At 41.2% G+C, this 288358-nt stretch overlaps 9 protein-coding genes across 14 annotated transcripts in view; 4 read left to right on the forward strand and 5 right to left on the reverse strand.

Moving 5' to 3' along the window:
- Positions 1-8312, reverse strand: part of gusb (glucuronidase, beta) — a 10919-nt gene extending 2607 nt beyond the window's left edge. Inside the window, exons 1-11 of the mRNA XM_062406214.1 lie at positions 8053-8312; positions 5450-5635; positions 5030-5211; positions 4460-4602; positions 4154-4341; positions 3631-3783; positions 3229-3407; positions 2261-2407; positions 1608-1692; positions 345-521; positions 117-252 (exon numbers count right to left, since the gene is read on the reverse strand). Of these exons, the coding sequence (XP_062262198.1) occupies positions 117-252; positions 345-521; positions 1608-1692; positions 2261-2407; positions 3229-3407; positions 3631-3783; positions 4154-4341; positions 4460-4602; positions 5030-5211; positions 5450-5635; positions 8053-8259 (1783 nt within the window). The 5' untranslated portion in view covers positions 8260-8312. The remainder of the gene's footprint in view (positions 1-116; positions 253-344; positions 522-1607; positions 1693-2260; positions 2408-3228; positions 3408-3630; positions 3784-4153; positions 4342-4459; positions 4603-5029; positions 5212-5449; positions 5636-8052) is intronic.
- Positions 8313-37312: 29000 nt separating this feature from the next.
- ca4a (carbonic anhydrase IV a) lies at positions 37313-45478 on the reverse strand. The gene is made up of 8 exons (XM_062406216.1): positions 45291-45478; positions 41807-41851; positions 41076-41240; positions 40804-40949; positions 40101-40193; positions 39942-40008; positions 39690-39853; positions 37313-39070 (listed from the first exon to the last, which is right to left on the reverse strand). The coding sequence occupies exons 1-8, from the start codon at positions 45355-45357 to the stop codon at positions 38891-38893; spliced, it is 927 nt and encodes a 308-aa protein (XP_062262200.1). The 5' UTR covers positions 45358-45478; the 3' UTR covers positions 37313-38890.
- Positions 45479-48140: 2662 nt separating this feature from the next.
- Positions 48141-88058, reverse strand: mtmr4 (myotubularin related protein 4). 4 transcript variants are annotated; one of them, XM_062405686.1, is made up of 20 exons: positions 87993-88058; positions 84069-84169; positions 67896-67985; positions 61672-61788; positions 60666-60695; positions 59319-59401; positions 58645-58811; positions 58423-58519; positions 56266-56379; positions 55974-56173; positions 55398-55526; positions 54760-54871; positions 54407-54602; positions 54106-54291; positions 53635-53805; positions 53071-53225; positions 51203-52685; positions 50932-51042; positions 50698-50786; positions 48141-49929 (listed from the first exon to the last, which is right to left on the reverse strand). In XM_062405686.1, exons 2-20 carry the CDS (start codon positions 84069-84071, stop codon positions 49752-49754), a joined length of 3711 nt encoding a protein of 1236 aa, XP_062261670.1. In that variant the 5' UTR covers positions 84072-84169; positions 87993-88058; the 3' UTR covers positions 48141-49751. The 4 variants fall into 4 exon arrangements, with proteins under 4 accessions (XP_062261670.1, XP_062261669.1, XP_062261667.1 ...); XM_062405685.1 differs by lacking the exon at positions 87993-88058 and adding an exon at positions 85205-85312; XM_062405683.1 differs by lacking the exons at positions 84069-84169; positions 87993-88058 and adding an exon at positions 77507-77646.
- A 1627-nt stretch (positions 88059-89685) lies between these two features.
- Positions 89686-95521, forward strand: hpda (4-hydroxyphenylpyruvate dioxygenase a). Its single transcript, XM_062406171.1, has 14 exons — positions 89686-89791; positions 90207-90233; positions 90464-90526; positions 91203-91307; positions 91403-91445; positions 91550-91632; positions 92522-92611; positions 92705-92811; positions 93395-93472; positions 93672-93834; positions 94067-94138; positions 94231-94353; positions 94440-94556; positions 95236-95521. The coding sequence occupies exons 1-14, from the start codon at positions 89789-89791 to the stop codon at positions 95347-95349; spliced, it is 1188 nt and encodes a 395-aa protein (XP_062262155.1). The 5' UTR covers positions 89686-89788; the 3' UTR covers positions 95350-95521.
- Positions 95522-96689: 1168 nt separating this feature from the next.
- On the reverse strand, positions 96690-176401 carry LOC133969589 (E3 ubiquitin-protein ligase RNF43). Of its 3 annotated transcripts, XR_009924223.1 has the most exons (10): positions 174922-176401; positions 125650-125763; positions 103731-103805; positions 103463-103597; positions 102916-103017; positions 102644-102814; positions 101901-102024; positions 100104-101612; positions 98956-99443; positions 96690-98856 (listed from the first exon to the last, which is right to left on the reverse strand). XR_009924223.1 is itself a non-coding variant. In XM_062406167.1 (9 exons), the coding sequence occupies exons 1-9, from the start codon at positions 175141-175143 to the stop codon at positions 99418-99420; spliced, it is 2478 nt and encodes an 825-aa protein (XP_062262151.1). In that variant the 5' UTR covers positions 175144-176401; the 3' UTR covers positions 96690-99417. The 3 variants fall into 3 exon arrangements, 2 of the variants coding, with proteins under 2 accessions (XP_062262151.1, XP_062262154.1); XM_062406167.1 differs by having other exon boundaries at positions 96690-99443; XM_062406170.1 differs by having other exon boundaries at positions 96690-99443; positions 101922-102024; positions 174922-176400.
- Positions 176402-183398: 6997 nt separating this feature from the next.
- supt4h1 (SPT4 homolog, DSIF elongation factor subunit) lies at positions 183399-184911 on the forward strand. The gene is made up of 5 exons (XM_062407115.1): positions 183399-183584; positions 183897-184003; positions 184098-184153; positions 184484-184537; positions 184651-184911. Exons 1-5 carry the CDS (start codon positions 183516-183518, stop codon positions 184716-184718), a joined length of 354 nt encoding a protein of 117 aa, XP_062263099.1. The 5' UTR covers positions 183399-183515; the 3' UTR covers positions 184719-184911.
- Positions 184912-193121: 8210 nt separating this feature from the next.
- On the reverse strand, positions 193122-253390 carry LOC133969297 (peripheral-type benzodiazepine receptor-associated protein 1-like). Its single transcript, XM_062405688.1, has 31 exons — positions 253206-253390; positions 250517-251519; positions 229905-230012; positions 228840-228968; positions 227947-228123; positions 227014-227199; positions 220899-221066; positions 218717-218800; positions 218507-218596; positions 218144-218266; positions 217964-218068; positions 217686-217736; positions 215023-215206; positions 213710-213915; positions 210894-211000; positions 210692-210801; positions 209740-210615; positions 208363-208514; positions 207770-208249; positions 207279-207665; positions 206125-206280; positions 205058-205870; positions 203954-204053; positions 202054-202196; positions 201368-201536; positions 200430-200498; positions 199720-199767; positions 198862-198989; positions 198697-198768; positions 197652-197771; positions 193122-197079 (listed from the first exon to the last, which is right to left on the reverse strand). The coding sequence occupies exons 2-31, from the start codon at positions 251357-251359 to the stop codon at positions 196741-196743; spliced, it is 6723 nt and encodes a 2240-aa protein (XP_062261672.1). The 5' UTR covers positions 251360-251519; positions 253206-253390; the 3' UTR covers positions 193122-196740.
- An 11289-nt stretch (positions 253391-264679) lies between these two features.
- Positions 264680-272687, forward strand: LOC133969924 (scavenger receptor cysteine-rich domain-containing group B protein). The gene is made up of 11 exons (XM_062406652.1): positions 264680-264836; positions 265635-265667; positions 267005-267043; positions 267515-267817; positions 267905-267973; positions 269949-270263; positions 270575-270643; positions 270883-270951; positions 271083-271397; positions 272049-272132; positions 272215-272687. Exons 1-11 carry the CDS (start codon positions 264701-264703, stop codon positions 272529-272531), a joined length of 1749 nt encoding a protein of 582 aa, XP_062262636.1. The 5' UTR covers positions 264680-264700; the 3' UTR covers positions 272532-272687.
- A 6690-nt stretch (positions 272688-279377) lies between these two features.
- Positions 279378-288358, forward strand: part of ywhag1 (3-monooxygenase/tryptophan 5-monooxygenase activation protein, gamma polypeptide 1) — an 11891-nt gene continuing 2910 nt past the window's right edge. The window contains exon 1 of the mRNA XM_062406335.1: positions 279378-279646. Within this exon, the coding sequence (XP_062262319.1) occupies positions 279560-279646 (87 nt within the window). The 5' untranslated portion in view covers positions 279378-279559. The remainder of the gene's footprint in view (positions 279647-288358) is intronic.

Here is a 288358-nt window from a genome sequence, read left to right on the forward strand (position 1 = left end):
CTCTGAGCATCAGGTGTTAATGCAGGGTGAGCCGTGTGTGTGAGCATTGTGTTTACACTGGGAGAAAGGACAACAGGTCTGGTTCTACAGGTTGCTGTGCTTTGCGGCTCTCGTACCTTGTGAAGTCATGAAATCAGCAAAGTTCCAGATAAGTTCACCCACAACATACTGCCTCCTCTTCTGGTCAAACACGTCGTGGTAGTTCTGCAGGACAACCTTCTGGTACTCCTCAGTAAACATCACGGGTGGGTCCTGGAGCATGAAAGGAATGCTGCCTTAGGAGACTACAAAACATGAAAGTATAACTGATGAGTCATTGAATGTGCATGTGTGCAATTCCTCACACTGTGAAGCCCCGGCACTGCATCTGCCCCATATTCGCTCTGAATGATGGGTTTCTGGTACTTTCCATACCAGTTCTCAAACTGATTGTTGAGCTGGATGGAGATGACCTCCAGGTGGCCTGGATCGTGGTACCAGGAGAAGTAACTGTTCACACAGATCACATCCACATAGGGAGCCTGGGGACATGATAGAATACATGACTTACGATACTCAAAACACTGTTCGATTAACAGAAATCTCAAATAAAGGCTGTGACAATAACCTCAACTCCTTATAGATTGACATTTGCTAGAAATAGCATTTATTCGTTATTAAGACAAATATATAGTTTTGTGCTTGACATGTGGAGTCTTTTGACCCTGACAGGGAGTTGCCGCAGTGACTGCTCACAAGTTCAGAAGTGGCTGCTGCCTTCAGTAAATTAACAGTGTTTGAATCATGAATTCAGAGAATCTATGTTCACCAAGCCGGGGGCCATCACAACTTCGGGGCTGCAGTAGTCAGTGTTTCTAATCAGAAGCTTTAGGATACAAACATCACCCCTAAAGACATTACTCACAGCACAGGAATGTGAAAAACTCTCAAGGATGTCAACAAGAGCTTCAGAATTTGAGCAGATAAAACGCTGAAGGATAACATGTCAACACAACTTTTACTCCCTTATTTTTCCGCCAAGCCCTGCATTTGATTCACTAGAGACCATAACAATATTGTATAAGAAGATTCAGATCAAGTGCCACGATCAGAGTTGCAGCACTGAGAGGCACAAAATAAAAAAAATGTCCCTTTATCCCTAAATAATAAAAAAGAACATTAAGGTAGCTGCACAAGGTGCATGATTCAAAAGGGTAGTCAACTCATCATGGGTGTTTTTCCGGTTGCAACATACAATAAATCAATCAGAGCTCCACCTGCCATTCTCTTTAAATCCACCTTAGCAGGCCGCTATTTTGAGGGTTTACATGAGGATTGATTTGCCCGGTAGTTAGAAAGAACACAGCAAAGGAAATTTAATAGGGAAGTAATGGACAAACTATGTTTTTAACAAGCAGAAGGTATTACAATTTTGCACCCAACGATGCAGGTGAAAGGCTGTGCAGTGAAATACTCCGCCATTTACTTCAGACCTGGTTTTGGTTAGTTATCAGTTAATATTTCCAGTGCCTCAAAATAGCATGCACCAACAACACATCACGTGTCTGCCCACAATTCCTTTTCTCACCTGGGTATACTGCTGATATTGTAATGAGAAAAAGACTCACCCCTCTGTCCCTAGCATAGTTACTGTCCGTGATGTAAGTGACAGGCCGGGTAGGGTCCAGAGCTTTGGTGTGTTTTATCAAGGTTCTGGAGGAAAACAAAGGGGAGTCAATTGTAAATACGAAAACTGTTGATTCAGCCTGTCTTGTTACACATTTATTTGTGCCCTCGACTTTCTGTATATGTTAACTCTGCCCACCACACACATACAGTCCTATACTGCTTTACTATGGCCATTTTGCAGGTGGAGTATTTGTTTGTCTTGCTTGTCTCCCTGAAGCCTCGAGCCATTACTGAGCTCCAGCTGTGACTGTTCAGGGCGGCTCCATTACTACTCACACTGCATTCCAGGCATTAGCGTACAGGGATAGGCCGCACTGACTGACAAGCAAATCAGAACCTCTTTTACAGACGCCCGTGCGAACAGCTCACAAATGTCTTACATTTTGGGTCATTCAGGGGCGTCGTGATGACACATTTCTTCTCTGTCTCTACACTGTTGACTATCAAATAAAGGCAAAGTGCAAAACAAGGGAAAAAATCTAAGTAGTAAAAAAAGTAGTTCCAGCAACTGACAAGCCAAAAAGTCACATTGTGTTTGACAAATTATGTCATGGGTTGGTCCACTCAGTGCTTCACATCTACTAACACTCACTTGAAATAAAATTCAGCAGGTGGCATCTCCGCGGCGGGTTCGTTGGCCACTGACCACATGACCACCGAAGGATGGTTCTTGTCCCGACGTACAAGCTCATCCATGACGACCAGGTGATGGTTGAGGGAGGCGTTTCTAAAACTACGACTGGTAAAGAGTACAAAGACAGAGTATATAAGAAAACAGTATTGAATTAGTGTATTGACATTGGCTGGGAAAAAGTTTTTATGTTTTATAAAATATTCATGTATCTTAACACAATTTATCAAAAAACGAGTCTACCACCACACTGGCAGCTCGGTTGTACTTTGCCTGGGAACATGCTCTTAATGACAATGCCTTTATGTTTATTTAGTAGCTATAACGTTAATCATGGTCACCAATTTTTTTTTTTTATGTGTAAGCGAACTGAAGTGCATCTGTGATTTACGAAAATGTTGATTTGTTTTCCAGGCCTAAATGTGAATTTTGACCTCATAATGGTGTTATTAATCCCAATGGAGACATGAATGTGTGTTTTAAGTTTGAATGTTTTTCAATCACAACAATGCTGGAATATTTAACTGCAAAAGTATTAAAAGCTTTGATTACTGGGATGAGATGTGTAAAGGTAAAAATTGAATATCTGTTATAAGATTTTGACAATGCTGAGCTGTTTCTGAGCAAATCAAACTAAACTAACCTGCATTTAATTAATTCAACTGGATGAATTAATTGGTTTTGATAGTGGGTGAGTCCAGTGTTTAATGTAGCCTGCATCGCACAACAATACTTTAAATCAGGTGAAGTTTCTGGCATTTATAATCATTTTGTGGCTCAAATTAAAGAGCAGACATGAGGTTTTCAAGAACAGTGATAGTGAGCATCAGGGGTAAGTTGGTGATCTGTCCTCATAAACTGGGTCCTAAAGTAAAATGTAAATGCTGTTGACCACTTTGAACTGTCACCCAAAGGTCAGAGACACTCACATGTCTTTGATGCCCACTCCCGGACACTCATCGATCACTACGATGCCGTGACGATCACACATCTGCAGGATCTCCTCAGCGTACGGGTAGTGGCTGGTGCGAAAAGAGTTGGCCCCCAACCACTTCAGTAGGTTAAAGTCCTTGACAATCAGGGGCCAGTCCAAGCCTTTACCTCGAATCTAACACGCAAGGTCAACAGAATGGGTTGCATTAGATTATTGAGCTGGATCCACTTTTTCCAGAACATATTTTTATTTAACATATTCATGTCTATTAATTAGAAACTGTCTGTAGATGCTAATGCAGCTAGCGTCAACATTGGGAACGGTAAGTTTCCTTCAATGAGACTGAATGAGACTAGTTCCTCTTGTTAAGAATTTGCTGCCATCTAGTGGTACTCACGTCAGAATCCTCATGTTTATTGACTCCATGGAAGTAGAAGGGCTTGTTGTTGATGAGGAACTTGGTGCTGGTCACGTTAACAGTGCGGATGCCGACTGGTAGAGAGTACACATCTTCATAGGTTGATCTCTCATCGGCTGCCATTAACTGAACCTGGAATTTGAAGTGAACAAGTGGCAATTTCAAAAAGATGTATTTCTAAACAAATAATTTTGCATGTTATATTGCTCCATACGTTCGGTACACAAGCTTACTGGACCGAAAGGCTCATAGCTGAAATGCTCAGTTCAGATACATGAACCATTACACCCCTAATCATGACAAAACAACAGTGAGTTTAGAAGATCATTCACAACTTACACCTCATATGCCCTTCTAGTTATTGAAATGCGCTTAAAGCGATGGTGACAGAGATTATTTAAGTTTTGAAAAGCTGGTTTAAAATGAAAACATTAGTATGGAGGTAGCCAGTGATCTTACCCTTCAAGCTGACTAAGTCGTTTTGTCACGCAGGCTGTCTTACCTCCAAAGTGTAGAGATAACCTGGATTCTCATGCATCAAAAACGGCCACCACAGATTGACATCCACTACTTTGAGCACTCCAGATGGTTCACTGGAGGAGGCCACACAGTGTCTGTCTTTGTCCAGCAGAGTCACCTTCAGGGTGGCTGAAGAAGCACCTTGGACTGACACTGTGTATTTGACCAGACCTAAAACACAGGAGCAAACACTTATGTATAATGAACAGACATAAACCCAACATTTAGTAAATCACCAGTTTGCATGTTAGAAACTAAATAAATAAGTTGTTTAGTTGCATTCATTTACCAGTGTTATCCAAGAAGTCAGTCACCACAGTGATGTCATCCACATATGCTTTAGGAGTAGTGTACAGCACCACAGGACGATGTAGCCCAGCATAGTTGAAGAAATCAAAGTAGATGTTTTGCACAAAGAAACCTTTAGGATACCTGTAAAGAAATTACATTTCTTTTCATTTCATAGATGAAGCATTTAGTTGATTAATTTAGAGAAACACTTTTAGTTGCATCCTGACACAAAAGTCTGAATCTCTAAATCAAATGCCTCTAAAACTGTAAAAGATGTTAACATATACAGTGTTGCTGCCAAATCCAATACAAGTACCTGGTGACCACTTCTTCAGACGTAATAAAACAACAGAAAAAAACACAACATGCCTCTATACTGCTCGTGTGGTGTCATCCAAGTACACAGAAACACATCTGTGCACTTGGGCGAGAGTTTGTGTGCAGTGGGTTTCCCGGTGTGTATGTCAGCATAGTGTTGAGTAGATATTGAGTGAATTTTCATTGTTCTGTGTTTATAAGATTGTCATCAAATTAGTGTTTTATTTAACACTTTGGAGAGTGAGTTTACTTGGTGCGGTCATCCATGTGCTGGATGTTTCCTGGAGGAAGCGTCTCCAGAGTCAGGGTGTTGTTGACAGCGATGGTGATCCTGCATGGTGAAGAAGGGTCCTTGCGGAGTAAACTGCCTATCTCAGCCTCAAAAGGAAGATGGCCACCCTTATGCTCGGTCACTTTCACCCCGTTCACCCACTGCAAAGATGGAGATAACAGGTCAATAGTGATTTTTTGGTTTAACAAAGACAGAAAGCTAAGTTTGAAAGGGGGGGAGAGAACATGGGCCGCCAGCTCTATCGGGGAAGCTATACAACCCCATAAAGAGTGATTTAGATGAAGGATGATGACATGAACATAGTAGTTGGCTTCAAACATTGGCTGGCTATTGAATAACTGCTAGAGTTGTTAGGAAGGAGAGATGTGGGATACTCACCACCACTGAATAATAGTGAGCACTTCCCACTCTGAGAACCACTCTGGTTCCCTCATCTGCGATCCAGCGGGCAGGCACCACCACCTCTCGCTCGTACCACACCCAGCCAATGAAATCTCTTAGTGCGGGGTCCTGGGTGATGTCATTGTAGCTGGCAGGAACTGGCATGTCAATCACTGGGCCAGTCTAGGTGAAATGAAGCAATCAATTTCAGTGAACAGTGTTTTAACCCCAGCCATAAAAATGTTTGCCTGTTGCCATCTGGCCGACGGTACCGAAACATCCGGGCCCGCACCACCAGGCTCAGAGACAGTTTCTTCCCCCAGGCCATAAGACTTTTAAACTCCTCTTAACTGCAATAACTCCACCAAACTAGCCCGTGACATATTTGCATATTTGTACCATTGCACAAATTGCACTGTTGTTGTCTTCAGCTGTTTTTATATATATTTATATATATATACTTTATTTTCTAATTAAAATGTTGATATTCTATTTTATTCTATTTTACACTATTTCTATTTTATTTCTTAGGTTGTAATTACCTGAGCATTGCTCAAAGAGAGCCTGTGACTCAAGCATTTCACTGCCAGCAACTGCTTAATGTTATTGTTGTGCATTTGATAATAAAATTTCTTGAATCTTGATTCTTCAGAAAACATGTCTCCATTCTGCTCCTGTGGTGTCATCCAAGTGTCCGGAAGACCCTGACATTCAGATTCAACTCGAAATGGCGTCATTTACACTGTGTTTTTAGCTTAAACGTCCTCTGATAACCTCGACTGGAGCCGTGTTCACACGTGGATCACAGTGGACATTAAGGTTAAAATTATGGTGTAAATGACACTTGAATAACACTGCAGCAGCAGTATGGAGATATTTAATCGGTTTTCTGTGGGTTTTTTTTAAGTTTGAAGAATTAGTCACCATTTACTTAAATTGCGTAGAGTTTGGCTGCAACCCTGTTTACCCCTAAAACTCCAGAAGTTTTCTGTGGACTTGAATACTTCACCAAACACTCCATCGGCATAGTGGTGAGTAGATCATGAGTGAAATCTGTGTAGTGCCACGAAGAAAAGCTGCTCTGTCTCTCATTTTCTTTCAGGCCCAGGGGCCCCCTGTCCCTCACTCACTGACTAACTGTGTAGCAGAGATAAAAAGAGGAGGTACATGTTGGAAAGTGTCAACATAAGTGTGAATACAGAGTTTCAACGTTGGACGACAATTGACAAATTATTTGTGCAGCTGTTTCAGGATCACAGCATTAGCAGTGGTTGGTTTAGTCTCTGTCTTAGTGTTCTCCCTCTACACTCCTGCTGACCTGAGCTCACTTTATCAGGACCAGAACAGAAGTTCACTTCGGTTTGTTTGATTGGTCCAGTGTTCGTGATACATGTGTACACACGCACGCACATATTTTTGAGCATGGTTAGAGAGACCCAAGAATTTCATAGCCAGCGACTGCTGTAATGTGATTGTTGTGCACGTGACAAATAAAGTTTTGAAGAAATTGTATCTATTGTTGTGGTTGTGTAGATATTTTATTTGTTTTATTCATCAAGGATATTTACTTTTTTTTAATATTAATTCAAATGTCAGACTGAATATTCTTGAGTATTAAGTTCATTGCTCTTTGAAAGGGTATGCTTGCACCACTATGCTATAATATCAGTGGTTGAAAATGGTTACAAAATGAAAACCCAACCCTAACTTAATATTTTAATAAGGCACCAAGTTAGAGGCATCTTTGTAAAGTTACAGAAACAAAATTGTACAATGAAATATCCCTAAATGAATATATATTGATCAAATACATTATAATAAACAATAATTTAGTGTGGCCCTCGGAGGACGCCCCTGAACTAAGGGGTCATGAGGTGTCACAAAGCTGACTGCTAAATTATAAGGAGTCCCAGGCCATAGAGGAGGGAGCCATTTTAATTATCACATTTTTTTTTAATGGGCTACACGTTGATCTGGTAAGGTTGGACATTGGAAGGTAAATAATGATTTTGGCAAGCAGTTTTGTTCTAGTCTGTTGTGACACTAACAGACTGATAGCAACAGCAGAGGATCAATGCTTTTTCTAAATCAGGGGCCATAAAGGGGGCACAATTTACACAGCGGGGCCGATTATATGTCCAACATCCATGAACAATTACTGATTCAGTAAGGTTCACATTTAAGTCATTGTTTGTTTTCTGTCAGCGCTCTAGCTTTGAGCAAAGCCACACAGCATTGAATAGACTTTGAAATGTGTTCCTTTATCAACCGCATTGTGTTCTTCAAAAATAATTAGAAAATAAAAATCCTCATATTTTTGGGTTATAACTGTTAGTAAGTGATTAAACTATTTGAATAAAGAAGGAGCACTTAATGGGCCAATCAGATTTCGACTAGGGCCAGTGACTCGCCTGGCCCCGCCCCTGGCCCCTCTTAACAGTCTCAGTAGTGTAACATGTTGTTGTGCATGTTTCTTATGCTAAGATGTTTACAGGTTGTGCATCAGTGCAGATGAGTGCAAGTGAACTTCAGAGACATTTCAAGCTCTTGATCTAAACAGTGAGACAAACAGAGCAGCTGCTTCACCGTGCCCCGCTCACCTGTGATAGACGGCTCTGGTACCATGCCTTGTCGAAGCCCTGGTTCCTGTTGGGGGACATGTCCGCCCTGAAGTCCCAGCGGCCGCTCAGCTCCTTCAGCTCTCTGGAGGAGGACTCCCGGGGGAAGAGCAGGCCGCCGCTCAGCGGACACACCGCGTCCACCAAGGCCCACACACACAGAGCCCCGAACACACCACGTACACGCATCCTGCTCACACTGAACCTGCAGCCACTACAACAAACTCTTCTTCCTCATTCGGTCACGTGAAGTCCATCTATAGTCACGTGACCATAGAGCCGCTTTCCCCGCATCCGGAGGTTTAGAACTTCTATTTAAACATAGTTGAAGAAATCCCCCCAAAACATATTATAAATTAAATGTATTAGACTTGCTCATGCCCTACAAAGCATCGTTCATATTGAGCTATCATTTATAGCCCCCCCCCCCCCCAAAAAAAATAAAAAAATAAATTAAAATAAATAAGTCAGATTATATATTCACCTCTGGTTTTAAGTCTGCACCAGTGAATAAGTTACACTAGATGGCGCAATACTCTCGTACATAAATTACAACGGCAGAGCTCAAAGGCATCATTCCTCCACATTCACAAAGTTCCCTCCAGCTCACGGTAGCCATGTACAGTAATGATAACGTAATTCAAGGTTAAGTATTTGTTTAATTTTTGCTTAATTAGTCCTTAATTGGGCCGACGCGTGCCTGGGTTTGGCCCAGTGTGTAATCCAGCCTTGACTAGTTTGGGATATTTTGGAAGAGTTGGGCTGTAACAAAATCACAGAATGTACTTTCAAATTATGACCTATGTCTCTAAACCCATCCACTACGACCCCAGCATTAAAGTAATGTTTGTATTTAACACGTTACATCCACCAGTTCATCAAGCAAAGACATATGTTTTAGCTCCATGTCAGACTCGCTTTTGAATCAATTGCAGGTTGTATTGTACAGGTTGTACACTTCGCCCCACCGGCCAAACGCATTGACCATGAACTGCACTGTTCCCAGTTCCTGGCTGCCGGCTGGAGACCGTCCTTACTTGTTCTACCCCGTCTGTCTCTCCCCTCATGTGCTGCCATCTGTCGACCAGGTAATTGTTAATAAAGGCATAAAATAATGAAAAAAATCCTCTGTCTTTCCGGCATCGGTTTTCTGGTGGCCCAGTACGGCTGCATCATTAGGGAAGAACTGAGACTATATGCTGCAAGTGCATTCTGAGAGAGTGTGTTTACATGGATTTGTGTGCTGACATGGATTGTGGATTCTATGGGTTAGATTATTTTATTTGCAGATTTTTCTGCAGATATGTGAGAGCATCATTAAAGCCCTTAAACATAAAAATCCTAACTGTAAACGCATCAACATGTCAAAGGAAGTATTGGCCTTATTCACAGCATGATATAACATTTTGAAATGTCACTGCGGGAATAATAAAATTAATGATGGCCATGTTCCATTTAGCTGCTTCGTTTCAGGGCCCTTGTGTTGTACGTGCTGCCTCATTGTCACACTGTCAAGATTTACTGGGACACTTTAAATGAACAGAACCATCACTCATGCTGTCAGTAAGAAGTGTGCTTTCCCTACTGTGACCTGTCACATATAGGTTATGTTCTCCATGGCACACACTATGTTCTGTTGGAATGAATTGAACTGGGGCTTATTGGAGAGATATGGTTTTGACTTGAATCTAATTAAATGGACACACGGATGTCGTAGTCCACTTGCAATGAGGCATGCAAAACAGGGGACACTGTCTTATTCTCTCATGTCCCCCATCTGTGAAAACTATGAATTGATGTGTGTTTGCCTTTTTCCATTTATAGTATCAATCTCAGTGGGAGAGACTCCTCAGACTGTTGCAGACTTGATTTTTTTGTAATTTCAATTTTTATTTTTGTATTTTTATGGCAAAACACGCAGATACAATAAAACTAATTTACACAGAAGAGGATGACATCAAATAAATCAGTGGAGACTGAGGATGTATAGCCATTAATTGGCATGTATAATTCAACTTGACATGAAGCCAGAAGTGTTCCCATGTCTCAGTTGCATTCCGTCCATTATTAATGCTGCCCGACATGAGTTCATATGATGAAATCTTAATCATTTATTTTTCCAGTCTTCCTCCATGGGACATTTGGCATTTGTTTTGTAATATGAGTCTTGCAGCCGTGATTAGAACAGCTTTTAAAACACTGAATTTGTTATTTGTTGTATTAGGCATCATTGTTATGTTGCCAAGGAGAAAAATCTAGGGTGAGATGTTGGAGCTGTATTCTCCATTGTATATTTTTTAATTTTACTTCTGATTCATGGTCATCATTATTCACATGACCCCCTGGTTTGGTTTAAAAAATGTGTGTCCTGATTCATTCTTGGGGAGCACGCTTTCTCATTAAATCAAAAGTATTTCACATTAACCAACTGACATGGTGCACAAACGCTCCAGACACAGAGGTGATCAAGTGAATTTACTGCAGGATTATTTTTGTTAAGGTTATGATGTCTCAATGGAGAAGAGTCAGATTTACGTTGCACCCAACACAACAACAAGACAGATATGTAATTAAGTGCTTCAGAGAGTGACTCCAAACTATTCATAGCGCTGCCATCTGGCTGGAATGAATGTGAGGTTAATGGGGAGTTCAGAGTTAATTTCCTGTCTCAAGTCATTTTCCAACCAATTAATTTGGGATGTTTCAAAATAAAAGCACTTTTACTCGTCATTCAGCATTTAACCATCACTGAGTTTCCAACCAATGTCTTTGATATCTTGCATACCATATTTATTCTTTGGTGAGCATCATAGCTTACAGTTATGTTTTGCCAAATTCTGCAACTTTTCCATCACTATTCTGTTGATTGAGGTGGGTCTAGACAACAATTATGTTTTTTGGACATCAATACAGAACTACTTAAAGCTTAGATATTGACAAAAGACACAAATGATCTCTAGATGTCTATCCACAACGTGATTAGACCAATCTTTTTCTCGTTTCCTGCAGGCTCTTACTCATTCTTTGCAGGAGGTGCTCATTTTCTATTTTCCAACATTGTTTTGACTCTGTGCCAAATGTTATGACTTCTCTACATATCTACTTCAAAACCAAATGTCACCCGCTTACATCACAACACACACACACACACACACACACACACACACACACACACACACACACACACACACACACACACACACACACCCACACACACACACACACACACACACACACACACACACACACACACACACACACACACACACACACACACACACACACACACACACACACACACAGAGGACTGTGCAGGTAGGATTTTGCATTGACTGCCATTCATTGTGGACAGCCCAACCAAAACCATGACCAATTCATACATAAACCTAACCTTGGTTAGTATTTATGCTGGAGAAGGACTTAAGGAGGTTACAAAAACGCAACAACGAATAGACACACATGTATGCACACGCCCACACACACTCTGTGCTCTGGGCCTAAGTCATAACCTTGACTTGGGCAACAATTCGGCAGCAAAGTCTGTGCTTATGACACAAATGTCAGTATATTTTGTTTTAAAAACCTCTCTGTCCTTTTGAAGTCTGCAACTTTCTAATTTTGTCATGGGCATTTGCATTTCACCAGGCTACTTATAACTGTGGGATAAATAAATAATGGGTAATGATGTTTATATTTGGCTTTTTTACTGTGTATCCCTCTAACTTATGCAGATTTACCACAGGTTCATATCAGAGTGGCTTGGAGGGATTTCTACCTTCTTCAGAATGTGATTCATTAGTTGTGACTCAATCTTCAGCTCCTGGCATCCAGTGTGCAAGGAGACATTTGGGGAAGTTGGATTTCTGTAGTTGTCACTTTACACTAATGCAACTAACAATACAAGTTATTTTAGGTTCAGCTTCTGAAACGACACACGATAAATGTTGTTTCATTCATTACATCTCACTCTCTCTGTCCCTGTTATCTTAAAGCTGTATCCATACATTGACCTGGTTGTATAGTTATTCTTATATTTCTTATTTACGTACATATTTAAATAGAAATCAGTCTGCAGTTAAAAAGGTTGAAAGGTGTTCATTCATGCATTATGTAATAAGCTAAACAGAGTAAGAAAGTGAGAGTGACAGTGAGAAAGAGATAATGAAGGGGGACACAATTACCCAAAGAATGTGCTTTTCAAGGTAATGAAAGGAGACACTGACAGGTTCGGAGCCTCAGCTCTGACTTACTCTCATTAGTCAGTCAAATATATATTGTCTTCCACCAACAGATCATGTGAAGTACAAACCACAACATACAGGCAGAGCTGGGATGGAGGAATATTAGTTACTGGGTTAAGTATTCAGTGCAGGTAAAAATGCAGAGAACAGCAGTCTGACCAAAGTACATCTAGAACTGAGCATGCAGAGATGTTAAGATATTCTTGAATGATTATCTCAATCTGCTGACATAGTTAATAACCAGACATTTCATTTTCTCTAATAATATCCACAGGCTGATTAGTGAAGAATTCTGTGCGCTAATTGACAGCTTACATTTATTTTTGTGAAAGAACTGAAGCTGATCTTGAATTATCTGCCTACTAACTTCTGTCTGTCTATATGTGGAGCGCATATCCTGTGAATCGTTCATTTTAATCTTTTTCACACTTGGCATGTGTATGCTCAGTACCCAGAGGAAGTGCAGTGTTGAATTTGGTGTAATTTCGACACATGACATTGACGCTTATTGAATAAGCCGGTGACCAGCGCCATAGCAGTGTGTTGGGGCCTTGCATTGTGCCTTCAGTCTGTGGATCGAGTTGAACATGTCTTTTATGTCCTCTGATAAAGTACAGCAGTGGTCGGCAACTGGCAGCCTCTGGGCCAAAACTGCACCAGCAATCATTATTTTTATTTCACCATATCAGACTGGCACAGACATTCATCAGTGTTGCGGCTGCTGATCTCGGTCATAGCAACAGCTTTCATAGAATCTCTCTGGTAAAAGCACACCCTTCGTTTTGTTGCTGCAATGCTTCATATTCAGCTGAACTAAAGAGCTTTTGCTTTAAAAAGTTGTGAACTTTGGTCTGAAGATCGTGTTTGTTGCTGAACGCACCTGAAATAGTGAAATAATAACACCAGTTTTGTAAATCATTGAAACTTATACATAAACCACAGATGTGGACAGTAATGCAGCAGATTCAGTTTCATATTATTAAAAGCACTGGCTATAATTATTGCAGATAAACCAGATAGGATGAACACACAGTTGTCTATCTTCACACTGCACCATAGACTGTTTATAAAAAGCTCTGCACACAATGTCTAGTACACAAACGATAAGAAGCGAATGTATATTGTAGAACTGTTTGAGGAGGACTCACTAATGACAGGGAATCATTCTGAAGTGGCTCTAGAGAATTAACACAGGATAAGAGAGCAGACCATAACCAACAGGCATGTTTACGACAACCACTGCACCAGTCTATTGAAAGCCATTTATCTGGTGGACGATCTTTTTATATGCTAACACAAAGTTTGAACACACTTGATAACATCTATCATTTGTGTAGCTGAATAAACCTAAACACATTACGGTGTTATCATACACTGTGACCACCGACTTCAGTTGGCTCAACCATTTGTATTTTCTCTTCATGTCTAATAATAGTAACCCAGTTATTAAGAAAAACACACTGCTGCTAATTAACTGGTTCCAGTGTTGTGCGGATGTACTTGTGTGGTTCCTATAGTGCTTTCTGCATCCTGTCTCCTTTCTTTGTGTCCACTCTGCTTGGATAAACATTTGCTGCTTGATAGAACATCTGATAAGGAGCCAGAATGAAGTGGCTTTGCTGCTTAACGCCTAAGGCCACAAAACCAAGCCAGCGAGCTTCGCACCAGCTTGTCAGTGTATTTAATTCACTAAGAGACAGGGTATTGCATTTATTAGTGGTAAGTGTGTGTGAGACATAACAAAATAAAACACAAATGGCAAAAGCACAGAAGGGACTTTTCTTGCCTTTTACACACCGATGTCAATCAGAGCAGAAGGAAGGACGAGTTTCTTCGGCTCTGTTCTTCTACTACAAGTTTGTGCCCAGTGAACATGTGTTACATGGTGAAAGCGGTCGTTGGGACAGCTTGCTGTGTGCCATCTCCCTCCCTCCACATCCTCTGTAGTGTTGTGTTCAATCACCTGAAACATTTTGAGTAGCTCCTGACTGCTGTGACAAGAGCTTCTAAGGCAATAAAAAGCACAAAACAACCCTAATGAGACAATAAAGTTCTCTTCATGATGCCACAATTCTTTGGCAGAGTCATAAGGCGTTGCATCCAATTTTAGCCATTAATAGATAATAGGGTTAGTTGAACATTGTAAATGGAGGAATCAATGTTTTGCTAAAGCAGGTTAAGATGCAGGAAGCAGAAGGAATCTAGTCAGGTGAAGGACGACCGTTTTTTGTCTGACAGACATTTTACCGAAATACACAGAAGAGCTTAGATAGTTAATGTCACAGATTGTTGTTCTTCAATTGTTTGCTGAAAATTGTCAGTTTATAATTTGCATAATAAAATAAGAATTATAGTAATAATAACAAGTAATTTGATTTCACGACACCCAAGGAGACATAAAAACATGAATAATTTAAGTAAAGCCAAGGGTTGCACTGGGATGAGGAGGCAATTATATATTTTCTTGCTGTTTTTATTTTTTTACTTTGCAGAGATATCAATGTGATGCACGGTGAAGAAAACCATTAGAAGGGTGTAGCTGCACTGAGGGTCCAGAGAAGCTCTGTCAGATAGAAGTAGTGGCAGATTGGCTGTGTGGGCATATGACTGAGTAGGAAGCCTTCTCCCTCTGTGCCAAGGTTTCACACTGCCAAAGCCAAGGCTGTGATCAGGAGCCTGCAGAACCACCAGCACCTCAGCAGGGATGCGCTCTCTCCTCCACACCTTAGTAATGGCTTCTCTCCTGCTGTAATGCAGAGATTCAGGAGGTGACATTGGTTATGTCTGTTGCAGCTGAAGATTGATGGTACGACCTCAGGGCGCAAAGCAGGTTCTCATCTATCAAAGTGTATAGCAGATCTGGGAGTTTTATTAGAACCCAGGACCTATGTGTTGAAGAATAATAAAAAAGAAATAAGAAAACATAACAGCCGACTGGTGCAGGCTTCTCCCAGTGGACACATATGTGAGACAGCAGCTCCTGACACCATAATGAGTGAGCTGAGCGCACCACAGGCTCACAGGCCCAGCTTTATCCATTTTAATTCCAGTTTGCAGTCCTCTTCCTGTCCAGAGAGGGTGAAGGAGATATACTGCATGATGGCTGTATCACCATCACAACCCTGAGAAACAGGGTCATTTTCCTAGAAGACCATTATGGATCACTTCTTCACTGCAAACTGCAGTCACAGCTGCCAGTAGGTGAGGGACGAAAGCGGCTAAAGATTAACTGTTTCACTGCAACCTGTTAATGGCCGTCACAGGTCATGTGGCTGGAGCTGTGGAGGGAAACATATCAGGTTTTAAGGGAGCAGGGCAGAGCAGAGGTCAAGAACCTTGTACAAATTTGGATGCCTCATCATTTTTAGTGACAGGAAGCAGGTGTACTACTGTCAGCTGATCACATTGTTGTGCCACATTTGATTAATAATTAATCAAACAAGCACATAAGGAATTGTCTGCATTAGAAACAAAAGACTGCAGATTTCTTTTACAGAATCCTATCACGTGCATCATGACTGCTGTTATGCTTTGGTTTGCATGAGCCAGACTGATAAAAAGTCATATTCCACCTCGGAATTCATTCATTTCTAATATTCTCTTATGAACGGAGCTCCTGAAAATATGATTTGTTTTGAGGCAGTTCTTGTATTCCAACACCTTGTGGGTGGATGATACACTGATCGTGGGCAGATGATTTCTCCCCATCTCTGTGCTTGCCGTGCCAATGGTGCATGAGAAAGGGAAAAGGAGCCGGAGTGAAGATGGAGAGGAGGATTAGGAGGAGAGGGGGGGAGAGAAAAGAGGAGGAAGAGCCATTCCTTGTGTCTTCTTTCACTGTTCTCAAGTGGAAATGAGAGTGTTGCATAATTCATAGCCTGTGGGTGGTGAATAATGAATATGTGCAAGTGATTAAAGGATACGTGTTGATGAGCAGAGCCTGAGAGAGACAGGAGGGCTTCCCCTCGCTGATTGATACCTCACCTGCTTCACCAAAAATAACTACTCTAGAATAGAGGAGCTAAAATAGACACACAATTGAGCACAAAGTGATCAACGTGCAATATGAGCTTGAAAATACAACACAGCGTATATCCATGTGCTCAGCTTGATGTGGGGCTTTGTTTTTTGCTCCGAAGCTCCCTGAATTCCATAAAACTGTGTTAATGGAATGAAAAGAAGTATCCATGTTTAAAGATGGTGAATAATACATCGCTGCAGCATCACGCAGAGTCGTGTCTGCATGCTGGGGTTTCCTATAGAGGGAGGGTTGGGAAGAGAGCTGGTGTATCTGGGGTTTATCTCCCTCTCCCCATCACACTCTCTGTTTCAGTGTGTGTGTGTGTGTGTGTGTGTGTGTGTGTGTATGTGTGTGTGTGTGTGTGACAGAGAGAGAGAGAAAGCACATAATTGAGTCTGTGTGAAGTTGACACATGGGTCATTGGTTCCAATGTTGAGAGAAACTCCTCACTACTTCCACCCACGCAACACCCCCTGTTATGCACAACTGTTCTAAATATACACCTCACATGTATGTGAAGAAGCCAACGCACCCTCAGGCAAGACAAAAGAGCATGCTGCACTTTTACTTATTAAAGCAGTGCAGGGAGGGATGTGCATGTGAGGTGGAGGTTAGGCCCCAATAGTTTCATTAAAAATGTTGCGAGACACCGGGGAGCAGCTCCACTTGTGACGTGCACAGGCTGGAGTGGGATGTTTGCATGAGTAGTCAATCATTTCTTGTATGTGAACATGTTCAACATCATGTGTTGTGACAAACTGAAAGCTGTGTGTTCTGCAGACCATTGGGCATCAGAGTGAAATGACCTGTGTTTATTTAAAGCTGTGCTGAGGATTTTCCCAGTAACATTAAGCAGCTGGTTACCCATTCAGGAGCAGCTGCTTGAATAATCCCCAGTAGCAACACACACACACATAGTAAAGAAATATGTGTAGGTGTGACAGCTTTCAGACAGTAAAGGTAGCGTATAGAGCTGCTAAATATGCCAAGGCTCAGGATGAAAATAGCAGTCTTGCTGATGATATACAAATAACTCCAGTAAATGAAAAATGGATTTTTGAAGACATTTTCACCATATCAGACCATGAGCGACTAAAGACACTACCTTCTGTAGTCCCACTGGAGGAGGGTCGTTTTTAAATGCTGAAAGAAAAATGATCCGTATTTGTTAGAATTTTTTTAATGAGCCTGACAACAGTCCAAGATAATTGACACGCTTTAAAAGGAAAAATGTTCCAAACTTTTTCAAAAGGGGTTTATAAAATTCGGTATAATTTAGAGTAAGAAAATATTAGAAAATATTCTAAAAATCAACCAAATATTAGCAAGATTTTTAAGAATCTAAATAAAACATCTGTGATGAAAAAATTAATATAATACAATGATATTAATTACATGATCTACAAATACAATGTACACATTGCATTATTATGTTCAAGTTAATGCAGACTTTTGTGTACTCTAGATTTTGACAAGCCATTACCTATCCTTTGCTGAGGATAGGGGGTTGTTGTAAAAAATAAAAAAAATGTTGCCAATGAAAGTAGTCTATAAATTTGATTCATATTCACAATGTTGTTGTCAAGTTTCTATGTTTCCAGGTAGCTTCGCTTCATCCTATGGAAATGTGTGTAACATGACTTGAGCAATGTCTGAGCTTTTGGTCCCACAGTGGCACAAAAACATGAGCATGTGACATGGACTTATAAAGTGTCATGTCTGCCACGTTGGCGAATATTACCCACTTATACACACAGCAGATGCAGAGCATCATCAGAATTAATTTGAAGTTTGAAGAGGTTGAGAAAAATAGAAACATATCTAGCTTCCCTATGTTAACTAGTTGTTAACGTTTCTCTTGTTTGGTGCTCGATAGAAAGTGGCAGAAAACAGCAGCATGTTGCTTAATGGAACTTTGGTGTGAGCACTGAGACTGAACCATAACAGTTCAGTTGTGGACCATAAAAAGAAAGCAATCACCTTACAGATGCTCAGACACGCCTTGGAGCTAAGAGAAACTGTAAAGCTGTTGTGCGTGCATCACAGATAGGGACTCCTTTGTCATTACAACATCAGTTCACCCATTGTTCATAGGAAAATATTGATAAGTGAAAGCCAAGGCCTGTTCAGGTCGGTCCTGTCGTGACAGGGCAGAGGTTCACCCTGTGGGTCAGTGTTCTCCAATGTGGACCAGCACCCTGGGGTCCTCAGCTGAGAAAATAAATCAGCCTTCCCTCTGTCTTCAAGTTGAACTGTTACAACTGGCCAACATAGATCCCTAATCGCTTTCCTCATAAGGAACTGCAGAGAGAAATACAACTGACTGATCCCACATGGAAAGAAAGTGTGATTGAACGGAAGACAGAATAATGAACATGCAGATGAATAGGCGCCATGACTGGAAAAGCTTTGTTTTATGAACCCACTTCCAAACACGGATTATAGCTGTGTCGTTCGTCAAAAAATTCTATACTCACGTTTGTGAGAGTGGTAACCTGGAGACGTTCTGATCAGTGTTTGGTTCCTTCACACAAACACTCAGCTTCCTCTTCCTGCTTCGGAGGAGACTATGGAGGCAGAAATCTCTACACCCAGAGACAGACACAGAGGATGTCTGGAAACTATGAATATACACACATACACACATTCCATTGCTTGGAAGAAGTGCGTGACACAGACTCGAGGTCTCTGTAGTCAGGAGCTTTTATGTAGCAGAAGGTGTTGACTCTGGGCTGCATTAATCAGTAAAGTGAGAGAGCTCCTCTAAGAATGTATACATCTACAGGATATTTAGATTCTAAGAATGTGCAGTAATCCTTAAAAATATGGCTTCTAGTTATCTTAAAATAATCTTAAAAGGAGTAATCTATCAGCAATGTATTTACATTCCAGAAAATGTACAAAAATAAGAACTCTCATAAAACAGTATAGCTATAACTGGCATGAAAGATATAAGGTCAGTATTTTTCCAGGAATAGTTTGAAATGATAAGATATATGCTTCTTGCAAATTGCTGCTGTTCAGAAAAGATTATTGTCCTACTTTTGGAGCTGGTGGTATGGATCTGTAGGGGATAGGGACAGTGTGGATCAATTGGACGTCCACCAGTTTGGTCGGGGCAAAAAAAAATCTCAACTACTGCCTTGGTTAATGTGAAATGTTGCCTATGGTCTGACATAGACCCTATAGGATTCAGAATTCTTGACTTTGGTGAGCCGTGGCTTTTTCCTCTGGCGTAACCATGATGTTATTTGAAAGTCTTGGAAACGATACTGGATGGATCGTTATGGAGTTAGTTTCACACTGGGTGAATTGTAACCTCTAGTCCACTACCAAAGACGTTATGTTTATATCAGTGTCTGTGAGTCTGTTAGTTAGTTATACATACACAACTGGAGAGATTACTGGATTGCTTTCTTAGATATTGAGCTTTTTCAGTTTTATTGAAGGGTAATGTCTCAGAGAGTAATTCATGGATCTCGGTGACAAAAATCTGACATGTTTTAGTGGACTGAAATTGAATGTAAAGTTTGATGCCCATCCAAACAAAAATCGGGGTCTTGTGAATGTAAATGTGGTTTCATATGGGAACTGTTGGGCGTTGACAAAGGTACAGTATGTGTTCTACTCTTCTAGTTTTCAATGTAGTGCCACAAACGAATGAAAGTTTTGATTAGTTTCCTTCCTGACTGCAGTCTTTATGATATGTTTAGCTAATCACCGTGTGACTGAAGCTCTAGGAGGGTTGTCAATCTCCTCTTATTCTCATGAAATGTCTAGTGTTTACTTGAAGATGGTTCGAGGAAGAACAAATATGTGATCAATTATTATTGTGATAAAGTATTTTCTTGATGTCCAACTTTTTTCAGGCTTATTCTCATACACATCATGTACTTCCTGTATCACGGCCCAAGCATTTGTTGTTCCTGGCATCAACGCAACAAACTATTTCCCAGCTTTTTTCTTGCCCTTGCAACAAGAACTGAAATCATTGTAAACAATCAATGGAGGTGCTGCTTCTCAGAAATTAACGCCAGCACACTGCAGGGACACCAGTGAGCTCTGGCACATATAGCCCACCATGGGTTTTTGCAGTGGGGTAAAAGTCCTCTAGGGCAACAGGTCACAAGCACAGTCGCCGATTACCTGTCTGGCCTGACTAAGCACCCTCATTCTCCCTCCCTGTTGTATCCTGGTGTAATAAGAATGGTGCCATGAGGTGACGTTACTTGGTTTGGTTGCTATTGTCCCAGGGTGGACAAGATGTCTCTACTTTTTCCCTGGTGGGAAATGTGTGAAGTTTTCTCACACAGACTGTTTCCAAGCAGCAATGCATTCACCACAACAAAATCAGTCATCTTTAAAAAATAACTCCGGGAAAGTGAGGAGCTAGACATCCTCGATAAGCTTAGAATCAGCAAAGTGACGCCAGCGCCTGAATGTGTGGTGACTGTCCAGTTTTCCAACTCAGTGACACACCCTGACAAATATTAAAAGAGACGTGTAAGTGATGTTTTCCTGAAAGTGTAAGAACATTTTCAGGAAAGTCAGCACCTCTAAAGTGGTCTGTCTGCTCCATTAAAGAAATCTGGTAAAGTCTGCAGAGGTTATACAAGCCAACAGGAGGAAGATGTACGTGCAAAAAAATAGACTGTGTCCGAAAACACCCCATTCACTAAGCCCCACTCACTCTATAGGGACTTCTATGAACAGGACTAAACAATGGTATTATTGTTACTAATGATAATAATAATTATATCATTGTCTCAGGAATGTAATGAACAACAACAATAACGTTGTTATAATTTCCCCAAGGGCTGCGTAACATCATTGTTGTATTAGATATTAGTTAATTTTACACTTAGTTTTAATATTTCTTAGGTAAAAATAAACATATTGAATGGTCATGTTTAAATGTAGAAATAAACCTTTTTTATGCAGTTTATGCAGGGATGCAGTGCTCTGCTTAAAGAGACTTTCTTGTGAAAATGCTGGCAAATATAAACCTCACTAATTCAGATATGAATTATGATACGAATAAGGCGTACAATCATAAGGAAGAGGAGGCTGTACTGTGTCAGAGAGGAGGCTGTACTGCTCTCTCTCCTCTTGTCTCGCTACCATTTTACCTCCTGTCAACACAGCGAGCACAATGCCTGATGGTATGTATTGCTCGGTCAGTGACCTACGGTTGTACACTTTGCACCGTGGGACATTATAAATGTGTTTAAATTCAAGGGCTAATTGTGTCACACTGACGCAACTAGACTATCCCATTGTGTAGGCTTCTTCGAATGCAGCAAACAGATGCGTCCTTCCAATATTGATGTCGATCCTTCCTGGCCGAAACTATCCCAGGATTCACCGACTTCAGAGACAAACTTTTTTCAAAGAGGTTATAATGGCACTGGTATCATGCCTCAACAGAAACAACTGAAACGAACAGCTAATGGTACACAAAAAAAAGGTAGCATTACAAATGTCTGGGTGTGTCCAACTTCAGCTCTGATGAAAGGCAACAGCAATAAGGGCAGGACAAGCTGATGATGCTCATCACGGAAAGCCTCCATGAAGGACGCATTCTTCATGGCCCATGTAGACTGCATCCTCCGAAGAATGGAACCAGTAGGTGAGAAAGAGCTGATGATTCCATGATATAGACCAGGGGGTCTTCAACGTTTTTCAGGCAAAGGACCCCTAAACTGGTGGAGAGATGGAGCGGGAACCCCCTGCTATATATATTGTATAAAATTGTGTTTTAAATTAAACTGGGCCTAGTGCCATATATAAACATAGCTACCCTGTTATTGTGCATTTAATACTAAGCACACAACTTATCTAAGCTTGGACAGATGGAGGTTGTCTGGTAGAGGGTCAAATCATACTCTCAATATGTTGGATGCATGTTAATGTGTATTTAAAGACATTTTAATTTGTGAAAAAAAAGTTGTTAGAAAATAAGTAAATTGGATTAATCAATTAAAAAATGGTTTAATCAACCAAACATTTGGCGACCCCCCTGCAGTACCTCCGCGGACCCCCTGTGTAAGATAAACTAGTGTGTATTACTGTTAGGTAAAAAAAATGACTAATTGTACTGCTTTTAATAATAATAGCCTTTGAACCAGCTATGCTTCGTCACATTTTAGAAAATAAAATGGAAGTTTCATGAAAATTCTTGACTTGTAGAGAAGATTTATCAGCTGACCACAGTTACAACAAGATAACAGCTCAGAGACAATGAGCTCCTATGGTATGTCACACACAGGAACAGTAAAAAAATAACTTATCAAGCTTGTCATCTGTAATAAATTCCTTTCACGCACCACAAAACACTTAGAATAACCCTTGACACACATTTGGAATGAAAACATGGGAACACAGATACTGTGCAGGCCAGTAATGTATGTGTGTGTCGAACCTGAACTACTTTTTTTCCCATAAACGTAAATCAACGGCGGCTTTATCTGACAAGACAACGCAGTGTTCACCACCTATCACCACCTTGAGGACATGGAAGGAAACGTATCACTAGGTCACGCTATGAAAAGGACGGGGTTTCGCAGCACAAGCTTGAGCTTGAGCCAGTGGATGTATGATGTGGTCAGGGCAACATGGGGCGTAAGGTTGGAGGTCCAGGGAAGGAATATTGAGCAGCGGCAGTGGGATAAGGACAATAACCTTGAGAGAGACGTGGCCTTGTCCACAGACCACCACCACTATAAACAAACTATGGTGAAACATCTGGAGAAGTATAACATCAGCAAGGGTTTGGGCTACAAGTACAAAAGTCATGTAAGATCTCTTATCTTATTAATCCTTAATTAAATGTCTCTAACTAAAGAAATAGAGTTAATATAATTGTTATTATACTCTAGTTTCCGACACATGCAGTGACTTAACTGAAGAGCCTGAAATCCGCAGATGATGTATTGTTTTCCTTATCTCCAGCTCTCCAACTTATTCACTTCCCCCCCACTGAACACAAACAAGATTCTGGGTGTCTATCTCACATCCTCCCTCTGGACTGGGCGTATGGGATGTCATGGTTCCTCACCCACGGGCCCCTATAGAGACGCATCACCTATGTCCCCCCCTGTGTGGGCTCAGTTCGTGACCCGTCCCCCCCTCTCACAGTGCGTCTCAGACCTGTGGGTCAGTGCAAGTCTGGGTCACACATTTTCACTAAGGCAAACACAATGAGAATTAGACAATGGGCGAGTGAGAAAATGGGAAAGCTGACTTTGTGTCAATCACCAGAGCTCCACATGTTTCGTGATATTTGGGCAGGTCATATTTAGTGCACGGCTCATGTTGATGGAAGCTTTTTTAATTCACCTCATCAGATTTGCGTGACACCCGCCTTGTGTTACACAAGCAATTATAACGTCATAATATGAGAATCATCATAAATTTGTCACATTTTCATAGTGAGATATTTGAGCACTTGAACAACAGAGGTCATATGAACCATTCTTCATTTATAGCTGCACTTTTGATGGCATATTAGAAAGCGAGGAACCCATAATTCCTCATTAATAATTTACAGACATTTATAACTGCAGAGTTGCTGGTTTACAGGTCGGCTGTGTCTCAGGAGGTTGAGTGGGTCGTCCACTGACCAGACGGTCGTTTGTTTGATCTCTGGCACCTCTAGTGTGCAAGATAGGAAACCCCCAGTTGCCCCTGACGGCTGTGCCGACAGTGTGAGAGGGATGTGTGATAGAGAGAGTGCTGCACATAGATGCACTGTATAAATGTGTGTGTGATTGGGTGAATGGCAAAACTGTACCAGTTTATTATAAGACCAGTATAATGCGATATAATTACAGACCTTTAACCATTTAGCTGCAGGTGATGACATATTAGGAAGTGAGCAACCCATAATACTAAATTAATTATTCACTGACATTTATAAATGCAGTTGCTTCCTTATGAGGTCGTCATTAGCATTCATAAAAGCCCATCTCTCAGCTTATGTTCCATTCCTGGAGCTATACAGTGATTTATATCATTTCATCAAAGTAATATATTGTAACTGATAGATTTAGGGGAAAATGGAATGTTCATAATAATGAGCTACCACAGGGATATTTCACAACCTGCCTGGCAACGGATACGTTGATCTTTTGAGCGCAGTCGTCAATGCTTGCTGCTCCGTGAGGCTGTACTTAAAATTATGTATTTTGAACTGATGATTGCACCATAGATGAAAAGCTAAACGAGGTAACACTTCATCCCAAAGAGTACCTAAATGACGTTTGGACTGAACCTTTAGGTCCTAAAGGTTCAGTCCAAACGTCATGGCAACCCATGACGTTTGGCAACCCATCCCCAAACTACAGATGTCATGGCAACCCATCCCCAAACTACAGATGCCGACCTGCTGTTGGAGCGAGAGAAAACGCCAGGAAATCACCAAAATGATCGTTTTTATAGCAATAATATCTCAACTGAATTCTGTGGCAATTCCTCCAGCATTTGTTGAGCTATTTCAGTCTGGATCAAAGCAGTAGACGAGCCGACTGTCACACAATCTGTCATTGCTGTGAGGTGTACTTCTCAGTGAAGTGCACAAAGCTGGAAAAAATATGGGGATTTAATTGTAAAAAGCCGGTGGCTGTTATAATTGGGCTCATGAGGAAATGAAGTTGGGAACCAGAAGCTGCGAGATGGTTGGCAGCTGTCCTGCTGTTGGAAAAGATATAGACAGGGATAGTGGGTAAACACAAATGTTCCTTGTCTCAGGCAATAAAATTCATCTAAGTAAGAATTCCTTCTACAGTGAAAGTGAAATTTAATGAGCTGCTTAAGATGCCTCGGGTCTTTCTGTGTGACCTGTTGTAAATTGCGATCAGCAGAGTTACTTCATCACAGACAGCTACAGACGAAAGCATTAGCACGACACCATGCCCGCTTAATGACACACAGCTCATTTGCGTTCTACATGACTAATGACATCATCATCATCTGAGTCAAAGGTTATGTCCGGGACAAATGAGCCACCGCCCAGTGTCGCCCCTGTTTTTATAAATAAACAACAACTTGTTTTTTTATTCAGCTATTGACAAAATCTCATCCACATTCTGGAGAATAATTCACAGCAGGATGTGTGAATGATAAATATTAATAATCCAGGGCCCGATGTTTTGAGAGCCGCTCATCTGGGAGAGAATCCAGCATCAGAGAAACCCAAACATGCTCCAGTGAATGCCAACGAGACTGTGGGAAAATATTCACACACGACAAGTTCAGGAAAAAATTACAAGTTTTGTTTAAGTGAGCATCAAGTTGTGTTAACGTCGCTGCTATTGATAACTTTTTTATTAAATGTAGTTGGTTGTTGAATGAATTGCATTAGATTATTCAGTTAAAAATAATTTGGCCACGTAATCATTAGACACTTTAGAATAATCCTCACTCATGCTAACAATGTGTGTTTAATTACTGTCTTCTATATCCTGTAAATACTCAAAATTCTGGAGCTTTTGATCAAATTAATTATCAGAAAAAAACATATACATACTTGAGGGACAATCGGATAATCTGTCTGCAGAAGAAATTTGTGTGATGAGATTCACAGCTCCAAACACTGCTGCTAAATGCACTGTGAGGTGAGATTCTCTAATTTCTAGGGCGTTAAAATGAACAGCTGAATTAAAGCGGGAGACTTGAGGCAGAGACATAGACGTACATTAGAAGCAGAGATGAGGTGCAGACCCGTGGCTGGTGGTGCTTATATATACGTATATGCAATAAACTAGAGTGGCACTCAGTAGAGCACATACCTCCAACAATTCAATCAAGCTGCACCAAATTCCACACACTTATAGAAATCAGCCCATCAAGGATCCATGGAAAAAAAAAGTATAAAATAAAAAAATACCTTGTGCATCTCGCAATTCTCGCAACACATTGATCAAAATATTCTTGAATGGATCAAATTGAATGAGCTCCTCCGTGACCCATAACACATCCTCCCACCAAGGATCATGGTATCCATCCAGCAGCGTTTGTGTCTTGTTGCTTGCAAAAAAAACAATCAACTGACAAACGGACAGTCGGGAAAACATAACCTTCATGACGGAGATAAAAATGACTAACAAACACTGTGGACCATTGGATGTTGATTATACCTTTATAACCTGACAAAATGAGAGAGGTTAAGGGGTTAAATTATTTATTTAAAAATGTTTGAACTCTGCTACAAATACACCTGCTACACTACCTACACCAATACCACCCCCCACCCCGCTATATTTGTATTATTTTATGCATATTTTATAAAAGCACACCCATATATAGTCCTTTACCTTGCTAAAAGGTAAATGATAGCTAGTGATGAATTTTACATGTAAGTTTCCCACTGTTGGTCCTGTTGGTGCCCAGTATACGCACGTTTCTTTGTGCACCCACAATGCATCAGCACTCCACTTTCTGGATGGATGCAGCCGGATGTCGCTTCAGAAAGGTTCATCATCTGAATAAGTCATATATGTGCTTTCTATAGCCCCTTTTCATCTTTTTGTTGGGTAAAGTATGTGAGAATAAGATGGGGAAGTAATCCTGATACAAGCAGAGCTGCTCTCTCTTCCGAGTATCGTCTGTAAAATCGTCTGTAAAATCACTGCTTTTACACCCTCACTTCAGACATACATCACACAGTCACACTAACTTCTGCTCGAGATTTAGGTCTGTTTTTTGAGAGTAATTCCCTGATCCAATGCCGCACACAGATTACGGGTGCTGACGAAAGTTTCCTACCGCACAGCATCACTCGGCAGAATGAGGGCACCCACTTGCAGCTGATGAAACAGGCAAACAAACAAATTCGGCTCGGGATAAAAGTGGAGGGGGTGGATGAAATGAAACAGAGAGAGAGGAGCATCCCCCTGTGGGGGGCCCGCACACTCCTTTGAAAAGTTCCGCCTCTGGTTCCCAATCAGCACAGAGTCAGCAAAGGCAAGGGAAAGAGAAGCCCCTTGTCCCTTAAAGGGCGGCAGGGAAAAAAGGGCTGAATGAACCTAAAGCGGACATCTGAGAAGCTCGCAGTGTCCTGAACTGCACAGCAGAGGAAACAGCTGCCAAGAGCCTGACGGACGCACAAGAAAACTGAGTGTGTGTGATTGATACGTGGTGATAAAGTAATTTGATATGTCACAATAACATAATCAGTTGTACTTCCCCCCAGAACATTTGCAGTTATTTTGATATTTCCCCAGCAACTTTTCTTGTATACATGCATCCAGTGCCCTGTGTGTGTATGTGTTTGTGTGAGGTCCAGGTATTCCTAATGTTGTGGGGACTTGAATCATTCACATTATTGGGACTTGTCTTCCTCATGGCGACAAAAACTCCATCATTACATTTTAAGGTAAAAACCTAAGGTTAGGGCTAGGTTAGGTTTAAGTTAGGGTTAGCAGTTACTGTCGTTAATGTTTGAGTAAGTCTCTAGAGCAGTTTTCAGACAAGAACTCCAGAGAATGTCCCTAAAGCTGAGTCCAAACAAATTTGTCTTTCATACATGAACAAGGCAGAAGGAGAGTCTCCGCTCAGACAAGTTCCTAACAACAAAGAATCACTGGAGCGTTTAGGTGAGGGGTGGAGCAGCAGGCCGAGGCAGGATGCAATGTATACATTCCAATGCAGGGATCACATATTTGTCTTACAGCATATATCACAAAAAACTGTCTTGATATCCTTGTCAGTATCTTCTACGAGCATGGGTCCTCTTTTTCATCCTTAGATATTTGTATTCTTTTTGTTTTTTTTCAGTTCGGTGTCTGTCGTGCTTTATAAACACCATTAACACACCCACTAACTAAGGGTGAATCTTTTGGAGGATCTCCAACTATGTTTTTACATAATCTCATTTTGACATTATCTGTAGATCTTATAGGGGAGGGGGACTGGCTGGACAACAGTCTGGAGCCTAGCACTTTAACATTTGCAGTTCACTTAAACGGCCCCTCCTGAGAATGTCCCGGAGGATGTCGGAGTTTAGCACATGCATGAAAACAACTTAGAAAAACATTAACCATTCCGTGTTTGTGTGTGTGTATGCACATGTGTGTTTGATTGACTTGGCCACAGGAGCAGTCAGAAGTGTTACCCTCCAAATCATGCCGTTGCATTCCCATTGAAACTAGAGTGTTTGTCTAATTCAGCGTAAATTTGAAGAAGTCGAATATGATCTACACCTCTGGGCCACAGCTCATCCCCCTCCTCCCCCTGAACCTTGTGCGCCTGATGAGGAAACTGTCTCTTGCTTTAATGGATCTCCACAGTGCTAATGATGACCTGCTGAAAGTTCCTAACAGGAAGAAAAAGAAAGGGAAGTCTTTGATATTTCCTCCTTCCTTCCTCCGATGTGAAGGCGTCAGAGGTGATGCCTCGTTCAGCCTGCCCCAGAATGTGCAATTCAGGCAGCCGCAGAGCCACTAATCCTTCTATGGCTCCCCTGGGGAAGGTGGTGAGGCGCTGAAACTGTATATGGAAGATATTTCACCATCTTCTGGAAAAAGGTCTGAGCACTTTGCTACAAAGTAGAGAGGTGACCCGCTCTAAACTCAAAAATAGAGATGGCCAGGCTTTTGCAGAGGCTGTTTTTTTCTCTGCAACATCTTACATATTATATATACATATACATATATATGTCCATTTGATTTAACCCATTAAATCAAAACTTGTTGATGATGCTGTTTATTAACTCAACTAAGGATGTCATGTTTGTACTCTTGTACCTTTGTTTGCAAGCAAGATTATGCAAAATCAGGATAGATTACCATTAAATTTAGTAGATGATGTGTTGTTGTTCAGGGAAAAACCCATACATTTTTTGCGTCTCAGGAACAGGATGTTTTTCTAAAATATATTCTCCACTGATTTCCCAGGGAATAATCTTGGATCTTGATGAATACCGTCAGACAGGAGGACTGACATCCATGAGAACCCATTGAATTTAATGGGACGGTTGGGCCTTGGTGGAGGTATGCGCTCTACTGAGTGACATTCTAGTTGTGATTGACAGCAACATTCAGTAATTACCTCTCTATTCAGTAGCTTTCAGTAACAAGCTTTAGCAAATCATCTACTGACTCACAGGAAATAATGCAGCAGGTAACGCCTTACAGTATTATCAGGCTCACTGGCCTCATATATCCTCGATTTTTGTTCCTCCTACTAAAATAAACCTAACATTTCCTGCTGCTGCTTGTTCAAATCGAAAGCGTCCATGTGGTAAAACTCAGGGTGACTTTCACTGAGCAGAGGTCACAAACATAAGGAATTTGTCACAGGTTCATGCTGACAGGAGGAATGTGTTGTGTTTGACCATCAACCTGAGTCCTGCCATCTTCAAATGTGCCTTAATTTAAAACCGCTGAGTCATACTGTTATCAAGCTAAAATAATCCTGATAATTGGGAGGTAGTTTAATGGGTTATTTGAGGATTGATTTGTTAATCCTGGCTTGAATAAAAGTACACCCCTTTTAGTTTAGTTTACCAAAATCTCATCAAAAGCAGATTTTGGGGATTATACATTTTTAGCAATTTTTTAGCACAGTGAGTTTAAAGTTTAACATAAATACCATATGTTCTCCCTCCATCAGTCTCAGAATCTCAAAATACTATACATTTGGTATAGTTCTTTATTTAAAGTTTATTTTGTTGCATATATTTGGTTATTACAGTTTACTCTCATAAAACCTATAAAAACTGACCAAGGCTGGACAATAAAACAAAGTCTATAATCATGCCAATACAATTATCATCAATACAAATATAACAAAGTTCAATTATTTCAATATAATGCTAATGCATTGTACAAGGGTAATTGATCAACCTCAGATTTATAAAATGTTTTGCTGTCAATAAACTCTTTGTCATTCTCTGTTGATTAGGGAAGATCTCAAAACCGCAACATTCACTCCCAAAACTAACTCTTTAAACTTAAAGGAAATAATAATAGGACATTAATCGTAATAACTATTGATATTGACTGATAATAATGGGGAGTATAATAATATAATCATTTAAGCCATATCACCCTGCAGCTCTAACTCTGACAATTACACCAACAAATAGTAATTTTTAAACCAACCTTCATGTGCTCATCTAAAGTGATAATTGCATCAACACTCTGTCAATATGGATATAATGAAATAAAATATTTCCTTGACAAATCTTTCTCATCTTCATTATACCTTGAATAACACTCATAGACTCTTTCATAGATGTTTTCCTTTATTAATGGTTTTACATTGTATTGCAGGCGGACCCAGTGACAAGGAAAATCCTTTGTTGTGCTTTCTTACATCGTAGTTGCTGAGAAGATGACTAAAAAAAAACATTACTACAGAAGCAGCAACAATAACAGGAAGCTAGGAGTTCCGTCTTGATAAATTGGATTTAATAATTTATTCCACAGCAAACCTCCAGAAAACCTGAGTTATTTCAGATGACTCAGACGTCTTTTCACAGCAAACCTCCGTCTGACGCAGGAATAAGGACTGTGCTTTTATCCTGTGTCTGACCCTTTTCAGATGTTATCAATGATTAATCTGTGACTGTAGACGCCATGTCTCTACTCACTTTACTAATGAACCCAGGAGTGTTTCGAGGTACTTTTCGGGCCCCAGCCAATTGGGATCTGGGAAACACATGATAGATATACGATAACCTTTTTTATTACGCAAATTAATTGACTGAATAAAGTAGTAATGTTAAATCCAAACCACCAACCCAGACACGTAATACACACACATCTGCATCCCAGTCTTCAAACGGACCTGTTTAATAATAAAGATTTTTGAAGACATCTAGTGATGCCATTTTAAGAGGTTTCCAATCATGGTTTAGCTGCAGTCTCCTGTACATAACCGATCATATAATAAAAAAATTATTCTCATTGCTGTTCACTAACAATATTAACCATTCCAGGTGACCCTCTCAGCTTAGGTTAACCAGTGATTGGGTGTTTTTCCCACCCTGCTGCAACGCCCTGCCTGAACCAAAGCTTCTGAACCATAATTCAATTATGTCCAAATACGAGCTGCATTAATCAATATAAAGCATGAACAAAATAATCACCCAACCCTGCAGCTTGCCTGAGCTATTTACCTCCTTTCAGCTCACTGAGCTTCACGTGACAAAAAATTATTGTATTGTGCGATCTCTCCCCCAACAGGACAGAGCTGTACACAGAAGTTAGCAGCTAATGTAAGTTAGAAGGACAAAGTGGGATCTCTGTCTGAGAAGACCCAGACATAGTTGCTGAAGAGTAAGATAATCAATATTGAATTTGTGTTCTTCATTTGGCATGAGACATGAATCCAAATTACTGTAGATGTCTTTGTAAATTGGCAAATGTTTGCTCTTCTTATTATTTCTACATACTGCTGCTATGTTACTATTATCCACCCTGGATGGAGGATTCTGCAAGTCACCATGTAAACTTCACATTAAGACTGTTAGCTGAACATTAAGAGTCACTTTCATCTGATGAGTCACAATTTAGACGTCACAGGAATCTGTCTTAAATAAATTCTGTTATTAAAACATAATCCATTAAATTGCACCAGGGGGCCTTAGAGTCCCTCACTCTCATCATGTTCTATCAAACCCTATCTGACACCAAATGTGTGCTGATGTGTGTCATTATCCCTGCAATAATAAACTTTTAAACAATGAAAAACATTAAAGACAAAGGGAACTGTGTTCTTTGTTATGTCTACATGCATCATACCAGTATGTATACATAAGATGCATGAATACAGAAATAAATAAGTTGTATAAGACTTCAAAACCTGGAATTGTTACCTTCAATATATTGTGGGACCTTCCTGGTTAAATAAAGCATAAATAGAATGAAAATAAATATTCATATCAGTTTGGACTGAGCACATGTGAACAGAACTCTTCACAGAAGAATTCAAGAACATTTCCGATTCTTGACTCTCTGCATGTGGTGACTGGTTGTGTCTCCTTCCTTTACAATTATAAATATTGCAAATATAAACATTATTCCTGCCTCTGCTCTATTTGAAGGTGCACTGAAAACAAATCCTTTTTTTTATAGCTTTATTCTTCCCAGTATGGATTTCCTTGCATTGAGCAAGCTGCTGGGTGCCGTGACTGGGGGAGGATGTGGCAGGTGGGGTGGTGGTGCCGTGATGTACCAGCATCTCCTGACATTGTGACTGGTCAGAGTGACTCATGAAATTTAATTTGACAAATGGAAAATGAAAAAACCTCCCTCCTTCTCACAGCGTCCAGCTTCAGGGTGGATACATTACAGTTACAGTCACACAATGAGGGAACTTGAAAAAGTAAGGCAGCCAGCTGCACAGTCTTTTTGAATTTAGTCAATTTAAATGAAGAAGTTCTTGCAATGTGCTGTATTAAGTTTGTAAAACATTAATATTCAGATCAACTCATGCATCTAAGTTACTAATACTAAAATGATTACATCTGATAAACTTTGTGTGAATACGGATTAAGACTATACATCAACAGCGCTGCCTATCTTTTGTTGAGTGAACTTTACCTTTAACCTGTGTGGCACAGAGAAACGCTGAAGTCAACACAGATGTGGTAATTGAAAATATATGAACCTGGGTTATCGACATATGATCACGATTCAAATTTCTCAGATGCTCCTCAGGATAACCTGCCATAACTCTACTTCAGCAGGGAATGTATAGGGTCCGCCCAAAGCTACACATCAATTTTCACATGTTCCAAGACCCCTCACCCCATACCCTGGCCCGTGTCCCGTGAACAATGCAGCCATATTGCATTGTTGTCAGAAATAGAGCAACTTCACCATGTTTTCCTCCAGCTCTTTGTGAACTTTGTTACTTAAGATATCCTTGTTTCTAGTAGAGGAGGGGAGCGTCTTTCACCCCCAGCCTGAGCCTTCTTCCTGTTGACAGATAATCCAAATCTGTACTCAGGTCACGGTGAGGCGTCACTTTCACAGCTGAAGCACCCTGATATCAGTCTCCTGGCAGTGAGGAGTGTGTGTATAGTTTGTTTTCTCTCCATGGAATCTCCAATGGAACAGATATTCAACAGTTTGTCCTGTGAAGTAAAGGAAATTTAGTCAGATAGCGTTTGATTCAGGTCAACTTATCATATCTTTGCCGTGACTCTCAGACAATGATAGCACATATATTCAAACCTACTGCTTTTCAGAGCTGCACGGATCTCTCTCTCTCTCTCTCTCTCTCTCTCTCTCTCTCTCTCTCTCTCTCTCTCTCCCTCTATCTCTCACACACACACACAAACACCATCTTACTAATATGTACATATATCCTGAAACAGAAGACCTAGAGGTTACTCTGCTACACCACTATCTTTACTGTAAGATATGACATACGTCAGCAGTAGAAATAACGAGGAGCTTTCCTCATTGACAGCTGAGTTATTCTACAGATAAAAACCTCTTTCCATCTAGTTTACAGTATTTCCTTTGCAACCAATCTAGATTTACGAATTTGTTGACATTGATTGCATCAAAACTTTTTGTTCCTCTTGTTCATACTGGCTGTGAAAATAATCCTCTCTTAGTGTATCTCTATTGTAAGAGATGCAGGACAAAAGCCATAGTCCCGGGTCTGCATGAATTCAAAAGTTGAGCCAAAGCTACAATGAGACTTAAATGAGACTTCAGCAGTCTGACTCAGGTCTGCTTCTGTAGTTGTTGTACACATTAGAATTATGTAGCTGCAGCCAAAACACACTGATAGTCAAACAGCCATTATATTTCTAAAGATCATCCACCCGTTCATTATCTATAGTGTACTGCTTATTAGTTAATACCTTTACTCTTACTGTAATTCTAGGGGGTCGTGGGGGAGTGCTGGTGTCAGTCCCAGCTGCTGTTCTGGAAAGGTGGGATACACCCTGGGAAGGTCACCAGGGTATTGCAGGGCCAATATAGAGAGAGACACAACTATTCACCCTCACATTTACACCTATGTTCAATTCGGAGTCTCCAGTTATTCATTCATTCATTCAACCTCTATTCTAACTTGGGAATAACTTAATCTAACAACTAAATAACTAGAACTAATTTAAGTATAGCTGAGTACAGAGCATAAACAAAAAATTCCAAGACACCAAGAAAACACAAATAAGAAACTTTAGCATTTGCCCCTCAGGAATAAAAACAATACATAACATGTCATTTGAAGTAAATTAGTCAATTAAATCAAAGGATTTAACCAAAGCAGAACAAAACAGCTGTAGGTAAAATAAGATGAGATGAGAAAACTTGGATTGCCCTCAGAATAAAATTGAGTTGAGCTTTACATTGCTTTGTACCTTATTCCATGTTGCAGGTGCACGATGAGAAAAACTAGACATCTCTTCTGGGGTGATATTATTACAGTGACCCATCATTCTTTCAAGGGTTAGGGTTAGGGTTAAAGTATAAGTGATAGGATAAAGTATTGCTTCAAAGTAGTTCAGACTTGAAAAATTTGAAGCCATCCCTTAATCCCTGACTCTTTAAAGAGAGGTGAGCTGCTTATGTTTACTTTTATGGACTAGAGTCCCTCCGATTGTATCTGTGATTTATTTTATTTGAGAGATTTTCTTCTTTCACTTTGGCAGAGTTTTGTGAACGCTCCTCTCTTGCTGCATCTCTCCAGGAATGACCACAGTGGGACAGACTAATCCAGATCACTTTCCTTAAAGCTGCTGCTCCTGGAGGGATTACTGTGGTTAACCTATCACTTCAGCTGAATCTGTCCAAGCAGGCTCAGATCTGCTTAACTGACTCCTCTTTCATGGGTCAAACACCGGGAGCAGCGAGCCGCCTCTTCATCTCACCGCCTCCTTTACTAGACACCGTGTTGCTCCTTAAACGCCTTAGACGACCTTGTCTTCAAGACGCTATCAGACATGCACTGAACTCTGGATAATCTCCTGACATTCTCCGGAGAGGCTGTATGTGAGAACACAAATGTCTGAGGACTTTCTCCTGTGTTTTTCCTGTCAGCCCCCATAGTAAACATTTTAGATAATGTCTGAATGAGCCAATGTGAGAACACAGCAGGAGATCCTCCACAGGATTTATTGTGAGTAAGTGGGTGTGATGATGGTGTTTCTATCACAACGTCCCACCTTCGTTCTCTGACCCTTCTGTTACTATGAACCAGACGACCTTTGACCTTCCATGCAACTGGAGCTCAAGTGTCGTTGAATGGGAGAATAAGGTTTTTGAACTGGCTTTCTAATGATTTGCTCGGTCAGATCAAAAGGCGTTTGGTCACTTTGCATTCTTTCATTCATCACAGAGCTTGATGTAAACGGAATGTCAGTTGCTGTGTATAAATATTAGACAGGATATTCCCCTCTGATCTGCGCTAACCACTGAAACATATATAACATAAACATATATACGCTATATATATGCATATATATGGTCCCTTTGCTGTATTTATACGACTTGACTAAATACCATTGTGTTATGTACTTTGAAGTGACATGAAAGTTCTGCTCATATCCTATCTCTTCTGAGGAAATTACGCTTTTTGATTGTGTCCTAAGGCGCATAATCCAAGAAATAATGGATTATTGTGCACTGCTGGTTAACGTTGCATCATGACCACGGTCGCTGACACACACTTCCGCGGGTTACAGGTGTTGGCCGGTGTGTGAATTCGATTAGAAGTCAGCTGAAATATCTCTTGTTGACAGCTTTAGTGCGTATAGACGCTTTTATGGCAGCATCGATCAACGTGCTACATTTGGATTAATTTCAAAACGTGGATTCAGGAAGTAGGGGCATCACATAGACGGCTAGTTAAGGTGACAGTGTTTGTTTTTCATGGACAAAGAGCGGCCCAGTGACCTTTCACTGCAGCTGGATATCTGATGGGCTGCTGTGTGTGTTCCAGGGAGGGTCACATTCAAAATGAGGATGCCTCTGGTTTCTCACAGGGAGAATGGTGCCCTTTGTCCTACAGACCCCTGGGACAGGAGGCATTCGAGGGGAGATTGAGGAGTTAGTGGGGTTGTATGGGCGCTGCTGTCTGTTGACTAGAAGTCTGAGGTACCTCTGCGAGATATTAAGGATCCACCCTTTGATCCCCCAGTCTTTCCTGAAGAAGCAAAAGAAGCAAGGGGAATGAAGGGGAGGCTTTCATTCAAACTTTTGTGTACATTCTCTGTCCGTCTCTGTGCATGTCTCTGTGAGGGGCTACTGTCTTCTTCTCAAGCCTGTCCATCACAGGATGCCTTTTGATTTCTTAATGACGAGGAGGGGGAGAAGTTGGAAAAAGAATGTGTGTGTGGTCAAGGTATTACTTATGTTGTGGGGACTTAAGACTGAAGATATGTTTAAGGTTAGGTTTAGGTTAGATTTATGTAGTAGCTAAGGTTAAGGCTAGAATAAGTCTCCAGGAAATTAATGTTAGTCAATATAATGTCCACTGAAGTCATCGATACATAACTGTTTGTGTGTGCATGTGTATAAATTTGTGTAACCTCTTTAGGACCTTTTGCAACATAACCTCTGATCTTGTTAGGACCAGTAGAGCTAATGGGGGTAGAAAATATGCTACCCTGAGGTCCTAGTTAACGTTAGTGGTAAGGTGCGTATTGAGGTTGAGTCAAAGTAAGGGTAGGCATGAATTGGCTGTGGTAAAGGAGGTTAAGGTTTGTGTGTGCTGTTTGTGTGATCTCTGGCCAATAATGGCCTCCATAACAACACGAACAAGTCAATTAGAAAAGGATTAAATGGCTGAGATGCATCAGTGTTCTCTCCCGACAGACTGATGAGGGAATCGGACAGGAAAGTGAGAAGCTGGTCTGTGTGTCTGATCCAGCAGACAAACGACGGAGCCAAGACGGTGTATTTTCTAATATCAGTTTTCACAGTGCAGAGACGAAGGGGCAGGACCGGCACCGGGGCTGAACCCGGTTTTGATCATTGGCTCAAACAGCTTGAATTATGAAGAGGAGACTGTGTTTAAAAAGGCATGTAGGTAGTTTATTGTTCAGTTGGAACACATTCTCCATATTATTAATGACATTTTCAAGCATTACAACCGGACAATCTCATCCACATCATAAGTAAACTCGATTGGTCATGAACAATTTGATACTTCATATATGCATTCAATGCTATATAAACTTTGTAATACATAAATAACAATAACTGTGTGTCTCATATTAATATACACATTCAATACATAAATACAATGTGTACAATGACACAGCATAAAAATATAAGTTCCATGAAACAATGGAAAATAGACAGATTCCTTGCTCGATCATCACAATAAATCTTGCTGTCGAGTTGCCCAGATCTCTCACTAGAATACATGACGAGTCCCCTGAATAAATGAGCGAGAACTCAGTGTTGTGTAATTCACAGTCAATAACATTCAGTGCATCCAAGACCCTGTAATACAAGCCATGAACACAGTCACATGCTATCCAGACAAGTTCACTGAACTTTGCAGGTCAACAATGGGAAATGAGAGTGACAGAGGAGTGTGAGTTATGAATTTGGCGAGCATGGTTTTGTGTCGGCAGCGTCACTCCAGCAGCCATGTGCATGTAGTCAATAATGAACATCTAGAACATCGAGACATGCGGGTTTATGCGAGTGCTGATGTGCATGAGGATAATGCCGCTGGTTTGGAAAGAGAAGTGACACACTTCGCTGGATTTTTCACAAGAGTTGCTGTGTCCTCTTCCCTCAGCCATCACTCTGTTGCCCTCTTGTTTGCATAAGCCTCTCTGTAGCATAGTGTTTGTCTCAGGTAGCCTCTGGCTGTAGGAGGAGGCCGCCTGTAGCTCTGCTCTCAGAACAGCTTGCCTGTTCTTCATGGATTTTCTTTTTCTGATTCCTGTAGAGAATGGCCAAAACCTACTGCTGACTGAGTGACTGTGAGGAGTTCACCTGACGGCTGTGCTGTGAGCCACTGGACTTTGAAAAAAAAAAAAAAGTGCTGACTCCTTTGACCGCTGGCTTTGAAATGGAGCTTGACTCAGTTCTGCTATTAATAGCTCTGTGCCTTTCCCATGCCCCATTGAGAACGACACGTCACGTGCGGTGTCATGGGGCTGGCTGTTGTGCTCAGGGTCCAAACTATCCACACTGACGTTAGCGGAAACTAAATTAACCTGACATTGGACAAGGTGGATGGGGTTTAAAGTGACCGAGGATATGTTTATGTGCTGGTGTTTAAAGGAGCAGTCTGTGAAAAATGAAGGGCATGATTGAGGGTCTCTGGTGATGAATTCACTTTGAGTGCTTGGTAACCTGCTGCTTTATGGCACATTCATAATGTTCAAATAAGACCTACTTCTTCACCACGCATGCATGAATGTTGATCAAACCCTTACGGCACCTTTCGAAAGGCATTTCTCCAACGCCTTTGTCATTTGTGTCATAAGGGAAGACCACCAGGTGAGTTATGCCTGCACTACAATGTGGTTGGTCATCTTAGCAACCATGCAATGATGAAGTTACATACTGTGGATTCAGCTGAAAAGTGATACAGAACATATTGTGTTCATGGATGTTGCAGAGCAGCTCTAGTTGGAACGGGACAGTCCCAGGGCCGTGGCCATGGCAGCAATGAGGAGGGCAGAGCTGGCCAGGGTCACCACACTTCCCGACCGGAACACCTTCCGGCCGTTCAAGGGCTGGACTGGCCTGAAAGTCCCAACCATTGGCTTTCCATCGTGAAACTTGAGCTCGGAGAAGACCCGCAGCTGGAGGAACGAAAAATAAAGATGAATGTCTGGTCCCAGTCTTTTTTGTGGGAAATTTCTCAATTTGTTTATGAACTGTACATGGGAGTCTGTGGGTCAGGAGATAAAGCGAAATAATCAGAAGATTGGAGGATTGATCTCAGTCAACCTGTGCCACCTGCCTGAGTCACATTTAGAAAGCTAAACAGTTGTTAGCAATTCAATGAAAATCAAAATCACAGTTTTGTGCCCAAATGGTTAAAATTATCCCAATATTTACAAAAGATTGTCGAAAACAACCCCTATGCATTCTCTAAACTTACTAACAGTGTATAAGGTAGTTGCCACTAGCCCCACCTTAAAAAGAAACAACTTTAAAATGCTACTCATGCATCAATACACCAGTAAATATATGATTATGTACAGAATTATATCGTTCACCGGGGACATTTGACATTTTGCAGATAATACTTCTTCAATTTGTTTTAAAGGTCTTAATGCAGGACTTTTTATTGTTGTAATGGTAATTTTACCCTATGTGATGGCTGTGCTTTAAATTTTCAATCAAACACTGTACCATTGCAACAAAAACTGGGGAAAAGATATTAAACATTAAGATATTATTATCTTTTTTCCTGACCTGGTCCATGCTCAGAGGGATGGGGGTCTCAAACAAAGTCCAGATCACAGCCTCGGTGCACCCCGGGGTGGTCAGAGAGCCCTTGTAGCGGTAGTAGCTGGTCAGATTCTGCTCAGACGGGATCAGCTGTGTCAGGGAAATGCTAGACAGAGATGTGTTGCCATCTGAAAACAGAGAAGCCACAGATGAAACTTCAGTACAATAATATGCTGCCATGTTTTAAGCTGATCATATTGAACTGAAAATACCTACTTGTAGTTGTTATGCTTCGCAGGGCGTTGATGACTGGGTCGTATTTTCGGTTTCCACTTTTGGACCTCTGAATGTGGAAGGAAAAACATTTCATTTGGAGGTCTGACATGTAACATACTGTGAGTTTGATTTCAGCAATACAGAATTAGAAATGGTTACCTCATAGAAAAACCCAAGGACAGCAACTCCTTCTGGGTCTGACAGGGCTGTTGTCAGGTCAGTGTATTGGTGCTTCATGTGAACAATGTGCAGCTGTATGTAAAAGATCAACAGAGTTACACATTGTTCATAAAAACATCAGTCGCTAGATCTTATTTAACAAAATATATTAAGGGTCCCCTTTGCTTGAGGCCGCTAAGGTCTCTTGAAACACTCATGATGACAAATTCCTTCATTCTAATGAACATGGGCTCTGTCTTTTTTGAGTCAACTCTTTCTCAGTCAGTTTTGACAGATGAAATCAACAAGTTGGTTTAGTTTTTTTTCTTGACATCCTTATCATTCAAATATAATTTAGTGTATTCAAATGTTTATATATTTCACATATTCCTATATAAAGTATTTGAAAAATTATGGAAAACAGCAGTTTTATGATTTAACAACTCATTACTGTTTAAGTGAATTGAAGGAGATTGTTATGTGAAACACAAACAAGTTTTTAGATGACCCACTTTTTCCTGTAGAAAATGAAAAATATGATGTTTTTGTGCATCATGGTTCTTGATATAAATCGTATGCCTCATATAAACCTATTTTAATGTCTTTAAAAGAGCTGCCTTCATGTGAACAGATCAACAAACCAGTAGCTTTTCTCAGAAACACTGACAGACTGTCTGTGTAGTGTACATGAAGCTGAAGATACCTCCATGGGATACTGCTCTCCATCAATGGTATGTTCGGAGCCAGGCCCTCCATTGTGGCCCCAGTGGAGGTGGAACTGTACGGCTTTGTAGATGGTGGGCAGGTCTCCACCTGAGATGGTGCTGATGTGGGGAACTCCAACCTGAACTGATGGACGCATACACATCAGATATTAACATATCAAGTAATGAATCAATGCATGATTGGCTATATGGCTATTACGATATATATTATATAAACCATTAGTATAGGTTCATCGGAAAATAAACTCACCTGAGTGGCCGTTGTTCTTTATTGTGCCTCTGAAGATCTGCTCGTAGTTGCTGAACTGAAACGGAATCAGACGGTCGTCTTTCAGAGTCTTTCTGGTGACGACGTTGATGGGCGACTGGAGTTTTCCCGCACAGTTGCTGTTGGCATGGTTCCACTTTTCAGGTGCTAGAGGAAGAAAACACCATTTTTGTTTAATCTTCCTGGAGCTTTTTATACAGACGGCCACTTGATTCCTTTAGGATTTCCTCAGAGACCAGTCCTGAGTCCACTACAATTATTCGTTTCATGTGACATTTTTGACAAGGATTTCAAAAACATATAACATACCGGGTTTGATTTTCATTCTGATTATTCTCAGAATAATTTGGCTGTTTTTTTTTATTAAATCCTGATTATATTAATTTAGACTTTATATTCAACCATTGATTGCATCAACAAAAATTACAAGATCCTGTAAAAAGCGTGTATGCTGTGTAAACAAGGCCAAACACCAGAGTAGACTGGACTTGTCTGAGGAGAGACATCTTTTTCTTTTTTATTTCTTACAGTCTCCTTAAACGCGTTCTTTTGAGAAATACAGAATTAAGTTTTTTCATTCTGTACTTTTTACATGTATTCATTTAATTTAATCCTTTATATCGCTCCTTGTTTTAGTAATATGTATTTGTGTACCCTTAAAATATTTTGGTATGATAGTTGCCGTTGAATTTTTTTAATTAAAATAAGCTTACCATTGCACTGATGATCACAGGTAAACTGGGACTGATAGCACCAATCTGGAAAACAGAAAATGAAAAACATTTAGTCAAGACAAGTTTTTTTTTATGTTACACCTCTATCGTGCTTTATGATGTCGCCAGCTAATAAACAGCAGGACAGTAATACAAATGATTGTGTGGCTGGCAGCTATTTAGACAGATTTTATGTGTATTTACATTTGATTAGTAGTTTATTTTTCTTCCATTACCGCAAACTGAATTGAATTGTTTTTCCAGTGGTTTTCGACTGTTATTTCTGACCCCAACCCCTCAAAACACAGGAACTGTCTTCCTATTCACTCGAACCTTGGCGTTTCCACTTTATCTTTCCGTGCAACGTAATAAATAGCGAGCCAAACTTTTGCATCAGCAAGGTCCCATTCTCACGTGTTTGTCTGCGGGGGTTATTAATATTTCACAATTGGTTTGCATGTCACCACCCTGTTCTAAGAGACAAATATCTGCAGCTATCACTCAAATCAAATATTTACAAAAACACACATACCATTGGAAAAATATGGGGAGGAAGTCAGTGTTTTCTTCTTTGACATGTTGGTGAGCTTTTTCCTCCTGCCCTGCCCTGATAATGGGAACTGTAAATAAACTAAGCTTGCCCCCCAAGCAAACCTTTTGGGGGCATGGGGTCAGATTGTGTTCACTGATACCAACACACCGGTTCCTCTAATTTAAAGGTTTGTATTTATCTCTTAATGAAGCCTTGTGGTGTGTGTAAGAGGAGCGTGAAGAGGAGGACGAAAACACAATCTCACGAATCTCCTCTGTGCAGAATCAGGATTCATTTCAAACCTTCACTCACTTTTACTTGAAAAGTCTCCATTTACCACTTCATACTTTATCTGCAGTTGACCAGAGGGAAAACAACATCACACTTTTCACTGCACTACTGTTCAAATTTGTTACGTAACCAAGATACCAACATTTATACTATAACTATTTAATTTATTCAAATAACACTTTTATAGATAAATACGAGATTGAAACTTGAAAAATTACAAAATACTAAATCCCTTAAATATATGGTAATGTGAACTATACATTTATATACATTCATATATATATATTGAGATTAAAATGCATTTATTAGTCCCAAACACATGCACATACATGCAAAGGCACACTCATGCAGGTAGGGAAATGTAATCTCTGCTTTTGACCCATCTGGTGCAGGACACACAGAGCAGTGAGCGACCATGTACGGCGCTCGGGGAGCAGATGTTGGGGGAGTAAGGTGCCTTGCTCAGGGACACTAGACAGGGTAGGGAGACTCTTGGATTTTTGGACAGATCAATCCAGGTTCGTCTTTTTGTTGTCTCTCCGTGGAGTCGAACCAGAGACCTTCTCTGCCCATAGTCCAAGTTTCTGACACTAGACCACCGCCTCTATATTTACACATCTAAATATGTTTACAGTGTGGTCCTGAAATAAAGAATCTGAAACATTTCTGTAACCTTCCTCCATCACTCTCTCCAAGTCACTTGTAGTCTTCTCATCCCAGCCAATCAGATTCCTGTCCGCACTATTTCTGCCCAATCAACGCTGGGCTTAGATCCATCGTGGCGCAGAGCAGCTGAACGGTATGAATGAGATGATCAAGACACAGAAGAGGAAACTAATGGGCCACGCCCGCGTGCACGAGAGCTGAGCACTGACGTTCACGTGAATACACATTGTGTGAAGCCAGACATTCTTTCACACACACGAAACACGGAGCAAGAGGAGGACAGCGCAATGCTCTGACAGAACCTGCGCAAAAACACAAACTTCTGGATGTGGCGCTGCGAGTCCGGGTCTCCCACAAAATCAGGGTCGGTCTCATTCATTTAAGAGCCAGTGCGTCGTCACTCCCAGAGGACGGGTTCACTTAATGTGATCGGCTTCTCTCACCCTCGCTGCAAACACTCACTCGCACACCTCACCTGCAGCTGCCCCCTGCAGGCTGCACGTGCGGTGCATAATTGGATGAGAGAGCAGGACATCCACTACAGAGTCTAGATACCTGAGAGTTCCATATAGTGTCCGAGGTGCTTCTTTGCAAACTCTTATTATAATATACTAAATTATTATCGCTATTATATGGATGGCTCACACTGAGTTTGGTTGTTCTGTTGTGTCTCTATATTATTGGACGGTTTCGACCTGCAAGAAACTTGACATAATGTATGTTGTGCTTATACAAATATGATTGAATTGGATTTTGGAGCTGTTGGTACCAGTAAATTGGCTGCGATTAATAATGTATTCCTCTTGGTTCATTGTGGAAGATTGTATTTGTCACTTTAAGGGTTTAATTGGACTCAACTGCGTAAATGATTATGATGCTAAATGGTGCATTTGGAATTTACAGCAAAAACTAACAGTGGAGCGGGGCTGAGACGTCCTCTGGAAACCTTAATGACGAACCACTGACCAAATTAGCCTGATGATTTAATCTGCGATCCCGACGGCTGCTAATTTACTTCATCATAGAGCTGGTGGCAAACCGAGAGGCTCTTTACATCTCTCAGAGGATTTCACGCCTAAGAATCCCCCCCGTTGTGAATCTGAAGACGCAGCGCAGCTTTATGCGGCAGCAACACCTACAAGGACGCACAAGTCACACACACACACATACACCCCCCCCCACACACACACACACACAAACACAGACACACACACGCACACATACACACGCACACACAGAGAGAGACACACAGGCTCAGTTTGCGCCCGAGCAGGTGCGAGAGAGAGAGAGAGAGAGAGAGAGAGAGAGAGAGAGAGAGAGAGAGAGAGAGAGAGAGAGAGAGAGAGAGAGAGAGAGAGAGAGAGAGAGAGAGAGAGAGAGAGAGAGAGAGAGAGAGAGAGCTGGGTCCTGGTCCTGTCGTTCTCTCTCTCGCAGCTCAGAGGTGTGAGGGCAGGTAAGGAGGAGAAGCCCGGTGCCACATCGTGACGGACACGGCAAGTGGAGGACAGCGTCACGCACGCGCGGGTTTGGTGCTGTTTTAGTCTCTCTCTCTCTCTCTCTCTCTCTCTCTCTCTCTCTCTCTCTCATATTCGATTCTCGGATTTCCGCGATTTGTCAATACACATTTCAATCTCAACTTTCTGATTGGTCGCATGAAGCCACTTTGAAAAACTTCATCCTGCTGGTCTCACTGAGGAGATCGATTGATTCCAGGTACAGTTTTGAAGGAGGTAATTCTAGTCATGTTGATGCATCAGCAATCGATCAATTACACCATGTAGGAGAAGCTCACAGATTCTGATCAGGAACATGATAAAGCCTGTGTAAGAATCACTCATATCCAGATATGTATTAGTATTAGACATTTTGATATAAATTAGACAGTTTAACCCATTTGTCATTGTATGCACAGAGGCAAGGGGGATTCAAATAGAGACACCATCTTTTGTGTTGGTCCATATATATTTTTCAATGGATGAATGAGAAGAGACTCACCTCCGGCTCCTGTGCACAGGGTCCACAGGCAGGATGCCAGCAGAGCGGGCACGATGAGCGGCTGCATGCTGGCGCTTCTCTGGCTCGACCGACTGGAGGCGACACAACGACTTGTTTTTTCACTATGTGGTCGCTTTCTTGCAGGGTGGGGGGGGTCTTATACCTATCCATCAGCAGATCCCCACAGGAAAGTCAGAGTGGTGGTCCCTCCCCCTCCAGGCATCGCCACCAATGAAGATACAACCATGAACGGGGGGGGGGGGGGCGTCTATCAATAGGCTCCTGGTGGGTAGGAGCCTATAGTGAGGAAAACACTTACTGATGATGTTAGGAGTCACTGTACAATAAAGATTATAAAAGTGATATTAACATCATTAGTGGACTGAACATCAGCTTCACACCTGTCACTCATATTCAACCTTACTCCTTTACAGTTGAGGTTAGACAACACATCACAGCTGTTCATTGAAGTTAAGGGATTTTTTATATTCACATCTCCCACGTTTATAATCACTGTCATTATGATGGTGATGATGGTGACTGTTATTAGTACTAGCGTCATGGCTGCATCATTGCAATGGAACTATTCTCAATGTTTAAAATGAAAGTAAAAGTAGCACAATATTGAAAACAATACAATACAAAGTCCTGTATTCAAATTGTACATACAGAAGTATACAGGCTTGTCAGTCACTTTGAGCTCCACTTATCTGCACTAAAGGCTCAATGTAAACATAGTTTCATAGATGAAACAACACAATGTGCACAAAATTAAGAGAAACTAACAACCCCTGTAAAGTTTTATATTATTACTATATTGAACTTTTTGGATCGGATTTATATGGGGTAAGTGGAATTAACTCATGTTAACAGTTGGGTATAGTACATAATAGAATAAGGCAATAGGGTGATCTATGATAACAGATTGTTGAACCCTATGAGGCAGATTGTGGTTTGTGAACGTGGGCTGTATATATATAAAAAGGTTTGAGATTGAGATTGATTGATTGAATAATGCATCATATTATGTAAAATGATCAAGGTTTCATTGAGAGAAATATCAACATGCTGTTGAAATTTTGAATCAAATAAAGAAACAAAGAGTGGAGGAAAACTATTATATTGCATTAAGTAGAACTACTACAGTGTACCTCAAAATAGCACTTCGTTATAAAAGAGGAGATTTACTTTTCACCACCACATTTTGTCAATGAGTATCTTATAGGGACAGCATGACACACACACACACACACGCACGCACGCACACACGCACACGCGCACGCGCACACGCACACACACACACACACACACACACACACATACACACACACACACACAGAGACAACCTCATATCTAAAATAAGAAATCAGGTGACATCTTTAAAAGGTTTTTTTTTTCCAGCTCAGTTCACCTTGTCCAGGAAAACCTATCCAGGCCCAAAAATAAATAAATAAATCTGGACATCTCTCTTCAACTTTTTGGAGAAGTTGGAGCTGTCATCTTCATTTTCATTCAGTGAGTGGAAACGCGCAGTGTGAATTATTGATCCTGCTGAGTGAGGGACATCGGTGTCTTTCCCCCAAAAAAACTATGAATCAGCTTGTGTTGCTCTTCTTGAACACTCGGATCACACAATCAGCGAGTCTGAGAAACTGCAGCTGAGCATGATGAGGGGTTAAAGTTCTCGTCTCCATACAGACCTTGTGTGTGTGTGTGTGTGTGTGTGTGTGTGTGTTTGTGAGTTTGTGTGTGTGTTGGGGGGGGGGTATATAAGTGAAAACGATATACGTTATATATAGTATAACTGTGGGTTTTACTTCCACCCCGTGTATGTTCCCGACTCAATGTCTCCTCCACCACTGTTGACAGAGAGGAAATGACTTTAGGAACCTAATCAGAGAGCAAGGATACTGTACTTGAAATATTCCACAGCAGGGGACAATCCGTTGATATGATCGGCTCAAAGTGCTTAAGCCTGGTTGCAGGAGTAATGGCTGGTGTTTCTTTTGATGGAACAGCTCCGTCTAGTGGACGGATGGAAGAATTTCATCTGTGTCGCAGGACTTGACGAAGTGTTCAAATACTCTAAAGCTTCTCATTATACATTTTAAAACATTACTTTAAGTTATAGCAAGACCAGTTACACATTCAGGGTTACTTTAATGTGCTAAAGTAGAAAAAAAACTGTAAATACTTCAGTGAATATACACAATATTTTCCTCTAGTTTCAGAAAGAACAAATAAATGAATATGAGCAAGATCTCCCACAGGATATCTGTCACTATTAAGAGTTTGAATAATGAATAAATCTGTGGTTTATAATCCTGTCTGTCTCACTTCGGGTCCATCTTGTGTTGTTCTGTGATGACATCCATATATTGAACCTGTGTCAAGGAGTTTTTAATTTTTACAAATATGTTTGATTGTTAGTAGGATTATGCAAAAACTACAGCTCTGATATCAATGAAATGTTGTGGAGTGGTGGGACATGACCCAGTGAAGAATGCATACAAATTGTGGTGTGGATTGGGATCAGATTCAGGATTTCTTTTCACTTTCATTAACATTGTGAGGTAAGTCATTTTCAATATTTTCATTGATTTCTCAGAGAATGATTCATGGATCCTGATGAAATAACATAAGACGTGTTGAGGGGATGGATCTACTGAATTCAAACAAGGTTTCATAAGGGAACTTTTGGGCCATACTCTTGTAAAGGTTTTTATTTCCTCTAATCCAATATCTTTTACAGTGCAGTCCATCATTGTAAGGACATCAAATAAACCACATGTTTAGAACCTATACATACTGTAACTCAAAGGTAAATTATGAGGCAGAGAAACAGATGCATATGATATAATCTTTTATTTTAACCCATGGGATTTAACTTTTACAGTGCATTTCTTTACAACAATATATTCATTAAGTGACAGGGTTTAGCCACCACTACAGATCAGATAACTATGTATGTTACATTTCTGAACTCCTCTGAAAGATTCTGACTTCATGAACACCTTGTGATAAAATCCCAGTGATCAGATGATGGTTAACCACATGAGCTTAACTAATTCACTCACATCCAATCATCCATTTGAATAGTATCAGTATCAGATTGAAACATTTGTTAAAGTTTAGTTGCCTCAGTGTTATTGAACAGATGACTCTGTACCGTTAAAACATACAGAGGTGGCCAATTATAAACCTGCTGCCATCCAGAAGAAAGAAAAAGGCTTTGAAAATAGACAAAACTAAATATGGCACCATTGTCTTAAGGAACAACCAGTAGACAAACACTTTTTTTTTTTTAAAGGGGACCGTGGCCCAACCCCCCTAAACAGAAAGAGAACTCCAAGCACTTTGTTCAGTCTTTTCCCAGAGCAGAGCAGTCCTTACTGCCAGCTAGCGAGCAGTCGGAGGAGTCGTCAGTCAGATGGACATCAAGCTTTATACGGATGTTGAACCAGTCGTTCTCAAGCACCTCAGCAGAAATTATTAACTCTGTCACGTCAAAGAAAACCAGCGCTACTTTCACTTCACTTCACTTCTCACATCAGGAGCTGTCTTCCAGCAGTGTTATATTCTCCTCCTTTCCACATATCAAGCACACGTCCCACAAAACAAACAACAAGCAGCATTGCATCAATCCGTCCATACATACAATAACCCCCCCACGAACCCCAGAGCATCGAATGTCGCAAAATGGCTATACTGGAGAAAAGCGTCGATAAAAGACAGAACCACATTGACTGTGCATATACATCATTTTGAGAACACATTGCAGCAATGAACACATATACAACCCACCAAATACACAAGAACATAAAGTCGATCCAGTTACCCATTACATATTACATTCAGGCTCTAAGAACACAACAACAAAAAAGATGCGATGGCAAAGTAAACAGCAGATTTCTCCCTTTTGCTCAAGTTTGGTCTCAAATTCCCTCAAATACATGACAGCTAGTAGTGCACAAAATAAGAATACAAAATTAGACTTTTAAACACTGTAGCAGCAATTCTTTTCTTTTTGAGTTTAGCCTCCGATAATAGTACTGGTGAAGGCTTTGGAGTCCCCGTCACATGGAAGGGGGAGCGATTGTCCTCTGAAGCCAGAGACGGTGTCTGTCAGGAGGGTGCAGGTGTTTGGTACTAAAGGTGGGTGGGCTCTGCCTCGGACAGCAGGACGCTGCAGCGCTCCAGGCTGGAAATGTTTTTGAACAGAAATGGGTTGTTCTGGAGGGAAACCCTCCTCCTGCTCTCACGACTCCATCTAAGACCTTCAAGTTCCTCGTCACCGACGCTCAGACAGTCTCACAGTGCAAACTGAGCGTCACAAACAGTAACAATTCCTCCTCATATTTCAACCCCAAACCCACGGCAGGCTTACAACGGGGCTCTCAGCTCATCCGTGCAAAGCGAGCAGGACAGAGCCGAGGCTGGCCACGCTACACGATAAGTCTCTCAGCTGGAGGCTGTGGCGATGGCCTTCTTGAGCTGCTGGCTGCGGATCTCGCGGGTACGAGCCTCCAGGAGCAGGTCGTGGCAGGTGTTGCAGACCAGCACTGGGTCGTACAACTGCTGGTCTGGGATGGGCAGCTTCAGATGACAACAGTCTTTACAGAACACATTGCCACAGTTCCTGTAGAACAGAGGACACAGAAAGTTTAGATCATTTGATAAAAAGATGGGACGACTTAAAGATGACACAAATGCATCAATATACTACCTCTGCTGTCTGTTTATTACCAGCAAAGTCTGAGAGTCTTAACTCTGAGAAAAACTGCTCATTTTTAACACTGATTCAAGTAAAAATGAGACCTTACACCTCTTACTGTCTCATTTTCTCAGCGGAGCATATAAATAATTATCTGACTAACAGAGGAGCTTTGATTTTGAAATAAAAGCTTCCCTTTAAAAATACAAAGCAAAGTGTTGAACCTCAGACCGACACTTTGGTAAAACTGTGCTGCAACAAGAGTTGTTACAAAAGTAGGATCCCAAAAAACTTAATTTAAAAACTCATCCAAAAATTCATTTTTCCCTGAGAAATTTGACGATCGATGGGATTTGATGTTTAGAATTGTGCTGGTTACGTGTTTCTTGATTCTCTCATATTTTCAAAGAAATCAATTTTAACGGACGACTTTTGACCATTTTACATGGTATTTATGGTAAACAGCTAATAGCTACTTCAATATTGTAATATTATTTCAACATTGTCCGCTGAGATCCAGGCATGAACTTCAGAGCAGGATATCAGAGAACATTAAGCCTAAAAACAGGGTGTAAATGACCCCGTTTAGAGTTGAATTTGAGAAAAAAACTAAAACACATTTATAAAACATAATGTTTTACATTCAGAGTGTGATGTATTTATTCATGTAATAAAACCGCAGTGAAGCCCCACCTGCAGTGGTGACGTCTCTTGGCAATCCAGAACTCAGAGTCACAGTTGAAACAATGGGAGGCCATGTGGTCAGGCACCCACCTCGTGACCTACACACACAGACACACACATTTTTTTAGAATAGTGTGTGGAAATACGGGGTGCTCAAAGCCATACAGGTGAGGAGGAGGAGGAAAGAAGACGAGGGAGTAGAGTCTATATTAGAGAGACATTGAGCATCAAAAGGCCTCTGACCTCAGTGTCCCTGGGCTCCACTCGATCCCAGCTGCCCTCAGACAGACGATCCTCACTGTGGGTGGACAAAGAATCCTCCTCGTTGCTGTTGTCCGATTCCCGAAGACACGTCTGAAACAGAGAGACCAGGGAGAGATCAAAAGACGGATGGAATTAATAGAAGAGTTGATACTTCTGGATATAATCTAAAGTAAATATTTATGAATATGAAAGACAAAATAAAAACCTATAGGCTTTCAGACAAATTATCATCACCGAACAAACAACTCACAATGTCATCCTCGTAGTCGATGTCTGGCTCTGAGGGAGGGGTGCCGTACTGTTTACTCTCCAGCCTCATCTGCAGCTGTCGCACCTGTTGCCGCAGCACCTCCACCTCCTGCTTGTAACCTGCCTCGATTTGCCGCAGCCTCTGCTGGACGGCATCCATGGGCACCGGCAGCCCATCATCATCGAGGTAAGCTGGGGCCTGAGGTGGCGGAGGGGAGCTGGAAGCGGGGGTTGAGGTGTGGGACACCGGTAGGAGCTGATGGCTTGCTAGGGCGTAGCCGTTGAGGGCAGCAGCGGCGGCAGCAGGTCCATACAGGCCGATGTAGCCTGCAGTCCTGGCTGCAGATAGCCATCCAGGCTGTGTGTTGCTGCTGGGACAACCAAAAGCCTCCCTGCGGCAGCACTGGGACCCGTTACCAATAGCAAAACCCTGGGAGCGGAGCAGCTTGCTGGCAAGGCGGCGGCTCTGGTAAGAGTTGGGCTGCAAGGCCCGGCTGACACCAGATTTACTGGCACTGCTGCAGGCAGACTGGACTAGACCTCGAACACTTTCCCAGTGAGAGCCGAGCAGTGACAAGTCTGACAGCTGGCTCTGGGAGATCAGATGGCGTGCTGCTACCTGAGTGCAATCCACAGGAGCCGCTGCAACTGTTAGCACACGCTCCCGTCCTTTTACTTCATCTGTACTCGTGTCCTCCTCCTCCTTCTGGGTTTGGACCTGGGGCCACGACTCAGGCTGCTCCTCAATGTTAAAATTCGCAATGAGATCGTGGCTCATTGTGGGGGGCGGGGTGGGGAGAAGCTCTCCCTCATCTGTGATGGTTTCAGTGGAGTCCTCCATGGGAAGGAGTGGTGTTAGAGGTTTCAGAGCAAACAGGCCTTCAGAGCCTGGGAGGCCATTTGCCTGACTGTCAATGTGGCCGTTAAGCAGCAAGGTGGGTTTTGAGAATTCAGGTTGAGTGCCGTTGCAGGGAAGAGGTAAGCACGGCTCTGATTTGTGAGTGGGTGAAGTGGTGCTCTCAGCAGTCCTATGGGGGCTCTCAGCTTCCGGCGGAGGTGGTGGTACTGGAGGGTTTGTGATCTGAGTCAAAGCCTGCTGGAGGACAGGTGTGGGTAGAGGAGTGTGAGCGATGGTGACCTGCTTCCTGAGAGGGACAGGTGGGAGGGGCAGAGATGGCAGAGGCTGTGTGGTCAGACAGGGCACCTCCGAAGTCTCCTCCCCACAATTCTCTGAACCTAGAACATCCTCCGGGGTCTTTATAGGACTTTGTTGAGGAGGTTTCCCCTCAGCAATGTCCGATCCAGTGTCAGGTATAACCTCTTCAGAGTCTGCAGAGGTTTCTTCCATAGCAGGCGAAGGCTCCAGGGAAGAGCGACCCTCCTGGCAGTGCTTGTTGAGATTGGGGTCACTGGATGTGCGTGTCAGAGGAACCCCATTCTCAAAAGCTGTTAGCAGGTTGTCCATGGAGCGGGTCTTAGGAAGTCTGTAAATTAGACATTTATCAATCAATCAATCAAATTTTATTTGTATAGCCCATATTCACAAATTACAATTCATCTCATAGGGCTTTAACAGGGTGTGACATCCTCTGTCCTTAACCCTCAGCAAGAGTAAGGAAAAACTACAAAAAAACCCTTTTAACAGGGTAAAAATATGTAGAAACCTCAGAGAGAGCCACATGTGAGGGATCCCTCTCCCAGGACGGACAGAAATGCAATAGATGCCACGTGCAGGACAACGTGGCATCTGGCATTTATGGGGATTTATTTGTGAAAATTATAAAAGTATGTGTTTGGGACTGACAGCAGTCCAAACAATTACTTTAAATATCTGCACAAACCGTTACAAGAATAGAAATGACAACATACCTGTCCAGGGAACGGGAGGTGAGATCATCTCCGGTGACATTTGGGGGGAGGTAGAGCTCCATTGAATCATCCACAGCTGTGCACGGGGAGGAGGTGGGCAGGTAAACAGCTGTCCACAGCTGTAATGCTCGAGTGTGGCAGACTGGCTGCAGCACCTGGCAGACAAATAAGTGATGAGGATTATCTTAGAAGGTCAACATGGACACATGATGATGCTCGATACTCAGTCAGGCTGTTATTCCACTGCTGTGTGTAATAATCACGTTGATGCTTTCTTTGACAGTGCGAATGAAGAAGTGGGATAGATTTAATCTTCGATGTCAAATCTTTGATCTAAAACACAGTTAAAGTAAAATTTTGAGTCACACTATTAATGAATCCAGCCACTTATTCTGCTCAGGATCAAAAAGAAGCTAGGCTTAATTTTATAGTCTGACTCTGAAGCTATTCCTTTCAAGAAATCACCCTCTCATCACTAAAAGTAGTGCTGACCTCCAGTTGTTACTGTATTTAAATGGTGGCTCTATTACAAAGCCAGAAATAATAATGTAAAACTCTAGGTACCATATCATGACTGGGGATGTAGAGGAAGTTCTGGAAGTTCTTGTTTCCCGTGCGAAGTAGTGACCACACAGAGCAGGTGCGTTTGTAGATGTTCCGCGACTCCCTCTCCCGAGCGTTGTTACACAGAAATGTGCCGTAGAGACATGAGTATGTGTGCTGCACCAACTTGACCTGGACACACGGGAGGTAGAACATGAAGTCAGGAGTTTATAACACTCCATTCCCAATTCAATGCATTAACTTATTGATCTGAATAATATAAATGACAGTTGTAAAACACCAGCATTAGATCTAAATTATGTTTGTTGGAGCAATTTCAAAGCACAGGCTCCATGCAAAAAAGTTTTTTACTAATTAACTGGTAAAATAACTACTTAACTTTTAGCATGGTATCATGTTATGTCCAGCAATATGTTTGACACTTCTGAGTTTACTGGCTAATTAGTCGCCAGAAAATACATGACCACCCACCAGGAAGGCCTCGTTGAACTCAAACAGGCAGGGGAACTGTTTGAGCAACTGGTGAACACTGTCCAGCCACTGCAGGAAAACGGGACACTGCTCGCTCACATCGTCAGCATTCTCCTGGTGGCCACAGCGGTCCCCGAACTTATGGCCATAGTCGAGCCACTCTGTCTCTACAAGTACCTGGAAACCCTGGGGATGAGAAACTAGTCAGTAATAAAATTACAGCTTTTTATTTTCCTTTTAAAAAAGTGCATTTACATTTAATCCAAACCAAATATACTTAAGACCTTGTGCAGACTCTCACCTCTAATGTTCTGTAGTAGGGATCCAGCAGGACCTTGGCGAGGGCTATAATTTGGGGTGTGCGGTCCCACCCGTCCGAGCAGTGAACCAGGACAGGACGGCCGTCCCTCTCCACTGCTGAACACACCAGGGTGGCTGCCTTTAACATGACAGACAGGTGCTGCAGCCAGCGGGTGCTCTCGAGTGCTGAAAGCCAGCTGGAAGCAATAGATAGGACGGATTAGATGAGCCCAAATCTATATAAATTAGGTACATCTCTGTGTGGTGTCGCACTACTGTAAGCAAGATCCATTAAAATGAGGGGGGGGGGGGGGGTGAAGCTGCTCAGACAGAAGGTCAGACAGATTGACTTACTTTGCCGGATCCGGAATCTGACTGCATACAGTCCTCAGAGCCTGGAAGCTGTTGCGGATGGCGTGGATGTTGGCCATTCCCATGAACATCACCTCGCAGTTGGGGTAGTACTCTGAACACAAACAAATATCAAGGTCATCAGATCAAGGTCATCAGACATAAATAATGCTTAGCTTGTAAGCTATGATAGCCTCTTGTTCTGATGGAGGCATTAGCTACCTCAGTCAGATGCAAAAATCAGTCATAGTAATAGTTTTCCAACAGATTTAGACTTTAGATTTATTGTTATTTGCACCTCTAAAGAATATACGTTTAAAAAAAACAGCTGAATGTTGAACTTGCTAGTTGTGACATTTGTCTGTTTGTCATTTGGACTAGGAAGAAACTGTCTAGTGGGTCAATTTGTAGAACACATCTGCCTGCTGCTCAGGTTTAAGAAACATATTACTCCTGCTGAGGGTTTAAGGGCAGAGGATATTGCACCTTATTAATCCCTATCAGACAAACTGTGATCTGTGAATATGGACTATACAAATAAAATATAATGGATTGATCGATGTTATTAGTGATGTGAAAATTATAAATCTAAATATAGAAATAAGTTGTTGAAGGCTGTTTGAAAGTTCGATCACACTAACCTTCACATTCACAGCCCCCGCCCTTGGCTCTGTTAGCCACTGCAGCAGTGTATGAGCGAGCATCCAGAATCAGTAGCTTCTGTGGCACAGTGTTGTCATCGCAGCCAGAGCCGCCTGTCAGAGAAGAGTCTGGAGACACAGAGGAGTTTTATCATTAGGAGAGGATGGTTTAGATTGAACTGGAACACACAAAGAGAAACCATGTGTGAAAAGAGAGAGAGGGAATCAAAGAAGTGCCAGGGATAAGAATAACATACACTGCTGAATATCAGTATCTCCTCCTGATAACAAACAACTTGTTGCTATGGTTAACTATCACAAGCGATTAGCTTTCAAACGGACAGAACAGCTATCAGGGGCAATTTGAGGTTCAGCATCTTGCCATAGGACACTGACATGTGGACTGGCACAGTCGAGGATCAAATCATTGACCTTCTAATGAGTGGATGATCTGCTCTACCTCCTGAGCCACAGCAGCCTGCCTAAACAGCAACCTGACTGCAATCAAAAAGCCACAATTGTCCAACAGTTCCCACATACATGAGTCAACATTCACAAATAAAACTCAAGTTTTACCAAAATCACTATCCGAGGAGTCAGGAGCTTCCCCACGTTGTCTGCAGGCTGGTGCTCCACAGTTACCCTTGGCTCCGGTGTCCATCTGACAGGCCTTGGCGATGGACGTCACCAGGTACTCATCATCCGTGTTCCTCCAGCCCCACCAGCTGATCTCAGGCTGGCTGCAACGGGCGATCACAGCACCATTCTTCTGGTGCCTGGAATTAAAATATGTAGAAAATGAAAATGATCCTGTTCTTGTGTGAACAGGCCAGAAAAAACCCTGGTGTGTCTGTGTGTGTAAACCTACCTATAGACGACCACAGGGATCCTCTTCCCGGACCTGAAGGAGGCCACACTCTCCAGCTCCTTGTCTGTGATCCATATGGGAACCAGAAGCTTCCGTGGGTAGCTTGAGCACAGCCTGTGGATAGGAACAAGGGAAATTACGTTATTGGAGGTTATAATCCTTTATAATACCGTCAGTCTGTTGGAGGTGACGTTCATTAAGTTTGCAAGCAAGTCTTAAAATGAAAATAAATAGATTCGAGTTTTGATATTCAGCCAACACATATGAGACAAATATTGTGGTTTCAGGATGATTGCTGCATCACTAACTCTCAGGGTCAGCAGAGAAAAAATCACAATGTGCTACTGCCTCCATCTGTCTCCTCCTCCTCTATCATGATGCCTCCTTCAATTTCTATTCACCTGCTGACTGACAAACCTGGGACGGTGTGTTTATGTGTGTGTGTGTGTGTTCCTGTACTCATACCTTTGTGAGGACCATTTTAAGCAGACCTGACAGAGTGAGGACATTTTTGGAAAGTAATTACATTTTGGCCGGTCTTAACTTCTTCACTTCCTCGCTGCTAGGGAATGCATTATGCCAATGAGTGTCCTCACAAAGTACAAACATGTGTGTGTGTGTATGTGTGAGGGAAAGAAAAATACTGTGCTGAGTCACGAGCCTCAGCAGGCTGCGGCTTGTTTAATTAGCCAGTTGTCCTGTGAGTCTGTCTCCCTCAGCAGGATGTGCTCTCCTGGGCGCTAGGAGCAGACTGCCCTTTTTTTATAGCATTTATTTGCCCAGACAGAAAAGGAGATGCAAAAGTTTGCAACATGCATGCACGCGTTTTAACTCGTGACACACACACACACACAACGTGTGTGTATGTGTGTGTTGGAGGCTTGGCTTGGTGAAAGTGTTTCTGGCTTGAGAGGAGGCAAAGACAAGCGTACACATTATGTTTTGTTGTTGAAGATATTTAAAGGAACAGTCTGATATAAATGTGTCTTTTGGGTAATAAATATTAACCTACTAATGGGATTCAAGGAGCAAGTCAGCTGTAGTCAGCTTGACTTTGCTACAATAAATTCCATGACAACCCATACTTCAGAATTAGGCCCTTAATGTGTCAAAATGTCTGTAGAAACTTCTGAACTTACTTCTGTATTCCAAACAAGCCTAGACTCACAAATAAATTACAAATTAAGATACATCATTTAGAGCTTCCGCACTCTGAGGATGCAATTGTGTGCCACACGGTAGTGTTTTGGCCTTTATCGGTAAAGTGAAGATTGTCTAGAACATAATCCACATATGGATTAATTGCAGAAAAGATGATAATGCTGCCGATGTGGTTTAATAAGTTTCTCTGGGTGCCGTGATACATCTTGACGTTATTTTTTGCCACATATCTCGGTAACCAATAGAACCTAACTTCCCTGCTCAGTGGGTCTCAAAGTCTAACAGTGGACTAGAGACATCTGCACCTCCCCTCAGGACCCCTATCAGTGCTACTGACAAATATTTACTGACTGCAATATGAAAAAAGCTGATATGAAATGATTTTGTCACTCCTATTCACCTGAGGGATGCTTTATGTTTAGGAGCTAGAGTTCCAAGAGCCCCTTTCTTTCATCTATATTTGTTTACGTTTGGCAAATTAAAACCATTAAAAGTATGCTGAACTAGCTATTCAATTGATCACGTTTGCACTGTACCCATTTGCTGAGACACTTCTCAGCCACATCGTGAGTTATAACTGTTGACCTCTATAATAATTTCTAGGTTGATAATACAATCGCACTGAATCTTAAATATGTTTATCATGTCTGTGTGTTCAGATCTGGACCCTTAGAATAAATATGAACTTTGGCAAACATTGTGGAAACTACAACCCCCCAAATGTAACTGCGATACAGCACAAATATAAATGTGCCATTTCTCAATCTAAGACAATGATGAGATGTGCCATTACACACATAAGCTCTTTCTTACACAAGCTGTCAGTTTGGACACATTATGGATCCAGTCCTAGCCGATTCTGGGCCTACTCTCACTCTCTACTCGTAACTCACCATTCACTTTCCGCACAACCATCATGACACCTTACAGTATTTTGTAGCTATCTGAAAAGAGAGAGGAGTCATGCTATTTATAGGTGACGTATCTGTGACATACTTGAAGTTGCAGTTTATGTCTGACACTCTCCAGATGTTCTGTGTGTCAAAACCCATCCTCTTGACCTCCATTTCCATTCTCTGACGCACATGATCACCTGCTCACACACAGAGAATGGAGGGAAAAGATTATTTCAGGAATGTTAATAGTTCAACAAACTACACAATGCATGTTGTGCAACTGTTCTAATCTTTTGTGTCATTGTCTAATTATTGTGCCTACCCGGGCGACAGAGATGAACGTGCTGGTCCTCATCGTCAGCGTTGCCTCCTAGACACCATGCATGGTAGGCCAGGGCGAACAGGTCCTCCAGCCGGGACGGGTGAGCTATGGCCCGGTTAAGACGCTTGACCCACTCCTGACACTGCTTGAATGTTGCAAAGTGGCATCTGTGGTGAACCCAGTGGGAAGATTAGAACAATAAAGTGACAACTTCATGTTTTGGCTGAAAAACTAAAGAAAAACTACTTTTTTCCAACAAAAAAAAAAGCTTTACCAGCCTTTAAACAAGGGTAATATTGTGGCTGTTTAGGTCCAAGATGCCGCTGGCACATCTGCTGCTGAAAGACTGAAGGCTCCAATTGGTTTGACCTTTTCACACTGCTGTGAAATTAAAGCAGGTCTTGTGTCTTTTTTTTCTTTCTTGCAGAAGTCTTTAAGCTAAAAACCACTGGAATCATGTTCATTGTATCCCATTTTATATGTAATATAAATGTAGATATTGCAAATAAAATATTGATTATTGGTTAACTGTGGCAGTGTTTGATATTATTTTCCTCTTTAAGGGAAGCAAAGTTACACTATTTTACTATTTATCTTAAAAAGAACAACAACATTGTATTACATTTGATTAATAGCATGAAGGGTTAATATGGTCAGTCAGCTGCTTTTCTCACCTGACAACCTTGGAGTCTTTGCAGATGATGTGCAGCTGGAACATATCTCTGCTCTCCACACCGTCTATCAGCTTGAGAGGGACCTGTAGGGGGAGACAGAGAACAAGTGTGGGTCAGCCTAATGGCCCACTGTCAGAGCAGTCAGCACATCTGCAAAGAGGTTACCACCCCCTGTCTAGTACAGACTGAATCCAGGTTAGATACACATGGCACAGTTTTAATCCCACTGCAGAGGAGAAGGGGAACTCTGCAGTATTTTTATTGTGTGTATAGATCTCTGTTATGATGCCAAACCACAGTCACAGACCTAGCATTGTTCACAGGATTGTCAATGGCAAATTAGGCAATTTTGCATAGCCCTTTTGTACTCTCAAAAAACACTTTATGTACATTACTCTATGAGTCATATTCACCCACACATGAATACATCTTCTACGCTTTATTTATGTATTCATATAGTACTATTTTATTCCAGTCACACACTGGTGGCATACCCATCAGGGGCAATTTAGGGTTCAGGATCTTGCTCAAGGACATTTCTAAATGCGGAATGGAGGAGACAGGAATCAACTACTCCGCTACTCTTTGTGGATTGATATATTAATGAAAGCACTGTCCAGATTAACAGAATCACCCATGCAACTTAACCTTCTGATCAATATTTACAAGTTCACAAGCTCCAGTGTGTGGGATTTAGAAGGATCTTTCAGCAGAACTATGAATTATAATATTAGTAATTATTTTTTCATTGGTGTATACTTATCAGAAACTAAGAACTGTTGTTTTCATTACATTGGAATGAGTCATTTATACCTAAATGAGGAGCTAGTCCTATTCCAGAGGCTGCTATGAAAGACTGTTGTCTCTCTACGGTAGCCAACAAAGGACAAACTAAACACTGGATCTTGACGTTTTTTTTTTAACAATTATATGTTACTCAAAGGCAACCATTGGTTCTCTTACAAGGTTGGTTGGAAGAGGGGTATTTGGTCGTTTGTAATATGCAACTTCAGCACAAGGTGTCACTAAATCCAACACACTGAACCTTAAAGTAATAAGGTGCAAATGTGCATCCTATATGAATGAGAGAATAACCATTATTTAACGTCATATGGCTGAAAACATTGCCTGTTTTTCTATGTTTCAAGGTCAGCCAACATTGGGCACTCCAATCATTTACCAGGAGCTTTCATGGAAAATCATTGTAATAAGTACAGAGTAACCACTCAGTTGAATGTAAATTACAATTTGTCCTCAGAGCGCTGTAATCGTGTGGAGTGAAGAAGAGCTGAATGATTAAGCTGTCTAGACGGTAGCAGAGGGTGGTGTTTATCATATGGTACTCACAGATATCTCATTGTCCACACCTGGGTAGGTCTAAAACACAATGACACCATGGAGCGCACATATACACACAAACAGAGAGGGAAATAAGGAGGGAGGGAAGACAAAAGACAGAAGGAAATGGAAAAAACTATTAAAACAAAAACACTTGGGAGACAAAGGGAAATGAAGAGTTAAAATGAAAGAAAAACATCAAAGAGAAAATGAAAGACAACCGGGTGGATCACGCAGTGAGCTACTTGCAGCAAATGACCAAACCAAATGGAAATCATGGAGAGAAAGACAAACATGAACAGGAGCAAAGGGCATGAAAACAGCTTAGAAGTAACGGATGAGTTGTGAAGGGGTTGGGTGGGGGGGGGGGCCTGTTGGCATTCATACAGAGTTCATTCTGTGCAGCTGGGGTCAAGTAAGGACTCTGCCTAGGAAGAAATCAGTTTTAGGTTGTGCTGCCTGTACTCAAAGCATTAATCAAACTCTTCTCTGATAAAGTACCTCCAGGTTAGTTTTCTACATTCTCCTACTCATCATCCAATGTTATCTTTTTCACAAGGATTCAGCTTCTGGATTAAATTGCAGGGATTTGGGAAGGAGAGGGAATTTCTCTGCCAGTAAATGCAAACAATTGGCCTGTTTGTCTTTGAGTGAGGTCTGACGTCAATAGAAGCAAGCTGCTGGACATGAGTGCCAGTGGGGGGCGGTTCTTTGGAGCCTCAATGTCACATTAAACCTCTCCTGCCTAAAGATCATAACGCAACTCCTGAGGTTGAAAGTGGTACAAACAACGTCACGCCAACTGTGTGGTGGTACCTTATTTAGAAACTTATGGGCTAATTTGCTTTGCTTGTACAATTATGTGTTTATTAAAAAATAATATGCAGAAAAAGGGCAAAAAGCCTCCTACCTAAACATTAAAAACTCCTCTAGCCAGCTGTTGGCTTCTGAGGTGGCTAAACTTGGCAGCATTAGTGACACTTGTGGAAGTTGAGTGTCTTTGATGCGCACTCACATTTATGACTGAGTCTTTGAACTTGATGTGCAGCCTGTAGTTAGAAATGGCAATGATGGCTTCATCAGCACGGCCGAGATATTCCACCCCTTCCCCCTGAAGAACTGGGAATGGCACCTGGAGAGACACAAAAAAAACGTTTTGTTTTGTTGTATTCAAAAGTTAATTCTGGACAGATGTAAGGGTTCAGCAAGTACAATCATAGGACATGATTGTTTGGTTCAACCTTCATGACAATAAATCCAAAATAGAACTAGAAAAACATGGTAACTAGTCCACAGATTAGCATTGGGATGCTTGAAAAGGTAATTATTATTGTTTACTTAGATTATTCATTTTTGAAATAAAAAATGTGCTGAACTAAGACTGCATTTCACGACAAGGACCAGAACAGTTGCTTTGTTGAAAGACTAAATTAAGTATTGATCCATTTTTGGATTCAAGAGTCTTTTAATAGGAAAATAAGGTTTTGTGGAACCATTCTGGTAATGTTATTAGAACGCAAGTATCATACTGGCAGCAGCATAAAACATTTTCAAACAATACCCAGGCCAGCACTAAACATAATGACTGTTGTGCCATTACAGAGATGATAAAAAGGGGGGAACGTGAGAAATTGTATGCATGTGTTGATGTCCAATTAGAACACCGTAGTTTTACAGAAGGACCATTGTGAGTGCAAAGGGCTCGTTGGTGAGCCTGAATGAGCAGGCAGACAAGAGGCAGCCAGGACTGGGAGGGAGACTGTCTCCACCAGTGCTGACAGTACACGGAGGGATCCCAAACTGACCATTAACATTCTTACTCCTATTTTTATTATGGGCCCAGGCTTTGGCTCCAACAAGACTCCTGCATTAAGATAATTGGTTCCCAACAGAAATGAAAAGAACACATAATTCTGAGACAGGGCATTATATGTAAAAGCCAACCACGCGGATGAGATGCACAACAACAGTTTCCAGCTTTAAAACGATCCTGAAAATTTAAGCATCAAATCAATTTCCCTCTCTCCACTCCGGGTAAAAGTTCTTGTACTGACTAGTCTAGCTAAATTTTCAACTGATTTAAAAGGAATGGATTCATAGAGCTTTGATATTGTATGAATGCTGCTAATCAGGGAGATTTATAGGTTGTTTTTTAAAAGTAGGTAAGTTGTTTTGAAACACTTTTTTAAAATCTTATTTGTTGGAATCTACTTCACGTCCTAATAGCCATCAATAAATAAAGTGGTCAAAAAAACAAACACAACCGGAGTCTTCACAAGTCGTGGGGGACATACTCCTCTGAAGTAGAGAAGATGGTCAGAAGTTAGCGAGATGAGAGGGCCGATGGGAGGAGGTGGGTTGTATTGATTGCATTTTTTCCAAAGAGCTCACGCTAACTTTTCCAGGATAACCAAACCAGGGTTCCCACGCTTGCCTTGAAAAAAAATTCCATGCTACCTCCTGATTTTCCATGTACCATATTAAGTAATGATCTATAGGCCCCTGAAGCTTTACGAGCCCCCCTCCCCTCACACACAACCCCCTAGGACACCTGACTACTAACTTGATTTAAAAGATGTGCCAGTCAAGTCTACATTGTAAATAATTAGAGGTTATGTCTTATTGATCTATCAATGCATGAAATAATGCAACAAGCTGTAGATGAACAACAATTTATTGAACGGGAACTTTGAGACACATGAGCATTGGGATTGATATTTGTTCTCTCTTCCACTCCTCTCCTATCTCATCCTGTCCTTTTCTCTCCACACCTCCCCTCTCGTATCCGCTCCTGTCTTCTCTTCCTACTCTTCTCAATTCCTCTCCACTCTTCTCCCTTTTCCTCTGTCATCCTCTACTCTTGTATCCTCCTCTTTCATCTTCTCCCCTCTTCTCTTCCTCATCCTGAATCTACAGTGTGTCATTGTCACTCACTCCTGTAATGCATCACACATTTGAGATTATGAGTCTTACGTAGAAGAGGTAATATGCCTACCCTTACTCTGTAAAAGCTTTTGTAATTCAAACTAACAAACCTAAAAGGAAAAACATAAGGCTGGTTCCCCTGTGGTTCCTCAGGACAGCAACATCAAAAATGTTTCACCCCAAATGTTCCTATTTAGTAGTATCATTTTTTTAAAGAAAAAACGAAAAATCACAAACTAGCTAAAAGTAGATATAAGAATGAATGTTACAAAATTGATCAAGACTAGACTGGTCATGTCAACTAGTATAGAAGTAATGTCACAGCCTAATGTGAAAATGTATTGGTAGTTAGCTAGCAATGCAAGCTAGCCTACACTAGCTAGTTAGTTAGCAAGCTGAATGTTGGCTAGCAAGATTGCACTGCATGTGCTTGCTAACCATCATTAATGAATCCAAATTCAAAACAAACTCCTCTAAATGTGGTGAATAACACGGTTTTAGGAAAAGTCAATGAGTGAAATACATATGGGGATCAAACATAGTTCTAGCATTTTAAAAGCAAGGTAAAAATTACCTCAACAATTCTAGTGTAAGCTGAAGCTAGCAAGTTGCAGCTAGCTAGCTAGCAAGATTGCACAGGTTACTAACTAACGTTGATAAACCCAGGTTTATCACGAAGTTGAAACACAGCTTCTTACATTTGAGGATAAACTTGCATAAGAGGTTTCACTGTATGTCAAGGCTCCCGTGTGGGAAATGCATGTATTTGACCCTTCTATTGAGATTGCGAGTAATGTTTCTCGGTTATTATTCCCGAAGTCCACCAATCCGAAACTATACTTTTAAAGACCATATCACCAGGTTGCCTCATCAAATTCCAACATCCAATACACCAGATAGGATGCCAAGAGCATGTTCTACAACATGGGATCATCCTTTTCTATCTACAGTAAGAGTTGTTCACATGTAAAGGGTTTTATAAACTCATCTTAATTCTGTGCTCAATAGTTTCATTTTATTACTATTTTACACATCATCCAATACAATTTTCCAGGATAACTGTTTTAATTTCCATGTAAGTGTTCACTTTTGCTCAGTTTCCATGACTTTTCCAAACCTGGAAAATGAAAAAATAAATTCCATGTTTTCCATGGTTTCCAGGTACCGTGGGAACCCTGCAAGCCCGTCTTCAATATACAATGTTGAGACTTAGTTAGCAGATTATACATTATCACTCCTACATCACTTTTTCAACCTGAAAAATGTTAATTGTGTTATGCACATTCATTCCTTACTTAGGTGATCTCTTCACACTTGAGTTTATTTTAGCCACTGCTGCTTAACCATGAAGATTATCACTGGGGACCACGCACTGTGGCCCAGCTCTCATTGTTTAGTTGCTGGTGGTGATGTTGCTTAGAGACAACATTACCTCATCCTACATCAGCATGCATTGCTGAGTCATGCAGAGGAGGACACACTGGTGCATGTTAAAAGGGGCCATGCAGCCAGGCAGATGGAGGATTATGGTGAGATGCCAGGAATCAGTCTCACTTGAAACAACATAAGCCAACATGGTTAAAAGCACAGACTTTGTTAGTGCACTTTGTTAGTGACTTTGTTTTTACCACTTGAGATAGGAGAAAATAAATTAAATAAATCAAAACTATTCAATTTTTTTAATTAAAAAATGCTACATTGTTGATTGGCAAGAGGTCAAAAGCCATCAGAACATTAAATTGTTGATGCCTCCTGGTAAAGAGGGCTTAAACAAAAAAAACACCTTGACATTTATCACTGCATTTGCTGTTGCTCATCTCGGACTGAGAATGTGTTTGTGAGCCAGGACGGGAAGCACACCAAGGGAAAGAGTGCCGCTTAAGCTGGGAAATGGGGCACGTAGTATCTGCACTTAGACACCATCAAAGCCAAAATGTCGGCAGCGGTCCCTCTGGCTCCATGTGCTTGGACTTCATAAAAGTGGAATATTTAAAATGCAACAGCTTTAACTCAATAGACTTCAAATCTACAGGTGCAAAAGCGAACCTGAAAACCATGGAGCTGTTGACTGTGACAGAAAAAGCTGTACAGACATTTTATCAACATGTCAAGGGAGAAAAAAAACTGAAAAGCCCAATATTTTTAGCAGAAGGAGTCAGTTTGTAATAGAGGCTTCCTTAACAGCAGCAGAAATGGCAGCAACTGAGCCTGCGTGCTGCTTTGCTGTGGAGCAGGCCGAACACGTCCTGCAAAGACTGCCATAGTTAACATGCTGTACAGACCGGGAGCTGCATTAAACAAGCTGTGCTCCAAAAGTAGTAGCATGAATCACCGGCAGCCAGCAAGTGCAGCAGAAGATACTGTGTCACGTTTCCCCTGTGAAGCCTTCAGCGGCAGCATTATAGAGAAAGGGAGAGGGGAGGGGGAGCTGAAAGACTCATGAATAACATTCTGACTTGCGAGTCGTGACATCCGGTTCGAGCAGCCTCTCTGTGAGGACATGCACATGTGCAAATTCACACACAACTCTGAGCATGCACCAATGCTGCCTCATTAAGTCTGTTAGACACCGTGTTACAGATCCCTCCCAGTTTGCTGATGCTGCTTCTCAGGAAATGAGGAAATACCATGACCGTTGACACACAAAAATTAATCAGAAAAAAGATAAACGCCTTTGTAAAGGTTGGTACACTCTGTAAGGTCGTTGCAAACCAAACGGATACAGGCTTAGAATGACAACCACAAAAGAAGAAACAAAAGGACAGTGACCCCAGGCTGGGCAACCCCCCTCCCCCCTTCCCTTTTTCCAGTTCTCTCCAGACACATGATGCTCAGCTCCATTAACCAGCAGACAATCTCAAAACCATGGAGGCCACAGACCAAGTAGCCCATCACAATTTTGATACATTTTGAACAGACTTACAATCCATCTCACTTCACTGGTCGAAATGCTTTTTAGCATCCCCGTTCTTTATCTGTTGCTTTGACTCGGCTTCTTTAGTAGGGGCAGTGTATTTCTTCGTAGTTCGCAAACGGAAACAAACCTTTAATGAAAAATAATCGTTGCTTAAATGCCCTGACAAACTTTCATTTTACATGTTGATAACAAGTCAATAAAAAGCGGGTAATCTACAGATGTAAACAAGTGTAATCTAATTTTTAAACCATTCAACACCACTTGAAATTAAATTAAAGACCAAACCTGCAATAGAAAAATCAAAATTTGAAATACTATCGACTCACAGTGCAGTTTGCTTTCACCATCACTAGTACTCGTCATACCCAAGTCAATTATTGGTAAACTGGAATTTCCCAATGTTCAGAAACTAGCTAGCAGGCTGGCTGGAAAGGCCTTAGCCTAACACATAAACTTAAAGACACAGCGCATGCAGAAACTCATTCTCGTTTTTTTTCTCGTATGCAGAGTACAGACATTTCGTGGAGATATGCCTTACAAATTTAGACTTTTCCAAACTGAATTCAAGACAATTTAAGATTTTTTAAGGACCTCTGGACTCCCTGAGAGACACAATATTCTCCAAAGAAGTTGTAAAAATGGGGGGTTCTAAATTATACAGAGCCAGTAATAGTTTTGTATGGGTGTTGGTGTTTATGTTCAGTTAATGCAGCTTGTTGGTTTCTAGTACATGTATGTTTACATATCAAGCATTTAGTTATATAATCTTTTTTGGAGAGGTTTATCTGTTGATGCAATCTAGACATATTAATGCGTTCTTATTTCTATGGTTTAAATGGCAAAAAAACTATATGGAAAACTGTAAATACTCTTGGTTCTTCAGTTATGTAGAATGCAGCTTTTCATTTTCCTGTACTTTTGAGAGCCACACATCTGAAAGGAAGATTACTACAGAAAGGCGGGAATCATACCTTCATAATTGTTTAAATTCCTGCTTTCAAAACTTTCCCTCTGGTCATGGTGAGGCTTTGTATAAAAATGTTGTATCTATTTGCCAAATAATACTGGAGACAATTTGATCCATTTATGATGCCTTATCTGTGCAGAGTTGAGGTAGATCTTAGACTCCACCAACTTGCCTAATTCACTTTTTCCAATGTCAAATACTGATAAAGCAAAACGATGACAAAGTTGTTCTCCTCTAGGCCAATGTTTTTATCGCTCCTTCAGTGTCTGGCTTCAATCTTGCCAACTGCAATGACTCTTGCAGTAATGACTTGGCAGTCACAAGGCATTACCAGATACTACCAAGCTTCATCAAGGTGTTTCAGAGGAATGTTCTGATGGAACTTCTGGATCTAGGGCTGATTCATCTGCTGATTTATAGTTCATCTCACCTGTAGGCTGTCATCCTCCTTCACCAGCTCCTTCTGGGGGAACAGGTCCTTGGCCTTGATGTACTCCAGACTGGGAGGCCCCTCTTCACCCTGTCGGACACAAACACACAACGCAGCGAAATACTTATTATGTAGGTTGACACAACAGGATGGAAACACCACAAAAATCTACATTAGAATCATCAAAACACACAATCACCTGAGCTAATATAGTTTAATGATAGCTGGTCGGACCACAAGGGAGTATACTGAGAAGGCTAATGCAAAGAAGTTTGCATTGTGCTGAGCATTAATCAGGGTGGTAAGAATCATGCCAGGTGGAATTTCACAATCCTCATCAGCTAACTCATAGACATCACGTAGCAGATTAAATATTGACTACAGGAGATTCAAAAATCTCTTTAAATATGGACACACAACCTTGTGTAAGGTCAAAGAAACAAGCTATTTCAAAATGTTAACTACTTGATCTTAAACAGCATTTTCATGATGGATTGATATATAATAATGCAGCAGGAGATATTTATATTCTCTTTGCTTTGGCACTATGCAGGAGGTTATTGCATATGAAAATGACGAAATGACTGAACTTGGCAGCAGATACCTGTATACTTTGTGGATAAAAACCTGTAGACTCGTGATTGGGGAGTCACAGTCTTGAAAAAAAAAACAGATACTGGGAATATTTCACACACATGACCAGTTTTACATGAGGCTCGGGTAGTGCTGGGGGATATAGCCAAAAATCATAAAGATAAAAACATTCATATCAGTCGATATCGATATTTATCACAATAAACTAAATAAAGGACCTATTTTAGCTTCTGAGGGAAGGTTGTGGGTTTAAATTCTTCTTAATGAGCAGAGAATAACAAAGCCTGATAAATAGCAAAACATTTTACAAATCCAGGGAGACCAACTACAGATATACCTCACTTTGCTTATTTATCAATATATAATTGACATTTGTTGTACTGCTATTGATGAAAAAGATACTGCGATAATTATTGATATTTTGTAATTGCCCAAAGCCTGAGGCATAGACATTGATTTCTATGGTTTAATATTCAGGATAATAAACTGTTTGAATGTATTGTTTCAAAGTTGCTAATAAATAAAATCATTCAAATGCAACCATATCACACCTGTTTTAATGAAAGATTGGCTAATATTACACTGCAACAACTCAAGGAGAAGCAGAGCCAAGAGTGAAATAGGAACAAAGAGGGCGGCAAAACCTGTCCTTGAAGCTAAGGGTGGCCAGTTCCCTTTCATTAGGTCACTCTTCAATCACTGGAGTGAAAAGGGGAACAAAGTAAATTGAATGATGAAACTGAAGGATGTGCCCTATCGGTAAAAACCCTGGCACCACATAGACATTAATATCCTGATATTGAGTGACATCCTTGTTCTGCTCATGAGATGAAATATATAAATGGGACATAAACTCTGTTCCATATATTCAGTACACTTTGTGACCCTAACTTTACTCAGGTTTCTGATCATCTGCTGTGAAATGTGCCGGCACGTCTGCAACCCCTCCATATCTAGTCCGTCTGTAATTTCTGTTGAACCCGAGATACCTCTGCATTTGGGGATGAACCCAGTTCGGTTTCTGGCTGCCTGGACTCCGATTGCTACTCTGCTGGACTTGGCTTCTCCAACCAAGTGTGACCGTATGTCAATGCCAGTTCTTAATGAAAATAGATATGGAGTCGTGAAGGGGAACTAGAGGGTTGCAGAAGACAGTCATCTGTAGTCTTTTTCTTATGTCCCAGATCAAAGGACACAGCTAAATAAATGATATAGAATAATATAATAATAAGCTCCGACGTGTGATTAAACCACATGATAAGCATACCCACTGGGCTGACTGGTAACATATGGGGATGGATCCCTACAGGGACAGCCCCTCACCTATAACTCAGCAGCATGTCACCATCTGATTTTCAGTGTGCGGATCATTAGAAGATGCTAAACAAAGTATAATTTATCTTCCTTTGTAGGGCTGGGCGATAAAAACAACATGATTAATGAATTAATATAATTTTCTTTGATGGGAATATAACTTAAGTTAAGCTTAAACAATTATTTAAAATGTAAGGGACGTGATGCTTTTCTATATCCTTCATGATAGTAAAAATAAAATCTGTGACTAATAGGTGTATGTGGTTTTTCAAAGAAAACATGAAGATGTCACCTTGGGCTCTGTTAAAATACAACTTTTTTTTATAAAGAAAACAATTAATCACAAAAATACTAAATAATAGATAGTAAAAATAATTAGCTGTAGCTCAAATCCAAGTATAGCGAGGACAGAGTACAGGTGTTAAGATCTTGGGGTCAGTGGAATGGAGAATAGTTTGCTGATGCTGTCTTTGAGCTGGTGGCTTATTATTATCGGGAGTGTGTGTGTGTGTGCGTGTGTGTGTGTGTGTGTCGAGGGGAGGGGATTAACACAGTATATTGCTACACAAAGCCAGGCTTACTGCTACTTCTACAAAAGTAATTGCAATAAACGGCAGTGCTGATGGCAGCCATGGTGGAAGGGTTTCCGGCTGTGCCGAACTTTGCTGTCCCTCCAAAGTCCTTAAAAATGTGCTCCTACATTATTGCTGTCTGCTAAATCTTCCGAGCGATGCCATTATGTTTGTGCTACTGCTGTGTTTCTATCTCCACAGATATACTCACGGTGAAGGTGAGTAGGAAGCTGGTTTCTAGCATAACACAGCCACTAAAATACTGCATTTACAACAAAAATACTTGTGTATTTCTGAGAAGAATGAAACTTTGTAGTAAACTTGTCTGAAATCCCTCTGCATTGCAACACCACTAATCTCTTGACCTATGACCCTAGTCAGCCGACGGCATCACACTGGCGAGGCAGCTGTGTATCATCAATTTGACTTATTTTTACCTGAGTATGGGCGGGCTATGACAGCAGCCATCTGTCAAAGGCATCCTGCGAGAAGGTTGGGTCATTACAGTTTGAACTCCCACACTGTTGCCGGGCTGTCTGAACCATTTTACTTTCTTTAAGGCAATAAACTTCACCATAGCAAGCCAGAACGCTGCCATAATTTACTCAAGAAGCTATCAATATAGTGTCTCCCACTTATTACGGCAATGCCAATAAGTAGAGTGATGTGCGTGCGCGTCTGGACACGGACGCGCACACACACACACAGACACGTACGCGCACACACACACACACACACACACACACACACACACACACACACACACACACACACACACACACACACACACACACACACACACACACACACACACACACACACACACACACACACACACACACACACACACACACACACACACACACACACACACACACACACAAAACTTGGCATCTTTTACACACTCTCTTATAAAGCACTCATGACGTTGCACTCCTCAGAGGTCTGCTAGAACATAGTGTACTTTAAAAGGCAAAACTCAGCTGACTAAACAATGAGTGTATGTTGTACTGCTCCATAAATCCAGTAAGACGGTCTATACACACAGACTAACGTATATAGATGTTTTAGAGTTTATCATCAGGAAGAAGATATTCCCAATTGTTTACCAGACAAGTTTATATGACAGAGGATGTCAGGTAGAGTATAACAAGCACAGACAGCAGTGTGGCAGTGTTTTGAGGAAGCCTTGTAGCATTGAAAGCTGGTAACCTTGATATTTGAGCCTCGCATGGCAGATAACACAGAAACAAGACAGGGCTTAAAAAGTCTGCCATTACATTTGCAAATGTACACAAGTAGTGAGGCACGTCTGTTTACAGATTTTTTTGTTCATTTCACGGTGTCCACAATCAGCTTACAGGAGATTATAAGGAAAAGAGAAATGCTCTCACTTCCACCCGACCCGTAAAGATGGAGCACAGCTTGTCCTGTGCGACACGTTTTTTGCTTTGTCACTGCTGTGAGCCCGCACACCCTCCCCCACCTCCGTCCAACCAGCAATCAAAAAGCCGGAGCTGACAGGCATGCGCACACACATGCATACATCTCTATGCATATATCAAATACAGTATAAATGTCAGAGTTGATGGCACATAGTGTTTCGATAACGTGTATCGCCATATGAGTGACAGTATAGGCCCGCAGCTGCATGTGGATGTTAAAACAGCCAGGCCTCAGTTTTTAATGCACTAAAATAAAGTTACAGTCTGGTGAAAACGTGTGTCAATGGAGAACCGAATAAAGCAGATGGCAGGACAACACAGAGGTAGAAAAGGTGGAGAGATTGAAAAAAGACACTGGCACGGTCTTCATGGATAAGTGTCTGGTTGCCATGGATACAACAACCTCTTTTTGCAGCGAGAGTCCCTTTTTCTCCAAAGCTTCAGGAAATAAATTGCTGCCCTTACTCACCAGATTATTTAATCTCACTGCAGCTTTGTCCTAGAGTTGTGCAGATTAGAGAATTGCTAGATGATGCAGAGGTGACCTCCTAAATTTGCCAGCTTATACGTCTGCTTTTATGTTTCCAGTTATTTATGTGGTGGCGCAGAGTAAAAATAAGGACAAGGAAACAGATGAGGCAAGGACAGGGCAGAATGAAAGATGAAAAACAACGCTTCTTAGAGTCAAGTTAGGCAGGGCAGTTTAGGTGATCGGTCAAAATCAGAGCTGGCCGAGTATGACAGATCTCTTTGAGTGCATTTCTTTCTGCCTGCCCTCTTTCCAAATAAATATTTCATAGACCACCGCGTTGTAAATGATCAGTTCCATTTTAGGCTGAACTTCAAGACGAATTCTACAAGTAAGCAGAATTCAGACAAAACATTCATATGCTGAGGTATGAGAAAACAGTATTAAAAGGGATAGTTAACTCACAAATGGTAAATCACTCATTTATCTACTCACCCCTATGCCAATGGAGGGGTAGGTGAAGTGTTTGAGTCCAGAAAACCCTTCTGGAGTTTGCAGGGGTAATATTTGACTTGAAACACTAAAAGTCCCCCAGAAGTGGCTAAGCTAGCGGACATAGCATTTTGCGATGATCCCTGAATGCGCCTCATTGGAAGATATCAGCTTAAAACTGTGTAAATTAGGCCGTTTTTAGTGGAATATGAATGTCAGGGCTTGCTGACACTTGGATGACACCACACAAGCAGTATGGAGGCATGCTGTTTTTTTATGTCGGAAGATAGTTCCCTAATATCGCCAAGCTGTAGTGGATTTGGCTGCTACACTGTTTGCCCCTGAAGCTCCAGAAGTGTTTTGTGGACTCAAACACTGCAACCACCCCTCCATCGGCTTAGGGGTGAGTAATGAGTGAATTATCAATTTTGGATGAACTATCCCTTTAAGTGCCACCTCATCACTATTTTTCCCTTTAAAACTCTTCTCAGTATTCACAATTTCCAAACTACTATAATCGAGTTGAAATGATTTTGAATTTTTTTTCGAAAGAGACGCGCGTGCGCAATTCAGTCCTTCCCGAGAGCATTCAGCGGCCCAGCTGACTGGCTCTCACTCTCAAGCAGCTGTAAAGTGAAGGAGGTGAATTGTGTTTGTGGTGATCGGTGATGAAAAAAACAGCGCGAGTGGAAAAGCAGGGAGGGCAGCAGCAGACCATGTTAGCGGCCGCGCCGCGCAGCGCTATTTACAAGCGCGCTCCCGCCTGGCTGTTTAGACTAGGGTGACCATACGTCCGTATTTCCCGGGACATGTCCGTATTTCACGTCCTGTCCCGGGTGTCCCGGGTTATTTTTAGAAAGTGAGGAAATGTCCTGGTTTTTAAAATTACCTTCTTTGGACCATTATATTTACATGCACTAGGGCACTGCCCACGGCGCTGCGTGCGACGTAGCCTAATCCAAGCCCCTATGCTGTCAGCCCTATTAATCAGAACGTAGACAACGTGACTGTCAGTCATACGCAAGCAACATGCCGAAGCGCAAGTGCTCGTTTATAGCCCTACAAAACAGACTTTATTTTGTTCATAACTGAGGCTAAGTGAGTGTTATTTCGAGTTCAGAGTTATTGATAGTGAAGTGAAGGATGTGAAGATGCGACATTATTTCTTTCATTGTGCTGTTCATTCATTACAGGAATTGTTGACTCAAGCATTTTGAATAAATACATTTTGAATAAAATTATCATTTGTTATTGGAGTTATTGTTATTGACTTTTACTGAAAAGCATTTTTAATAAACCAACTGTAAATATCTTGTTCTATCTATATAATATACCGGTATAATTGAATAATAATAAAATACTATTAAAGCAGCAGCATCCTCCACATGACCGCCCACCCCCCACCCCCCCCCCCCCCCCCCGCCCCACCTTCAACCCCCCCCCCCCCGACAAGGTGTCCTGGTTTTCCCAAATGAAAATATGGTCACCCTAGTTTAGACCAGTCAGACCGGACCCGCATTTCTCCGCGCTGGTCAGTCGGTCATGGTGTCTTAGGTTTGCCATCATTAAGGGTTTGAATAACGGGGCACCAATATCCTAGTTTCACGGAGGAATAAGACACGCAGCCGTCCTCTGTGTTTACCGGAACCGGAAGTGATTAAAAAAATAAAAGCATAGACTTCAGAATAAGGGCACATATTAAAATCTTTGAATAATCGTGATTTTGATATTGTCCAAAATAATCGTGATTATGAATTTTTCCATAATCTAGCAGCCCTACTTCTAAGTACTTCTCACGGGTGTTACTGCTTCGATGTCATGCAGAGTGGTGAAGCCCACTCAGCATCACGTGTGGCTGAAGCATATCCCACCGAAAAAAAGCTTTTTGCTGTACTTGCACTCTTGATTCATTTAGCTGGTGGGTATAATAGAATCTGAGTCATGGAAAAATCTTAGCCAATTCAATTAAGCTTTTTATAGTTCCATTTAGTTCAGACAACATATCACAGAGGGAGATAAACATGATATATTAGAACACTATCTGAAGATCTTTTTTGCTGCAGCTGGATCACATCAATAGTGACGGTGATGAAAACTTGGTAGAATGCTGCAGCCCTCTTCCACATGAGAAGACTGACAGAGCTGTGGTCCACTTAAGTTAACAGAGGGCCTGGATACTAAATTATACAGACTCTGATGCAGAAGATGCAGCTGCCAACTCAGCTGCACTACAGACATAATAAAAAGGAGATCATAAATTGTGTAGCGACTGACACAGTCTGGTCACAGATAAAGAAGAAAAGGAACCTACTGAACAAACATGGCTCTCTGAAAGAACTTTGACGGAAACTTATGTAAAGCTTTCCTTATATTAGTAACATCAATTGTCGTTAAAGATAGCAAAATAACATGCAAAACAAATCTCGCAGACAACATAGTGGGTTCTATTCTTTGACCCGAATATGTATAGTGCCTGTTGCAAGGCTTAGTGGTCAAAGAGTGGGATAAACACACGTTCCAGACCTATATGCTTACTATGTTTCAATAGTTTTTTCCCATGGGTACAATTGCATTTAATAATCTCTAATCCCATCGATGCAGGCTTGTTTTTCATAGCTGGATGGCTCCAAATCCTCAATATGCAAGGTTGGTAATCCTCCCCGTCACAGTGGGTGTCAATGTTTAGAACTTTGAAGAGTGGATGAATCTGTCTCGTCACAAAAGGTTTAGTTAAGTTGATGTGTCGCTAACTTCACTGGATAATGTGTCTCCTCATGGTCAGACTGTGTTTTGCCTGCCAGTCACTTTGTGTATTATCCTGTGACTTTATGCCCGACAAAAGTGAAATAAAACAATTGATCATGTTTGCTTAAAGGTAACAGCCAATTTTCTTTATGAGCAGCAGCTCGTTAAAGATAACCATGTTGCACGTGCACATGTGTCCATATGCACATGTTTGAGATGAAACTCTAGCCACCATAAATCGCTCTGGGGATATGTTCAGATGATAACAGGCTGTGTTGGCATTGCTTACAAGTACATATCATTTTAAAACAAGACAATGATTATCTAGTATCTCAGTCAAAGTTTAGTTACAAATCCGGCTATTGCAAGATTGAAAGTCATGAATGAACACTATATTGATTCAATATTGAATTTAAAATGTTTATCAGATGGGCATATTGGGAAATATGGATTACGTCCTTCAGTTGATAACTGTATAATAAGTCTTTAGCCAAGCCAAGCCAAATCATATATTTGGATACATGTTATTTAGTAATTCCGTTGCAAGTATTTGGCCCAGTCCATTTGCATTATAGAGTATGAATGATATGAACTATTAAGTGATTTTTTTATGTTTTTTAATTGGTACATTGCATTGACTTCTTCATTAATGTGTCATCAACATCTTGTTTTAGAAGAAACTGATAATTAGGGGTGAATTTTGTCATGGGCTAAATGTTATAGCACACATGCTCCTTAATATATTTCACAGATATTAAACATCTATTTTTTGGTTTCTTTTTGGTGAGGTGTCTGATGTAAAATGGTAGTAAGGGTTATGATGATAACACCATGCTTGAAAGATAATCATATTAAAGATGTTCATATCAAACTCAGAAGTATCCTCATAAAAAAATGGCTAGTTGTTTCATTGCAGGCCACAAAGAGAAGTAGGACATTTTGTGTAGTCTTTCAGTATCTTGTGCCATATCAGTATTAAATTCTATCACAGTTTTATGAGACAAACTAGTCACTCATCTAGTTCATCAGTGACAACAAAGCTCCTTACAAAGTCTCCTTCTGAAATAAGTTTAAGCTCCTTAGCTAATAGCTCATAGCCTTTGTAACATTGAGAATTTGGTCTGGTGAATGCTGCATGTTTGGTGCACACACACTTCCAAACAGAGTTAACTTCATCCAAGGGCATTTTTTTTTGCAACTCATCCAGTTAAGCTGCATGTTTCCATCTGTAATGATGTTCAAGATTTGTTATCACTGTGAGCAATCCAAAAAAAACAGACACTGGCTTGTCCTCATCATTCTTCAATTTCTCTTGGATTACATGACATTTCACGGCTACTTTTCTCGACAGTAACCATGATGCTTCACCCTGATAGTGAGCTGACAGACATACACTCAGGAGGGACCACTCTGAAAGACATGTCTGTCAACCAGCTTTTTTGTATTTCTGGATTGCTGTTTTTTAATTTATGAATTGCCTTGCAGGCATTATATGGCTCTGAGGCTAGATGGTCCTGATTCCTGCCCTACCATGTACAGCCCAGTACCATAACTACTACTCAATGCAGGTAGTCCACTGCAGTGAACACACTTCACTGCAACAGTGAGTGCACAGTGTTCTCACTCAGCAGCAGACGCTTTACATGTCGTACTCCTGATAGGCCCTTCTCTCCTCTGACGCGTCAGAGCACTTCATACAACACAGTAAAGTAATGACGGCAATAAAGTAGCTTTTCATCAGCACATGTATGAGAGTACTCTGAGGGAATTAAATTATCTGTATGTGGAGTCTGTGCTGGTTATTTAATAACCGCAGCGATCACGTGTGTCGACCATACCCCTACGCCCCCCCATCACCCACTGATTGGCAAGCAAACACACTCGAGCCAAGGTAGCGAGGGGAGCAATTTAACACACACCCATCAAAAACCAGGGTAACACAAAAAAACGAAAAATCAAAAAAAAAAAAGCTTGACTTACAAAGCAGTTGAGCATGGAGCAGGACACCCTTCCTACGACTCTCATGTCGAGGAGAGGCAGGGCTGTGCCAGAATGACACACAGCCTATGGAGCAGCAGTACGACCAGAGCACGAGGAGCCGGCATAACCATTCTTCTCCTCGCCGGAGCCTCTCCACCCCTCGTCCACTCCGAACCCCTCTAACTGCCACCCCTCTCCTCCCCCTGACCACCTTTTGCACGTTTCCCCTTCTCAAGAGGTGCTATGGGACAACACGCCGGTCCCAGCTCTCATTCAGGAACTCTCCCCACCCCCCCAGCCCCTCCACCACTCCCAGCGAGAGAGCACACTGGTGTCTGAAGACAGCCCCTGTAGCACTGCTGAGAGAAGGATAATCCAAGGTGCAAACGCGAGCCGCAATCCACCTGATCAGCCAATTTAGGACTAAAGGGGAAAGAAAAAGTGATGAAATGACCGCAGATGCTCCTTCTCAACTGAAGGGAGTGGATGAGGGGAAACTGCGAGAAGGAAAAGCAGGCAAAAAAGGAAGAGAGAGGGAACTGCCTGATGATAAGCTCCACCCTCTGCATGCGCATCTACTTCCCTCTCTCACAATCACATGCTCGCACACATTTCTTACCGTCTCCCTCTCATCCCTTACTCCTCCCCCACTCCCTCCTTGTTCACCCTTCACCGACATCTCCTCATGAATATGCCTCTCCCTCAGCAATGAGGTGGTAAAGCTTACAGCGTACCGTTAGCAACCAGAGGATGCTCTGACTACCATAAACGGTCCATCTGACATCAAACGCAGCCCACTGAAGCAATTGCCCAAGTACACACTGTGTGCTTATAGCTCTGTGTACAAGGTATGCTGAGCACAACAACACAGCCTGGAGCAAATTCAGCCCAACAGACAGAGAACAGAGGAATACTCCATCCAGGGGTTGGACGGTATCCCATCACAAACCGTTGCACTGGATGCAGCTGATCTAGTGCAGGGGGATATTACGTTGCAGAGGACAGATGAGGGAGGGTGCTGAGGAGAATGACTCTATGCGGAAATCTCTGATGACACAGCAATCTACAGACAAACTCTTCTTCAGTGTCTTCTTGGCACCGTCCGGCATAAATGCAGCACATATTTGAAATGCTAAGTCCTATGCTTGAAATCTGGGATGGTCACTGCATGTACACAGTGTGTACATCGTCCTGTATACGATGGTGTGACATGCAGCCCCTCCCCCTCTTGCCCCCATCTCCTCGCTGATGGAGTCGTGACAGCCACTCGTGGGTATGACCCCATATTATGTAACACGTTTAACATAGTAGGGACAGCACGGACTGGGTACATAATACAGCAATTTTAGAATGGGATTAATTGTACTAAGGAAATTCCCATTAAGAACCTCATATTATATTTGATGGGATGAATTTTAATTTGTTGAGTGAGGGTGGAGGGGATATACTTTTAATTATAGACATACTTTTTAATGTCTCCCTGTGCTTGCAATATCATATCTGTCTATAAAAAGGAAGGTGGACTGATAAGGAATTTGATAATGAGATACTATACCTATACTGCCCCTTCCACTATAACGTATGATTGGAAAATGTCCAGAGAAATGTGTAAAATCACAAAGGATCTAAATAATCTCAACTGTAGCATGTTCTTCATATCTGTTTCTACCTTATTACTGAAAATATGTTACCCTGTAAAACCTGTATGTGCAAGCCATCAAATGACTATTTACTTTTCGGCTAGATAATATATACAGATATCATGGATACTTCAATATGGATGAATTTTGCACATCACATAGATATATCACAGTTTTCATTTCATTCGACCTCACTGCTTCAACATATTACTTTTTATCTTGTTTAAGTTTCAGAATGAGTGGCTCAGCTGCATTCATACAACTATCCAGTGTTCAAATGTGCAACTTTTATAGCCTCCATCAGTACATCAGATTACTAATAATTTCATTGTTACTTTATGGTAAACATCACACTTTTCAATACAAAAACAATGATTATTTTATGCAGACTGAACAGATTCAATATTAATGCCTGTCATGCTCACATAACTCTTACATATTACAACGATGTCTATATTTCATAAAAGAGATCCTTATGTTGCAGGATTAATGATAAATTACACTAAAATGCATGATAACTTTAATTTACTAATAAATGAGCTCATGCATCTGCTGCTATAAAATGCACTTCCATTTGATCTCAGTGTAAACCTGTATATGCAGTTTGGAATTCTTTCAGTTGTTTTCTGTATTAAACAATAATCTTTGATTTAAGCACAGCTTTCATGTCTTTTTACCAGTTTTCATAAGTCGTCCATAAAAAGTATACATTATACATACAGTTGTATGATGCGTGGGTCCACAGTCCAAACAATGGGCTTTCAATTCCTCCTTCCTGCCTGCCTAGCACAGCCCCACCCAAACCAGCTGCAAAAGTGAGCACCAGATTTGGCCTCCTGTGTCTTACATTTTATATTAGGAAAGGAGGGCAGAGTTTCACCAAAACAGTGTCGGCCTACATGTTAACACACAGCTATAGAAGTAGGATATGAATAAGACATAGGACATATGAATGGTCTATAGATCTACTCATATTTATCTTCATCTTTATTGTTTCTGAAAATGCTGCAATGATTGCAGCACACAGGCGGCATATGTTTATTCATTTTATTACAGTTATCTGGGGCGAACTGAATCATTAGTTTGAAGAAGCTGAGTGCTGAATGATGCATTAAAAGCATTAAAACGCGGGCTGTCCAATATTTCTTAACTCACAATTGATTAGCTGCAAGGTGACCATTAAAAAGTTTTACGTCAGAACATCTTAGACATATGGTATGCTCTGATTAAAAGACACACAAAGTACCCTGAACAAAACAACATTACCAGGAGGAATAGGGAAGTCGACAATGACAGCCTTACCTCAGGAACCAGAGCAAGGTCAAACAGTACTAAAAACAAGAGACAGTCAAATCATTAAAGACAACCTGGAACGAAACACAGGTGACTTAATCCTTATGTAAGAGGTTGACATCATATTGGGCAGTGACACAAAGACCAATTTTTGCATGTTGTATGTGGCACCACAAACTTCTCTTGCTAGTGCTGCACAGCACCTACAAGGTAGTATTACAGTGTATTGTCGGTACCGAGAGTAGGGTAAACCAATCCCATTGTCCTCATTTCTATGCTCGCATTATCCTGCTAACAAGATCGCAGCATGAGTGGACAACAGAATGAACTCAATACTTCCCAGTTTGTTTCAGCGAAGAAGCTGAAGGCTGAGAGGCGATCGAACCCTGCTTCACACGAGATAGGATTAAAAGGATCATATTACCTGTGGAACAAACTGCAGGAGCAAATGTCTGACAAGCCTAACTGAGAACATTACCCTTAGACCAACAGCAGCTAAGGACAGGTAGAAGTATAATTAGCTGGGCCACAGGGCTACTTTAAAAAGGACCAGCTAATGGAGCTGCACATCTTACAAAACAATAGACATGTTAAATGGACAGCAATAAAGCAGTACTGAAAATTGATCAATCATAGACTAACTTCAAATATGGGGTGATTCAAGTAGTCTACAGTGTGTTCTGAGTTTGGCCATGCTCTTTAAGTTTCTTACCACATCTAAAATGCACCATGCTAAACATAAGGATGGGTAATTCAAAAGATGCATTTTAGAGTCAACTTAAACAAAAATTCAACACAGGACTAGGCAAAGTCCACGTCCTCACTATGTGCATCAGTGGGCACATCATTTGTTCTATAGTTCTGCCATTAATCAGGCCGATAGCTTGACCATGTGTCTCACAAAAAGTCAGAGCTGGGCATGCAGCCATGGTGGCATTTTGTGGACCCAGCTCACAAGAAACTCGGAACACACGTCCTCTAGTTACACTTCCTATTTCTGTCCCATAAAAGCTCATTAGTTTCAAGAGGAATTTGTCGTTGCTTCCCGTCTATTAGATCTTAAGTACATTTGCTCTGGGTTCAGAAAGAAAGAGCCAACAGACAGAACATATCTTGGATATTCTATGATAGAATTATAGAATAATATGCATTTAAAACCTAATTTGAGAAGCTTCACATGGCTACACAGTTCATAATCTTTGACAAATGGAGCACTTTGGTCAAATATTTGTGAGACACTGATCAAGTCACTGTAATGGCTGACAACAATTGCTAGTAGAGTTGTGAAATGAAAATAACCCAATCTCTCAAATGATATTTTCTATGCTTCAGTATAATTCCAGTATAACCTTCTGGCCTTCAACAGCGGCAATGATTAGACAAACTATACACTTGGCTCACAAATAAATCGGAAAGTCAGCATTCCCACAACCACACTCACATTCTAACAAAACACATGTGCCAACTTGAAGGTGCACAGATCTATTTAATGGATAAGTAACATTACACAAAAATGACATGTGATCATTGTTTTGCGTCATTAGTGAACAGTCTTCGACTTCCACTAGAGGGCAGATATATATCCATTAACTCCTGTCGGACACTCTAGTCAAGGTAGTCTTGCGAGGGAATGTACTTAAAATCCATCCCCACAAAAGAGAGCTGTTCCAGAGACATGTGGCAGGAAGCTGCATCACACATGTAACATCTGTTCCCTCTACAGAGCACCGTCCTGATAAAACAATCTGTTACCCTGCATGAAAACTACTTATGAAATATAGAGAGATTCTGACTGGTAAAAATAGTCCATTTTCACCTAAACTCGGCTCAACTAAAGGAATTTTGGCCAATTTAAGCAGGATTCAAGGTTCTGCCAAGGCTACCAAGGCTACCGTCAGCTAGCATGATAATGTTGACAGATAAATGGCAGTTAAAATCTCACCTGAAGAATAGGTTACTGACTTCTTTCTCATCTAGACTCTTTTAGCATTCTGTTTTTACATTAGAGGATGTTGTCGCCTCATGCCACTCTCCCTATCGTTACATCTTCTTCACTGTAATGTTCTGTCATTTTAGTTTGATTTCAGTCTGTGTTTTCTGTTTCCTGTTTTATTTTGTAGTCTTGCTTTCCTGGTGTGTTGTTTCTGTCTTAACTTCCTGTTGTTGATTTTAGTCCCAATCCTAATGTGTTTCACCTGTGTTTAATTGGCCCTGCCTTCCCTGTGTATTTAAGCATCTGTGTTTCCTTTGTCCTCTGTCGGATTGTTTGTTCTTACTTGTTGTTCCTACTGGTTGTTCTTGTCGCTCCATGGTGGTGTTCTGTCCTGCGTTCCTGTCCTTTCCTGTTCTCCTGAGCCTCTTCACCGCCAATCTCTCGTGTAAGCTTCGTTGTGTTTTTGTTTAGTTAGAGTTTAGTTTGTTCTTTTTATATTAAATACGCTTTTTGTTAAATATCTCTGCTCCTGGGTCCATCTCCTTTCAATAAACCTTAACACTTCACAATGAGGCCCTTTGAAGAAATAAGCCTACTGAAATCCTGTCTGTGTGATGCGTTATTATTTTCCAATATTTAAGAATATAGGGAAGAACGTTTCTGAATTTTCTCCTTACTTGGATTGGGGTGGTCCGGCCAACCCCCCAAGAAAAGAATAATAAATAAATGAATAATAAATATATAAGTGAATGCACTAAGGTTTGTGGGGTGAAAAACTCTTTTAGCCTTAACTATTTCTGGGTGGCCCCTCTGGCAGCGGCCCTCTTGGCAGCACCACTGCATCCTGGTGCATTACGCAGCGCCTGTCAACAAGAGACTCTGCTCCTCTGCTTTTTTTCTAATCACTCACACTTTGAACTAACCTTTATAAAAATCCTGCTGAGTTGATAATTTTGTTCAAAGATAAACGGGGCATCACTTCTTCTGCAACAACAAAGTTAAAACACTGCGTTGTGTCATAATCTGCAGGACGAACTTTTCTCCTGATCCGTCACTGGTTTCCCCCCCCCCTCCCAAATACATGACCTAGCAGATTTGAACAAGCTGGAGATACCATCTCTTAGAAGTTAACCCAGAGTTTCTGGGACGATAAACAAAGCATTGTTGGTCACTAATCAAATTTATGTTTTTCACCTGAATTTATAAACTAAGAGCACAGACTGAAGTCAGAGCCGTGATTGAAGGTTTGTTTCTTGTTATGTCTGACAAAATAATGAGATATGTACACTTCCAAGCCCAAAGAGGGCAGATGTTGAGCTTGTCTGTATAAGAGCAACTTCTCACATTTTCACATGACTTTTTTTTTTTTTATTTGATATGTGATAGATACATATATACTACTGTATGTAAAAGGAACATATGCAGTGGTAAATGAGAATATTGTTTAAAATAATATGGAATCCTAAACTGCACTGTGGGGAGATGAAACACTGACAACAGTTTGCTAACTGTATCCTACGTTTAAGCAAATTGCAACACCAGGCACTTGGTTAAGGCCTGTAACAGTATTGTGCCATTCCCTGTGTGTGAGTTAAGAAATCCCAATTTGCCATTTCACCTTCATAAAGCAACTAGTTTAATATCAACCACAAATCTGCAATCTACAATCCCCACCCAAGTAGTGTGATTGGCTCACCATGCTGCCAGCCCGTTCTGTAGACAGTTGGTCTAGGTGCTCCTCTTCAGATCCCGCCCTCTCCTCCCGTCTACTGGGCTCTGCTGTGCCAGCGATGGCTCCTGCCAAGATAAAGACACACTACCTTTAGACATTGGGTGTGTAGTGCGGGGGTGTTCGAGGGAGAGTGCGGGATTGTGAAAAATGGCAGGATTTCAAATCTGCTGGTTGTTAAGTACAGCATGCACAATGAATGCTGGCACTAAAATAATGTGTAATGTACTTTCCACTTTAATAGAACTGACCACAGTCCCAGCAGCTCTCAGAGGAATGTTGGGGTATACATAGTGATGGTTAGACTGGCTAGGACAAGAAGTACTCTAGAAAAATCTGGTCAAGTTAATGTAAACACTCCACACATGCAGCGCTGCAGACAGACGTGCATGCACAAGCAGGAAGTCTGTTGCCACATAGCAAACCTTGGAGTGGATCACCTGACATGACCTGATAGGAGAAACTCTGATTAAGGGGAAACACAAACTCTACATTCCTCATCAGCCTATCGGCAGCCAATAAGATACCAGTAGCAGACCCATGTACAACAGATGCAAACTCCACAACTCTTTTTACAAACTCAGCACACCATGTTCTGATCCGCTTCACGCAGGACCAAGAGTTTCTGAAATTCATTCCAACACTGAATAGAAGCTTTGTCACAGTGGCTGCTCACATTATAAAGCAACAAGTCTAAATACTCAAAATAAAAGACGGTGAAACACAGAGCAGCCTGAAACCAAACACCTAATGAAATAACTAACTACGGTATGGAAAAGCAACACAAATAATGCACTGCCTTCTCTTCCTGTGTCCTCGCAAGCTCTGTCAGGAGGGAGTGGCGATTACTACAAAGACTGTGACAAATACACACAGGCAGCAAGACTAAACAGAGATATAATGTTCACTCCCTTGTGGTTGTACTGAGTATACTGCAAAACATTGCTTACAAGGACATGGATTGAAAATCTCAATGTGCAGTGCTGTCATCTCACTTCCCCCACTGTTTATTTCAGACACACCCCCTTTTGCACACTGTCTCACAAAAAGGAAAGGAAAATTATAACTCTCAAAATAATATTTTCCACGTAACCTTCTCTTACCTGTGCAAAGTGGTGAATCAAACTTTGTGTTGAGTTTTCTCTCTGCCTTTTAAGCTCAATGCCTTGCGGTAGTGGTAGTCTCATCTACCAAACACATACTGGTTGTAATCCACTGCATGTCATACCTCCCTCCCTCCCTCCCTGGCTCCGTCTCTATTGCTTACTCTGTTTCCCTCCCACTCTGTAAGTGCCAGGCTTCTCAAAGTGAAAGGGGCCATACTACAGGGCACGGACATTTCACCCACCTACAGTAAACTAATGACTCATTTTATCAAAAGGGGATGGTGCGATTTCTTACCAGTCATAAATAAATAAATCTCCCCGTCCAAGAAACCAGCAATGATTGTTTACAAAAAAGGTTAAATGTTACACTCAAAGCAATGAGACAAAGTGTAGTGAAAAGGTAACAATCGGATTTTAATTTAATTACCAAGTTACACATTTAGCGAAAAAACAATCTAGTTTAAAGTTAGGAGACCAAGCATTTAAAAGAACAGCGCGCGTGTGTGTGTGTGTGTGTGTGTGTGTGTAGGATTTTGGGGGGGGGGGGGGGGGGGGGGGTCTACTGGACAAAATGCTATCACCCCTGTCCGTGTGTTTGGAGGTTGGTTTGCAGGATTACACAAATCAACAGAACCGATATTCATGACATTTTGTGGAGGGCTGGGACATGACCCAAGGAAGAACCCATTACATTTTGATGGCCAGAGAAATGAAAAGGGGATCCATTAATTTTCTTTCCTTAACATTATGAGATAGGTCATTTTTTTAAATTTCCATTGATTTCTCAAATAATGATTCATGAATCATAAGAAAAAAATCTGGTAAGTTTAGAGGACTCATTTTATGACTGTTCGCAATTTAGTCCAGATCCAAATGAAAATCTGGATCTGGTGAATTTAAATGTGGTTTCAACAGGGGACTGTTTGGCCTTGGCAGTGAGTGCCAATTTAGTTTATCATTTTTTATATTTTTTTATAATCTACATAGTAGCAAGGCCTCCTCCAAGGAGTCAGATGTTCACACGCTTTGTTTGCAGTAATGTGCAGGGGGTTTATCAGAGGTTGTTTGCTGAGAATAGCTGCCTGCTGTTGCTGGAGACTGGGGTAAAGAGAAACGTGACGCTGTAACATGCACTGTGTACCATACAGTACATTTGTGTTCTGACAAAGCAACAAACCAAATCAAAATCCCTGCAAACTCTTATTTTAGAACTTTAGAAACCATTAATTTTTCAAAAGATGCAGAAATAGCTCTTTCCGTAAAAATACTTTTTTGGCAGCAGTTACAAAATAGTAGGAACCCTTTGGTCTAAAAGAATAATCCAAGATTTTGTGCCCTTCATTTACTCTGTCTTCATTTGAAAACACAATCATAAACTGTTTGCAATCATTCTGCTTTAAAAAGATTCTGAAGAAATATTACATATGGAGCTTATAGGAAATTCTTGAGAAGATAATTGACACACCCGAGACTGCAGCTTGTGTGAGGTCAAATTTACAGTATGATTTTTATAATTAAATGTCTTGGCAAGAATTGACGTATTAATAAAAGGCATCTACCACACCCACCTCTGTATTATGCAATACACATGCTCATGCATGTCAAATCCTGTGTGCACATAGGCACTGCTGTGTTCTGTACATGATACTGGTTCATCAAATGGTGAATTAGTCAAAATTTTTAGCCTTATTAACTTTTTAAAAACTAGTGCGTAATAACTCCCCACAGAGTCTTCTGAATGAAGACCAATACCAGTCATATGCCTACATGAAACATAGCTACAGTGTATGCTAGTAGTTATTCAAGAGAGGGTTTGTTATATTAGACTGCATTAGTTTGAAGTGTTTCATAATCTTTTTCTCTCTTCATTTAGTTTTACTTCAGTCAGGTATTCAGCTGCTTTCCATGTGCACTAATTACTGATAATGTCAACTTTAAACTAAAATTGTAATCTAGTTACTTGCGGTGATTTAAAATACAATAAATAAATCAATAACTTTGTTGAATAAGCTAAATAAAACAATGGGGAAAAAAACTGGAAGCATCAAATATGTATGATGGGCTTCACAGTGCAAATGCTTAAACAAGAAAAAAGCCATTTACATCTAAAGTGAAAAATTAAATGTCTGATTCCATATCTTTGTGGTCATTCATGTTGATAAACCATGACTACATTATGTGGATCAACAGAGTTCTTAGATAATAAGCAGAAATATTAAAAACAGCTGTAAATGAAGCATCAACAGAGCAAGTAGCTGTGGTGAGGACTTTTGCAAAACCAGTTCCTTTTTCTCACTCCACGGTGATTTCCACTGATCTAAAAACAAACAATTTGAAATGTTCCATCCTCCCACTGCACTGCTCGCTCCTCTGGGCAGAGAATAACAGGTGACAACACAACAGGTGTTAACGACCTAACACACTCAAAGTTTAAATCGTGCTGAAATGGGGAAAGTGAAAGTGGACGACAGCCTCACCACACACATGTCCCATGTAGAGTGGCGGCTCGTCGACAAACCGAAAGAGTGTGTGGGAGTGTGTGTTTGTGTGCGTGTGTGTGTGTGAGAGAGAGAGGGCACTGTTTGCAAACGTTAGCATCCTGCTAGCAACCGGTTAGCACCACTATTAGAAGCTAGGGTGTAAATTCCGCCCTTTTTCCAACAGGAAACGGCAAAACGACTCAATGTTCAGATGTCCAACACATGTCTGACAACCCGAGAACATGTCAACCATGATATATTACACACAAGTTCGCTTATTTTAAAAATTAAACCGAGTTACTCACTCAGAAAGAATCAGCTGATACAACGGTGACTCAGTAGACTACGACACTTCCGCATTCTTGCGTGATGACTATAGCGCAACCCAATCGTCGGGAAGGAAACTCAAACGTCTGGTCCAATGGCGTTAGAGAATGTGCACCTGCCAATGAGCGTCAACAGCAGTCGAGAGAGCGGCTTGCACACACCTACAGCACAGCCAATCAGGTGCCAGAAAGCTCCTGAAGCGCACCAATGGAAAATCACAGCGCGGCACAAACTGGATGCACACGTACACTGAGCGGAGAGTGCGCACGTAGAGTTGTTTCAGGTCAGCAGGGAGTTCAAATAATGTGAACAATTAAAAAGTTAGTTTCAGTTTCCACACAAGACTAAATGGAGAAGCGTAAAAACAGAAGTGAAAATTACATTTAAAGGTCCTGACAGAAGGACAACACATTTGAATGGCTGATCGAAACAGCTTAACCTGCTCAGAGCACTGATCTGAATCTGAAGCCATTAATAACTTTTCAATCCAAAATGAGAAAATTATATCACAACATATTTTTTGATATATAATTGATTAGCTGTTGAACAAGCAAATAAATAAACATTGAAAGATGAGTCAGTTATTAGCTCGATCAATGAGCTGATCACACAATTTCCATGACTAAACAGTATTTGTGCAAATTTCAACAAAACCCGTCTGCAGGATTCTGTTTAAGCTCCCTCACACAGAGGACTGAATGTGTACATTATGCAGCTGACGTGCCCGGGCAGTTTACAGTATACTGTCACTGGGGCCAGACACTATTTCTGTTCAGCAGCCTTGTCTATCACAGGCTGGGCCTGACCTCACATGCTCCCCTGCACCAGTCAACAGCCACACAGCGGCTCAGCTTTTTGTTGCTTATGTTTGCACAGCAAGGAAAATATTTGACCCTCCTAATGTAAATGTTATTATTACCTGAAATCACATGCAGATTCAGCAATGTTCAGAATTATGCTGCAGTTAATCTGAGTGTTAGATCGTGATTCACTTGTCATCACAGCCCTCAGTGTGTAAATGATTCGTGATTAAAGGATCTTAGTAACATTTATTCATGTTTAATAATAAAAACATGCAATTCATAGGAGTAGTACAACCTGTTCATATCCAGCTGGAAAAGTTGTGCCTCATGTACACAGTGACCTCACAGTGCATGGCGGCTCTACTTCTATTTATGGTGGTTATGTTAGACAGGGTTGCTCCCTCTGGTGGTGGAAGTCAGACACCAGAGAGGGAGAGGGTCTGTCCTGGTAGAACAACATGAGTATTTGTCATTTTGTATCCTCAACACTTTTACCTCTGAAGTTTTAGCTCAGTGCAGAAGTCTCAGTTCAGAGCACGTGTCATTTATTCTCCATACTTCAATAAGCTTCTTTTACCTAACATAAACAATTCTTCACCTGATCTGTATTGTGTGTTCACTTATGAACAAGAGGTATATGAAGTATCTCAGACAAGACTTCCCAAACTATTGTGATTGTAGTGTCTGTATTTCAATGTTTTCCTTAAGCTGTGGAGTCTCCGTCGATATGAGAATGGAGGCCTACATCAGACACCGGAGCCTAGAGAGAGAAACTACACAGGGGCCATTGCTGTGGATCTTTGTAGCTCGAGGGCAGCTGGGAGCAAGGAGGTGGACAGGTGGGTGTAGATCCCACAGGACCAATCACAGCTGGACGTCAGGTCAGTATTTATCTGCACAGCCTCGGGCCAGACATTGATTTTGATATCTCTTTTTCTTTCTCTGGACTGTGGCCCATCTGTAATCACATCATGGTAAGAGACTTCAGCATTATCACATGCAGTTATAATAATAATGCTAAATATGATTTGAACTATATTTGTTTAGCACTTTTTATACACTATGTGCAGCTCAAAGTGCTTACCATACAACATAGATACAAATCAAAACATGTTTACATGTAATTCAGATTAAAGTAATATAAGAACATGTAATAAAGAACTAAAATAAATCTAATTGAATGATAGAACTCATAGAGTTATGATGAGCAGCTGCCTTATGATGTAAGACATATAATTTTTTCACAGCCAAGTAATTTAGTACATATTTGGATTTTCACTAGATATAACCAATAAACTTACATTAAAGTATTAGATCTGTCTGCTGCAGGTTAGTCTGAGCACCTGCTGATGAAATCATGATGACTTACATTCTTTTCTATCTTTTCAGACCAGCTACACAGATAAAGGGGAGAAGGTAAAAATAAAAACTGCTTCTGAAGGAGTCTGGTGTGTGGTAGTAGTTTGATGTGTAAACTTGACTGTTCTGTCAAGTAGCTTGTTAAACGTATTGTGTAAATCACATTGTTTTGCAGAAGAAAGGCCTGAAACGTTAACAAAGAATAAATAAGTCATTTAAAACTTAAAGCTGACATTCAAAGCTAAAACACACTAACTGATTTATTTTGTTGTTCTTTTGCCTTTTAGCATGAAAGGGGAAAGTTTGTCAGGTTTCATCACCTCACCTTCTGGGTCGGCAATGCTAAGCAGGTCAGTATGCAAACACTGACATCAGCTAAACAGCTGAAGGTTCACTTTGTTTGTCAGCTGTCACATTGTCATGATCTCAGTGCAATCAAAGCTAAGTCTATTTGGCAATTTATACATTTTTGGATTTGGACACACTTTTAGAATCAAAATTTGGTTTAAAAATGTAATTCAATAGTTGTAGGAATTTTTATATTTACAGAGCATCTAAAGGTTTTGGTTTGTTAATTATATAATAATTTTAAATGTATTTGTCCTATAAGTTAACTGAGTATCTTTGGGGTTAGGAGTGTTGGTTGTAGTAAAAAATAACGGGTACTTTCATGATAGTCTGACACTGATTGATAAAACAATTAGTTTCGATTAGATTTAGTTAAGATTTTTAGGCATATCTCAAATTATTATCTAATATATATACATTTATTATGAACATCTTAGATTTAGAACAATGACGTAGATGCAGTGATTTCAGATTTATACATTTTAGCATAATATGGATGATATGTAAATTTACAAAATAAGAAAAGTTAGCTAAACCCATCGGTTTCTCAGACTGGTAGTGTATTTGATCATTCTTGGGCTGGTTGATTGACACTGGATACATGTGACTGTGTGTCTCACTTTGTAAAATTCAATGAGAAATGCTCTTCACATTAAAGACAGTCTGATCACTTTGCAGGCGGCGTCGTTCTACTGTGATAAAATGGGCTTCGAACCTTTCGCCTACAAGGGCCTGGAGACTGGCAGCCGAGAGGAGGTGTCTCATGCTATCCGACAGGATAAGGTATATTCAGTATAACATGCTAATGGCATACTACACACTCACAAGTGATTTCGCAGTTTATCTAAAACATGACCATCTTCCCTCTCTCCTCACAGATAATATTTGTGTTTGCATCTGCACTAAATCCTGGAAATGAAGGCGAGTTTTCACATAAGAAAACTTGAGACTATGTGAACATTACATAATAATATATATAAGCATATACATGTCTTAGTTTCTGAATGTCTTTCATCTTTTCTCAGAGATGGGAGAACACTTCATTAAACACGGAGACGCAGTCAAAGACATCGCTTTCCAAGTCGAGGACTGTGACTTCCTAATCAAGGTGCACTGATACAGAGGGCCCGTGCTGGGCGGTGATGTTCTGGTGGATGTTGTACAGGAGGAAGTAGAATTAGAAGGAGATTTCATTGCAAGAAGCAGTTATTTATTTGATAGTTTCATTTGTTTCACAGTTCTGGCCAGTGTGTTTTCTGGAACATTGTATACTACATAGTTCTAGATATAGGAGTAGCAATACCACATGGCAGAAGTGATCCCCGGGAAGTTGAAGTTTTACTTATGTAAAAGTACAAAAATGTATTACACTTAGTGAAACTTCTTTTGAAATTTTGCATTGTGCAGAATGGCCTGATCAGAATCTATATATATATAATATTATTAGATTACAATTACTTATCTTATCTTTTTTGAGTTAATCGTATAATACGTTTTTTTTTATAATCTATTAAATAAAGGTGGTTGAGTAAAAATAGAATATGTAGAAGTATTAGTATTAGTCATAGAAGTAATAAGTAATAATAAAGTAATAGATGTTTGTAGTGGACTCGAGCCTCACTACATATAAACGCACTTACTTCTATTTTTTTAACATGTAAATCCCTGAAACAGAGGTAAACATGTTGATGTGGTAACAGTCTCCACTAAAGGGCAGCCTTGATGTCAACTGGTTGATTTGATGACATCAGTTCAGTCGAGGTCAGATGCAGGTTTGGAAAACTCTCTGTGTTGACCCTCGGTTTCACAAAGAAACACAATTACTACTGATTTCATACAAAGATCTACAGCAGCAACCGATCACAACCTACACTGAGCAGGGAGATATTCTGTCCCCAGCCACTGGAGGGCTTCCCGGAGCTGCGTCCACACAGAAACACAGAGTGTCAGTAAGCCTCTGCTTATCTGATCGGATCCCAACAACCCTGTGCTTACAGACAGCTAAAGAGCGAGGAGCTGTGGTCGTCAGGGAGCCCTGGGTGGAGCAGGACAGCCATGGGAGGGTCAAGTACGCTGTGGTTCAGACGGTACGTAAAGACTGACGCACATGAGAGAGTGTCATGTAAATACACACGTGAAACTGGAAATGATTAATTATTGTGTCAATATTTGGTCCTCAGTATGGAGACACGACACACACACTCATTGAATACCTCGGACCCTACAAAGGCCTTTTCTTGCCCGGCTACAGAGAGCCTCTTTTCAGGGATCCTCTGTTAGCCACACTGTGAGTCAATAACATTTTACTATCACAAAAAACGTAAACAAAATTCAATCATATCAATCATTGTAAAACTCTACTCAGAGTATATGTAGCAATACTACAATGTCAAATACTCAAATTACTACTTAATATATTAAAATATTACATTAGGTTAATATTCATATTTTAGTATTACTATTAGGCTAACTTCACCCATTACCCATGGCTATAAAAGTAATCAATCAATCAATCAATCAATCAATCAATCAATCAATCAATCAATCAATCAATCAAAGCCAAGGAAAGAATGTATGTTTCCATGTATGTGTTATTTTGTTTACTAATAATATGTTTTGTTTTCACTTGGTGTTACTTTTTCTTCTGATTTTGTTATTTTTCAAGTAGTAGAGTGAATTTACTTAGTTACTTATCACCACAAGTGTACTGGTCTAATTGGGCCTTACCTGGTGGAAAGTATAACGCTCGGTTGTTATAAATTGCATAGTGACTCAATAATGAATACGTTTCCAGAGTGTTTTTTGATTTCACACTCAAACTAAAACTGGTCTTTTAAAAAAATAATTTCAGTGTTTTTCTATCTTCACAGTCCACCAGGAGGTTTGAACTTCATTGATCATGTTGTGGGAAACCAGCCAGACGACCAGATGGTGCCAATTTCGGACTGGTAAGGCTCCTGATTGAGCGCACGTACACACTGGACGGTCAGTGGGGGACACACGGGGGCAAGATGAAAAGCAAACAATCCACCTCTGTCTCAGGGTCAAACCTGACATCACTGGTCAGCGACTGGAGAGGACACATTCATTTCCACATAAGTCCCAGTTAGCTTATCATCAAATCCTCTGCTGCTCTCCAAACTCCAGGTATCAGAAATGTCTGATGTTCCACCGGTTCTGGTCAATAGATGACAAGCAGATACATACACACTACAGTTCACTGAGGTCCATAGTGGTGTCCAACTATGAGGAAACCATCAAGATGCCCATCAATGAGCCGGCCATGGGGAAGAAGAAGTCACAGATTCAGGTTTGACGTCAGCTCATTTCATCAATGCAGCTCATTAAACATTCATCGCAGCAGTTACTTCAGTTAACTAGTCCTCGGGGGTCCACATGAGGGGCCCCAGCACAATAAGTTCTCATTTTATCCATGGGTCCAGCTTGTTGTGGTTTGTGACATTAGAAATCGGGACACATCCTGGTTTACAGCTCTGCCTCAGTGGCATTGTCGGTCATGTCCCTCTTGTCCCTCTGCACAGGAATATGTGGACTATAACGGTGGGGCAGGTGTTCAGCACATCGCCCTCAACACGTCAAACATCATCCAAGCTGTGAGTTTCCCCCCCAAACGTTTAATCATCACATCCTCCCCTACATCTACAAGCAGAGGCAGGTATAACGTTTTTTTTCTTTCTCAAAACAGATCGTGAACCTGCGAGCCCGAGGGATGGAGTTCCTCTCAGCGCCCGACAAGTACTACGACATCCTGCGGGCGAATCTCAGCAACGCCAAGATCAAGGTGAAGGAGGACTTGGACCGTTTACAGGTGAGCAAGTGTCAAGTTGCAAATGATTCACGGGGCCTTTTTTCCCACTCATGTTCATACCTATTAAAAATCTGTTTCTTTTCAAGGAATTGAAAATCTTAGTTGACTTCGACGACAAGGGCTATCTCCTCCAAATCTTCACCAAGCCTGTGCAGGACAGACCGACCCTTTTCCTGGAGGTCATTCAGAGGAACAACCACTTTGTAAGTGACCAGTTGCAATCCACAGGTAAACCAGAGAAGCTGGGGGAAAGCCTTTTAGCATTTCATCGCCTCACTGGTGGGACTCTCAGGCCGGTGGTCTGGTTAAAGAAGCCAGAGGGGGCTGAACACCTGTTTAAAGCTCCCACCCAGTGTGAACAGAGTAACAGCAGCCCACTTGTAAAAGCTCAGTAAATCTATCACAGGCACAGATTAAAAGGCTCACATGCTTCTCAGGGGATCTTTGGATTTTGTTGCACCCTGTGGCACTCAATTTTTAACACCCGGCGCCCATTCCTGCTTGTCAGAACAGGCAGGTCTTGTCACTTTCCAGCGTTTCAGCCAGCATCCAGATGTGGAGACAATGCATGAAAGTAAGAAACCGAATCCGAACCAGCGCAAAGAATCTCTCAGAGCAACCACCAGCACTTGATCTTTTTGATTTGCTATGAAAATATTTACATGATTAATTTTGCGAGCTGCCGGCGAGCGCAGCTCCCCGTCGGAGGGGGGCCCATGTGGACGTTTGAACTCTGTGAGAATATCTATCCTCTGTTCGGGATCCAACATCAAAGTGGTGAACTGCGTCTGGGAGAAGATTCCCTAGAGCCATGAGGAATGACACAGAAGACGGCAGATCTCTGGGTAATTAGCCATCTGTGTGTGTCTGTTCTCTCTCCAGGGCTTTGGGGCAGGGAACTTCAAGTCTCTCTTTGAGGCCATTGAGAAGGACCAGGATGCCCGGGGCAACCTCACTGTGCTGACACCCCAGGGCCAGGCCAAGGCCTTGTACTGATGCTCATCCTCCTGCTGCCGCCGCCGGACCACACCGAGAGCGTCAGATATGGATGTACATTTCAACACAGCAGCATCAAACACAGTCTTCATGTGACAAGCACCATCAGATAGGCTCAGAGCTGTCTGAATATTCCATGCTGTATGGCTAAATAAAGAAACTCATGCTTTTGGCTTCTTCTCTGCTTGGGAAAAAAAGTCTCCATATGTTAAAGGAAATACGATTTTTATAATATCCACAGAGTGATGAGAAAAATTATCCCACTGTCATGTCTGTATTGTAAATATGATATATCATCACTTTATACAACTTCCCTTTTAAAACTTGCTGTTGAGACTTTATTACATGTGGACAGAACCAGGCCCTCTGTATTCCTGCTAGCAGTAGCTTCATCTTTAGCATAGAGACATGAGAGTGGTATCAGTCTTCCCGTTTAACACTCAAAGCAGGCGAATCAACATATTTCTCTTAATGTCAGTTTAAGGTTCAGTCTGTCGAATTTAGTGATGTCTAGTGGAGAAATTTCATGTTGCAGCTGAATACCCCTCACCTCACCCCCCCCCCTTCCAAACATGACAGAAAGCATGTGGCAGCCTTCAGTTTACATAAAAACTCAAAAGGTGTTTAGTTTGTCCAGTTTGGGCTACTGTAAAAAACATGTTCGCCACCATAGCAAGGACCCGCTCCTGATGTAAATATAAACAATTTAAATACAAATGCCCATACAAGGGTAAAGAAGACTATTGGTACAATTTAGATGTTTACACACTAGTTGAAACATAACTATTACTGTCATAACTAAACATAATTACTCTCTTTCTGCCGTTACATTCTTTCACCTAAATCTCACACAATGAACCTTAAAACATGAGGTTTTGAAAGCAAGGACCACTGTTGCATCTCTAACACTGAAACAAACGACTTTAAGTAATATTTCTTCTCAAAATTTAAATTCAATCATCATCTACTCTGCTTCCTGTCAGTCAACTTACAAGTGAATTGTATCCAGCCCTGGAAATTACACATTTGTCTATTTAACCGGTTGGCATTGGGCATCACAAATATATCAAATAAGTGTTTGATTGTTCCATATACTTATACAACAATATTAACGTTGTGAATTGTGACAATACCTGAATGGATAAATAAAATCAAAAAACAAAAAACAAATCTTCATTAACAAATTTAGCAATGCCCTAGTTTCTATTTGTGGTCCATGTACAGATACAACTTTTCCATCTATAAAATACAGCCAGAGTCTTATAACAGGTGAAGACTGTTTCTCAGTTGAGTAACATGATGACTGAGTGTCATCTGAACACATGCGCCGGTGCACCAGGTCTTATTTCAAAATAATTTATTTGCATATACTTGGAATGAAGACAGGTTGATACATCTGTGATGGCACTGGTCAGTTTCCACATAGGAACATTCAGTCTATACAGAAACCACTCTTTCAAACCTGGACAAAATGGATAAATATATTAGTAAATAAATATATTAGTGACATGTCACTATATTGAAATGTTCTATTATATATAAAATACAACACTATTTCATTTCTGTTTTTGTTGTTCTCGTTTTTGTACACAAAGTATCCAAAATATACTGACACATCCCTTAAAAGTTCTGGAGGGATTTGTTTTTACTCTATTAGAAAAGGCAGTTTCAGCTCATTATTCTTGCAAAACATAACAATACAATGACATGAACGATGTACAGAGAAAGAATGAAATCACATCAGATATTCTGCAGCATCAGTAGATGCTATTATTACTATGCTGGAGGTTTTGGGATTGTTTTTAAATTAATACTAGTAGATTTGTGTTTATTTTGGGCATAACAATGAAACTGGGATACTTTTGCTAGAGGACGCTGAGTTGATTCATTCAGAGTGAGGTATTATTTTTAAAGAAATGGATACGTTAAGTTCTGTATGATTGTCCAAAAAGGATTTCCACTTCGATTTTAGCATGTCCCTCGTCTCAGTGAAAGTACAATTCTGAGATTTCAGGATGGGAATGAAGCAGTAAAAAAGGCATATCACACACATACTGTGTTACAAGGCCACTGTGTTGAAGATTTTGCGTCTTTGGTTAGACAGGTAAGAGCTTAGCGTGTTGGGAGTTTCCCGATTCAGGATTACGAACAGTTTTCAAAGAATAAGGCACATGGAAGACTTTAGTAAGTGCTACTGGTTACATTGCAAAACCCATGCGTTCTTAGGGGGCTATTTGTGCTGAGCTAAACTCTATCTGCAGTCTGGCTGCAAAAGAAAATCCTTTCACATTTTCACTGAGCCTTTCAGGGAAAGTCCACGATAAAGCTGAGATCCCAGTTACTCTGATCTCAGATTATTTAGTTGAGTACGTGCGTGCATTAAGACGTCTGTGGTGAAGCCAAATGTAAGAGAGCCATGTTTGATGGCATGATGATGGCTGACTTTATCTGCTTTATTTAAATGTACAGTCGTTTTCTTGGAGCAAGAGCAGAGCTTTGTATTCTGTCAGTCTGCCAGAGGCTAAATGGGAACAGTGGGGCGACTTGGTAAAGATCTAAACATAGATTCTGTCATTTATGGCTTTCTAACATTTTAAAAACTATTATCAATAACATAATCTTTACTCAACACTGCATTTGATTTCGAATAATCTTCCTTTAAGCGCTAAAAGGGACTGGAAATGAATTTACCTCAACAAAGGACTTTTCAACGTTCTGGATATCATTTCTGTGACTAACATGAATTCTTCCCATCTTTCCAGTGTTTGTTCCTGAGACATGTTCTCAGACTCGACTCATAAAGGTTTGAAATCATGGGATAAGCACAGCAAGCTCTCATTAGACTGTTGCTAATGCGGACAGACTCAACTGATGCCCAGGACTGTAAGGACCACTTGGCATGGCTTCACTCCATATAATATTATTATTATATAATCACTATGTGTTTTCTATGGTTGCAATGTAGAACATTTTTCTAGAGATTTACTTGCTTGTGCTTGGGCATTGTGATGATTTTAGCAGCGGACATGATGTTGTCCTTTTGATAGGGTCAGTTCACGGGGGTGGGGGGGGAGGGGGGTAACAGCACAGAAGTCACACACGTGATGAAACCAACAGACATGATGCAAATGAAACAATAGCTTGTAAGGACGACAACATAATTCAGTCAAACAGTTTCATTTTGAAAGATGAAAAAATTATTACAGGCTACAAAAAAAGAAAAAAAAAAAGTTAAAAACAGCTGCCATTATTGAAATAATGAAAACAAGGCCCATGCATGGTTCAGCAACCTCAGTGAATGCTCATTGTTTGAGGGGCTGAGCATTAACCTTTCTCTCCATTTGGACAAGAGGATACTTTTTAGTTGGGTTTACGGGAGCTACATGGTTGTGAGAAAAAAAAAAAGGAAAAGTCACTACAGCAGTACCTTATAAGACCCCCTGTGTGAGGCGTGTTTAGGAATCTGTGCTGAGGTAGGCTGGAGAGAAGAGCTTCTCTCAGCTGAGACTGGACTCAGCGAAGGAAGAAGAGGAAGAAGTGAAAGTTAAGTACCTCAAAGTTAAATCAAGTTGTAATACAGTGAGTGATGCAGAGGTGGAGTCTCACTTCATGAGGGCTCCACACCCAAAGCAAGGATCATTCGTTAGATGACACTAAGGAGCATGGAACTTGTGACGTCATGTCAGAAATTACTATTGTTCCTATAACTGATGAAAAGAAACACAGAAAAACATTACTTACATTATTTCCCCTTTCTGGTGCATGAGCTGTTTCCCTAGTGACTCCCTCTCTCAACACATCTAAATCATTCACTGTATTCTGATATAAAACATCGTAAGCAAGATCTAATCCCAATAATTTCACTTTTAATGATAACCCAGCTAAGTCAGCTAAAAGCACATTTCGGCGTGCAAGCGTTGAATCCTGGCGGGGAAGCATCGGGCGTCATCTGAAAGGAAAGGCATTGCGGCGGAATCATGTGGAAGACATGAGAGCGATTGGCCAATGAGAGGCTTGTCCATTCTGGCTCCTGTGTAGCAGCGTGATAATGGGGATGCAACAAGTTTGTCAAACACCAGACTCCTCTTCTGATCCTGTTGACACAGACACAACTCAAGTCAGATTCAAAGTATGTCAATAAAAAACTAGTCCACAGGTTTTTGACCAGGTTAGAAAAACGTAAAAAGAAAGAAAAGTGAATTTACTGTTCTTATTGTTATTACAGCTATTCTAATTTACGAAGACAACCCGGTCTGCACCATGAAACAGTCCACTCCAGTTTGCTGCCACACACACATTGCATTGTGCCAGTGCGCCCTCTGCTCACTGTTTCGAGTGTCATACTTGCTTACTGCTGCACCTCTCACCTGAAAACTATGCTGCTACTTTTGCTTCTGTTGACATAGCTTTTTAAAAGCCACCACCTCTACCCTACATCCACCCAAAGACTCTGAGGCTACACAGTTATTGTTGTCACTCCTCACTCTGTGCTGTGTTAAGCCTTCTGTTTCATTTTTAGGAGCCTAGATACCAAATATCAAAGTTCTACATATCCTACAGCATATAATAATCCTGCTGGCTAATTGAGGTGGGTTTAGCTCAGGAAAAAGGATTTCATGATCTGACCACTTTTTGACGTAGTAAATTCATATTTCCCAAGATCTTCCAAGATGTGTTATTAATTTATGAATTAAAAAATAACTATCATTTGACACCTGGTCATGTTATTAAAGATAAATAAGTGAGACACCCACCCTGATTGTGGTGTAATGTTTGGCAGTATAAACAAATGTCTGTGTTGCAGTCAGCAGCAGGCCCGTGGTGGAGCCTGCAGGGTGGCCTGTCCATAGAAGTCCCAGGCCCCAGTAGCTGAGGCTCTGAGTGAGCCTGCTGCACCCGTTTTTGCCACACAACATGGGGCCCGGCACAGAAAGGCCACTCCTCCATCCCTCCGGAGTCCAGAATGAGGGGCACGGGGAGCAAAGCCGAGTGCAGCTCGGGGGGAGAGCAGCAGTAGCCTGGGCCCTGGCCGTAGTGAATGTGGATGCTACGGTCATCCGGCAGATCCAGGCCCTGGTGGAAGCGAACAGAGGGGCCATCAAGCACACAGCCACCAACTCGCCCAAGAGGAGCGGGGGGGTGTCCATGTCCTTGGTGGCAGCAGTGGGGTTGGAGCTGTAAGGGGATCGGGGACATCAGGACAGGAGGTCCTGAGGGACTGCTGCGGTCATGGTCATGACGCTCTCCCTGTCCTGGGCTATGCCGATCTGTGGGTTCTGGCTTTGGGCACTGGCAGGGACTGTGCTTAGAAGGGCACACAGGTGAGTCTTTGTCAAGGACAAGAGCAGCAGGTGCTGCAGCAGCAGAGGCCCCCTGCTCCTCGTCCGAGCCTCTGCTCGGGCCCTGGCCGTGCTCCCCCTCCTCATAGTGGTGGTGCCTGTGGCGGTGGTAGTGGATGTGGCTGAACACAGTCTGTGGCTGTTCTTCAGGGCAGCCCGCTTTGTTCACCACAGAATCCAGAGACCTGGGCCGGGCTTGCGCACCAGCTTCTAGGCTGTTTCTCCGAGGCCCCCGCCCAGGACCTGGCCCATAATATACAAATGGATCGTAGTCACTACTCAGAGAGCTACGGAAGGTGGACCAGCTGCCATAAACTCCTTGTAGGGACACGTCAGTACAGTTAAGAACTGAGTCGCTTGAGGAGCCATGGCAGGGCCCTGAGCTGGAGTCACTTGCTGGCCCGTCGGCCAAATATCCACTGCGTTCTGTGTGGTAGCTGCCACCTGAGCAGCTGCCCTCATCCTGCCGACTGTGGGCAGGCGCTCCACGGGTCTGAGGCGTGCCAGAGGCAGTGTGATGCAGTCTTGAGCAGGATGCACTGCGCTGGGTTGGACAGGACGGACGATAGTTGTGGCAGGAGCGACGAGGCGCGTAGTGGTGAGTGGACGTCCTGCAGTTACCTCCAATCCTGTGGGGCCTTCCGGGACCCTCTACAGGAAGGCGGTACCCACAGCCAGAGCCAAGTGGCCTGCTGGTGAGGAAACGCAGAGTTTGCGTGTCCATGGGAGAAGAGCCACTGTAGTGGCCAAGAGAGGGATATGGTCCAGAGGGTCCTCGAGGATAGTGGGGCCTCATAGAGAAGGGGATAGCATGTTGAGGGAAAGGGTGGTTGTGTGGGTTGTTGTAAGTCTGAGGATGGAGGAAGCCTTGACTTTGCTCTGGACTCTGCTGGAGTCGGCTCCTCTGGGGCTGCCGCTCTGTCCCTGTGGATCACAGCAACAATTAGAATCGACACAATACTATACACCTACAACAATAACCTCTGCTTATAGAGCAACTATCAAGATTAAGTTCACAAATGATTTGAATCTCAGTAAAACGTCTAAAGCAAACCTAAATGGTCACTTACAAAACTGTGAACATATTTAAAAACAAATTATTCTACATTTCAACATTAAGCACTTAAGCAAAAGATCTTCAATATTCTGCCTTTTCAATCTTGCAGTCTACAGTTTGATGGGGCCTCTTATTAAAAAAATGAAAAACTTAACTGTAAATATGCTTGTCCTCACCCATGATGTTGTGCATGCAGAGGGGACAGGTGCGGTGCTGCACCAGCCAGGGGTCGACACAGTCTTTGTGGAACTCATGAGCGCAGGAGATGATCCTCAGGTGCTGAGTGGAAAAGGAAACGGATGTAGGATTTAAAAATATGTGACAAACACAAACTGACCATTTCAATAAGTAAGTAGATGAGCGCATTCACTCTGCCAAGGCGCAACATTTCCCCTAAAATTCACATAAAATCGCTCATGTTCATACACTTAGTTCTAATACTACTGAAAAACTGTTGATTCCCCATTGAATCCACATTATCTCAGTTACACAATGGTGGTAGTTATAGGCTGTAAAAAGCTCAACCTCTTATGATGCCACTTTTACATTGAATAGATCCAGATTTTTATTTGGATCGGCACCCTCAAATGAATCAGTTCCCTAAAAATGCCTGATTATATTTTTATTAAGATCGATGTATCATTCACTAGGATATTGCCAAAAATGTCCTGTCTTTCAATGGTAATGATTAAATAATTTTAAGTTATTCATGCCAACATTTTATCAGTTCTTTCGTGTCCCAATGAACCAAGTTTCGTGGAAATTCATTCAGCAGCTTTTGCGTAATCCTGTAGACAAACAAACAAACCAACCAACAGACATACAAATGGAAAGGGGTGAGGACATAACCTCCCTGGTGGAGGTAATTAACCACAGACATGTTCCTCTCTCCTCTTACCTGCCCGTCCTGGAACTCCTCCAGACAGATGGCGCAGACGGGGCTCGAGTTGGAGCTGCTGGCTGAGCCCCAGGCCGCCCGGTGCCGCTGTGAACCCGAGCAGCCCTGAGAGCTGTAGGTTTTGGTCTCCAGGCGATTGATGGCCCGCATGGTCTGTTGGTGGACCGAGTCCTGCACGCAAGAAGGGGAGACTTAGAAAAAACATTGAAAGATCTCCAACTGAGCTGCGTCTGTAATCTTTACACTTCTACTGATGCTATTGTTTCACTCACCCAGGTCCTGTTGGACTTGCACTTGTAACGGAAGGCAAAGATTAAGACGATGGTGAGAATAGCCAGGATGATGGTGAGCAGGATACCCATGTCATAATGGGGCTGACATTGGAAAAAAGATGGAAAGAGAGAAAATATGTATAAAAGCAAAGCCGACAGTTTTCCATAATTAGAATCTTAGTTTAGTTTTAAAGTTAAGAAAATCCTAGATATTGTAAATATACTCAAAACCCTTTAATGTTCATGCTCCTGGACTCATGGATATAAAAATCCAGTTCAGTCTCTGCTCCTCTCCTCTCTGTGCTTGATGGGCCATTTGCATCCTCTCAGTCCAAAATAAAGACTGATGTATTTCACACCAAACCACCATTAAACACAGAGCCTTGAGTGGCCCCTCAGTTAACAGGACGTGAAATTTCACCCCAGCTTCCTTTCTGTGTTGCTACTTCCCAGAGGGGTTTCTTCCTTATTCTTCTCCCAGCCATCTAAAGGGGAAAGTCACAGCTCATGAGAGCTCAAGACAGAGGGCGTGTGTGGCGGCGCTTACCCATCGAGACTGTTCCAACTTGATCTCAATGCGAACTTTGGCCTCCTCATTCTTGTTGACCAAACTCATCAGCTCCTCTGCATCCTCGGCCTCCACCAGCACGACTGGTCGCGGGAGGGCGTCTGTTTCTCGCAGCTGTGTGTGTCGTCCCAGCAGATGTGAAGCGAGAGGAGAAACAGTCAACAAAATGAGTGTTGGAGAAAATGGCCATCTTCTTAATGTTAATTAATCTAAAATGTTAAAGGTGAAGCTGTGCCTGCACACTCACCTCAGCAGCAGCATTGGCATCATCACTGACGTCAAAGATAACAGCCTGAGCTCCTTTTTCCAGCGCCATGCGAGCCTGAAGGATACACCAGACAGGTTCATTAACTCCTGTGATCTTTGTAATGGACCAAAGTGATAGCAAACGTTGCTCCTTTAGGGGTCAGTTGACTATGCAGTGAACAGGTGATACAAAATTGTGTCAGTGGCTTAAAACTATCACTAGGTGGCAGTCATGCCATGAGTCTCTGGCCTTTCAACACAAACGAAGTGCAGTTCCTCCTGTTGCTTTTCCACCTGACTCTGGAAGCCAGACACCCTGTTCAGAGCGACAACACTAATCTGCTGCCTCTGTCTAATGCTGGAGAGAGCGGCTATATGAAACAGTGGAGAATTATTGAGTGAAAAGGAGACATGCTGAGTGACTGAAAAAGAATAAAGCAATTAAGTCTACCAGGCAAATAAGTGATATATTGTATTCGAATTAAGATCTGAAAATGTTCATTCATTTAATTGTGTCGTCTTACAGTGTGTCAATTATAATTTAAAGCTCAAAACCTGCTAAGCTAGGAAACAGCAGGATCAAAGCATAGCATGAGCCAACAGTTTCCTATTCCCACAGCCAGCTGATGTGGATCTACATTAATATTTACAATTTGTTCTGATAAGTTCAATTCCTAAACTGCTTGTAGCTCAGGTTTTGTTCACCCGCACCTCCCGAGGAAAAAGCTTTGATTCTTTAGCTTCCAAATGCTCCACTGTGATTCATCATCACTTCATCAATATGAGCTACTACTTATATATATGTGGTGGTCACATACATTATCACTGTTTATTAAAACAAGTCAAGCAAATGTGACAGTAAATAAATAACTGTGTTATTTAGTAGATTAAGTAGATTAGAGTAGTCAGTGCTTTGGTGGTCAGCTAACATTAGCCAATATTAGCCTTTCTCAGAGGTTACACTTAAACATCCCAAGGATTTAAATTTATATTTTCTACTGAAAGCTGCAAGTGCTGTGGAAACAGTGCCCCTCAGACAAGTTGATCAGCGGGACAGCCTATCAGTGAAACAGCAGCGATAAAAATAAACCCAAAAGGTACAATTCAGCTCTATCAGATTATTTATTCATTTATTTCATAAGACACATGGAAATGTTTTATGACATTATGATCATTGTTATGTGTGTGCTGCTGGTTAATGGTTTAAGTTCTTTGAGTGTGTATAATAATACATATATAGATATTTTCAGTTCTAAGGGCTGCGGTCCCTACATACTTTATGTGTTGTGTGTGGGTGTGTGTGCTGCCACTGCTATTTTGTCTATTTTCGCCTGAATGTTGTTTTTGTTTTCAGCATGCTCTTACAAAAAGCCCAGAAAGGCCTTCGCCAGCATCACTAGAAGACGAAGAGAAAACAGACAGCAGCCTTTTCAGTGTCTCATCATGAGCTCTCACGCTTCTGGCATCTGCCATCGCTACAGAAGGAGCAGACACACGTTTAAACACCTAATCACCCAGGTCAAACAGAACACTAAACCGTGACTCCTCGCCTAATTCTCCAGGCTCCAGGACAGGAAAGTGTGCACCCTCCCACACACAAAAGCAAATCAGGTAAAAGCATCACTCAGCATCCATTAATCAAGGTAATGAGAAAACACTCATTTATGGATCGGTGGCACTGACCTAGGATCAGTTTTAACACTTCAGAATGTGAAAGTCGACACATTACAAGGAAGCGTACTCCTGATTTATTTATTCCCTCAAAGCAATGTGTACTCTGAATTGCCATGTGTATGTGCACACATAATGGATGATGGTGTGTTTTTGTGCAGTTGTGAGTATGTAACATTTTCCCACTGAACCTCAGTTGGTATTCAAAGGCCACAGTATCAGTGGTCAGGGAGAGGTCAAATAAGAATTCATCATATCCTCTCTGATCTGGCTTCCAGCTCTCGAGCAGTAGCTTTTTTTCTGCCTTTCATCGGAACAGTAAATGTAGTCCGTGCGTGGGTCTAAATGGGGTGCGGTCAAAGAGGAGAGGAAGGAAAAAAGAAGCTGGATCTTTGACATGTGGGATTTTGCTTTACCTGGGGTTCAAAAGTTCTCTGTGCAACGCTTTGCCCAATATGTCCTGTAGTGGTGGTAATTAATGCAGTCACAAACAAATACACTTGTTTGTACTTTTATCGTGAGGACACTCATTGGCATATTTCATTCCAAAGCCCCTTACTCCAATCTTAATCATCACAAGTAAATGCGTCAACTTACCCTGACCTGAACCTAATTCTAACCCTAACTCTAAAACCAAGTCTTAACCCTCAAACAGCCCTTTGAAGAAGTGAGGACTGGCCAAAATGTCCTCACTTTCCAAAAATGTCCTGTGGGTCAGTGCTTAAAATGGTTCTCAAATATACTAAGATATAAGTACAGTAGCACACGCACACACACAGAAGAGAGTTCTCAAATAGCCCACTACAGTACAGTTTAACAACGGCCAGTTTGAGAATATATCATCCTATATGTCTCTACTGGCTGCTGCTGCGGTCTTATTATATCAAAGTATTAGCAGTAGCCGCACCACAGTGTGGTTGCAGAAATATACGCCTCGACTGAGCCACAGACCTGAAAGAGGCCTGAGAGATCTCATTACATGATTAATAGGTGATATACTTAACTTTTAATGCTGCGATGAACAGCGCAGGTTCGGACGCTAACAAGACTAAGTGTTTCAACATCTCCGCTTTTGTTCTAGATGGAACTTAAACAGACATGACTAGACAATATTTGGCATTTCAGTAAAAACAACTCCGGCGTCGGAAATGATTGTGGTTTGCTGAACATAACAGTGCAGACGTCAATACTGGAAAACGAACAAACAATGCACAGGCCACAATGGAGTGTTGCTACTTTTATCGCTGTCAGGCTATTGAAGGAGGGGAGGACGTTCTGCTGAGAGTTCTATGACACTGAGTGGGGATTATTTCAGTGAGAAGGAGGAGAAGCAGGGTCATAGAGAGCTGCAGACACAAACATAAACACACCTGAGGGCACAGAGCTAGGAAGAGGCACCGTGAGGCTACACACACATGCATGCACTCACTCACACACACACGCACACAGTCCGACTTTTTGGTGCTATTAGACAGCACATACACATGTTTTACAAAATGAATACTGACTTCGAGACTAATCAGTAACACTTTAAATCACAACCCACAAATTACAGTGTTACCCATCAATTTAAAGTAATTTTTGTAATAACAGGTTTTAAATACTAAGGGTATAAGTGCTCTTTATTTTATACTGTTGCTCAGTAAGTCAGAGTGTAGTCTGTAGTAATTGATTATTTATGTATAGATTATGTAGAGCTCACATTTCCTTTACATGTATGTATGTATTCATCTCTTGGACTTATGTATACATATTAGTACGAACTGTACTGGTACATAAAAGATAAATAGGACAAAACTATAAACTGTAGGGTTAGGTCACAATTTAAAGCATTACCCTTTAACTTGTGTAGTACACTGCATATTTAATCCCAGCTCTACTAAAACTAAATTAAAGTAAACTCCTACTTCTGATGACGGCCCTGAGCATGGATCAAAGCTCTGTTAAAAGTGTTTCTTGTTCATATGAGGTAAGTTGGTTGAATGCTCCACATGTTCTGCATCAGTTCTCACCAACCGTATTTCATGTTTCTACAAATCAAAGCATTTGCTATCAAGAGAGTTAAATAACAAGAAACTCCAGCAACTGACAGGAAGCAAAGATTCATAAAAACAGACCAATCAAGGATCTGCTCCACCTGCAGAGATCTGCCCCCTCCAGCAGTGGGTGGCCTGCTTAGGGCTAGGCAGCCAGCGCTGTTTGTTTACATCGCTGGTCAAGTGCGCTGTGTGTGAGCCAGGCCTGGCATCACAGTGTGTTCCCGACCGAGCAGAAACAAACTACGCTGCTGTGATGTCTTTATTTCACATGAGGGAAGGGACAAGCTTTTTTCCCCCATCGCCTGACAAGATCGCCCTGCTGGTTAATGCCACAGTGTTTGTCGTGAGTTAAATGTGGTGCGGATAGCACAGCCAGGCCAGCCGGCAGCTAACTGCCTTCATCTGCAGCCAAGTTCCGACGAAACAGGGAGGAAAAGGACAGGGCAATAATGATAATGTTACGCACACATACACGCATTCTGTCTTACCTCTGAGAAACATCTGTTGTATTATTCTGTAATTCTGATTACAGAACAAAGTGACCCAGTAGCTTAAAAACCTTTGACTTTTGACAGTGGATTTTATGTGAGTCACACAATAAAAGGCCATAAACTGTAGCAGTGACCACAAATGAAGAGCTCAAATTTTTATATTCAAATTGAGCCATTGACATTTTTCATATTTTGAAAAAAGTCTGTGAAACATTTCCACCAGAAGACAGAAAAAGAAAGAAACAAAATCTAACAAGAACATGAAGGTTACAAGAAATGTATTGAAACTGTTGTTTTAAAGACATTTTTCACTTCATTATCAAGTTTTTACTTTAATGGAAAAATGATGGCGCTATAACACATTTTTAGCAATGCACCGAGCAAGTTAAGACATTCTCAATCTCAATTTGTGAGCATTGGTGCTTTTATTTTGAAAATCTTGATTGTAGTTAATTACAAAGCACCACACACCAGGACAGCAACATTTCCAGGGTTCTGAAAACTCGATGCTGAACCCTGTTTAACTAGGTCTAACTTTGCTTGTGGGGACCCAGTTGGTCTGGTTTCCCAGCGTGACTCTCATTCACCATGACTTAATTATAGCATGGAATAATATGTGTGGGAATAAGGAGTGAGAGTGAAAGAGGTAAAGAAAAAAGAAAAGGACAGGGAGAGGAGGGAGGCGAGCACGCTGTGGTGCTGCTGCAGCATTAAAGCGTCTAATGACAGAGTACAGCGCTCCGGGCCTACAGGTCTGAGGCCGAGACTCTGCTCTGTCATTTCTCCTGAGCAGCCTGGCACACTGGAACCATTACTGAGGCACTGGAACAACACCGCATGGTTAAATGAGGAGTAGCCGGAGGCTGCACAGGGGGTAACGATGACTGGTGACAATGATTTGGGAGCACATCATATCAGTTTGGAGGTTTGCCCTGCTGGTCAGCCTTAGCTTTTATGTGATGACAGCATGAACATCGCCATCATGTGTCAGTGGTACAAAGTTGACTCACCTCATGATAACTTCTCAGTGTTACCTCCAGAGCGACAACCTGCTAATCATTAAATAAGACTTAGAGTTTCCTGCCACGTGTTGATGCTTTGAGCTACATGCTAATGTCAGCATGCTAACATGCTCACAACAGCAATCTTAATATTTTTTCAATTACATTTATAAAAACTATTGCCGTGCCTGTTCTTAATCTGCCTGTTTGTTTGACCTGTGTTAATGCCATTAGCTACTTCAGAATTATTCACTGTCATACTCAAACAGTTCTACATTATATTGTCCCTTTTTTATTTTGTGTGCTGTACTTTATATATTTTTTTATAAACTGTCTACGGGACAGACTTAAGTTAGAAATCGTTGTGTTCATCCTACCAATTTTATCTGCAATGAAGACTTTATAGTCTATGTTTTCATGAAATTAACTGAAAGTTTAACATTAAGAACACATCTCAAAATAACTCTGTACAACGGCACCGGATGTTATACTGTAACCTTCAAAATGACAATAACAATAAACCAATGGACTCAATAAAATCTAATCTTTATAAAGAAAGTATTTATTGAAGGGCTGTTTTATTATTTATTTTCACAGACCAGTGTATAATAATAAGTTGTGTTGCACCTCCTTCATCATAAAACGTTGTGGCTATAACCTGATGATAAACAGACGGTAGATCATTTCTAACCAATATAACATCAAAAAGGCTTAGAAGTTTACCTCCATTCAACTCTAATGATTATTAAAGTATTTGAATTTTCCAAATACTCAGGTTTCAATAATACTGAGGCACAGACCTGTGTGTCAGACTCATGGCAACAAAAGGAAAACCTGCCCTATCAGATTTAATTGAGAATAATTGGACCTGGATAAACTTGAATCAGATCTCAAGTTACAACAGAGAGTCAGTGACCCATGAAGACCTCTGCCATGCATTTGCACAAGTGAAAAAACAAACATGAATACTCTTATATAGCTATTTGTGTAGCCTACAGAAGATATTCAGGGTTATGAATGTCTTCCACACAAACAATGGAAGCGGCCCTATATATAGGTACAACTCTTTAATATTAAATAAATATATTTGTGGGGTTAGTGCTGTTTGTGATTTTAGACATACATGTACACATCACATGTATGTTGACAAGACCAAAAGACAGGTTCAGCAGCTAAGTAGTTTTTCATCCTTCACCTATATCGTTTCGTTTCACTTTTAGGTAATTAAATTTGTGAAGAACATGAACAAACGAATATGGGTCAGGAAGAGTTTAAATTCTCTCACTGATATTCATTTAACATTTTACATGAAAAACAACACTGCCTCGCTTTAAATGTTGTGTTCATTTTGTTTAATATTTAGGAACGATTGTGTGTGAATAATTGCTGCATGTGTGTGTATGTGTACGTTTGTATATGTGTGTGTGCCCTCGCTGCCTGATTGCCGGGTGCTAAGTTGGTTGGAAGGAGGCAAGGGTGTGGCCGGTGCTGGGTATCCATTACTCACAGGGGTACTTTGATGTGGGGCTGCTGGAGGGGTGGGGGGGCAAGCGAGAGAGAGGGGGGGGGGGAGAGCAAACAAGTCAGGGCAGGTGAGCAGATTCTACGCACTCAGGAAAAGTATTGAGCCTAAGGGGGTGGACCTGAATCACATACTCCTCCTCCTTCTGTCTCCCATTCATCCTGACACACACACACACACACACACACACGCATGAACGCACACACACACACTATCTCTTTTGCAGAGAGAGAGACACACAATCTGGAAAAAGTTATGAACCTGAGCGGTCTGTTTGAGGTAATAGGGGTCATTCAGAGAACTCACAGTATTGAAGCTCACCCCTCCTCTTCCACTTTCCTTGTCTCTCCCCCCTCCCCTCTTGTTAGCAGGCACTGGCTGCCCTGTGAAGCATTGGAAATGCAAAACACTGGTCGACAGAGAGGGACCAGTGCCATCTGATACACTGCCGTTTGCTAAACACATCCTGCAAACATCAAAGAGCTGGGCATCAAGTGTTGCACCCTCGGGGGCAGAGGAGACTGATGTGGCTGCCAGCGATGGCCGTGATGATGGAGCTGAGAGGCCCTCAATCACACGCACGCATGCACGCACGAGAATGAGAATATAATAATGTTGCCGTCAATTCACTCATCGAACAATTGTCCAGAAAACAAATTCATGTATTTCCCAAAAATTATTTTTAACCCAGCTGGATGAGAGTGGTTTTTTTAAACTACCTAGTGTGAGCATGCTTAGCTATCCAGGCTAAAAAATATGTTTTACATAAACATATGTATAAAGAAGTGTGAAAACAGGGAAGACGTCATGAAAAAACATAAAATGGGCATTGATGCTGTGTTAATCATTGTTCGACATTATTCTATATATATGAGAATATTAAGACAAAGCAAAATATTTTATACAGTTGGGCGGATAATAATGATTAAGTATCTGCAAAATCTGTCACTTAAACATACCAGATTTGTCAAGATCGAAGAATTATTCACAGAGAAATCAGAGAAAATGGTGAATAATGCCTTTTCCAACAATCTCAAATAAAGCAAAAAAAGTAGGTCGTTTTTACGTACTCCTGCTAACTACAACACAAACATACAGTTTCAAATTGAAACAAAACCTCCTCAGCTGAGGCTGTTTCGTGCATAAAATGTAAGCACAAGCCCACAGTGAAATTTTTAAAATATAGTACTTTGTCCTATAGTACATATGATAACAAAGTTTGAACTTGTAACATACTGTTTGATTTTGTTATGAAATGGGAGAGAGACCTGTTTCTGAATGTTTGGCACTGTAAGTTAGGATTTCCCAAAACCACAGATCTGGCTTCTCCAGAAAGATGTGGATTGAAAAATCCCACATTCAGAGTATAATTTTTCACATGATCGGGCCAACGGTGTTTCACCAACACTTACTCCTGCCACACTGACATCACATCACTAAAGCTGCTACGCATATGATACTGTTCTTAAATTAATCACAGTGATGACTATAATATACCTTAATTATGGCATCACTTGACTTTAATAAGTATAATTAAGTCAACCACCTGTATGTGATGGCAGCAAGTGAAATGTTAAGACAGGAGTTAAATCCCTGGATGTACAGACTCTTCTGATCTAGTGGGGGAACACAAACATGCCAAACCCCACCTCAAACACTTTCTTCTCACTTTATTGTTTGTATTGCACCCAATGAAGAGATTCAGGTGGGAATCATCCTCCTTTGAGTGGTGAAGGACGCCCTTTTTATAGCCTCGGTATCAGTGTGATGATACATTCCTATAGTGCTGATGAAAGTAAAACTTAGAGGGAAAAGTGTACTGTATGAAATCTCTGTCTGTGGCTAACAGAGGATTTTTTTTTCCTCTCACCACCGGGCGGCAACGCAGAGTCTCGGGGGAAGCCAATTAGAGGGCCTTTCCCGGCCTTTTAAGAGGCAGATAATGTTCTTGTTTTCATAAAGCATCCTGTTATTTAATCAGGCCTGTAAGTGAGAGCCTGACACCCCTCCTATAGTGTAGAGCAGCCTCCCTCCCTCCTCTCTGTCTCTCTCCCCCTCTCTCTCTCTCCCGCCCTCCCATCATTCCTGCCCTGAGCCCTCCATCTCATTCAACAGCCCTTGTAAGCCTCCAGGAATTCATTCTTGGAACAGGCCGTGCAGTAAGCCATGTCTTTCTGCAGAGCAAACACACACACACATGCACAGGAACAAACACGCACACTCACATGTACACACACTACTGACGACTAACGCTGCCTGTAAATGAGGGAGAGATATATATATAAAGACTTTGATACGGAATTTCAGTAATATCACACGTTTTTACCATTGCACAACTACTGCGAATCAGTGCAAAACAGTGTTGATGAAAATCAGACCTGCCCCATCTTCAATGCTCAGTCGATAAAAATGTACAGAGAGAAAATAACGGATTTACTAGTTCACACTTCAAGGCCTTTACATGGCACAGGTGTGTCTGTATCCTCTTAAATTCAAATCATTGACAAAGAACACGAAAACAGCCTGTAAATCATTTACTGGCATTGGTGGAACACATGCCTTTACATTTGTACACCACATTGTAGTAGCATAAATAAAGTTGCATTCAATGTCATAATTCAAGTATAACTTTGGAAATAGTATTATATATATAAATACATTTTTTTCATACGGTTGACTGTGGTAGTCAGTGGTAAGTCAAAATATGAACATTTTGACAGCAAGATAATGCCAGATGAAGGTTTTGGAATCACCAAAGTCACTGAAAAGTAATGCTGAGCAAAAACAATCATTGGAATCCGTCCGGTTGTTGTCATATTCTACCCTCAAACACAAATGTGAGCCTCAAGGTGGCGCTAGAGGAACAGTAAGGAGATCACCAAAGGTCAACAGAATTCCCCCCTTCATGAGCAACATGAATGCCTAAACTTCATGATGGTTGTTAAAATATATCAGTCTGATCAACTGACCAACATCCCTTCAGCTACAGCACAAGTATGTGTCCTGCCTTGTGTACTCTGTTTTTGTTGTTGTTTGTTGTACCAGGCACTGTTCTGCAGCTGCTGTAGCACTTTGGCCCAAGACAAATTTCGCCTATGGGACAATAAATAAAAAAAAAATAAAATAAAAAAGTGTGCCTTGAAAAATAAAGAGTGACATGTTGGTTCATAGGCCTCTGAATGTAAAATTTAGCAGCTTCATCCCCATCATCCAACATAAGGATGGTGTCATTAACAAAACAAGGTTAGTGTGTAAGTTCACATGTACACCACAGCCTGACTTTTGGGATTTTACCTGGCATCCAGAATACCATCCTTATAAAATGTGGGTCAACATAAAAACGTATAATAATAAAAAAAACTAAAAAAAACCCAACATTTCTCAAATAACCGTGCTTGATAGCTTAAGGGCATTTAATGCTTAAGAATAACTAGTCTCATTGTATCCTGGGTGAATTTCATACTGTAGAGTCACACTGTCTGCCCTGTGAGTCTGTTTTGTCAAACCCCTGTTAAAAGCAAGTGAGGGGGCACTTGGCACTGTAACCAACCTGAGTCAGAGTTAAAAAGGTTCGTTCTGCAGAGGAAAAACAAGAGCTCACTCCCTCCGCCTGCAGTGTCGGACTCACAAGACCTGTTTGCTGCTTCGCTTTAAACTCCTGGAAATGCAAAGTGCTCTCCCGCTGGCCTGGGGAAGTAGTTATTGGTAACACAAACCTGTCTTCTTTTCACTTTCAGCAGCAGCGTGCCCTTGCCCAGGCCTGAGGCGAGCCAGAGCTCACAAAAAAAGGAGAGTAAAAGAGACAGATGAAGAAAGAGAAGACAGGGAGAAGGTGAGACAGTGTTGGGCGAAGGGACAGGGGGGAAATGTCTTCTTTTTTTTAAGGGAATGTTTCACTTAATCTCATAAAGGCAGCGTTAAAACCTCCATCTGTTTGCCGAGCAGTTCTAAAGAGACTCCACATGCCTCCGCTTGCTGCTATATGAAAACAACATTCTAATGCAGATCTTAAAGAGGGCCAGCGGCTCAGCCTGCACAATGAGCTGGATGTTCCAGACGAAGCTATGGATGATGGGAGGGTGGAAGGAGAGCTCGGTAAACAGAGGGGAGCAGCAGAGAGCGGGGGACTGGCAGGGATGAAGAAGTGGGGCGAAAGACGTCAGAGGGTTAAATCAACCAACACATTTTTTCCTGTCAACAGTCCTGTTTCTGACCTGCTAGACATGACCTTGAAGTGGTATAGACAGACAGGGCTGGTGCGGGTCGCCCTCTGGCCTCGCCTGCCACTCCTCCGAATCAACCCAGTCACCTCTCCACCTCTCCCGACTCTCTCCTGCCTTCTGTTTCCTTCTCCTCTGCTTCTTCATGTTTCACCATGAGGCTTATACCATTCGCCTTTGTCATTAATAGAGGAATGTCCTGGCGCTGAGCAGGGATCCAAGAGCAGCACCTTCACATTACGGGTCTGCAACGATAAAACCCTCCCTCTCAATAAAAGCTTCTACAGCAGGTGGAGGCACCATGATTCTCCCGACAGAGGAAATGAAGGAAAATCAGACACATCAGTTTAAATCATATGATGATAAATTATTCCGTCGATGTTATTCAAATGCAGGGAACCAACGGCCCTCGAGACAGCAGCGTGATGCCTGTGCAGTCAGGTTTTCCTGCATGCTAGCGCCTCTGCACACCTCCAGGCCTGCTCTTCCCACAACCGGGACAAGACCAGGCCCGATCCTGTCTGCAAAGCTATTCCGACAAGCCGCCCCTCTGTAAAACTCCAGGGTTCAAACTGCTGTGAGATCAAAGCGGCAATAGTGCAGTAATAATACGTTACTGCCCTATGAACGTCTCATTCATCAGGGAGAGGCACTGATATAGTACAGTTGTAACTGCAGGGCCACTAAGCACTCATCATATGATGTTAAACTTGCTGGACCCGTGTGGAAAAACATCTTCAGCTCTGTAGGCCGATTGAGGACCAGGGATGAACTCTCACCAGTAACGCTCCCAAAACATTGATATGATAAGGAAGGATGCAAAAGTTGCAACTGTGACAAACTGTCCGGCAGCTGTCCAAACTTTTCACACATCTTTCCTCACTCCAACTCATCATCAAGCTGTGACCACACCATCACCCCCAACCCCCCTCCCCCCCACACACAACCCTCCTGCGGCCAGCTCGAGGTGTCTCCCAATCCTTTGGGATGATGGCGGTATTTTGATAGAAGCAATCTGGCACCGAACTGCATCATCTGGACTCCATCTCTCCTTATGAGCATGACATGGGATTCTATTTTTAGGTCCGCATTCTTCACAGATCATCTGCGCCGAGTGCCGACAACAGTCTGATGAAACCCTGACCTCTGCACGCTCCCTTTGAAGTGACAAGTGAGAGATGTGCCGCCTTAAGAATGCCTAGAGATGCTTTCTCGAATGCCAGGAGCAGCTCCGCGAGACGGCGGCGTGCTCGCCCTCGGGGATCAGATAAGCAGCCTTGCGTGCGTGGACGTAGGTGTGTGTGTGTGTGCAAAATCACAAACACACAATTGCTCATGAGAAAAATTATTCTCTCCTTTCTTGAGGCTTCATTAGTTCCAGTCAGACAGCTGAGATTAACCATAAATTACACAATTTTTATGTCATTTGCAAACTGTAAAACATTCAAACCAGTTCAATTTGAGTTGAAACATTTCAAACAATGTAATTTCAGCTGAATAATAATAATAATTCAGTCATCACCTGAAAATGGGCAACAACTGATTTCAGTTAGGTTAATTTGATGTGAAAAGATTAATAAAGTTAAAACAACTTGACATCAACAACAGTGATAAATACGACTGTTGTGTTCCTTTTCCTCAGTTGCAAAAGTCAACATGAGTGTAAAAGGATTGAGAAGGAGTTAACACCTAACCCTTGTTACTGTTAGCACTGCTTTTATAAGAGGTAGAGGCAAAGGCGATGTATGACGTGAAAGAGGGAGGTTCATTCAAGGCGTATTCAAAACAACAGAAAGTTAGTTGGATTTTTTTAAATAACGGATTACTCTTTTCCCATTGCAAACAGAGTATGTTTACCTTTCAGATTGTTTTTTACCCCCAGTGAGTCGTCTCAAACGTCAATAATGCACTGACAACTGCTTCTCATCTCGCTGTCTCGACAAATTAGAGTATTCACCCAGATGTCATGTTTCCATTGTGGATGCTGATTTTATCCTCATTGCAGACAAAAGCCAGAGTTTAGTGGGTGTTTGTGTTGAGACAAAGGTAATTTGCCTCAGAAAGTCATACAACTTCTCAGAGTCATAACGCTGTTAGTTCTAAATTTAAAAAGTTTTATCCTGCATCAAAATGAATCTTGTGATGATCACTGTGCATCTACGACCTCGGTGCATACATGAGCTGCTCCACTTAATCATGATATAATGGTCCAAGTTTGCTAGTTTTGTAAAATAAGCACAATGCTCAATTTATAACACCCCACCAGTGTAACTTTAAGCTTAGAGCATGACTATCCAAATAGTATGACAAAGGACTACAACTTGAATACTATTAAAGAAATATTATGTATAGCATTATTATTTAATATACTACTAATAACATTTACATATTTAAGTGTGAATTAAATTCAGGGTTCATACACATTTGACCAATGGATTTCCATGACTTTTCAATAACTTTAAACCAAATTTCCATGACCGTGAAATCTCTGTGTATATGCAAAAAAGTGATAAAATGTAGTATTTAAACTAACAATGACAATTCCAAGGCATGCAGCATACCTTAAATGACACAAACCCAAGTATTCCTGCTTATATTTTGAGCGTATTTTATTAAAAGCATATGAATTATTTCAAACTCAAAGTAAATGAACGACATGAAAATATGAATATAACACATTTTCATGACTTTTCCAAAACTTTTGGTATTTTATTTTTTTCCATGACTTTTCCAGGTTTTCCATGACCGTAGGAACCCTGTAAATTAGTTTATCATCATTTTAATTCAACTGAACTTCAAATGTAGAGTTCAATTAAATAAATATACATATTTATCAAAATCACTAAGTTCCATTATGTTTTAAAAGTATAGAAAATTTGTGAAACTGAATTGGGAACAATTCAAACTATAAGAAAAACAGTGCTCTGGGCAAATATTAAGGCGGGCATATTTTGCAATCCACACATATATACACAAGCATGTGATATTCCAGCTTCTATTTTGGAGAGGTACTTCCCACAAAGTGGCACTGCGGACTTCTCACTGTTTGTGTATTGGAAGTTTTGTGGTGATGCTGCTGACAAACTAAACCATGAAGAGCCAGAAATGAGGAAGAGCAGAAAAGTGAGAAAGCGGGAGCAACACTCTGCTAATGGCCATGCAGCCCCTGGGAAAACACAGCCAGCATCTGAAAATCTCCTCTCACAGCAACCGACACATCTCCCGCATTGTCCGTACATGTGGAGGACAGTTTGCCATCAGCTCAGTCAATGTTAGCTTAGCAACGCTGGCATTAGCCAAGAAACTAACGAGAGATGTGGATGGGAACAGCAGCCGCAGCTGGGGCGTGTTAATGCTGCTGAAAATAATCCTCAAGAAGTAGCACTTGCACCTTTAGGCTGGAGAATTTTCCACCTATTTAAGGTGACTGGATGAGTGCATAGTGTGCTGCAGAGAGCAGACCCTTCTGCAATCATTCACACCTCATTGGTGGAAGTGATGACAGGGTTGAACTGAGCTGTATGACGGCGCTGCAGGTCAAGGTGACATCTGTTTAGCTGTGACCCGAAGGCCTCTGTAACCACCGGACTTTCAAGTCTCACTGTGTTGATGATCCTCTCACCTTGACGACCTGCAATTAAAATGCTCCTTGTCAGCTGCAGGTGGAATTGTGCATGACTGATTTTTAAATAAACAAACAAACAGATGTGGTCGCTCACTTGAGCTCGAGTTTGCAGCAGCCTTGGGCCAGCAAGTGTGGCTTTTGGAGATAGGTAGGAATGCAGTGGTGAGGTGGACCTACCTCAGAGGTAACATACAACAGGCATGTGATGGATTTTAACAGCCTCCTCGTGGCATTGAGTAATTTTACCTCTAATCCTGCTCCATTTATCTTTATGTAGACTCACCTGGTTGCACCAGAGGTCAGAAATATCTCACCAAGCATCCCAACCCACTTTCCTTCCCCCTCTGCAAGAAAACAGGACGTAGTTCCTTCCATCCTCGGAAAATTCTGTGACCACCTGTCTTTTTGTTTCCCAGGTGCTCACCTGAACAGACACATTCAATTCAGTGCTTGTTTTGCTGCACACAGTCCTACTGTTTTTGTTTTTTTTTTCAAAGCCATAACAAGATTTCGAAATGCAAAGCACAGAAAGAGAAGAATTCACTTCATCCATCGAGAAAAGAAATCTGACATATTACTGTAAAGCCTTTTCAGACGTGAACTCTCGAGAAGGTCCACGCAATGTGGTCCGGACTTCTCTGGCGTTTGCAACAACACAGAAATCTCAGGAGTGTCCAGGTGAGGGGTGATGCAGCAGGCATACACAGGACATAATGTATTGATTTCGCGGTGAAGATCCCTTGTTGTTGTTTAAAGTACATAGACACAAGCATTGGACCATATCACCAAACACTCTCTTGGCAACTTCTTCAGTGTATTCTACGAGTATCGCCTTGCTTTTGCATCCTGAGATATTTGTATTCCTTTTGTGTCTTTTTCAGTTTCGCGCCTGTCAAGTGTTAGAAACGTCATCATCAAGGCCTATCGCAGTGAAATCTCCGGAGGATCTACCGCTCTATTCTCACATTTGCTCTCTCTGACATTAACTGGAGTTTTTGCAAAAGAGTGTGGCAGGAGAAACTCCGGAGCCTCTTACTTGGATATTTGCGTTCTCCGATACAGTCCATCCGGTGAATGTCAGGAGATTATCCGGAGTTCAATTCATGTTGGAAAGCAGTTTAATTGTTGAGCGGCTCACAAAGTCAATTGAACAAACAAATATACTTCTGCTCAGCATAGTAACTTTATCGCCCCTGTCTACAGATCCATGTCTGCGAACTTGCACCTTAACCAGCTGTTGACCTTGGCGGAAAACCAGGTTTTACCGCTTGAGTGGTGAAGGCTGGACACCTGACAACAACAACAACACAGGACAGTATGAATACAGCAACTATCTAGACCTAATGAGCAGAAAATCCTCCTGAAATTGTCTACAAGCCCTCCCACAAAGGCCGAGGTGGATGAGCAGCAACCAGAGGTAATTTTGGCGACTGGAATGTGAATAACATTCCTGTTGCTCCGGACTCTTCCTCGTCCAAAATATTCTTTGGCCGAGTCCCATGGGAAAGCATACTCCAGCGTGTGTGACGACAACAGGCAAGACTTATCACCCTGTTTTCCTGTCCTTGGACTTTTGACACAGCAGATACCTCATGAACAGGCTGCAGTGGGCTGAAGCTGCCTTAAAGAGAGGAGGGTCTGATTAAAAACAAAGTGAAATCTACAACATATTAGCACTCTATGCGTGACGTTTTTTCTTTCATAAATATCTCTGCATTAAAGAAATTCCTAAAACTCCTTAAGGTATTGCAAAACTCAATGTGAAAAAAAGTGAAAAAAAATTCTAATTGCAGGATCCATACCCCATAATTGAATCTGCTCCAAAAGTTGATTGTTTTTTCCTCAAATCATATCCAACTGTTCCATCAAGTTTCAAGAAAATACAAAAATGTTTAAAAAATATACATTTGAAACGTGGATGTATATTATATAACAATTCCTTAAATACATACAAATATTAATGAAATGGATAAATAAAAAGACTAACTATAAAACGTGCACTATGAGCTTTTTTTTTCATTTTCTACGATGACTATTGAATGTTAACACTGATTAACTTAGATAGCCTGCTGCTCCACATACATTCAGTAGACGTGTGTGGATACGTGTACATACAAGAGTGCAGTACTAGCACTGTCACAACAACAAAGGATAAAAGTTTACTGCAGCCAATGTTACCAATGTTTGCTGTGGAGTAGGGATTGGCGCGGGGGTTGTTAGAATTCTGCTTTTGTAGCACGGTGGATATAAGGGAACCAACTGACAAAGGTTCCCATTGTATGGCTCTATTAAAAAACCCTGTGTGTGTGTGTGAGTTATTGACACTTCCCTTTTAATATCTGGACCATCATGAAAGGAAAAAGAGGGAGAGGACTGGAGGCCTCTACAGTCAGAACAACATCTATCTCACAGACGAAATAGATACAACTGACCTCAAAGACATGGCTATCAAACTACAAATAAAATCATGGCTATAGTAAGAATCATAATGAGTGCACTGACTGAAATGAAGGCACGCATTAGGCTGCTGGACCTAAAGCTAAGTACTTCCTACTGGGTTATCTTCACTGTGATATGGCGAGCTGAGACAAAACCTAACTTTAGCAGCATAGGAAATGGGAGGGAAGAAACTGCGTTGTCCGGGTCAAACAGGCACAAACATTGGAACTTGGCCCTTTCTCTCCGCAGTGAAAAGCAAGAAAATAATATTTGGTACACTTGTCAGAGCTTGATAGAAAGGGAGGCCCGAAAAATGTAAGCCCAGAGCGACTTTCTACATCACTTTTGGAAGCAATTGAATTTAAGATGAGATGATCAAAGCAGTGTATACTGATCTGACAGGGAGCATAAAGAATATGACCCTCAGGATAACAGGAAGAAAAAGCGTTGTACAGTTCGCTCAGAGGAGTGAAAAACTGATTTTGAAATGTCCCTGCATGGTTTGCTAACTTTTTATTTAGTGATTTATGGTTTATCTCATATCGAAAACAGTTAAAATGCTACGGTGTTTTTTTTTTGTACGCTTGGAAGATTAAAGGAATAATCTAAGGTGCATGCAATGGTTTTTAGAGGAGCACAGTCCTTGCCGGTCAATTAGGGAGCCACTGCCGAGGTTGCATATGTTCGTGTCCACATTTGACTCGCAGAAGAAAGAAAGAGAGAGTCATATTTTATCCCTTTGAAGACAACCATGCAACTATCTGGCACAGACAAGCAAATAATGTCTTTCCATGGGAGAGAAATCAAAGTGAACAAAGTCTTCTCACACTGACGCATTTCATACAGGCCAAAATGTCCATTGTGTACCTGCTGCTTTTTGCATTTGCTCTTAAAAGCTGAAATTTCCTCAGTTTTCCAGATGTTTCCCCATGTTCCTCCTCCTCCTCAACTTGTCTCCGATGAACTGGAGATTTTGGACTCTGCTACTGGGGGAAAAGAAGCCAAAGGCAGCTGCCATTGCATTTCCAGCCCCTGTCTTTGCTGAAAAACAGCGAGCGGGAATAGCCTGAGGTCAGTGTCACCCCCTACAGATAATCAGACTTGAGAGGACAAAAACATTGTCATGAGGGCCTTGATTTATTCCTCCCCGGATGGGCTTCCCTTGTTTTCAAGCACTTCCCATAGCCGGGACTATATTCTTTCTGGCCTAAGAGTCTAGGCCAAAGTGGATGACAGATTTCACCGCAGTTGGACTCGTTTTTAAGAGTTGTACTGGACAAAGTAGATATTTTTCGTCCTTTACTTAGTCATTCTGCAGTCACAGATGGAAGCTTTCATATTTGCTGTTTTAATATGCACGTCTGTTTCCTCAGGAGAAAACAGATTTTATTATGAATCACAGGACTCATGAATATAGTGCACTACACATTACTGCTTGGTTTTATCACGACTGTGGACCTTTGCTAATCTGTTTTTATTGTTACATTATTCCATACTGTGCATCAACCTTTCTTTTCCCTTTGTGTTAATCTTTCATGAGCTCATTATTACAATTTCAATTAAATGCAATTAAGTGCATATATATACTCAAGTGTATATATATTTATACTTATAATAAGCATAAGTGTGACTCTGTGGCATTGTAGATGCTGTACTTTGAGCTTCATGCTAACCAAGCTCACAATGACAACGCTAGTATGATTATGTTAAGAGGGCATAATGTTTCTCAGTTTCACCATCACCGAACTTATTATAATTATTATTATACTAAATCCTATGATCTTCTATAAAAAATATTGCACATTATACTATATCCTCTGATCTTCTATAAAAAATATTGCACAAGACAGAATGATCCACATATAGAAATTAAACTTGATCTAAAGAGATTTAAAGCTTCAGGCTGTTTGGCACAATATTAACTACATGAATGTATCTTTAGTATTAGATGTATGCTGCCAATCATGTTGTTTAAGAGCATATCATTCTAAGGTATCATATTTAGTTTGTCAAGCACGTTGTAAAATGACAATACAAATACTAGACGGTGTTGTTGCATTTCCATCCCTGTGACTGATGCTGTCTTTGAACGCCAAGTTTGCCTCCTCACAAAGTGGCCAACAGGTAGATTTAGGAGATTTGATGTATTGTGATCCAATGACATATATGCACAAACGTGGGCGTGTACACATGATAAGCCCAGTTAAAGAAGCAGGATTAATGCACAATCAGGCCCAAACCCCCTTTTTTTATCCGAGGAGCAGAATCAATAAGCGAGGCCCTCTGTGAGAGTCAACAAGTTCAGACATGGGCCAAAACTTCCATGACTGTAAAAGAGCTGTTTCCACAAAACCATGTATTCTTCATAGGTTGGTGCAGTTTCACAGAACTGCAGTGTGAGTGGCAGAGAATCAAGAAGCAGAGATTATTAAGTCGGAGGTAAATAAGCTCCTGGCAGTGCAGTGATTCTGTTTCTCGTCGAGTCATGTGTCGCTCTGTGACTTAGCTTGAAAGCATTTTCCAGGGCTTCGGTGTAAACAGAAAAAAACTGGCCGACCGGCAGGCTGGTGGAAAGCGGACGGATAACGTGAAAAACATGCTGGCAGAGAAAGCTTGTGGCCTCTGCTTGTGTTGTGTTGTGTAATGATGCAAAACCACTGGAGCAGAGGAGGGTTTAGATTCATGCATTTGCATAGAGAAAGATGTATCTGAAGCAAAGATCGGTCGGCGGAAACAGTATGAAGTCTTGGTACTTTTTGGATTCTTCTGATTTGAAATGTTTAATACCTACAGTTTGTGTAAAAGTTAACTAGATTAAGCAAACTAACAGCAACTTTTGCTGCATAGTTATTTGCTGACTTTTTGCTGTCAACTAACCTGTTACTTACAGGCTAGCCTACTTTATTGATAGGGCCTAACCCTAACCCTAACCCTAACCCTAACCCTTTCTGAAGATAATGACCCCCAAATTGCCCTAATGACTGGGCCTAGAGGGGGTTTGCATGGTGTTATAGAAAAAGTGTTATATTAATTAAAGTTTATCAAGGCACTGTGTGAATGTGGTTCCATCCATTATCAATTCCATTTATCCTTTTGAGAGTCGGCGGGGAGCTGGAACCAATCTTGGCTGACAATGGGCGAGAGGCAGGGTACATCCGGGACATCCAGTCCATCACAGGGCCTGGATCTGTGTGTGTGTGAATGTGTGAACGTGACTTGTACTTTAAAGCGCTTTGAGTGGTTGATAAGACTGTAAAATATCTATATGAATACAGGGGGCGATGCTTACAGGCCTCACCCACCATTTTAATTTGAGGGTATCTGGAGAATGTTTTCCTCCTAATTTGTCCAACTTCCCAGTATGTTCAGAGATGCTGTGAGACACATCCAGTCAAACCAAGAGCAGCAGAGAGATGTGCCAGATCACTGCCAATCAGCAGAGGAATCTCCCCGCGCTGCCGGGGGTAGGAACCTCCGCAATCCCAAAATTCAAACAAAGGACAACAAAGAAATCTTATCCTTGATGGTACTGCGTTTTTGCTTTGTTTGGTTTACAGCCTATTCTGAGTATGTGCGGTGCAACACGAACCCTCTGTGGCCGTCAGGGTATCTATAGATCAGAGGGGCGGGCATCTACAGTCAGGCTAAACTGTAAACAAGTCCCATTGAGAGAGAGCGAGGCCGACCCACGCACCGCACATCCCAAAGCATCTGATTCATCGCCTTCAAACGGCCAAGAGAAAACTCCTCAACAGCTGCATGATGAATCCCCAATAAATCCACTACAACCCGAAGCTTTGAATCTCACTGAGGAAGCAGGGATGCAGGTGGCTGGAGCGGAGTTTATTGCAACACATACTTTCCAGGCAACCAAAACAACAAGAAGGATGCCCCCCCCCCCCCTCGCTCCCTCTTCTTCCTCCCTCCTTCACTTCTGATTTCAAAGAGGATCTGCAGGGAGGGAGAAAGCACTCGGAAGCAGCAGCCTTTTGTCTGCACGTTCTTTTGCATGAGGGAGAGCCCGTGTTTTGTTTACGGGACAACACAGTGTTGCCATTAAGGCTTTAATCAAAACTGTTTTCTAGAGCCGGCCCTGAATGACACCCCTCTCTCCACCCGGTCGGCTACCACTGAGGGAGAGCGAGCGACAGGAGGAGGAAGAAAGGAGCTGGGAAGTGTGGGAATGTCTCTACATCGTCGCCACGGCGGGAAGCTCCTAAACATGACTTTAAATTAGGGGAAAAGAAAACACAGGCTAAAAAAAGGCAGTCGCCTAACTGTACTCCTGCCTGCTAATTTGTCACCACTTGAAAAAACAGGGAAAAAATAGCAACAGTTTTAAATCATACTGCTTTAAAGTTAGGATTTGCCAGTCTGTGTGTATGGTATAAAACTTAAACATAACATCAACTCTGTTGCACTTATACATACATCTAAACCATTGTGGGTGGAATCTATGGAGCTCTGTCTGCGCTCATATTAGAGGGGAGCAGAGACGGAGAGCACCAAGTGTCTGGTTCTGGCTGGCTGGCTGGCTGGGCTCGGACCAGTGACAGCTGCTGCTTGAAAGCCTCACATCCACAGCCAGGGCTCACTGCCACTTGCTACATAGCAGTGCTGAGCTAAGCCCGTCCCCTCCTGTCCAAGCCCTCACTCTGAAAGATCAGTGTCCCGAACAAAACATTAGACTCTTGCCAAATAATTCCCTCTAAAAAACATCTTGTCTTTAATGTCCGAATCCAAGAGCGGAAGGGAAACTTCGGTAGAAAGACAAGATGGCGAGATGGTTTATCTGTCTGCTAACGTGTCTGAGATGGGACGGGTTCATGGAGGGGGACGTCTCTCAGAGTTTTAATTGGGGAGTAATGCGTGAAACACTCAAAGCCACGTGTGTAAGTGAGTGTGTGTTTACCTTATCGAGCAGCGGAAGGCAGCGGGGTACCCTGTGCTCCAGCTTGACAATGGTGATGAAGTCACCCTCTTGCCGTTCATCCTCGCTTGTGTTGCACAATGACAAAGGGTGATACTGCAAAGGAAGTGAAGGAGAGAGAGAAAAAGGTTATGAGAGGAAAATTGGACAATGTAAAGCTACTAAAATGAGTCATGTGGGTGCGTTTTTCTGTCCACAGTTTTAGGTGTATGGCGGTCAAGAGAAGCCTGAATGCCAAGGTACACAAACAGCACATCTGCAACTCCTTCCATCTCAGCACACTGACATTGCTCTGCTGAGCCAATCCAACATGTTTGATTTATGTATAATCTTAAAAATACTGAGACATTCTAGGGATTTGCTTTTTTTAAGACAATGCCAGCAATAAAAAGTTACACAAAAGCTTATTTTTTCAATGATAATAATCTAAAACAGCTGAACACAGTGATAGATCCTCCTAAGACCAAGAGACAGGAAAGAACAGAAAAAACAGCTGCTATTTTTAACATCACTTAAAGGAGGTAAAGAACATTTTTAGATGTAGAAAGGAATAAAGATATTGTTCTCTGCTGAAAGGAGATTGAAACTGCAAACCAATGATGAGAACCATATCACACTGACATCTATCCATTCAGTACATTTTAAATCGATTTGTACCCAAAACACCACATGAAACCTGCAGTCTGTGACCGTACACATATCAAAGATTGGACCAAAACCAAGAATTAAAAGAATGTTTGAGACAACCATTCTAAAGACAGTCTAGACAGTGTATCCAAATCTGGTTTTCATGCCATCAGAACACAACAGTTGCACTTGATAGAAGCTTTTATGTGTCCAATTAAGGCGTTTCCTTCCCAGTTAAAATCAAGAGGAAAATTTTGGCACCCAACGTAATCAATTACATGGATGGTGATGTTCTCTCCCACTCAAAGCCTCGAGGACTGAAAGAATGGGAGGTGGTTTTTTTGGGAGGAACATTTGATCCCCTCTGAAAGACAGGAAATTCGGAGCTGCTGAAAGGCTGCATTTAAGAGCTCAAGGGATAGCGGTGGTGTTTCCAAGTCACAGGCAAGCTGTCACGGGTACGAGGGGTTGCACGGGAGTCGAGGAGGAAGCGAGGGGCTCCGGAGACACCCCCTGTGCTTCGCTAATTTGCTCACATGACATCAGTGCGAGCAACTGCCAGTACACCAATACTCCTGGATGACTCCTCTCATTGCTGCTCACAGATTTGCCCTGCTGCACCCTATTCTCTCTGCGCTCACCCACACACCAGCGGAGCGGTCCCACCCTGCCCTGCCCTGTCCTATGTAGGCCCGTTCTGGCCCGGCTCAGCCCCGTTGGGCCTCTTCATGTGGCTGTGGGCTGACTTCGTGGGGCTCCCCCTCATCTCACCCAGCGGAAATCCCTAAATTAAAAAGACCCAAGGGTGACATCAACAGCTGGCACGCCGGGGCCTGGGGAATTGACGTAATGTGCTGAAAAGGGCTGTTGCATGTCTGTCAGAAGAGGAGAGGAGGAAGAAGAGGACTGTGGGGGACCAGGGTGGGGGGGGACATAAAAGCCAACATTAGATGTGGGGTCAGTAGGAGGGAAGCACATTGTCCAGGGACTGTGCAGGGAAGGCGACTCACAAACCACTTAAAATTAATGTGACAATTTAACCCAATGCTAATGATGAATCTTATTGAAAAAGCAGGTTACCAAATATATTAATGAGCTATATATCAATCATTTCCTACTAGCACTAGTTGTATCCCAGGGGGTAGAGTTTCTCAGCTGATTTTAAATGCATGCTATTTATGAATGATCGTAAATATATCCCAATATTTATGTCATAGTGCCCAAACTGTGCCAGATCACTAAGGCAAAATGCAAGTTGAAATTTGAGATATTATCTGTTGAGGTATAATTAAATATTTAATAAAAAATAAGTGCAAATTTTGTTAATACATGAAGCCAACCTGCAGTAATTTAACACTAAATACCATTTTCTGTGCTGTATACAGCAAAACAGTCTCACCTCCACAATTAATTGTCTCTCCACGGCTGGGGCCAGGGACGCTCACAGTGACTGACTGATTTGCTTGACAAGGATTTACAGCAGTCAAACATGGAGCATCACTTTGCCTTTGAATGTGTCCTGTGCGTAACCAGGTATTTTAATCTGTTTCTTCCATATGCCCGAGCCTGTTTGCCTGTGTTTTCTTTTAGTTTTTTGTTTGTTTGTTTTGGCCTGGCTGCAAAACAGTTTACCTTTAGGCATTTTGTTTGACTCGATTTTGAGGTAACTACTAGCTAACTGCAGGCTATGTTACATCTTGTCAAGGCCAGAGTAATATTAACCATCGTAAGATGGGGATGTTCATGTTGCAATCAGAGCAACTATTTCAGTACACAGCTCAGGCACGAGATTCTGTGTTGTGATTTGGCCCAGTAGTTACTGGCCATGTAGGAAGCGATGCCTGACTGGCATTGATTTTGCTTCCCAGCCCTAGAAGGGATGTGCGGGTACATCAGACAAAAAAAGCTCTGTGCCACTGCAGGGTCATATAGACTAAGGGGCTAAAACATCTTGGAATCAAATCTAAATACCTCCCTCTTACAAAGGGGAAGGTGAAATGGAAAAAAACTTGGTTCAGGATTGTGGCCTTAGTAAAGGCTTTGTGAATTACAGCCCCGATGCAAGAGGGAAGGCAGGCAGTGATGCAGCATGAGCCCCTGGACTGGGCTCCATGCTGCTCTGCCAGCGGCCTCTACCAGTCTTCATTTACTAGGCCCAAATTAGAGGACTAGAGTTGAGCTTGGCCCCTTAATTTAGAAAAAAATATCCTTTTGAATGACGCGTTTTCACTGATGCTATGACCTCTGCTCTTTTTCGCTGTAGCTTTGTGGGAAATGTTGGGAAAGAGCTACACTCAGCGAGAGGAATCAGGTTTTAAAACACTTATTTTTCAGGCTTACTTGATTGTGCGTGGATCTTTGTTGTGACATTAAACATGTTGATGCACCGGGCTGTACAATCATAGCTAATAAAGCAGATAATAATCCCAAAGCTGAGCCAAGCGGGCTCTGAAGGAGCGACTGAGTTCAGTTTCTTCTGGCTTTCTGAGGCACAGCGTCAATGTTTTGCATCGTTGACAAGACTCAGCCTTATCTTCTATTTTAGATATGCCCTCACCACTCACAATCAGATGGCTGTGAACGCTCTCTCTGTGTGCCACCACTGGTGCCATCTATCACTTAGAGACTCGCTGCCGCTGGACTATAAATGGCAGCTACAACAGACTGAAACTTCTTCATTTGGTTTTTGTATGGCCCTGAGAAAAAGGGGCCTGGGAAACCAAATCACTGAGTCTCCATTTCACAGGGACTAGTAACCACAGGGCACGCAAACAGTTCCCCACAGACTGTTAACAATGCTAACTCCTCCGTTCCTCCTCCTCATCTGTCTAGATCTGTTGCAAAACTGACGGGGACATGTCCCTCGGTTTCTTTGTAGCCACGATTAAAGGCATTCCTTTCCAGCTCAATCAAAGACAACCCCAAAAAATATTCCAAGGCAAGAATCTAACAGCCTCAAAAACAAATACATGGACAGAAAAAGGGGAAAATAAATAGTAGCTGCGGTGAGAAGTCAATAATATTTTTTTCACTTCGCTTAGCCCTGCAGATCTTCTTTTTTCATCTGCCAATAATCAGCAAGAGAGTTTTCTAGTTCATCTGTTGCCAGCAGGGAACCAGGCCCAGGCAGTTATGTCAGTGTGTTAGAAGGGGGGGGGGCACAAAAAGAGCTTGCACCTCTCATCAAGCTCCACCACTCAAATACCAGCCATTCAGGAAGGTCAGGAAGGCTTCAGAGGAGCTGTTGGCTGCAAATGCAACATTATCATAAAGAAGCAGATTGGTTAAGGAGGGGATGAAAGAAATATTTCAGTATGTGATTATTCTATCATACAATATAAATCAAGACTTCGAGTCACAAGAGCAAAAGGATTCTTAAATGGAGCTCTGCCCTAAGGCCTGGAACGCCTGCCAGGTTAGTACACATCAGGGGAAGGATTGAATCAACCCCCCCCCCCCCAACACACACACGTGAACTCACACAAATGCACATACTATCTGTTGCCTGCGTTCATGATTTACTGAGTGACTCAGCCTCCCACGTCTGGACTCTATATCTAATGAAATCTCTTTGTCTCACTCGGTCTTTTGAAACCCCACCATTAAAGACGCACCTGCTCAGTACACTGCACAGGTACACACACACACACACACTTATATTCTGCTTAAAAAGTAGCGTGAGAAAAGGGCCCTGCATTAGTTTTATGAAAGCTCACCAAAAATTGCTCTAATTGTGCTGTATAATTAGACTAGAACATTCCCGAATGTAAAATCCAATATTGTGAAATTGTTTTGATTCTCTCTCAAACACGCATACTGAAGCTTCCAATAACGCAACACAAGTTCTGTCCTTCTCACGATGTGTTGTCCCTGAAGGTGTGAATCAAAGCCTTTTTCTTTTTCAACTTGGCAACAAACTCTAAAACGGTAGCAAAAGTTTTTTTTTTCTAAGTGCCGGAAAAGCGGTTGCCAACAAGACTGCATGTAATAGATAAAATGGATTGGAATCTGGTTGCCCAGGTAACTGAGCACTACTTACTGCGGATCCCTCCTGAGACTTGGCCAATGTGTGCGTGATTGTTACGGGATGAGGGGGCCTGAGGTGAAAGGACACGTTGAGGTACTGACCCCTTGCAAACATCAGGTAGTGTGTCTTCCAGTGTATGAGAGTTTGTGTAAAGAAGGCAGGTTAATGAGTGAGAGCGCCGCTATGTATTGTTGCTAGAGGCGCTTGAGCATGTGCTTGCATGTGGACATAATATGTATGTGCATGATGAGACTGAATCTGACGATATATTGGAGCAAAGAGTCCCTCTGTGGTCCTGCAGGGTACGGGAGTGTGTCTCTTGATCTCAGCAGTCACTTCAAGGGGGGCGCTCAAAGCCAAGGCACCAGGCCTTTTCTCAAATATCATATCCGCTCTTGGACCATTATTCAAGCAACGCTGGTTTCTACATACACATTGAGGTCCAGCTCTCTTTGCCACAGATGACACAGATACACACTCCTCATACCACACTCCTCAATCAAACAGGCCCTGTATATCAAGACCCTACACTAAGTAGATTTACATGAAAGGCTGCTATAGTGATGCCGGACTGCCCCGGTGCCAAGGGAGTGGAGTAGAGGGTTTCTCTCTGTTGGAGCATCTGGAAAAGTCGACTCTGAGGCCATCACCTTCTCTCTTTGCAAATGCAAAAGAACAGGACGCATTACTGCTTTAGTCCTGTCAAAACAAAAGGCGTGTCATCTTTCCCCCAGCTTTATTGACAGTGTCAGCCCCATATCCAGTAACGGTTACCACAGAGAATGACTTGAGGGAAACGTGATCCTATAATGAGGCCCAAATAATTACCACCAGCCCCAAATTTGCCCGGGTGCTTTCTTTAAGTAGCAGTGCCCCCCCCCCCCCCCCCCCCAACTCCTGGGTCGTCAGACTGTCTCTGTTCTATAAAAGGGATTAGATGTAGAAGAAAGAACCTGGAGAGGGAAGAGGAGTTGTTCTTCAAGAAAGGGAAATGAGGAAAGAGCTAAGTACTTATATTGGTGGAATACCAGATGAGGAAATATATTTCACATTTTTATTGATGCAGCATACTGTACATCAGCAGGCCACAGCATTAATAATAATTATGGGTTTTAAAGTTGCGGCTGATGGCTCTATTACTGCAGACCATTGATGCATGGCATCTTACATTTACTCCAATTCATCTGTTGCAAGTTTTTCTTTGCCCTCCTCACTTGCTTTATCCCTTGTTTCTAGAAGACATGTTAACTCAAAGCTCTTGGCACAATCACATCCCGTCTGTGGGAGGATTTATATTTATCTTAAAATATTGCCCTTCATATTCATTACATTACATATCATTTAGCTGACGCTTTTATTCAAAGCAATGTACGATAAGTGGATTCAACCGTGCTACATGTAATATAACTCTGAAAATGCATTTTATTTAAACACCATAGTTGACGATGGTTATACATCGTCTTCTTAACCAAGGTGTAGTTTGAAGATATGTGTCTTTAGCCTGCGTCATAAGATGTGTAGACTTTCTGCTGTCCTGATGCCAATGGGGAGCTTGTTCCACCATTTGGCAGCCCAGGACAGCAAACAGTTGTGATTTTGTTCAGTGGCTCGGTGTCCCTTCCAGTGAGGGAGCAATAAGCTGATTGGCCGATGTAGAGCTGAGTGGACGGGCCGGGGGGTAAGGATTAACCATGTGTCCTGGATGTAGACTGGACCCGATCCGTTCACAGCACGTGCAAGTACTAGTCTTGAAGCGGATGAGGCCAGCCACTGGTAACCAGTGAGGGGAGTGGAGGAGCTGTTTAGCGTGAGTGAACTTAGGTTGGTTAAAGACCAGTCGAGCTGCTGCATTCTGGAAGAACTGCAGAGGTGGGATGGCACTAGCAGGCAGACCAGCCAGGAGGGAGTTGTAGTAGTCTAGGCGTGAGATGACCAGAACCTTGACCATAATCTGCGTTGCCTTCTGAGTGAGAACTGGATGTATTCTCCTGATGTTGTGCAGCATGCATCTACACGAGCGGGTGGTTAGGGTTGTTATTCTCCACAACACAAGTACTACAAGTCCCAACAATGCACTCAAACATCCTGTGTTGTCAAAACTGTAAATCGTTTGCATTTACGCTACTTCTGACAAGCTCATCAGCAGCCCAGATTACTTCCATCAAGACAGTTATGAACTAGCTAGCTTGTTACAAATCCAGCCAAAAGTGATGCTCCAAGTGAAAAAAAAGTGCTTTTAACAAATTTTCTCTACCTTAGTGCCTTACAAACACACACACACACACACACACACACACACACACACACACACACACAACAACAAGGCCACTCCATCAGCCTCAGGCCAGTGCTACACTATACATTTCAAAGCTCTGAGTTAAACATAAACACAGCACTTCCCTGTCATAACAAGTCAGTGGCTTGGTAACCCAGCAGTTTGTTAGTATTGCAGTGATCCTTCTTCCCCCTAGACACGGGGGCCACATCCACACGTCCTCCAGGCTTCCTCCGGCCTGTCCTCGGCCCGCAGGACGACTCACATATTCTCTCAGGTTCCACACCATCAGTTAGAGAGAAAACCTACACTTTTCTATGTGCCTAATTACTTAAGGTTGGGAACATAAGGGTCTGCCGCATGGAAAGAGATTAGCCATGGGAATGTTGAAAGACTTTTACGGATGGGAACTCCAAATTATAGAACGGGAGACAAAGAGAAACAAAAGAGAGACAAAGGAGAAATGTGATGTGCACAGAAGGGACGAGCCCGGTGCCATAAGGTCATACGGTCTGTGCCCTATACTGTGCACAGTGAGTTACTTAATGGATCTTCTTCATTTAAAGCCACCCTTTCTGATCTGGAGTATAAAGATTAAGACTAATTTCAGAGACGCTGAAACAGAGAAACACAAAAAAAGTCATGTCTCCTCCAAATCTATTACCTATGCCAAGGAGGTTGTGTTTTCACCGCTGTCTGATTGTTTGTAATTGGCTGATTTGTAAGCAAGTTTAAGCACAAGCTACTGTGCGCATTTCTAGGAGACTTGGATGAACTCCTCAAATTTCAATGCTGATCTAGATTTTCTTTCAAGTGGTGGAACCTAATTAAAAATAGCAGGAATTTTTTTGGAGTGATATATTTAAGAGTGAGCACAATTTGGTACAGCTCAATTGTATTTAAGGGGACTGCTGGTCCTTGATGGTGTTGTGTGCGCCATTCTAGTTCATTATCAATTTGATGTGCTTTACATAATAAACATAATTAATACCTGCTTTCATCTCTGATTGGCTGTAATGAGGAGCAAAACGTGCTTTGAGCTATCTGCTAACATCATGTTAAATACAAATAATAATGTTATCATGCAGATGCTTGACTCTTTTTTCTACTGTAATCTTGGTCACGATAAACATTAACTAGTTAGCATGCTAATTGAGGGGTCATTTGTTTTGTGGGTATTCTTTGATCACATGATGATCTTGCTCGAGGAAAGGTACCAAGTCATCAGGATTCATCACCTGGCAACATGTACAAATGTATATGATGCGATATTTCAGTCCAGACCAGTGGTGCACGAACAGACCAATTACAACCATGCTGCTACAATGGCTGAAAACATATATGACCTACCCCAAACAGGACTCATTTACACAGACGCAAACTGATGCTGTCACTGATCAAAATAAAACTTCAGCATAGGACTGAAAAGTCATACTGCACAGACAGTGAGGGGCACCAGCAGAGAGTTTTTCTTTAACAAGAGAAGACAGGTGCCTTTTTAACATGCTTGCACATAAAATAAGCTGCTGGGGGGGGGGTTAGGACCCCCTCTTTTATTTGCAAATGCAATGTCCCCCCTGGAACCCACCAACATGTCTCTTTTGTAGCTTTTGTAGTCCTTGAAAAAAGAGGCATTATTCATGTTCATGCAGCTCTGTGTGAAAACAAGAACAGAGTGAAACCCCTTGTAACTAAACAGCTGCAATGAACAGAGAGCACAGATGCGTTTGAACAACGCTTTTTTATTGTCATATTTCTCTATACTGGCGCCAGAGCATCACCACAAATTGTTTCACTAACAAGTAGAATACATTTTATGTGTTATTTTAATTTGAATGTACTCTTTCTGATTTATTCACTGGCACTTTATATTCATTTTGTGGAATCATTTTTATCATATTTGAAATATAAATCCTGGCATGTGGCTCTGTACTGTCTGTCATATATAATACTGTTTTTCATCTTGTCTACAAATTGTGTTTCACCTGTTGGTTGCAGCACACAATTAAAAATAAATCACTCCAAATGGCTTCAGAGAAACATAAAGCTCAGTCACTGAGAAAGAGTTCAGGTATATGCCATAAATCATTTTCCTGAAATGCCCTCCGAGGCATCCCCATCCTCCCATCTGCACTGAGCAAATGACAGACAAAAACTGACTTAACCAACCGACTTCCTCTTTTTTCCCCTTCATGCTTGATTCTTTTAACATCTGTCCCTATGTGTGTATACTTTGAAAATGATTTCAATACCAAACAAGTCATGTTGTAGCTTGCTCAGCCTTGAATCAAGTTTTTGTGCAAGGGGGATATTCGTCATTAAATAAATCAGCTTACTCAACTGTGTTTAGAAAATAAACACCCACCCAGTGTCGGACATTAATCATTTAAATGTTTCGGGGGGGGGGGGGGATCTCAGAGCTAAAATAACATGCTTTCCAAGTGTGTATCTGTTTAATCAGATCAAGTTGTAATTGTGTGAGCCATATTCACCTATCACAATTTCCTTCATAGGGTTTAACAATCTGTACGAGGTGTGACATACTCGGTCCTTAACCCTCGACTCAGGAGGGAGCAAGGCAGGAACAACTATCTAAGGCAGTTGTTCCTGCCTTAGATATACTGTCATGGAAGATCTCTAATTAAATCCAGAGGAGAATCCCGTGGACAGAAGCAGAAAAACAGCAAGATATTTCTCCGTGGAAGTCAGCGTCTGCCCCATTCTGCCACTCAATCCCACAGGGAATCCCATAATCACCTGTGGCCGATGTCGGAGAAATGTAGTCAGAAAGGCAAAGAGAGAGTAAACACAACAGCTAAATTAAGGGCTTTTATGTGTTATTTGTAATCTTTGCAAATGTTTATGTGACCTTATTGCCCGGGCACAGACAAATGCGGCAACCTTAGCAACCTCACCAGTAAACATTCCCGAAAACATCAGCGGGGAGCTCGTCTGATGTGGCCGCTGACTGCTTGCGACACACCTTGTAATTGGCAACATAATTGTTTTCGTTTTCTTTGCTATATTTCACTCTGGCTCGGAGGCAGCAATAGCAGCAGCCTGATTTGTGGTCAGGGAACGCCGGGAGAGCTTTCAAGAGTTGGACTGACAGTTGTGCATCTGGATATCTACCCGAGTCCATCAATAGACTGCAGGGAGGAAAAGAACATTAGAGAGGAGGAAGACTGGGAGGCATCTCCTGCCCCCCTGCGGTGCTGAGTTGCAAGGATCCTTCCCTCCTCCTCCTCCTCCTTTCCCCTCCTTTTCCCTGAAGTTGCCCTGCATGCAGTGTCCCTGTGTTGTTTTAACGGTCGCACTGAGTGTACAGTTGTGTGTACAGAAGCATGTATGTACCATAGGGGCAGGGGTGGAGGGTGGGGCTGTGGAGTAAATGTTAGTGGGCACAAAGCCAGCAGCACGGAGCTCCTTGTGGAATGCTGTGGAAAAATGAGACAGAGGAATGCAGACTCCACAGAGCAGTGTAAACAGGCCGGGCTGAGAGAATGCTGCCATGCCGCTTTGAAGTCGCTTCATCTCCCTAAAACACACACACACACACACGCGCGCACACGCACACACTCCCACACAACCTACTGTGCTTGCTTTGTGATTAACAAAGACAGAATGATTTTGAAAATAGTGCACAATAAGTTCAGCTTGGTTTAGGTGGTGACATGAATGCGACCTCAGCATGTGCAGTACATGTGCATAGCCCCAGCTTCATGTCTGCCAGGCCTGAACACATCACACTATTTATTACTAGAACACAGATGTACACGATTCAACACATGAGCGCATTTATGCACACACGCAGATGCCTGTGTAGTCACATACAGAACACACACACACACAAACATATACAGGAGCTCACACCTGCTCTCCCTCTGCAAGCTCTACACTTCCAGCCCTGATGACGACAGAGAATTTTATGAGGCGAGTCCGCCTCCTCGCTCCTCAGACTCTCCCTCCCTCCTTTCCTCCAGTCCCATCCACTCCTCCTCGTCCTGCTTCAATATGGCCTTTCAACATCTTTGTTGAGCATGTGGCAGTGATATCAGGCTAAGAATGCCTCCAATGTAGACAGTAGACACACAGGCACCGGAGCCTCTACCTCTGCGTCTGAGCCAGCAGGCTGAGGAATCCACTCAAGTGGGCAGGTAAACACTGCTGCCCTTTGGAACGTCACTCTCCCTTACTACCCGTGTGGGTGAGAGCGTTTCACTTTAGACGTGACCAAAGCTTTATTTCAAAACTACTTTCGATTTGGTTGGTGATTGAAAAAAGGAAGAAAAAAAAAGAAAGAATGTAGATGTAATGAAAAGATAAAAACTATGATTGTATTTGTATTATTCGCTTATATTTGCGTTTGTGTCTTTGACTATCGTTAAAAGCCTTAACCAGAGGTTAAATGAAGGTGTATCACAGCACTGTCTATTGGTATGTTTATCATTTCAAATTAATTAAAATGATGGCTGATTTGTTGCCATCTTTGTTTCTAACCATTATCTATCCAGTGGATGAGAACATTTGAAACCAACACAGTTGCACATATTCACACCTAAATGCTTCCAAGTACAACCTCCGCCTGTAGAGGCAAGTGGAGTTGCTGTAATAATGGTCTAATGCAAAGGTAGAGGTGGTAATGAGGGAGGGGCAAGTGCAGCTTTTTGCTCAGATTTATCCTGCCAATTTGGGAGTTGAACCGGCAACCAAATCAGTGTAAAGTCTAAAATATGTTGATACCTTTCAGCCAAGTTCTGTGTCCCTTTATATGCATCATGATGCATTAGCTTTGCACAAACCAGACTGTTGGTCAAGCAGAGGATGTTTACAGTTGAGGGCTTTGCTTACCATTTGTCATAAAGATGATGGTAACTCACCAGCTGAGTTTACTGAGTCAAACTCACAGTTGCAAACACAAACACACTGCCAATAATTTCCCCCATTTACTGAACTAAGTTCCTCATCAGATAAACCGTACACTGCATTAGATTGAGATTGTATTAATAAATACAAAATAAACGTTGGTTCTACAGTGCCTTTTCAAACCAGAGTTACAAGGAACTTCCTGTGCAGATAGACCAGAAATCATAGGAAATCCAGACCATACTCAGCAATGCAATCATACAAACAAATATATCTAAAAATATTATTATATGAAATAAAAAATGTAAAACTATAAAAGTGCCAGTACAGTACGAGTTTTTAAGCAGGTTTTAAACAGAGGCACTGATTCTGCTAATCTGATTTGGGGTTTGTTCCACAGTGTTGGAGCTAAAAACATAATCCCCTTTGTTTTAAGGATCGTGGAAAATCTGTTGTTGATCAGGAGACAGTGTTGTTCAGCTACAGGACAGGAGTGATATGTTTTCTATTTTAATTAAATCAAGTGATGAAGCATGTGAAGTTCATATCCTGTACCAAGAAGTTCAGGTTAGTCTCACACGAAGAATGAGGATCCTCCTGCAATCAAACAAATAAATGGTAATCTTCCGATTGTCACGTTTTTTCATTTGTGGAACAAACTCAAGACAAATTCCAACGAATAAATCTTTATATATGATCTGTGTTTACTGACATGTTAATAGGATCGGCTGCAGCTCAAGCTGTGGTGAGTTTTAAGAATGCCCTCTGCTGGACCACAGGGCGAGCTGCTTCAGATGAAATCATGCAATCTGACCAGGTCCTTACAGTTCAGAATATTGTTTTCTTATGTTTGAACGAATGTTTGAATTTTTGATAAAAATACGGCAGCCTTTGTAAACACATGACAAACAGTGCTTATGTTCAGAGACAGATACAGCAGCACACACTCAACCCCACAACCACGCAACACTCAACACATCTATATAAACAGTCATAAAAGTCGCTATAGTGTATATACACATAAATCACTTGTCCTACTTGGAAACAGTGTGTATACAGTACAAACACAGACACTAACAAAGTAAAGCTGAGCCGTGGCTGCTGCAGCTGCAGGATTTCTTTTTCACAGAGCCATGCCACCTTAGTAGTAAGAGCCTGAAGGTGTTTGAACATCAGCGGCTGTCCCGGGCCCGATGAATGAACTCTGAGCATTCACCTACTGTACTTCTGTCTCTGCGACAGTGTAAAAGAAACTATTTAGATAGAGCAACATGCAAGACATGCTAAAAATGGCTCAAAACAAAACGGCTATTATTTAGACATCGTCCTCAATAAATTATATTTGGTGCATAATTACAGAAGGGGAAGTGAATGTTAAGCGTAGTGAGCCTCAAACAACAAAACACAAGACGTCCTTGTACCGCAGCTACTTCCTACTTTAAAGAGCACTCTTCCACTCTATGCTATGTATTCTGCGGGATAAAAGGTAGGAGAGCCCGAAACAGAGCGTGGCCTGTCCTCACCGCTGCGCTGTCATATCATAGGGAAGCTTTTAAATTGATACTTCTGCTGCCTGGCAGGGTTGGTCGGCTAGTGTTTTCTGGTAGCCGCTAGATAAATCTCTTTAGCAGGGAGAGTCAAGTCTGTGATTCAGGGGCCAGCCGACGCCACAAGTAGGCACTGCGCCGCAACTCCGAGACCTCGGTCAGGTGGCTAAGGTGCATGAAACCCCAGCATTAGTTCATCTACCTCAGCCCACTCTCCTCCTCCTAACCTGGAAGCTCTGGGAGCCTGCAGACAAAACATTCCTGTTTTTCTGCAGATTCTTGGCAGCAGCAGAGAAGAAGGCCTCCTGATTCAGTAACAGGAAAACACAGACTGGGCTGGAGTTTAGCGTGCATTTTTTCCTTTTTTACTATCATTGGCGGGAATTCATCGTAAACACAGATTCGGAATCCTCAGTGTTGTGTGCTCTGTAGAGAAGAGAGCGTGTATGTCCCTCACAGAGAGCGTGCGTTCTGCAGACTTTTAGCCTTTGGCAAATGATTAAACCAGTCTGGGGTCTGTTACACTGAGCATGATATTGTTGTCTGGATGTTACAGAGCAGCATAACGTGAGCTCACAACTCACAACACATTATGTTTCATCTATTTATTAATGAAATTATGAAAATACTTCAAGTTTTTTTCTAAATTGTCTTATTGCAAAATGTGATGCAAAAATTTTGGGACTACATTTCAAGAACTGCTGAAAAATGTTAACGTTAAGAAGAAGTTTCATAAACTATTGGGTTTAAGAGCTGCTACCCATATTTTGACAAGGAGGATATAGAGGAGAATGTGGCATTAAAAAATGAAAAATCTATAGCATGAGAGCAGAAATATAGTTATTTTGATTATTAATTCACAGTTTTCAGGCTTTTAGTCAGACACAATAGATGTTTATCTGCAGCTTTTTAATAATAACCAAAATCATTCAGACAAACAAATATAACAGCTGTGGCCTTAAGTATGTTTCAGAATTTAGATGCGGCTTAAAAGCACTGGCAGAATGGGAGACTTGTTGGTGAGATGGAACATGTAGGTTATCATGTGTGGGAAAACTGTAAAATACTTTATATAAGATTATCTGCAATTAGAGCTGTCAATGACAAAGCTGATAACTGTACAATGAATCATCTTTGCATCAGTGAATCATCCTTATATCATAATCTTTCAATTTCCTGTTTGAATCCCATTCTAAAACTATGGTTACTATTTGCAGTAACCTTAGGAACCTATCTTAAATAAGCTTTATATTTGATTCAGTACATCCTCTCATTGTCAAAAAATGTCAGACCATGGAAAAAAAAATTACGTGGTGAATAATTTTGCCCAGTATCTCTTTTCAAGTCAAACACTCATGAATGACATTCCTTTACAACACAAAGGAAATCAAAATTCCACTGAGGCATTCTGTGGTTATAGCCTACGGCGAGGTCAGGGGGGTCTCTCACACGAACAGGACCCTGCTGAAGGAGACGAGCACATTCACTGAGACAGATTGACTCATCTTTACAATGCAGACCTGGCCGGCCCCGCAACCTGATCTAGTAGCCTTCCAGAGTCACTCAGCAGCCTCACATTGGACCTTTACACTTCCTCTGCTTGGTCTCCTTCCTTTGGCCCCGAGGGCGTTGGGACCATGGGTATCTGTGAGTCTCGGTGATGTGTTTGTGTGTGCACATGATACAAAAGACAGTGACCTCATGTGACATGAAAGGAGACTGGAGAATCCTGTCTCAACTGGAGTCAACTGGAGGGTCCTCAATGCTGACGCTCCTGCAGTTTTCTATTTACTGCCACCGGAGTCAAGTTTTTCTGCCCACGGCACAGAGGAAAAAAACTCTTGTCTGGGTTTTCCTGCATTTTGTCCGATAGACCAGATCATTTAAGCTTTGCCCTAATTGAAGGCTTCAGCTCTACTAAGCAGCGGGCAGGTGATAACAACAATGTGGTAATAACTTTTTACCACCTTTTCCCCCCAGCTTTGGGCCGGTCTGGGGGTTGGTTTGCGGCATTTACTGCCATGTGAGGGGAGGGACTCGGCGCAGAGTGGAACCAGAATTTCCTGATCCATTTTTGTGCTGGAACCTTTGTACACAAGCCAACACATCTCCACGGTCGATTGCACACACACCTGCACCCGAAGGAAATAAGGAGGAGAAAGAGCGAGGGAGAAAAAAGCGGTGGAACTCGACTGTAGACCGCAGTAAATAACCGCATAAAATTAAACTCCTGGCAGGGAAACGATAAAGGCTGAGGGGAAAGCACAGCGTTACCTCACATAGGTCCATTCAAGCTGCGCCGCTATGTGGGTGGGCTGCAAATCAGAACCAGCTTTTTACAGGCCGGTCCCTCAAAGCACGCAGTGCTGTGTGGCAAAGGCCAGCTGCCGCTCTGCCAAACTGCAACGCACTCCAGCTCTCGCCTTGTTAACCACATCACAGCCGAACCGATGGGCGACCATGACCTTTCAGATCACTCATCGCCTCCCAATTGTTACATCCCTCCCATTCCCTTTCACACCTGCTTATCATTGCAGGATAATGGGAAAATAACGGAGCAGTGGGATAAGGGGGCAGTGCATCAACAGCTTAAAACAACCTCCTGTGGGTGTTCAGCTAATGTTGATATGCCTGCTTGTTTTTCTACAAAATATCCTGTACTTTTGTATTGCATTCTTCATTGCAGATATTTATTGGAGTTTCAGAGTCAATAAAAGACAGAAGTTTGGAAATGCTGCTCGCCCCATTTTAGTTTGAAAACTTAGGAACCATGTTTTAGTCTGGATCTGCAGAAACAATGACATTGACACTCACGGCAGCTTGCTGATTGGATCCTTTAGGTTAGCCTTCCCTGATTTGAGTTCCTATCATATGACCCCCTTCCATTAGCCTCGGGTACCAGTCTAAAACACAACATGTGGCCCTTGCCTACAGCTGTTGTGAAGTTTAATACCGCATTTTATACTCCTGTGTAAATGTGCACACGCATGCCTTCCAGCTGTTAACACTGCCATGTGCATTACCAGTGTACGAGAGTGGTCATGTGATATACGTTTTCAGGTGTTAATATGGACTGGGAATAAACTGATAGAGCCAAAACATTTGTGTGGACAGAGATTGTCTTAGTCTAAAAAACACATTTTAAAGCGAAAACGTAGTGGTAATAATGTAGCCCAAGGAGGTGTTCAAAGTGCTTTATGTTTAGTACATACACTCCTGATCAAAATCTTAAGACCAGTTAAAAAATTGCATGAATTTACATTTTGCACTGTTGGATCTTAGGAAAGTTCTACGTAGAGCTTCAAAATGCAAAAAGAAGAAATGGGAACAAGAGACCAAAAGTTGTGAGCAGGCAATTTATTGAAAACAACAATTTAACTAAAATAGGCTGTTCATCAGCTGATCAAAAGTTGAAGACCACAGCCTTTAAAAGCCAAAATCTGTGCAAAAATTTGGATTCCATGTCATTTCCTGTCAAGTAGGGGAGAGCGTGGCCTAGGGGATAGAGCGGGTGCTCTGCAACAAGAAGGTTGCCGGTTCGAATCCCACTCTGTCCCATCTGCATGCCTAAGTGTCCTTGGCAAGATACTGAACCCCTAAATGGCCCCTCAAAAAAAAAAGAAAAAAAAAAAAAAATGTTGAGTGTTCTAAAAAAAAATGTAAGTCGCTTTGGATAAAAAGCGTCAGCTAAATGACATGTAATGTAAAGTAATCACACTGTGAAGATCTCTTGATGGCAAAGGCAAAAAAGCTCACCGTCTTTGAACGTGGTAGGATTGTTGAACTGCATAAACAAGGCCTCTCACAACGTGCCATCACTGCTGAGGTTGGACGCAGTAAGACAGTCATTTTGCATTTCTTAAAAGATCCTCAGGGTTATGGAAAAAAAGGGTCAAAAAGTGGTAGACCCAAAAAAATCTCACCAGCGCTGAGCCGGAGGATACGAATGGCTGTCCATCAAGACACGGGACGATCCTCGTCCCAAATTAAGGCCATTACTGGTGCTGACTGCAGCCCAATAACCATCAGACGGCATCTGCGAAGGAAGGGCTTCAAAAACATGAAACGTCTTCAAAGCCCACGCCTCCCTCAACGCCACAAAATTGCCCGTTTTTTTTTTTTTTTTTTTTAGCTGTGGTCTTAAACTTTTGATCAGCTGATGAACAGCCTACTTCAGTTAAATTGTTGTTTTCAATAAATTGCCTGCTCACATCTTTGGGCTCTTGTTCCCATTTCTTCTTTTTGCATTTTGAAACTCTACTTAGAACCTTCCTAAGATTCAACAGTGCAAAATGCAAATTCATGCAATTTTTTAACTGGTCTTAAGATTTTGATCAGGAGTGTACTGTGCAAAGACACATCAAAATAATGAAAAGCAATCTTACTTTTCAGTGCAGAATTCCTCTAACGTGACTAATGGTCTCATGCTCACAATTTGAACATACTATTCCAACGCTTCTCTTTTCCAGCTCTACCCTCTATTTAGTTTAATTGATTTCATCTGCCTCCGTGAAGGTGTGACTCATGGGATTTAGTAAGCTTGGTAATTGCAGAGGAATTAATTCTGTCAAATACTCATGAGGCATTAGGTGTATGAGCAGTGTCTAGGTGTGTCCCTCTGTGTGTTTCAGTATTCACCCAGGCCAGTAGCCTGGAGTGAACTGTTAAATCAGTGCTATCAGCCGATGTGCATGATTCAAGTAGATTTTTAGTCATCCCGAAACTCTAGCCAGATGTGTGTATTTTGTAAGCTGAGTGAGAATGACAATGAATTCAAACGGTTATCTTCACCCTCTCTGTGATTCCTGGCACACTAACACACGTTGTTTATTACGGTGCTGCAGGAACACGTCACTCAGGTTGCCAAAAGCAGCTCGTTATTATAAGTCCTAATGTTCCTGGTCATTAATAAATGATACCAAATAATGTTATAATAACATTGAAATAACAGTCTTTTCTTCTAAGTAAATGTTTGGGTATGTGTGTGGTTTTCTTGTTCAGCATTGCCTGCTTAACTAAAAAAAACATTTTGGAAAATGACTGGTGGCTCTACAGAAGAGTGAGATGAAAAATAAATCATCAGCAGTTTCTTGACAAAGACCAGAAGACTGGGGCTCTAAAAGTGTTTCTCATGTTGTGTTATTTAGTGCTGCGTAACCCCAGGGTGTCTTTCACGTGACAGCTGTTTTTATTGGCATGGCTTAGTTCCTCAAAGCGGGACAGTCTAAGAGTAACTGATTTATGCCAGAGATAGGTCTCAAATCAGCCTCTCTCTCGTTTTAATTACTAAATTATTTATTTGAAGTTTTTTTTCTTTTTCTGTTCGATGGCTAGGGGCAGAATATCAGCCCAACCACAGACCTCCCATACACTTCCCTTTGAAATTTAACCACAAAGACCCCAGCTGCTAAATGTAAGTATAGTGGCTCATTTAGCTGAATATTAACAATCAAATTACTACAAAAAAAAACAGGTACAGTTCAAGAAGAGACAAATTCATCCATATGAGTGGACAAGCTTATTCCAGGTGGAAACCACCTTGACCTATACGTTGTATATTTTGGTAGATTTGAGGAGATCAATAACACTCTCATGTCGATCAATTTAATATGAAAGTGGAGCGAGCACATGTTTAGCTTAGCTTAGCATTAAGGCTTGAACCAGGTGGAGACAGCTAGCCAGCGAGGGCAACAAGCTCGCTGTGAGGAGGGGGCTCGCTTCTACCAAAAGAGAAAAGCCCGTCTGTTGATTCCAAGGTTGTCTAACTGACATGGTGGGTCCTGTAAGTTGGTTTCCTAATGTCAGCTCCATTTAGGATACACTTTTCCCCTTGTGAGGACAGGACTTCTGAAGTGCTGCTGCAGTCATCAGAGTTAGTGTTAACCCATTCTGCATCTGAATGTGCAGAATCTGTAGGCGAGGGACACGATTCTGGAGTCTGAATCCTTCTGGTTTCTGTATATAGTTTGAGATTCCCCTTTTCTTCATTATTCTTAATATATATAACTACTTTTCACATATGCACAATCTCAACATATAATAAAAACTAAAAAGCTTTCACAACTTTTCTCTTGGCTCCCACTTTCTCTTGTTCAGTGAGGGAAGTAAAGTCTTCCTTTTCCTACCAGGATTTACAAGCGTAAAGACAAAAAAAGCTGTCCAGGTTAAAATGAGACTACTGTTAATGAAGAGTTGCGCCGGTTAAAATAGAAACGATGATGTTTCTTTTCCCTTCAGCTTCCTCTTAGGGGAAATTAATGATTTGACTAGACACTGCCACCTTCCATATGAAGCGTCGACACAAGTTGTGCAAATCGACGTATTTACTTTATCAATTAACGTCGATTAATTCGAAGTGTCGTCCCAGCCCAACTCATGGCGAATGGAAGACGGAATACCGGCCCGGATGTTCACTATCTACACTGGCAGCTAATTTGTCATCAGAAGATAGCCGTTTGGGGTCCGAGATTGATGTTAGACTTTTTGGTCAGTAAAGACCTCCATAGTGATTACTGTCTCCTTGACAAACCACAATGTCTCATTTTGTTATTTCCACAAGTGTTTAAATACAGACTATGTCATGTATGTTGGATCAGGTTTGCTGGAGCTAGTAAAATAATAGAATTTCGTATTTTAAGCGTTCAGTTATTTATCAATAATGGTGACTTGTTGGGAACATTTTCATGTTACTTGCCCTCAATTACTTGAATATGAATTTGTGCTGATGATGCACTACGCTCGCTACGGGCCAAACCGCCCTGTTATTAAAATCCTGTGTATTACACAACACAAGAATAATCAAAGTAAGAACGAGTCGTAAAAATATCACACATGACTTGTGAGCTACTTTCAGACTATATATAAGACAGTGTAATTTAATGTATACTATACAGGAACTGTGTATATTAAGTTTAGCATCACTGCATGATGTAGTGAGATATCCATCCAAAAGTCAATGTTGAGTTAGATCATCTGTGTCTACAGAGAACAACAACACTACAGAAAATGACTGCTCTCTATTATTGGTCTACTTTAAATATTCAAATGACGCGCACACACACACGCAAACACACACACACACAATCACACACACACACACTTACACTTACACACACACACACACACTTATAGGAGCATGAGAGAGTCTACATTGTTTTAGATCGATGAAGTTATTGTGGCAGTGTGTGATGCCCTTGCTGTGTGGACCGACAGGCCTGTTGCCTTGGGTAAGATGGATGGGCTGAGAGTGTGGACGGGGTGTGAAGAAAAGGCGGGAAGGGAAGGAGGGGAGGCGGGAGGGGTGTGTTTCAACATGCAGCCCCTTTGTGCAGACGGGCGATGACATCCAAACAACTTCCGACCTTGCACTCCCTCCGAAGGAACAAGTTGCGTTAATGTAGAGAGACAGACATTCATCAAAAGGGAGCGCCATATCAGTGGCGCTGTGGGAAACATGCCGGCATGATTGTTGTTTATAAGGCCACACCTACTTGGTCACCAAGTTGTTGATACATAATTTTATCAAACGCCTTGCAGTTTTACCGCAGGTGCAAATTAAGTAAAGTGTCCTTTAAAGCAGGCCTCAAATTGGGTGTAACAGTCTTGTTGTGAGAGTGTTCAAGAGCAAACTACTTATCTAAAAAAGTACCTAATGTCTTATCTACTGACAAGCTACATTTGTGGTTGCTTTGAATAAAAATGAGCAGAACACAATGTAATCCGTAGATTCTTCTTTGGAAAAAAAAAAGAAGTAATGATGGGGAAATATTTAACATAGCTACGGTTGGATTTAGTGGAATAAACGACAAATCTCGAGAGGATTATAAAAACCAACTGGCATATGAAGCCCCTATCGTCTGAGGAGGAAATGGAGCCGGCCCAGGGTGTTTTCCACATTACATGCAGCCCTAATATCAAAGAAGATAACAATTCCAGCTGCATCGCTGTTGCTGCTATACACAGGATCATCTGGAGGAGTCATCCCCTTCCAGTGGCTGCAGTCCACCATCCAGCACTAAACACAATTCAAAAGCACAATCCGATCGAAACACTCATACATCTCCATGCAGGAATGTTACAGCGTCAAAATATTTTTCTGCATTAAGTCTAATCAGATACACAAAGCTATGCAGTGGTTATAAACGCCTGCCCTCCGAGTTATATCTCTATTCTTAATAAAGGCTGTCGCTCCCTTCAGAAGCTTAATTAGAGGCTGAAGTGGTTGCACGCGATGGATCTGGCCCTTGGCATCGACCTGCGACAGCTGAGTTGCTGAGCTTTTGAGTGAGGATCTGCTCAGAAGCTTGCTGTCTATTTGGCCCTCCAGGCCAATCAGACAGAATGTGGGAGAGGAGTAGGCAGGTAAATCAGGTATGAATCAAAAGCATACCTGTCAAGGTGACAGACCCCCAAGGAGAACAAAATTGATGGTAGAAGCATCCTGTTTTCGCCTCACGCATTTGTGGTTCAGTTTGTAGTGAATGGCACAACTTAAAAGAGTGATTCGACATTCTGGCAAACATAATTATTTTCTGTTTTAATGTTAAGATTTAGATGAGCGGATCAACAGCGCGCATGTCTGTATATGAAACTGAGGTGTATCTCCGGTTTTGAAATGTACAACAGAGAGAAAGTTTTACTTCTACTCTTCCTTGTCATCTTCTTATTGTTTTTTATGCACCACACCAGTGAGTTAATATCCAGTTTAAGACACAGCAACATGTAGCTTAGCTTAGCATTGAGACTGGAAACTGGGTGAGACTCAGCCTGACTGTTGAAACCAAACACAATTCTCTTGCTAATGTCTCCAAAGCTCATTAGTTAACACACTATATGTTCCAGTTTTTTCTATACAAAATAGATGTGTACCATACTATTTCTGGACTGGTTGCATTTACTTCCTGCAGTCTTGTCACTATAACGCTGCAGACTTAATATTCTTAATCACATAATGTTTTCAAAGACTGACTCCTAGACAGGAAGTCAACAAGGGAGATTATTTTGAGGCAGTATGGAATCTATTTCTTAGAGGGCTATAAATCTGATAATATCATAAGACAAATGATTGATGACGTTTCAATGTTGACCTTATCAGACAGTCTCCAATAGAACAGGAAATCATTTGTAATCATCACAGTCACAAATAATGCATCTACACTCCACGTCATGAGAGGAGACTGAATTGTGTCACAGTCTTTACAGAGCAAAGAACACATCACTATCTTTCTATTTAGCCTCAAACTGAGGTCAGTGCAATGATTTTGCTTCAAAGACAAAACTACCACAACATCTATTCGAAAAAAAGGAAATCGTTCGATTAATAAACACATTGTGAAATATGTGTCTGGATGGCATTCTGGTTTTAAATTTCAGTAGAGTAGCACATCTGAGAGTTATATATTACGTTCTATCAAATGTGGATTTAACAATACAATGCATGTAAACATGGAGAACAACTGGTCCACAGAGAGAAGGCACCAGAGATCACACACGTTCAGTACAACCAAACCAAAAGTGGATTTTTTGGCCAGTAAATCCCTGTGGTTTGCACTAACTGCACTGACTGCAATCATGTAAAGAGAGACAAACATTATGCTGTTTGAACTGAAACACACTATGCTGAGTGGGACAGTACACGCAGCATGGTTGAATCAAGTGAACATATGGGTTTGTGTCATTTGAGTTTGTCTCACAAAGCCACACAATTTGAAGATAATACACGTCAATGGTCATCTCAAAGTATTATTATAAACAAAGATACATGCGGAAAAAATGTATCAGTGATCTTTTGTAATAAATGCTGCTGATGTTTAAAAGAAACCTATTGGGGGGAAGCTCCACTGATTTTACACATCAAAGTCTGTGTGGTAAGAGTACTACTGGGTATGTAAAAAAGTTGTGGTTTCAGAGGGAGCTGAGTCAAGTCCATTAAATGGCCGCAATTGATGTCACTTGAGTCAGGGCTGAAGACTACATGTATGAAAATAAAAATAAATTTGAGGGGATAGAAAACAGTGACTTTGTTAACCTGCTCTTCATCTCTGCTTCAGGCTGGTGGCTGATATTAGCAAAAAATGATCTGACTCTACTTGTGCATTCACATGGTGTCAAAGTAATTGGAAAATTTGTTCCCAAATGGGAAATTCTTGTGAACGCTACTTCAAGACGGAACAACAACTTGCAAAAATGTTGGTACACGAGTCATAGTGTTGTTGATGTCATCATCGTATATATAAGCCAATCAAATTACATTCAATTGTTATCTCTCACAAGTGCCTACGACTACATTTTAATGAATACAGAATTGTTTTTATGATTATCGTGCGTTATACTCCGTTTTGTTTGGTCTTTAATGTGCAAATGTTTTTAAGAGGTGTCAATGTGTTTACAAGTACAACACATTTTGTTTACAGCCACCATATCTTTCCATATTCACAAGAACACACCAACATGGGAACGACTGCCCAACTGCAGAATTGGGATCTCCCGAAAAGCACATGAAAGGACAATATTACCAAACTGTCTGCAGTCAAGTAAAACTGTGCGTATTGTGAGCGCCGGGTTTTGAAAAAGAAGAAACCGGGATAAAATAAAGAAAACATGACATCACTGCTTCTGCTGCATTGATTTTCTTTTTATTGTGCGCACAAATCTAATTCACTGGAGCACTGATGAAAACTTTCCAGCTATAGCTCTCCTGAAATTATACAGAACCTATAAAATAATGTATAAAGCACCATAATAAAACATTACAGAAAAGCTGGCAGTTTAAATAATTCTAAAAATGTTAAATGTTAAAAAATACGTACATAAAAAAAAAGTAGCGTAAGTGGCATCGAACTGCCATGTCAGTTGTTTTTATTAGTTCACTTTATGTGAACTTCCAGACATCAGTGTCCACACTGTGCCGCGTGTGTTTATCATCTCTCAATGAGCAGAGACACATCACTAGCCTTGGAGCAGAACCTTTGTCTATTAAGGACTTTAGTATGAGGAACTGTGGAAAAAGAAAAGCATGCCGACGACAGACAAGGAAAAAAAAAACTTGTGCATTAAAGGGGAGTGATAAGAAAGGTAGATTGGCGATAAGAGACAAAGAATGTACATGCAGAAACGGGCCAAGACCATAGAGATGAGGGCTGATGATAAAACACACCGAGCTGAAGGTGGCAACACACAAGCGTATGAAACAGAGACGGAAAGGGAAGGATACAGAGAGTAGGAGAAAGAGATTATGGGCGTAGATCGAAGTGTATGTGTGTGCGTATGTCTCATAGTTGCACCTGTGAGCAATCTTGGATTCGTCAGTGTGCTTCAACATCTCTGCAGGCTTCGCTTCCTCTAAATGGGCCAGATGAATATGTAATCTGTGCTCTTTCATCCTGATCCTTTATTTCCACCCTGGACACTTGCAGCAGTCTGCACTGCTGCTGATCACAGTGTAAGGAAAAGTGCACAGACACAATATGCTGCACACAAGCCACACAAAAGCAGGTCGCAAAGTCAGATCTCCCCCTGGAGCCAATCCACTGAGCATGACGACAATCTAAAGACTTACTGGTATTTATGATGCCCATCGTATATACAAACCCCTATGTATGGGATGTAAGGAAGGCATGACATAAAAAAAAGGGTCAACTTTAAGTGGCCCTTAAAATTTGACTTTTATTGCACTAAGCACAAAACATCTGTAGTGACAAGTGATTACTTTTCCAGTTGTTCTGATATTTTGGCGTTTAAAAGCAGCTTACTTGTCCAGCCCGCAGTCTGTTCAGAGAGAAACAATAAACTCTGCTATTGGAACTATAGCAGAGGAACAAGACTCTCCCAACACACATGTAAACACACTCCACACACCTCCAAAAACCTAGCAGTTTTTGGAGGTTGTGCCTGGGCTTTCAGAATACTGCTCAGGGATCTCAGTGGTGCTCAACAATAGATGACTTCACACATTACGTATAAACTGATCGTGGTGTGATATACGGGAGCTCCAAGACATCTTCTACGGACTGCTAAGCTTAGTGCGATGAGGACTATGGGGCGCTGAGCTGAGATGGTGTAGGTATAATAGTGCATTTTGTAGCAACAGGGGTGTAGAGGGATAAGAGATGTTTGTGTTATGACTGTCAGCAGATAATGACTGTAGGGACAGTGGAACCCCCAGGTGAAGGTAGAGTTTACACTGCAGTTTGATGTTGTCACGTTACCCAGCATAAAGCCTGTACATCAGATTATAAGGGCCAAGGAAAAAAGCAAAACAACAAAGACAAAATATGGAAGATTCACTGACTTTAAATCAGTGTTAAAATATTTTAACAGAGGTTTACTTTCACTTCAAAGCTCAGCTAGTCGAGTCTCGTCTAATGTAGCGCCGCCGTCGTTCGAGCATTTTGTTTCCATGGATTCCCATCTAAGCAGATTAGGAGAGCCGTCTTGTTTTTGTGGAGACATGGCAAGCTGTCTGCTGTCCATCAGTCCACATCATGCACATCCAATGTGCTGGCCTCGGCCTCCTCCTCCTCCTGTTACAATCTGAGGCCAAAGACGGGCGCCATGCCAAATACACCAGATAGTTTTATCCACAGCTGCAAGCAGGCGGCCAGCCCAAATAACAATGAAGTCCACTCATTAAAGCTCACCCGACTCACACAAAGACACGCAGAGAGCAGTTAATGGAAAAATTAATCAAAAACACAAAACATCTGATTACAGAAAAACAATGTTACACTAATTCAGGAAGTCATGACGTCTTTAAACAGCCAGCTTGTTTCTGCAAAAGACAGTAGTGGAGCTTGTGATAGACAAGACATAAGAATTGACATGAGCTGATATCAGATGCAAAGTATATCTAGTTTTGTATCCTCGGGCTATTCAGAGCATTCCTTCACTGCGCGTAAATGAAACCAATCTCTCCACTTATAAACACCAACGCTGCAACAACCGTGTGATATCAGTCTTCAATAAGCTGTCTTGTTGCAATGCATGATGTAATTAAGGTAAATACACACTTTAAAGGTTCAGTGTGTAAGATTTAGTGAAATGGATCTATTGGCAGAAATTGAACATAATATAATCCAATCAATGTTTTAACTAAATTGCAGTTGTTTTGTTTATTTTACCCTTGAATGGGTCTTTAAGTTTAAATACTACGAATCTACATCAGGAGCGGGTCCTCTCTACGTCAGCTGCCATGTTTTTTACAATGGTCCAGAGTGGACAAACTAAATATCTTTTGAGTTTGTATGACAACTGAAGGCTATCACATGTTCATTCACATTGCAACATGCAACGTCACCTTTAGATGTCCCTTAATTCTACACACTGAACCTTTAAAACAAAACTGCCAACTAGTGCTACCTGATCTTTACCTAAATAAGCAGTGTGTTTCTGAAAGTTTGGTGTTTTAACCCAATTTTGTGTAGCATTAAGTAATCTGTTGTAATAATAAAAAATAATCATATTTTTGCAATATTTCTTTATAAATGCATTGATAACTCATACATGACTTATGTAGAAGTGTGTCAAAATCGATCAAAGGTAGCAGAAATTAATTTAAGCTAGGGTTGGTAATCCTGGAAAAGCTAGCCACAGCCGACAAACCTTGGAAAATATGCAATCACTGCATCACAGTCCCTCCTGTTTGTCCTCTCTGCAAAGCTGCACCCCCAAAACGCAAGAATGCTCACTACCTGACAAATTATAGTAGTCGACTTTTCCATGAATCGGTCACCAACTTGTGCCTATCGTCTCTGCTTCAATGGTGTATGACTCTCCGGTTTATGAATACCCCAGTCATGTGCAGCGGGAGCACGGGCATGGTGCAAGTCAGTAGTGACAGGTTCTTAAGCCAATAATTTCATCCAGTCCAACTTTATTTATTGACAGCTATCAGGACGTGAAGGGGATTTCACGGAATGCGATCAATAGTGTTGCAGAAACACCTATCTACCTTTAACGATGAGATTTAGGACCTTGTGAAGCGGTACTTGCTAATGCTTACATCGGAATGCTTGTATGCTCACAGTTACAAAGCTAACAAAACAATATTTACCAAGTGTAGTTTTTACCGTGTTCGCCATTGTTCTTTTAACATTAAAAAATGACCATTAAACAAATTAGAGCTGAAGCTGATGGAAAGCTATTTTATTGAAGCATTTAGCCATGATTCTAGCATAGCTGTAAAAGCTAAATAAAAACAATTTACAAAGTGTATGGCTGCTTTTTCTCTGTGGTTGTGTGGTTGAGGCTGTAAGACTGAAAATGAGAGTGAACAACATGGTTAACATCAGCTGTAATGATATTTCGTTTTCTGTAGCCGGTTTTTCTCCACAGTAACATTCCTCCAAATCATGTTTGATTAGCCGCTTTAAAACAGTCACTTGTCTTACTGTAAGAAAAAGAGACTGTAACTGTAACATATGAGCCGGCCACAAAACCCTTTATTTATTCCTAAGGGTTCCAACCAACAGTTTCTCTCCAGGACTCTCAACATTAAAGTCTGCTATCTTCTATTTCTGTCATGTGGTCAAGTTTTAAAGAATTGTACTGCGACGACCACGGGCTTTCAGATATGTGTGCAGTATATGCAGTATGAGTGAAAGGGAGAGTACATGCAACAGTGTAATGCTGGGAGTGCAGCTAGCATGTAGCATAAGTTTCTCACCACATCCTTCGTTAGCAGCGTGGACATAGCTTGGTGCTGTGCCGACGTAACCTGAAGCCTACTGGTAAAGGCATTTCATGCTTTCACACGGGCCTGGGCCGAGTGTGGGTGGGTTGGGGGGGGGGATTCGAACATAGAGACGATCATCTAACAGAGGCCTGGGCAGGCCGGTAGAGGGCGGGGAACAGCTGGCTTTTCATTGACAGGATTTGAGAGCTGGCAGTTAAGATTTCCCTCCAAAGAGAGGTGGGGGCAGTGGTGGCAGGGGGGCATTGACATTGTTCCAACGGGAGCATACTGAGCTTGGAAAAAAATATAAATATATGCCAGGGAATGGAGTTGACTGGATGAGTATTGTTAGGAAATAGGAGATAATTGATGCCGCCTCTTTGGACAGCAGAGCTACTGGGGGAACTAAAGCTATAATCCCAACAACAGTGCATGCTATTTATTCTAACTGTGCCAAAGCTGCACATCCCAGAACCAAGACTCTTATGTGCAGCGTTATGCCAACATTGCACTGCCTAACCCACAATAAAGACTGGGGTCTGTAAACCAGAGTCATGTTAGCAAAGCTAAATGTAAAATATGACATGACCCAGTGAGAAATGGCAGGAAATGCATTGGTGTTACAACACAAGTTCACACACCCAGAATGATTCATTACCGAAAACGTAGTAAATGATAAGGGCTGTGTCATACCAAATGTATAATGAACTTCAGAATCCACATGCTCCACATTGTCATGATAGGTCTGGTGCCGGACTGCATAGACTGCATGTGCCAACTCATGGTCTTTTCACCTGCAAGGAATGAGCCTCAGAAGGAAAGTATAATGTAGCAGGTTAATATTATTGCCTTGTTTACGTCATATTGTTGAGATAGTAACATCACTGGTTCTCAAAGCGTTTCCCAATTCTGAGTTCCCACCCCAAAAAACGAACCGAAACAAAATGAAAAGCATGACAGCCCTTAGCAGCTGCCTGTGTATAACATACTGGCAGGAACTAAACCACAGATCCTTGATAAGTTCAAATTTAAAAGCAATTATGTCTATTTAGGTATGCTTATACTTTTTCATTAAATAATAACTTTTAATATTTTTTATTTAAAAAATGTAGATAGAAAATATATGCAATCTAATAAGAAATGACAGTGCTGATAGAATAATCTCAAAACACACGCACAACAACCCTCAAGTCCGTTCACGTGCTGCATGTTGACAGATTCAGTATCGAGTAGTCAACATATTTTGACACCCCATGGAATGATTCCATCTTGTTATTTTTAGCGGTGAGCGCAACACATCCATCCTCCAGCAGGATGGAGCCGTTTGTCCCTGTTCATAGAGGCCACAGTGCCCCAAGACCCAACAACCTGGCCTGTCCTGTCGCCCCCATAGAACTAGGCCACCCAGTGAAGACATCAACATGCTGATTGTTGGACTCCAGAAAATTTACCTCATCTTTTACCCCCACCCCCATCCTATGTGCACCAGCCAGTTGGTTCCCACACTCCCCCTCTGTAGCAGGCATCACTGCTCCCCAACCTTACCCCCACAAAGGGGCCAATGAGCAGTGATGTCACTATGTAGAGGCTTCGACGCTCATGCACGACTTCACATGCACATGTTGTCACAAACATCTACATAAACACAAATGTGTAGACACATCCACACACGTACTACCACCATCCTCCTGTCCAGCAGATAAATGTCTTTTATCTGCTAGAATCTCCAACCATATTAATTTCCTTTGAATATTTCACATTGACATGCACAACAACAAAAAGAGTAAGTAAAGATGCAAACATGACATCGCTACAAATGTAGCAAACATGTATTATGTGTCAAGTAACAAGAACGTTTGTCCTAAAAAAAATCTTAACACCAATTTGGATTGGTTAACAAATATTGCTGGGAGAAGAAACTATATGGCATGACATTCCTGTGAGTTCATTATCGGGTGCGAAAATTTCTACAAAAATCGACTTGGATAATTCCCTGGTGAGGATCTGTTATAGCTGTAGCTTCTTTTAGCACAATATCATCTATATGGTCACCATGTGAATATCTAAAATCCTTTCAAAGAATTCTCTGATTGTGAATTGGCATAAGCTAGCTAGAAAAAATCTGCCAGGGACAGCAGTTATTTTAATCAACTTGAGGACAGAAAGAAGAGCCCTGTTTTGGATCCCTTTATTGTAAAATTGAAGAGCTTTAATCTAAAAGAATCACTAAGAATTTCCAGTGTAATGGTGCATTTGTTCCATGCACAGCAACAAACGGTGGGTAGGAATTGCAATACAATAATAATGGAGAATAATCAGATGTTATGTCATCTGGACCAGGCATTAAAGAGACTTCCAACTCAAGTTATTGAATCTTTACCAATAATTGTCCACTTTTCTTCTATCCTCACATTCAGACACACAACCGTTGCTCTTCTGGCTGCTTCATTGTTGCCTCAGCCCCCCTCCAATCTCTTCAAGCTTCTTGGCAAAATAAAAGGCCTCTATGATCAAAGGATTTAGACATAGGTTCCAACTGAAAAACCTGCCGCTATCAAAACGGTTTGTTTATTCTGCATCGCCATGACAATATCAGATAAGAGATCTAAAAATATAAGGGGCTTAGGAGGCGGGTAGACGATGACAAAGTAAAGCGTGCAGCTTACAATAAATGTGAATCACTGTGGCGAAGGAAACATGGAGAGATCAAACGTGGAAATGCCTGTTTCCAATGCTACTGGATAAAAACAGTGGCAATAACAACAACGCAGGTGTGGGGTCACCTACTCAGTTAACTTTGCTACGAATTATTCTCTGGGAACTGAAGCTTCTGTATAACTTCCAATTTATAGTATAATGTGATGCACACATTTCACCTACATACCATTATGCTGTGCTTTATTTCTCCTTCTGGAAAAATACAGTCTGGCTATGTTAAAAAAAAACTGATATGAAAAATCTTTAATCTATGTACATTAGATAAGCCACATGATTAAGAAAATCAAACAATGCAAAGTTTCCGAGCCATATCTTGAGTACAGTTAACAAATGGCTCATTTATGCACAATAACATAATTAATGATCAACAACTAATGCATTTGCTTTTATTCATTTTTTTGTCAGTACAGTCTATAGCTTCAATGGGCCATTCCGTAGGTCAAATTTAGGCTCCATGCTAACTACTAATACTTTTGTATGATCAACTTCAGAGTTTTACAGCAGCTTAAACAGAGAAGTTTTGAAACGCAGCTGGTTCTGTTTTCGTTTAAAAACTCCAGGCTGTGTATTAGTCTTGACATGCAGACACTGAGATGTTTGGAAACGATGAGGTAAACACTAACAACCTCTTGCTAATTAGGTATTTTTAACTTACCCCCTTTCAGAAGATAACAACCGACATTGGCCTTGGCTACCAGTATAGAACACAACATGGATAATCAATTTGAAGCGTTGCTGACCCTGAATTCTGCATTTTACAGGGATACAACTGCGTAAATGTAAGAGACGAACATGCGCATTGCCTTCCTGTGTACACCGGCACACCCATCCCTAGTGTATATGAGTGCCCAGTGTGAGAGTTCAAGAGATATTGGTTTTCAGGTATGTTAGTTTGAACGGGGATTAAAACTGATGCAGAGATAAAATGCCCATATGGACAGAGATAAATTGGTTTGAAAACACCATTTAACCTAGCAGTATGGATGTAGCCTCACTCTCGTACAGAGCCGCTGTTAAAAAAATAAAATAATCACCTATACATATACATTTCTCTCATGTGAGAAGTCAAATTAGACACAAGCAGGGAAACGGGCAGATCAGAAAAGCTGAGCTCAGAATTATAAAGTGTCCAAGAGTTGATCCAAGCAAAAGGTGGGGGAATGAGGAGGCGATTAGAGTGGGCTGTCTAGTGGAACACACCCCTGCCCCTTGTGGCCAATGATCGCCTAAGAAAATGTCACCCTGAAAAATGATTGACAGGCCACAGCTTTGACTGTTGGTGAATGTTAAGGAGGGAACGAGTATTGCATAACCACACAGCTAGGGGAACATAACTCACAGCTATAGTTGCCTCCCATGCCTCCCATTCAGACCACAGCCATGCAATACTATACCTGCTAACAAGGCAGCCTGACATTCTGCCTCCAGTATTTACTTTCCACTGTATTTATGATCTCTTGTCTATTCTGGAACCAACCCGTGTTATATTACCTTTGATTTGCCTGCCACAATTCCTTCCGTTAAAAATGGTATTGCTTCTCTGTGTCAATGATTGCCCAGCTCTGGATCTGAACTTTTGAACCTTTTGAACAACTACCCTTATACGCCGTGGGGAGGAGAGTCAGGGAGAGAGAGTGATCTGGGTTGGGGGTTAACTTACGATTCGCACCATAAAGCTTCCTGAAAGGTTGGTCGGGCCGAACGACCAAGGATATGTTAACCTTTCACCTTCCCACACTGGCGCTACACAAGAAATGGTTACATGTGTGTGTTTTTGTGAAACTGTGTTAGTGTGACACAGTGAGCGTGAAAAGGCAATCCAGACATGTCTTTCTCCTCCTAAAGACCAGGTGTTTGTGCAAGCTGTCCCACGAGAGGCAGCCGGGCTCCAGTGTTGTGAGATCGCTCCCACCTGTGAAGATCAAATATGAGATATTTATTATACAGGGGGGACTTATCTAGCATGCCCTATCAGATGGGCTATGTAATAGAGAAGCCCTGGGCAGATCTACTTTCACTGCCCTGAAAGGCACGAGAGGTGACCCAAAAGAAAATCATAATGCCAGAAAACAAAGCCTCTGAATGGTACTGCCCTCTCTCCTGCCTGCTTGCAATGCTGACTGGGAACGCTGGGTCGCTGCAGGGTATATAATGTCTCTGTGTTTGTGCAGGGGAAGTGTCTGGGTGTTGTGTTTGAGATCTCACTAGTCACCAATTTTCAAGTCGTGCATAATTAGACTGTTTAAAGCAGTGAATGAGTTCAGGGAGGTGGTGAGTAAGTAACTATATATTTTACACATAATTACGTACTGGCAGCGGCTAATATTTAAACTGATGAGTTGGAATTTAACCATATTGAGGTCTATGCATCTTTGTGCATATTGTTTAATGAAGTCTTTAGTAATAACCAGCTGTAAAGGGCTGCAACTTTTTGTCCTCTTGGCACCAACCAGACACCAGTGAAATGATGTTGGCCTTCTCAAAGTCAAAGCTAGCTCACCACTTACCAGCCCTTCAGCAAAGGTCTCATACAACCAACACTTGCCACAGTTCCATATGCAAACTGTTATATAAAAACCTACAAAGAGCTCTGCAACATAGCCAGAATGAAAACAAACGGGATTACTGCCAGAGCTGCCGTCAACACCTGTAAAATAGGTACTCTATTTGTAATTTCATGCTTTCTAGTGTACCCAGCCTCTTGCCCAATGTCAGCTAGAATTGACCCCAGCTTTACCTGTGACCATAAAAGGATAAGTGGTGTAGATTATGGATGAATGGACAAATAAGAAAAAACAAGTGCAAGAAGCTTCTGTCTTTGGTGCTTTGACAGGGAGAACAAGGCCAGGACTGCAAGGGAGAGGAAGTGAGGTTGGGAGAAGAGAGGAGAAGCAGGCTCCAACGAAACAGAGTAGCGCATGGCCAGAGGATATCTGACATTACCATTTGAGGCAGTCCACCACACACACTTCAAAGAGTTTACATTTACATTTCAATTATAAAGAATCCAAGTTCCCTTCAAAGTATGTTCTCCATCAAGAGTACCATGTGTCCAGAATGATTCAGCCTCAAATGAGTGAGCACCTTGTCCAAGTATAATGAGGCAACCACCTGATCAAATAAGCAACATAATCCACTATGATTGACCCACATGGACACATACTGTGTATCGCACAGTGTCGGTGTACTTTCACTCTCTAAAAAATTTAACTTTTGATGAACAATATGGCAGCTACATTTCCAACAAGGGGCATAGCAAATAAATTGCATTGTAGACATTTTTAAACAAGAAACAATCTCTGACCAATCCCAATGTGTTTTAGCTTCGGATCGTATGGTGAAAAGTAAGAAGGAATTATTTCTATGGAAAGATAGACGCTTTGCACTCACATAGCCCCAGAGTTGTCAAACTTGGCCGACAGTGTTTTCCAAAATTCTCTATTTAAAGGGGGCTTAAAAACTGAAAGGAGGTGATGAACTTAAAACTAAAACACAGCAGTGTGGACTTAACCTAAATCTGGTTGATAATACTTGGTTAAAATGCTGCATATTATTTTATATATAGCTCGACATGTAATTATCCAGTTTGGGTCAATGCTCTGTCCCCTCTACTATAAAACAAGACTTTTTTAATTAAAAAAAGATGATCCATTTTTCATGGCTCTCATGTTTGATCTAGTTTTCCTACCACTTCTGTATTATTGTCCCCATTTTCTGCCTGCTGGTCACTCCACCCCAGTACACACACCTGTCCCTATTAACCTACTTGTCCACTCTGCGCCTCTCCGTTTACAGTGACCACGTCAGATTGCCTTCATGCTCATTGCCAAGCTCTCCAGACCTTCGTTTGTGTATTTACTTCATTCCTGTTCCTGTTCGCTTGCCTAACCATTCTGCGGGACACCCATTTGTACTGTTGCCTGGCTTGTTTGCCTTGTGAACATTAGTAAAGACCTATTTTACCAGCCATCATGACTCTGTTGTGCTTTGTCATTTGACTTCAATACCTGATCAAATTTGGTGCTATCTCCTGTCTACTTCCTCCATGCGATAGACTCTTTCCAAATCAACTGAGCAGTTTGATCTAGTTTTCCTACCACTTCTGTATTATTGTCCCCATTTACTGCCTGCTGGTCACTCCACCCCAGTACACACACCTGTCCCTATTAACCTACTTGTCCACTCTGCACCTCTCCGTTTACAGTGACCACTTGTCAGATTGCCTTCATGCTCATTGCCAAGCTCTCCAGACCTTCGTTTGTGTATTAACTTCATTCCTGTTCCTGTTCGCTTGCCTAACCATTCTGCCGGACACCCATTTGTACTGTTGCCTGGCTTGTTTGCCTTGTGAACATTAGCAAAGACCTATTTTACCAGCCATCATGACTCTGTTGTGCTTTGTCATTTGACTTCAATACCTGATCAAATTTGGTGCTATCTCCTGTCTACTTCCTCCATGCGATAGACTCTTTCCAAATCAACTGAGCAGTGAAACTGGATCTCACCTTCCTATGAATTTGTCATCTCGTGATAACAAGTTAATAAAGTCATGATCATCATAAGATATTAATGTTTAATTATCTTGAGATTGGTATACATGGACTAATATAATTAGCTAAATATGCACAAAATTGTAATTTGTTATAAGGATTAATTAAATCATAAATACATGATAAGAGTTTCATGATGGTGATAGCAGTTTCCAGTCTTGTTTTTCCGGTTCAGAAGATGCTTTTAAATTTTAGATCGCATATGGTGTCTTCATGATGTTATACAAGATAAGTGGCAAATATGATCAGCTACCTTTGCCCTCAGAATCTGTATAAAACAGCAACCATAAGAATTTAACCATCTTTCTATCGTGCTGTAATCAACTCACTTTCTCAGCTGCAGTTTTGACAAAAGGAACCTCTTGCACATTTGACGTACTTTCAATTATGGGTTGATTTATTGGTAGAAAAGTAAAAAGCAGTAATAAATAATTAATTTCAATAAATTTTTCAGGCAAAATCCCTTTTAATGTTTTTAGTTTTTGCTTTACACTACACATCTGGTGGGTTAATGTCTTTTAAACCACTTTGTTACTTAATTTTGAAAGGGGCTATGTAAAGAAAGTTATCAGTTGCATCAAAGTGAACCGTATTAAATGTTGAGTTTCCAACAAGATAATGGCTGATGTTGCTGTTATTGTTGGACTGCATTGAGAGTAGCAGCATGTTAACAAAGGTACTTTCAATAATACGAAACTATAGCATGTCATTACAAAAAAAATAAGCTGTTATTTCAGGGATTGGGCTTAAAGCATAGTGTTTTTGCTCTTTCGGTGTTTCATACTGTGACCACACCAAAGAAAAATAATCCAAACATAAAAAAGGTTTTATACAAGCAAGTGTGAGTGGGTGAGGTGCCTGCCAAGGACAGTTTAACCAACATGTGCATGTTCAAGCAAGGGGATTAGGACACGGAGGGAGAGAGCGAAAATGTGAAGAGAGCGAGGGAGAGAGAGAGAGAGAGAGAGAGACAGGAGGGAGTGCTCAGATAGTGCAGCAGCGCTGGGATAGGTCTTGAAGCAGAAACTGTAGCTGTGGCCCTTTTGGAAGGACTCCAGGGCTTGTAGTGCAGGTCTCCTTTGATAATGGGCCACAGTATGTGTAAGAGTGTTGGGCTCCAGCCAAGGTACACAGCCCTTTTGCTAATAGTTAACAGAGTGGGCAAACAGTGGAAGTCAGCGGCATGGAGGTAGGTCAGGGAACTGCAGTCAACACAGTTTTTTACACTACAACCCTCTCTCTCTCTCTCTCTCTCTCTCTCTCTCTCTCTCTCTCTCTCTCTCTCTCTCTCTCTCTCTCTCTCTCTCTCTCTCTCTCTCTCTCTCTCTCTCTCTCTCTCTCTCTCTCTCTCTCTCTCTCTCTCTCTCTCTCTTGAACTGACGCTTCATAAACATGCTGTTGACTCATGCAGGACAACATGTTGTAATGAGCACTCAACAGGACTTTCTTATTAAAATACTGCAGAGTATAAACAGTCCTCCAACAGGGTAAACACTCTATCTAACTTCTTCCAAAACCTGTTCATTTCTAGATGTCATGTATTGCAAATCTATTCCAGGAATCCAGGAATTGTGATGGCTATAGCACTTCAAATTTGTTGGAAGGTCGATAAAACTGTTAGAAAACAAATGTGCTTTCCTTGCACATTTGTGCAAGATTTAAAAGTCACTAAATCCACACTACATGTAATAAATTCACATTGCAAGCATGTGCAAACACAATAATGCATAAAAGGATTAATTGACACTACATCAACCGAATACATGAGGATGGAGATCAAACTCTTCAATGTAATGCACCCCTCTATTATAAGGCTCAATACACAACTTGAACTACTGAAACTGATAAGTTATCGAAACATTTTATTGAGCACTAAAAATGTCCTCCAATATTCTACTACTTTATCATTCAGTGACATACTTTCAAAGGCTTCAAGCTTGTATATACATGCTCTCAATTAATATAGTAAGCAGCAACTATTTTCTATGTAATGTGTGTAGCAACATGTGTGTGCATGTTAGAGCATGCAAGTCCCTCCCCTTAAAAGCATTAGTCCTCCCCATGTTTATAGATCAAAATGGCTCCAGATCCAATTGGCAGTGATGTAAACATGACACATGCATAATTTTTGTTCGTAATGTGACATCTTTCAAATTTTAGCAGTCTGCTGGATTGCTTTGTAATGGCTCTCTAGTACGCAGGGTCAATTTATTCAGCTGTAACACTGGTTGTGTCTTTGAGGGCAGCTTTCATTTGGCAGAGTTCATGAATGTTTTGTTGTTTCTTTTACCACAATGTTAGCCTATCCTGGTGATTCTTCATGGTCAGACTTACCCTGGTGGTCGAAGGCATGCTACGTTTGTGCGAGTCTTTGTGTGTGTGTGTGTGCGTGTGTGTGTGCCTATTGCTTTTAAGTAGCCGTACAGTCCCAGACAGTCCAAGGACTCAAGAGCGGTAGACGTGTCATTACCCAATCCTCTGCCGAGCTGCTGCTCTAATCTCAGAGTGAGCAGACCAAACACCAAACCACACACAGCTCTGCTTTAGTCTTTATAGCTGGCTTTCAGGGCTGCGCTGGTGTTATGCTGTGCTAACCCTAACCTAGGGCACAGAACAAAGAGCAACACCACGCTCCACCCCACTTCCCCAGAGCAATCTGGGGGTTTAAATAGCAGGCTGTGAGGGAATGAGGCTTGGCAGCTCCAGTCACCAACAGACCATCTTGAAGTAGAAAGGGGCCCATATAACTCCAAACAGTCCTAAAAGCATACCATGTTAGCTGTCAAGTACTACTTTCTGTTTTGGAGTGGCTCCCACAAAGGAGGTTATCAGGTGAACGGCCCTGATGAGATGGCCCCGCTCTCTCAAACACAGACTGCCTTTTGATCCGCCCACCTGATTCTAGTCAACGGCTGCACACTCACCAAGGGCAGCTGACATTGTAACAGCAAGGATCTGTTTTTTTTACTTGGTGGCTGCAAGAAACATAATGTTGGACTAAATGTGAACACACATGGCTTATGTAACCCAGATGTAGATGATATTCCATTGCTCTATCACTTCCCAACAACGGCTATTTGAAGAGAATAATCAGAATGTATTTCTAGTGGAAAAGCAGCACAGCATGCTGGCATGAATACACAAAGAAAGTAATGCATATTTTAAGTGACTTCAACAATGAGATCATTTGTGTTTCCGTTGCTGACTAGTGTTAGCTGTTAGTGTTGGCTGCACCACACTCCAGAGCGTTAAACGTGAGGGGAGTCAGTGACTGTGCACGCCTCTGAGAGCACCCTACAGCTGCATGTCAGCATTCCTACTGGGTGCCAACATATTTACTTTGGAAGACAGAGGGAGGTGCTGTAAGGGACTGCCTCTAATTAGGAACAGCCAGTCAGGAGGTCATGGCCAATTGGAAATGGTCTCCAAATTTGTGGTCCTTTGGACAGCACAATCAAGGACAGTCCAGCGTGAGTTTTGTTGTTTTTGGAAAGTGCAACACGGTGAGGGGCATGACTATCCTGAATCAGATATTTCACCTAGAGTAAAACAAACTGCAACTGGAGGCATTGTTGCAACATATTTAAAGAAAATGTCCTAAGTCTTACCTTCCTTGACCTGCATTCCTCGAACAGTTATGGGGTATGTGTGATATTTCTCTTCACTAACAAAAGAGTATTGAAACTGTAGTGTCCATTTGAGCATAGCTGTTTGGTGATTCAGATGCCAGCCCTTGAAACCAATTTTATGTTTGCCCTCTATTTTTATCAAAGTAAATTAACTAGATGAACTTGGCAGTCCAATTCAATTTGTGATTAAACAAGTTGTGAGCTTTGATGTGGATTTTATCAGTGCTCTTTTTTAGGACACATCCTCTAGGATTTGCCAATTTGTGTTGCTCCACCCTTCACATGTCCTAAGTATCAGAATGATCCAAAATTAAATGATCCAAAGTGGATCTCTATGGATCCTAATTTTAAAGTACACTTTGAACCATTTGTCTCTATTTAGGTATTAAACACAGAACTGCCAGGAGGATGACACTGTACCTGACCTCAATCAGAGTATAATTTAGCGCCAGTCCAGACTTTGGTCCTGAACTGGGTCTCTGTTCCACAGAAGCAAGAGAGACTATAATTATAAAAATAATCTTAATTTAAACTTAATATGGGCTTTTTTTTTGAAGAATTCAAATTACAAAGGGCATCACAAGGAGGGAATCAACACAAACAAATAGGTCATAAAATCGTGAGAATAAAAATAAAAGGTTAAAAGAAAGAAACAAAAAACAAATTCAAGTATCAATAATCTCTGATAAAAGTGTGTTTTAAGAAGAGACTTAAAAGAAATTATTGAATCAGCTCTTTCCAGAGCCTCATGTTCCTGACTGAAAATACTCTGTTGCCTTTTGTTGTTGGTCCAAGCTTGTATGATGAAAACACTTCTCAGAACTGACCCTAAGGGCACACCAAGGTTAATAGTAGAAAACGGGTCCCCTTTTGCAAACTCACAACGGCCCGCAAAAAGTAAACATACTTCACTTCTCGCTTTCTCCCTGTGTTTTTTTACAAATACATTTTTTTAACCAATAAACAAACTGTGGGTACCCGACCTGTTACTGGACTCTACAAGTTGCCTCCTGTTTGACAGTAGGTACTGTGTATCAGTAAATAAAGATAAAGATCTCTACAGTTAAGTCACTCTAAGTGCCTGAAGAAATCCCCTCTAATGAGAGAGTCGGATTTGGACCACTGTGCTGTGGTGTAACATTCACTCAAATGAACAAGTAGAAGCAGGGTGATCAGTGGTCAGGAAAGTTGGTGGAATGAAGATGTGATAACATGCATATATGGATATACAGTGACCATGTGACAGCAACTCAAATTCTCTCAGCAGGTCACATGGGACTTTCTCTGCAGCACTGAGTTTGCATTTTCATCAAAAACCCACTGAAGAGGAAGAGGAACACTCTCCCTCCTTGCAGGTGAAGTGAGATGAACACATCAGTTAAACACTCGTCTGGCAGATAAACTAACCCTTTGTCTAATTTAAAAGCATGCAACTTCCATTTAGTCCAACTGAGAGAACAGCCATCCATCATGCTGCCAGGCATGTGACAGGAAGTATGATGATCAGTCATGTTCACAGAGAACAATCATTCACCTCCTGCTCACAGAGTAGTAATTAGGAGGAGACTTCACAGTCCAGATTCAAGACAAAAAAGAAAGGAGAAAAAGTTTTTTATCGATTTTTTACAGATTTTAAAGCAGAAAACTACCTGTTTTATTTAAAACAGAGGTAACGGTTGAGAAGTTAGCTCATAGTCTGCAGCAGGTTTTGCCCACGACATTTTGGGATGTTCAGAATCAAACTATTATAGGGTCCTTCTGTGTTCACTAGTGAGTTACAGTCTATAGTAGAGTGCTGTTGACTTGCCTTTCCACATAAAAAATGCCAGAGAAGATAAATGACCAGTTGAGCTCATTATATAGGGTTCGAAACAATAATTTACTAACAACTTATAACTTATATCATACGTTGTTGTGTGATCCAAATAATCACTTCAGAAAGATATTGAAATGATTTGAGAGGCACTGGATTATTTACACGGTATTAACACATATGTATTTTTAACATGATTTAATTATTTTAAAGATTACAGTTATTGTCAACACCCCTTGTCTTAAACCATTCATCTCATCTTTGGCATTAAGGCTAAATCAGACCTTGTAGTGGTTGTCAGCGAATACATACAGTAACCTTTATGTTAAGCATTTCTAATTAAGTAAACTAATCTTAACACAAAGCAGGAACATATGATGCCCATTAACACAACCCTGAGGGCTTTCTGAGAAGAAGGCAAAGAGAGGTCAGAAAGGGACATGCTGCTTGTTGCTCGGAAGTAACCATGTGACTTTTGGAGACATAAAGAATTTTTTGTCAGCTGAGTTATCTTCCTGGTTCTGAGGTTACAATATGGCTTTTGTAGTCAAGCAGCACTGAAAGATCTAAGTCACTTTGATCCCGCTTAATAGAGTTTGGTAAATGATCTCTGTATGGAAGCTCCGCCTCATGCTCACACACACACACGCACACACAGGCTCACTTGTACACATACATAAAGAATCGGACGGTCACACAGGTAAAAGCTCTTCTTGCGGATCGCTGAGCTGAGCGTTGGAGCAGAAAAGTAGAAAATTTGCTTCTTCTCACAAGACTGCTCTGTGCTCACTGCAAATCCTGCTTTCGCTGTGCCACTTTTGCGCAAACTAATCAAAGACACACCATACATACAAGTATTTGCCTTGTCATACAGGAACTACATAACTGATGTCAACTTACAATGCATGAAATTCAATTGCCGGGAGGAGCTAAAGCTACATATTTGCCAAAGCAGTGGCCACAAAGCCATACGAATAAAAGGTCTAAAAGAGTGACTGGGGGAGCCACAGGGAGCCTGAGAGAGGGAGGGAGTTTGTCAGAGAGCATTTATCTGTGGTATGGTGATGACTCTTTTCCTCCGACCTCTCAGCAAACTAAGCGCTTCCTGCCTTTTGAGTACATGTCGCCAATTTTGTCCTCCAAACTAAAGCACATGCAATGAATTACAACCGTTTTAAAGAGCTATCAAGAAACAAGAGAGAGCTGGTTAAAGGAGAGGAGGTGAGGAGTTGGAGGAGGAGGAGGAATTTGAAGCTGCGTTCCTGGGAGAGAGAGGAGCGAGACGAGCAGAGAAAAGATAAACTGAGGAGAAGGATTTGAGTCTTTGATCTTAGAGGGAGCAGAAAAGGCTTCTCCTGCCATTAGAGGCAGAGCACAAGTTAATACTGAGTGACTGCATGATTAAGTCAACACTAACACCATCTATGATGACATTTGGCTGAAAGGCACAGAACTATTTATTAACTGTCTGATAATATGACAGCAAGGACAAATAAGGTCCCAGATGATTACAAACAGTGGAGGAGTTCAAATCAACACCAGATCTCAAGATGAAATTTATAAAAGAAACATAGGAGAGCCAAACCAAATCATTAGTCCAAAGTCCATTAAAGTTGAGCTTTTATTAAACTTAAGTATGGTTGAAAAATATTTTGCCAAAAGGAGGGACACACATGCTTATTAAACAATGGCTTTACCATAAAGCATGTCAAAAGAGATCTTAAGTTGAACTTAAGTTGAAAACTGTTCTTTAGATGGTGTGAGCTGGGATTTGGAGGGAGAGGAAAAGGAGCCCTGTTCTCTTTTGTAATGAAACAAAAAGTTCCACGAACCTGTCAGAAAAACACAAAATGCAGGTGTCGAGATATTCAACAAAACCAAAAGTCACAGCCATGCTGGCAACTCTGTAAAGCGTATACCCCTTTAACACCAACATTTGTGGGTATATGCAGCCTTCTTCAAACAAAGGTTAATCCATCCAACCGTTTTCTGAGACATTTTACTCAAAGCAAAAATGTCAACCTGGTGTCCCAACACAATAAGTAAGAGGGTCACCATAGACATAAGGATATATTGTCTAGGAAGCCTCATAAGCTGTTAGAAACAAATCAGAACAATATCTGGAATCATTTAACTTACAGTTATCAGTTATTCAGTCATCGCATCAAATCTGCCCCTTCGTGATTGGCCCGATAAGTATGAGGATAGAATGAAATCTATCTGAATGAGAGGGAGCTAGACCCATCTGCAAGAGCGAATTAACCTGACCTCCCTGATTGGTCTGATGGTATCATTGTTTTAAACATAAGAATTGAACCTATCCCTGTAATCATAATGTTTCATCTGGAGGGTAATACAAAACAGCCAACTTTCCCACAAGTAGCATCTGACCTCTGCATCTATATGGTGCCATTGTCATCTGTTGCAACATGGTTCTATGTAAATCTCTATAAGTGTGGCATTGATCCCGAGGGAAGGGCCAGCTTGACCTCCATGCCAGCTATGGATCAGCGGCCGTTTCTATTTGCTCCCAGTGGATCGATGTCAAGTGGTAAGAGACAGGTGCTCCACTTGACATGCAATGTCTGGACAGATTCAGAAAAGGTCACGCATGATGCCAGTTTCCCTGGGAATGCAAAAATGTCAGGGTACTCTCGACTGCTTATCACTTTTTTACTTAATTGAATACCACTCAACTGGAACGTACCCTCGCCCTAACTGGTGCTGTCAGGTACGGTGCCAACAAAGAAAAATATAGGCAGGTGTGAGAATGTTTGTATGTGGTCTTTCATAGCCAGCACTGACTCATTCCTTCCCATTGTAATGGATGCCACATTATAGCAGAACTTTAAAAAGCTGAGTAAAGTGCTGCTTACTTACTTACTTTCTTAACGTATGCGATATTAAATGCACTTGTGTATGCAAATTCTACAACCACTACTTGTGAGACCGATGAATTTAAAAACCATGCACACACAACCTTGTACTTCTATCATATTGAGAACTCTCATTGACATAATGCATTTCCTCTTGGTTATAGCCTCTTACCCTAGCTATAACCATCAAAACTACATGCCTTACCCTAATTCTCACCCTAACCTAAACCTGAGTCTAACCCTTACCTTACAAACAAGTCATAACCCTTAAAAATCCCATTGAAATTGGTTCAGAGAGTGAGGACTGGCCAAAATGTGCTCACTTTCCCAAAATGTACTCACTCCCTAAGGTAGGGTCTCAAAATGTTCATCTATTCAGATATTTGTACAATTAAACACACACACAATTGTGAGGACAAGCCCTCACTTTAATGTGACATCTTATTTAATGCTTGTTTCTGTTCTGATGTTCCTTTTGTCCTTCTCTGTTCTCTGCAACTCAACCATTCTGTGGGCCGTTTCAAGGATTAATCCAGTAGTAATGCCTTAAGCATGTGTCTGTGTGCATGTGTGTTTGCTTGCTCTACGTGTACAGAAACATGGAATTAGGTATGTTACTCTTTTGTGTTTGAATGAGTGAGTGAAGCAGTGATAGGGACTGTCTACAGAAGTAGCAGAGGTCTTCCTCTGTTATTTGCACGAGGAGAGCTATGACAAGTTGACAAGAATGTGTTGTATAACATTCAAGAATTCCAGACCTGGACTAATGACTTAAAAAGAAGGGGGCCAGCAGGATTAAGGGACTTGCCATGTTTCCCTGACCTGCCTCTCCCATCTTCCCAGTGCTGCGGCAATGATAAGAAACATCTCAACAGCCATCTCTTGTGGAAGAGGCTGGGCAAGACAGCACTAGCCCCTGCTTCCTGTGCTGCAGGCTGCAACTTTGTCAGATGCCTGCCCAGGAGAAGCCATTACTCCAGGGCTCGTCTGATAGCTTGGACACATATGGGGGTGTGTTCGAGGAGGGTGCTAGAGGCAACATAGACCAATGGTCACACATCGCCATAAAGGAAAGAGATGGCAGAAAGCAATAGCAAACAAGTTGACCTGATGAACATATTGGAATCCAAAAGACAAACATGTCTTGACTGTGGGCCACATAAAAGAATGTGAATACTTTCATTAATGGCAGTGAGCATGTTTCGTTGTTAAATGCTGGATTTCAAGGCAACGGCTGACCTTGAGAGTCCTCCATTTCTACACAAACAGCACTTAATTGCTCTTCCTTAACCGTCACTGTGGCAAAGCAGACGGAAATGTGAGCTTATAGAGATTTGATTCATTCCTTAATGTAACTGCCAACTTCACTAAGTGCCAGAAAGGATGGATTGGATTGGATTGGATTCAATTTATTGTCATTACACAGAGTACAGGTACAGAGGCAAAGAAATGAAAAACAGGGACATGACTCTGCTGCTGTGTTAGTTGAGGTCTAATATGGCGTCCATACCAGTTTACATGGCAGATCTTTGCATGGTAGACATAGTTGCTGTGCATGTAAACTGGGCACTGCAGCAAAACTCAGCGCACGATCCCTTCCCATCTTACTGTTACTATACCATAAAAGTCAGACCTCAGTGAGTGCAGCTGCTTGCCAAACTGGAAACTAGTTCAAGATTCATTAGCAGGTACATAACTGGAGGACAATAAAGTGATGGCAAAGCACTAACTTCAATGTGAAACTTTAGCACTAAATATTAACTTTAATCCCATAGGCAGCCATTTTACAGAAAATATGTTCCTGTCCATGTTACAAATCTTCCACACACCCATTATGAGATACATATTAAACTATGTCCTGAAACTCGTAAAAAAGCATTTGAAAGCTTATCTAATTAAAAAAGGTTTGCATGAGTGAAACAAATAATGTTGCAAAATCCCAAATAACCCAGTATGAAACTGCGACTGTACTTCAGCGACGAGTAAACACGTTTTTTCCAGACTATCAGTTTTGGCTTTTCAGATCAGCAGGACAACGCTGCCAATAATTACGAGATTTGCACGTTGACCTAAAGATTAGCCCTTTCAAACCTCCAGTTTGAATGTTTCAGAATATAAGTGCACAAATTTTCAGATCAGCCACAAAGTTTCAAACCCCAAAAAACAAAGCAATTGGGAGAACAGTGAAAAAAAATTCAGCTTATCAAAATATTATGCGAGGCTTTCAATCATGCAAAATCTTTTTTTTTAAATTTCAAATATTCCAACAGAGATATAACCTTTTTTTCGAGTATGGTATGATATTTATCCCATAGCCGATTGCTTCACACTGTATATCAAATCCTCCCAAAGCTTGATGGATTTTGGGACACGATCAAAGAACATTGAGTAACCCCAAGAAAACCAGAAATATGAGCAAAATATTCCAGTATTTACTTACACAACAGAGTTACAAGGACTTGATATGAAACTAAAGAAACTCCAGGCTATTGCACACACTTCAGAATAAAAACCTTCACAATCTATTAGTCACAGGTACACACTGTGCACAGCAGTGAGCCCAGCAATGTAAAGCAGCGAGGAGTCCCAAGGAGCCTTGGACAGGATGTTATCTCATCCAGGGAGATAGGAAGTATGTACAAAAAAATCTAAAGGGAGGGGGAGGAGAGGGCCCATTTGGGAAGTGCAGAGTAAACAGTCTCGGTTTTTAATCATCCCGGCTCACGTTCGGAACTGGACTCGCTTTGATGTTCTCCCTCAGCGCCCCCCCTCCGCCCTCCCATCCCTCGATCCCAAACGGCTGTGGTGAGGGCCAGCCAGGGGGGAAACATGCAGAAAGTGTCCTCGGACAGTCGAGGGAGGCACACAGTGTCTTGTGGGACACCAAAAAGGGAGATGAAAGAATGCAAAGTGCAGAGTTAACTGGTGTTCAGTCAATTGCTAGGCCTGCCTTAATTATAGCTGGTGTATTTAACCGAGCTCTCAAAGGTCAATGCAAAATTTCAAAGTACAAAGCTACAAAAATACGACGTGAGGGAGAAAAAACGTCTTTAAATGAAAACAGGTGGAATCGTTATGACGACTTTTAATTTGGTACAATGCCTGTATGAAGATAAACAATTGACAATCCTTTAGAGTTTGAAGCTATCCTTAAAGCCTTTGCACTTCTCTTGTACTTGTATTTGTCCAAATAGTTCTGGCCAGACCCCAGCCAGTGTTCCAATCAACGTGTTCATTCAGAGGACAGGGCAAACTTCCAGGGAGATCACAGTTTTAATAGATCAGAGGGAAATGAGCACCAAAGCAAAGCCTCATCGCTTGAATACACAGACGGAGACTCTTTCCTACACCCTCTACTTTGAGTTTTTACCTTACATGCATTGCCAAACAGGATTACAACAATCCCTCGTGGTAAGAGCAACAGCTCCTGCTCTACCTTTAGAAAATGTTAGACTTCCAAAATTAAATTTACACAAACAAGTTGCTAAAATACAAAATAACTGTAGCTTATCAAAACTGGTTCCCATGCTTCAGCATGGTCCAGAGTAAAATCTGTAGACGAAACCAGACAAAACTTCAGCCCCACAATAGATATCTAGAGCTTTGGTTTCATGGTTATTATGAGGAATTAATCGCCTGGACAGTTTTATCACAGTGGAGAGATCGTAATCTGTAATTGAAAGGGGACATTGTGAGGCAGCGTATATATGTATGGAACTCCACCTCCTTTACAGCCTTCAACCCCCTCGTCCACTGGAAGACAAGAACATTAAAGCAGAGCAGCTTGCCGAGGCAATGAGGACCTGTTCGAACAGGCCTGCCCTGCACAAAGAGCATCCTGCAGCACAACACCACCTCTGTGCACTGTGGGAAGAGAGAGTTGGACAAAACTATACCTTCCTAACCTTGAACAGAACCACAATCACTGGTCTGACTTAGAGAAACAAGAAAGCAAAGTTTCAGACAAAACCAGCTCTGCTGACATTTTAGCCTACAAAAAGAAAAAGAGGGGGAAAAAAGGGATCTTATCAGAGGAGGATTAGACTGTCGCCATTCTGACTGTGGTATAGATGAAAGTATTAGCTGGCCCTGTTGCACTTTCCTTCACATCTACAGGGGAGTATGTGCAGATATCACTTCTACAATCTTGATCAAGTCTCATCAACCATACGCCAGCTTAATATGCACTGTATCTTAGTATGTACAGTATATTGCTGAAGCGTTCTTCTGAGACCTGGTGGAATTGGGTTAATATCTTTTTGTGAATTTACAGAAAATGTGTATGTTGTCCTTCAGATCTCTACAAAAACTGTGCTAGGTTTTACTGAGGGAAATTTAAAGAATTCTGGAAATCCCCGAAGTGTCTCTGATCTCAGCTGCGCAGTGTTTCACCTCAACAACATGTTTCCAGGATCCCTAACAGGCCCATTAAAGTTGCTTTTTTTTGTAACTGGAGGGAAACAGCATCAATGTTTCACCATCCCTAGTACTGGGCTTTCTCTGTGGGGAAGCCATGTAAATCCTTAACAATTATGGCAAACTGACGCATCTGGCTCACCATTCACATAACCTCCCACACCTGGTGAGTGAAGAGAGACAAGATCCTACAGTGCCGCGTATCTGTCGTCCTGTTTCTTTGGAAACAGCAAATAAATTGACGCAAGCGGGCTTTATGGCCCAGAACCCATAATCCACTCCTGAATCCTAAACATGCACAGTGAATAGACTACATACTTGACATTCACATGGCAGTGATATGCTGTTTTTAAAATGGTGTAGGAAAAGAAAACAAGTTTGGTTCAGTTACATGTTTATATGGGTTTAAACATGATTTGCGGTGTTGATTAATATTCCTCGACCACACCTTGGTATCAAACATTTTTGGAAGCACATTAGAAGTCATAAATAGTACCTGCAAAACAAAGCTGTCGTCTCAGAAAAGATACACCTACGAAAGTTGGCAACCTTAATCAAACCCTAAGTAAAAATAGACTGAAAACAAACTAACCTCAATAACAGCTGTGTGTCATCACTATTGTTCAAGGAATTTAGATATTCTGTCATCACACGCTGAGGGCTGAGTGGAAAGGGTAGTACTGTGTACTGTAACCAATAGTCACTGCAGTATTTTGATGGCATAGAGCAACAATTCAAGTGTTAACATCGTCTAGCTCTAATCAGACAGTGGATGCTGTGTAAACAGCCTTTTTTGCTCAGAGAAACATGTGGCGCCAAATGTCACTCCACAGAGGGATGGATACACTGAAAGACGGGACAGTGTGGGAGCAAAAACTAAATGTCAAATTGATGTTTATTACAACGAGCCCCTATAAAATGGGATTTTAATATTGAATTATGTCTCCCCAGTTAGCATCGAACAGCAGTGATGGGAGTAGGGACGAGTCCAGTGGATATCTCGACAGTTCAGTATTAATAGTAATAATGTACTGATCTGTGTGGAGTCTCTGTTGTGTGTCCACACAGACGAACTTAAGTCAATCATATGATCCACTCTACAACAGGTGTGCACCCCCACCCTGTAAGCACCAACAGCCTTCAGGAAACGACTTTTCAGGTGTTGTGACATTAATAAAGTGTGAGGATGCGAAACCGTGTGTGATCATACATAGTAGATTCCCCCGTGAGACGTCTTACCTGCATTAGTTTCCCATCCGCGTAGCCGGCACTTCCTCCCACGAACACCCCCTCCAGGGTGATGGGCTTACCCGTCGGCTCGTTCTTCAGCAGTGTCACCTTGATGACCGCTCGGAGGGCCGGCCGCTCCGACTCCAGGCCCGGCTGGCCCAGTACCACCTGCAGGGCCGCCATGAGCAGCCACGGCCAGAGACCGGCCAGGCGCCGCTGGGGGACGGTCATGGCCTCGGCTGCAGCGGCGGTGCCCGGCCGCACATGGTGGACTTCAAAGCAGGCAAGCACCGCGGATCAAAACAAGACAAATATGTACACACGTCCCTCTTCTTCTTTTCTGCACCGAGCGACTACTGCGAAGTAGATGCGATCCAAGCGTTTACAGCTGGAGGACTGCCAGCATAACTCAAAGTCATAACTCAAACTCCCATTCAGCACCAGAGTTAATATTCAAACTGTACAGGGTGCAGAAGTGCGCGTCGCTCAGTGCCCACATGGAGCCGGCCGCATCGTCCCCGCTAAACTGATCCGTTCCCTGATTTAACGGCGAACTTTTATCCAGTGTCATTAATGTGGGTGACGGAGCAGTGAACGCACACATGCACCGTGAAGACGCGTCGTGTTGCTTTCGGAGCTTGAGGTTTTCACTGGTTTCCCGCAGACGCACAACGAATGTCCTCATGTGGAACGCGTTGGCCTGACGCTTCAACAAGTATCCTTTACGCAGGAGGAGGGCAGGTCCCGGCAGACAGCGATGCGTCGATCTTCACCCGTATCCCGACTGCTGCGTGTTACTGAGCGTTATTAAAAAGAAACAGTGCGCACCGGCCACTGTGCCGCGCGGTCACGTTTGCGGACCGGACACGAGTTGACAAACGGCGTCAGAAGGCAGCTCGTCCCGGCGGCGCCACATTTTCTAGATGAATCCAGAGAAAACGCAGAGGGGCTTGAACTTCAAAGGCTTGGTTACAGGTTGCCGCCGGAAACTCATGAGGCGTGTTGACCCACAATGGAGAGACAGAGGGTCCGATTCAACTTTTACAACCATGGAGAACTAGAAGAAGAGAAAAACCTCGCTGTCAGTACATCGTCGTAGCAGATGGACAGTTGACTCACTTGAGTTATATCTTAGTAACTACGCTGACCCCTGTAGCAGAGCCATCCATTCTCCATCTAAACCTGATCACTGCCAAAAACAAAGAGAACACGGGAGGAGTTGAAGGCAGGACGGACAGAGGAGGAGGAAAAAAAGGACATTCCCGAGTGCAGCGGCTCCGCTGCGCTGAGAGAGAGAGAATTGGATACGATCCTCCAGAGGACAGAAAATGAGTCGCTTGTCAAAACAATCTTCGGCGAAAACGGAGACGAAACTCTGGAGGAAAAAGTGAAGTGGAAGTTCTCCAAACTCCTCGTGATTCCCAAGTTGATCAAGTGGAGAGACGCAATGTGCAGTAATCTCTCTCTCTCTCTCTCTCTCTCTCTCTCTTGGGAGCCCATTGACGGCCTCTACCTGCTCACTGTCCTGATGCCTTCATGTGTTGTAGGAGTTTGGGACTTCTTAAAAAAAGGAACTCGACCATAAAAGTAGCATTGCGTCTGGAAAGGTCTGAGAAACATCTGAATCGATTGTGATGCTCGGTGTTCATACATGATGCTGACAGGGGATGCACAGTAAGGCTCACAGCTGAAATTCCCCTTCTCTGTCTCAAACTTCCCTCTTACGGACTTCGATTTGCAGGCTGCGCCACACAACACTGAAGTCCAACAAGAAAAACAAAAGTTGTATAAATGTAATAATGGAGCTTCCGAGTAGCACGTGAAGGCAGCATTAAATGCGGAGGGAGGAGCAGCAGCGCGGAGCAAGAACTAGTGAGTGGCTCCCTCTAGCGTACAAATTCCTACACAACCACCATAGGTCTCCTGTAACCAGCTGTCAAAAATTCACATATAAAACCGCAAACCAACTGATGATCTAATCTATATTTCATTTATTAACTATACTTTAACAGTCGTGCCTTTAAAACTAAGCAATTCAATATTTAAAAACACAGCATCTACGATATATATATTAATATGCAGGTTAAAACTGTGCATATTAAAATGGGGCAAGGTTTTTAAGTAAGCTCCCTGCTGCAAATATATAGATTTTTAAATTACAATACTTTAAAAACATCAGAAGTTGGAAAAATATTAAGACTAAAAATGTAGGTCATCTTTTGCGTCACCCTTTAAAAATGTTAAATGTTACATATGTACAATGGCTCAAGCAATCCAAATTTTTAGAGAAGCAGAAGATTTAAATTAATGTCTTCTACAAAGACATTAATAACAAAACTTCCATGTAACTACTCTTGCGCAATGTTTTAAATAAAAACTTAATGATACTCCTCACACTGACACAACAAAGCGAGGAATGAAGTCTGGTAATGGTGTAGACTTCCCTATTACACACCCTGAAGACTCCCTGTCACTTTCCAACATGTTGAGATCTAAAATGAGAAACAGGACCAACTATCAGTGAACCTGATACAGTGAAGACTTGTAAATTTACCTTGAACAAACTTCCTAAATATTCATCAGTGTCCTACCTAAAGGATTGGAGCACTCTTCTTTTGCTGATGTCCGTAAACTGACTGAGATCTAAGTGAACGTCTCCAACCTCTGCAACAACTAGGATCTCATTGTCCTTTGCATCAACACTGGTCACCTTGCCAGAACACAGAGGAAAGCACAGCAAATAATGTGCAGATCTTCTACTGAGCTGTTACACACCCTGTATTACATGTGAATGCCATATCAAATATTAAGGTTGCAAACTTCTGCACAGACCAAGTCCAGTCTTTCTTGGCAAAGTTTCCTGCCTTTATAAAAAGATGAGCCCAAATGTCTTCAGGAAATCTACATCGTTGAAGCTTACCTCATACATCTTCCGGCTTTCGTTCAGTCACCGAAGTCACAGATTCCTTGTGCTCACTGTATGTAGATCCATCAGTATTGCTCAGCTTATCTATCATGATGGTTTGAGGGTTGGCTGTTCTTGGGCTGGCTGAGCTGGTAAAACTGGTGCTGGAGGACACCTCTGACACAGAGACCAGCTTCTCTGAGCTCACAGCTCTACTCAGTGGAGCTTGTATCACTTCATTAGCAACCTGGAAAATGGTGTTCAGGTTAATGTCACACTATTTCACCCCCTGGTTTTTCTAATTCTGTAAATCCTGGATCGCTTCAACATGACAAGCGCATAGAATGAAATAAAAGTGTAAGATTTAAACACTTAAAAAATATACTTATCTTTCTTGATTGATCACAGATTTGACAGAGTGAATTCACTTACCTGGAAATAACCATGGTTCCTAGGTAGCCATGTCAGAAGCACATTCTCCATCATATGTGATGCCACATGGTTCAGTTGATAGCACTCAAAGGCTTTCAAGAAAAAGAACAAAGAATTACAATCATAAAATACATCCTCAAATGTTGCACATTGGGTTGGGTTATTTGAAGACTTTAAATTGACCATATGTTTTAGAAAAAATTGATTTGTTTTTATATATGTTGGTCCAGCGATACACCGACCCTCAAAAAGTATCAGTGGTATAGATAATGGATGGATGGTTTTGCCTGTTACAACTGGAGTTGAAATCTAACTTTTTTGCAAAGATAATCAAAAAAAAAATTTCTCAACATACAGATACAAACGCTTTCTAACAGGTTAACACAAGTCTTCACAAAACTTGCAGGTTCAGCATTAAAAAATGTGGTGCAGATTGGATTTCCATGGTTCGCGCAGGTCATGAAATCTTCTTTCAGGTGCGTGGCATCGGAGCTTGACGATACTCCTGCACAGCGGTTGCTTGGAGATATTGGTCCTGTCGGTAAAGGTGCATCATGACTGTGGGCCCTGCTCAGGTGTCGTGGTGGGGCTAAGGTTCAAGTGTGTGGACTGAAGGGAGGAGTTGGCTCCTGATCCGTAGGGCCCGGTGGGGAAGTGACTGCAGAGACATTGTCTCTATATGTTGGTCCTGCGATACACTAACGCTCAAAAAGCATCGTGGTATAGATAATGGATTGAATGGATGGTTTATCCTGTTACTATTGGAGTTTAAACCATAGATTATCAAAACCTTTTCTCAACATACAGATGCACACTATTGCATTTTGGAGTATCTTGTACAATTTAAGTGATGTAACAAAGTCTGGTTCATAACTCGCTTTCTAACAGGTTAACTCAAGTCTTGCTCACATGTAGGAACAGAGCCAGGTGGATTCTGTGCAGCATGAGCATTAAAAGTGGTGAAGTTTGGATTCCCATGGTTCGCACAGGCCATGAAATCCTCCTGCAGGTGCGTGGCATTGGCACTTGAGGATACTTCTAAGTGGCTTGGAAATACAAGTCCAGTCGGTGAAGGTGAACCATCACCGTGGGCCCTGCTCAGGTGTCGTGGTGGGGCTGAGGTTCCAGTGTGTGGATCGAGGGAATGAGTTGGCTCCTGATGCATGGGGCTCGGTGGGGAAGGGACTGCAGAGACAGGGAAACACAATTAACTTTTCAGATAGTATCAGTCATTATCATGGTATAATTAACATCAATAGTAACATGACAAAAGCCCAATATATAGATGGAATGCTTAAGCATTGAGCAAGCAGTTTGGAAAAGTGAGCTACCTCAGATTTTTTAAGTTTTAAACAGGACTTTAAAACCACAACCTTCAATACTGATACACACACACAGGATACAATATATACAACATACAATAACTCCGAAGATGTCAAATCCCTTTATGACAAAGAAACGTAGCTGAGGCTATTCTAGGATATATTTTATAGGATATTAAAGAGTTTAAGCATCATCTTGATTATAAATAACTACTAAAAAGAAAACACAAATAAAAGCGAATATATGGAACTTGGATGAAAACTAACTGTGGAGGTGGCTCCTGGATTCAAAGACAGAGGAAGAGAGAGACACGAGACGCACATGGGCGACAGAGACACTGAGAAGCACTTTGGCAACACTGTGACATAGGACGAGGCCAATGGGGTCTCACCACAACAGTCAGAGACAAACCATTTGCTTTCAGCATTTTACTCAGCTAAGTGTCTCTCAGGGCGTCCATGTCTCCCATGTGTGTCTCGTGTCTCTCTCTCTTCCCTCTGCCTTTTGAATCCAGGGAGCATTCATTGGCCATCTGGTCCCAACGGTGCCAATCCCCTCTCCCTGGTTCACATGGAGGTTCTCAATAAGCCACCTCCACACTAACATTCTCTTTTATGCAACATATGAGCATAAATGCACATATTCTTTGCACTGTATATTCTGTAAAATAAAACTTTTCTTACCAGAGTATATTGGCAAACATAAACTGATACAAATATTACTTGGTTTGAATGGAAAGTTATGACTTAAGCCTAATAAATTATTTATCTTCAAATTGTATTCACTTCCCTTTTTCCCACCTGCGTTCCTGCCACCATGATCTTCTATGCGTTTATTCAAGGTCCTGCATGTCACACTCTGACCAACTCGTAGCTTGGCCTTATTGTTCACTGTGAGTCTCCTCAGAGTGGAAACCAGTTCAGGATGGCTCCTCTTGAAGTTGCTGTGATAATAGTGACGAAACTGCCCTTTAACAGCAGAAGGATGAATTCTGTATATAACACCTTGGTGTGGTTTCCTGAAGCCGTACAGGTTCAGCTGACGGACAAAACTGCAGAAGCTGGTTGCTTTGAATGTGTCAGTGTTGTGAATGGTGCTGATGGTGCGGCTGCTGCTGCCGGTGGTGCTGATTGTGGTGGGGGGGGAGGATGGAGACAGGGTCTGCCCCTCGAAGAGCTTCTGGTCAATGATGATGACCTCGCCCAGTCTGTCCCAGTAGATTGATTCATTGGACGGGTTGTTCACCAGATGCCATAGTTTGCCAGGGAAATAATGAGGATCGATGTTATCAGCGAGTGAAAGTCCACCAGCATCCATGCTGTGGTATGTAGACCTGGAAGTGGAGGTGATACTAGTAAACATGGGCTTATCAAATCAACTTTCAGCAGTTGGTTTAAATCGGCTTGTAATCCAACACAACACACTAACTACCAGTCCTACAGCTAACTATGAAGTAGCACAATTTAGCTCAGATGCAACACCTTCAAAACATTAAGGAGGAGTTGTTTACTGTTAAAAAACAATACAATATATTCTAGATTTTTAACAAGATGGAAACCCCATTAAGTTAACCAAAAAGTATAATTAAAACTCATCATATTAATGGCTATTGACTAAAAATTTGAATGGTGCAAATTATTAGCTGTACTCAAAGACAAAAGATGTACAAATTCTAACTTGTGACGTTAGCTCTACTCAGTTAGCATTAGCTTGCGAAAATGTTAGCTCATCAATAACTCGCTGTGTATCTGGATTTATCTTCGCACAGTTACGTTAGAGAACATTCTGTCCACATTCTGTTGTATTTCTGCGTCAAATGATGCTGAATAGAAAATAAAAAACTAACTATGATCGTACCTGGGTCACAGGTGCAGCCTCCGTCCTGATTCTGCCGAACTGTGGGACTTTCAGGCGCCGTTGAAGCAGTTGAGGTCCAAACGCTTCTTCTCTACAGTCAACTACTGTCATGGCTGCTTCCATTGGACTTGTTATCAGCTGCTTCACAGTTTAACTACATAACGGCGTGCTGCATTCAACATGTTAACGTGTCATATCAGCAGCAAACACCAGCAGCTAAGTAAATAGGTAGCACATATTTCATGTGATTACATTATTACACACGAAATGATGAGCTATCGGTTGATCAAGTGATAGATAGATAGATAGATAGATGATAGATGGATAGATAGATAGATAGATAGATAGATAGATAGATAGATAGATAGATAGATAGATAGATAGATAGATAGATAGATAGATAGATAGATAGATAGATAGATAGATAGATAGATAGATAGATAGCCATTCAGACTTAAACGCACAAAAACACATACAAATATAAACATTTAAGTAATTCTAATATTGGACAACACCAACATGATTTCATTTGCTTTTCTGAATTGAGTGAGCAAATAAATGTATACATAACATTTCTTATGGACATGCTGGAAAGTGTTAAATCCTGCAGCCACAAACGTTTCACATCTCACACTGGACTAGACCATAAAATATCTATTAAGTAAAAATATTTTAAGCAATTTACACGTCTCTTTAAGCTTGCTTTATAGAAGTTTGACCAACAGTGAGCTGCTGACTCAGTGAGGATAGATGGAGGGATACTTGAAAGGATGATTGGATGGATGGTTGGACTGATGGAGGCATTGATGCATGGATGGATGGATGCTTGGATGTTGGATGAATGAAGTATTTTCCACAGCAGACATGTCACCTCTTCATAACGGAGAAAGCACAGAAGTTACCAATAACTGTAACGATCTTTCTGTTCCACTGAATTGAACATTTAGACTATAATGAGGATTTAAACAGCCATAATTTAACTAATTAAAAACTCTGTTGTCTTTTTTGGGCAATTTGAATACACATTGTTTTATTAAATGTTTTATTTTTGTATCATTTTATATATCTTCTTCTTCTACCCTGTTATTATTATTATTATCCTTATTGCTTCTTCTGTATCACCTCCTTCTTATTCAGTCACAGGAAGAGTGACAGAAGACCACAAATAATGAATTTAACTGAAACAGAACTTTTCAGAGACATTGAACATAATCTATTTCTGAATGTTTTTGGATAACATTGCTTAGTCGTATAAAAAAACAACAAATATGTAAATTATTAAATTCACAATAAACAAAGAAGAGAAAGAAAAAACAGCTGTATGATTTGGGCATATTTCTTCAACCACGGTTTTGGCAGGAGGTAAATCTTAAACAAGAATATGCAATGTGTGTTTTTAATAACTGTTGTAAATAATAGGATATCCAGAGTTCAATGTAAACAACAAGACAAATCTGTGAATTGTGGGACTATAGTATACCTTAAATGTACTGGGATTAAAATGTCATTATATCATCAAAACTTTTTTGTGTTTATTAATTCTATATCTGTGGTTGGGGGTTTGGAAGGATGTACTGTTGTGTTTTGTGTCATATTGTCATGTGTGCTGTGTATTGTATGCCTGTATCTCATCAAAATAATTTGTAAATGTGTGCATTATCGAATGTTATTATAATAATAATATTAATTCAAAGTAAGGATTACCAAGGAATTTTCATACACAGGGAAATTATAATTTATTTTCCAATTTTGTGAATATCTCAGCAGTAGCTGTTGACGATTTATGTTTGATTTGACATTTCAGATTCTGGTAAATCTGAGAAGTAGTTTTCAGTGGAATGGAGATGTTTTAAACTATATAATAAACAATTTTCAACAACACAAACACCAAATCCCTCAACGCTCATAATTTCAGGATTATTTTTGTACAGGCGCCTAGGCGGACACCTCTGTGCTGGTGGCTGGTTCTCTCTTAGTATCCCACAGATGACGTACTTCCTTCAGCGACAGTAAAACATTCAAAACATTCATCTGTGGACTGGTACACCGGCTTTTATCGCGTGTTTTACTGCTGGGATTGAACACAATGGCGCTGGAGACGGTTCCTAAAGACCTGCGACACCTGAGAGCGTGTCTCCTGTGTTCGCTGGTGAAGGTAAAACATGGACAGCTGGAAAGAAACGATGGAGCTAGCTTCAATGCTAACATGTTACCGCTCTCTGTGCAGCGTTCTCTATCTGCTGTCACAAACATGGAGTGAAGGTTATGACTTCACGCTTAACTTTATTTACTGAATATTTTGGAAATACTTGGGGAGTCTTAAGAAATTGTGGGTTCGCGTTACAACAAACAGTGGTTTTGTAGCTGGACACAAGCGCACGACACCAACAGAGACCAAGCATGTCTGCATATATTTGAATCACAACTTAATTCTCGTTTCATTTCATCGTCCCCTTTTCTTCCTCAGACCATTGACCAGTTTGAGTATGACGGCTGTGACAACTGCGAGTCGTACCTCCAGATGAAGGGGAACCGAGAGATGGTGTATGAATGCACAAGTTCCTCGTTTGACGGGTAAACATCCACGTACAACGATCGTCCCTAAAGGTTCACATGGAGTGTGTCTGTACTCTACGTTTACCATGACTCTGTGTGTGTATGTTCACAGTGTGATATCCATGATGAGTCCAGAAGACAGCTGGGTAGCTAAATGGCAGAGGATAGGTAAGGATGTGTTCCTGCACTTAAAGGTGCAGTGATCAATTACTGATCATTGGGAAGGAGGGAAAGCAGACACACACAAACATTCACACACAGATGCACACAACCATTCACACAGACACACACACATACACACGCACAGAGAAATCTAAACATTTGTTTGTGACTCAATACGATTTCATTAAGGATATTTTCTTGTTAGTAACAAGCTAGCATACCCCAATGCTGTAGAGAACAACATTCATTATGCCTTTGTCCCGACAGGCCTCAAGTCACTGTCAGTTGGAATAATTATTTAAGTCTTTATCCTTGGGTACATTTTCCGTCCTACAGGAAACTTCAAGCCAGGCGTATATGCTGTGTCAGTGACAGGCAGACTACCTCCAGGTATCTAAACTGTCCTAACTCAATATGTAACATTACATACATGTGGAAAATACATTTTTGGCTGTTTTCCTCATGGGCGTTCCTTTCTTATTTTACTCTTTCCTTTTCTAAAGGCGTGGTGCGAGAGTTGAAAAGCAGAGGAGTGATATACAAATCCAGAGAAACAGCAGTGAAGACATAAAGCCAACAGCTTCCAGTTTATGTCATGTCGAGTGATATCGTTGTGCAGCAACCCCAAGACGAGAAACTACAACATCAATTCTTCTTTTTTGTTGGGATTAGGAATGTCAGCATAATGATTATATGTCAGATAAGGGGGTGTTTTGTATTTCTTTGAGTTATTGAGAAAAATAAAAAATCGGTTTTATAGGAAATTGTCATATCATTGTTTATTTTTACGCTTCTGAATGATGTAATCACATGAACCACGAAGGAGCTGAAGTCTTCATTGTCTCTCTTATCTTCTTCAGATTGTTATTCTGTAGAGAATGGGTTACCCAGCAAGTCAGACATGTTCCAGGATGTCTAAGGTTGATACAGTCTGCAGGTGTTTATTGAATAAATGTACAGTGATGAAAAAACATCCACACCAGGATGCAGGATACAAAAGTTGAATACACTACTGAACTGATAGAGTAGAATTTTTTTGGTTTGAACAAACTTCATGAAACATTTCTGTACTTAATATTTGGCGCCACAAGACGGTGCTTTCTACCAGTACCTTAATTGTTTGCAGAACCTTTTACTGCCAGTAGGGGGAAATAAACGCCCAACTATCAGTGGAGTAAGCCCATTATCATCTACTGTCTCCAGTTCAAAACACAAAGCTTGTATCATTACCAGTAACCTCTGTAGATACTCTTTCATTGCACAATAGCCTGTAAGTTATAGCTTGTCATCCTGTATGTGTGTATCAGGTGGAGAACTCTGCTTTTGTCTTGTGTTGCTATTTAGGGAGAACGTCATTATGCCCAGAGGCTCCAGGCTTTGTCTTATTTACTGTAACCTGATGGAGCGGGGTCATGCACATCAAAGACTCTTTAAATCTCTGTAAGTGAGCACAGTGAGCTCTCGCTGTCGTCTTTTTAGATCTTATTAGTTGAGATTTTATTACACCCCGGATGATATTTTGTTACAAAGGTGTGGTTAGTGAATTCTCTCTGATTAAAAAAACACGCTGAGGTTACGGTGAAGTGAAGTGAAGCCGATGGTTTTATCTCAGGATCCTACACTCGCTGGTAATACAAGTAAATCCGAAATAAATGGGTATTCCCTGATTGTAGGGGGTTTTAATTCAGCAAAATTAGTTTAAACAGTTTAAGAAAGGTATCTGTATTAGTCATATCATAAACAGGGCAGCTGTCCCGGTTTCATTTGTCTCACTTTATGTTTCTGAACAGACTTCAGTTGAGAAAGAGATGAAATGATGTGCAACAGGCCACTGAAGAAACAATTCATTAAATATCAGGAGGATTTCTTTTACATCTTCTTTTAATGGAGGACAGCACCTTTATTTTCTACCTAACGCCTCCATACTCACTTTTAAACTAAAAAGAAATGCCTCAACAGAGAATCTTTCAATACAAATATAATCTGACAAACTCATATATCACACTGCAACTTGAAAGTGTCTAACACTGCACTCTCGGGCGTGCTGCACTGCAGGATGTGCACAAGGGCCTCACGTTGGTCTGCCCTTTGTGTGGTTTGACACTTTAACTGGATCTGTATTAGAAGCAGCTTAGAACAGAGGGAGACGTCTCTCTATCGCCGCAGAGGAATCACTCTGTGCCTTCATCCTTTTAAAGAGCCACTCAACTATTAAAGAGTGGCCCGTGCTAAAAGACAGAAAGTGTTCAAAAATATTAATACAACACAGTAAAAATACTTTAAGGTCCTGCTTTCAAAAGTTTACTTGAAATTCATCTAAATTTTAGAAGTGTAGCACCAAATCACAACATACATTATCTCAAGGTATCTCAACAGTCAGGTGACAGAAATTTTGAGAAAACTCATCAGTTCCCACAACGAGCAAACACTGTTGAGAAAAAACTCCCTCATTAACCGGAGGAAACCACGAGCAGAACCAGACTCAATGTGGGCGGCCATCTGCCTCGACTGGTTGGTGTGAGGTGTCAGGTCTTCTTTTAACAAGGACCGATGCTTCCTCTTATACAGTTAGCAGCAACTTACATTTGTTTTACACAAAAGCTAAATTCAAATCAATCATTACATTACATTTCATTTAGCTGACGCTTTTATCCAAAGTGACTTACAATACGCGCATTCAACCATGACGGTACAAATCCAGAACAACAAGAATCAAGAAAGTACAATCATTACACTTATTCAAATGTGAAGAATGTTAAATAACGTCTTTAGAGTCTTTAGAGTCTTTAGAGACGGTTGATGATCAAATCAGAAATAAACCACAAGTGTCTGGGCCTCCTTGTGGGTTTTTAACTCTCAGTGCACATCCAGAGGAGAGAAGCCAACAGTCAATTTTTACTGGTGTTCTACTGGGTAACACAACAGTTTCACACTTAAGTGCAGCTTTTAGCACTTCTCCTCATGTTCCCCACAGATGAAGCTGAAGTTGTTTCATGAAAACTAAAAACTAAAAACAAAACTGAGAACTGGGCTCGCTGCTGTGAGACTTCAACAACCACAAGCATGTGTCAGGAAGACTTTCAACTCCGCCCAGGCTCTCTTCTCTACACAGCAAGTGTCATACTGGCATTTTATTTTCTCTCACACGCACACACGCACACACACAAACACACACACACACACAAACACACACACACACGCCTGCAACTACACTTTAGGGTTTTGCCCTTATTTGGATATGTCAGGGATTAAAACTGAAGGGAAAGTATTAGATTAGAAACTGAGGTGTCAACTCGAGGTTTGTTCTAAGAATATATGATCTGTGTGTGAGGATAAAGTGGAGATAGAGCTCAAGGATGATGTATTTCACACACACACCCTCACAGTGAGTGTGTAAGTGTTTCATAAGGCTGACAAAACTTCCTCTCCCCTCTGCAGAGTAGAGAGCAGAGACAGAACTGAGAGCAGCTCGTCATAGTTCAGGATTTCAATTCCTTTCACAAAGGAGGCTTCATCCTCTGCAGCACTGACATGTGCACATGGGACCTTTGGGGAGAGGTTCTCTCATCCTTTAAAGTACAAGCACAACAACAAAATACTACAAGTTAATACTACATGGGCTACATTAAAAATGTTTTTTATCTGTACTGTCACTTTACTTTAAGTATTAAAAGTTAGCTTATATATTCTGAGCTAAAAATTATCCCTGGGACTGATATTTTATTGCATACAACATATTGGGTTTTAATCATGGTGCATCAGCATGTGAGCTGCATTTTACTGTGGGAGCCACTCAAGGTGAAGCTGGTTACTTTAACCAGAGGAGCCATTCATTAATTAACGGGAGGAAAAAGAAGATTTTTATTTGTTAGAGACAGGCTGAAATCAATAAATGAAAGTGCTGAAATTGTTTTTAAAAGGACACACTCATTGATAATAACTACCATTTAGTGATAAAGGCCTCACAATGAGTTGGAATATTTCATATTTTTTCCATTTCTGCACAATAGGTTGTGTATCTCTGGTTCAACATTTTGTTGGGTTTTGGAACCTTAGTGATGTAATATGCTATAATATTTATATGTTATATTGAGTAAAGTGGTAGATTTGAAGTCTAAAGTAACATAACAGTAAAATACTGAAGTATAACCACCTGAAAATGTGACTTTTACATCTACTCTCTGTCGGTGCTCTGCAGAAGGCGGTTCAGAGCCGCTCAGACCTCGGGGGAGTTTTCAGGCCTGGGAGGCGTCTGAGCTTGTGGGCGGCTCGGTGGTGTCGACACGGCCGAGTGTTACAGGCAGGGAGGGGGAAATGGCTGTGGGCCCAGATAAGGTCTATCACCAGAGGCAGCAAGGGCCCCGGCTTTGGAGCTAGGATCATTTCCTCATTGGTGGAGCAGTGGCTGGTGTCGGTGGAGGCTGGGGACTCAATTAGCCGGAGAGGGCAGGGATTAGAAACTGTCAGGGCAGGGGTCAGGAGATTGGCGGGTTTAAACAATATGTGACGGTAAACTGGATCTTTTCACAAGCTGACGGCATCTTTCCCGTAGTTTTGTGTAAATTCAGTATTATAACCACCCCCCCCCCCCACACACACACACACACAGGTGGAGGGATTTCCCACATTCCCTCACCCTCAGAGATATTGATGTCAGATGACGTTTCTTCCTTTTCTCAACACAGGAACTAAAGTTGTGGGAAATAAGTCGTACTCTCCATAACCATGTCACACATTTCTGCACACACACACCCATGTTGTTCATAGTTCTCATTGGGAAAGTGTGTGAGCAAGGTTTCACATACAGAGAGAGTGACTTGTTTTGTACATGTTCTACTTCTCCTTGCGCAGCATTGTTATCACAGGTATATTCACTGCTCAGGGTCAGATTTAACATCGAATTGTACAGAAGATTCAGTGCATGAGGCTGCAGAACTCTCACGACCTCTCACATGTAGCTGGTGACCCTGTGGAGGGGCATGACCCAGATTGGGCAACACTGGACTGAATAGTGAAACGTTTAAATGCTGTTTTCACATACACTCGTCAGTATTAAGAATCTAATAGCATCACATCTAACAGAACAACATGGACACGCTGTGCTGTGCTCTTTCTGTCAGATTTTGCTTGCAGGACTGGTAATGTCACTTGCATCAGAGTATTTTGCAGTGTTACTTTCAACCCAGTAAAGGATGTGAAAACTTCTTCCACCACCTCCACACTGAAACCAAGAAACAGTGGATTCCCTTTTCATCGCACACATTTAACCTCCACACAAAGTTCACACAGGAACAGAAATCAAATGCCAGTGATGGAGAGAATAACACCTGAAGGAAAGAGTTAGCTTGAGAACTAAAAAGGAATGGAAGAGGCAGCATTCATGCACAGTGCACAAATATTTCAATAGATTATTATAAACAATAACGATAATAAATCATTTCTAATGCATTATAATAGCATGTGCCATAAATGGATATGAAACATGCACAGTGCACAAATAGTTCAATAGATTATTATAAACAACAACGATAATACATAATTTCTAATGCATTATAATAGCATGTGCCATAATTGGATATGAAACTATTTTGTAGTTTTTATTAATGTACATCATTTATATCTCATCCTTTATAGTTACTGAGTTTTTACTGTAATGTCATTTATTATCCGTCTACAAATATGTTATAGTTTTTTGATAATAACAAACACTTTTATCTGCTTAATATTATAATGTATATGTATAAATATCTATTCATACCTGAATTCATTGTTAATAAATACTATGTAGCTACACTTAGGGCAAATTGTTACCCCCATCACCAATGTCAGTTCAATATGTAAGCAAAAGTAATACAGACTTATTATAGGATTTAATAAAATAAGCTTTTTCTTTTTCTTTATATAAAAAACAAATCACTGTCCGAGCGGCTGTGTCAAACATTTAGTGAATTAAACTGAGAGAGAGAGAGGAATGAAGGCAACACAAGTTTTGATTCTCTGCAGAATTTAGTCTGTAAGAGGCTGAACGTTTTTACTCAGTGCTGGTGGACTTGTTCAAATACTTCCACTGAGTAAACACACCATTACAACCCTGTAATAATATTTGTTTACAAGTTAAAATCCTTTATTAAGTGTTGATTGAGAACTTATGTGTAAATATTCTCTGTAAACCATATACTTAAACATGCAGGAAGATGAACTTTATCTGATACTATTATGTTTTTTTTAAATGACTGATGTATTATTGAGAGGGATCTTAATATTTTACTGAATTCTTTCTGTGCAGTCTGCACTATAAAGGTCATCATGCTCATCATGTTATGTACATTACAGTTTTAAGGAAGTAGTACCTATAGTTGTCAATATGTACTGGTGTAACATTTCAAAAATGTCCCTCAACACGTAGTGAAGTAGAAGTATAAAGTAGCATCATGTAAACTGGAAAAACTTGAGTAAAGTACTTGTAGTACTCTAGTAAGTGAATGTATTTCCCCCACAGCCTGCGCTCTCTATAAAGAAACCTCAGAGGTATCTGAGGCTGATGTTTCCACATCGCTAAATGTCAGCGGTGCAGCTTCGTTGATCGTTTTCACGGTGTCGACCTGACGTCTGTGGACTCTGTGTGCTAGAGTTGGACATTTGCATTTACAGGGAATTGAAACCTGTGGGCTTTTACTTTTGAAAAAACAACAGAAAAAGAAACAGTAGTCCCTACACCTGCCTACAAGAGAATACAGTTCAAGTTTAAATTCACATTATTGCACGTGTATTAGTACGTGGAGTTTTTTTCCCACTACAATTGTTAATCAAGGGTTGGATCCTTCTTACTGGCCTCAATAAATGGATCTTAATCTGGCTCTTAATCAAAGAAATCCCATTAAGGCTGATTTCAGTGAAATAGAGGGGGAGAAAGTTCAGTGTTCCCTGTGTGATTGAAAAAAGTGTCCTGACATGAGGACTGTGGATCAGTTGGAGTGAAACAGCTTCAGGAAGCATTGTGACACTTTTAGTGTTTATATGAGCACAAGGACACATTTAAACATGTGAAACTTCCCTTTCCCGACACAGCTTCACCACCACCTTCAGTTGGAGCGGTTTCATTCTGAGCACACCTCTATTGTTTCTGCATGTGTCTGAGTTGACAGGCTCTGGTTGCTGAGAACAAACACTGGCCATCTGGGTTCAGCTCATCTTACAGTAAACTACACTTTATACTGGAAAACCTTGTTTCTTGTAGAAGAAAAAAAGTTCCACACACACGGAAGTTTTGTCTGTGCTCATCAGGTGGCTGCCTGTAGCGCTCTGGTATCGAAGCAGCAACTCTGAGTACATGATCTCAGGATGTGCACGTTACATATCTACCACCCTGACTGAATTTAATGCAGAATATAAATACCATCAGCTAATGTGAACGATATTAACGTTCACATTTGCTTAAATATGAGCTCATATCGTGTGTTGCAATCTTTCCTATTACCCAACATCACGTTCTATAGTTTAAATGACACCATCATGTGCACAGCAGTACAGACACAGCAACTCTTGAAGGGATTTCATTTTTGTGTGAAATGATTAAAAAGAAAGCTATCAAAATTCGCTGTGGTGCTTGTAGTCGACACAATACGTGTTTGTGACATACTGTCAACGTGGCGTCTTCTGGTTGCTTTTAGAAAGGTCGCCTGCAGAAAGCAGCATGGAGAAGGGGCGGAAGTGGCGAATGAGAGGAGCTGTGACTGTTAGACCTCTTCCTGTGGTTACATCACGTGGTCGTGGAGGGTTCAAAAGGAGACGGCCTCTTCTTCTTCTTCTTCACCCACTCCTCGGACAGAGAGAAGACACCTGTGAGAGGCTGCCGACGAGGCTTCACGTCCAGCAGAGAAAACACACAAAGCTGGAGGTACAGTATGATGGAGGGCATCGTGTCTTTAACGTTCAAACGATCTGTGACGAATTCTGTGTCAGATAAAACAATATGAGTCAATGTGACAGCATTTACTTCATTTTTAAAACTTTTTTTAATCTATCGTTTTGTCCAAGGAGTATTCTATTCTATGTCAATTACAATTATGATGAATATATTGAAAACATATTTCTTTAATCTGAACTCATTCTTCTAACTTTGTTTTTTATTTAAGCTTTAAATGTTTCTACAGGATCTTTGCATTTGTTCCGATGTTATTCTAACCTGCTCACAGACATCTGCGATCTTATTTTCTGTAACTTTTGAACGTGATTGCTCCGACAGAAAAAAGCTAACTCATGCCAGACAAAATGGCTTCCACATGATAGCGCTTCCTCTGCCTGTTAAGTTCTGACTTCAGCTAAAAAAAAACAGAAGCACTGAGGGCCAATTTGTATGGCAGATCTTTGTCGTGTGTTAAACTTTACATGCAAATGTTTCACGACAAATCAGGAAGTGTTATTTTTCTAGTTTGAGAAAAAAGTGAAGTCTGTGTAATGTTGGGTGTGCACTGGGCCGAGAGGTTTTAGTTTGCGGCACAACTGGGCGTGGGGGGTTGGTGTGTGTGTGTGTGTGTGTGTGTGTGTGTGTGCAGCTGCGAACCCAGGTGCAGAAGAAGAGAAGCGTGGAAGGACACAAGACGGATGAAGAAGAGCGGTGGATGTACAGTGCAGTCATCCATAAAGTAGAAAGCACTACTAAACTCCTTGCCACAGTGTAGTGTTTCCTACTTTATGGATGAGTGTACTGTTGGCTTCAGGGGAGAGGAGAGATCTGTCATGGAACCCGCACAGGAAGTCACCAAAAGAGGAAGCTGCTTTGTCTCGCAAGGCCACACATTCACCCAGAGTGTCGCCCCAGTCTCTTCACATGGGCGGTGTGTGGCGCGGAGCAAAGTCTGCAACTCTTTGCGTCATTTTCGAAATCTATCGCTTTCAACTGTACCTGTGAAGTTTAAACTGAGAAATATTCAATAAAGTCGAACATGAAGAAGTACTTGGCTCGAGACTCGTGTTTTCTGTGAAAATAAACATACTTTATTCCTGTAAAAAGATCCATATGCAAAGAAACCATCACATTTTCAAGTCAACGGGTCCTCTGTGTTCTACATCTTTAGTTCATGTTCTTCCGGCGACACTGCCTGGACATGCAAAAACAAAACAGCAACTGAAAAAAACAGATTAACAAAAATATTTACACATGAGCTTTCAAAAGGATTATTGATCAAAACAGTGACATATATAAAAATGTTCATCTTCCACTGGTAACAAACAATGAACGCAGATCCGGAAAGATGAGGAAAAAAAAGAAAAAGAAAAAAAAAAAAGTTTCCCGCACTGCATGAAAATATAGCACAAGCCCCAACACTGTTCATTATTTACACAAAGCTCCTACAGCTTCTCTCCCACTACTGCGGCCATCTACATATACTGTAGACGAGTCAGCCTAGAAAAACAGCAACGTGACGAGAACGTAAATAAGGCCAAACATGGGTATAACATTGTTCTGCATGCAGTCAATAAACATCCTGTAAACAACAGATTAAGACTAAACAAGGTCGTCTCGTAAGGCTAAATATAATCAGCAGAGCTAAAATGATACCTACCCGCCTACTCGCTACACAGCAGGTCGAGGAATACTTGTGCATTAAAGGCCATCAAATACGAGATCAGTACAAATATTCACTGTACATTTCGGCAACTTTTGAGCATCCACTCCCCCTTAAGAAAAACATGAAACAGAAAAAACCACTTAACAGCCTCAGTCTCAGTCCAATCCTAAAGTGTCTCTGTCAACCTGCCCTCGATTTTACTCTCACCGCCATCGTGCTCCCTTTGTGTAACACTCACAAACGATTCAAAACATTCATGACATTAAAGTAGAAAAGGATGTTCTGACTCTGTCTGCCCTGTGCGGGGGAACTTCAGCGGCACGCTCCTCTCCCCCACTCTGCTGGATGCTGCGCTAACAGGCAAAGCACCAAATAGTTTGGCATAATTGTGCAGCCTTTCAACAGCCAGGGTCCACAGGTGGCTCAGCGTGAATGACTGCGATTAAAAAAACCTGAGACGTGACCCCCCCAACAGCGACTCCGCCACACCGGTCCAGAGAGATCCCATCAGACAGAGTGAATAACCACTGCACGGGTTGTAACTGAAAACTAAGGCCTGGTCCGCACATTCACATCACAACCTCTTCATCGTCATCTAACGAGTCAACACACACGACACGCTTCTGTTTTTGTTCCAGTATTGCAGGTCACAATACGCTATATTGCCAAAATGGTTTTACTTAGCTTTAAGTGTAAACGTGTTATGACAGATTAGTGTGTGAACACAAAAACAAACAGCATGGGCTGGTGAAGATGTTTTAACACTGTTTAGCCTGAGCCCAATATTCACACACTGCAATTTCCCTCCTGACATGGAGGCCAAAGAAAGAAAAGTCCCTCGCAGCGCAGTGGAGCCACAGACCACCTGACTGAAAGCTGTTCAGTTTAACAGCCCGCCCTCACATGTGTGAACTTTCGCCTCCCTTTCACTTCCTGTCTGCGCAAGCGAGGGAGCGAATAAACCATTTGCTTCCGGATGTACAGCGAATCGCAGCGTGGCATCACATGGAGTTTGACTTTGGTGAAGTTTGACCCACGGTATTCACTTCGCATTCACGTGTGTGTGACATGTTCACAAAATACAGTGTTGTTAGTGTTAGCTGGTTTTACATGCAGAGATCAGTTACTGCATTCAAACCACAGGGAGTCCCAAAGGCTGACAGGCTGCATGTTCAGCATAAGGCTGTTAACTGCTCACTGTAGCATCAGGTGCCAATTGTTTTTATATGTTTTATATGTCAAATATTTTATGGTTCACAAATATGAGAATTTATGATTTAAATGAAATGATAGTGATTATCTTTGGGTTCTGTAGACAAAATGATCCACAAGGTGGAAACTGCGATGGGCATGTTTTACAGACTGAATAAATTAAGTGTTTAATTAAGAGAAAAGGGGCTCTGGTTTTAATATATTAATTAGTGGCTTTTAAGCTTCTCATCACCTGATACTACATCATTTTACAAACACTACAATGTCTCTCTCTCTCTCACACACACGTTACATATTACACATTTGTGCAATATGCAACATTTAAGCCAATTATGACAAAAACGTCAAGAGTTCCTGTATACATTTTTGAGAAAGGCATGTGTTTTCAGTCTCATCACGTGTACTGGGCAGCTTCACACTCACACAATCTCACACTCGCACATTTGCATACATGCACACACGCATACACACGAAGTGCAATCCTCCACATTCTTTACATCTAACAGCTCGTTCCACTCTAACAGTCACGACCCCAAATAAATTAGATCCAAACTACAAAAGCATGAAAGTGGATCATCACCGTCTCTGACAGCTTTCTATGACTAAACCTTCTGCCCAGATCACTTCATGCAACTTCGTGATGACCAGGGCTAGAGTCTACAAATAAATAACATGTTCTCTACAAAGTATAAATACTACTAAAGATGAGAAACACACAAGGAACTAGCAGACATATTTAGAATACATCCATTAAGGATGGATAGTGCATTTTCATATTTATAGTCACACAGAACATATAGACTGCAGCTTCTATTTGTTTGCTTCAAATATGTAAAGTGGCACCAGTACATGAGCATTAAAGCTGATGTTAAATAATTAGCTGTGTCTGGAGCTGCTGTTCAGCATTATTTTCTAACAGACTAGTTTAAATGGATATGATCCATTCTTTTATATCAAGCATCAAAGGTACTATATGTAAGAATGTGAAGCAGTTTACATATTTTAAATCACTTCTTTACTGCCAATGTGCAAACTGCCTTAACTTAAAATACAAGATATATTCCACGACTTTCTCGGTTGCTCGTGCACCGATTTTTTAATAAACGACCTGGGACACATTTTTCTGGGAAACTCTAAGCAATGTGAAGCTAACACTCGTTTGGGGGTGGTTGCCTCAAAGCCTCTGTTCTGTTCCCCTACAGCACCAACAGTGCTGGCTTATATTAGCTGGGAAATGGCTTCCACTAATGTCGACATCAAGCAGCTCCCAGCATAACTCCAACACAAACTCCACGTAAGCACAACAAAAAAAGGGGTTAACCTCTGAAGCAGTTTTTAAACATGTCAAAGGAAAGTAACTTCCAATCAACATGATGCTGGTAAACCAAGTTCGGTCTCATGCCTACCTAAGGAGTGTGAGCATGCGCTTGAGCAGCAGGATGTGGACTGCAGTTCACTACCTGTGTCATTAATACCAAGGGTTTTCTGACCTTTACACATAGAACCTTTAAAGCCTCTGTTAAGCCAATGCTTAGATAGTTAGGAAGTATCTGGAGAGTATATTTGGACACTTCAACATGCTCCTCTACATGCTCTGATGCTGCAAGCTGTATGTTGCTGTTTGAACGTACTCTATATCTAACAGCTGGTTTTGCAGTGCTCCAAGGCAAATGTACAGTTACCGGCGGTTAAAGCATCAGTTATTAGACCTGATACTGACAGCCAATAACCGCACAGCCTACCAACTGAGACTAACAGAAAAAAAGTGCATTTGATGCGATGCAAGTCCTGAGTCAGAGGTCCCGACTCTCATTCTTTCTTGCTGGATCCCAGCTTTTTGAATAGCTTCCTGCCTTTGGAGAAAAAGCCTTTCTTCTTCTTGCCTTTTGCAGAGCAGTCTGTCATTGTTGAGCTGTCTGGTGGAACCGGGGCTGGAGGAGAGCAGTGGACCTCCACTGCAGCTGGAGTAACAGCTGGACCAGGAGAAGGGCTCCTGTCGGACGGGAGGCCTACAGAGGCGGCTGGTTTGGCTGGTGTGTCGGTGCGCTCCGTTGGGTCAGGGCGAGGAGGTTCTGTTTGGGCATTCAAAGAGTCTTCTGCTGTTGAGCATCCAGGATGTTGTGATTCTGTAGAAGACGTCACAGTAACCTTCAGGAGGAAATTAAGAGTGTTAGAATGACCAAGAAAAATATTAATGATTAATATAATTTGGCAGACGATCTTATCCAAAGCGACTTACAATTAGTGCATTCAACATCTATGAGTATCATACAACAGGGGGACACTAGCATAGGAAACACACAAGGGAGGAGGCTCACTCAAACCTGTGTTTCAGTAAACTAGATACGAGGTGGGAGTAGGAGTGGTGCGGAACTATTGTTGAAGGAAGTGAAGGTGACATGTACTGGGAGGGAAGAGGAGTAACTAGGACCATTGAGCAGCTGCAGTTCTGTTTGATAACACTTACAATCAAGTCTCAAAGTGCACACTTCGTTTGTGCTTCTGTACAAGGCCATGCAGGAATCAGTGAGGCAGAAAAATTCGACAGGGCAATATTAAAGAAGCAGAACAGAAAATGACAGAATGCAGTCACTAGAAATACAAGTGATGGAAAAATAAAGTTCCAAAAACGAGTTTATGACAGTGAACATAACACGTTATGTAAGAGGAGGACGTCCACCGTTCATTATCCAGCAGCGTGTCGTTATAGACAGAAGTACCTGTGATTCTCTCTTGGGTTCTGTTGCAGGCTGAGCAGTGACAGGTTCTGCAGGGGCGTCTTCTGGTAAAGCCTGCAGGAAGTTGGACGGGACCAAGCCTCTGTGTCCATTCAAATCTCCCTGCAGAAAGAATTGATCAGATTTAAAGACGTATATCGTGAGTGAATATATATATATATATACTTTTTTTTTAATGTAAAGTGTGTGTATGCTGCACATATATAACATTATATTCTTTAATGTATAATGTCTATATTGTTACCATGTGTATTTCAAGTATCTTCCATATTAATTGTGCTGGATCTCTTTTGCACAAAGATTTTCTTTATTTACTTTGGCTAGTACAGTGCCCGTTCTAAACCTGCCTGGAACTGGCTGTTTTCTTGGTCTGTTGTGATGCTGGTTGCAGTTTTCTTTCTGAAATGCTACAGGACTCAGTCCACAGAACCCTGAACATGCAGCACTGCTGCACAAAGAGCTGTTCACCTGTTTATTTAGAGCTCAGTGAAGCACGACTCATTACGCAGAACCAAGAACTGGAGAATCAGTTGTTGTTGCTGTTGGTGTTGTGGATGAGCTGTTTTCATGAATGACAACAACACTTACGCTAATGAGTCCCAGCCGCCAATGCTACAGAGTCGTGGTGTGCTGATCATTCAAAGATTATTAATATTGAACGTATCACATGTCTAAATCGCACCAAATTTGACCCTGCACTTCCTTGTGCCCTTAACATTACACACGCCCAACGTGAATCAGATAAGGCAACAAATTGAAACTGTTCTTGGGACATGTGAGCCTCATACAAACAGATATTTCTATAATTATTAGATGGATAATGTTAATAGTGTTAATTATCTTTGATGTAAGCTCTTACTTAATTTATTTTATTTGTATTATTAATCCAGTGTTGCTGTAAAGTAAGATCAGGAAAGTCAGATCTCATCTTGTGTTTCTCAGTCTTTTCAACAATGACAAAATTGATTGGATTTTTTGAAGTGTAGTACTGAAACTATAACTATTAAAAAGACATGTTAACACTCACGTAGAAGAAGCCATCTTCATCCATGTCACCAAACACATGTATGATGTCTCCCGCACTGAAGGTCAGCTCAGCCTGAACAGAAACAGAAAAGATGATGAACAAAAACTACCACGAAACACAAAGCATGTTCCTTCCAATCAAAACATGAGCCTGTGTAAGCCTGACCTCTATGTCAGTGTTGGGGGAGCTCTCTCGTGGGTCATAATCAAAGATGGCGACCATCCTGCGAGCTCCTGGGGCTGCACTCCCTGCAGCTGCAGCAACAGTAGCAGCAGCAGCAGACTGGTTGGGATCTGTCAGTCGAACAGAGGGGGACAAACAATTCAGTTTAATAATGAGGAATGAGATGTCTCTGCACTCCCCGTCAGCTCATCGTGCCTGCATGTCCAACTCACTCAGCGTCATGCTAAGCTGAGGAACAGGTCACAGCACTGCAGTCAAACAGAAAAAATAAAGACAACAGCAAGTTAGCACAGAGTCGTGGCAGCTGGAGCTGTGCTGCTGTTTTAAACATCATTCAGAGGAAAGATTTGTCAGGAGCTGAGGTGTGAACTCTTTCCTTCACTGTTAGTGTAGATGAAGACAAAAAGTAAACATCTGATTAAACCTAAACTGTGAAATGAAAAGAGGAGTTAGCAGGAGAAACTGTTTGACATTTATAACTGGGGGTAACCAGAGAACTCAGGGATACTAAAAATGTTGGATTTTCATTTATTCTCCTCTCAAGAAAAACATTATAATGTCTTTTAACAATTTCCATCCCAGATGAAAAAGTTGATATTGTTCAGTTAGCCCCCAATTAATCGAACAGTTCCTCATGAGGATGTTTAAAGGTGAGTTGTGATGTTATCAGCCGCTACAACACATTTGTGTGTTCATAACCATTAAAAATAAACAAAAGGTCACAAAATGTACTGAAATGATCCAGTAGACACATGCTGGCCTCCAGTGGACAGTGTCGGCAGTCGTTTGCACATGCAGGGACAAACAGAGAGGCAGAAGGTCAAAGGGCTAACCACAAACCTTGGCTGGAGGAGTCTACGCTCTCCTCCCAGAGTGCTGCAGACTCCACTGGAAGAGACGTGGTGGGGGGGCGGGAGAGCATGAGCATCAAATCGCAGCAACGGTAGAAAATATATACACATTAGACCTCCAAAGCCAGAATCTGAAGTTAAAGTACGTCTCAGAGTCACAGATGGAGATCAGAGGGGATTGACTAGTGATTTTCAGATTTATGTGATCATGTAATGCATTTGGGACAGAGCAGCAGTACACTGGCAAAATGACTGTTGGGAGAGACTATCGTTCGATAAGTGACACGCTGCCACGTTCTGCTGCTCTGCCTTCTGTGTATTACATGAACAGCCAATGGAAGCTGACGAGAGGGACCCAGTACTCATGCATGTGCAGTGGAACAGTTGTGGAGATGTTGCACAAACGTTAACAAAAATCATAAAATGTTAACCTGCTACCCTGAATAACCGTTTAACACAGAGGTAGCAAGGATAAGGCCTTAAATTATAGAATATGAAACTATTATAAAGGGAGAACTATTCACGATTGTAATATTTGACTACAACTGATTACATTACAACAGCAGCTGAACTTAAATTCCCCCTCACTGAAAAAAACCAATAGCTACATTGAAAGAGACATAAAGACAAGCAAACCAGAAAACCAGAGAGGAGCAGAAAGGATGACGGTGGGAAGCTGCAATCTGCAGCCAGACACACCTTTCTTGGATCGCCTCGGTTTCGGTGGTGGAACAGCGCGGCGTGGAAGCTGTGCGTGTGTGCGAGTGCCTTTATGGGGTTTTAGACAGGAAAACCAAAAAAAAACAAAAACCAAAAAGAAACACAGAGGTGCAATTCTTGAGATAAGCAGACACCAGACAAAATAGACAATGAGAAGCCAAAGTGGAGAGCAATTCAAAAATGACAACCAGCGAGCAGCAGACAGTGAGAACAAGTGGAAGTGAACAAGTTAAACCATCTGCAAATACCGCTCTGGGCTGGAAGCTTGAAACAGAAGCAAAGTGAATGCTGGATTTTACTAGGTGTCTCACTACGACTCACCACCGGCAGACACTTTGTGATAAATGTATTCTTTAGAGACCTGCATTTAATGCAGTCACTGAGAATATGTAGATGGTTATGATTTGCTTAATAGCAACACAGTGAACAAGAATCCATGAAAGCAAAAAGAAATGTCTTTAGAGAAGATTTGGTTCCATTTTATAAACCAAATCTGATCTCAGACATGTGTTTGTGCCTCCGGCTGGGTCAATTGGTCTCAGAGTTTTACCTTCACGTCGTACCGAAGAAAAACATTTGTATTTTTATTTTCCACCTATGGACTCCAGGCAAAAATATGCCAACATGCGTCAATAAATCACAGGTAAATATCAAGTCCATATTTCACAACAGTGGATTCTGCTACACATGTGCTGCTATTTTCACTTGCCACTTAAACATGAACAATGGTGATGTTATGATTAAAAACATTCACCTACAACAAGAATGTCCAGATATACTCATTTCCACGTGTAACATATCAAATATCACATGACACAATTACAGTATGTGAACAGTTGACAGATCATTTGGTCTGAAATCTACTGACTAAAACATCTTCAGGTAGCTGCTAAATCTTTGAGTGACAGTGGACATACCTATCTTCTCCACGGAGGCGGCTGTGGACAGGAAGCCCTGCTGCAGGAGCTGCTGCCGGGTCTCCTCGTCCTCCACCTGGATCTCAGACACCATGTTACACGGCACATAACCCAGACGACCAGCGGACTCCCCTTGGTAGAACCCGTCTGAGTCTTTATCTCCGTAAACCTGAGAAAAGGAGTGTAAAGACTTAAATAATAATTAAGTTAGCGTCTGGTCAAAAACCCCACTAACATCTGGCTTTTTGCGTTGGCTCTGGATCTGATCTGCAGTGATGGAAACGTGATATTGCGGTGAATGTGCTAATTAGCAAAGACGGTGAGTTTTGAAACCGCCTTAGTTTTCAATGTGTTTGTGATGTCCAACATTTTGCATTGCAAACTCCACTACTGGCAATAGGAAAGCAGTCAATCTCCTTTTCTAGGGAGTTTACCCACGTTTAAAAGCCTGCGTATACCAGCTTGTTTTGGTGTAAAAGAGGTGTGTAAGTGTGTAACTGCAATGTTTGCGCTTTCAGAGGACAGTTTACAGTAATGTTCCAAAATGACTTCTGAGAGATCCATTACACATATTTATTGTCTCTATAGTCTGCATACTAAACCACTGGGCATACTTTAGTCTTTCTGTTACAGTGAATCTGTCAAGATTGCATTGTGTGGTGTGTGACCACCAGTGAAGGACATACTTTGATGATCTGTCCTTCAGTGAAGGGCAGCTCCTCCTCCGCAGCATCAGGATTGGGGGACATGGAGGTGGGATCATAAGGGAAGAGGGCCACAAAGATGCGTATGTCACCGTCTCCTTTGACCTTTGTTGAATCGACCCCACCTGCATGTGTACGCATGCGCATACACGACACACAAACCCACACACATACACGCACAAACAGGAATTAAGATAGTGTTAAACCGACATAGCTCTGAGCTTTCACACACATCTCTGCTTTTGATTAGAGACTGACCATGTTGTGAGAATTGGTTACATTACTATCAGAATACTATATCAGTTACTTCTTACGTACCTTCTCTAAGTATGTATTTAAAAGGTCCAAATTGATTCTTATAAGAGATAAGATTGTATAAAGAAACAAATTGTCAATCAATTAATCAACAGCAAATTCAGCCACTATTTTTATAATCCGATAGTTGTTTGGGTAATTTTCCTTTAGCAAAAATAGCTGGTTCTCAAATGGGTTGATTTGATATGATGTCTTTGGTGTACATGAGAATATTTTTGTATGTTGAACAAAACATGCTTATAAATGTGGCACTGGGCTGTTGGACAAATGGTAAATTAACAACTGATTCTGCAAATTAATCAATAATGAGAATGATAAGTAGTCCTAGCCTTTATTTTACTTAAACATTTGTTTTTATGCAATTCATTTCCTCTGATTGTTTGTTTGTATGCTGCTATTTTAACTATGCTGCTGTTTCTCTATAATTCAACTGTTTCGATTATTTCAATGCATCAGATCCTTTGCAAAGGAGCCATGCATCGCTTGCAACGAGTTCTGCAAAAAGTACAGCTAGTGTGCCCCACCCCCACCGCCCACCAGTAGCAGTACAGCACAGGCATGTCCTTAAAACAGGTAATCAAGCTAAACCACTGATCCTAAGCTGTGTGAGCCGTTTGAAAAAAACGTGCACCCGTTCATGATCTGAAGCCACCGAGCAACAGAGGAAACATTGCGGGTCAACCATTCTCTCCGATCTGACAACAAAGCTACAAGCCAACATATAAAGATAATAACAACATTTTCAAAATGTGCTTTTAATACATTCCATGTCACAGATCATGCACAGCAACATATAAAAGTGAATTGTAGCGCGGTCTACATCAGAGCAGGCCCCAGACACGACACCAGTGTGACTAAAGGCATTACAACTGTAACCTGTTAGACAGCGAGACAAATTTGAAGAGCTGTAATGAGACTTTAAGCTGCACTAAAGAGACGTGTTCTCTATCTCATTACAGAGAATCAGCCCATCTGTGGCAAGAGTCACGGGCCGACAACACACTTTCACATCCTCACTGATTCTCTAGTCGATAGTGCAGAACTTCTGCATGCTCCCTTCCTCTATCTTTGTGCACGTGTAACACTTGTGCACTGGTCTGTGTTGTCAATATAAAGGTTTATTGAAGGAGCGTGCAGTCTGTGTCATTCAGACAAATGAGGAGAGGCAAGTGAAGGAACATGTTGAGAGAGGAAGAGAAAAAGAGAGAGGTGCTTGCACGTCTACACCGCAGCCTAGTTCTCTGCTTGCTAATCGAGGTTACTATTTTAATGTCTGTCACTTCCTCCTGTCATGACAAGCCACTTTGGGTTAAGCCGGTTCTCAGCTTAGCAGGCTCTCTCCCACTTCTCCACGGCAGCTACAGCAGCTCCTCCTCTCTGACACCCTCCCCCTGCTCACTCTTCCTACAAAAGGTGCTAATCTCACTGCCATCATGTTAGACAAGGGGGTGGAGGCTTTACAACAGAGAGCACAGGTGTGTCAGCATCACCTCATACATTTTAACTGCATTTGACAAACAGGACACAGAGCCACACAGGAGGAGGTAAAGAACAAAGCATATCTGACCTTTCAGTTGCTTGGCCTGCAAGCATGCTGGTTTAGAGGAGGGATCAGCCTGGCCCCCCCACGATGGACCTGCCACAGCTGGAGGGACTGGGCCGGGCTCCTGTTAAATATAGAGAAAAATAAACAGGTCAAAGGGGGAAAAAAATATTCTCAAACACAGAAACACAGATTCACAGGGAGGGGAGGAGAGGACACCTCAGGGGTTCAGAGGAAAATGAGTGTGGCTGTTCATTTTTCAAGACAATATTTCATTATCTATGCTTCAAATAGTTATGATGTACTGAGCTCTTAAGTATTTCAATACTACAGCAAATGCTAAAGACACTGGGATTTCTAACATCCTACTGTTTCAACATTAACATGTTCCGTTTTTGCATTGTAACCCTCAGCAGATTCAGACAAACATCAATGCACATTAACTGGGATGACTGGGCCTCTCTGGGTGCATTTGCATTTGCAGCATTTTGATGGCTGAATGCTTGGTTTGCCACTGTGTGTTGCTTTGGGATGGTTTTCCTCTTTCCAATGGCTAGAGTGCTTTCTCTCTGAAACGGGTTCAGGAAGTGTTGCAGATATTCATGCTTGAGACATATTTGATGGATGATTTGATGCTTGAAATGTTAGAGGAGCAGCGTCTAACACAGGCAGCGTGGATGCTCTAGAGTGATAATTGAAGTCAAAATTAAAAGCTAGAAGTTTTGCCCAGGCATCCAGTGAGGCCTAGGCATAAGGGAACATTGACTAGTTCAGGACAAAAGATTAGTGGTTTTCAAGGAGAATAGAGGATAATGTGACGGTGGTGTGAATTAGTGCAGTCAGAAAGAGGGAGATCAGATTCAGTTATGAATAGATTGTAGCAGAATTAGAAATCTGAAGGTAGACAGTATTGATGAACTGGTTCAGATGATTAGCAGTGACTCTGGCCCCAAGTTAAAATACTGTGGGGTGTTTTAAGGCAAAACTACCTGACCTCCCTCTGTCCACTGCAGTTGTGATAAAGTAAAGTAAGTGTGGTTATTTCTTCTACTGAGTACTGGGGTACTCTCCACTATGGGTTAGAGCCACACGGCTACAGGGGGAGAGGATTGGGCTGGGACAACACACCCGTTGTGGCTGGCCTGCAGTGACATTGACAGGTGGATCAGTCTTCAGCTCACGGTGGAGAGGAGGCCTGCCGTGCTCCATCTGAGCCCCTTCCACCCACCACTCGGAGCTCATCTGCTCCATCGCCACCTCCCCAGGACCGTACTTTGCGGGCTCCTCACTATCATCGGTGCCGTACTCCAAGTCAATCTCCACCGGACGACCAACAGTTGACTTAACAGTCCGTACTGTTTTGCTGACTGGGTAGGGTCTTTGCGGGGGAGGGCCCTGGCTGAGGCTGCCTGCTGCAGCACCAGTCCTCTGACTCCTCAACATGGCCTCCCTCCTAAGGCGGTCCCCTAGCCCTTTTAGCAGCGATTTCTCTCTGCTGACCCGCCTGCTGGTCGGACTCTCGTTTAAACTCTCTTCTTCTTCAGGATAACTGATGGTGTCCACTGTGTCTGCGTAGCGCACCCTTTGCTGCATCTTAGGCTTCACCTGCGAGGGTCCGTGTCTGAGTAAAGGCTCTTTGGTTAGGGATCTTGGATCCCTGTTGAAGTGGTGATGGTTAGGGGGAGCATTCAGGTGTGGGTTGGGTTGATGCTGGTGATGCTGTGGGGCATGACGGAGGCACTCTGAGTCTCTCTGGTGAACGTGGCTGGGCCTGGGCCGAGCTTGCCTGCGGCGGGTTAAAGGATCGTCTTGACTACTATCTTCTTCCTCTGTCATCTCAGGAATGCTGAACAGCTGCTTGCTGGGGTAGACCTGTGGGGGCAACTTCAGGATCCTTTCAAGAACATCCTCATCACTGTCTGAAGGCTCCCAATTGCAAGACTTCAAGGGCCACAGGTCAAAGCAAGCAAGAGTGGGTTGGTGAAGGTAATAATCAATATCATATTGTTCAGTGAAAATGACGGTGCAGATAAAACAGATGACAACCCGGCCATGCAAATGAAAGAGAAAAGAAAGAAGAAAAAAATCAAACAGATGAGGAATACGACAACAGAAGACAAGGCTACATGGCATGGCAAATTGAAGAACCAGAATTTATGAAATCAGCAGAACACAGGTTGCACTCATTCCTTTACCCTGTTAGCGCGAACTGTATATCCCCGTGCCTGTGATTCTCCAAGGTGGTCAGAATAGAAATCCTCCTCCTCCTCCTCCAGGATGTCGGACAGGTCTGATCGGCTGTTGTCTGCATTGTAGTCACTGGGAGGTTCCATAAGCCCTCTGCCATAACTCTGTAAATACGATATGTGAACAGCATCCATTGAGAATTTATTTAGTGATATAATCTTCAGTTTTAAATTCTTGCTTGATCCCTTTCAATTTTTATAGTAGTGTATCATTAACTTAACAAACTGCCATTTTTTGCTCGTGAATCCTATGCTCTTGGATTTTTTTGTGCAACAACCCTGTCGAAGTTCCACAACCAATAACATGCCAGGTGTAGTGTTGACCTCTGGTCAACCAATTAAATGTATGCAATGATCCCTGCCTCGTTGCAGGCCCGTTTGCTTTACTTCAGAGCATCCCGTGAGGGCGGTAACTCTTTAACCAGGTTCATCCACTCCCGCCCTCCACGGCTTTGTTATATTGACTTCCCTTTGCCTTTGTCTATGACTTTTGGAATAAAAGGAGGACGGAGGTGGATGAACTATTGGATGAACCCAGTTTTGCTTCATGCATTGACTCTAATGAAACTAATCTGACTGCATTACAATCACCAAATACATGTCAACTAAAAAAGTATCATTTAAAGGGGAAATGATTTTCGTAAGCTGAATCAGGCTTTAAGACTGGTGCTAATCTTTATCAAATTGCTTCATGAATGTGACTTCTGAAATCAGGGGATTCCTAGTGTACTACACTCTTCCTTCAAATCTGAAAGCTTAGACTCACTCATGACCACTACTGGACATTATGACATTTCCTCAGGTCAGCAGCTGCTCAAATGACTGAACATAATCAAGACAGATAAAGGACAAACTGTTCAAGCTCTAGAAGAAATCATCAACTTTATATGTGGATTATTTGGTGAAATTTAGATCCTACACCTTTTGCAGTATAAAACTACAAGTGCGGGCGATTTCCACAACATCTCAACCAAATGATCTCCCTACTTTCAGACAAGCTCTCAGTTGTGATCAGACTCAGCTGTACCTACAGCACATACTATATTTATCTTTCTAGGGATGAGTCGACTATTTTGAAGTAATCGATGATTGTCAGGACTGACCTGCTGCCTCCCGCTGTACACCGGCTCCTGGTCCTGTCTCAGGAACTCTTCCATAGACACCAGGCGGGTATTCTCATGCTCCCACTCTACCTCTGACTCCTGTGGGGAAGTGCTGAGTGGTCGGAGGACGTTTGTGTCCTGAGGGTTAAGGAGGTCTGTGATCGGGGCTTTGGGTGGGGTAGGGATGTGCTCAGGGATGTCGAGCTTGGCACGGGGGTCCTCGATGAAGTCTGTGATGGATGGGAAAGGACGTATCGTTCCAGGGCTGTTGGTATCTCTTCGCTGCTCCGACATTGCTGCTGCTGCTGTCATTGGTGCTTGTACAGGTGCTGGTACTGCTACTGGAGATAGTTGAGGTGCTGAGGTTTTGGGGGAGGTCACATTTACCTGGAAAGGAGAAAGAGTCTGTGCAGCATGAAATAATGTATTTATTTACTTAATTATTGTAGAAAATACTTGCATTCCCTTATGGACAATAGAGGGACAATTACCACTGGAGTGATGGAGGGGACGACTGGTGATGTGATCTCAGACACGGCTAAGGCAGCAGCAGATGAGGGGTTGGCCCAGGCCTTCACATATGAGGCAGATAAGAGAAGGTCTTCTGACTGAAGAGCAGTAGGAAAGTTGGCAGCAGCCTCCATTGTGAGGCCAGTGTAGTGTGTGTCTGATGGCAAGGTGCTGGGGAGCACAGAGACTTTGGCAGCAGAGTTCATGTAGGATTGCGTTGAGGGCAGGTTACTGGGACCTACAGGGGCACAGGGCAGATGGGGTGGCACAGCTCGGGCGGTGATAGCTGGGCCCGCAATGATGGCATCCAGCTTGGAGGGCACATTGACTGGAAAAGAGTCACAGGACTCGCCATGGGCAGACATTGTGCGGACAGTGAGCTCCTGTGCTGCCTGCAGGGACTGGATCTGAGAGGGCCCCAGCAGTGCACTGCCTGCTGTTGGGGAAGACACCTCCAGCACCTTTGAATAAGAGAACGACAGGTACACACGGTCAAATTTGCTATGTGAAGTTGAAATGATCAAACACAGCTTCATCTTATTAAAAACTTAAGACGGACAAAAACCCTTCTTACCTTTTTCTTATCAGCATATATGGTGTATCCAGTGACACGGACCCCGTTGGAGGTCCCAGTAGCATCTATAGTGACTGGCAGCCAGCTGATGAGGGCGATCCCCGGAGAGGGGCCGTGCTCCAGCTGCACGTCCAGAGGAGCATCAGGTGGACCTGAAGGGGTTGAACGCATCACACAAGGGAAAGCAAAAGATAAAAAAGCATGATTTTATATTAATATATGATGAAGTGAATTGCTCATTCTGAAAATACAAAGTTTGGGATTAGAACTAATTATCACAAAGAGCACATATTTTGAACAAGGAAACTGATGTCTAACACTCTAAAGGGACACTAGGAAATTCAGAAACCATATACCTGAGTTCCCAGTGGGTGGGCATGGAACTTAAACAAATTTAAATGAGTGTTTAGAGAAATTCAATTTAAATCTCATAAATATATATGTTAAAGGCCTAAAGTGCCTCCAATGGACAACAAAATTTAAATTACACCTACACAGCCGTCAGCAAAATACCACAACCGCAAACAGAGCAGATCTTTGTTTCTTCGAGCTAGAGGAGAATTTTAGGTCAATGCTATTTAAGAAGGCTGAAAAAATATCAATCAAATGGAAAAGATGCACAAAAGATAGCCAGTAGTTACGATAATGCAAGCCAGTTGGTACAATACAAAAATTAATTTCTGACGTAACCAATCAAATCGGATAATTCCCTTTCCTTTTCAAGCAATGCATTCTGTGCCAAGGTGCCCTGGTTGTAATATAAAGGCAATGTGCGTCAGAGCAGCTAATAGAAGCAGATCTCATGAATTAATTGATGACCTTTTGTTGGGAGATAGAGAATCAACACGACTTAAGATGAAACATATTCATTTGCATAAAGAGATACAAGCACTGTAGCACTGCTACTGTGCTGCTTTACTTCAACAACTGCAATTCAAAGGTTCAGTGTGATTTTTTAAAGATCTGGACTCTAGTAACTGTGAAGCTATGGGAGGAGTAAGCACCCTGGGCCCGAGTTATTAATACAACATACACACTGGAGTGTTTGCGAATTAAATCATACTGAAAAATCTGATTTTTGCAGTACTAATCCATATATTATTTTTGATCCAGCCATTTTATTGTTCTTCTTTGCAGTAGATCTATCTGATTTACACATCCTTTAACAAAAGTGCCCTTTCAGAATACAAAAATGATGCACTATGTGGGTAATATGTGTGTATCTGAATGACCTGATGGAATAAGCCATGTTCATTACTTTTATCCAATTCAAATGTTTGATTTAATTTTTAGTTTACAAAAATAGTAACAAAAATAAATACATATCACTTCTTCTTCAGAGAGCCTTTAAAAATATAGAAAATACACAATCCTGACCTGCCATCAGTGTGCTGAAGGTGGTTGTAGTGCTTCTGTGTTCACGTCGCTCCACAGGTAACTCCCAAGGTGTGCGGTGTGGCCGCGCCTCCACTTTGACGGTGTACTGCAGGCTGGGCAAGAGGTTATTGAGGCACAGTGAGTGGCAGCCAGCCTTCACCAGCTCACACTCCTCCTCATTCAAGGACACAATGTGCACATAGTTACTGTTGCTGGGCAGCCAGGTCAGGTTGGCAGAGGTGGCGGTGATCCTCTCCATACGCAGCTGTGTGGGCGCCACACAAACGTCCCGACCGACCAACATGCTGCAGCGCAGCTGGTCTGACGGGCCCTTCTCTGTCAGGCTCTGCACTGACACACGGTAGGCCTTGAGGTTTATGTCCAGCCGCTCCAGGACTGCTTTGGTCTGGGAACCGAAGGGCACGTTGATCCGCAGCTCCTGGTCCACATACACGTTATAGCTCCACACATTGCCCCACCCAGCTGGCACCAGCGGTGGGTCCCAGCCAATGATGATGCTCTTGGCGAGCTGCTTGATGAGGGTAAGCTTACGTGGGTAAGGCACAATGTCCACTCCCACCTCCTCCAAATCCAAGTCCAGGCCGTTGGTGAGGGGGGCTGGGACAGCCAAGGCTGATGCTGGGTCTGTGGGGGCTGAGGCAGGGCCAGAGGGAGCAGGTGCCTCTGTCCTTTCTGAGGTGCTGGCGCCAAGGTGGAGGTGATGCTGGTGGCTGGCACTGTGCAGGCTGCTGTCTAGCAGGGAGTTGTGGGTCACGTCCCCTGTCTCTTGATGGTGACTGCTCATGACATCGTCGTCCGATACACGCTCCACAAAGTTCGAGGGGACCAGCCCTCTCCGTCCGTCCATCAGCTCGCCTGATAGGGACCAAAGTAAACAAGTGAATTCCACAAAAAGACAGGAACATGAAAACAAATTAGACTGCGGATTTACCTTCATAGAAGCCATCGTCATCCATGTCTCCATACACATAGATGTACTCTCCAGCAGTTAGTGGTAGCTCCACTTCAGGGTTGTCGTTGGGGCCATCATAAGGATTATAACTGTTTAAAGTAAAATGTTTCATTCAATTTTTTTCTTCACACCCCAGCAAACTGTAGATGTAGTGACTTGACCTCCTCAGTATAAAGCTCACCTATATCTTCCAATGAAAACTTGAAGTTTTGCTGCTCCTCTGCTGGCTGTGTAAGGTGCGGGGGCCACGTCAATGTCTAACTCCTCTACTTCACTGGCAGTGTCCACCTGATAACAACATGTAAAGACCAGTGAATCAATGATAAACTTGAGGCATTTTATTTCAGTGAAAAGTAAAAACACATAAATGGTTGTGAAATGGCTTGAATAAACAAGCATCTGACAAACAAGCCTCTGACAACCGCATCAGTTTCTAGATTATTAGGTACACTTTGCGAACACAAATGAAGACTAATACCACCGTCCTTGGTTATAATGTTCGTATATGTTGTATCTTAATGTTATCACCTCAGCCAAGGAGGTTATGTTTTCATTTCAGTTTCTTTGTCTGATAGCAAAATGTTCAAAAACAACTGAAGACATTTTCTAGAAAGTTGTCGGATGAGAAAGGCATCTATCAAGGATGAACCCAAAACATTTTGGAGTGGATCCTATTAAGGGGGCAGACCCGGGAAATGTCTAGCCTTCATTTAACATTGTAAGATTTTCCTGTGTTTTTGTGAATTTCTCAAGAAATAATACAGACATTTTTAGACATATATAGACACTTTAGAGAATTAACATCTATGAACGGGTAAAATTTGGTGCATACTCAGATAATCATCTGGATCTTGTGAATAGAAACAAGTATTTTCAGTTTGCAGAAAATAACATGCATCTTATGTTAACACATGTATATGCAATAAGGATATAATGTGGCCAATTAGCCTTGGAGTGGCTGTCTAGTTAAAGCTGCTTTAGAGTTGTTGATTCCGCTGTTTGACCATTTTACAGGTCGTTTTACATCATACAGAGTATTACATCTGTATATTACATCTCTTTCATTGATATAGAGGGATTATCCAAAAATAACAATAACACCTGGTCCTGGATATTACAGTGGGCAATAACAGACTTAATGTAGTTGTAGTTTAATGTAGGTGTATGTGTTGCTCTAAATTTGAACACTAGAATTTTCATTTCTACAACAAATTAAATATTGGTTCTTTATACTGTAAAGAAAATTCAGAGGATACATGGGGAAAGGCCAACATGCTGGTTACCTTTGTTACACGTTTCTCGGCAATGTCAGCAAATTTGGTATTGGATGAGTTTGTATTTGTCACATATGAACTTGAAAGGCCACGAGGTGAAGTCCATGACGGTCATTATCGTAAACAGTAAATTATCCCAACATTTTTAGGGGGATGTTAAATCTGACTTAAGATCACAACAAAATATATTGAATGCAAATACAAGACTAGCTGTATGTCACAATAAATTACTGCTCGTGTAAAAAATATAATATTTGTATTATATAATGAATAATATGAATAAGTCACTGTTGCTGGTAGAATCATAATCACACCTGATGCGGAGTAAGAATTCCATTCATACCCAGGAGACATAACACAATAGGAGAGCCTGTTTATTTATAGCTCCCTGGGAAAACCTTTTTAAGGATAATCACTTACAACTACTACTGTGTAACCTTTATAATCCACGGTGGCCAGAGGATTATTTCACTAAAAATGAGCTTTGCAGAGCGGTGTGCAGACGAGTGACGAGATGAAAAGATCACCAACCTGTCTGCTATGCAAGACCAGAGACTGACTCTCTGGAGACATGACACAATTAAAAGACTAAATCCTGGCAGCAGATCCAAATTATTTGTCCTATATATATATATATATATATATATAGGCAAAGGGGGCTCTAGTGTATTCAGCTGTAGTCTGTGAGACTATTCGCGTGAGATGACAGAGAGGGTTAAGGAGGGCTTTTTAATCCATTAAATCCAAACAATCAATGTGCTCGTGCATAGCTGTCTTGGTAATCTTGATGAGTGATCTGCCTGTCTATGCTCGCACAAAGAAAGCAGACATGTTTGCGAGTAGGAGTCCTACAAAAAGGATACATTTTCACAAACCTACAACCAGGGATCTAACACTAACCAACAAATCAAACGTTCGCCAAAAGTAAACCATTCTGGACAACAGTTATCCAAGGGTTTCAAATGTCAAAGAAATATTATTTTCAGCTTAAAAATGGTCAGTTCAAGCCATGATAACAAACTGTATTAGTTTAGGTGACTCCTATTTTAGCGGTGTTAAACAATTTAATAAGTGTATAACAACAATAACAGTAATAGCTGCATGCAGTGTAAGTCAACTTAACCAGAAGCGGCAGTACTAACAACGACAATCATTATGACAAAACATTGTTGATCCATTGTAATTAAGTAAAATACAATACATGATACGATAATTTTTCCACCAGCAAATAAACATTTAATTGATAGTTTGAGAACAGTGACTATGTTGACATGGACACCAATATTCTGACCATTGAACTTATTCAGTATAAGACATAATTTCCATTATGGTGCATACATGAGTTGCTCATAAATAGTTCTGTTAATATGTAACAGAGACTCATTCCAGCTTAATTTGATCGTAACTTATTGGGTTTGACCTTATTTGGGTTGAGGTTATCAGAAAATGCTGTTTAAATTGCATAATCCGCTCAATATTGGAATATTGGTACCCTGGTCAATTTAGTCACGATCAAGTCAACAGGATTTCACAATTTTAGTTCAAACTACAACAGTTATTTGTGCTTTAAGGTGTTTTTTTTAGGTCTATGTATGTCTGCTTATCTTCTTTTTAAATGTACGACACCAGCCTGTGCTTAAAAAAGCCTTTAGGAAACAAAAAAATCTGATCCAAGTGTAGAAATAAATAACAAGAACAAAAAAAGAAATTCTACGGGTTGTACCTCATGTGTTGGGCTTGATTTGTGCGGACTGAGATGGGAATCAGACTTGGGGGTGAGGTGAGTGGACTCTGACTTGCTGTGGGAAGAGCCTGACTTGCTGACGCTGATGGTGGGCAGCTCTCGATGCTTGGTGATGGGCGAGCGCTCCACCCTGGACAGCCCTGCGGCGTGAGGGGTGGCCCCCATCCGCAGTGCAGCCGCCACATCTAGCAGGAGACAGAGGGGAAGAGGATAATAAATAATCCATGACTTTAGCAAACACCTCCAGCCCTCTCACTGGTTAACCTGCTTGAATCCCTGAGCAGCTAGGTGGGTGAGGTCACTGGTTGACATGCAGGACGCTCAAGGTTGAGCCTGGCTGATTAAACAGTGGAGGGTAAAATCCTGTCTCCATCTGTCTGCGGTCAGAGGTCATGCTAAGTTGTGGCAACGTGTGTCACACCAGCACTGTTAAGGTGCTTAACTGGTACCGCGGTCCACAGACATTTCCCCGACCCTCATGTGATGGCGAGCAATATACACAAACTCTGTTACAGTGTTGGACGGCGTGGGTGGGATAGCGGGTTTGAACATGCCGTGCCCAACACATATTATGGGTAACAGAGACAGAGAGCATCCCGAGTGGATCATTACCCTCGGGGCAGGAGAGAGTGTCACCTCCCTCGAGACTCCAGAAGGCTATTTCACCCAGAGACACCATATCCCATGAGCCATCAGTGCAGTCTAAAACACATGAACAGTGTAGGAAAAAGAGGTTGGATACACACAGTAGGAAAGATGTGGACTACTGTAGATTTGCACTGCTGTTATGCTGAGCTTTGGATGGGATTGTGTTATAATGGATATTAATAAAACCTTTCTTGTTTTGTGCATGAAAGTCGAAGCACGCACACATGAAATGAAGGCAATTGTGCTTAATCTATTTTACTGATACAAAATTAAAATACACTGACCCCATGATCAATCTTGGCATTATGTTATGTGCCCCTAGGGTTAAGATGGAAACTGTGAAGTCAATAATAAATTATCCCTGTAAATAACACAAAAACACTTAAACCTGAAAAGACACATTCCTGATGTAAGAGTTAAAGGATTTGGATGCTTTTGTCCATGTGAGGACCGATGCAGTTGGGCTGTTGATTCTAAAGCCATGCTATTTAGCCAGGACTCTGTATGTCACAAGATTATCTTTGGAAATGAAACAATCCAATTATTAAACTCATAGAAGTTAAATTAAACTTAGCCAATACTTTAGGTTTTTTCCTTTTCACCTGGTTGTCGCAACAGTACACATCCGTGGTGGCGTGGCTCACCTCGCTCAGTCGTCAGGCCCACCCCGTTGGTCAGAAGAGAGAGGTTTGCCGGGTTGTGGAGGAGGGGAGAGCCGGCCAGATCCACCTTCGAGGCCTGCAGTCGAAACTTCTCCAGCTCCTGGGACAGCAAGCCGAACTGTTCGCTCTGGCTGCGACATTTATCCTCCAGGTCTCGTACCTTTGACTAAACATGAGGCGTAACAAACACACGGTGAACAGATACAGACAAAGTAAAAAACATCCATCTTTCCACACTATTACATAGGATATAAACAATATGTGATCGTTAATATATTTCAGTGGTAACTGTATGATAAAGTGCTATAATTAAAATGTCTTCTGTGCCTGTGTTTAAAGTGAATTTATTCTTATTATACAATCACAAATAGTTTATAGTAGTACATGACATGTGGAGGGATCTGTCCACTAGAGAATAAAATTTATTTATCTTGTTCATAAATTGAAAAATGTCATGTAGAAACATTTTGTTGCCATTTACTTGTTCCATTTCTAACTAGGAAAACCTTATATAATCATTCATGAACAAGACAAATTCCATATCAGATTTTACACCTTTATGCTTATTTATAATATAAACACACTGTTTATAATATTAACTATTACATTCAGACGTTAGGGTTCTGCATGACAAACAGCTGTTACTAAAACCAACTTTACAGCCGCAAACACACATGGAAAGCAGAACTCAGACTCAAGGGGAAGAAGATGGGAGGGATATAGAGGCAGGTCGTTTTCTGCTAAGACGTGAAACAGCAGTAAAAAGAGCTGGAAAGTAACATAGGTTGTGAGAAGTTGCACATTGTGCTTCTAATTTACACGGCAATCACTTTAAAAAAGTGACAGCAGACAGCAGTGTTATTTGCCAGATCACTACAGAGGTTGGCCTCGGCTTCACTGAATGTCTTTATGCGGCGGATTTCACTTCCGGTTGTGGTGGGAGTTTCCTGGCAGCCTGATCTGACAAAGGCCTCTGCACGAAACTGTCTAAGCAACATTTCCTGTTAGCTCTCACCTACACAAACCAGAGCCTGCATTCAACTGTATTCTGGCGACGCTGGGCTTAGGTGGTGATGAGAACTAAAACACTGAGAAATCGCCTACAGACCTCAAGTTAATACTTGGCTATGTGACGGATTTATGGAAAAGTCAATTCTACTTTATTGAAAGAAGAGAAAAAACAATCCAGCATGATGACCATAGTGAACATGCCCAGTTAACGCTTGAAGCGGTAACTGGGCTACAGCTGTAACACTGTTATCTGGACCTGTGTGAATGACCCAATTTACTCTACATTAAACCTAAAAAACTGACTTATATTGGCTTCAATGGCCACAAGACACATTAAAGAAAGACTGCTGATAAAGCGGTTCCAATATCTATAAACTTTTTGTATTCAAATAAATGGAAGAGGGGTTTTCTGGTTCTATCTACAGGGGCAAGGGAAGGCTTTGTGGCACATACATAATTTGGCAGAGGAAGTCAAGGAGGCTAAAGGTTAACAGTACCTGCATGCAGTCCAGTGTACTCTGGTTAGCAAGGAGATAACACAAAGCGCAAAGGTAAAACACATGCTTGAATCTGGGACAGAAAAAAATAAATATTAATAAAGTAGAAACACAGCAGTCTGAGTCCAGGACGATGAGAGAACCCCTGTCAGGAGCTTGTGTCACCAGAATGTCTCTTGGGCTTCAATAGCCAACACCTGCCTTCTGCATGAACACACATATTCCTTATAATCTTCAAAGAAATAGTTTAAACAGACTCAGAGAGATTGTGTGTAGACCTAGTGACAAAGCTCAGACTGTTGGAGGCAAAGAGACTTTCTCCTGTGACACTCTGGGGTTAAACCGAGAGAAGGAAAGTGAGTGAAACAAAGCAAGTGGAAGGAAACAAGCAGTTCCAAGGAGCAGCTATACTCTACCAGCTCCCTCCGCAACACAAGCTGAGTCAAATCCTAAAATGAAATACACACTTCTTTTAGGAACAAATAGGGAAATGTTGAGCACAAACCGCAGATAAATTCAGTCATCAACACAGCTATCAACTGTGGCTGATGATATGTGATGAAATGAGTTCTTGCTGTTGGCTCTTTAGTCTTTTACATTTTTCTCAGTTTTAAATTAAATCAGAATGAGTCTGACTGTCTGCACTCATTTCAAATACATGATGTGTTACACTTACACTGAGGGCAAACACAAAAGTCCCAGAATAGCAGAGCAGCCATCTGTTCAAACGGTTTTCCAGGCCCTTCAGTGCTACAAAAATACAAATCTTTTCTGCCACAGCTTCTCCGCCAGGTGTTTAGATAAGCAGAAACAGCTCATTGCCCTGTATGTCCACACCGCTTTTGCTGCAATGTTATGTATTTTGTGTACTATAATTTTCAACTATTACTAATAATCATACTCTTTTGGTTTGGTGTAAAGAAGATAAGAAACACCTTTAATGCATAGTTATAAGTTTCACTATTCTGTGTGACAAAAACTCTGGAAGCTTTGATTTTTATTTTGGCAATTCATTCTTAAGTGCTGGAAGCCTCTCAAGCTTCAATGCATCGTGATAGAAGCACTGCATGGTATAAAACAACATTTATTTGCTTTTCTCCTTTTATGAGCGGTCACAGTGGTGTAATATAAACTCACCTCCAGCATCTGAACCACTCCCTCATGCTCCCTCTTGGCAAATAACTGAGCCTGATAATCAAAAAGATATTAAAGTCAGTGTAATGTTGGTTATTTGCTTATAAAAGCAGAGTTCAGAGCATAGTGAGAATAGTCAGAGCTTTATAGGTGCCCAGAGGTTGCCTCCTGCTGGACAAGACCCCCCATTTCTCATAATATGGTAGAAATTAACGATAGGGTCATGAGAGCTTTACTTGAGCAAAAAAAAATATCTGTTAAAGATGAAGGAAGGTTCTTACCCGCTGCAACCGTTTGATTTCATCCTGTTTGAACTTAAGGATAGCGAGTGCCTGCTCATGTTCCAGTTCCAGCTGCTGCCTTCGCTCGGCGACCTCTCGCATATGCTATTCAGGGAAAATAAATATGATCAGAAGACAGTTTTTAGAAGTAGCATGGCGAGGATCTGACCTGCTCTTTACCTGAAGGACCTGCTCTAGGTTCTCCAGTTTGGCACGGAGTTTCTGGTTCTCCTCGAGAACTGAATTGTGTTGAGCAGTCACTTCAGAGAGATCTTCCCTCAGCTCCTCATTCTCAGCCCGAGTCTTGAGAAACAACAGTGGGTTAGATGACCGGATTACTTTTAGGGAAATTTGTCTCTTTATAACGTCAGTCAGTTTACACTAAAACTACATTAAGCTGAACATTGTTCACAGTCTCTTAAATTATATCATTACAATATATCATCACAGCATCACCAAATTTGAACTTTGTTGGGGGGTAAAATATCATTGTAAGAAAAACTAAACGTTGGATGGAGTTCGACAGGGCGGGAAGACACTGACCTGGTCGATCAGCTGTGCCTTCCTCCTGAGGAGATCTGCCTCCTCCTTTAGTTGCTCATTTTCACCTCGCTCATCCTCAAGCTGGCTCTCCTATGAAGTAAGCACAAGTTCAGAAAAAACTCTCTAACTTTCAGATCTTCACTACGTCCACTATAATAACCAGCCACACAGCACATGAGAGGGAAATACCAGAGGAAGAAGGTTGCTTACCAAATCCAGACATCTCTTCTGTCGTTTCTTTACTTCATGCTCGAGATTTTCACATTCTTTTCGCTTCTTGCTCAGCTCACTTTCCTGTACCAACAATTATAACACAACAAAGTCAGTTACACTAAATTCTTATTTTAAAAACTGACCCTGAGTTCTTCACACGGTTTTAAAAAGAGTTATCTCTCAAAGAGCAGGACACATACTGTATAAAGGCAAAATCGGGATGAACAATATATAATATAATGGCACATGATCTGCATTTACATTCAGCAATGCTTAATACATTGGCTTTAGTTTCCATATTGACCTCTGACACACATCAATGAGGTATTACAAAGCTTAGCATCCTTTAATTATTCTAAATGCAGCTTACATGCAGGACCAGCATATTAGCAATCTGCTTATTTCAGCATGGCCACAGGACCTTCATCAAGTATTACCACTGGGACTGTACGGGGGGGGGGAGGAAGCAACAGAACACACAGGCTAATTGCAAACCACCTGCTGGAGAGACATTTTACTCTCACCACTGATGACACATTAGGACAATAACGATAATTAAAGGTTGAAACTGTTTTATGAGTATACACTGAGGTCTGGTGTGTAAACTGGAGTAAGAGTCTAACAGCCATACTACTAAAAGCTGCACTCATTAAGATTAGATTAAGATGCATTTATTTTTCCCAAACACATGCACAGACATGCACAGGCACACTCATGCAGGTAGGGAAATTTAACCTCTGCTTTTGACCCATCTGGTGCAGGACACACAGAGCAGTGAGCGACCATGTACGGCGCCCGGGGAGCAGATGTCTGGGGACTAAGGTGCCTTGCTCAGGGGCACTAGACAGGGTAGGGAGAATCCTCTTGGATTTTTGGACAGATCAATCCAGGTTCGTCTTTTTGTTGTTTCTCCGTGGAGTCGAACCAGAGACGAACCAGAGACCTTCTCTGCCCATAGTCCAAGTTTCTGCCACTAGTCCACCGCCTCTTTGGGCACTGTGGCTAACATGCTGATGTTTAGCATGAATTAACAATAAACATATAGTCATTGGTGACAAATATCCATCCACTTTGCACCATGAATGTTTATATTTGTATGGAAATATGTCCAAATATTGTTGAGATATTTCAGTCTGGACCAAACCAACCAACCCTAGCAGCTAAAAATATTACTTGAATGCTTTGTGGGCTAATTTCAGCTCAGTGTTTACTCAGCTGACAGGCTTTATTCCATATTGTATCTCATTAAACTCATCTAAGAAATCCCATTGTCTGAGATCAAACTTTTCTCCATGACTCAGTCATACTCGAGGAATGATAACCAGTTAATCTATGATGTAAATTTGAGATCCTATTAACAAACCAAAGATTTTTATATACAGAAACCATAGAAACCATCAGGCACCAAAGCCATCAAAAACATCACTGCCTGAAGAAATATACAGCGTTGCATTGGCACAATGAGTGGTGACTTTTTCCACACTGCTGGAAAAATCTGCAACCAGCTTTTATTAGGAAACAGTGAGTCATGAAATCCTCAAATGATGGTGAATAAAACTTTTCGTGTTCTTATGAATTACAAAAACACACAAAAATGACGATGAAACACATCCTGTTAATGACAACATTTCTACTTTATAGTCAATTCTGCTTGTACTGCAAGTTGTTTACAGCTGATGTCCATTATTGATGCTCAAACAATAAACAAGACAACATCTATTTATGTCTATAATCTCCATTTTGCATAGCTCAGAGAGACTGTGGTCTATTTAAACCACGAGACCCACTTGTAGAATCAGTGAGGCCAATGTGCTATTCTTCTGTTTCCAAGGGACAAGATCAAAATAATCCCTGCATTACATAACAAATCTGACCCTGGTTTTTCCTTTAGTGGCAGTCAGTTCAGCCACAGCACTGCAATTCAGGCTGCAATTTCACATGAAAATGCAGAGTAGAGAACAAAGTCCTGTCCCTGCAGTCAAGCATAATGTGCCATTAGTGCTGCTCAGAGACGTCTATGACTCTCATTAATGACTGTTTGGATGAAAGCTCCAGTTTGAAAATTCCAAAATAATAAAAAATGGCATTTTAGCAGTGGAAACCACTGCATGATTGTACGCTGAATGTTCCTCTACAGGTCTGGAGTATTTTGAAGCTTAGCACAGCAGAGTGCTCTCACCAGAAACTGTAGGCGCTGCTCCTCTGTGTGATCCTCCTGATCAGAGGGGTTCGGGCAGAGGCCCGGTTTGGGCGTCACTCGCAGCCCCAACTCCTCCTCCTCTCCGGGAGTCTTCTCACACCTGGATGGAGCTTCATCTAATGCCACACACGGGGTCTCCCCTCCAACCTGACAGGGAAAGGAAGAACTTTTCAGTCAGTCACTTTACGTTTACAGAGATTATTTAAAAAAAGTCACGTTTCAAGATAGTCTTTATATAAAGCTTCTGCTCTGATCGTAAAGCAGGGAGCAAGTGTGTGATGTAATGTTTAGACACTAAACATAACCCCCTGCTGCGAGTGAGGGATTAGCGGCACGCCCCCTTCCCAGTGGTCCAACTACAATCAATGAATAATCCAGGGGAAATCCCTGTAGCCTGCAACATGACTCGAACTCATTAGCAGGAACTTGTCCTTGCTAATTAGGTTGCGTGTTAGTGACTCAAATGTTTCAGAGTATGTTTTTTAATCAATTACAGCTACACATTCATCTTCACAACTTGTATCACTGGTCGAACTGGGATGCAGGTGGGGGACAGGCTGACATTGGTGGGGGGTTAAGAGTCGGAATCAGTATCTAATTTTAGAGCAAACCTACTTATGCTCGGAGTAGAACTGTGCTAGTGCAGCCAAGGCCATGACCCAATAACAGGATCAAAAGCAGTGTGCCACGTGCTGCAGAGGGGATCTCAACTTACCACTCTACTTTCCTTTACATTTTTAATCACTACAAGGCACATTACTGAACACCTAACAGTTAGTTATAGTCACAACAATGAACTGAGAAGATTTCTATTCTGAAATGACAAAGGGATACCGCACAACAGCCATATACCACCAAAGATCCATTTATACGTAATGTGATCAATTACCTGCAAAGATTAAATAAATTCTGTTAAAAGTAGCTATGTTAACTCACTCATTGTACTGGTGGTGTTAAATAGTCACGAAAGATAAAAAACATAATCAAACCTGGGAGCACTGGCTTCTCTTATTTATGTGTCTTACATTACTCTAGTAATATAAACAGGGTTTGGCCCTTTCACACGACAGACGAATAAATCAAATCTTCAATGATGGAACAGCTAAACTGCTAATTCTTTCATGTTAGAGTTGATACATACAGGAGAGATTGAAGGTTCAGAGAGAAGTCCAGTTAAATCCTCTATCCAATACGAAACTGAATTATAACAGTACTTATTTGGACTGATGTGTCCAGTCATTGTTCTTTTTTACATAACAACAAAGTTCTCCCTTTCAGCAATCCATCAATAACAAAACAGAATTCCCTGTCTGGAAGATAACACTTAATTTCTTAAAACAGAGGAATTTTTCTGGTATTATTTAATACTATATTTAAAAAGATTTAATTTACACACCTTACATTTATTTTATCCCTATTACATTCACATGCAGCATAGAAAAATCATGTAAAAGTTTTCCTGCATCACAGTTAAAAGCCTGTTAAGTGTCTGTGTGTTGAATGTGCAGGAGATTAATGTTCTTCTTCTTTACACACGCGTCGCAGCTCACATCAAGGACAGGTTTAGGGTTGTTCTTAAATAGTATGTTCACAGTAGATGACAGACAACCTCAACATAGTTTGATAACTCATTTTGACTGTTTAGCACAGATTCAGTGGCACGCCTGTGAAGTTAAGCGAGGCCATCCCTGGTTTATCTTTTGGAAAGGGGACCAGATGGTGTGAGTAGTGGTGACGAAAGGCCAGCAGGAGGCACTAATTCCATTGGCCCCTTTACAAAAACAGCACACAGGAATGAGTACCTTAAACAAGTGCTTTGCTTTGTTGTCTCCCTGTTCCTGATTCCTTTTTGTGGTCAAACGTAAAGCATGGGATCATCCCATTTCCCATCATCTTTACAAAGTGTCTTTGGTTAGTTGTTAAACAGTCGCCGTTCTTGTGATTCCTAATTAGCGTGTAGCTCTTCATACCAATCCACTGGGCTGGCTTAAGCGTGTGGAGTTAGTTGCTACAATCTGGCAGCCATGCAGCGAGGTGGGAGTGACCCATTAGTCAGATAAGATCCCATAAGTAAATAAAAAAAAAAAAAATCCTTTAATGATTACTTCACTACTTTGCTTTACTCCTTCTTTGGAGTTTAGAGCCAACTTTCACCATGAATCGAATCAAAATTAAACATATCAACGTAGTAATAAAATCGTTGTTTTAATAATTGAGATAGTTTAGTGGGACTAACTAACCAGTGGTAATATTTTAAAATCAGTATGTCATACATCAGCCTGCAGGTCAAATCCCTTAAAAAAGAGCAATCCTTTTTGTAAAGGGAGCTCACAATGATGAGCAGATATAATCAGGGTTAAGGCAATGTGATATAATTCTAACATGGTTTTGACGAATAAGCACGAGGGGGAATATTACATAATGCATCATTTATATGATGTTATGAGGACTAAAGGACTGTCATAGAGAGTATTAGACCAGGGCTTAGAGTTATTAAGAATCATTTGCAGTCAATGTTTGAGATTCTATTCTGATGTGTAGCTCAGCTGAATGTTAATACTTCAAAACATTCAAACAACATATCTTATACCTCATATACAGGAGGGGATTAATTTTATATTTGGAAAACTAAATCAAGACATGGAAGCACTTTATGTAATTGCAACTATATATTTTTAAATATTTTTAATGGTTAAAATACCTAAAACCCATTGCTGTACCTGCTAAATATTGGCAAAATTCAACTTGTGTCTAAGAAGCAATATAGAATCTTTCCACTGATGATTGGCGTAGTACAATCACAGATTCTTCTCTAAAACTATATAAAACTAAATTGATCCTGAAAACAGAAGAATCTTTCAGAGGATTATATGAACCTTGACCAAGGAAGGAAGAATTTAAAAATGTACCATGTTATAATGAAGGTGAAAGGGTGAATGTCATAGCAATACTACAATATAATGTTTATACATATCTATATATAAGTACCCAAAGCTTCACTCAGCCTCAGGAGGAAACTGTTGACCATTGTATTTTTATATGAAGTGTATTTAAAAAAGACAATAAATTGATTTAATGAGAATGTTGTACTTGTTTTGGTCAACTGGTCACAAACGGTCAAAAGATGAAAATTACAAATTTATAAGCAATAAGTGCATCAAGATAAAGCCTCACTTGAACAAATATGGGAGTGAGTATAAAGCTGCCTGGTACATGCATAGATTTATTGTGTCTTTTAATAAAAATGAATTATAACCAGCAAGTCAACATTGTTTTGGAATTTCTATATTAAATTTCTATAGTAAATGTTTATATTCAGGGATGCTAAATTTAGCATTAGCTGAATAATGACACAGAGATGAACACAACATACTGACATGAATTTGTTTTTGTTTTTTGCATTAATTAAAAAAATGCATCTATCATCTGTTACCTTAAGTTGACCTTAAACTTGAACATGGAGTTCATAGAGTACATATGAGCGTTCTCCCCGTTTAGTATGCACTGAGTTCAAAGTCAGAGATTATAAACGTGGTTATTTATAAGTTATTTATAGTTACTTTTAAACAGTTCTAGCATGAAATAATATTTTGGATTAGTCCCCACATCCCCTGGCTCTTTTCTGTGCAGCCTTTCAGTAACATTTTACAGACAATACCTGGTGAAAGTATCTTACTTTATGTCCTTTGGCTTGACTATGTCATTAAAGATAGGACAAAAATTCCTAATGTAAAAACTGAAAACAGCAGAAGTTGTTTAACCTCTGAAAACACAGAAACAATAATTATATATATATATATATTATGCTATTATATATTTTAGATCTACCATTGTGGTCTTTGAGAATGTAAAGTCATTTATAATAGAAACCTTATTCATTAGAATTTGCAAAATGTGATTGTCTGCAACCAGGTTCAGTAACAAACATTAACAGTTAGGTCAGAGTCTGAGCAGCTGTGTCACACGAATGAGACTAGGGGGGGGGGGGGTAATTTTGGATGCATAAAAATTGAATTAAAGTCGTATTATAAATATTGAGTAAAGACAGTCATATGCATCATTATAAAGAAATGACCTGAATGCAGCCATGTCTTCAGGTTATCCTACTGCTGAGGTCATGATGTGTGTTTTGTCGTATGAGGTCCATGTTTAGAGGCTCACCTCTACTTGCAAACTACTTCACACAGTCAGGTGCAATTGTGGACACTTCACACTGACGTGGTCCATATATACTAAAGGATCAAGTACTCCCTGGGCCCATGCATACTAAAGCAGGGTCAGATCCCATGCAGCAGGCCCTGAACGCCATAAGCACATTGGTATAATCCCTGCAGACTACTGAAACGGGTAACTGGATCACTTCTTTTAAAAGCACCTTAATGGATTGGCCTGGCCGTTGATTTTCTTTTTAATACGAAGCATATCAATGTCCGCCAATCAAACGCTCTACCACCCTGTCTGTCGCTAAGTCGATTTGTCCAAATTCTACATCTGGACGCTCCAAAATATGACTGAGGATAGAAAACTGACTGGCTGTCCTTGACCAGGCCTCATGTGTGTGCCATCTCTCTAACGTGTAAGAAAGTGGCCGTGTCATCACACACAAGCTTAGATTTTCTTTAACTGAATTTAATTTAAAAACAGCAGCCATAAGACCTTGATGAAAATATCCTTCGCTGCACTGAAGGGCTGCATGTAAAAAACTGATAATCTTTCAGAACGTGCTGCCGGTTGAATCATATAACACAAATACAGCTCCCGTAGCTTGGTGCTCATTCCCTCACACCCCAGATTCGTCATGACACTGATTTGTTTTCAGTGCCAAGTCACAAGTTTGAGTCCTGCACAGCTTTATTCTCACATCCAAGCAGACCCATATGAAGTTAGCCAAGGAGAACTGCACAGGAACAGAGATACGTAGACACCGAGATAATTAAACCATAAAGGACGACCTACCCCTTTCGTGTGATTTGTGGCAACGTCAAGGCTTCCCTCGGCCTGCTAGTTATCCAGAGCAGGGCGAGATAGAAAAGTCTTTAGTGCGGCTAGAGTCTTACCTACCACCCAAAACCCTCTCACCGCTGCCACAGCAACAGAGAGCGGATTACTGGACTGTACCATTCTGTTGTTAGAGGGGATTAGAGTTCACACAACATGGCCCCTTTCTGGGTGTGCGCGTGCCACTGGCAGTGCGTGTGTTCGTCCCACAAATGAGAGATTACCACAATCGGCGTTCTCATTTGAGCTCAGCAGGCATATAATTTTACTCCTTTCACAGGCAAAGGAGAATTTTACATAAATATAATGGATGTTTGCCTTTAAAGTGATATAAACTGACAGTAATTAAAAAAAAAAAATTCTTTAAAATCAAAGGACAACAGTAAAAATATATTGTCAATATTTCTCCATTAAAAAAAATATGAGCCTAACTAAATCCAGTATGTGTACATTAAACATTTTTGCCAGTGACGTACATCTCTAAGCATCGGTGAAGAACTGCTTCCAAGAACTGAATACAGAGCAGATCAGTATTACATGCAGAGAGGATCAGAGTTTGTGACTTTGGTATCTTTGATCAGGCCCAAGTTCAAGACAGGGAATCATCTCATTATGGCTTCTGGCAGATTAGTATCAGGTCCAACGACAAGCCATTATATAAAACTGTAAAACAGCAATCATGCCAACATAAACATACACAAGGCTTCAAAATATATTTTTTTTGATTAGCAACAAAAAGTAGAAACCCAATTTAACAGTAATAGCACCAGCATCAATGCTCCTTGGTGTAAGTACATGATATCCTTATCCGTGCATGTTTGTAATCACACAGAAGTATCAGCCCACAAGCTTTTCAGAAACGCCTTTAAGAGCCTTACACTGACTTAGGTAAAAATGTCTGGATCATTTTGAGCTTTTTATCTTTTAAAACAATCATCAGTACAAAGCAACTATGATAGAGTTTTACTTTTTGGATGTCAGTTTTAAATTACAGTTAAACTGAAGTTTTAGTGGGCTTGGACAAAGTTTTGAGTCCAACAGGGGTCAGTGTAGAGTTGGGCTGTGCTTTGATATGAGGGTGGTGGGGTGACTTTACCTTCGCCTCCACCTCCTCCTCCTCCTCTGTTTCTTCACACTTCTCCAGGCAACTGGGATCGGGACTGTGGTTGTGTTGCTGTGTGGAAGATGTGACGGACAATTGTCTTTGGAGCCGCAGCACCTCCCTCTGAGACTCTCTCAGAAGCTTCTCAAATTCCACTCTGCCAGATGGAACAGGGGAGTCCTGAACAGACATATAGACATGCATTAGAGACAGCCATACATGTTATTTGAACTGTTGTTATAACAGTGTCTGTATCTCCAACTACTAAACTGATTCAGAGGAAGTTAATCTCAAATAAAGATATAAAGCAATCTCAAATCATGTGCATTGTGATCTAATTGTATTTTTTTGAACTGACCTTGTTTAATTTTCCATCTTCTTGATTTTAAATTAATCTTGCGTGCTTTACCCTTCCTCACTGTCACCGTCGTGACATAATGAATGAAATGTGTTTTGGTTGCATTAGAGATTTAGCACAGTCATTCTAATCAAATCAATGCTCAGCTCATAGAGTAAGACCTTTCACTGTTTAACACAGCACATGTTCACAGTATGAGCTGTTAAGTCACTGTACCAGTAATTAAAAACAGGCCCTTAGAAAGGCAGCCTATTCCTGCACTGTCATCGAGACATGAGCAGTGACGCAGCCTTTGTAATACGGGCTTAGGAGGTAGTAAGGATGAGCAGTGCCCATGTTGTCCAGCAGGGGGCGAGCTTGTGGCATAATGAGCCGTTGGCAGGGATAGTCAATAGAGGAATAAGTTAATGTGGCACAGTAGAGCAAAACTCTAAAAATCAGTGATGGTCAGTTATGTTATGTGATCTTAACTTGATCCATCTTTAATTCCAGACTGAGCTCAGGTTCTAATTCATAACCACAGTTCAATGTTTGCTGAGTAAGTATTTAATGGGGAAGTGTTGGAATACCTTGTTGGTGCCCAGTCGTGCCTCCAGCTCTCTGCACTCCTGCTGCAGGGCAGCAATCTCTTTGTCCTTAGACAGTAGTGCATCAGCGTGCTGGGCGAGGTCACGAGCTCGCTGACGGGCAAACGCCCGTTTGTACTGTTCCACTGACCCGGGTCTCATCAGTGACGGGGAGTTCACCTGTACAAGTGCAAGAAGGAAACATACTGAATGTACTAATCAGCAGGGAGGACACCAGAGGGGAAGTTTCACTGAGGCTTCAAACAATAACTGAAGCAAATTAACTCAGTTTCAAAGAAATCTGTATACATTGGCCTGTGACCTAAGCAGTCGGGACAGAGACAGATGGCCCTTGAGATGACTGCTGTACTTTAGCTATACATATAACATACTATAATATATATATATAAATATAAAAAGTGCGCATTTATTTCCGTTTGAGTGGCCCTCATAAGATGATACCTAACTAGAGAGCAATACTTAAAACAAGTCAACCATTAGAAATACATGTCCACATGGTTTTATGAAGAATGTAAATGTTTTAAACTGCTAATAATAGTGCTTGTTTTTTGTTCTGCTTTATATAATCTTTTTAGTCTTTGCTGCATCTCTTTTGTAAGATATTTTTTAACTTCCTATTGAGTTCTTGTGACTGTTCTAGTGATGCATTAAATTATTCAGTAGAGTTCTGGTATTTTTCAACAAAGCTCCCATTCATCACATGTTCAACTATTCCATTCAACTCATTACCAGACATTATGATGATGTGCTGATTTGGATGGTGGTGCTTGATAATGATTCACTCCCAGCATTTGGGTCAGAGTGCAGACAAATAGGCCTGGCAGTTCAGTGTGAAATTGTTTGAGACTTTTTTATTTTTAATATGTGTGTTATACCACTCTGAGGTTTGCCTCCTGCAGTTTCCGAGCTCTTTCTTCCAGCCTCTTAGCGAGAACTGCGAGCTCTGTGTTCTTTCTCCTCAGCCGCCTGACCTTCTCCTCGGTCTCTGGGGCGCTGCTCTTTCGCTAACCACAAGGGAAACAAAACTCATCATCAGACAATGCCAGCAGCAAATAGTAACACAGCAATGCACAACCAAACGGGCGCAGCAAATGTTATTGAGGAGTCATTATTCAACAGAGAGTCAGAAACACTTCCTGGCAGGGCGTTTGGTTTGTGATACGATATTTCAGCATTTCATAGATTATCTGAATCATTGAATTTTAAATGCGATGTTCTGGCTCTCATGCAGTTGTCTCTTTCTTTCTGCAGTCCCATTCTGTGGGGATTTAATTAAATAAAGTTAAATTTATACATAAATATACACATTAAACACACAATTTAGCTATTTTAATTTATTCACATTTACTCAACATGATAGCAAACACTTGATTAAATGTGGCATTTTAACAAAAAAATTGAAAATAAAGTTACATGATAACTTAATATGAAATTGAACTGCAAAAGTCATAGTTTTAGATTTTTCTTTTTACTGTAAATGTATATTGGTTCTAAATATTGTTTATCAGCCTGTTTCATTACTAATAATCAGGGTCAGAATTGTCCTCGTGCCCTTACTTTTATTTGTATCTGTTTGACATATACCAATTTTGTTATCCCTCTTATTGTGAATTTGTCAATTTATTTTACCAATTTACTTATATGTTTATATATGCGCACAAATATAGTTTATTTCCTCGTTAAATCATTTTATTTGATCTTATCTTAGGGTTTTATATATGCCTGTGTAACCTGCATGGGGGGAATTTCAGAAGGCAGACGTGGAAAGGGAAAAATGCAGACTTTTTATAAACTGAATAAATGTGAAATAACGACAAATATCAAGTTACAGCTCCTAACAGACACAACGCTCATAAAGCTGTTGTATTCAACGTGTCTGTGCACCTGGCCTACTTTCTAGGAAGCTTTGTGTCAAGACTAACTGTTATTTTTAGTCTTACCAGCAGGCAATTTTCCTCCCTCAGCATGGAGCAAGTCTTTTCCAGCTCATCAAGGGCTCGCAGGAGTTCAGAGTTCTGACGAACCAGGAACCCGTAGTCAGTGCCATTCTGAAAGAGGAGCACAACAGCATATTCAGTTAACTGAATACTTTTTTGCTTTGCATAATAAACAAAGACCCACATACACTTTAACAGTGAAACAGGGATTGATTTGTATCTCTACAACATTGCTTCAATCATTTCCCATCTGTCGGCCGCATCAAAAGCCCTGCTTGTCAGCACGTGTTCACATAGCCACTACTTGTAATGGCAACTAATTGTGGCTGACAGATGACAGCACACTGAAAATACTTTTCATTAGACCAACTCAATTAGTCTACCAGCAGCTCTGAACACCTATTACTCCACAATAACTCAGCATAAAGAGAGGAATAGCTCTGTTCACACGTCGCACTATGGAGAGAGGAAGAGAGGGGAAGATGGAAACCACATCACACAGATAAATCAGAATAAACTATTCCTTTTTGAATTGTTCTGTTGATTTATAGACTTAATGTGTTATGGCGTTTAGAACATTCTGGCACCATACTGTCATAACAGTTGTACCCTGGTCACACATATGCAAATGTGAAATGAATATCGATGGTTCAAGTTCGCCAGAGTGGAACTCCACATGAATCTACATTGCGATTTGATTTATGTGTAGTAGTGATGGAGTAATAATCTTGTTACGTTGTTTTTTTATTGTGAAGGGACAGCTGAACAAAGCAGCAGCCAGCATGGCAGATAGTCAATGTACTGATCAGGACTGTCATTGGTGCTAATCATCCATGTGGAGGATGGCTGGAAGTGGTGATGCTGCTGTGCCTCAGTGCCTCTGTGTCAGGGATGCTCTAAATGAGCTCTGAGGCACATGGGGACAGGTTGAGAGAAGACCTGGCACACATGGATTGAAGAGAGAGCAGATGGACAGACAGACAGGGGAATAGATAAGCTGGAGGTGAGGGTATGGTTCTGCCCTCAGACTAAAACACACCAGACAAAATAGTCACCTGGGCCCACTGTGGCTGGTACGGCTAAATATATGTGACAGGTCAATCTGCACACAGATGTGACACACCAGTAAACCTGTTTAGATGTCATTGCTATTTGGAACCTCTTTACTAACCTGAAATATCCCTTTGCCATATAATCACTTTTCTAACTACACAAAGACTAATGTCATATTAAACATCCTGATGATATGGCACAGTCCAAAAAAGAAATGTAACCATCATCTTGTGAGATTATGTTGTCTTGGCGACTGCAGAAGATGGGTGATCTGGTGGCTCTCTGGAGGGTCTTTAATGCCCCTGTACCTGTGTCTTAAGTCAACGCTAATGACCAGCTGTTTACTGAACCAGCAGCTGAGGCTCCTGTGTGTTTATCTGTCAGTACTATTATGATGGTGACATGGGACATCCGGAGTGTCTACTTAGCGGGTCCTTAACTGGTGCCAGAACTACCATATGGTCTAAGGGTAAAACCATGCAGAGCAGCAGACACAATATGAATGAAATTAGGAACACCTGTTCTACTGACTTCTAAATTTTGGAGTATGAATAAATAAATGCTGTGCAAAAAGACGCAATCTGCACAAACTTCCATCAAGTTTGCAAAATTAGACGAAAACTACTTCAAATGCAATATAACATAGTGACAATAAATACATGTTTTAGTAATTTGACAATACACTCTAAATTTGTTGTAAATCTCCTGCAATCAAAACAAAGATGTAATTACTATTTGACACTGCAGGCAATAAAATGTTTCATTGACAACACTTATAATCAATCCAGGTGCTGAGTAAGCAGGTACATTGTCATTCAATGTGATTGCTCTCTTCAAGCACAGCTTGGCACCAGCTACAATACTGACACACAAAATGTTGTCATTCTATTCTGGATAACAATAGCTGCACCTTAAACATTTGATAAGGAAACTACTGACCCTATGACATCCACAGACATGACTTATCCTTGAGATTTTCACACGATTGAAATATAGTCGATACTATATGGTTGAAGTTTCTTCTGAAATAGACATTTAATGTATTTTAAATAGCAATTATCCTTCTACGTGTTTTACTTTATTGGTAGTGGTGGAGTTCCAAACATGGGATGAAAAAAACAAACACACAAACATATAATATAGTGCAATTCTGTCTCATTGATATCAGCCTCACTCTTCACAGATTATATTAACTTCCTGCTGATATGAGTGGATCATCCACCTGCTGCTGCTACAAATTAAAAGCATACAACTGGCAAAACACAAGGGCCTTTTAAGCAGCACTTTCTGCTAAGGATAACACTCAATCACTCATCACTCACTCATCACTCACTCACACAGACACTCAAACACACACACACAACCCTATAACAGGCACACAGTCTGGAGGACATTCTCTTCTCACCCTCATTACATGATGTATTGAGGTACACTGAAAAACTGCAGACAAAAGCTTGTCGTAAAATCCTGTGAACAGCACCTCATGAGCAGACTATTTGCTATTTGTTCATGATGAATGCATTTTCCAGGGACAGTTGGAAACTGCTTATTCAACTATCTTGGCTTGATTTATTTGTTGCACGGAATTTCCGGCATTAGAGCTCTCGGTCAAAATTTCAGCTATTTTCTTAAACAGTTAAATGCTATGATTCTTTCATGTGAACATGGTACATATTAGACAAATAAATAGCAACAAAACCATTAACTCCTTCTCCTAACAATATCGCATTGTATTTATGCCTCACTCAGAGCAAGTAGCAATCACTCAAAAGAGACACAAAAAGAGGCATTGAACTAGAAATCAGATTTTTTCACACACAATATTGAATTTCCTTATGGTTAGGGAATCAACATCATGCTGTGTGGTAAGCACAAGGAATGGTCCAGGGAAGTAGGAGCAGGAATTGTACATTTAAATTGTTGTGGCTGTGGATACCGAGGCTGTTCCTCTATTTCTACCCCTATTATACATATAATAATCTGCTGACAAATATTAATATGAAACAATTTGCAATCAAACAAGAGGTCAGTAACTAAACTGTGGTTATGTCAATAATTCCTGTAGCTCATTAACAATTGGCTGTCAGTGGTTTACTCTTTCAGTGTTTTTTCAGCTAAATTTGTACTAGAGTTTTGGCACAAACAGATCTAACAAAAGCAGTAAAAACCCTAACAAATCAAATTCTTAAAACAATTTGTCTAGCACATATTTAATTGAAGGACTTAAATACAAATGGAAAGCATAACACTAGAATGACACTCAGTTGAGTACAGACAGACAGACAGACAGACAGACAGACAGACAGACAGACAGACAGACAGACAGACAGACAGATTCGATTTCCCAGGGAGTTGTTTTGGCGGCATGTTTGTTGTCTTTCTTCAACATAAAAAGGGCAACTCTTTCAGAATTCAGGGTGGGGTACTTTGGGCTCAGCTCTAAGATGAACCTTTGTGTCTTTGGGTGTTACTTTGCCATCAGTCATATGAGTCGGCCAGTCCCAGTGAATCAGTCCTCCTCTCAGGAAGGCGATACTAAAGCCAAATCTATCACATTAGAGGAAGGCCTGCCAGAATGAACTTAACCTCCGCCTTCTTCGATTCTGATTCTAATGATCTTGGAGTCCATCCATTTCTTGTAATTGTTCCCCGTGAATCATACCGAAACACCGGAAGCTCTTCCTGAAGCATGAGGTAATGCTGGCTCCTTGTAAACTAAAGCCAACCGTGCTGCCATAGAAAAGAGCTGCAGGTGGTGAGGTCTACTCAAGGCCAGTGTATTAGCATTCAGACATGTGCTCCTTCTCTCTCAGTGGTGCTGTTCTCACATGGGTCTGGCTCAGTGAGCAAGGCAGATGTTACTCAGTAGGAGGGCAGGGGTCTCCATACAAACGTCTGTCAGAGGAGCCAGAGCTTTGGGCAAGGCAGATGGGCCTAATGGAGCCATCTTCCAATGCTCTGTTTGAATCTGTCTGCAATAATTGCGGTGACAAGCAGATTATAATACACACATACACATACACACACGCATGGAGAAACCCACACAGACAGACAATCACAAACGCAAAAAAACTTTACTGACACCTATACTGATACTGTCTGCAGCCTGCAGGGTCTAGACAAAAATGATATGCACCATGGATTATAACGTTTTTAGCATTTTAATTTATTTTTGTCACTATCAAAATGAAAATGTAATGATTTGATTGTAAAGCTGAAAAAATAATACATAGTAATAAAATAAGTTCTTTTGATTCCAACATTTCTTTTTGCGGGATAATAAACCCCAAATTGTCAATTATTGATACGGAATATACTATATCATACATGGAGGCACTGTATTAATGTGGTTGAATGGGAGTAGTTGTTTACCAAATACCATTCATCTGAAATTCAAAGTAAGAAGTGATTAAGCAATAACTTAAATGAACAATACAAAAATCCAAAATTACCCATTCACCGTCCACTCAGAGTAATCCTGCTGTGAGAGCTCTTGTGCCCTTGCAGTTGATAAAAGCAGAGTGGTGGTGGGTGTAATATATTTGTTGTGCTTTGAAAAGCCCCTAAGACATCTGGGTCAGCTTTCATCAAAACACCCTTCTATGCTTTTCCTTCCTTAGAAGAGGATGTGAATCAAAGTGGGCTTTTCAAATGATCACATCATCAAGCTTTAAGGGCTGCAAATCAGCTTGTCAAACACACATTTTTTTCACCTACACTGATATTGAATTTTCACCAGAAACTGCTCTACATCTAACCTTACTGTAACCCCACTTCATGTCTCTGGCCACCTCTTTATCTCTTACTCTCTCCCACTCTCACAAACTGACAACCCTTCCAAATCAACAAACTCTGAACCTGTCTGTCGGAACATCGCTCCCTCTATCCTCACTTATCAATCTCTCCTTGCCTCTTTCTCTGCCTCCTCTTCTACAGCCAAAAGCTCTTTTTACCAAACTAGAATTACATCTTCATTTTCAAACCCCGAAAAGCTGTTCTCCATCTTTTCCGACCTTTGACCCTCCCAGTCACCCTCCTCCTTCCACCCTTTATTCAAGCCACTATGTCAACTACTTTACAAAAAAAGTAGTTTTTTTGTAAAGTAGTTGACTCCACCCCCCATCAAATGCTTACCTTGGTAACCTCTTACTTACTTACTTACTTACTTACTTACTTATACTACTTTGTAGTTAGGCTTTCTTGATGAAAATTTTACTTTCTTGATTCTTGCTGCTCTGGGTTTGTACCCTCATGGTTGAATGCACTTATTGTAAGTCACTTTGGATAAAAGCTTCAGCTAAATTAAATGTAAAGTAATAATGTAATGTCATGAATTTCCTGTTTAGAAGCTTTGTATAGGTGAACGATAATTATTGAACCCAACACTAGCTACGTTTAAATGGTGACAAATGGCAATATTTTCAAAAAAGTTGCGGATACATAAGACGTATGATATAGTGTACATGAAACATTATCAGACTAAGCTCTGTGAAATGAGAATATGGTTGGAATGTTTTATTAGCAGCTCCTGTACACATCATTATCTGGATAATGTCTTGTTCAGAATAAGGTCAATGGTCAGATTGGACTTCACAGTCAAAGTGGGCCCACACAAGGACAAATTATTCTAGAATCACATGGCTGTTAAGCTACACGGCAGGTGGTTCCTGGACCAGCATATGTTACTGACCTTGAATGTACAAACATCCTAAGCAATGACTTATTCCAATCTCAATTATCATAAAACAAACATTTATAGACAAGCAAAACAACCTCAGTTTTTGACAAATTTTAGCAGTAACAGTGTTTTGTTTCAAATTATGTTCTATTTCTTGGAGTATGGCAAGCTGATACTAAAAAATCTGATATTTGTAAAAAGAGCAGTCTAAAATGCCTCATGACTATCTGGGTCAGTAGGCGTTTTATATGCCTCTGAGGACCTAAATTAGATGTCTGAAGGGTTTTCTGAGATTCATCCGCTTTGTGGGCATCTTATCGGCAGCCTGATAAAGTCGAAAGTTAACACAGATACAAAGTCTGTGTCTTACTTTACACTTGGATGACACCACACCTGCAGTATGGAGGCGTGTTGTGTTTTTTTTCTGTTGTTTTATTACGTCTGAGAAAGAGATCACTTTGGCTGAAACACTGTTTACCCCTGAAACTTCTGAAGTGTTTTGTGGACTCAACCCCTTCACCCACCCCTCCATTGACATTGTGGCGAGTAGATAATGGTGAACTATCCCTTTAATGAATCAAATGATATAAGTATCTGTAAATGCTCCGACTGTGCATTTTGAGAAAATAAGGTGTACACACTAGCATAAGATTTTCTGTTTCTCAGTTTCAAGGGTTTGTTTTGTCAGAAAGTGCAAGTAGACTTAACTTCAGTGTTTTATATTTAAGTCATTCCTATTATCTTACCAAAAACATATATTTATCCTGTGTCTGTGATTCACCAAATCACAGTGAAGGACAGATGACTTGCATCACTGTGTTCACCACTGCAATGTTATGAATATATAAGCAACAGATACAAAACTGGTGGAAAAAAATTTCGAAGAACCCTGAAAATGGCTGCATAGAGGGGAAAAGAGCAGATCATTGTTGTTTCATTACTGACATGGAAATTTTGATAAATCATTAAATGTTTGGAGGCTTGTTCATACATATTCATGAGGTCACACAACCAGATTATCCCTTTGTCCGAGGTCTATGTGAGCTTTTGTACAGCTTATGGAAATATCTTCAGTCTGGTTTCACAGAAACACCAACATCAGCATTTTTAGCTAGCAGCTAGAAATCCCCCACTAGAGTACTAGCCTCTGAGGAGACAGCAAGACAAAGGCACAGACATGCACATAGCACACAAACACATGGTTTGCCTTTGTTAAGTCTGTGTGACATGATAGTTAAAGTACCAGTATAAAAGCTAGAATCTAACATTGGTGTGCAACATCATTTCAACATTAGCCAATTGTATCACCATGAAGATCGTCTGCTAAAGCAATACATCAGAACACCACTAATTATACCTTATGTAGATTGGGACTTGAGAAATATGAAAACTATTGTTTACACTAGTTTAGCTGTTGGCTAGTTTTCCTCTGACATTCCCAGGGAAAGAGAAAAACATTATGCTGGATGGAAAAAAGGATAATACATAATGAAAACTAAATGAACAAGCTACATACACTGCAATTCAATAGTTCTGCTTCCTATAGTTAAAAAAAGTCTCAGCAGCAGAACAGTATCAACACATAACAAATTATTTAATAATCATAAATATTGCTATAATTGCAATGCATCTTAACACTGGTATACTGTTCCAATTCTACAGGAGGCAACATCTTTCAAACAAGAGTGACTCCTTCTGTTTTCCAAACAAGACCCAGAATAAGATCATCCGCATATTTATTTACTCAGGCTTTTTAAACTGCAGATATATTTTTCTAAAAGCATAAACACCGTACACAATTTGAAAGAACTTGCTGCTGAATTTCCTCCAAAAGTGTGTCTCTGTGGATTGGTATGAAGGAGCCAGTCAGCTGAATCTGAAAATGTTCCTTAATTAGTCCGGGCCTTGTCTGCTCTAAGCAATAATGAAAAGGGAAAGGCCTCCTCCCATTGACCCAGTCCTCAAACACCACATGGTCGAACAAATGATTTTGATCACAGTTTTAATTACAACTAGAGGCGAGGAAAAGCAACACCCAGCAAAGACTGGGAACAGCAGCCCTTTCATTGAAGTGGATACTGACGGACTTGACGATATCGGTGAAGTGTTACAATTAAGAGTCAAATCAATGACACTCTCTATCTCTGTCTCCTGCATCAGTGGTTTTCTAATGATATTACCTGAAGTGCTCGGCTGTAAAACATCCTCAAAAGACACGTAAAGTTAGAAGAATTTCATCTTCTACAGTATGTTTAAGTTTGTTTTATCTTGTTACCACATATCTGGTGATTTCGAAATGTTAAAGTATATTTTTTTAGACGCTCTTTGTAAACCCCCTTTCCAAGCCTGTTATGCCTGCAGCAATATCCACATTATTCATTACAAAACAGAGGCTATGGAAATACTTTCATATCATTAAATAGTGAAAAAAGTAAGCCTGTTATCTACAACAGTCTAAAACTAAACAGAGAAATATTTCCATAAACAAATTACATATAAAAAGAACCACAATGCTGTTTGTGGCCAGAATTATTTTATTAACAGCGTGTCTCTCCCCCTATACTCATTTATAAATCATGAAGAAGAGTCCTCTCAAATCCTCCCATGTATTTATCACGGCCCATCTCCCCGGGGTACATGATGGTGACAGATTAGGGGTCTAACATAGAGCGCTAGAGAACAAAGAGCCAACACGAGACACCCCTTTACTCCCCCTCAGGCATCCGATACTACCTCCAATGCACCTCTTGCAAAAACGTCCTCTGGGTGAGGTTGTGCACAAATAAAATGGACTATGGAAATGCTTGTTAGTGCCTTCTGCCTTTCATGTCTTAGAGTATACCATGTGCATAATTTACAGGTGATATGAGCGATCTTAAGGATGATGAGATGTAAATGAGATAGCTCAGGTCTTTTGACGCTCGAAGTCATGGTGGAGTCATGTGCTTTCTTATTAGCGATGGGCAAATTCTTAAAGATGTTATGCTTAATCCCAGTTAAGAAATTTACATGGAGACATGTGTTTTAGCATCTGCATTAAATAAATCATCCCTTCAGCTTTCAGATTGTATTTCTGTTAAGATTTGGAGACATCTCAGCCCCCTCCCTTACAAAATCAATATAACCCTGTCCTACAACCATAGCAATTAAATCCATACGAGCATGGCTGCCTCATCATCTCATGGTCCGCATATAATAATGTCACAATCCCGGGAGCCTCCGAGGGCTTAATAAGGTGTCAGACATGCAGCAAATATCTGGCTTTTTAAAAGTGAATAGACGAACAGAAGGAGGGGTCCTCAGATTAGTCCTTTTAGTGCAGTGTCAGCAGAAATGATTTGTTTCACCCTCGACAGGCTCAACCTGAACAATATAACCCTTAATCTTGTCAGAGAAAATTGCAGATGCATACAGGCTCCGGCAACAACCCCCACTTTGTACATTGCAACAGTAACAACTTAATTTGTGGTCATACACAACGGTTGCACTTAGAAACAGTTTAGTCATCAAGTCAAGACGATATTCAATTACTCCTCCTCTGCGTTGCTAATGTACTACAATGCATAAGATTATTAAATCAAACATTGTATCACATATTGAATAATGTGATTCTCCTAAAACACAAATTTGACTGTCTTTCTTTGTCAACCAGTCCCATGTAGAAGAGCAATATTAAAGCAACACACCAACCAAATCACAAGACATCTAGGTATTGTGGCTGCTTCTCTGTAGTGGTTTAAAAGGCTGAGGATAAACAGCCTTTGTAAAGTGGAGCTTTTTTTTAAACAATCAAAATGTGATGCCATTCAGCCAATTTCATTCTACAGATTGGGCTGACCTCATCAAGCTACTGTGCTCTCAGACAGAGAGGGAAGTGCCTAAAATTAATTGAACAAAACAAAAACTCACAAGGTCCCATGAGGACCTTTTCACCAATGTTGCCAAAAAAAAGAATTACTCCGTCACTGTCATCACTACAGGCCAGCATCTCATCACCCGGACCTCAAGTGATAAAAGTCTGAAATATTTCCCTGGATGTTTTCACCGTGGAGATAAATTCTTTGTGGGAATTCCCCTGTATTACCAGCCCTTACCAAACATAATGAACTATTGTTAGTTACATACTTGTTTTAATGAAACATCAGACTAAATGTCTGCCATCACACTTGTATTTTCTCAAGAGTCTACAGCTGTTGATGGATTTGTGTTTTGCTCAGCAATGTAACAAAATAGTCTATCCTTCACATTAGGAGTCAACACATTCCTTTAAACTTTGATATTCAATCAGTTGGCATCTTGTTTAAGGGGAACAATCCAAACAAAGAAAATAGGCTGTCACAAAAACACATAATATCTCTCTTTGTGGAGCAGATCATGTGATATCTAATCTCAAAGTAGACTTAGGCAAGAGGAAGACAGATCTAAAATAGTCTTCAGGAGTTGTCGACTAGACTGGCCTGTGTCTCTTGAAGACATTTCCCCTCTCATCCAAAAGTCCCTTTGCCTTGAACCACTCCTTAACATGCCATTACCTGGATGACTGAAAATCTACATAGTTATTACATATTGAGAGATGGGGCACCAGACTCAGAAGTTTATTTCTACAGAACAGAACCCTTACCACTTAACACCCAAATTAGCAGATATACACAGGTCTTTTAAATAAGGGTAAACCAGCTGAAAGAAGGTGACTGACTCCTTTCCCATTGCTAGTAAAGCACTGCAAAAAGTGAGATGCTCTCTCGGCTCACAGTTTTGCTCAATTAACGCATTCACACTGTTTACTCGTTTCCATCCCTGCCGATGTTAATGTTTTTTTACCAGTGGAAAAGGGGCTTAGGACTGGCAACCAGAAGGTATATGGGGTTGATAAGCTTCTAACTATAATGTATAGTGTTAAAAAAGCAAACATTGACAAGTCAGATTAAATAAATTTACATCTGGTAGAGGTACTTGAGTAATGAAAGGCCAGAGTGACCTTCACTGATATTCAGTGTGTCAACAGAATGATTCTCTCTTTCTTCCTCCAGGCAGAAAGCATTTCCCATTAGGGGCGAGAACACAGGCCATCATGGGTTTTATCTCACCAGCAGTCTGGGACCAGGACTAAATATCACAGGCATGTGACATACACAGCAGACAGCTGCTGGAGGACTCCACATATGTCAGCCTGTGCATAACAGAGAATGGTTTTCAACTTAATCTTTATTCAGATTTCAGATCTTAGTCACAGAAAATGAGTGAAACAATGATTGACACTTTATTTGAATTCCTACGTATCGGCTTTACATTTAGTCACACACTCACAGTGTGACTCCCAACTGAAATTGAACGTGACAATTATCATGATGTCTGACCCTTGTTCCATACAGACACTCTGCACCTCGTGCTGCCACACAGCAGACACAACAGACAGTAATGTTTTGGCTAGGATATGGTGAGATGAAAACACTCCAGAGATCCCTCTCTTACTGCCCCATCAATTATTCACAGGTCATACACGCTTAATGAATAAATGTCTGATTTTGACAGTTTTTGTGAGGTCTGAAGACGAAAGCTGGTATTCTGGAAAGCTTAGATGAAAATGTTTCACTATTTTCTAATTGGTGAAACAGTGAACGGTTAATCACCTCAATCAAAAAATCCAACAGAGGAATAAGCAGTGGAATAGTTCGTTTCAGAAATCCTTAATTGCACTTCTTCACTTCATGTAAATGCTGCAAAATAGATACATCAGATCTCCACCAATACTAATATAAAGTAAACAACCCTTTTTCTACTTTATACATTTCTCTCTGGATGTAAAGTTCAACATTACATGCTACATCAGAAGTAGGGCTGGTTGATATAGCTTCAAATCAATATCATGATTACTTCAAATCGTAAATACATTTTCACTTAATTGCCCAGCCCTAATCAGAAGTAGAACAAAGATGGCATGAGAACATCCAATCCAAAGCTATGCTCAAAGCTGACTACCATGTGTTCTACACAGACACAGCGCTCCACTTTCTGTTCTCCCTAAGGTACCAACTAGGCCAGTCTTCTCAGTACTTCAACCTCTAACCATCAGCACCAGTGATTGAGAATTCTGATGCAACTAGTTTGATCTGCCCTGTGTGTTGCATATAAGACATTACCTCCACAACAATACATTTCTGTGACAAATGAATTATCACAAAACTTTTTTATTTTTATTTTCAGGCAATGCTGAGTCCAGTTCACTTGACAAGTATGTCTTCAACTTGAGAGTCAACTCACTCAAACACAGAGAACATGTTAACATCAAACATTATTTCTCCACAAAGACGTTGATAATGGCTTTGACTCAAATTTGCTGAGATCCACTTTGAAAATGATGGAAGAACTTGAAAACCTGCTCTTTAAAACAGCCTTTAGCTAGACAAATCTGACTGCACTTGATATAGAGCCTCTGTAAGCAGTGAGAAATAGTGCTCCAGATTTTTTCTGCTGAGCATCAGTCATGCCATTTTATCCACAGCTCGGGGAACGACATGGTGACAAGGTAACAAGACTGTCAACAGATTGAGCGACAAGTTCACTTATTTTACAAGGCAGGAAATGCCCTCACTAACCGGACCAACTAAATATAGTTGAGTGAACAGTAGCATCAGCACAAATACAGAAATAACAAAGAGTAGCTTCAGTGTGTTGCCAGAGCTCAAACATAGTACACAAGCGAAACTGACCAGTCTGATAAGTCTGGATCCGCCCCCTCATCAACATCTGGTACTTTCAAGGTAAGCTAGCATGAAGCTAAACTTAGGAGAGATGAGTTGATACAATACTGAAAAAGACGTCTTCCAAAGGCTCTCTGATACTACCCGCCTTGCCTTAGCTCCATCATGTCCTTTATGCCGTAACTATGTGATCAAGGCTATGTAAATATTGGGTCATCAGATGAAATAGATGTAATCAGATCGCTGATTCCGTTTTTCTGTATAGTAGCCCCATTTGGAACTCACGCTGTGTGAACCCAACCATCATTAGACAAGCAGCCATATGCCATCCAGACAAGTGTTGAGTGTAGATAATAGAGAGCACACACTCAGCAAGCTCATCGGTCTTAGAAAGACTGACATTAACAACTGCTCTACATATTCAACTTCTATCATGGTTCTACTGTAAATGACAGATAAAATTGTGGCTAACGAAATACTGATACAAATTTGTGTTAATTTAGACACAATTGTCCACATCAAGACTCACTTGGAAAGTGAAAACAGATAATCTAAGATTCTTGTTACTTGTGTCTTGTAAACATAAAGCTGAATTGAGTGGACTATATGAATGAGAGTATTTAAAACCTTTTAAAAGAAGTAGTACAAGTATTTACATCATTCTCATTTTATCCAAGATTGTGTCTAAATATCTTTGAATGAATGATGTAAAAAATGTTCATTAATTATTATAAGAATTGATAAGGATACATTTCCCAGAGAAACTGCCAGTCAAAAGAACGGAACCAAAATACTTCACGAAAGCTTTAGAATACAACACATAAGTATCTGCTCTATGGCCTAAGCCACACTGGATCATGGAGATCTGAGTAAAAACGTCACTTTCACAGTAAAGCCTATTCTATAAAGATTCTATTTATAACCCAGTCTGTTCATTTGGGTTTTAGCTGAACATGAACTCAATTTCACCCACTTTCCTTCTGCTGTATAATACCTGCTTAGCCTCTTATACTTTACTATTATTACAGTGGAGTAGCATTCATTATATTCTTACAAACATGTATTCTTACAAACATGTACAAACATAACCCTAACCCAAACATGTACAAACATGTACTAACATGTAACTGTTGTACTGATATATAGATACACAGACAATCATCCCTGATTTTTGATTAAGGAAACACAAGAGCGGATGTGGTACCCCACAGTAATTAATGGTGCAATCATAAACAAAGAGTATGGTCCCCACTGGTCTGAAAGAGCCAAATAATAATTTATAATGCATCATTTAATGCTACCTCTCAGCACCTGTAGCCACGGATCCTCTCCCAGGTTGTGTGTTGACAGTTCATTAGGAGTTTTCACTACACTGTGATTGTGGTGTTCAGATAATGAGCTGGCGGGGGTGGGAAAGACAGGAGGCAATGTTGCACACCGATTAATTCTGAATGATGAAATCCTGTCTCCGGTAAGGATGCTTTCCAACCATGAGGCAAAGGTAAAGGAACTGAGGTTTAACAAAATGATTGGTGCTTTAACATTCTGTACTTCCTTTTCTGTAGTAGTAGCTGGACATAAAAAATACTGCCCTATGGTTGTACCCCTCTGACAACCAGGGCTGTTAAGTCTACATCCGGTCAGGTCACTGTGACATAATAATATAAAATATTAAATATGTACAATATGTGCGTTCTTTACATTTAGTGTTTATTTTAAGCATGGATATGTCAGATATTGCTGGCATTAAAACTAGTTCAGTCGGTTGACTCAGAGTATCTGATACTCAGAGGGTCTGATACTCAGAGGGTCTGACACTCAGAGGGAGGAAGTGTGAAGTTGGATGGCCACAGGCAGGAGTGACTTCCTGTGGCGCTCTGTGGTGCATCCTCCTGGTGGTCTCAGTCTTACACTGATCATGCTCCTGTGTTTGACCAGCACATCATGGAGAGGCTGGGAGACATTAGGCCTTCATAAGTTGATCTTCACATTCTATGATGAGCACTGTATGCCCTGTTAGGTCTACAGTACCAAGGCACTGTGTGTTACCTTTAAAACAGCATCTTTTAACTGTTCAGAAGAAACCACTCGCAATCAATTACTCCAGATGTTTTTGAATTGCATATCTCTTGTTAATTGTACTTTGAAATTTAAATAAGTTGTTTTGACATGTCCAATTGTTCCATAGAAAGCTCACACGTTCTCCATTGATTTTTGACTGGTCACCATTAAATGGTGACACGGATATGAAATTAGAAACAAGGTTGTTATAGGTCAGCATAATAACTGCCAACCATCTGATTTATAGAGGCACTGTTCCAGTAAGCATGTGCAGAAAACATGCTCAACACTTAAGCTCAATGTAACATGACCCTTATCCAATACAATCGATAATCCGACTAACTGTTTCAGCTTAATAGGACATCTTTAAAATTCCTTTAAATTTCATATCAGAACCAGATATGTTAAAATTTGTAATGAAAAACAAAACAAAACCACAACCATGGTATTGAGAGGGCTAGTGATACTCAGTACGCTATGGAATGATTGGGATTCTAATGATGGTGGGACTGCAAATCTCTCGTGTCTCCAGACCCAAACAGTTTTACGTCAAGCATCTTGAATATTTCTGGAAGACACAGCAAATGTTCCACGCTTACCTTGCGAACCCTTTCCACCTCATAGCCATTGAGGTTCGCATACAGTGAGTGATGCCTCTTTCCTAAGAGTGATGTTGAAGTGATATTAGCCGTGGGTGGGACTGCCTTGTCCAAGAGCCCGTGTTGTGTCTTAACCTGCTCCTCCGAACTCCTAAACTCCTGCTGTTGTCCAGGAGCCTCTGTGTCACGGACCTCCATTTCTGTAGCCGGTACAGGCTCGGGCTGCTCAGACCGAGTGAACAGGTCATACATCACTCTCTGTCAAAGTCAACAGTGCAGATGGGGTCAATATGATCGTATGAGGTGACCAGCCGAGACCAAGCCATCACAGGCTTTTCATTTGCTGGAGGAGAATAACGAGGATCAGCCGGGACAAGTTGACTTCAGAAGGATAAAGATGTGATGTTCCTCCCGTTCTCCAACAGTTTATAAACGGCAGTTTTCTACACGGCTAAGGTGACGTGTATGAAAACAAGCAGACGACTGTTTTTGCCATGATTTTCAATAACAAAACAGTCTCTTCACTATGCAGTGGGAGTTTAGCGTACGAAAATGGCACTGCTGGACTGTCACAGTCGAAGTTAGTGTGCCATATCCAAGATAAAGCCAGTGACATATAAACCAAGAGTTATACAGTACCTCATACTCCTTCTCACTGTGACGTTTTGAAAAAAATACATTCAGCCTTAAAAATATCTCACATATTTTTGGCCTTGGTTTCTCACTGTAATAATTGTCATCATCCTGATCGCGTTCTTCAGCATCCTGATGTTAGACTTTATCCCAGTGTAGCATTCAGATTCAGACACCTGCTCACCGCTCTGATACAGCATGTTTCATCATGCCTTACCGTTCTGTCGTCTGGGCTTTTTTGTAGGTGCTTGTCCAGACCATGAAAAATACAAACGGTTCCAGCTCCTGTCCTACACAGCGCTGAAAGAGCTTGTGTAGGCCCAGCTGAGATAGAAAACAAGAAGAGACTTGCGATGGAGAAAGAAATACCAGAAAAGGATTTATCTAACAGGTCTCCCCTCTAGTTGCCAATCTCTCAGTAAGACTGGGCTGTGGGTGGCATGTTGACGCTTCAGCCGCGAGTCCATCCTCATTGTTGCGGCTTGGACAAAAAGCATATTATCCAGATGCGACAAGACTCGACAGGGCTGCCTAATCCTATCTCGCTTGCAGCGCCATAAAGGTGAAGAAAGAGGACGAAGGGAAAAATGTATGTGTGTGTGTGTGTTTTTGTGTGTGTGTAAGGAGGCGAGTGTCGCTGAGAGGAGGGGGTAGGGAGGACTGCTTCAATCGTCCTATCACAAAAAGGCAGTCTTTGAGACGGGGCCCAATCATCACCGCGACCGGAGCTCGTTTCCATGGAGATGACGCTGGAATGATGTTGGCTGCCTATTGATTGTTCAAGAGGCAGTACACACACTGCAACACAGGCAGGCTGCAGGAGGCAGACAGGGGATGAAGTGTGTCCAGTCCAGACTACTTCTAATGTTTTATTGCAGTTGTCCACTAAAGAAACCAATTTGCGTCTGACAATGTAATAAATGCTACTCATGGTTTAAAAAAAAGACATGTAAACAGGTCTGAGGCAGCAAAAGATCTGGGTTACAAATTAATGCAGATTTATTTAGACTTACTGCCCTCCCCTTTACTAGCAGGTGATATAAAGTACTCCAGCTATTTGCCTATCAAATGAGCAAGGCAGCCTAATGAATCCCCTTAACAAGCAGTGGCTTGAATCCAAGCCAAGAGATAGAGGGGGTTATTTGGGCATCTAGTTAAATCCTCACTCAACCTTGACAAACTATACATTACCTAAAAGCACAGACAGTTACTTTCGACGTTGCTCATTTTAAAGCATGCGTGTATACAAAGCCCAACAGTAATAATATAGAATACAAATAATAAAGATGCAGTGATCAATCAGCCAGTTTGATTGGCCATTACTGATGACCTTTCAACGGGTTCACATAGTGCACACAGCAGCATAGACACAGACACAGACACAACAAGCTAGTAGTTCTTCACCCTGACTGAAGAAGATGCAAACATGCACTTTCTAATACTTGTAAGGCCAAACTAAGCAGTGGTGCAACAACCACAAAAACATTCAGAGCAACAAAGTTAATGATAATTAAACCATCACACCATCAATCCACTGAATATGCCCAATGGTAAGAAGTTAGCAAAGGCAAAGTGGCTATATATAGTATTTAGGTTTCAGTATTGTACTTGACTTTTCTATAATAAGCTCTTACAACTTTGCATCTTTTTTAATGTAATTATTGCACTGCTTAGCTGACCCGTTTCTTATCATCCAACACTTTCAATTGTTTTGTTGACCATGTCTTAACTTGCAAAAGATGAATACAAAATAAAAAGGTAGCTTTAATGCAGAGCAAATCTGCAGCCTCTGCTTTCTATTCTCAACAATAAAATCACTACATTTGTGTAGCAGAGCCCAAGATAAAAACTTAACAAGTTGACCAACTTCTCAGACATCACATTACCAGACTTTATAAAGCTCATGTTACGCCACACATACAGCTTCCTTCAAGCCAATTCCAGAGCAGCAATTAGTTTTCCAACTGACTAAGTTTGAGGTTAATGTGAAGTCTGACTGCTCAGTGGGTTGACATGCTCAGAAATGCACTGAACTCCGGATAGACTCCCCTGAAATCATCCAGAAGGGATTATGTATGTAAGATTACAGTCAGACGCTCCAGACCTCTGTAGTTTTTCCTGTCAGCCACCTAGTATAAACTCAGGAGGATGTCCAAATGAGCCCATGTGAGAAAGAAGTAAGAATTCACCTTGAGTGAGTGTGTTGATCACATTTTTAACACACAATAGACACAAAACTGAAAAGAAAGCAGTATCTGAGGTTGAAATCAGGTAGAAGACGCTGAAGAAGATATGAACTCGGAAAGATGAAGATATTCAAGAGCTTTTGGCGATACGGTCCAATGCCGCTGTCGATGTGCAATAAATAAAAACATGTAATTCACGCAGAAGAATTTAAACTTTCTGCATTCTTTACCCAGGCACCATCCCTCACCTGAATGCTCAAGAAATTTTCTCCATTCCACACAGCAGGCTACAGCGAGCAACCTGGGATGAATCTGGCCTACTTTTCACTACCAATATCAATTTGGACACCTAAATTGAGTATTTGCTGTTTCTCAAACTCAGTCAGTACACTCTATAAGGTTGTTTAATGGAAGGTCTAAGAAATCCAATCAGAGCGTCCCTAGCTGCAAGCTGGAGGAAACGTTCAACTATTTTCATCAAAGTAGGGCAATACTTTTTTTTGCGGTGTTCACATGATTGGCTGCTGACCCCTCTCGCCTTGCCTGGCAGCAAGTGCCTGCTGGCTAAAAGTACATTTTGAGTCACAATTGTGTAAACACATGAATGTGACAAGGATATAGATTTGTTAACCAGAACTTATTTTAATAGAATGGCACTCAGTATAGCACTATCCCACTTTCCCTAAATGTGCTCATTTTTCAAAAATTTAGAAAAATCTAATAAATCCTGTATCAGGTGGCTGATCCGCACCACACTCTTTTGGGTTCTTCCCTGGCCCATACTGCATGCTTACACCAAGTTTGGCGGTAATCTATCCATCAGTGTCTGTGTAATCTTGTTTATCCAAAAACAAACGACTAACTAAAGTCCTTGGCAGATGTAAAGTGTTTACTTGATATATTGTACCTGTGTTAGGGCAACATTGTGGGCTTGTTGCAAGCTAATACCACCTGTCTCTCGCAGACATGAGCTTCTTGTTTTGTGCTAACGCAGCATTTCAGTTCTTCCCATTAATAATTCCTGTGTGCTCATGAGACCATGGCTTCAGGAGCTGAACGACTGAAACCAACCCTGGTGTGAACAGAGGTGCTTAGAGCGAAACCACTGCCACCAGCCATGGTGCTAATCACAGGCTGCACACAGCACACATAACTAAATATATAAACTTTGACTGAACATTAAATAAAGAGAAACATCCAGTCAGCATTCATGTCAAATTGCCTTTCCTCTGCACAGAAATCCAATGATATTGACATCCTATCACACTGATAGGTTTTGACAAAGCCTCCCTGTTAACCATGTGACTCAGTATCAGGCTAGTGGTCAAATATACGTCTTACACAAACATCCAAATATCATTTAGATTTTTTCCAAAGAAACTTGCAAATGCTAAAATACAAATACGGCTGTGTGTCCTTCCTAAAGTTTGTTTGTAAGTTTTATGAGGCCTAACATTTTTGGCCAATCTAATGAGCTGAGAAGAGCCTCTAACTTGTTTATGATAAACATGTTTCTCCTCTTGAATTGAATATGCACATTTTATTCTACAGTATAATACAGTATATATATCTTTGAAAATCAAACACTGTATGGCACAAATTGTCATATTACAGAGAGATAGAGAGAGAGAGAAAGAGAAAGAGAGATAATATATTATCTATCTGCTTTATTATCCATACAACAAAGGGTGATGCTTTCTTATGATGAGAAAGACACACAAACAAAATGAGCCTGGGCAAGTAGGCATTGCTGATTGCATTACTTTGATGAATTATTCATTTTCATTTTCATTATTAATTTTCCTCTCAAAGAAAACTTGATCCAAAATTTAGGAGACAGGAGCACATTGACCCACTTCTGCTCTCTTAAAAAAGAAATGATGCACCAGCACATTACCCATACTCTCTGCTCACATCCCACATGACTCACCACCACAACACTGACCGAAATTCACAGAGGTGTTTTTACACAAAAACCAAATCAGTATTTTCGTCACCATTGCATTATTGACAGAGATAAGCTTGCACAGCCAACCAGTGTTTGGTTCTCCTGTCTGTATATATTAGAAACTGAGAAACTCCTCCTTAGTTTGAGTAGGGGGGAAATTATCTGTAGTCTTGATTGTCTTCACAATATTGGATTTATTTCGTTGGAATCCATGCCATTTTTTTGTGAAGGATGACACAAATATGTGTTGTTGAGCAACATTAAATGTAGTAGTAGTTTTTTTGTTTGCAATTCAACAGGAAGCCTTCAAGAAAAAAAAGGAAATAATAAAGTATTGTTTTCCTTTAAATATAAGCAATAAACTGAAAGATTCCATAAGGTATTGTCCCCTTATTCTTCCACACCAGCCACTATGTCTGCAGCATCTATAGTAGCTTGGGTTTATCATATAAATACAATGTCTAACATCAAGCCAGGTGACTTTAATTCAAGAAGTGAAATGTACTGGGGATCATGGGGTTATATTTTACCTAAAATCCTGTCCAACCAGAACAAATGTGTAATATACTTTAGTTTATAAAAAATACAATGAAAAAAGCAATATTGCTACATTATTTGGCATTTTATGGTATGTCTGAGTGGTAATCTATATATACACCACAATTTCTTCTTACATTACTCTTAACTGTATACTTCCAATATGAATTCAACCACCAGTGAGCATGTTTTTAGGAATATGTATATGAAATATCTTACCTCCATGTTTCTCTCCATGCATTTGGAGGGCGAGGACTCAGTGCAGGAGGGTGGCTGGTTGTCCCAGCCGGCATGGGGAGTGTTGTGAGGGTGAATCGTTTTCAGAGAGCCGCTCCGACAGGTGTCCACGACTGTAGCAGCGGTGCTGGGGTCAGATTCACACAAGTCCCTGTCTGAAGGCTGCTTTTGCTGATCTTCTTCCCTGCTCTTCTTCGATGAGTGAGATGCACTCTGAGATCTCTGAAGTCTCTGACAGGATTTATCGCCGTCTTCTTGAGTAGGCTTTCCTGAGAGACTTTCAAAAATGTTGCTGGGGTGTCCTGCTCTCTGTCTCCCCTGCAACGTTCGTCCGTGGGTCTCTAGCAGGTGGCAGAGGAAGATGGCTTTTTCTAGCTCAATGTCCTGCCGCTGATGCAATTTAGAGACTGCCTGCTCACCATTTATCTCCTCATACAGTGTCAGCAGCAGCAGCTCCAGCTTTCTATAGGTTTCACCTCTGCTTAAACGAAAAGCCTCTTTCCCTGACGGCTCATCATTACTGCACCGTTCAGTATGTTTATTGTTCACCTCTTTAGCCACCAAACCTCTGCGTCTGTCAGAGTGCAAGTCCTTTTGGGTCCCACGCTTTGCCGTCAGCTCCCTCACGGCCCTCTTCTGTTCCCTCTCTGCTTCTTCTCGCAGGCGCCTTAGCTCCACACTGAGGTGTCCGCGGGCCCGCTGTGTCTGGCTCTTCTCCGTCTCCAATTCAGCACGGAGCCTCTCAAGCTCTCGCCCATAGTCCGCCTGACTCTGGCAGTATTTCTTGGATGAGAGGGCCAGAGGGTTATCCCTGTCTTTCCTCATGATGCCTCATTCACAGCACAACATGCAAGGAGAGGCAGGACACATTCCTTTCTAATGAAGGGCCTGTGCGTCAGACCTGAGAGGGAGTGCAGGTGGGTGATGGATGCATGGTTATCACAGACATGCAGCATGCAGTTATCACACCAGGTCACAGGTCACACTGGAAAGATGAGACAGTGGAGGGTTTGATAGAAATTTGCAGGTGTTATTGTTTTAGTGCACTGACAAAAAATACAGTGATTCTAGCTTGGTTAAAGATCCATCTAAAAAAATTCTTCAAAAAGTGAAACTTTCATGTATTTATCACATGTATAGTGAAATATTTCAAGCACTTTTTGTTTTAATTTCGATGATTATGACTTACAGCTCATGGAAATCTAAATTCCATTATTGGCATGTCCATAAAGCATGTCCCTAGTAAGGGGCATGTAGTGCTAAAAAATGTCATGGTAGACAGCTGCATGGACCAACACCAGCAGATGACAAGGCACCCCAGATCCTCACAGATTGCAGAAACTGCCCACTGGACTTCAAACTCTGCCTCTCCACTTTTTCACCTGACTCTGGGACGTTGATTTCCAAATGAAATGCAAAATTTACTTGCACCTGAAAAGAGGACTCTGGAACACTGAGCAATGGCCTCATCCTAGGTAAGAGGCTTCTGACATCGTCTCTATTTACACTAGCTAATTTCCTGAAGATGTCTGTGCATGGTGGGTCTGGATGCGTTGACTCCAGCCTCAGTCTACTCCTAAAAGCTCTCCCAAGTTCTTGAATAGGCTTTGGATGACAATCATCTCAAGGCATTGGTCATCCATGTTGCATGGCCACCTTTTTACATTACAGTTTCTCCCTATCCATTCAAATGACATTGAATATGCTTTGACATAACCCTCTGCTAGCAGCCAACCCTTTCTGTAGTGACCTTCTGTGGCTTACCCTCTGGACATGCAGTCAAGTCAGCGGTCTACCCCATGATTGTGGTTGAATGAACTGAACCAGACCGAGAGATACACGGTATTTACACTGTAGAAATAGTAATTTTACCGAAAATTATTTTCATATTTTAAGATACTTTCTTTGAGCTGTGGGCCGTTATTATCAAATTAAATTAAAAAAAAACATTTTAATTTACATGTAATAAGTCCAGAAAATATACAAATTTTACATTGTTAAAAAACGGATGTAAAACATTGAACTTTTTAACTATAATGTAAAGTTTTGAGATGCACATGTACAAGTGATGATCTCCTCACTCTGTTGGGAGGAGCATGCAGAAAGAAATGATGAAAACAAAAATGAGTTTGAGTTACGAAAAAAAGGATATTAAATCACACAAAATAGATACTCTAAATAAAATGGAAAAGAAAAACTGCAGAAACCATATCTGTGTCCAAATCCAAACTCCTCAATTTTACTGCTTACATGGAAACCTCGACATGACTGTGTTTATAGGTGTTTCTTAGTTTTATCGCATGATGATGAGTGACAGAACTAATCACCATTACACACATGAGACCATAATAAGACTCTGCCGCCTCTCAGTGTTAATGGAGGCCATGTTTAGGAGCAAGGGTCTGACCTCCAGCTGAGGATGCAACAGGTGAACCGTTAGCTCTCATCACTTCTACCCTCACCAGCTCTACTCGGCGGTCCCCACACCCGGTTCGTGTTACACAGCGGGTGGACGCTCCTGCTGTTAATGGATAATAACCAACTTGAACTCCAGCAGCCTGCCACAGGCCCCAATGGGCGATGCTACGCCAGACCAACAAGTTCCGACTAGCTAACTAGGTCCCGTTAGCCGCTGCTAGCTCGCCGTGAAGTTTCCCAGCATTAAACTCACCTCTCAGCAGGACTCCATTCTCCTGTTGCAATTCTTATCAATGGAGTCCTTCACTTTGAGCCCAGTTTTCTTCTGTCGACATTAACATTGTCCATGCAGTGACACGGAGGCAGCGGGGGCGTGTGGTTAAAGGTCCCTGAAGCCATGCAGCCAGTTTGTTTATGTGTCTGCTGAGTCTCGCTGTGTCCGCCGTCACTCCGCTGGTCAGGGTGCTGCATTCACTTACCCTGGTCTCAGCACCTAATAACCCAACACGTTTCAATGGCTCACAGTATGTGTGGTGCTCTTCAATCGAAAATATCAGTCTTTTTTGCCCCAACCGTCCTCAACATTCCTTATAAATAACTTTTGGGGAATGTCTCTCAACTCCAATCGTCCATGATTCTCTGTTTCATTCACCCTAAATATTCTTCTGAGTTGTTTGAGTGCTTTTTAATACCGATTACAACATTACCGACAGTTCCTGAAGGCAACATCATCATTGAGTCCGACCAACTTGTGTGAGACGGGCGACTACTAGTGGTGACAAGGTGAAAGTGCAGAGTTGACCAGTTGTGTGGAGGCTTTATGTCGAAATATTATGGAGGACCATACATGACATAAGTAAAAATAAATAAATAAATAAATGTATAAATAAATACAGAAATAAATAAATAAATGAATAAATAAAAATGGAAATAAATAAATAAATACAGAAATAAATAAATAAATATGTTAATACCAAAAGAAATGTCAAAAGAAATGTCTTAAATATATTTTAACATTTATTTTTTCCCTGATACATTTCCTTTGCATTTGCAGTGTCCTTATGCTAATGAGAAAGGCGGGCCTAACCGCAGTCTCATGCAGGATTGGTCACAGGAGTGTAATGATCCAGCCCTACTACTTCTGCCTTTCAATGCTGGTGTCCAGTAGCTGTTTGCAGCGTTGAGCCAGTTCACACTTAAAATGAACTAGTTCAAGTTCAGAGGGTTAGTTAAGGTTATTTTTTATTGGGATGATTTAGCTGTCAGTAGTCCTGACTGTGTGCGTCACGTCTCGTGTTGTACTGAGCACAATGATCGAGCCGAGAGGAGGAGGAGGAAACAGAAACTCCAGCTCGGTACAAACCACCTGCAGCCTCTGCTCTGAACATGAAGCCGCTGATCTCTGAGCAGATGTGACCAGAGAAGCTCTATGTTTTCACTGTTTCCACTGTTCCACAGAGTCACTAACTGGCTCAAGTGCTCAAGTCTCAGTCACTGCCCGTGTCTCTGAGCGAGTGTGTGGCGGAGCGCAGGGGCTGTGTGTGTGTAGCTCAGTTGACCAATCCTGCTCGAGACTGAGGTTAGGCCCGCCTTTCTCATTAGCATAAGGACACTGAAATGTGGAAATAAATAAATGTGGAAATAAATAAAAGTTGCAATAAAAGTGGAAATAAATAAATAAATGTGGAAATAAGTTTAAGACATTGATTTATTTAATTCTGCATTTATTTCCATATTTATTTATTTATTTCCACATTTATTCCAACTTTTATTTTTCGATTTCATTGTCCTTATGCTAATGAGAAAGGCGGGCCTAACCTCAGTCTCGAGCAGGATTGGTCAACTGAGCTACACACACACAGCCCCTGCGCTCCGCCACACACTCGCTCAGAGACACGGGCAGTGACTGAGATTGAGCTCTTCACCGTGAAACAGCCAGTTAGTGACTTTGTAGAACAGTGGAAACAGTGAAAACATAGAGCTTCTCTGGTCACATCTGCTCAGAGATCAGCGGCTTCATGTTCAGAGCAGAGGCGGCAGGTGGTTTGTACCGAGCTGGAGTTTCTGTTTCCTCCTCCTCTCGGCTCGCTCCTTGTGCTCATTACAACACGAGACGTGACGCTCACAGTCAGGACTACTGACAGCTAAATCATCCCAATAAAAAATAACCTTAACTAACCCTCTGAACTTGAACTAGTTCATTTTAAGTGTGAACTGGCTCAACGTCCCAAACAGCTACTGGACACCAGCATTGAAAGGCAGAAGTAGTAGGGCTGGATCATTACACTCCTGTGACCAATCCTGCATGAGACTGCGGTTAGGCCCGCCTTTGTCATTAGCATAAGGACACTGCAAATGCAAAGGAAATGTATCAGGGAAAAAATAAATGTTAAAATATATTTAAGACATTTCTTTTGACATTTCTTTTGGTATTAACATATTTATTTATTTATTTCTGTATTTATTTATTTATTTCCATTTTTATTTATTTATTTATTTATTTATTTCTGTATTTATTTATACATTTATTTATTTATTTATTTTTACTTATGTCATGTATGGTCCTCCATAAAATATATTTAAACTCGGATCTGAGAGGTTGTTTTTGACACATCTTGAAAAAATATTTTAAAACAATTTTAACTTTGAGTAAGTGAAACCTTCTCCTTTTTTATGATCCCTGGAGATGAACTCCACCCTTAGAAACCAGTATATTCATGTAGTCTGAGAGGAATGATTCAAAAAATGGCTGCAAAACGTTATAGTAAAAGATGAATTGACTAGTCTAAAAACTTGGGAATTAACAATGCCGTATAGACCAACAGTTTTATAAAACAAAGAAACATCACTAGAAGTCATTCAAATTAAACACAAATAAATTAATAAAACATAGATAGATAGATAGATAGATAGATAGATAGATAGATAGATAGATAGATAGATAGGGCGGCTGTGGCTGAGGGGTAGAGTGGTCGTCCTCCACCTCTGCGGAGGGGATACTTTAGTCCAGAGCCTCCAACCTGAAGGTCGGCAGTTCGATCCCCAGTCTGACCCATCTGACCCAGATGCTGAACCCTGAATGGCCCCCCATAGAATATCAAAGTGCTTCGAATAGATGCACTGTATGAATGTGTGTGTGTGAATGGGTGAATGTAACACTGTACTGTAAAGCGCTTTGGGTGGTCATCAAGACTAGAAATGTACAATATAAATACAAAAACCATTTACCATTTACCAAAACCATAGGAAAAATAACCAACAGACTCGGAATAAGTGACATAAACGTTAATGTTAATGTTACAAGTATAAATTCACTCGTGTTTTTCCTGTTTTTCATGTTATGTTAGTGAAAATGTTTCCTGTCCCACAATCTCACCATAGATTTCAATATTAACACACTCAATTGGATGATTTATTATTTCATCTCTTACCTTTACAATTTTTTCAGTGCAGTATCACCTGTCAGCGGCTTGTTTGATGACAGAGAATGAACTGTAGAGTGTGTGGAAACATAAACAAAACACCACTTGTGTCATGCAGTGTATTAATGACCACTGAGACCTTGAGGAATTCTTTTTGAGGGATCATTTTTGGCAAAGGCAATGATATTGAAATGTATAAATCCTCAAAGGTATGTACATCCCTGTTCACTCTGCCAAAAGCCATCACAGACACACTGTATGTCTGACCACAGGGGGGCTTGTACTCGGTTCACCTTCTTAAAACACATTTCTCAGAACATTTACTTTTCCCTCTGAGTTTCTGCTCTTGTGTTTCCTGCAAACATTAAACATAAATTCACCCTGCCTCTTGCTTTTCTATTTTTTATTCTCACCCTCATCAGTGTTGCAAGTGCATCGGCTGAAAGCATCTCCAGCGGCCTGTGTTCATTGTGAGGGGGAGAGAGACAGAAAGAGAGAGATCTAACATACCACTCTCTGTTATCAGGGTGTCCTTGGGCCGCTCCCTCTCTCATTTCCATCTCTATCTGCTAACGTGTGGCCGACTGTTGGGAAGAGGCAGAACGGCAGAGACTTTGAGTGAGAGAAAATGCCCTGAAAATTCTTCCTGATAATTCTGCTTAATCATTTAACACATTTTACCGTCGGTTTGTATTTTTTTTAGCCATGCATTTGACGTGACGATATATCTGTACCTATATTTTCATGCGCAACACCTTATGGAGCTTCTGTACACACCTCAGTATTATCTGTGAATACTATTTATCCCATTTGTGTGTCCTGACTAATTCATAAAGCCCATTCTGACACTCTGAGTGTATATAAGTCCTGTCTATGATATTCATTCATCTTTATTTCAACTAGGGTTGCAAAGGGGCCACAAATTTCTGGTAAATTTCCAGAAACTTTCCGGAAACTTTCCATGGGAAGTTAAACTCAGGAATTTTGGGAATTTGGAAGGAAAACCATTTACGAAAATTAAACGATGAGCAATTAAAACATCATTCAAAACTCATTTTAAAGATGTGGGGAATGCAGCACACGCTGCACGTTGAATTTTCAACCCTCCATTGTGCATTTCTCCATCACATGCACAGATAATTCAGGGCTATTGAGGCATGCTGTAGTGTGGAGGACTAGTCAGGTAAGTTTCAACGATATTACTGGGGGAAATATATTAGCATGCTGATGGGGATTGTTAATCCACGAGCACTATCTCATGTGTGGAGAAATTTCACCCCAGCCAATGTAGAAGGAAAGGCTGTGTACATATGCAAATACTGTGCAAAGACCTATGTTAAGAATAACACATATAGAAAAAGCATATCAAGTGCCCAAAGTTTCCTCCGGGCTCAAATCGGCATATGACAAAACAAAATGTTTATATTTATGTCTGTATATGACAAAGTAAATAGAGTTAGTATAAATTACCCACAACATTTCCAGTTTATTCCCGTTAATTCCCATGGAGAGTTTCCAGCTTTGAATATTCCCGGAATTTTGAAACCCTAATTTCAACTCATGAATAAATGGCAGAAAGCTTATTTACGGTAAGTTCAAGTACAGAGGATGAACAAAACAATCCAAAGCTCCAAGAAAACTCAAAGAAGAACCAGTAAAATGAATCAACAATCAATTTGATGAATCAATTTAAACAAGAACTTCTGAAGGTAAAATAAACTGAGATTAATAACCCAAATATCCTTAAGGATAAAAATAAGTTGATATTTTGGTTGTTTAATATATTATTCCCTGGGATATAACTGTGTTTGATCACATTACACATTAAAATACAGCAGTGAGCTGATGTAAGAGGGTACAAGAACAATAAGGGTCTTATAGATAAATACAACCCATTGTGTTTCTCATCTAACTGAGAGAGAGAGAAACATCCAACCTTGGCAGATAACTCACAATGATGAGTATTAGTACTTAGGACCAGTATGAATTCATAAGTAGCAAAGTAAAAAAAGTCTACAACAGTTTCAGGGTGGCAGCGGAGGCACGCATGAATAAAATGTCACCATCATCTAAATCAGGAATAGGAATAGAGGAATATATAAGTTGTTCAACTTTCTGTAGTTTCAGTGGATCACTTCTGATTTTAAAGTGTCACAAGATTCTATGAAACATGTGTACTATATAAACTTGATCTGACATGTTGTTCAAAGTAAAACATGCTTCTCCTACAGACTTCATAACCTTGAGCATATGATATTTATTAAAAACTGCACGGTAAGGATATACCTGTGTTATGACACGTTACAATTTTGGCCTATATTCCTGTTGTGCATATAGTAAAAAGGCATAACAGGTAAAAGCATGATATCTGCCTCTTTGTCATTTTGCTTTTGTAAATGTTATTGATAAACCGTGTGACAGTTGTCAACACCTGAGTGATTGAATACCACCTGTCTTTGTGACCCAAATAGAATAGTCGTCAATAAAGGTGTCAGGATGTCATGTTGCTCTACTTGTGTCAAGTTCTAAATCCAAGACTCTTGTGTCTTACACAACAAAAGCATTTAGATGGCCCATGGCTTGGACACTGTCACATCTATGTGTATATATAGGTGATCTATATGAATACACTACCTCTGTGCACCTTCAGCGTTAAATAAAATAGACTCCAATGACATGAACAACATATGATATCACCAAATCATCAGCTCTCTATACCCAAAATTGCGTGATTGCTTAATGGTAAGAGCCAGTTTGCTCACATTGTATGTGTCTCTAGTTAGAAATTCAAATGGACACGTGAACGTATTTCCTATGTGTATGTTTGTATACTTAGGCTTGTGTGTACTTGTCCATGTGTATGCATATGTGTATATGTATTTATGTGAACATGTACATTATGTGCATATGTGTATGTGTATCTACCTATTTATCTTGTGTTTCTGTTTTTATTCTTTCTACCGCAATATTTTATATTTTATATTTTATATTTTATATTTTATATTTTATATTTTATATTTTATATTTTATATTTTATATTTTATATTTTATATTTTATTCTATTGTATTGTCTTTTATTGTATTCAAATGTACCGGCTGCTATGATGACTTAATTTCCCTTCGGGGATGAATAAAGTAATTTATCTATCTATCTAGGCTATATGTATGTTTAAATGTATACGTAAATATATATATATATGGACAATGGCAACTTAACAAGAAACACAAGCAAGTCCAGTTGCCTACATGTTCACTTTTGCAACTTCTGTGTTTGTCCATCATCTATTCACTTCATCCTTGTTGGTCGAGGGAATGAGAGGTCAGGTCCTCCCTGAACAGGTCTTTACAGATTCTTCACAAAGCACATGAAAAGCAGGAGGCCTTTTGAGGGACAGTCAAAGCCCTAAATCAGACAGGTCAGGTTTGTACAGCCACTAATCACAACTTACCATCTCTGCGTCATTGTATGTCTTAGCACAGGTGGGACCACTTATGATATGTGTTTGGAAGAGTCCAGTAACACGTGAATGTTCCATCACACAATGTCACAAACTGGGTAAGAAAGGTCACTTTTATTGTGTGCTGCTTTGTTTGATACAAAATAAATAATTGCAGACTCAAAATCATTTCTCTGTTCACTGTGGGTTCAAGAAGCTTTGACACTGGTCATGAAGAAAATAATCGCCAATCTTCAGCTTACCCTAGTTCTTTGGTGCATGGTAGCCTCTTTCAGCTGGTTGTATTGGTTTTGACCAAAAATCATTCAATACGGGTGTAATGATTTAAAAGTTACAGAGAATATTAACTTATGGCCACCTACTACTAATGCCATGTTATAGCTATTTTACTCAGTGATACACATTTTTTAGTTGTATCCAAGTTTGATTTATACATTTTCATATTTTCCCAACCTCCCACCTTCTTACCGTTGAATATAAGCTTTTGTTCTTTAAAGGAAATGCAAATGGTGCAATGGTGCCTATGAATGGGAGAAACCTTTCCATTGAATTAGCATGTTGAGAAAGTCTCTTTTAACCAAACCAATCAGTAACTGAACACATACTGTGACTATGAAATACTTCAATCAGGTTTTTGTCGGTATCATAGAACTGACTCATGCTCTCATAGAGGCACTAGATGACATTCCCATGAATGCAGACTTGGTTAAAATAACTATCCACTTATCGCCAAATCTTAGGAGAGCTTTCGATACTGTTGGTCACAAAATATAAGGTTCTGATTGAACTGGAATGAAATCTGGAACAGTTCTCAAGTGGTTCATGACCTACTTAGAAGTCAGGGGTTGTTTTGTTTCTTTTGGCACTCATAAATAACAAAAAAACACAATAATCCCACTTGGATCAATTCTTGGGCCCCTCCTTTTTAACATCTATATACTCCCTTTGGCCATATCCTCAATTTCCTCTGTAGGAGTCGATCAGCTATGGTGCCTGGAGTTAAAACTTAATAGGTTCAAATGGCATTTGGAAACTATGCTGCCCAGTGCTGGTACCATCCGCAGCTAGAAAGGAACTAAAACCATTCTATTTTCTAGTGCCTTCACTTCATCTCATGAACCTCTACATCATGAATTACCTGTTTTAGGTTCTGATCCATACTTTGATGCTTCTTTTATTTCTGTGCAGCCCACTGAATGACCCCTGCATATGATAATGTGTTATACAAATAAATGTGCCTTGCCTTGCAAACTCAAAAAAGCAATTCACACTTTAAGGGCAAGACAAAGTTTAGCAGATCTGCCGCTTTGTCGTTGTGCTGTTGTGTTTCTTAATCGTATCCTGGAGGTCCATAAAATTAGCTCGGTGTAATACAATCCCCCATATTTTGACTCGACCACTGTTGCGGGTGACATTGCAGAAGAGAGCCCTGAATTGGTCCTGGAGAACCATGACAATGGCCACAGACAGCCTGCTCGTTTCTCCACAGCTCAGGAAGGATTAGTGTGAGGAAGTAATCGTTGTGAGTCGGCTGCACAATCTAAAGAGGCCCCGGGCTTTTCAATGTTGGATGACATGAGATTGCAGAAGTATAGATTATCTTGTATGCCTGGAGTATAAACAGACTGACAAACATTAAGCTACTTTAAGCAACAAAATAATTGAGAGAAGAATTCTTGGAAATAGAAGTTAATGTGAAGGAACAGTATTTCTTTCAAGGGATGTACTGTACATGTTGAATTATCGTAAAGACAGTATTTAGGTTATTATGTTGGTAAAAAGATTTTGGATGTTTTAAAGGCCAATAACCCCACTCTAAGCTTAACTATGTCTTTTGGAAAATATCATAATGAAAACTTGTTTAAAACTGCATTTTTAAGCACTCAACTGAGCCAGTGCTCGTTCGAAAATACCATTGTCAGTTATCAATATTTTGTGGGATAAAATTGAAAAGTGAAGGATTATTTAAATCTTAAACATTTTCAGAGAGCTTATGTTATCTGAGAACTTCATAACTTTCATTGTCTTCCGTGTGGAAAAGTGCCACACACACACACACACACACAAACACACACACACACACACACACACACACACACACAAACACACACAGGTTCTAAGCCACAGCCTCGTCTCCCTCTGTGAGTGAGTGTGTGCAGAGATGAGCAGGACCGCACCTTCTGTGAGCTCTACCTGAAACTGGAGATGCAGGGTTACCAGTGAAGGGTTGGCTTTCATTGTCTTTGTCTTTTTGTTTTTGCCCCTCCCGCAGCTTCTTTTTAAGTATAGACAGATACAGGGCGTCAAAATAGTACTATACAATGCTGTGGTATTTAGTATTTTACGTAATCTTTGTCACTGAAGCCAGGTACTTATAGTGAAGCTGGGTTATAAGGAGATGAAAGACCAGACACATGCATCATTGGATGCACTGAATTTCCTGCCACATTTCTACAGAAAGTATCTGTGGTTTTTGAGTGACTTGTGGAATTAAGCTGCCTGCTATTCAAGCTCCGAGGACAATTTTTTTGTTGCTTATTCTGGACGGAGGAAACAAGTTTACAATTGTTTGTTTTTTTCTAATTTTTTATTCTGGCAGAAGATAAATACTTCATAACAGGTATGTGTATTATTTCATTATATAAAAATTGAGTTGTTTGCTTTATTCCACAAAATTTTTGGATGAACCTGTGACAAAATACAGGTTTGTAATTTAAAACACTAAAGCTGCTTAGTATAGAAATGGGTTAGGGTTAGGGTTATTTCAATGTGAAAAACCCAACCCTTCAAACAGAACTTAATTAGGATGTATAGCCTTTATATACTTAATCTATTTTTAGATCAAATTCACAAGTGTATATATGTAACCCAACTTCTATGAACTGTTTAAACACTGATATCCATCAAGGTCATTTCCATGTTTTCGTGTTATAATTTGTCACTTTTTACAAGAACTGATCTGTTTAAATGGATCAGGATTCTCTCCCTTTAAGACATTGACAGTGTTATTTTCTGGTTTATCCCAAACATGAAGGAGTATTTTTCGTGAGGCTTAGCTCTTTCAGCTATTTCTCAGTGAAGGGAAGTGAGAAGGGAGGGGAAACAGAGACGACACAAAAGGCAACATTATTCCCCAGCGGATCTGCGCTACATCCTTTCATGAATGGAGTATTGAAGAACATAACATTGGGGACTAGATTCTCTTTCAACCCTAATAACTGAGCCATTTGTCCCAGAGTTTCGAGTGGTTTGTTGCGGCCAACAACTGAGATAGCCGTGGTTCTGGAGCGCTGTGCTGGTGTTAAGATCCCCACCTCCCAATTTGATGCACAATTAGTTCTCTGTGGACTGTTGGCCCCTATGTGCTGAGCCTATGACAATGAAACAGTCAAGTGAAAACGAGCCTGGATGAAAACTAAAGAGTTGTTGCGTTGACTGTTGTGTAATGTTGTCATGGGACCAATGTCCCAAAAGGGTGACAGTGTGTTAACTTTAACTCCATGGACTGGAGATAAGTTTTTGCACACTCTTCAATGGGTCAATATTTTAACACCACTCCACCCCCTACTCCTCCTGCCTCCTGCTCACCAAGGAGACGAGAGGCGCCCCTGCAGTCAGTGTCATCAGGTGCCTAAGCGTTTTGGAGGGTTCTAGTGACAGATTGCAGGAAGCAGCAGTTTATGCCTGACGATGGGGACCACAGAAAGCAGAAATGTCTTTTTGTGCCCCCTGGGCTCGGAATGTCCACTATCTCGAGGGGCCAATATCAAATTCTCCCCTCATCATCCCCTAATACACATTCCTGTGTAAGGTCAGGGGGAATTCTGCACGAGTGAAGAGACAAACAACACAAGGCTGAACAACACAGCATGGTCTCTTAGCAGCAATACGCTTAATAACCCTCCCCAACTAATTTCTGAGACATTTATGCAAAAAGAATGTCTAACATATTCAATAAGTAAATCCAATGTCCCCCACTTTCCGCCCACAATTCAATTCAAAAATTGATTATATTTTTGGGTAAAACATGTTAAAAATACCCCATTTAAATTAAATCCTAACATTTACTTTTTCTTAAACGCTACAATCAATTGTAATCCATTTGCAGTATAATGTAGTATGTCCTTCATCCCAGTTTCCCAGTGGTAAAGAATGCAGGGTATTGAGTGTCTGCTATATTCCTATCTAACACTGATTATTGAGTGATTGACTGTGAATCCTAATATTCTCTGTCTGGAGGAAAATCCCCTTGAAAAGCACAAAGGAAGGTGCCGGCCTCTCTCTGTAACACAAGCCTCCCCCAGCTGTTGATGATGCTGGCCAGCTCGGACGTTAACCTTCCTCAGCTCTAGAACTCTCAGAGTTGCAGACTCCACCCTGATCCTCTTGTTGCAGACTCCGTTATCTGCTGCCAAGAAGGTGCACGGCAGCCATTTTGTGTTTTCAAAACACAATTGAAACTTGACTCCCCATTTCTGCTGTTTTATTGGCAATAGCACAACTAGTTGGTAGCACATCCTCATGTCTGGGGAAACACAGGCAACAACTCTTCATCAAATGTTCCTGGTTTGCTCCCAGAGGTGCTTGTATGCCTTGAGAACATCCAAACGACTTCATCTGTAGTGATGTACACAACATTAAAAAAAATATTTTTTCGATTTCACCGTCAATATTGACCACAGCACAAAAACAGTAGCTGCAGGCCCCATCAATGAAAACAATCCAATACTATAATTAGGCTACTCCGAAACAGGACACAAATAGTGATTGCTTTATAGTAGTAGTGCATTCTGATCTACTACTTTTAGGAGTGTGTGAGGACTTTGAGGAGCTGGATGAGAGTGTGTGACGGTGTGTGTTGCAGGCGGATGGTCAGTCCGGCAGCCATGCGAAGCCAGCGTGTGGTGGAGAGCGAGTGGAGGTGCTGGAACCCGGCCGTCTGGCTCCTGGTAACGCTGCTGGGATCCCTGATCTTGGTGGCCGTCAGTGTGCTGCTGCGACTCGGTGAGTGAGTGGGCTCACGTCTTATCAAAATATTGGCTATGATTAAAAGTGATCAGGGGAGAAGTGATTTTTCTTTGTATTTTTATCATTTAAGGGAAATATATATATATATATGGTAAGCGAATGGCCTTAAAAGTTCGTTGCACTTGTTTCAAGTTCTCAAAGGCAAGTCGGGAGTAGATCAGTTTATTAAAGTATATCGTTATTTAAGGAGTCATTTTCTATTCATTGGCCAAGGGTTTTCTGTTCATTGAAAATGATTCTCAAGGTACTGTTTCATTCAATATCTCCTGTACCCTTGTTTTTTAAATAAGACTTTTTGAATAAGACCCATCAACATTTCCCTGGTAAATCCAGTCAATGGACTAAATATAATTTGAGAAGCATCATATTTAAGAAATAGGTTTCAAGGGAAAAACGGTGACTACTGTCATGAACTGAGACAGAATGTGACATATGAGACGTTTCCTTGTGCGTCAGTGCTCATCCCCACGTTGGAGGCTTTTATAATGCTTAAGAACCGTGTGTACCTGGAATAGATCTCCCTGTAGATCCCTGCCTTTGTGTCCACAGTTACTGTCTGGCCTGTGTTTACCAGTGATGGCTGGCTGAAACCCCTGCGGGTACTTTGAAGGGCGCCAGGATCAATTCCACTCACTGGATATTTCTGGATCAACATATAGAGAGAGACATTTATCCAGATGTGCTGACATCAGCTCAGCAGTTCTGTCTCTTCACAGAGCCAGCAGCTATCCAAATATGGGTTTAACTAACATTTTTATTGTCTTCTAATTTCAGGGGATGTGAAAATAACCAAGCGTGCTGTATCCAGTAAGTGATATTTTACACTTCACAGATTCTTTGTAAAATAGGAACAATGTCTTTCCTGAATATAAACTTGAGCGGAAACTGCATGTGAAACTGGAAGTAGGTGTATCAACATCACCTGGGTTTAGAAAAGCGATATCTTTTTGAATGTATACACTGTATATGTTCCAGTGAAACAAACAATTTTGAGAAGCCTGTGAATTGACCCACATTGGATGTGATCATTGAAAAAAAATCCCTGTGAGCTCTTGAAACCTGAGATATTAGTCTTCAGGCGCTTGGATGACCTCTTTAGAGGCACAAAAACAGCTTCCAGTATGACATCTTGGGAAAAAATGTGTTTTGTTGAAACAATCAAATCTCAAACATGTATCTGATTCATATATGTTTTGAATGAAAGCATCTTATTCCCTTTGGATTGGGATTGTCATGTTAATTATGTGCGTAATTGGTCATAAAAATGTATGACCAGATGACGGAGGTATAGAGGGGGAGTTAGGAATCACCAAATTAGCTCAGTAGCTTCAGAATTATTCCTTGTCATTAGTGAGTCCTAACCCTAACCCTAACTCTAACCATCAAACATCTCTACAACATACTGTCACTTTTTATTTTTTTTGTGCACAGATTTTTATAAACAGTCCATGGTGCAGAGTGAAGTTTGACAACTTTGTGTTCATCCTACCTGGTTATCTGCAATGAAGACTTTTAGTCAATGTTTTTGACATATGAAACAGAATTTGTTTTATTGCTGTTCAAGCGTGTGGGTAATATATACGCTTGAATTATTAAATTAACTGGTGTTATTTCGTCATATATTGTAAGCCGGCTATATCAGAGATTGTCAAGCAACGTTGTGCTTTTACTTTGAAGAGAAATGCCATCCAGTTTATCCGAGGACATAGAAGAAGACATGTTAACTCCGTCCATAGACTAAAGGCACACTGAATTAAACACTGCACCTCCTTGGACCATCAACAACACACACTCCAAATGTGAAATTGAAAAGATGTACAGTTTTTGAGCTATGTGCTTCAAATACAGACAGATGTTTGTGGAATTATAACTAGTTGTTCATTTTCCCTCCCTTTCCATGCTGCTTATATGGCCTAAAATTAAAAAGGAACAAGTTAGCATATTCTGTTGTAACTGGTGAAGTGAACGGTCTGAACAGGCCTCCTGTTGTGGCTTCGCTCTGTGTCTAGTGTTACAGGAAAATGGATATAGTAGATATAGAGTACAGTTACTATAGAAGGCCAAGATCCTCCTTTCAACAAATAATTTGGCCATACTCTCTCTCTCTCCCTCTCTCCCATATCCCCTCCTCCCTCTTGATTCAGCCAATGGCGTGCAAACCCCAGAGAAGACACCGTTTCAAGGTAAGAATGAGCTCTATAGGAAAAACTCACACACGATCAGTCGAAAACATGTCTGCATCCAGGTCACAGCAGGGATCAGTAGCAGGCTGTGTGTCAGTGAAATAGAGTATAGGAGGTAGATCAGTGCCTGGGGCTTTTTTAACAAGGTCACTTTCCCAGCTCTCCATTTCCATAATCCCCACTTATTTGCTATGCAACCTCCCACCCTCCTGCATGCACCTCTCTCAATTCCAAGGAGTCATGTGGCTTATTGTGGAGTAGACTCATTTCTGAGGGATGTAATTCTTGCTATTTGCTGTCATTACATTAGAGCTTACTAGTCTGTCATTTTCTGTTTCAAATGCCAAAGATCTTAACCACACAACCTGAACCTCCTCACCTCACTCAAAGACAGAAATTGCAGTTTTGTTGAGCAAAATGAATCAGAAAGAGAGAGGGCCTGACTGATTTTGCCTGCTTGTGTCTTCAAAGTGCAACTGGCGAATGGACGTAACAGGTGCGAGGGCAGAGTGGAGGTGCTCTCCTTCGGCGAGTGGGGCACAGTGTGTGACGACGACTGGGACATGGTGGACGCTAACGTGGTGTGTAGGCAGCTGGACTGCGGGGTGGCCGTGGAGATGGGCAGCAGCTCCAGATTTGGACAAGGTTTGGGGCTCATAGCGCTGGACAACGTGGACTGCAAAGGACATGAAGCAGACCTCAGCCAGTGCGGAAGTCTGGGCTGGGGCATTCACAACTGTTACCACTATGAGGATGTGGGCGTCACCTGCAGAGGTAGGGCCTTCATACACCTTTAGTTTGGCTGAGACAGTGTAGAAGTCCATTTAATTTAATTTACTGCTTTCTTTTTGCTGCTGCCAGAACCAGCAATGGTGGTGGCAAATGGCTTTGGGGGTCCTGCCACACCACCCTGGGACAACTTTGGTTCAGGTAAGTGCCCCCTGCTTTAATATAAATTATACTGGGATTCCGCTTTGAATATCAGAGTGATGGATTCATCTTTTTCTTTTTAAGCATAAAAGCAAATTATAAAAATTCTAAAATAAATATGGCATATGTGAAAATGAATACTCAAACAAAATGAAGTATAACTTGATTTATATGATTATATAAACAGATGCAACAATAAACATTTGAACAATGTCTTACATAACTATATAACTATGAGAAAAGGTCGATTGTACAGCAGTGCCCACCTGTAATTTGTTTAGTTCACTCTCACTGCTCCCATATTGTCATTTTTGGCCGTTTTAAGCTCTGGACATCCACTATGCAGCAGCAACGAACACATCACGTGACCTCTCGCACACTGGACATTCGTGTGCCGATATAAACACAGCAAGCATATTGTAAAGCAAAACAAACGAGTAGTTTGAATAATACTTCATCTACTTCACACGTAAGCAGTTGTATCATGCAAAAATGCAGTATTCAACTGCACAACTGCTGTTAGCAAAGACAACATGGTCATCAACTTATGTAGTTGATAATCCATGTTGCATTTTACACTTGCAGAGGTTAATGCCAGTTGTGTCATTACGGAGAGTGGTCATGTGACAGGACTCGATGAATCAGCGAAGGATACATCATGACATAAACATCCAATCAGCAAGTGGTTTTGAGTGTCTACGTTATACTTTCCAGTAATCTCAGTTTCTGCTTCTCCAAAACTCCCTGATTAAGAGGCTCTAAAACTCCAGAGTTGTGTGGACGCCAGCAGAGTTGATACATTTTCACACGAAAACTTAGTATTGTGGATTTTAAGCTGTTAAAGATCCAGATATTTCCTTTAATGAGTAATTGGGGACCAAATCAGAACCTTAACTTTTCTGGATGTCATTCATCGGGTGACAAGAAACAGATAAAAGTTGTCAGTGATTTTTCTTCTTTTTGTTTCCACTGCCTCCCAGTGGTCAAACAAATCTGTTTTGGCAGGTCCATGAACGTTTGACCCAGTAACAAATTTTCTCTCTGCAAATCCCAAAGCTCACGTGCATGTGACATTAATCAACAGTTAAACAAGTTAAATAATTTATCTACCTGCTCTGAGACATTTGAATCATGCCATCAGGCTTATTAGCAAGGCATAAAGACAGAATTGTTCCTGTTCTAAATATGATCAGGGCATATTATTGTTGTGTTCATCTCTTTCCAACGCAAATTAGAACTCCAGATGTCACCACAAAATAGGACATTTTCATTTTCATTAAATAATGAACGCCAGCTTATTTTGTCAGGGTGATTTCAAAACGCAGGAAGACTTGTGGAGTAAACACACACAGTCAGATTTATTCTATATCTAGGTTTTATTTAAGAGACAAAAAAAGATGCATTGAAGAGGGCAAAAACTGTCACCAAATGTTACACTGCTTCAAAGCCTTTTCAGCTCAGTGGAAAGTACCTTTTGTACTTTTTGGGAGTAACTAGTAAACACACCGTGCCTCTTGAGTTCCAGGCCATCATTATTATTTGCTGGATTTGCTTTGTTTTAGTCCCACTCTTGTTTTTTCCCCTTTACCCCTGAGAGGAGCGTATTTAGTTAACAAGTGATGCATATCGCTAGAGGTTTGGTGAAACCCACTGGGAATGTGTATAGCTTTCCATATCAATGACTTCCTTAAATGATGGTCACATGACAATTTCTATTGTCTCTTCTAAAGGTGTGTTTTTGTCTGTGGTGAGGCATAAGGTGACAACATCTGTGCTAGTACAATATCAGATGTTCACCTTAACTTTGTCTTTTTTAATTCTGGAGCCAAAGTACGTGTTGTTTAGTCCCACGCCCTTCTCCATTCTCTGTATCAGTGTTTCTAAGTCATATCCTCTGTCTTCTGTAGTAGAGAGAAATTTGCTTAACATCAGTTAAGCAAACTCTGTTAATTCCTTTGTTTCCCTCTTGGTGTAGGAGATGGCACCGTCCGATTGGTGAATGGAGACCACGAGTGTCAAGGACGGGTCGAGGTCTACTTCCAGGGAAACTGGGGCACAGTGTGTGATGATGATTGGAACATAAATAATGCCATGGTGGTGTGTAGACAGTTGGGCTGTGGTGTGCAACTCTACGCTCACAGCAACTCCTACTTTGGTTACGGTACCGGCCTGATTCTTCTAGACAATGTCAATTGCTTTGGCTATGAGTCCAACCTGTCTAAATGCAAAAGGCTGGGCTGGGGACAACACAACTGTGGCCATCATGAGGACGCTGGAGTCACCTGCACTGGTACGCTGCTCCCATAGTCATAGAATATGATGAACAATAAACCAGGATTAACAACAACATCAACCTGCTATTAGAGAACAGTCGGGCAATCATCAAATTTGATTCTTGATCAAACAGGGAGCAAAGCATAAGGACATTCCTATACTTAGAGCCATGCTTAAACTTGACCATATTTAAAGAATAAGTTAGTTAGTAACTATGTTCAGCAGCATTAGTATTAATAGAAATTTCAAGAAAATGTATTTAATAAGAAAATCATAAAAATTGTGCCGCATATGAAACTATTTAATTTCCATTTCTATCCACTTCAGGATTAACCTCTGAGGCTCCAGTGGTGACCCAAAACCCGAGAGGGCACTGGAGAACGTTCAACACTGAAGGTATACAATCATACTGCACAGAAGTGTAGCTGTATTTTTTCCCCTGGTCAAAAAATTTGCACTTTTACTAAATGACCAACAGGGTGAGCCATTTCTGCCTCAATTGTCTTTAATCGTGTAGCCCCACAGTGCTACAGAACATGGTGGTGAAAATGTGCGAGAGATAACCCCTCAATAATCTTTATACACAGATTAAGACTAATAAGGTAATTTTGTCTTGTATTACATTTCTCCTCCAGCAACAGAAACTATTCCAGCCACTGACAAACCAACTACGACAACTGTTACCACAACTGCCCAGACACAAGGTACAGAAACTCAATAGATATCTGCTTCGTTAACAAAAATACATATAATATCTAATGATTTAGCATGTTCACAATAGAGAGACCCATATTCTGAAATTTGAAGTGATGTACAAACCTGTTTATTCCTGCAGGCAAACCAGCCATCCGTCTGTCGAGTGGAAACAGTAGCTGCCAGGGTCGTGTCGAGGTCAACTACAAAGGTGTTTGGGGGACGGTGTGTGACGATGACTGGGATATGCCTAATGCCCAAGTGGTGTGTAGGCAGCTCGGCTGTGGCCCTGCCATCGCAGCCAAGCCCAATGCCTACTTTGGCTACGGCAAAGGTCCGATCCTGCTGGACAACGTGGAATGTTCTGGCTTTGAACCGGATCTCGCCCAGTGCTTCCACCTGGGCTGGGGTCAACACAACTGTGGTCATCATGAGGACGCTGGTGTTATCTGTCTACGTAAGACCTGACTCTGAGCAGCTTCATGACGTGTGCAACATAAACAATGATACTCTTCAATCTGAAAAGTATTCATCATCGGCCATCAGTTCCATTAAAAGATCATATTTCCTACTCACCCAGTTGTTCTGAGCCTGCCCTGCTGAGCTGTGCAGTTGCAATGCATGACAGAAGTACACTGAGAAGGAGACAATTCAGAGAATATACAAAAATTCAGTAGATGAGTCAGGGCACATCAGTGTCAATGCATGTCCTAAGGTCAAATCTCAATTGTTTGAGGCTAAATCACACACACAACTCCCTTAGATGGCACATCTTTGGCTTTAGGTCGAAAGGAAGATATAGTTGTACATTAGTTTTTTAATGCAGCAGTTTTTTAGCAGTACTCTAGCGCAATCAGAATTGGAACAAGGACATAACGTATGCTTATGTGTGACCATGATGGCTGTAAGCATTAAGACCATCTCACACGTCTCTGCAAAGTGCAGTGCGTCTGTCCTCACGGGAACCAGGCAATAGGCTTCCTATATTGATCAGTGGAGTAATTATAAAAAAGCTTTGCTAATGCGTTTGAGATCTGATATTTCCTGAGTAGGCCGAGGACTCAAAAGGATCAGAGTTTTTGATCTACTTTCTCTCTTCTTCTCCAAGCTTTTGATTTCTACAGCGGACTTCAACGTGACTTTGGAGCGACAGAACACACAGCCACCATCACCACCACACAGCCCTCTGAAGGTAGGTCAAATTTATTTTCAAACAATTTCTTCTAGACTGGGTTTATCCTAGACTGGATGTGACTCTCCTTTGCTTTTTGAAGGAATGGTGAGACTGGTGGGTGGCCAGCACAGGTGTGAAGGTCGGGTGGAGATGTACTTCAATTCGACATGGGGTACGGTGTGTGACGACGCTTGGGACCTCCCTGACGCTCAGGTCGTGTGTCGCCAGCTGGGCTGTGGAGAGGCTGCCGCAGCCCGGGGAGAGGCTTTCTTTGGGCCCGGGGATGGAACAATCCTGCTGGACAATCTGAAGTGCACAGGTGAAGAGGCGTCTCTGCAGCAGTGCTCCCATATATCCTGGGAAGTGCACAACTGTGATCACACTGAAGATGCTGGCGCCACCTGCTCAATGTCGTGATTTCAGCTGAACCACACTCCCATTTCCACCATGGGTAGGAGGAGGTTGAGTCACCAACATGGGACTTGTATATATAATGTAAATAACAGCTTTCGCGTTGCTGAAGGAATACTCCACCACCCCCAACATGATGATTATATATTATTACTATCTATGCCTATTAAGCACTTTATAAATAAATATATGATATTAAATACAGTGTATGAAGTTTTTTATTGATAAGCAAGGGGAAATTAAAAAAATGTAAATACCTGTCTCTTTTTCTGCCTTTATTTACAGGAGAGTATAAGTCAATAGCTGCTATTATCAATGTACTAAACATAAACATCTATTTTATTATTTTTATTCTTTAAATAGCACATGCAAATCTGGAGACTCGACTATATGAATTTATTGAAAGAAGGTAACTTTTTAAAATGCAAGATGTATTCTTATATAAGAGAAAGAATAAGAACTAGGGTTACGTAGTAGCACTGACGGGCCCGAGCACACGCATTTTGTAGTGGAAGGAGTGATCAATGACAAAGCGCACGTCTCCGCATTGCATGCGTTTTGCGCACTGCGGCAAGGATAAACGCTTCACTTCCTGCGTCTGTCATGCGCCGCTGGACCGCACTCACTACTAAACTAAACAGTCCACCCTATCAAGTAAGACCCCATAGTGAAAACTTAATCTAAATTGCGTGTAAGTGTTAAAACGAGGCCTACCTCCCTTTGGCAGTAGGTGGTGCTATGAGTATCACTATACTAGACTAATAGATCTGTTCAAGTCAAAAACACTCTTTTCTCTCTTCAGATCGTATAAATCTTACATCTTTGCATCTAAGACATCAAAGGATTTTATCATCACTGACACTGTGACATTAAAGCAAACTGACAACAAATAATTATTTGTTTAATGAAACCTTTGAAGTGTTCCTTTAAGCAAATAATTAAGCTCATTGGGGCTGTAATATAGTAACGTAGCCAAGAGCAGTTCATCAAAGTTTAAAACAAGTCACTTCCTGTAGCCAGCCGGTGGTGCTGTAATGATGAGTCAATACTGATATGGATCTGATCAGGGTGGGACTTTGAATGTGTGAATGAGGTTTAAGGCTGAAAGAACAATGCACAGAGGATTATAAAAAATACCTATTTTTTGGTGAATCATCAAAATGTTAATCCAGGCTAAGGTCACACCGTGTGATGAAATCATATAAACCAAGGTAGTTTTATCTCCATCTTGTTGAGATGACATTCACAGAAGTTGAAGTTGATCTACTGAAATAGCTTTTGACGTACTGCGGCAAGGATAAATGCTTCACTTCCTGCTTCTGTCATGCGACGCTGGACCATGCTCACTAATCACGCACTACGGTCCACCCCATCAAGTTAGACCCCACAGTGAAAACTTTATCTAATCGCAATTAGTGTGAAAACGAGGCTTACCTCCCTTTGGCAGTAGCTGGTGCTATCGCTATCACTATACTAGACTAATAGAGATCAAAGGATTTTAACATCACTGACACTGTGACATTAAAACAAACTGACGACAAAGAATGATTTGCTTAATGAAACCTTTGAAGTGTTCCTTTAAGCAAATAATAAATCTCACTGGAGCTGTATATTGTAGTGCAGCCAAGAGCAGTTCATCAAAGTTTAAAACATGTCACTTCCTGTAGCCAGCCGGGGGCGCTGTAATGATGAGTCAATAATGATATGGATCTGATCAGGGCGGGACTTTTAATGTGTGAATGAGGTTTGAGGCTAAAAGAACAATGCACAGAGGAGTTATAATAAATCCCTATTTTTTGGCAAATCATCGAAATGTCACGCCACGCCACGGTCACACCGTGTGATGAAATCATATATACTGAGGTAGTTTATATCTCCATCTTGTTGAGATGATATTCACAGAAGTTGAAGTTGATCTAATGAAAGCCTGCGGCAAGGATAAACGCTTCACTTCCTGCGTCTGTCAAGCACCGCTGGACCACGCTCACTAATCATGCACTACAGTCCACCCCATCAAGTTAGACCCCATAGTGAAAACTTTATCTAAATCGAATTTAGTTTTATAACAAGGCTTACCTTCTTTTGCCAATAGGTGGTTTGAAATACAATATGGCCTCCCACCGTAGGTGCTAATGAGAAGAATCAGAATTAGATCCATCTTAGAGCCATCTTTTTAACACATGAACTGTTAAGTGATCAGTTGAGTTAAGGATAATACTAAAGCCTTGGATGCCTGATCGTCATTACCTCTTTGAAAAACGGTTCATCGCTCAAGGTCAGTAAGAGAAGGATATATCCGCTGCAGCCTTCCCCTCTCAAAGATGGAAGGATGGATTTGTAGGGTGCATTTGAAGGTGCCTTCAAAATGGGAGAGCCTTACTTTATCTCGGATCCTAAATTGGCATTGTTGAAGAGTGAAATCGATCACATATATGATATTTAAAGTTGCTCATTTGACCTCTTCATGAAATACACCACATTCAAAGAGGTAAAGAGAAAAAAAGAGTTGATTGATCCATTTCATATCTGTTCAGTGTCTGTGGGAACAGACAGGCAGAATGACCTGCAGGGTGTGTTTGATGACTCAAGATAAAATGACTCAGCCTATCTGCATTCTGACCCTGCTTCACACCTACTATAACTACAAGCAACAGAAATATTAGGAAAATGGTATATCCAGTGTTACGAACGTGGTTTTTCAAACAATTCAGTTGTACATACACAGTTGTATGAAATATACTACATTCTAATTAAAGACTCAAAAAAATATACTTTAGACTTAAACACATTCAAATGTATAATTTCACTGTGAAAAGTGTAAATGTCATGATACATTCTTGAATTTTAAAGGGTAATAGGCTTGCTGTCTCTCTTCCATATGATACTGTTGCTGTTATGTCAGACATAAGATAAGAACTGCTCTGAGGGTACAGGTGTCCTTTCAGCTACACAGGCTGAGTCTGTGTGATGGGATTTCTGGTATTTTTGCATCCTTTTCTGCTTTTTTCTCGGAGGAGTACTATCTTCTCCTTATACTTACTTATCTTCCACAATCTTCTCCGTGAGCAACAGCACCTCCTTGACCAATGTGATGAGCGTATTCTGTATCGTGTGTGAATATGCTGTCAGCTCATTGATCCCAGAGCAGGACATTGCCTGGGAACAAGTTTACCGTAAATTTTCATATAAAGCTCCCCCTGTTATTTATTTTCCATTGGCCTTTTACTGACCATTTTATAAATCTCCCAGTAATACGGGACAAAGTGTCTCCCTTTCAGCTCAAGGTGCTTTTGTTTCTAAATACGGGAAGATTCAGTTTTTCAAGGGACGTTTGGCAACCCTAGGGCTATGAGCTTTCTAAAAAAGACTGTGGAGCAAATTACTCCTTAGATTAGCCACACATAGGCCTACTCCAAGTGCAGGAAGGTATTACTAAGGAAGGAGTGAGTCTTTAAATAGACTATTTATAGAGCAATGAATATCTTAATTATAGAGGAAACAAGATCAATCGCACAAACTCTGCAGGGTGTCGTCTCAGTGAGGGTGAGCGCTGACCATGCCTGCAGTTACTTTTATACTCTGAAGCGTACGTGCAACTCGCGTTCAAATGATAACACTCCTCCTTTGATTGGTGGATCAGGAACAAAACAGAATTTGATTTGTTTCTGTCAGTCCAGCCCCTACCATTTCGCCACTGAGGGAGCTTTCACTAACCAGTGACAGGTCGTTGGTCTTTTTTATTTTTTTTTGTCTGTGACATTGCGCCCCCCCAGGAGAGTGTCCGCGCCCCCCACTTTGAGAACCACTGCTTTGAGGGACGCGGGGGACTGGTGCCAATCCCACCTGACACTGGTCAGGAGGCAGGGTACACCATGTAGAAGTCGACATACAGAGACAAACATTCACTCTCACAATCTCACCTACAAGCTTTTTCGAGTCTCCAGTTAACCTGCAATATTTGAACTGTGGGAGGGAACCGGGGAAAACACAGAGAACATGCACAGAACATGCACACTCCACAAAGGAGGGCCTGGTTTATTTACTGTATATAAAGATAGACGAAATGACTGCTTCCCAAAAGAGATGCCAAAGTGCCTCAACTGACCCCTGGTGGGTGACTGCAGTTCAGGCCACACATCTTCAATGCCATAATAAACTAAAAAGTTGAACAAATGTTTCCCAAAGATGTTTATTATTCTAAATGGTTTTCAACACACTGGTACATGTTCAATTGTTTTCCTTGAAATTGTTTTATTAGTTATTTGATGATATAAAAGAGGGTAAAATAACATGATGACAGCTGAGGCTGACTGGCAAACTGATTGAGTCTGTGTATCAGCGAGAGAGCTTCTGAGCAGACTTTAGGACCAGATGACGTTGTCGGTGTAAGATGGAATCTCTGGGTAATGGAAGGGAGTGGAAACGTGTCACCCATCTTTATTTACAGACTATGGTTCAAACCCACAACCCTCTTGCTGTGAGGCGATAGTAACCATCTACTCCACAACCGCGCTGCCCATGACATTAAATGTATATTCTTACATGCCTGTTTCATTTAAACATAGAGTAGTTGCATAGGCCCTCTAATGGCTCACTTTAAGCTTCACATTCATTAAAGCAACCACAAGATTTGTGCATCCCCTGGAAGTAAGCTTTTATAATCTGCAAATATAATTTAGCAGTTGCTTGTTAAAATTGTGAAAGAAAGATATATGTTGGTCATGTGTACATCCTGGCTACACCTGGAATTATATGGAGGGAGGCCAATGGAAAGAAATGAACTTGTCCCCATTAACTCCCACAGTCTATCCCTCTCTGTATCCGGTGCTCTTTGGTAGATTGTTGACATGACAAGGTTGTTGTTAAGCAAACTGGTCGGTCGGTCGGTCCAGACGTTTGACCGTTGTTCGGTCCATCGTTCGGTCCGTCCGTCCATTCCTCTGGTTATATAAAGCAAATTAAACTGTTTCGTAGTATTTATTCAAAAGTTAATTTTACATTTGGAGTGTTTGCTACTTTTATTTTTGCAAATGACCCCATTTGGACTAATATAAGGATTATCCATTTAATTTCATCATATTCATCTTGTGAGTTTAGTCTATCAGTTGTCTTGACATATTCTTATTTTTTTTAATATAGGATAAGATGGTGAATATCCCTTGTGTGTTTGAAGGTCTTCTGCACAATTTAGGTGACCAACTAGTAGGTGTCAGCAGGTGTTTGTTCTTCAAGCGTTTTGAACTTTTGATCAATGATACAGGATGAACGTGAGGGTACACTGAGGCTAAAGGTAAATCTAACTGGGGACTGGCTTGTGTGGCAGCACTATGTAAGCCATGTGGCGGCTCAGTAGATCAGGCATCATTACTTCTTTGCTGGTTGGAGAATTTACCTTGTACCTTCTAGCGCACTAATGCCTACAGTAGTTGATGTTATAGGACGTTAGTGACCACCAGCGGTGTGAGGTACATATTATCAGTTGTGTACCCTTTGAATTATCATAGTAAGTCCTAAAGAATTGAAGGCAAACTACATTTGAGGAAGTGAAATTTACAATACAGAATCATTAGCCTTCTTTAGACATATCTTTATAAAAAAAAATTATCATGTGATGTCTATTGTTGTTATGATATATACCTTACTTATTATTATTATAATTATTGTTATTCTTAGTTTAATTATTATTTATATTATGATTGCTTGGGAGTTTCATATTGTTTATTGTACAGCACTTTATTACTTGTATTGAGGAGTGCTTTAAAAAAAAATTTATAATAATTATTACTATTTTGTATAATATTATTGTTGGTATTATTATTATTTGAAATCTGATTGCTTGTGAGTTTCAGTTTGTTGATTGAACAGCACTTTTACTGCATGAAAAGAAGCATTTATGTCTGTCATTGCCCTTGTAAATTTCTGTGTTCACAGGAATCTGCAGGCAGCACAAAAAACTGCCAGGACCTGTTTAGAATTGAGGTGGGGTTCCAGTTTCGGGCAGTTTTACAAACTTGAGAAACTTGGCAGGTGACCCCTCTGCTTCTAGGTCTATGGTTTTTTTTCACATGTAAATAACAAAACTGTAATCTTAACAAATGCAAATCAGGATAGATTCACTCGGTGGTGCAGAGGTTATATCTTTTCTAAAAGGTATAACTCTCTTTTAAGAAAATCTCTCCTATAGATAGATCAGGCTTAGTCTAATTATAGAATCATAAATTGTAGCTTGAATAGATTTGCCTTATATAAGTAACAATGCTATAATGAGTGTAATCAGTGATACAATTTTTAGGGTACATGTGAGGAAGATACATCTAAGAGAAGCCTTTCTGCTGACACCAAAACACTGTGCTTCACATGAAGCATATCAGCTGTGTCATCGTGTGACAAAGTCCCAAACATTTGTCCTCTCAAACTACTGGGAATAACTCATATTCACATGTCCATGGCATACTAAGCTGCCGACTCTGCTGAAATTGCGTCATAATTTGGACTTCAATTGTCCTATTGTTGTCATTAAACTTTCCCTGTATTTCCCATAGCATTCAACTATGAGGGTACAAACACAGAACAGCAAGAATCATGTAAGTACATTAACTTAACACCAGAAAGAATAAACTGGTAGTCAGTCACATACTCATCTGATATAAATGTATTACTACTATCATTATTACTCATTTCATTGTAATTATTATTATTACCTTTGGACTGAAGTCAATGTTATAATTATCATCTTTTAAATGTGTAATAACGCCTGAGGCTGCTGTCACTTGGTCTGAGGACACGCCCCCTGTGGGTGGCGACTCCACCGGGGGAGAGAGTTGGGAGGAGGAGGGGCGTCAGACAGACTGACAGACAGCAGCTGCAGCGCGAGGAGCGTCCATCTCCGCTCTGCTTCAAACACGTTCACATTACGACGTCCGGCTCCACACACACAGCACAGCTACACGCGCGCACACACACACTCTCTGTCTCACAGATACGCTCTCTGTGTCACACACACTCCACACACACACACGACGACGACGGCCACAATGGTAGACCGCGAGCAACTGGTGCAGAAAGCCCGGCTGGCCGAGCAGGCGGAGCGGTATGATGATATGGCAGCTGCCATGAAGTCGGTAAGTAGCCTCCTTTGTCACCAACTTTCTCCTCCACCCTGCTGTCAGTTCTGTGCCAGCATGAGGGCAGTGACACGCGCACAGTTGACGGCGGCTCCGTGTGGGGACGCTCACGCTTGACAGTAGAGAGGTCGCGTCAGTGAGGTGGTGTACGGGAGCACACACGACATGTGAGAAGATGACATGAGCGGGATAAATCACCGCTGTGCTGGGGTTTGTCTGACCAGCATCGCTATGATGGAAGTGCGAGGCCCAGGGAGCCCTGTGTTCACATTCTCCCCTGACATTTGCCTCAGCTCACCTCCACGGCTCAGATGTAGCGAGGTGCGGTTGGTCCCCGCGCGGCGAGGCGGCGGGGGGCTGCGGTGGATCGTGGTTGTGTGTGAAATGCGGACTGTTTGATCTTGGGGCGGTGCCTTTGGCCGGGCTCCTCTCTACAAGGCTGCAAACCAGCGATTGAAACAACGCACAGAAACAACGGACAGCGCCGTTTTTTCACTGTGTGCGTGGCGCAAATGGAGCTGTGAGAATAGGAGGAACCGCGGAGAAAGATGCGCAGAGGACGAGGTGTATAGCTGGGTACCATGATGAGGATGGGCGGCATCGTAGGCTGAGGTGATGGTCGTGTTCGTGTTTGCTAGATGCTGAGCACCAAATCGTGTGTGGGTGTGTGTGTGTGTGTGTGTGTGTGTAACACTAGCCACACACTCTGTCCTCTTATTCGTGCGCATCGGAAACAGCTGAAGGTTGATGATCGCAATCGATTAGCGCAGAAGGAAACGCGCAAACGACGACGCGTCCAGCCCTCAGACGTGGGTGTAGGGATAGCTTTCCAGAAAGCTCAGTAGATGTCATATTGCAGCAAATGCAGTTTTTTCTGTTGGTGTGCGAGCTGTGGCATGATGAGCTGCCTGCTGTCTAATCGATGCTGTGCAGCAGCAGCAGCCGCATCCCTGCGTCCTCGGCCTCCTCCAGCAGGTCTCCACACACAGAGGCGTGCCGCAGCATCTGCCAAGATGCAGCACAGGCCCACCCGTAGTGCACCATTTCACAGGCAGCCTTTTCATCACAGCCCTACAAAAGATTGCATCTCCCCATATCATCAGTTATCTGGACAATGCATCACACAGGGATGGACACATCGACAGGGGAAGAGTAGGGGTGGTGGGATGTGAGGTGTGACAAGGCCCACTCTCCCTTTATCACAAAGATTATCTTTGTGATAAATATTGTGGCTGTGGACACCAATGGTTTCAAAGTGCTAATAAAATAATTTATATTAGCTTAATCCTCTATTTATATTTTATATTCAAAGGCCTTAGTTTGGGTGTCATATCTCTATAATTTGAATCTACATATAATCAGTCTTCTATGACTCCTATCTGTTCGCCACCAGCAGTGGTGTCTATGCCAAAGCTGTGAGCAGCTTTCAAGACAGAATAAGTGGGAAGCTCCTGTCTCTACATCAGTTTCAACTCTAGGAGTCAACAAGTAAGCTGTCAGCGTATTTAAAGGCCATGGTGTGCACTGCACATTAGGACCAGGGTGTAGTGGTAATACCAGAGGGGGCCGAGCTCCACCCCTTCCAATTTATGCAGAGTCAGAGAGAGCGAGCGACGGAGAGAGCTGCCCCTCACCCAGCCAGTCTCTCTGCAGCACTGGGCAGCGGGGTGTGTCTGCTGCCTCGCCCATCATTTGAGGGGAATCCCTTGCCACTGCAGGCATGGTAACCGTGCCAACGGAACCAAATAACCAGGATCACAGCAGGCTGCACTGCTCCCATCCTCCAGAGGATTGTAACGCTTCAGTGAACAGGAACCAGGCACAACCAAAAAATAATGATAATGTTGGTGGGCCGCTCTTAGCACTGTAATTTACATTTTTTACCACTGTTTATTGTAAGATTATAGTGAACTAGTTGTACAGCTGGTCACATCAGTTATAAGCTTAAAGCTTCAATAACTGAGACAACCTTTCTTTACCAAGAGATAAAGGACAGATTTATTGAAAAATCCTCAGTGGCTGTGTGTGTGTGACTCATGAACTCTGCTTGTCTGCTGAGGTCAGCTGTGGGTGTAAGCATTTATTTGTAACCCAGTACCAGGCTTTAAATCCATAAAGCACACAACCTGGGTCCCCAGCTTAAATTACAATCACTTGGTGTTCTTCTATTCACATTAGACCTTGAGTTAGGAAACAGAACTATGAAAAAAGAAAATAAGATTCAAGAAATACGTTTCTATATTGCTCACACAGAATGATTGAAGCTCCAAAATATGTAATTTGTTCTACTGGAATGGGGTAAATGTTACCGCTTATGTAAATTGGGTGTCTCTTAGCAACTCAAACATCCTTCTCTCAATACTGAGGATGAAGATGAGGTCATCACAAAATTGCCCCAGAGTTATAGTCCTTGCTTTCAAGGGTTTTGCCTTCAAAGTTTTTCCAAAATATGCAATCTATTATGTATCTACTCTGCAGTTCGCAACTGTATCTTGTACTTAGACTGAATTTATTAAAAATGGTCATGCAGTTAACCATTGTTCTTAAGAGCCATTTTTGTGATTGTGAATATAACTGTATTACTACAGTTTGCATATTTGATGAAATCATTGCATCCACATTAGGCACAGCAAGGATTTATACCTAAGGTTGGTCTCAAAGCTAAATCAATACACTCATTTTATTGTAGTAAATGCATTTCCAGTATTTGGAGAATGTTAACTGTTTTTCACCAGTGTCTCTTAAAAGAGCTTATGTATTTTTGTGTTGTAGCCCAGTCACTTTAAACTGAACATGTTGTTTTCTTGAGTTATAATAATACTGATTAAAGAAGATGGACCTTTTTTTTTAACTCATTCACCAAATAAAAGGTTAAATAATAAAGATCAGACACGTAATAAATACCAAAACATTATGAATTTGGTGACATTATCGTTTTAAACCTTCAGATTATCTAGTTGGCAGTTTTTGGTATAAAATGCTAATTCTGTTCTCAAAGAAACAAAAAATGACTAATTGTCAAGTCATTTTTAAAAATTACAAACAGAAGTTCTAACACAATGTTTGCCTTCATACCAGACATGTTCTCCTTTCACATGAACTATGTTCAACCCAGGTTTGACTGCATTCACAAGTTAATACCTGGGCATGATCATTGTCAGAGATAACAGTCTGTACTTGTAGCTGAAAACAAATCCCTGATAACATAGAAATGTGTTCCATAATGCTACTGCACAATAAAAGTGACATTTCACTTACTTTCCTTCTCTGCCTCTTTCTATCTCATTAGATTTTCTTTAAAACTGCCAGTCAAACATGAATGTTCAAAAAACTATTTATTAAATATTAAAAGTTTGATTACCAAAGCAGTGACAGGCAGTGTTCGATTCAAGTTTGGTCCAAATTGGGAGCGCGGCTACGCAACCAGAAAATAATACACAAATACAACAATACATACTCAACTTGATTAAAAAAAAATAAACCAATTTTTTAAGTAAAATATACACTGGAATGCACATCTACTCAAACGATAAATCAGTCAGGCTCTAGTAACAAATTCAGGAAATACTGCAGCAACATCCACGTTGTGAATGCAACCTCTTCACGGACATGACAACATTACTATCTGTGCCATTCTTTGAACATGACGTGAACAGTTACACACTCATCCAGCTGCAGAGCTGTGAACTGTGTGTCTCAGAAAGTGCATGGCACAGTGAGTCAGGGCTTCCATCACACACAATAAACTGAGAACATTACTCTGCCATGGAAGTTTCGTTCAATACATTAACAGATAGCCTGCACTGCAGCTGCTCCACAGTATGTGTTTCATATATATTTACTATGTGAAGTTTTTACTGAATTGAATGAAGAAATTGCAGTAATTTCTGAATATCTCACAGTGCAGCAACATAGCTAATTATCCAATTGCCTTAATTTAAATAATTTTAAGATAAGCTATAAAAACTCTGTTAAGTGTCGCTACACGTCCCATGTTGGTGGGATGCAGGGGTCAGTATCTTACAATGATACTGATTCAAGGCTGTTATTGCTACTTGTAACTGTTAATGCGTTTCGTATGCTGCAAATGTAGTGTATGGAAGAATATACAACCACATACTTATAAACCAAACAACTACTGGTTTCTTCTGTTGTACGTTATATTTAAATGTCAGCGTCAACCCTTCTTAAAACTGCCAAAAAAACAACATAACTGTTTCTCTGAAGTCAAGGGCATCTGATTTATCTGTTGCTATGGGAAACGACATACATTTAGAAAAAGGGACCTGAACCATAATATATGTTGACACCTGAAGTTGTCACTGTTTAAATCAAAATCGTTCGGCTACCTGTGTCTTTGCAGACACATTTTCACATAGAAATCATTGTGTGCACTGTGCAGGAGCGATCAAAATCTCCACAGGAGTGGGTGTGAGTGGGATGCTGCATCTTTAGGGACATACCTTCAAGTTAAAATGAGACTCATAGTCTCTAAATGTGCACATAATGTAACTGGTGGACTATGTTTTTTTTTTTAATTGACACATGCTTAGCTTTATTTTAGATGCAATCAGTGCACAAAACTAGGAAATGGGGCTATAGCCCCAGCAAATGTCTGTCTCCTCTCAGTCTCTGCTTCCTGTTCTAGTTTATCCTCATCTTCCTCTTTCAGTATTTGTCTAGGGGGCATAGGAAGCATCAATCTTATATTGCTTTATTTCTAAAGTATGAGCGCCCTTATAAACCTCAGTCCAATTACAAATGCAATGCAGCCAATGTCATCTGAGGACATTCGAGGATGTCCTGCGATGTGTCTTGACTCAGTGGTGAGTCACATAGGCACGACGTACACCCACCTCGCTACACCTACCATATTTACAGCAATATGTGAACTGTGGGATATTAGTTAACAGTACTCATCGTGATCCATCATTTAGTTCGGCTGATGTCTACTTTTTCTTACTCGTGTTAAATGAGTGCAGGGGTACTAAAGCAAGCAGCATCACATTGTCATTAACCTGCAGTTGTATTATAGTTCATAATAAGGCAAGGACAGCCTATGATTAAAAAGAAGAACGGAATCACATACATTATTTATTGAAAACCTTATGAAGAAAACTTCTCAGTGTGGAGTGTGAACAAAAACATGTAGGATTTTTACATTTCTCTTCCAGGTGCTGACAATAACCCTGCTTTTATTGAAACCAAATTCTCAACTGCACCACAGGAGTGAGGCTTCTCACAGTAAAATCTGATGTTAAAGATAGAAGTGAGCGATCTGCAGATATTGAGCTGTAACTAATCTTTTTCTTTTTGTCATCATCAGTGTGATCTTTAGAATGGGTGTTGTCACCAGCTCATTCTTCTATGGGAAAAACAAATCATGATTAACCCACTGATAAGCCTTGAAAGGCATTAACCTTTAAACTGGACTTCCTGGATTTTGTATCTCACAACACACACTCACAACACACCCATTTTTTAATCCTCCTGGTTCCACAATGTTCTCCTTTAGCATTCAAACACCATTTTGTTCATAGACAGATTAGAAGTGATGTGGCAGGATCCAGCACACACAGATGTTGAATAACTGCACAATTGTCTTTGAGGAGACACAGTCACTCCTCAGTAATACTGTCGTAGTGACAGTGACACAATTACCAGCGCACAGTAAGCTAGGTGATGGCTTGGTCAGCAATGGCTCTGAAGTTGGTTCATCTTGCCTCAGCACCATGATGCGGTTATATATTGGGAATGTTATGCACCTGAATGAGTTACCAGGGTTATTGTCTGGGAAGAGCAGGGACTAATGAAATGAGTGATTTTTGTAAAGATCTGGGTTCTGTGTGAAACCACATCCTTTGACATCGAGACAGTCTATGACCAACTATTAATCATGCTATTACCCAATAATCTCAGTAGTGTCATTGTAAGTAATACTATTAGTCAACATGTGATGACACCAGTGAAACCAAGTTGTCATCTGGAATTGCAGAATTTACTTTTTATTAGTATTGAACTAATGAGTTTATGCAAATTATATAGCAGGTAACTATCTGTGAAAACTAGCTGGCTATAACAACTGTGATGTTGTTATAGCCAGCCACAGCTGGTATCGTTCTTTCTATGTTGTCATGGAATTGAATGGGCGACACAGTCCTCAGCCATCTGAGAATATATCTGCATTTGTCAGAAACAGCTAAACAGGACAAAATGTGGGACCCAATCTACCTACACTATACATCCATTATATTTTTTCATAAGCCATTACTTTCTAGATAATATTTTAACCATTATGTATATATTTTTTTTCACTTTCTGTTACTGTGTGTGTTGAATGTTTATTTAATCACAGTAGAATAACAACAGAGTGCCCCTCAGCTCACATTAACAAGTGTTTGGCCTCTCTCCATACCAGTCCGGTCGCCTCATTAGGTCTACGCATCTTTCTCATTCTGTTTGAGTGATCAGGCTTTAGTGCATCTTATTGTTGGCTCTCCGCTGTAATTATGGAAAAGCTAATGTCATAGGTGGTAGCTAAGCAACAAACAGCTACCTGAGGCTTCTGCTTCTTTACTAAGACACTCACATACTCTGAACCTTCCCTGTCGCTGAGGTCCGTGGATGCTGGGTGTTGTGGTGTTTCCCTAGGTCACCATCATTTTTTTTAGTACCAGGCTCATTGAAGCTAAACCAGCTAGTCCCATTCACACCGCCAGTGACGTCAGGTAGACCACAGTGCCTTTGTGCTGTGCTGCCTGAAAGAGGGTCAGTAGGGGGGCAGGAGGGGGGTTGTCACATCAAGTTAGGAGACCGGAGAGTGACAGCAAATGAGCAGGGAAAAGACCGAAGTAAAGCCTGAAACAGGAAAAATGGGGAGCTGTGGGACTGTGGCAAGCCTCTACCATGTGGGTGTGGATTGTAACCTATTTCATGGACATTTAAAGTGGTTGGAATAACTTGGCCTCCACTCAGATCCTCTCACACCCCCAGCCATGCAGCTCTTAAGGTGGATATTAATGGCCATGCAGTAAGGCTGTCAAAGACAAAGTTATTGATTGTCGTGGCTGGCCTTTTGTTTGTATCAACATTCAGTTGTATGGAATTTTGACCGCCTAGTGCAAGGATGAGTAATGAGAGAGCAGGCGCGATTGATGAGCTTTATGGGTAGACAGAGCTCTATTGTCATCCCCGCACCAGAGCTTCCGTCAGGGCTTTCTGCTCACCCTGCAGCCCTCGGAAACAATTGCTGCGATGTTTGTACAGATGGGTTGTTTAGAATTGTTCTTTCTGACCTCTCTGTTGCTCAAGTGCTGACCCAGTCTTCTTGTTGCATTTTCTGCAGCTAAGCTACTTATTTAGACTAATTGTAATCTAATCAACTTAGGAATAGAGCTGTGTAGAGTAGAGGTTTTTCTTCAGGAATGACTAATTGGGGGAGGTAGGGATACTTTCTCCTAGGCTTGTAAGTGGGGTCATTATGCAACGGATGTCATTTTATTGTTCGCAAGTACAGAGGTTATTTTAGATATGACCGTTGTAAAAAATTTACGATGTTTCGTGGAGAAAAACTCCTTAGTGAACAAACATAAACCTCCCCCACCCTGGTACAGGTCCTCTAGAGGCTGCATGGTTCATTACATTGCACAAGCATACTGATGATTAGGCGCTGATCCTTGCTGATGAGCTGTGGAAAATTGAAAAGCAATCACTTCTGGATGGCTCTTCAGAACAAATCATGTGATAAAATGTATCAGTATTCGTTTTCTCTGATGCACATTAAGGTTGTTCGTTCGTAAATTTCTTGGCATCACTTTGGTGTCAGATTGGCCAAGTATTAGCAGCTTGTGGCCGTTGTCTCCAGCCGAGATAATTCACTCCTCACAAACAAAGCAGATTTTGCAGTCACCATGGAAACAGGAGATTGCATCAGAGATTGCTGTTTGCCCTCTACTGCCTCCTTATAACAGCTCAGGCAATCCTATTGATGAACATGGTCAGCTCTAGGGCTTTAAACTAGCACATAGAATGAAAGTAAAGATGGGCGTGGACGTACATGTAAGGGTTAATGCATACTGGGAACAAAATTGTTTGATGAGGACATAATGAGTCATGCATATGTGTCGATCTAGACTGTAATAACAACAGCAACATGGATTAGCAGCTTGTGTTTGCTATTGTAGAGTAACACAGCTGCGAGTTCGTTGTGACTGCAAAGCTCCTCAAAGGTTAGAGGATTAAGCTTTCTACTGTGTCAGTGTGCTTGAGGAAGATGCTGCAGCTTTTTTTTTTTACTGTAATGAAGCAAATAACAAGCAAATATTACAGCAAATAAGAAAATAAGAAATTAAGTATGTATATATTCTAAGAATGGCAGTGTTGGTCTGTCCACCACTTGGATCCCGACAGAAATATCTCAACAACTATTGGATGAAGGCCATGGAATTTTGTCTCCGTAAGATGAATCCTGTCTACTTAGTTGATTCTCCATCTTTGGTGGGACTGGCATTTAAAAGATCAATTGTATGGATGCCAGTGTTTCTCCTTACATTGTCTATGTATAATTATGAAGTGGGAATATACCCCAGTCCAAAGTGTCCAGGGTTAACTACAAAAATATGTGACCAAATTTGGAATTCATTCATGTACATTTCCAATAATTATTGAAGAAGTTTAAGAAGTATCTTCCACAAAAAGGGGTTGTTTTGA

This window comes from Platichthys flesus, chromosome 15 (genome assembly GCF_949316205.1).
Source record: "Platichthys flesus chromosome 15, fPlaFle2.1, whole genome shotgun sequence".
Lineage (NCBI taxonomy): Eukaryota > Metazoa > Chordata > Actinopteri > Pleuronectiformes > Pleuronectidae > Platichthys > Platichthys flesus.

What these genes read in the sequence shown, in the direction of transcription:
- supt4h1 (XM_062407115.1), top strand. Translation starts at nt 183,516, where the DNA reads ATGGCGCTGGAGACGGTTCCTAAAGACCTGCGACACCTGAGAGCGTGT. An exon ending in TCCTGTGTTCGCTGGTGAAG is followed by an intron (nt 183,585 to 183,896) that starts GTAAAACATGGA and finishes TTTCTTCCTCAG; the next exon opens with ACCATTGACCAGTTTGAGTA. An exon ending in AGCTAAATGGCAGAGGATAG is followed by an intron (nt 184,154 to 184,483) that starts GTAAGGATGTGT and finishes TCCGTCCTACAG; the next exon opens with GAAACTTCAAGCCAGGCGTA.
- mtmr4 (XM_062405683.1), bottom strand. Translation starts at nt 77,551, where the DNA reads ATGAGAGTCGTAGGAAGGGTGTCCTGCTCCATGCTCAACTGCTTT. An exon ending in GCTCCATGCTCAACTGCTTT is followed by an intron (nt 67,986 to 77,506) that starts GTAAGTCAAGCT and finishes TGTGTCCGACAG; the next exon opens with GGTGAAGAGGGGCCTCCCAG. An exon ending in AGGAGGATGACAGCCTACAG is followed by an intron (nt 61,789 to 67,895) that starts GTGAGATGAACT and finishes GTGTCTCTCCAG; the next exon opens with GTGCCATTCCCAGTTCTTCA.
- LOC133969297 (XM_062405688.1), bottom strand. Translation starts at nt 251,359, where the DNA reads ATGAGGAAAGACAGGGATAACCCTCTGGCCCTCTCATCCAAGAAATAC. An exon ending in CACGACTGGGCACCAACAAG is followed by an intron (nt 227,200 to 227,946) that starts GTATTCCAACAC and finishes ATGTCTGTTCAG; the next exon opens with GACTCCCCTGTTCCATCTGG. An exon ending in AGAAGAGATGTCTGGATTTG is followed by an intron (nt 218,597 to 218,716) that starts GTAAGCAACCTT and finishes CTTACTTCATAG; the next exon opens with GAGAGCCAGCTTGAGGATGA.
- LOC133969924 (XM_062406652.1), top strand. Translation starts at nt 264,701, where the DNA reads ATGGTCAGTCCGGCAGCCATGCGAAGCCAGCGTGTGGTGGAGAGCGAG. An exon ending in GAGAACGTTCAACACTGAAG is followed by an intron (nt 270,644 to 270,882) that starts GTATACAATCAT and finishes TTTCTCCTCCAG; the next exon opens with CAACAGAAACTATTCCAGCC. An exon ending in CGCTGGTGTTATCTGTCTAC is followed by an intron (nt 271,398 to 272,048) that starts GTAAGACCTGAC and finishes TTCTTCTCCAAG; the next exon opens with CTTTTGATTTCTACAGCGGA.
- ca4a (XM_062406216.1), bottom strand. Translation starts at nt 45,357, where the DNA reads ATGCAGCCGCTCATCGTGCCCGCTCTGCTGGCATCCTGCCTGTGGACC. An exon ending in CCTGTGCACAGGAGCCGGAG is followed by an intron (nt 41,852 to 45,290) that starts GTGAGTCTCTTC and finishes TCTGTTTTCCAG; the next exon opens with ATTGGTGCTATCAGTCCCAG. An exon ending in AAAGAACAACGGCCACTCAG is followed by an intron (nt 40,950 to 41,075) that starts GTGAGTTTATTT and finishes TGCGTCCATCAG; the next exon opens with TTCAGGTTGGAGTTCCCCAC.
- LOC133969589 (XM_062406167.1), bottom strand. Translation starts at nt 175,143, where the DNA reads ATGACCGTCCCCCAGCGGCGCCTGGCCGGTCTCTGGCCGTGGCTGCTC. An exon ending in CGGATGGGAAACTAATGCAG is followed by an intron (nt 125,764 to 174,921) that starts GTAAGACGTCTC and finishes CTTCCTTTGCAG; the next exon opens with TATCACCCTTTGTCATTGTG. An exon ending in AGGAGTTCCAGGACGGGCAG is followed by an intron (nt 102,025 to 102,643) that starts GTAAGAGGAGAG and finishes TTTTCCACTCAG; the next exon opens with CACCTGAGGATCATCTCCTG.
- hpda (XM_062406171.1), top strand. An exon ending in AGTACGCTGTGGTTCAGACG is followed by an intron (nt 92,612 to 92,704) that starts GTACGTAAAGAC and finishes TTTGGTCCTCAG; the next exon opens with TATGGAGACACGACACACAC. An exon ending in CGTCAAACATCATCCAAGCT is followed by an intron (nt 94,139 to 94,230) that starts GTGAGTTTCCCC and finishes TTCTCAAAACAG; the next exon opens with ATCGTGAACCTGCGAGCCCG.